The 262928-nt window shown below is 50.2% G+C and overlaps 6 protein-coding genes, 1 long non-coding RNA gene and 3 pseudogenes across 21 annotated transcripts; 6 read left to right on the top strand and 4 right to left on the bottom strand.

Moving 5' to 3' along the window:
- Positions 1 to 26862: 26862 nt before the first annotated feature.
- Positions 26863 to 67905, top strand: DOCK6 (dedicator of cytokinesis 6). Of its 4 annotated transcripts, XM_045852971.1 has the most exons (50): positions 26863 to 26976; positions 33227 to 33314; positions 34034 to 34209; positions 34406 to 34474; positions 34731 to 34860; positions 35694 to 35906; positions 36959 to 37044; positions 38515 to 38581; positions 38681 to 38830; positions 39718 to 39798; positions 39911 to 40064; positions 40198 to 40325; positions 40417 to 40510; positions 40900 to 41062; positions 44155 to 44272; positions 44343 to 44413; positions 44619 to 44757; positions 44843 to 44944; positions 45699 to 45785; positions 46173 to 46404; positions 46628 to 46789; positions 47446 to 47609; positions 48678 to 48782; positions 50725 to 50817; positions 51068 to 51163; positions 51617 to 51757; positions 54283 to 54396; positions 54510 to 54680; positions 55142 to 55281; positions 55368 to 55537; positions 57610 to 57770; positions 57919 to 58101; positions 58419 to 58545; positions 58868 to 58952; positions 59101 to 59197; positions 59332 to 59466; positions 59785 to 59937; positions 60081 to 60239; positions 60364 to 60464; positions 61416 to 61608; positions 61683 to 61826; positions 63857 to 63988; positions 64083 to 64097; positions 65436 to 65561; positions 65660 to 65749; positions 66066 to 66302; positions 66618 to 66761; positions 66844 to 66950; positions 67119 to 67280; positions 67686 to 67905. In XM_045852971.1, the coding sequence occupies exons 1-50, from the start codon at positions 26933 to 26935 to the stop codon at positions 67726 to 67728; spliced, it is 6342 nt and encodes a 2113-aa protein (XP_045708927.1). In that variant the 5' UTR covers positions 26863 to 26932; the 3' UTR covers positions 67729 to 67905. The 4 variants fall into 4 exon arrangements, with proteins under 4 accessions (XP_045708927.1, XP_045708929.1, XP_045708928.1 ...); XM_045852973.1 differs by lacking the exon at positions 48678 to 48782 and having other exon boundaries at positions 26898 to 26976; XM_045852972.1 differs by lacking the exon at positions 50725 to 50817 and having other exon boundaries at positions 26898 to 26976.
- A 910-nt stretch (positions 67906 to 68815) lies between these two features.
- KANK2 (KN motif and ankyrin repeat domains 2) lies at positions 68816 to 91529 on the top strand. 5 transcript variants are annotated; one of them, XM_045853110.1, is made up of 12 exons: positions 70102 to 70295; positions 71220 to 71334; positions 71745 to 72968; positions 81802 to 81969; positions 82066 to 82147; positions 83065 to 83304; positions 83899 to 83986; positions 84496 to 84715; positions 85500 to 85642; positions 86973 to 87173; positions 87252 to 87341; positions 89452 to 91529. In XM_045853110.1, the coding sequence occupies exons 2-12, from the start codon at positions 71298 to 71300 to the stop codon at positions 89503 to 89505; spliced, it is 2547 nt and encodes an 848-aa protein (XP_045709066.1). In that variant the 5' UTR covers positions 70102 to 70295; positions 71220 to 71297; the 3' UTR covers positions 89506 to 91529. The 5 variants fall into 5 exon arrangements, with proteins under 5 accessions (XP_045709063.1, XP_045709066.1, XP_045709065.1 ...); XM_045853109.1 differs by having other exon boundaries at positions 82066 to 82168; XM_045853107.1 differs by lacking the exon at positions 70102 to 70295 and adding an exon at positions 68816 to 68878 and having other exon boundaries at positions 81802 to 82168.
- A 7039-nt stretch (positions 91530 to 98568) lies between these two features.
- SPC24 (SPC24 component of NDC80 kinetochore complex) lies at positions 98569 to 104992 on the top strand. Its single transcript, XM_045853290.1, has 5 exons — positions 98569 to 98744; positions 102692 to 102836; positions 102996 to 103100; positions 103206 to 103282; positions 104080 to 104992. The coding sequence occupies exons 1-5, from the start codon at positions 98585 to 98587 to the stop codon at positions 104184 to 104186; spliced, it is 594 nt and encodes a 197-aa protein (XP_045709246.1). The 5' UTR covers positions 98569 to 98584; the 3' UTR covers positions 104187 to 104992.
- A 6240-nt stretch (positions 104993 to 111232) lies between these two features.
- LDLR (low density lipoprotein receptor) lies at positions 111233 to 146869 on the bottom strand. The gene is made up of 18 exons (XM_045853023.1): positions 146716 to 146869; positions 136829 to 136945; positions 135564 to 135686; positions 132729 to 133112; positions 130697 to 130819; positions 128611 to 128733; positions 126899 to 127018; positions 126291 to 126416; positions 124096 to 124267; positions 123786 to 124010; positions 121970 to 122088; positions 121514 to 121653; positions 120281 to 120422; positions 120020 to 120172; positions 117377 to 117472; positions 114952 to 115029; positions 113631 to 113788; positions 111233 to 112920 (listed from the first exon to the last, which is right to left on the bottom strand). The coding sequence occupies exons 1-18, from the start codon at positions 146765 to 146767 to the stop codon at positions 112885 to 112887; spliced, it is 2487 nt and encodes an 828-aa protein (XP_045708979.1). The 5' UTR covers positions 146768 to 146869; the 3' UTR covers positions 111233 to 112884.
- Positions 134375 to 135312, bottom strand: LOC123828280 (annotated as a pseudogene).
- Positions 140682 to 140847, top strand: LOC123828628 (annotated as a pseudogene).
- A 12263-nt stretch (positions 146870 to 159132) lies between the features above and the next one.
- LOC123828526 (40S ribosomal protein S6-like) lies at positions 159133 to 160700 on the bottom strand. The gene is given in 3 exon segments (XM_045853581.1): positions 159133 to 159542; positions 159545 to 159878; positions 160671 to 160700. Coding segments are annotated over 3 exon segments (774 nt in total).
- An 8372-nt stretch (positions 160701 to 169072) lies between these two features.
- On the bottom strand, positions 169073 to 252190 carry SMARCA4 (SWI/SNF related, matrix associated, actin dependent regulator of chromatin, subfamily a, member 4). 8 transcript variants are annotated; one of them, XM_045852864.1, is made up of 36 exons: positions 251885 to 252093; positions 237796 to 237925; positions 235271 to 235520; positions 234732 to 234864; positions 233566 to 233970; positions 232931 to 233029; positions 231747 to 232005; positions 229516 to 229642; positions 228775 to 228948; positions 227423 to 227596; positions 225799 to 225966; positions 225662 to 225712; positions 221170 to 221300; positions 220936 to 220993; positions 211458 to 211579; positions 211004 to 211154; positions 209431 to 209594; positions 203990 to 204056; positions 202955 to 203065; positions 201144 to 201386; positions 199488 to 199601; positions 198429 to 198536; positions 197277 to 197363; positions 196443 to 196489; positions 195208 to 195374; positions 192379 to 192542; positions 189866 to 190093; positions 189517 to 189615; positions 189183 to 189260; positions 188261 to 188479; positions 183890 to 184152; positions 172330 to 172438; positions 171870 to 171971; positions 171201 to 171333; positions 170869 to 171011; positions 169073 to 169580 (listed from the first exon to the last, which is right to left on the bottom strand). In XM_045852864.1, the coding sequence occupies exons 3-36, from the start codon at positions 235490 to 235492 to the stop codon at positions 169548 to 169550; spliced, it is 4953 nt and encodes a 1650-aa protein (XP_045708820.1). In that variant the 5' UTR covers positions 235493 to 235520; positions 237796 to 237925; positions 251885 to 252093; the 3' UTR covers positions 169073 to 169547. The 8 variants fall into 8 exon arrangements, with proteins under 8 accessions (XP_045708820.1, XP_045708821.1, XP_045708819.1 ...); XM_045852865.1 differs by lacking the exons at positions 237796 to 237925; positions 251885 to 252093 and adding an exon at positions 252100 to 252190; XM_045852863.1 differs by lacking the exon at positions 237796 to 237925.
- LOC123828640 lies at positions 216451 to 216568 on the top strand (annotated as a pseudogene).
- Positions 252191 to 253446: 1256 nt separating the features above from the next.
- LOC123828164 lies at positions 253447 to 255075 on the top strand. The gene is made up of 3 exons (XR_006787434.1): positions 253447 to 253541; positions 253965 to 254081; positions 255042 to 255075. It is a non-coding gene; the product is annotated as an uncharacterized LOC123828164 (long non-coding RNA).
- Positions 255076 to 262928: the final 7853 nt, after the last annotated feature.

Here is a 262928-nt window from a genome sequence, read left to right as displayed (position 1 = left end):
TCTTCTGTGTCTTGGAACGAGTAGAACTAAGCAAGATATTCCTGGAAAAACTCTCTCCTCCCTGGCCCACGGTCCATATTCATAGCTAGGAGTATGTCCTTCCACATCTTTCTCTAAATGGTCTTTAAAATAAGGAGACTCAACCCTGGCTGGTGTGGCTCAGTGGATTGAGCACCGGTCTACAAACTGAAAGGTTGCTGGTTCAATTCCCAGTTAGGGCACATGCCTGGGTTGTGAGAGGCAACTGATTGATGTCTCTTGAACATTGATGTTTCTCTCCTCTCTCTAAAGGTGAATAAAAAAAATAAAATAAGGAGCCTCAGAGTCAGGGAAATGGAGACATCAATCTCCAAAGGAAGGCAAGAAATGGGCGTGAAAGGGAGCATGGGAAAATGCAAGGTGCAAAGGAGGGTGGAGGAAAGGGGGACGCAAAGGAGGGTTGGGGGATGGAAGTAGCGACGCAAAAGAGGGCGGAAGAATGAGGGGTGAATAAGGGCTGGGAAAGTGGGAGACAGAGGATGATGTGCTCTACTATACGGACGGACGCGGTTGCCGAAGGGGAACAACCAGGCTTGTAACTGGGAAACGATGACCCTGTGTTCTGTGCAAGGTGACCCCTACGAGGCCCCGCCCCTCCCACGCTTCGCCCCCCGGGTTTCACAGCAGGCAGTGGCCCGGGTCTCGGTCTCGCGCGCCCTCTGGCGGCCCTCCGTGGATGCGCGGCCCTACGTGTGCCCCGTCTGTGGCTCAGCCTGGCTCAACCTGCTAGTGTCATGAGGGTCATAAAGCCCCAAGAGTGTAATTTTTGAGAAAATGTGGGGACAAGCCCCACCCCTTGAAGCCGCCCAACACACGCCCATTGAATTGATGCGAAGAGACAGAATTGTGCAAGCATCCTGCAAATTACAGAAGCAAGTCTATTGGTAAAAAAAAAAAAAAAATGCAGAAAACCAGTACAGAGACAGTTCAAAGGTTCTAGGAAAACAGTTAAAATCTCCTCTTGAAGTGGTGCCATTAGGAGGACACTTAAATACCACTCTAGAAATAACACAAGAGTCACTTTAATATTTCCTTAATAACAGGGCTTAAGGGTGTGTTGACATAATCCTAGTTTAGATCTCCACATGCTTGGTCTCCTTCCTTATATTTTACAAGATGTTTCTTAAAAGCACAATTTGCAAGAAAAGGGAGTGTCTTAAATACACACACACAGAGACACACATGCTAATTTATGTCAATAGCCTATGTTAGTCTATGAACTGTCCTTAAATTCCTGGATTTCTCATCAATAACAACAACAGGGGGCTCAGGAGATAGGTTCACCTGGTGGGCTGTTCACGTCAAATTTGCAGCATTGACATATTTGTGTGTTTAGGGCCCACAAAACCTGGATCTACCCTTGACAAGAGGCATTTTGTGGTTTATGATATTTTAGTAACAATCATTGGGGGAGGAGGTGACAAATCAGAATCCACATCCAACAGAAGAGTCTAGAGCTCAAGAAAGAAAGGTCCCTGTCCACGCTGAGACGGGCTACCTCCCTGACATCACTCCCTCTGGAGTTCCCAGGCCGCCGACCTCAGCCCTGGCCAGGGATGGGCACATGGATGTTGCCAAGTTGTAACATTGTGGGCTGAATCTTTGACAAGACGGTAGATGGTCATAGTAACAATCATTGCTACCAATTGAAAAAGAAGCAGACAGCATTTCCACCATTAGGGATTTTTTTTTGTTTGGCTGGTTGGTTTTCAAAAATTCCAGGTATTTCATCTTTTTCACATTCTGACTTATTTTTGAGCCTTTGTGCTCTGAATGCTGAGGGCCTGCAGAATGGGATGAGGGGGGGTGACAGGAAGGCCCCCATCCTATAGGGACACTCACTGTTCTCCTTTCCTCTTTCTGTCTGTGTAAATCTAGAATTTCTACCCTTTTAGCTCAGCAGAGACTCAGCTTCTGGAAAAGAGGTGAGTAGATTAAGGAACACCGAGAGATTTAGGATGATATTCCCAGTACTCAGCCGCAAAGTACTGCCTAGGCAGCAGAGAGCCAGACAGAGCAGAAGGTCTGGGGGGTGTGGATTCTGCGGGACGAGGAGGCCTGGGAAATCCTGATGAGAGCCCAGGCAGGGCAGCTCCTAGACCAGTGGGTGCAGGTGACCTCCTCGAGGAGGCTCCTGCTTTTGTTATCACGTGGGTCTTTTTTTGATCAACTTTAAAAATTTTAAGTTGGTTTTAGAGAGAGAAACATGGATCTATTGTTCCACTTACTTATGCATTTACTGGTTGATGCCTGTATGTGCCCTGAGTGGGAATCACTCAACCTTGACGTAGCAGGATGACACTCTAACCAACTGGTTAGGCCGGCCAGGGTTATAATTTCCTCTCGTGACCTGGTGACTGGTGCCTGGACAGCCAAAACTGTCCCACTCCACTAAAAAGCTCATAAATAGCTTCAGAGATTCTGCACCTGTTATGTCTCAGCAGGCACCTATAACAACTGCAAATGAGACTTTTTAAAGTGTGTGAGGAGCATTTCCCCTTCTAGAAGTTTATACTACAGCCCTGGCTGGTGTGGCTCAGTGGATTGAGCACCAGCCTGAGAACCAAAGGGTCCCTGGTTTGATTCCTGGTCAGGGCACAAGCCCGGGTTGCGGGCCAGGTACCTGGTGAGGGCACACAAGAAGCAACCACACATTGAAGTTTCTCTCCCTCTCTCTCCCTCCCTTCCACTCTCTAAAATTAAATAAATAAAATCGTTTTAAAAAGAGAGAGAAATTTATACCATAGATTATTCAAATGCATATAAACCAGGAATTGGCAAATCCATAGAGTAAATATTTTTTGCTTTGCAGATCACAGCATATTTGTTACCATTCTGCTGTTGTAGGCCAAACAACATGTAAATAAACAGTATGCAAATAAATGCAAACAAATGGGCATGGCCATACCTTGATGTAAACAACAAAGAGAATGTTGTTTACAAAAGCAGGTGGCAGGATGCGGTTTCGCCCACACCTTCTCTGAAGCCTAGTTTGAGTTGAGGAATGAATGCAAACAACCTAAATGCCCTTCACGAGGGGACTGGTTAAACACGACAGGATCCAACCACAGAAAGTGTTATAGACCAAACTGTTACGCACCCCAAACTCATGTAGTCAGATCCCATCAGTGTGACTGTATTTGGAGGTCATTAAGACTAAATGAGGTCCTGGTCCCAGCTGGTGTGGCTCAGTGGATTGAGCACCGGCCTGCAAACCAAAAGGTCACTGGTTTGATTCCCAGTCAAGGCAAATGCCTGGGCTGTGGGCCAGGTCCCCAGTTGGGGGTGTGCAAAAGGCACCTGATAAATGTTTATCTCACACATCTATGTGTATCTCCCTCTACTTCTCCCTCCCTTCCCCTTTAAAAATAAAAATTAAATCTTGTTTACATTATTTTTTAAAAAACATTGAGTGAGATCCTAAGGATGGGTCCCTGATCCAATAGGTCTGGTGTCCTTATAAGAAGAGGAAGAGACACCAGGGATCTCTCTCTGCAGACAGGAAATGCTGAGTGAGGACACCGCAAGAAGCCAGGAAGAGGATTCTCACCAGAAGTCAACCATGGCACATTGACCTTGGACGTCTAGCTTCCAAAGCAATAAGGAAATAAATGTCTGTTGTTTAACCCACGCAGTCTGTGGTGTTTTGTTACAATGCCCCGAGCTCACTCAGGCCAGAGGGATCCTCTGCAGCTGAGAAGATGATGAGTGCCGAGCATTGAAGCACTCAGGGACCTGCATGAGAAGAGCTCCAAACGACACTCTCTTAGGTGCAGAAATAAGGTGCAGAGCCACGTGGATGGAAAGCACGGATGTGTACACAAGTAGTGGTCTGTCCATACGAGGGGATATTTTTATTCAGCCTTAGAGTGAAGGAATGAAGCGCTGACACACGCCTCAATGTGGAGGAGCCCCAAAACCTCGAGCTGAATGGAAGAAGCCAGACACCAAGGACAGCGTGTTGTGTGATTCTCTCGATATGGCAAACCTGCAGAGGCAGAAAGTATATTTGTTGTTGCCAGGGGCTGGGGAGGGGCAGTAGAGTGACTCCCTAGTAAGGACACACTCTCCTTCATAGTGACGATGAAAACGTTCTGAACCAGACAGAGGTGGGGCTGCACAACATTGTGGATGTACTACATACCACTGAACCACACATTCTAAAATGGTTAATATTATGTGCATGGATTTCACCTTAATAAAAAAAAAATCCGACCCTAACCTCCCCCTATAAAAGCAGAAACATTTTGATGTTTCCCGAACAGCTGTAGACCTGTGGAGCTTGCCATGGATCTTTGAGGGAGGCCATGTTGTCAGGGGCGGGGCGGGCCGCGGCGCTTGTTGTTCCGATCCACGTCCCCAGTGGCGGCCAGGGGACTTAAGCCATGGTGCTCACCTGGCAGGGCCTCAGTTTCCTTATCTGCTGAAAGGTGATAATGATGGCATCTGCCTCCCAGGGTCACTGTAAGGTCCCCAATATGCCCCATCCAATAGGATTAGCATGGGCCAAGCCCTCAGCCAATGCCAGCCAGAAGTGTCATCTTTTTAAAGAGTTTTTTTATTTAGTTTTTTTTAGAGAGAGGGGAAGGGAAGGAGAGAGGGGGAGAGAAACATCAATGTGTGGTTGCCTCTCGTGCGCCACCTACTGGGGACCTGGCCCACAACCCAGGCATGTGCCCTGACTGGAAATTGAACTACAACCCTTTGGTTTGCAGGCAGGGGCTCAATCCACTGAGTTACACCAGCCAGGGCAGAATTGTCATCTTTTTAAAACTGTGAATATCCTTTTGATACTGGTGAGACGGTGAGAAGGTGAGACCTCAGTTCTTGTCTTCTTGAAGGAAATAGTTCAGTCAAGAGACAAAGTGCAGCAAAGCAAGAATTTATTGGCCTCAGCAGACGCACACTCAGGACGAAGCAAGGAAGGGCTTAGCACAGAAGCAGCAGAAGAGCCAGCCGAGGCTGGGCTGCCTTAGCTCCCTGGGAAGGCGGAAAAAAGGGGCCCTTGGGGACAGGTTCATAGGGTTAACCCAGGACAAGCTGCCGCTGCCCACTGCTCCCCTGGTTGCAAGTCTGGTGGGGACCCTTAGAGTTTAGGAGATGCATACCTGTGAGGGAAGAAAAGGAGGAAGTGAAAGGAATGGGTGTGCTCTCCAGAGGCAAAGCAGGTGTTGAGTCCCTTGTCTTGAGGGTTATCTCTCTCTTGCAGGTGGGAATCTTAGGGGAGGTCTCAGGGGAGGATCTCGGTAGAATATTCGCCAGCTTTCCCAAGTGTGCCCTTTCAGGGTTGGGTTCTCCACTGATCGGTCAGCGCCAGGGCAGGGGGCTCATTGGTCAATGCAACTGGTCCTGAGGCAGCCACTTGTCTGGTTTTGCTGCTTCTCTGGGCCTGGAGCTGAAACACAACTGAGGCCTTATCTTCAAGGGAGGGATGGTCTAGGGGTCCAAACTGCATGATCAGTGACTTGCTAGGGGAGGAAAGGTTACCCTGGGGGTGAGGTCTTGTTTTCCCAGTTTTGCCCCGTGCTAGACCCCCACGGCTTTCGCCTTGGCGACCTTCTGTATCTGGGCCCTCGTCCTTGCTGTGCTCGTGGCTGTCTAACTGCCCCCGAGGCCTGTTCTAACCACAGGATGAATCTGGTGGTTTATTCCCTGTCTTAGAGAGGAACATAACCCTCACAAATTAAACATGGAACTACTATAGGGTCCAGGAAAAGAACAGAGAGCAGACTCAGAGAGCTGCACGTCAGTGGTCACAGCAGCCCTGTGCGCCATGGCTGCAGGTGGAAGCCGCCCAAACGCCCGTCAGCGGATGAGCCGTGTCACATCGGACACGTTAAAACCGGGAGAGAATTTGTATGAGTTTACTAGAGCTGAACGGACAGCTGCTGGGAAGCAAACTCTCAACAGATTGAGAAAATGCTCCAGAGAATGGCTGCTTTGCGCATATTTTCATACACAACAATCAGACGTAAGCGGGGGGGGGGGGGTTACATGAAATCCCCTGGGGACAGATTAGGGAGGTAGGAGAAAGAAAGTGGGGAAATCTCTGGGACTGGATAAAAAGTGAAACAAACAGACACATATTCTTTATTTTTATAGATTCTTTTAAAGTTTTAATTTATTGACTTGAGAGAGTATCATCAATTTGCTGTTCCACTTATTTATGCATTCATTGGTTGATTCTTGCATGTGCCCTGACTGGGGATTGAACCCACAGGCTTGGCATATCAGGACAATGCCCCAGTGAGCTGAGCTACCCGGCCAGAGCCGGACACAAACTTCTTTCACACAGGTGGGGATAGGGTAGCTAACAGCTAACAATTAATGCGATAACATCAGCAGTGAGGGGCTGTCGTCTCCTGCTCAGGCCAAAGATTGTGCCCTGAAGGGTCTGGAAAAAGGAAACCACCCTGACGTCCCCAAAGCTCTGTTATCTTAGATGCAAAAACACAATAGACAGGCTCTGGTAAGGGAAAGATTGACCTTTGTCAAGAAAGATACTGGCTTAGGACAGGACTACCCAGCACGACTAGCTTTTAGCTAGGAAGTTTTATCTCAGGCCGTCTTATGTTGCTGCTTTAAGTCTCTGAGTTTGTGAGGCCACCAGGCAGCCTCCCCTGAGCTCGTCAGGTTTAGTGTGTGGCCCTTCTTTCGCCCACAGTGTGGACAAACAAAGTGTGACCTGTCTTTACAAGGGAACATCACTCAGCTTTAAAAAGGAAGGAAATTCTGACACCTGCTACAACATGGGTGAACTTTGAAAACAGGCTGACTGAAATAAGCAAGCGCATTAATCAGCTAGGGCTGCCTTCACACAGCACCACCGACAGCTGGCTTAAACAGAGAAAGATGTCATATACATAAAATGGAGCATTGCTCGGCCACCAAAAAGAATGAAATCTTGCCATTGGCAACACCATGAATGGAGCTGGAGAGCATTACGCTAAGTGAGATGAGCCAGACAAGGGAAGACAAGTACCATATGACCTCACCTATATGTGTGAAGCCAGAAAAGTCGGCGTTGGTGCTGCCTCCTGCCCACGGAACCCGCAGGTAGGGACAGGGATTGCATCTCTGTGGGCACTGTGTTCAGGTGGCTGGTGACCTGAGAAGACGGTGGGTTTGTACCCTAACAGGCTGTCTTACGTTTCCTTTCAAACCGACCCTTTTTACAGAGAAGAAGAGTGTAGGTAAGGGGCTCGAAATTCAAGGAAAAGTAGGTAAGGGACTTGGAACTCAGGGAAAAAGTTAATCAGATAAAAGCTGCACTCCGGCAATATTCCCAGCATTCTTTCTACAGTCGCCTGGTGATTCTTTATCTGTGTCCTGGGCGATAGACATCTCTCCCTGGAGCGCAGTGGCTCACACACCATTTGGATTGCTCACAGTGCTCCTGGGACGCAGAGGTGGAACTGCTCGTGGTCTCCTGGAGTTGGGGTGGGTCATCCCTTCAGTTCCTGCAACAGTAGCTTTTACATGCATTAAATACTAAGCTTTGTAACTATTACTTAAAACCAAAATTTTCCACCTCTTGAGTTCCTGCATCATTCCTGCACTGTTAGTCTGAACTATCTTATTTCTCTGAGATCAGTTTCATCTGGAGGTGCTCACTATGCTGCTCACTTTGAGCCCGTACCTTAGCATCGGACCGTCTGGTAGGGGCTTCAGGAGTCCCTTAATTGGAGATCCACATAAGGGGGCACACTGTATGCAACAACAAGATATGACACTGAAAAGGCGAAAAGAATGAAAACAACAAATGCGTCTCTAAGACTGGTAATACTAGGCAGCCAGGAGGTGAGTTTAGACAACTCAATACCAAAGAATCCCTCTTTTTGTTTTATCTTGGACACGACATCATTTACTTCCTTTCCTTATGCTCTGTGAGCTGTGAACCATCAGTCAGTTTGAAACAGCAGAGTCCTTTAAATTCTTCACATCTGTGATTCTGCCTCAAAAGGAGGTAGTCTCCAGCTGTGTGATTTTCTAATGTTGCCTCTCTGACTTGTCCTCTTTCTGACTGAGGCACTAATGGCTTAAGAGGTGGCATTCAAAGCTCTTGCCACAGCACAGGCTAATCTACTTATTTCTACATTCAAAGAGGTTACCATGGCTGGCATTACAAATATAGTCAAAGACACATACTTAGCAGAGCTAAAAATGTGCAAATCATTGTTACAATCAGGCGCAAGGGAGAGACCGGGTTGAGCCGGGTGGGTGGGACTTCTGAGGCATAAACACAGTCAGTCTCCCAGAGAGCATGGTCCCTCGGGACGGTTTGCTGGAACATGGGGATAAATGGTCCTTCCACTTATTAGAAACCATCCTGCAGGCAATTCGACGTCGCCAAAGGCATAAGCTACACTAGTGGAGGTGTTGCAATCCATCTCCAGGTCTGCTGAGAGCACAAAACAGAGTTTAGAACAGTTGACAGAAGTTGTACACTCCCCAGCTGGGGCTACATTAGCGACTTGTAAGGAAAACATTTCCCTTTCCTTCAGAGTTACCTCAGGCCCCCTATTATAAATATCAGAGTAGGTCATTTTCTTATTGATATGCTGAAACAAAGTAAGGCTTTCCAGGGGTGGGTACAAACACCTATTAGACATGATGTGAAAGACAGTTTGTTCAACATAGGTTCCTCCTGCAAAAGTCAGAAATGTCTAGAACATGTTGTCCGCACACAATATCATAAGGACTCGATTGAATCCCACTTCCAGACGCCACCTTTACCCTGAGCAGGGCAGTAGGTAAAGTTTGATCCCAACAAAGATGAGCTTCCTGACACAGCTTGGCTATATTTTTCTTCAAGGTGTGATTTCTGTTTTCTACCTTCCCAGGAGTCTGAGGTCTCCATGCCATGTGAGGTCTTCCCTTGATTCCTAAAACTGTACGACCTTCCGTGTAATTTCTGAAACAAAAGCAGGCCCACTATTGCTCTGGATGCTGCTGGAGAGGCTTTCCCTTCAGCAGGTCATGACCCTCGGCAAGTCCTCTCCAAGGACTTGGCTCAGTTCTAGCGGAATAGGCTTCTGCCCATCCTGAAAAGGCGTCAACAGAAGCTAACAAATACCTCCTCTCTTGTACCCTCGGCATCTGGGTTTCGTACTGCCTGCTCCATATTCAGACTTTTCTGCTTAGGGACTCCTTTCTTTGGTCCCTCAAGGATGCGCCTCTCGTAATGCTCTAAGAGAGGAAGGCCACTCTCATTAGAGTCCCAGTTGAGCTCAATGAAAGGTGCTGCCTTAATAGGGTCAGGAGCCCCACCCGGATTCTCTTGGTTCAATCTCTGAGCCTCTGCATTTGCTTTATGCAGTACCAGCCTCCGCTCACCCTCCGTAAGCAAAGGGTTTAATAAGGTTTGTATGTCTGCCCAGCAGGGGTGGTGGGTGGCTGAAACTGATAATAACTAAGTCAGTCATTTTAGTAGGATCATCCCTATAAGAAGGATTTGAGCTTTCCCAGTTTGACAGATCTGATGTAGAAAACAGAGTATGTGCCCAATAATACCCAGCAGGCTGGCCGGCTGGCCCTCTGGGCCTACTTCCCAGTGGAGTTCTTTGAAAAGCGTACTGCCCTGCCCTGGCAGGGGCTTGTCCTCCACCGGATTTGGTTCCCTGACAGGTTCAGGACAGAGAGACCAGTTCAGGCTCACTTCCTTCAGCTCCCTCGGCTGAGGGAAGAGGAAGGTCCCCCAGGGCTGGGGGGCCGTGGGGACTTGCCCACGCCTGTGGGGGCCATGATATCCAGATCTCCCTGGCCCCTCTCTGAGCTTCTGCCACAGGTAAATTCCCTGTCCTCTTAATCCTGCATCTTCCTCATGTGACGTTACAAAAGCTTGTCTGTAAGGCATTTTGCCCCACTTTCCTGATCTTTGACAAAAAAACTCCAATTGCAGTACAGTATAGTAATTTAGAGAGTTGTTCAGTGGCCAGCACTCTCCTGAGTCCAGATTACACATAAGCCAAAGAATATTAAATAAAAAAAACATTTTCTTTTTAGTCATAGGTTTATAAGGGCAAGCCGACCAACCAGCCAAAACTCTCCCCAGAGGGCTGTTTCCCGGAGCAACGGCTCTTCCCCGATTCAGCCAGACAGAGCTCTGTACGATCACACAAACCAGACCAAAGCCACCTTGCCCAGGACTGGAACTCCGAACCAGAAAGTGCAGCGATTCCATCAAAAAGTGAAGGCGATGGTGAGCACGGACGGACGGTCAGAGAGGGAGAGTCCCCGAGTGAAACCAGGGCAGCTGCGAGGGAGTCTCTGAATCTGCACCCTGAGCTCCCCCGTCCAGGTGGCCCACGGCCCACGGGGCTCCCAGCCAAACACCCAGACTCACAGGAGAGTTCCAAAGTCTGCCTTGGCATGGAGTCACTCTAGTGTAGAATCTAAAAGACAAAACAAATGAACAAACATAACAAAACAGAAACAAACTAATAAATACAGAGAGCAAACTGGTGGTCGCCAGAGGAGAAGAATGTTGGGGGCGGGGGAGGAAGAGGCAGAGAAGGTGAAGGAGTGAAGAAGTACAAACTGCCCCTTGTAAAACCAGCAGGTCACAGGGATGTGATGTTCGCACAGTAAACACAGTCAGTGACATCAGAATAACTGTGTCTGGTGGCAGGTGGTACTAGGTTTATTCTGCTGATTACCTCAATGGGTTTATAAATGTTGAATAACTAACTATACGGTACACCCGAAACGAACATAATCTTGTACCTTAACTCTACTTTGATTTTTTAAATGGTGAACTTTCGGTGCACCAGGAGTCGAGGGCTCTGCGTGGGGAGCGGTGCAGACGGAGGGACTGGGCACCCGCCGCTGCCGCAGCTGCCTGTGGAGCGGCGGCCCCAGCGCCGCCCGTGGCCTCGGGCAGGGGACTGCTTGCCCCCAACCCCAAAAGTCACATCCTCCTGGAGCCTCAGAACATGACCCTGGTTGGAAATAGGATCGTTGTGGATGCAATTAGTTAAGGATCTCGAGGTCAAATCCGTCTGGATTTAGGGTGGGTCCCGGCCCTAAACACGCAGTGGGCCTTGGAGCTTCCACGGTGGGAAAACGCCATCCCTGATCCCGAATGCTGCTGAGAGGAAGCAGCCTGCGGCGGGCGGCGGGGATGGGGGGTGAGGGGGAGGACGGGGCGGGGGGCAGGCGTTAGGGCAACATTATCGTTCTTATGCAGTCCTTTCTGAAAGTGCTCACAAATTGGGTATAATAGGCACGCGTTCCTTTGGCACGCAGGAAAAAAGTGTTAAGAACATGGAGGGGCGTTATGATTGTTTGTAAAAAGGCACCGGGGGACTAGAGGATGGAAGGCACTGAAAGCCCGTCGTGAGCTGGGGCCTCTGCGTTCTTGGCAGGCTCTCTCATCATCTCGGGGAATGCTGCTTGCTGAGCCTGGAGGGGTACTGGAGGCTACAGCCTCATGTAAAAAAGAATTTTTTAGAAACAGAAACCATCTCTGACGTGAAAACTAGCTGACCTTGGGGGTCGGGAAAACAGTCCTGCCCTGCACAGGAATTTCCTCTGCAGGCTGCATTCAGACTGTGTTCTGTGCTTCTTTCTTAAAAGATCTGGAAGAGTTTGTGTGCAAAACCATTTCTTAACGGCTTTACTCTATGCCAGGCACTTAACAAGTAGTACGGAATCTTCCCTTCCGTCCTTGGAGGTAGGTGTTGTGGCTGTACCCAATTTACAGATGGAAAACCAGAGGTGCAATGGGAGAACCTTATGCCCCAGGATGCACTGCTGAGATTTGAAGCCTGCTCTTCTGAGTCCAAAGTCAAGGCTTCCTTCTGATGGGTGGTGGCTGCCCATTCACTAATTCACTCAATGAGCATCTGCTGAGTGCTCAGGGAATGCCAACCACTGTGCCAACCAAGACAGATGCAGTGTCTGCTGTCCTGAACTCAGATGTTTAAGGGACCCAGATGTGTAAATGGACAACGCAATTATGGGGCCCGGCTTCTTTCTGAGAACATTGGGTGATGGGGATCTCATTATCTGCCAAAGCAACGTGGTGGGCTCCTGTCTGACCCCCTCATTCCTTAGGCTGAGAAGTGCTCAGTCCTCCACCAGGCCAGGGGCACTTTGAGCCCGCCGCTGGCCCATTTGGAAGTCCAGCCTCAGATCTGTATCGCTGCCTCCTCCTCCGGGGCCTGGCTTCCACAGCCTGCCAGGGGTAACCTTTGACACTTCACCTTTGGTGCTTTGGATGCCAGAAGACCCTCGAGGCATCACTGGGCCCTTTTTATGTGTTTAGTGTGGACAAACGGAGCAGCTGGCACCAATGTCTAGCTTCCGTTATTCAAAAATAAGATGAAACCTGGCCATTTTTTCATCACAAAAGCAGCCTGTGCTATGATTCCATTTACAGGAAATATCTAAAATAGGCAAGCTTATGGAGACAGAGGTGAACTAAAGGTCACCAGGGGTGGGGGAAGAAAGTTATCATTGCTAAGTGGGTACAGAATTTCTGCTTGGGACGCTGAAAACTTTTGGAAATGGATAGTGGTGATGATTGCACGCATTGTGACCGCAACTAATGCCACTAAATTGTGTACTTAAAAATAGTGAAAATGGCAAATTTTACCATCATTTTTAAAAGCATAAAAATGTCTTAAAACATCCAAATATTGTAAAAATTGATAGCAACCTAGATAGGGAGAAGCCGTTTAAATTTCCCCAGATTTGTCTCCCTCATATTAACTTGTATGTATTATTATTTTAAACAATCTGGGTCCTTCCTCATTATATCACCCCTGCTCCACAATTTCAAGGATTCCTGCCTGCTCTGTTCACTGATGTCTTCAGTGCCTGGTATACAGTAGGAGCTCAATAAAGGCCTATGGACTCTTCATTTAGGCTTCAATGAAGTGAAAAAACCCTGTGTCTGGAGTCTAGAAATCTGGGTGCAGCCCTAGCTCTGCCCTTCACTAGCTGTGGGATCCTGATCCATTCGTTGGCCTCAGTATACCTGAACTTGACCTGTAAAATGTGCTCAAAAGTGTTTTCTTTCTTTAAATTTTTTTCAAAATTGATTTTTTGTTATTTATTTTTTAAAAAGAGTTTATTTTTTTTAATTTTAGAGAGGAGGGAAGGGAAGGAGAGAGAGGGAGAGAAGCATTAACGTGTTGTTGCCTCTCGTGCACCCCTTGCTGGGGACCTGGACTGCAACCCAGGCATGTGCCCTGACTGGGAATCAAACCAGCGACCCTTTGGTTCACAGGCATGTGCTCAATTCACTGAGCTACACCAACCAGGGATCTTTCTTTAAATTTTTACTTATTGATTTTAGAGAGAGAGGAAGGGGGAAGAGAAAAAGACACTGATTCATTGCTCCACCCATTCACACACTCACTCATTGGTTGATTGTTTTTTTTTTTTTAAGATTTTATTTATTTGCTTTTTTTAGAGACAGGGTAAGGGAAGGAGAAAGAGGGAGAGAAACATCAATGTAGGGTTGCCTCTCATGTACCCCCTAATGGGGACCTCGCCCACAACCCACGCATGTGCCCTGACTGGGAATAGAATTGGTGATTCTTTGGTTTGTAAGCCGGCACTCAGTTCACTGAGCCATTCCAGCCAGGGTTCATAGGCTGATTCTTGTATGAGCCCTGACTGGGATCTAACCTGCAACCTTGGCGTATTGGGACGGTTCAAACCAACTGAGCTACCTGGCCCGGGCTCAAGGAAGAAGTGTTTTCACATGAAGATGTGGAGAAACCAATACCCTCACACACTGCTGGTGGGAATGTACAATGGGGCAGCTGCTTTGGAAACCAGTCTGGCAGTTCCTCAAAAGGTTAACTATAGAGTTACCATATGAGCCTCTAGATAGGGACCCGAGAGGAGTGAAAACATACATCCACACAAATCCTTGGGCTCAAATACTCAGTGGCACAATTCACTGCCCAAACACCCCTTCACGGATGAACAGATAAACAAACTGCGGTCCTCCCACTCGCTGGAGTGTTATTCAGCCACAGCCAGCACTGAGGTCTGACACAGGTTATGACGAGGATGAACCCAGAGCACATGTCCCTAAGTGAAAAAAGCCAGATGCAAAGGACCACACATTGTATTATTCCAGTCATATGAAAGCCCAGAATAGTAGACTGTGGGTTGCTTAGAGTCAGGGGTAGAAGGACAGAGACAGGGGAAGGAGAGCTGAAAGGTGCAGAGCTGCTTTGTGTGTTTTCGAGATGATGAAAATGATGAAGTTTGCAGGTGCCCGTGAATATACTGAAAGCATTTGAATTGTACCCTTTACTGTTTATTTATTTATTTTTTAGAAAGAGGATGGGAGAGGCAGAGAGAGAGGAACATCGGTTTGTTGTTCTGTGTAGCTATGCATTCCTTGGTTGATTCTTGTGTGGGCCCTGACCAGGCCTGGAACCCACAACCTTGGCATACCCGGATGCTGCTCCAACCAGCTGAGTGACCCAGCTGGGGCCTGAATCATATGCTTTAAATGGGGCATTGCATGGTATGTGAATTATATCCTAGTAAAGCTATTTATTTAAATAGCTTTTGCTCCTGAGCTGCTGGCTGAGGCAGGCCCGAGGTCCATCATGTGAGTAAACTTGAAAGACTGAGGAGGGAGGAGCCACCCAGCCCGGAAGGCTGAGGTCAGGTCAGCTCAGCCCCAAACTAGTAATCATTTCCCTTGTGGCCTTAAAGAAGCGGGCTATGACCTTACTTTGTGGCCTCAGACCACGGAGGAGGTTCCCCTTTGTGGGATCTCCTGTCCCCCATCGGAAGCTCTTCCTCCCGGGTTTTGGAGCAAGCCTGGGGGCTTCTTTTGCCCTCAGGTCGGGTCCTAACTCCCCCGAAGGCCCCTCTCCTCTTGCATCACGGGCTTTTGATCCAGTCCCCTGAGGCTCTCTGCTGTACCCTGGCCACGCTCTGGAACCCAGGGGGCTTCGCCTTCATTTGGCTCATTTTAACTTAATCTCCTCTTTAAAGGCCCTATCTCCAAATACAGTCCCCTTCTGAGGTCCTGGAGGGTGCAGGAAGGGGCATCAGAACGCTGACACCTGGAAGGGAAGGCAGCCAGTAAAGGAAGCTTTAGGGCTGGTTAGCCCCACAGGCAATTGGGACCTCTGGGAGATGGCCCAGAGGACGTGCCCCTGTAGGCAAGGGAGCTGGGGACTGATTCAGCAGCCGTCCACCCCACCTCCAGCCCAACTGGCTGAGGGCTGCTCCAGGAGGCATTAGTTCTCAGGCACTTCTCGCCTGCTCTGTGCGGCCTCCAGAGAAAACGTCTGACACAGCCATCTGGATGTTGGAGCAGAGGCCCGGAGGATCTCGATGACAATGTCCGAGTCTACCAAACTTCTGTTTGCCAATCAGCTTCCAGGGTCACCTCCACAGGTAGCCTTCCTTGATTTCCTCACCCTTTTTATTCACGTTCATCAACCCCAGACCTGTCTGACCCCAGAGTCTGAGCCCTGAACCCTGTGCCACAGCTGTCCCCAAGGTCACATCAGGGGATAAAGAACTACTTCTCTGAGTCTTGGCTTTCCCATCTGTGAGATGGGAGTGATGGGCCAGCAAGAGAATAAAGCTGGGCTGGCTCAGGGCACAGGGCTTAGCCAGGCCTGGAGCTGTCCCAGGGCGGGGTCTCTGCTGCGCCTGGAAGGAGGCACAAACAAGATGATTGTGAACACAGGGCTGGACCCACAGGGGGCTGGGTTCAAATCCAAGCTCTGCCACTTACCTGCTATGTGACCTTAAAAAGGCGACCTCACCTCTGAGCCGTGTTGATTTATTGAGTAACTACCATGTGGCAAGCTCCGTAGAACAGGCTCTGTGTCCACAGAGCCAGGCAAGGCAGACAGGCTTACCTTCCTGCCTGGAGCTGACACCTCGTGGAGGTGGTGGTGCGTGGAGGGGGAGATGGGGTGGGTGGCGATGATGAACAGATGTGAAAAGTGATGTGAAGTGTCAGGTGGAGAGGTGCACTGTGAGGAAAAATAAAGCAGGGCAGAGGGGCACCGTTTTCTACTGGGTGGTCAGGGAAGGTATCTCTGGGGACACGGCCTTTAGACAGAGACTGAAAGAGAATGCGGGAGGAGCCCTGTGGACACCGGGGTGGGGGGGTGGCGGGGACGGACGAGCCCGGCAGAGGCACAGCAAGGTCAAAGGCCCCGTACCGAACAGGGTGTGGAACAAAGGCTGGTGTGGCTAAAGCTGGATGAGCCAGGGGGAGAGCGGGAGGTGGGAGGGCAGGAGGTGCTGGGGCAGGGAGTGCAATGAAAGGTTTTCTTAGACTCTGCCGAGGAATAAATGCTAACCAGCCACAAAGTTAGGCAGTGTAGAGCTTTACTGGAGTTTGCATACCGAGGCGAGGTTCCCCGGTCTGCACGACGGGGCTGGGAAAGTCGCGCCCAAACAGGGAATATGGCGGGGTTTTATTTTGGTTGGCTCTCTTCGTGGGAGCTGGGGATTGGTCCCCTTTGAACAAAGCGGCAATATATCATTGGTGGTTCTCCTCGCGCCCTGCCATCTCTTCCGGGTTGTAGTTCAGCCGCCATCTTGTCCTACCCCACCCATCCTGACATACAGGGCGTTGTGGGCCGTGGGGAGGACTTGGGCTTTTTACCCACGGTCCGATGGTAGCCATGGAAGGTTCTGAGCAGAGGAGAGGTGTGTTCTGGCCCAGATGCTCATGGGCACCCTCTGATAGCTGCAGGACAGACAGCATGGGGAAGAGAGGGCTGGAGATGCCATGGGACCAGGGCAGAGGTGACTGCAAGTCCAAGGGAAGGATGAAAGAAGTTGGCCCAGGGTGGGAGGCTGAGGAGGAGGAGGGATTTTTAGATTCTGGTTAGATCCCAAAGGCAGAACCGACAGGTTCAGGCCTGGGCTGTCTGTTGGGAGGCAGTGGTCACTCCTGTATCTCATGCTGGATGTTATTCACAGATGCTATCATTTCCTGCCCAACTCCTGGCTAAGGAAAGCTTTCGGTCGCATTCTCACAAACATTTGCTTTCGCCCAGCACAGGAGCAGGGCGAGGCAGAGCATTCTCCTGCTAATTTTGGCTAATCTGTTGGCTGTAAAGTGATCTTTTCTTTAAATCTGCTGTCTCTGATCATCAGTGAGTGTACGCATCTCTTTGAAAGTTTGTGCACCTTCTGGTCATGTTCTGTTTTTGTTTTGAAGATTTTTAAATATATTTATTTTTAGAGAGAGGGGAGGGGAGGGAGAAAAAGAGGAAGAGAAACATCAATGTGTGGTTGCCTCTCCAGTGCTCCCTCTTGGAGACCTGGCCCACCACCCAGGCATGTGCCCTGACTGGGAATCGAACCTATGACCCTTTGGTTCACAGGCCGGCACTCAATCCACTGAGCCACACCAGCCAGGCCTGGTTCTGTTTTCAAAAACCATTTTATTGAGTTATGATTTATGGAGGGATCCTCTTTTGTGAGTTACCCATTCCTATTCTTGACACATTTTCTATATGGAATGGGGTGCAGGGGGCCTGTCCTCTCCTTGTTGATCTGCAGGAAGTTCCTCAAACCTTAGTTGGTTTCAGACGTGGTTTGCAAATCTTATCTCCCATAAAACAGGCAACCAGAGAGAGCACTTTCGATTGAACACAGGTCCCATCTCTCCTGCCTCTCAGACTCTCTCAAGTCTGCCTACTTCCCTCCACCGCCAGCCCCTGGCTGTGTGCCTTCAGGCGCCACTGTCTCCTCCTTCCACCTCCAGTCTCTTCCATTCCAAGTCACCCTCCACTTTAGATTCAGCACAGTCTTTCTAAAACCAGATTTAAAGCCTGGCTGCCTTCCTCTCCAGCTCCAATCCTCCCAAGGCTCCCCAGTGTCCTAAAGCCTGCGTAGACCCCTCCAACTTCTCCAGTTTCCTTTCTTTCCAGTTTTCATCCCCAAAATGGATTAATCACCCACACCCACACACCAGTTCTCTACTCCAGTCAAATAAAGGTTACTTGCTTTCCTGAGTGCATCTCCTCTTGGCCTCTACTCATGCTGTTCCCACTGCTTAGAAGGCCCCTGACCTGTTTCACTTCACCTAGCACAGCCTTTAGGTCTCCTCCGAGATGGCCCCTCCTCTGAGAAGCCCTCCACCTGGATCAGACATTGCCTCAGGGCTCCTGCAGGGGTGGGATCCTTCCAGGACAACCCTGATTACAGCCCCATCTGCTGTCCTGCAAGTGAGCTCCAAAACTCCAAAACACTCCCACATTTCGTGAGGCTGGGCCTTTGCAGCCAGCCCCGCCCCCAGCCCAGCAAGCAAGCGCTGGTCTATCCCACCCAGCAGCTGTGTCTTCCTGAGAATGTTATCTAAGGGGAATCTACAATATGTAGCCTTTTACGTCTGGCCTCTTCCACTGCAGCATTTATCATTAGAACATAATGCTTTGTGGCCTGTAGCAATAGTCTGTTCTGTTTTGTTACCTAAGAATATTCTATTGTGCAGATGGGCCAGAGTTTGTTTTATAGTCACTGACTGAAGGCAGTTGGGTTGTTCTAGCTATTGGTGATTAAGAATCAAGCTGCTATAAACATTCACATACAGGCTTTTATGTGAACATAAACCTTCATTTCTAACTATGCAGCAGTGGGACCGTGGCATCGTGTGGTGGCCACATGGTTAGTGTTTGAAGAACCACCAAACGTTTCCAGAGCCGCTGTTCCACTTTGCATTCCCACCAGCAGCATCTGAGGGGGCCAGTTTCTCCACATCCTCACCAGCCCTTGATATTGTCAGCATTTTTAGTTTAGCCATTCCAACAGGTGCGAAACCAAAGTTTTTTTAAACATATTTTTAATTACTTTATTGTTGTTCAATTACAGTTGTCTACATTTTCTCCCCACCACTCCTCCCCACCCCAGTCAAACCTCCCTCTCTCCCTTGCTTCCTCCCTCCTTCTTGGTTTTGTCCCTGTGTCCTTTACAGTAGTTCCTGAAAACCCTTCTCGCCACTGTCCCCACCTTCCTCCCCTCTGGCTACTGTTAGATTGTTCTTAATTTCAATGTCTCTGGTTATATTTTGTTTGTTTTTTTTTCTTTTGTTGATTATTCCAGTTAAAGGTGAGATCATAAGGTATTTGTCCCTCACTGCCTGGCTTATTTCGCTTAGCATAATGCTCTCCAGTTCCATCCATGCTGCTGCAAAGGGCAGGAGCTCCTTCTTTCTTTCTGCTGCATAGAATTCCATTGTGTAAATATACCACAGTTTTTTGATCCACTCATTTATTGATGAGTACTTAGGTTGCTTCCAGCACTTGGCTACTGCAAATTGTGCTGCTATGAACATTGGGGTGCATAGGTTCTTCTGGATTGGTGTTTCAGAGAGCCCAGAAATAAACCCAAGTCTCTTTGGTCAATTAATATTCAACAAAGGGGGCAGAAGCATAAAATGGAATAAAAATAGCCTCAACAAATGGTGTTGGGAGATCTGCACAGCTACATGCAAAAAAATGAAACTCGATCACCAACTTACACCATTCACAAAAATAAATTCAAGGTGGGTAAAAGACTTAAATGTAAGTCGTGACACCATTCAAGTCCTAGAGGAAAACATAGGCAGGAAAATCTCAGACGTCCACAGCAACATCTTCACTGATATGTCCCCTAGGCCAAGGGACATAAAAGAAAGAATAAACAAATGGGATCTCATCAAATTAAAAAGCTCCTGCACAGCTAAAGCCTTTTAAGGCTGACCTTGTGAGCTGAAGCGCAGGATTTGAGCCTGGGCACCTGAACATCTATCCACTGCACAGCGCTGTCTCCTTTTCCTGGCAGAGCCGTTTTCTAGATACAAAGGAAGGAACTGGGGTGGCGGAGTAGGTGCACTCTGTGTGCGTCCCCTCCCACGACCACATCAAAATTACAACTCAATTATACAACCGTCAGCCTAGAGAACCATCTGAAGACTAGCTGAATGGAAGTCCTATAACTAAGGACAGAAAGGAAAAGCCACATTAGGACTGAAAAAAACCTGAAAATCAGCTCAAAACCAGCAATCAGAATAAAACAGTTTCCTTGAGGGGGAAAAAAAAAGGAAGGAAGGATCTGAGAAAACCTGGTCCAATTTAGAAGATGGAGTTTTGGCCAAATCGTTGCTGCCTGCTCCAAAAAGCTGTGCGAAGGAGGAAACAAGGGTTTTGGTGAAAGAGTGACTCTGGGTTTAAAGCCAAACTCTACTGCCTGTCAGTGGTGGCCTGCATCCTGCTGAGCCCCTGCTGTCTCATGGGCGGGTGCAGCTCTGAAGTCCTGTCTCAGGGGCCGAGGTGCTCCCCGGAGCTGGGCCTGTCAGTGAGAGACCTCCTCACAGTCGACTCACACTTGTACTTTGGTGGTGGAAGAGGTGGCCCAGGGAACCTGGATGGAGAGACAGTCATTGCAGGGGTCACCCTGCAATAGGAGCCAAAGTGGGCTGAGGGCTCTGGGGACTTGGGGTGACTCATGTGGCCTCAGGTTCCCCAACCACCAAAAGGGATGGAGACTATGAGCCCGTACTGCAGCCTGAGTGATAATGGAAATGATGCAAAATGTCTCCTCTTGGAATATTATTCAGCAAGAAAAGGAAATGAGGTCTCAAGTCATAAAAGGATATGCAGACCCCTTAAGTGCACATCGCTGAGTGAAAGAAGCCAATCGAAGGGGCTGCACACCACACGGCTCCAACCGTGTCGTGTTTTGGAAAAGGCAAAACCATGGGGGATGGCAAAAAGATCAATGGCCTCAAGGGGCTGGGGGCGGGTGACTAGGTGGAGCACAGAGGGCTTTCGGGCAGTGGGACCATTCTGTGGGACACTGTGATGGTGGATACAGGTCATCACACATTTGTCCAAACCCATAGAAAGCACACCACCAAGAGTAAACCCTAGTGTGGACGACCAACTTCAGTTAATAATGTATCAGTTTGGGTTCATCAGTTTTAACAGATGTGCCTTACTCAAGCAAAGGGTTAATAATAGACAAAACTGGCAGTAGGGGGTGGAGGAGGTTGAAGGAACATATGGGAACTTTCTGTACTATCTGTTCAATTTTCTGTAAGCTGAAACTTCTCTAAAATGTAGCATCTACTCACTTTTTTAAAAAGAGAGAAGAAGAAAGAAGTGTCTCTCCTGTCCTTTGCTGTCAGCCTCACCATCTTCTTGAAAATCTTTGAAGAGGATACCTAGAAAACCAAGTAAATATGGGTATGTACGTATCTCCCTAATATTTTGCATAAAAGGTGGCTTCCTATACACCCTGTTTTGCACCTTGTTTTTCTCATTCCAATCCATTCCATGCACTGCAGGCATAGCTGTTGTTCTCATTGTAGCTTTTATTGAAATTCAATTCTCCCTTTTTTCGCAGCTGCGTAGTATTCCACCGTGCCATGAGAGTGCAGCCAGCCCCATGTGGATTGTCATTGCCAATCTTAGCTGTGTAGCTGACACTGCTACAGATGTCCTCATCATTTTCTATATAAAAACTAGATTTCTAGAAGTGGGCTTTCTGAGTCCAAGGGTTTATAGGTTTGTAACTTTGAAGTATCCAGCCAGTTTGCCCTCCACTTGGTATTTACTTAACAGCTCTGGGCATGAGAATCGGATCTTCCTGAACAAACCAGAGAACACCTTTTCCCGCCGCCCCTGCACTGGTTCCCCACTACCCCAAGACTATGCCCAGGCCCCCAGTGGGAGGTCTTGGAAGGCCTGAGCCTAAAAACCCACCACCCCCAAGTGTCACCCTCTCCTCCCTGCCCCCACATGGGTGACTTCTCCTCTCAATCTTTGTGTTGCCCATCCCTCTGCCTGGAACTTCCTTTCTGATTCTGCCTGGCTGGCTCCCACTTGAATTTTAGCCCTAACTTCCCTCCAGAAGCCCCCTCCCCTGGCATATAGCATGTGCTCATAGATGCTGGTAGGATGAATGAATGAATGAATGAATGAGGGGATAAAGGGGAAGGGACAGGCTTATGGAGCAGACGAAGGGGTCTGTAGGCCACTGGAAAGGGCATGTCTCCTCCTGGGGCGGTGTGGAACCGTAGCAGGCTTTATGCAGGGTAAGGGGCGTGCTGTAAAGATTCCTCTTATTTACAGGGGCAGCTTTTTGTGCCAAGGGCCCTTAACAGTGGAAGTTTGTAAGAGCATAAAATAAAACACCTTGATGGTAAAAGAAACCCATTGCGAACCCATTATATTGGGATACAGTTATTTAAATCTTTTTGAAGATTTTATTTATTTATTTTTTAGAGAAAAGGGAAGGGAGGGAGAAAGAAAGGGAGAGAAACTTTGATGTACAAGAGATACATCAATCGGTTGCCTCTCGCAGGTCCCCCATTGGGAACCTGGCCTGCAACCCAGGCATGTGCCCTGATAGGGAATCAACCAATGACCTTTTGGTTCGAAGGCCAGCTCTCAATCCACTGAGCCACACCAGCCAGGATTAAATATGTTTTAGTTGTGAGGAAATGTGCATCTTTCTAAACATACTAAATAGTGAGGGAGAGTGGCAGGTCTAATGCCTGATATCATTAGAAGTAAGGTAAGTGGGAGCGACGCAAGTTTTTCCCCTCCAAGTTCATGGACCCCTCTGAATTCTCTCTGCAGACCCCTTGGGTGTCTGGGGGACCTTGAAAATTCCCCAAACACTGGGATGAGGTGATGTGGTAAGAACACCCAGAAAATGAGCAAACCAGACAGAGATGTAAACAAGAGGGATAAGGAGTGATTTCCAGGGATAATGAACAAGCGTCCAGACAGACCAGCGTCAGGGCCCAGACAGCTGGGCCATCTGTCCAAAGACAAACAGGAAGCCTGTGGCCTGCCCCTCCAGCCTCCCTGGGCCCAGCCTTTGTGATGTAAACTCCCGAAAGCAGGATATCCAGCTGGTTTCTAGCTTCCTTCCCTGGCTCCGCTGCTGAAGGGGCAGAAAAAATAATCTGACAAGGGAGCATCGCCCTGAGTTCTGTGCTCAGCGTCTCCTGGGTTCTGTGCTCTCCTGACAACACCTCTTGGGTCCCCTCACAGACCCACAGGGCCAGCTCAGGGAGTGCCACCCGAGTTTCACAGAGGAGGAAACCTAGGCCCAGAACGGCCCAGCTCACCCGAATTGGCTAAACCAGGAATGGAATCCAGGTCACTTCGGACTCTTCATTCATTCATTCACTCATTCATTCATTCAAGTGATTCACCAAGTTGTCAAAATGCATCTGAAGAACAGGGGAGAGGATTCCCTGAACTCGGCAGCCCCGGTTCAAGTCCCGTGACTCCGACATTGTGTGATTTTAGGCCAGTGGCTGCTCTGCTCTTAGCCTCAGTTCCCCGAGCCTGCAGGTTGGTGGCCTGGCTGACGACACCCCCTCTGGGGTTGGTCAGAACCTGACCACAGCAGGAGCTCAGGAGATGCTTCTTGAATGTATGTCCTTGCCCCCTTTGACCTCCACCCTATCTTATCTGCTCACGCCCCTTCCTCTTACCTCACTGCAGGGTGAGATGGTTCCCTGCCCTTGGGCAGGAGAGCTGGGGGCAGGACAAGTACCCGGGTCTGGTTGGTCCTGCCATCCCCGCCGTGGTCCCAGGGGGCAGTGGGCACTCCATGGGCCCCACTCCCCTTCCTCAGGGTGCCCGCACCCCTCAGTTTGGAAAGCTGAGGAATTGCTCCCGCTGCCCCCAGGCTGGCTTCTCCTATACACTGACGGTGCAAATGGGAGGCACCAGGGGAGAGGAAGGCATCACGGTCCTCTGGCCACCGGACCTCTGTTCTCACTCTGCCTCATTCATTCTCTTATTCAGCACCTACTGTATGCATAGCCTTCTGCTGGGCACTGGGGACACAGCAGCAAATAAGACAGAATAACCTTTGCCCTGATGGAGCGATACTCTGGTGGAAAACAGCTGCCATGGAACCGGGAGGTTACAACTGAGGTGGTCGGGGCTGTGATGGGGAACCCAGGGGCTCGAGGGAGGGGCCCAGGGCAGTCCCCGACTCAGCCTGGGCAGGGGAGACAGGTGGTCAAGGAAGGCCTCTAAGAGGCGTGAAACCTGAGAAATGAATAGGCATTCATTCAGGTAAAGAGTAGGGGAACAGTGCTCCAGGCAGAGGGCATGGCTTGAGAAAGGTCTGAAAGTGGATGCACCCCTCCACCACCACAATGCACACGGAAAGATAAAAAAGCACATTACAGCACTACATTGATTCAAACTGTGAGGTCCTGGAACAAGCTCTGAACAGCAGGTAAGGAAAACAGATGAGTTCAGAAATAGATATTTATGGAACACCAACTATGTGCAAGGTGCTGGGGACATCTTGAAGACAGACAACCTAGCCACCTAAGCACCACACGATCGGGCTGTACTGGGGGATGCTCAGGCGGCTGTGGGAGGCAGGGCTGTCCAAGAAGAGGCTAACGGGATGGAGGAGGAGTCAGATGAAGAGCGGATGGGACAACATTCTAGGTGGAGGGAACAGCATTGGACCTTGGTGTGAAGAGGGATGGTCTTCAACCCCACTGATCACACAGACAGATGTTCAACTTGCTAGCAAGCAGAGCTCCAGGAACCCACCCACTTCTGGCCATCTCCTCTGGCCCCTCCCACACCGCCCAATCGTTCCCCACCTGGACCGGAGCAGTCCTTCCTCCCAGGTCTGCAGGTTCCTACTCTCACACACAATCTGTTCTCCCACAACGGCCAATGGAGGCCAAAGTCCCCGTCAAGCTTGGCCTCTATTTGAGCAGCTGTCGAGGTGCTCAGCCCCGCCCAGCTGAGTCAGGCACCTAAAGAGGAACTGCCTCACCAATCAGGTCTGGCAGGCACCAGGGCAGGTATGGGCTCCAGCACCTGGGCAGGCCCTTCATTGGGAGGGATCATCGAAGCCGTGTTTCCACCCAGACAGGACTTAGAGTGGCTGGGCTTATAGCCCCACAAGGCCTGGAGCGTGGTGTTCGTGATGTCTGCTTCACGCTGTGTCTGACCGTGAGCCCTGAAGAAGCAGACCAGGAAACAGAGACTCAGAGCGGTTGAGAGGTTTACCTTGGGTTACACAGCCTGGCCTGGATGGCGGCCCGCTGGTGTGTAGAGACACCACTTTGGGTCAGGCTCCCTGGGTCACAGATCTGACACTGGTTGACTGGGTGAAATGCAGCAAGTCACTCTGCCTCTCTGGGCCTCATTTCCTCATCTGTAAAAGGGAGATGGTAATGGCACTGCGTGGGGAGGGGAACAGCACGTGCAAAGGCCCTGAGATAGAGCCGTGTCTCCGTGCTGAGAGGGACACTGAGGAAGTGAGTAGCTGGAGTGGAGCGACTGAGGGGGAGAGTGGGAGGAGGAGGGGAGGACAGGGAAGTGCAGGGGCAGATCACACAGGGCCCTGTGGGCCATGTGAGGACTTTGGCTTTTATCCTGAATGAGGGGGGAGCCATGGAGGATTCTGAGCCGAGGATGGACACGACTTGACTTGGGTGTTCCCAGGCTACGCCTGGCCCCGAGGGGGTAACAAACCGTGGGGGTGAGTGTAGGAACAAGGAGACAAGGTATGGTGGGGCTGGACTGGAACAAGGCAGAGGGGAGGGGAGAAGTCCACCAGCCTTTGCTCATCTCCACATTTCCTGCCCGCACTGGCTCCCAGCAGCCCCAGAGGTGAGGCGGGGACTTTAGCTCTTGAGGCTGAAGGTTGAGGTGCGGGTGACTGGGGCGGGTCACAGCAGGGAGTGAGGGGCGGGGCCGCACTTGGCAGCTCCCACGCTAAAGTGGCTGGACCACTTGGGCAGGTGCGTGGGCTGCTGACACACGTGTGCACATGTCACTTACCCAGCTGGGAGCAACCCTGCTGAGCCCTCCCTGGGCTGGGCAGTGGCCAGGTATGAGGGTTTCCCTTCAGTCCCGGCCTCCCTCCTGTGGCTCAGGATCTGACACTGGTCCACTGGGCAGTGGGGACGAGTCACTCTGCTTCTCTGAGCCTGTTTCCTCATCTGTAAAATGGGCATAATGACAGCACCCATGCCCTGGAAAGAGAATAACACTGGCAAAAGCCCGGAGGTGCAGCTCCGCCCTAGTATTTTTCAATCTGAAATTCTCCCTAGGACCGGGCCATCAAGAGGAAGAATCTGGCTGTGCAAAGGCTTGGAGCTGAGCAATGGACTGGCACAGCCAGGGAAGGGGTGGGGGTCGGAGAATTCTCTAAGGCTGCCGAAGTAGGGCTGGCACAGGGGTCTCCAGGAGAGAGAGCTGAGACCACAGATTAACTGAGACATCCTCACATCCTTGGCCCAGTGGAGGCTGCCGGGCCAGTCCAGCCTCCCTGACTGACTCATTCAGGTCCCACCACCAGGTTCTGACTCACATCTTCTGGCGCCTCCAGGGCAACTGGACCCCGCACAAACCCCCCACCTTTACCTCAGACTGGGGCACATCCCATGGATGCCTCAGAGACCCTTGTGATCACTCAGGCCCAGGCAAGTGCCTGAACACTTCTGTGCCTCAGTTTATGCACCCGTAAATGGGAGAAATGAGAGTTCCTGTCGCACAGGTGAATGCAGGGCTATGCTCAATAACTACTGGAGATTATACTTATTATGGTGATTATTAGTCAGACGGCAGAAAACACCTTCCCCGAAGTCCGACGACCCCCCAAACCCCCCCCCCCGGGACCCCAACCTCAATTCTGGTGCCCCTCCTCCCCTCCCCCCTTGGAGCCTCAGTTTCCCCACTCCAGCCCCGAGGGGGCAGGGGCAGCTGGGGGACCCGCGCCTCTCTGGCCGGCAGGGGCAGCACAGAGCCGCACGGGACATCCGGAAGGGCCCCGCCTCCGGCCCCGGCCCCGCCCCGCCCAGCCCGGCTACCCAGAACCGGGAGGAGGCGGCAGCGGTGTCCACGACCCAGACGGTGCGCGCGGCAGTGGCTGTGTTGGGACGTGGGGCGCCATGGCGGCCGCCGAGCGCCGCGCCTTCGCGCACAAGATCAACAGGTAGCGCGGCCGCTGGATCCCTTCCTGGCGGCCCCACGTGCCAGAGCCCCGCCCCAGGGTGGTCCGGCCCAACCCTGCCTGGGCGCCCCCCATTCAAGACCCTTCCGCCTTCGCCAAGTCCGCCAGTGCCGGTGGAGGCTGGAGGGTAGCGGGGTCCGAGCTAGGGGTCGCGCCCGGGCAGCGAGTACGATGGCGGCTGAGGTCCACCCTGGGAGCGGTGGGACCATGGGGGCGTGGCCCGGGGGCCTTCCTGGAGGTGGTGGTGCAGGGAAAGCTTGAGCCGGGCGTCATTTGCGCTCCCTTCCAATCTCCTGGCTCTTCTCGGTCCCCGAGCTCGTCCCATCCTCTGTGCCTGGTTTTGGGCGCTGGGATTTGGGAACAAGGATAGTACTCTTGGCAGCCTTTGAACTTTATGGATAAGTTTCCCGTGCTTTCCATTCCCCCACCCCTTCGCACCAGGGTCTCGGGTCCAGCTGTCTGGGGGGCAGGGGACAGCTGTGGATGTCCCCCCGCCCTGCTCAGGCTCTCCTAGCACCGGCTGGACGGGCTGGAGATGGATGGATGATTGAATGGAGAGAGTGGGGGCTGGGGACAGGACCAGCTGGTGGGCAGACGGGGGAGGGGACAGGCACCAGGCGCTGGGGGATCCATTTCCGTGGCCTGGGAGAAGGATGTCAGACTCTGGGGATGAAGAGCCTCTTCCCCGTTGGGGCTTTTGCCCCCACAGAGGGGTCAGAATCTGCTTATGGCCGTTTCCACAGGGGAACCGACCTGGCCACCCCCGGGTGAAAAAGCCAGCCTGTGGGTCCAGCATTGTCCTGATGGAGACACAAGAAAAGGTCCTACCCTTGGGGGCAGATACAGTGCGGGAGACAGATGAGAAGCACAGTAAAGTGGAATATTTGTTAGTGACCAGTGCTCTGGGGATACCCAGGCAGAGAAGGGACTTAAGGAGGGTAGGGCTGTTGCAGATATGGGAGGTGGGCCTGGGATACCTGGATGAGAAAGTGACCTTTGAGCAAATATCTGAAGGAGGCGAGGCAGGGGTCCATGCCCCGTGTGGGAGGAGGGTCCAAACGCCGGAGAGGGCCAGTGCGAAAGTCCTCTGCGTTCACAAAGGCATGATGTGGCCACAGGTCACCTGAGAGGGAGAACGAGGAAGGGGACAGTGGGAACAAATGGTGCAGGGCCTTGCGGGTTTGGGGGGGGGGCTTTAACTTTTATCCCCATTCAAGGGGGAGCCAGGAAGGGTTCTAAACAGAGACGTGACCTGGTGGCTGGGGCAATTTTTATGTCTGTCATCTCTGTCTCTGAACCATCTCTCTGTCTTAGATCTTTGGTGTCCCTGGGCCTGTTCCTGTGCCCTTGGGTGCTGGCTCCTACCCTGTGAGTGGGAGTCCTGGGTCCCACCTTGGGGAACAGATGCTACAAAGCCTAGGGTGAGGAGAGTAAAGAGAGATCCTGGAGCCTCAGTGAAATTGAAGCATAAGCAAATGGCTCAAGCTTTCCTGCTGTTCTGTGATGAGGTCTCCAGAGCTGGGAGCAGACATCCAGATGTCTGCGTGCCCAGGTCTGAGCCTTCACTTACTCATTCATCCCACAGACACCACAGTAACCTGAACATAAGGCAGTCCCCCAGTTTCTTAATGAACAGATTCCAGAAAAAACAAGATTTTAGAGGAGAACTTAAAAGTACCAACTCTAATGAATGTAAATAACATAGACAAACGTTATTGTATGCAATATAATTTGTTCATTCTCTTCACTTGTGCTATTTAAAATAAAATACAATATAGAATGGTGAAAATGGCCAGCACTTACAACATGCTTATCACACACTGGTCTCCCTCTGGGATGTCAATTGTTTAATTGTCACCAGAGCCCCTTGACACAAGCATAACTATTGAAACCGGTTAGGTCATTGTTGAGGGTCTCTTGTGGGGAAGTGAGCCCAGAAGTGTGTGGCCCCAGAGTCCAGAACAAGCTTGGAAACTGTGCCTCTCCCTGCCACCACATATCCCTAAGCAAGTCTATTCGTTCTTCCTGGGCATCTGTCAGCAGCGTCTTCTCTCCGCCCCTCAGTGGTCTGACGTGGCAGCTTGCGTTTCTCGTTTAAAGACAGTTTATAGGACAGGTGGAGGGCCATGAAACAGACATTGATGAAATTCCAAAGGTACCTCTAGGATTTCGAGGAAGTGGCTCTTTCCTGCTCTGTCCCAAAATACATCTGCGAATATGAGTGATTGCATGTATCATTAATCCTTTTTTTTAAAGATTTTATTTATTTATTTTTATTTTTAGAGAGGGAAGGGAGGGAGATAGAGAGAGAGAGAGAAACATCAATGTGCAGTTGCTGGGGGCTGTGGCCTGCAACCCAGGCATGTGCCCTGACTGAGAATCGAACCTGCGACACTTTGGTTAGCAGCCCACGCTCAATCCACTGAGCTACGCCAGCCAGGGCTTTCATTATTAGCTTTTTAAAAAACTGTTAGGCAAGACATGCACGCAGGGAAGTGCGATGTTTAAAGAGTAATAATAAAACACACGCCGAGGAAAAAGTCACTCAGGTCAAGAGTGAGGCTGGCTCCTTCTTCCCGGGCCTCCCCGGGCCAGCAGCCCCTCCTGGGCTGCACCTCGTTCTGCCCCTCTCGCCTCACTCGGATTATGGTCTCTTCATCCAAGGCGGCTCCTTGTCTGCTGCGGGTTAGTTTTGCCTGTTGAGAACATCCTATAAATGGAATCATGAGGACCAGCTTTCACCCGGAGTAATGTCAGGAGGAAGGTTTACCTGTCCCTTTGCCCGAAGTCAGGTTTGTCCTTTGCATCACTGCATGGTATTTCCCTGCCTGTTCATTCTCTGTCGTTGGTCAAGGAACACGTGACTCGTTTCACTCTGGGGCTGACACTGTCAGGGCTGCTGAGAACATTCCTGGTCACGTGTTTCCTCCCGAGTCCTTGCGCCTCCAACTGGAATTGCTGGATGGGCATGTCTTTGACTTCCCTAGACAGTCACAGACCGTTTTCCAAGGGGGTGGTACTAGCAGTGTGTGAGTGTCACCGTTGTTCTGCCTCGTCACTGGCACTCATACTGTTTGTCTTTAAAATTTTCTGCCAGTTCAGGGGGGTGGGGTGGGGTCAGAAGAGGAAACTCCTTGTGGTTTTATTTGGATTCGCTTTCTTCCCTCACTTTTCACACAAGTGGGAACACACAGCATTCGCAGCGTCTGTCATTCTTGTTCTGATTTTATTGTCCTCCTCCCCTGTGAGGGTAGACCTCTGTTAATCCAGCCAGCCCTGGGGCAGTCCCTGGTCTCCAGTGGTGCTCCCTCCTTCCCCCCTGAGCTTCTCTTTAGTGTGGGGCAGGGTTGTCAGTTTCTCACCTTCAGAAGCTGTATCTCATCCATAGCTATTACCGCCACCTGATTTTTTTTTAAGCCTCACCTGAGGATATATATGTTTGTATTGATTTTAGAGAGAACTTTAGGTGTATGGGATGATGCTGCGACCAACCGAGCCACCTGGCGGGGGTCCACCACCTGATCTTCACAGTTTGCCTCATTTCGGTTGTGAGACCACTTCCGGGGGAAGTCACTTAATTCAGCTCAACAGTTTGCCCGCCTTTTTGAAATGTGCTTTATACGGGGCATCTGATAGGGCAGTAGAAAGAGAGAGGTGGGGGTGACCCCCAGGGGTGGGCTCCAAACACCCCAAGAGGCTAGGGCTGCCCTTAGTGAGACGGGGGGGAGGGCAGTGGTCATGCAGCCTGCAGGACCCCCGTGTGGGCACGCGAGGGAGGCAGGTGCCACACAGGGTGGACCTGAGGACTCGTTAGAGCTTGGAAGGCGTTGAAGCCCCAAGGCTGGACAAGACCAGTGTGCAGGGTGTGCGTGTGGGCAGGAACGAAGTGGGTTCTGAAGCCCCTGTTCTTGGCCCAGCTCCCTTCACAGGCCCCACGGAGGGCCTAGAGTGGAGGGGCACAGACGCAGGCTTCCGCCCGTACACAGCGCTGGCCCTGCGGCATTCTGCCGCTGACCCTCGGTGGAGTACGACCCTTCTCTGAGCTTCTCTCACTTTTGGTGTCAAAAACAGGGCCAGGCCCTGGCCAGTGTAGCTCGGTTGGGCATCGTCTTGCAAACCGAAGGGTCGCTGGGTCGCTGGTTTGATTCCTCATCAGGGCACATGCCTGGGGTGCGAGTTCCGTCTCTGGTCAGGGCACGTGCAAAAGGCAACCGATTGATGTTTCTTGCATGGATGTGTCCCTCCTCCTCTTTCTGTCTCCCTTCCTCTCGCTCTAGAATCAAGAAAACCAGGGCCAGAATTCCAGTTTCCCAAGGTCCTCTTTGAGGCAACACAATGACAGCGAGCTTTAACTGAGTGCTTATCATGTGCCAGGCACTGCGACCAACACAGCTCCCTGAGGTGTGGGTACGGTCACCCGGGCGCTGGGGCCACGGGCAGGTCCAAGTACAGAGCCCCCCGGCTCAGGAACTGGCTCCCGCGGCCGTGGCGTTGTGGGCCCGTCCTTTTCCCACTCCCAGGGCCTCTCTCTGAGCCTAATGACAAACTGAAGCTGGAGCTCCAGCCTCCCCCACCCCCTCCCTGCGCTGGGGCAGCAGCTGCAGAACAGCTGGGACCAGGACACAGGCAGGTCCCTTGTCCCAGAGTCTTTCGTACATTATCCCCAAAGTTCTTGTGTGCCCAGGCTTCCAGAGGAGGTTGCTCCAATTTTGGGAATTCCAGGACAAATCCTTAGTTTTGAACATCCTCTGAATTTCCTAGAATCTCCCCCTCCCACCAGCCAACAGAAGCAATACTGGGGGACAGTTGGCAGAAAGATAGAATACAGGGATGGGAAAGGAGTGAGGCTGGTGCCTCAACCCGGAAGTCCCCACGCTGGATCAGGGTCGTGGTCAAATTTTTTTGACTTGCTCGGATTTGAATTCAGGGGCTTCGGGTTGGGGCTGAGGCTCTCGGTTGGCTCCAGTCTCCCCTCCCCCTCCCCAGTCTTACCGGGGCCAACGGCACATGTCTATGTCATTGGTGGCCTGTGGGCCATCTATCAAGTTTGCAGTCCTCAGGGTGGTACTTTTTGGGAGCACGACTTTGCATTATGAAAATCACCAAGCACACAGAAAAGTTGGAAGCAGAAGGAGTGTGCCCAAATACTGGGGCAACTGCCTTCCAAACTTTCGGAAGTACTGAGGCCCAGAAAGGGTGTCTCAACTGCCCAAAGCCACACAGCCTAAAGGTCTGGGGCTTCCCCCAACTTACAGTGGATTTAAGAAAGTTGGACCAGGTGGGAGTTTGGGAGGGATTCACTCATTCCTTTGAGCACCTATTATATGCAGGGCGCAAGGCTGGGGCCTTCAGGGGAGACCACAGAGTCCTGGCTCCGGCTTCCCAGAGATCAGGGGTCCCTGCTCAGCACAGAGCCCAGCCTCAGGGCATTTGTACTTGCTGTCCCCACTGCCTGGCACACTTTTCCCAGGCAACTGCGTGGCTTCCTCTCCTTCCCCTGCTTCCAAGCTCTGCTGAAGGAACAGAGGGCTGGGGGATCCCTGCCCCCACTGGGTCTGTCCCAAATTCCCCTGCTGGCCCTCTCCCGGTGGGTCTTGTCCCTCCCTGACTTTGAAGGGCAGTGCGGGTTTAGGGACTCAAGAAGGCCACAGCCCTCACCTTGCTTGCAGGGTGTGCTCTGAGAGTTATGCTGGCCTCTTACGCACCCTCAGCCTCATCTCAGACTCCCTGAGAACGTACATGTGTGGAGAGCCTTCTGATTGCCAGGCCCCTGCTCAGGTCCCCACAGCAGCCCTGAGAGGGCAGAGCAGCTACAAATGTGTAAACTGAGGCTCAGAGGCAGGAGTGACCTGTCTAAGGCCCTCTAGCAAGCAAGCATAGGGTGGGGATGTGTTTGAGGGACCTCAGGGTAGACAGAGGTCTCCCAGATGAGAAAGCAGGGACCAGAGTGCTGGTGTGGGGATGGGGGACTGGACAGAGAGGCATCTCTGCCCCTGAGGCCCGCCCGGTGGCAGTTGCCTGGTCTGTGCTTGGCGGGGAGGGCCAGAGGGGCCCACAGTGTGCGACCTGGATCTGGAAGTCTGTGTTCTCTTGGCCACACAGCCTATTTTTTTCTCACCACCGCCTGGACTTTCCTCTCACAGAATGAGTTTGTTGGCCCCAAGGCCCCGGGTCTCAGGGCCCTGCTGCCCAAGCTTTCCTGCCCACAGCGGCCCCCTTCCTGTCCCCACAGGACAGTGGCGGCCGAGGTGCGGAAGCAAGTATCCCGGGAACGCAGTGGCTCTCCCCACTCCAGCAGGCGCTGCAGCAGCTCCCTGGGGGTAAGTTTTGGGGAGGTGCCCCCGACCGTGACCCTGCCTTCTGACAGGCGGGGTTCCCCTCTGCCACGACTCTGACTCACCCACTGGCCCCCTGCTTGCCCTGTCCTGAGGAGAAGCAGGGGCGACTTTGACCTAGCTGAGGCAGGGAAGGGGTTCCCGGCCTGGGCTCTACACTGTCCCCATTCCTGCTTCCCTGTGAGTGGGGAGAGTGGTCCCCTTCTCTGCAGCTGCTTTCTTGGGGTGGGGGGGGTACATCCCAGTGGGTGGTCGAGGTGGGGGTAGGAGAGGCTCCAGCCTAATGTAGCCCCACCTCCTGCTGCCTGGACCACCCAGATGAAGATGGAGGGAGGGCAGCCTAGGGGATGGGAGGTACCTCCAGCTGCAGAGGAGAGGGGGTGGGGCCATCTTTCCACAGGGCCTTAGGAATTGTCTGTTTCTTTGTAGCAGTCAACAGGCCTTTCCTTCCAGCATTAGTTCCCTGTGCTTCCAGGCACAGGGTGTGATTTCCTGCCTGGAAGGAGGGGTGGGGCTGGCTGAGCTGGGGTGGAAGAGGAGAGTCTGAGGTCACTACCCTTTGTGGAACCTCTGCAGCTCCAGCACCCTTCATGGCTCCCACTGCCCTCTTACTCGAGTCTGAGGCCCACCCGTGCTCACGTTCACCCTCCACCCCCCTTCCTGGTGCCCAGGGCAGGGGTCACAGCCACTTTCCTCTGTCCCAGGTCCCACTGACTGAAGTCATTGAGCCCCTGGACTTTGAGGATGTGATACTGAGCCGGCCGCCAGATGCTGAGCCCGGGCCCCTCCGAGACCTGGTTGAGTTTCCAGCGGATGACCTGGAGCTGCTGCTGCAGCCCCGAGAATGCCGGACCACGGAGCTCGGGATTCCCAAGGACGAGTGGGTTCAACCCCGCACCCTCCCGGCTATAACTCCGCTGTCTTTCTGTGCACCACCCCCGTCAGCACCCCCTTTCCTGTCAAACTCCCAGCAGCCCTGAATTCAGATCCTGCCTCCTCTGTGACTGTGGATAAGTCATGCCCTCTCTGATTCTCTATTGCCTGGCCTCTGTTAACCCTGAGTTTGTTTTGCACAGAAAGCTGGATGCCCAGGTGCGGGCTGCAGTGGAGATGTACACAGAGGACTGGATCATCGCCCACAGAAGGTGGGTCTGGCTGGGGGCAGCTCAGGGTGGAGGGTCAGGAGGCCAGGTCGCAGTGCAGAAGAACCCATTTTCTGCGGCTGGTTCTCCTGCTTGTCTGCCGCTGTGCCTGCAAGGACAGCTGGACTTCAGTGATAGAGTACAGCATAGGTGGGCGGCCTTGCTGGCATCACCTGGGCCTTGCAGGTGTGTCGGGGTGCATCAGGGAGCCTGGGGGGCTCCTGGTCCCTGCTGCCCACCCAGCCCCGCCTCCTCCTAGGTACCAGCATCTGAGTGTGGCGTACAGCCCCATCACCGCAGAGACCCAGCGAGAGCGGCAGAAGGGCCTCACCCGCCAGGTCTTCGAGCAGGATGCTTCTGGGGATGAGAAGTGTGGCCCAGAGGACTCGGTGAGGGAGCCCTGGGCGGGGGGCACTGCAGGGTGGGGGGTGTGGCCTCCAGCCTCAGCTCACAGTCACATGTGGTGAGAAATGACCCGAAGAGCCTTGAATTTGAAAGGAAAGGTATTGGCCTCATGAGTGAAAAGTTAAGGTAATAATTGTAAACATTTATTAAGTGCTTAGTGCATATGGAGTGTTTAATACTTGTCCTGTGAGGCAGGGCAACCATTGCACCCATTTCACAGGTAAAACAACTGAGGCACAGCAAGGTGATTAGAGGGCCTTTACTGCCCTACCAGGTCCCTAGCCTATATTTTGTCATCCAACATTTATTGAGCAACTACTTTATAACAATGATGATCATACCAAGGATTATTGTTATTGTTTTCATTGTTCCTATTTTTAGATATAGTTGGAGAAACTGAGGCCCTTAGCGTTGGGATCCAGACCCAAAGTTACAGAGCTGGGATTTGAACCAGGGCAATCTGGCTCTGACCATTGCTCTGTCTGGGAGGTCAGGCAGGATCCTGTGCCAGTGACAGCTCCAGTAAAAAGAACTCTCCCTCTCCTGGCAACAGTGAGCGGAGTCCCAGGGAAGGCTCTCATTGGCCCAGTCCAGTTATATCCTCACTTCGGAGCCACTCTCTGGGACTTGGTAGATGCTGTGTTCTGATTGGCCAGAGGAGGGTCATGTGAAGCCCAGAACATGGGGATGGGAATAGCCTTGCCAACAGTGGTAAAGGAGGGAGGCTTGCCAAATAAGCTTCCACAAGGAGGGTCAGCAAAACCACCAGCTGACCCTCGTAGTGGCGACTTAGTGGTTGACCATTTTGCACTGACAGGATGACCCCCGGCACTCCTCGGGCTCCCCGGAGGACACTCCGAGAAGCAGTGGCGCCTCTGGCATCTTCGACCTGAGGAACTTGGCGGCCGACTCACTGCTGCCCTCGCTGCTGGAGCGCGTGGCCCCTGAGGAAGTGGACAGGCGTAACGAGGCCCTGCGGAGGCAGCACCGGCCCCGCACCCTGCTCACCCTCTACCCGGCGCCTGACGAGGTGGGTGCCTGCAGGCCCACATAGGCCCTGGGGCCAATACCCATCCAACTGACTTGTATCCGGATATAGTTCCCCACCAGCATGTACTAGGTACCTACTGTATACCCTGTATTTTATTCAGTGGCATATATTGGTTGCCTAATATGTACTTTTATATTTATTCAACCAATATTTATTGTACACCTTCTGTACAGTCCTATCTTGAATCAAACAGGATTTATTGAGATCTTATTGTGTGCCTCTGTTTATCTAACCAGTGCTTGTTGGTGGGGGACCTAGTATATATGCTTTATTTTTATTCATAGCTTTTATTAGACACCTATTATATCCCCTATATTTATCCAACCCACTTTTATTGGTTACCTAGTGTATATATACACCTATGTTTTCATTCAGTGATTTACTGAGTTTTTACTGTATACTCCTATATTTATTCAATCAATGTTTATTAGGTACCTAATATATATATAGATATGTATATATATCTCCAGTCAGCATTAATCAAATGCTTTCTGTATACATCTGTGTTTATCCAGTTTTTTGTAGGTACCTACTGTATATCTCTGTATTTTTTCAACCAACGTGTTCGAGGGCCTATTGTGTGACAGGCACTGGGGATACAGACATGGGCTAGACAGACGCAGTCCCTTCCCACCCAGATTTACAGTCCAGTGGAGGAGAGAGCCTCCCACCAGGAAATTATAACCCAGACAGAGGAGTACCACAGTAAGGTGCTGGTGATTGTCCCTCACCTGACCTTCAGTGCCCCAGCCATATGACCCATTGCAGCAGAGCATCGTGAGCACCTGGAGGAGGTGCCTGCCCAGGCCTCAGGGGTCAGGGAGGGCTTCCTGGAGGAAGTGCCAGCTAAGCTGGAACCTGAACCATGAGCAGAGTTCAGCCAGATAAAGAGGAGGGGAGAAGAAAGGCCTGACAAGCTGGGGATAGCATGTGCAAAGGCTCAGAGGCAAGGGAGTGAGGCTGGGGTAGAGCTGGTCCCAGGCTGCACATTGGAGGAGGACGCGTCCCAGCTGCCCCTGGGCTCTTGGCAGGATGAGGTCGTGGAACGCTGCAGCTACCCGGACCCGCCCCACGAACACTTCGGACAGAGGATCCTGGTCAAGTGTCTGTCTCTAAAGTGAGTGTGCTTACCTGCCCGTCCCTTCAGAAACACAAGGGGACTGGATAGGTTACAGTGTGGCACCCACGTGGTGCTCGCTGCCAGAGCCATGCCTTGACCGTGTGCAGCCCCGAGACCAAGGAGGTCGTGGGCTCTTAGGCGGAAAATAAGGCTTCCCTTTTTATTATTCAAAGCCACCAATCCTTAAGTCCTAGCTGTGTGCCAGACTCTGTTCTCAGCCCTTCACATACATTAAGTCTATTCTTCTCTACAATCTTATGAAGTGGGCGCAAGTGGGAAAACCCAGGCACTGCATGATGAAGTCATGGTGCCCCAAAGCACACAACCTGTGAGGCCAGGGGCCAGCACGGGCCCACTCCATGGACCCAGGTGGAGGGGGTGCTGGTGACCCTGGGGCTTGAGGCCCCTTCCACATCAGCCCCCCAGGGAGCAGCCAAAAATGTGTGGGAACAGAGCTGAACAGGATGTGGACTTGGACCCGAGCCTGGCCCCGCCCCCCCATCCTGAGTTCCTGCTTGGACAGGGGCAGGAAAGGGAGGCCTGTCTGGCTTGAGGCCTGGGTAGGCTGCCTGCCCCAAGCACAAGAGTTGGGAACCGGCTCTGTGAGCTCATCCACTCATTCAGCACTCATTGAGTGCCTACTGTGTACAGGGTTTGTAGCGGTGGGATGACCACACAGGACTCTAGGTGGGGTGCACAGCACACCCAAAGGCAGGGAGACCTGGAGAGGAGAAGGAAGACCAAGAGGTGGGGTGGGGTCAAGCCATGCAGGGATTTGTTCTCAGGGCAGTGGGAAGCCTCAAAATTTAAGTTTTAAGATACTTTCTTAGAAGGCAGGTAGTGCCCTGGCTGGTGTGGCTCAGTGGATTGAGTGTCGGCCTACAAATGGAAGGGTCAATTCCCAGTCAGGGCACATGCCTGGGTTGCAGGTCAGTTCCCCAGTAGGGGGCGCATGAGAGGCAACAACACACTGATGTTTCTCTCCCTCCTTCCTCTCTTTTTCCCTCTCTTCCCCTCTCTCTAAAAATAAATAAAATAAAAAAAGGTAGGTAGTGAGTGGGGGCCGGCAAGGCAGAGTAAGATAGGGAGGTGGCACAGGTGGAAGAGGACACCCCAGAGAGAGGAGACAGGGAGGCCCAAGAGTTGAGAATTTCAAGCTGAGGGAGAAGATTGTTGGGCACAAAGCTGACTCTGCCAGCTGAACAAGGGCCATGATTTTTGGGTGGGGGGCTCTGTGTGAGTTACTGACAGAGGAGGGGAGAAAAAAATCAGTGCCTCAGTTTCCTCTTTTGCAACATGGGACAGGTCTTTTCTGCAAGCCCTTAAGTGGTGGTTCTTTGTGGCCCAGTGGGAATTAGATGCCCCCCATGCTGCACCAACGCTGGGTTGGGCCTCGAGAGGAAACAGAGGTGTGGATGGTGGGAGGGTCAGGGAGAGCCTCTGCCAGATGGCCCCATTCTCCCACAGGTTCGAGATCGAGATCGAGCCCATCTTTGGCATCTTGGCCCTGTACGACGTGCGGGAGAAAAAGAAGGTAGGAGCCCCTTTCTTTCCTTTCCTCCCTCACTGCCTTCCTTGTTGCAGGGCCTGGGCTTTCTGGAGATGGTGGCCCAGCTGCCTCTTGTGTCCCCAGATCTCGGAGAACTTCTACTTTGACTTGAACTCAGACTCCATGAAGGGATTGCTGCGGGCCCACGGCACCCATCCGGCCATCTCCACCCTGGCCCGCTCTGCCATCTTCTCCGTGACCTATCCCTCGCCTGACATCTTCCTGGTCATCAAGGTGCCCACTGGGGCTGGGCAAGGGGGTAGTAATGGTGAATGCAGTCCCTGCTCTCGTGGAAGAACACAGACATGTCCAAAGAAGGATGAGCAGGCCTCTTGTGGGGAAAGTGCAGGCAGTGGGCCAAGCCCAGAGGAGGCTCCTGGCCCAGGTGGAGAGAAATCACTGAGGGCTTCTATGGAGAGGTGACGACAGTCAAGCCAAGACCCACGAGTGAGCAGCCTGTAGAGAAATGGAAGCCTGGCATAGGGGGACAGGCATTTAAAATATTTTTTTAAACTGGAGAGCTTTTCCATTTTTTAGGGGAGGAAAGACCTAGTTGGCACATGTATTTGGGATTTTCTGTTTCCAGGAGTGAGCTCAAATTTCCTTTTCCAAACATTCAGTTAGGTTACACTAGTGATATTAGTGGGGCAGCTATAGGCAGGTACTGCTCAGTCAGTCAGGCTTCTCAGGGAGTCCTGTCTCTAGTCCTCACAGCAGTCCTGGGAGGTAAGGGTTGCCATGGCTGTTTTACCGATGGGGAACAGGTAAGGGACCTGGTCCAGGATCCCACAACTAAGGAACGCTCAGGATTGAAGTCCAGTTCTTGCAGCCCAGAGCCGTGCTTGGAGTGGCCTCTGTTCGTACCAATAAGGAATTGTAGATGTAGGGAGACTATGGAGCCTAGGCTTCAGGGCGAGTTCAAAAGGTGGGGAAGGGACAGCTGGCCAGGCAAGTCCACCGCTAGCACTGAATCTCAAGGACAGTGGGAGTCATGGGAGGTGTTAGAGCAAAAGCTCTAGTGGTTGAGGTGTCTGGGGGCTCATGACAGGTTCAGGTTAGGGGTAGGGTGGGGAGGTTAGGGTCCAGCAGTGCCTCACTGGGCCCGCCTGCCTGCCCCTCAGCTGGAGAAGGTGTTACAGCAGGGGGACATCAGTGAGTGCTGTGAGCCCTACATGGTGATGAAGGAGGCGGACACAGCCAAGGTAAGCAGGTGGGGGCTGGTCCTGGTGATGAATGGGCCACTTGGCAAGGCAGATCCTGCATTCAGCAGGCCGGGGGCACTGAGCTTGTGGATGTCGGAGGGTCTTCCCACAGAACAAGGAGAAGCTGGAGAAGCTGCGCCTGGCGGCCGAGCAGTTCTGCACCCGCCTGGGCCGCTACCGCATGCCATTTGCCTGGACCGCTGTGCACTTAGCCAACATCGTGAGCAGCGCTGGGCAGCCTGACCGTGATTCCGACTCAGAGGGTGGTGAGGAGGCGGGGCTGATGGTCAGGGGCGGGGCTACTGGGAAAAGGAAGGGGCGCCCTCTGCTGGCTGTACTCTGTACTAGGTTGAGTCTGCCAAGTTGTTCTGTGCCTCTACCTGTCACTGCCTACCCCAGAGCGCCGACCTTCCTGGACTGACCGCCGCCGTCGGGGGCCCTCAGACCGGATGAGTAGCGGGGACGACGCCTGCAGCTTCTCTAGCTTCCGCCCTGCCACACTAACTGTCACGAACTTCTTTAAGCAGGTTTTGTGGCCATAGGGGAGGGGTGCCAAGGGACACCCTGGTGGCCGCACAGGCCCTGGGGACTCAGCTCATGGGGATGGGTCTGGTGCAGGAAGCCGAGCGGCTCAGTGATGAGGATCTCTTCAAGTTCCTGGCTGACATGCGGCGCCCGTCATCCTTGCTGCGGCGTCTACGGCCAGTGACTGGTGCGTGGCGCATCCGTAAAAAAGAGGTGTCACTCATACAGTCACTAAACAAATACGCCGACCTGCTGTGTGTGGCCCTGGGGACGCAACAGTGACCATGATAGACAAATCCCACCCTCGGGCTGGACCTTCCAGTGGGGGCCACGGATTAGAAACAGAATAAATAAGACAGATGCTGGGTCAGTTGAGGGATGTAGTTGCTGAGGGGCAGAGCTGATCAGATATGGGGGCAAGAGGTGGGAGTTGAGGGCAACTTCTGGCCTTAGTACCTGAAGGGCAGCCACCAGAGGGAACTGTGGGAGAGTTCGGCCCCTCACCCCAAAGCCCAGAGAGGATGGGGCCCAGCCTAGAGGCTCCCAGGCAGGTGCAAACTAGCTCCCCTTCTCCAGCCCAGCTCAAGATCGACATCTCCCCAGCCCCCGAGAACCCCCACTTCTGCCTGTCCCCGGAGCTGCTTCATGTCAAGCCCTACCCAGACCCCAGGGGCCGGCCCACCAAGGAGATCCTGGAGTTCCCCACCCGTGAGGTCTACGCTCCCCACACAAGCTACAGGTACAGCCTCTAGGACCCAACTGGGCACTTGAATGGGGGGCATTCAGGCATCATGCAAATTGAGGCTCCCATTCTCCCCAACACAAATAAGACGCCCAGGGTGAGATGCCACTACTTGCTTTAATAGGTATGTATGTAGGAATGGAGGGACATGTGTCTTCCTTCACCCCTCCTCAGTGGGGCCATGTCTTCTGCCTTCGACCCCACCTGCTTCTGTGTCTGCTCCGTGGCCGGAAGCGGGCGCGGCAGCCTGGCCAACCCCAGCAGACAGGCTGCTCTCCTCCCTGTGCGGGGGCCACATGGGGCGTGGGAGCATCCCTTGGTGCACGGCTCATCCTCAGTTCCACCGGTCAGGCTCAGGCTGGGAGCGCCGCTGTGTGGAGTCTGAAAAGGAGATAAGGCTCAGCCAAGGCAGGAGGGCCTCCATTCAGCCGTTCTGCACACCCCCAGTCCAGTTGCCCTGCACGCGCAAGCCCCGCCAGGCTCACCTCTCTTTGATTTGTTGCAGCCGGTGCTGCTGAGCCATCATCTCCTGCCTCTGTCGCTGCACGTGGCCCTTGAGGACCCATAGGATGTGGCTCTGCTTATCAGCATGGGCCTGTGGGGTCAGGAAAGAAACCTCAGCTGGGGGCTGCCTCACCTCCCATCCCCAGATCTTACCCAGCCCATCCTCCCATCGCATCAGTATGACCCAGCAAGTCACTGCTACTCTCAGGCCTCAACTTGCCCATCTGTAAAATGGGGAAGAAAGGGGACTCGGTGGAATTATGAGCATGATAGGAATTACTAAAGGGCACAGTGCTGGGTACTTTCTAGAAACTCAAAAAATGTTACCAATTACATTTGTTGCAAGAAATGCATCTAAAAGTATGCATTCGTTGAGTACCTAGCATCTTTCTGGCCCCGTACTGAGTATCTTATCTGCATTGAGTCCCAGGCTCCACTCTGAGACATTAGCTGTTGCCTTTATTTGCAGATGGGGAAACTGGGCAATGGAAAGGGATATGGGTTTTGTCCAGGGTCACACAGGATAGAAACCGTGGTGCTGGGAGGCTGACCTGGGTAGGGGGGATCTCTGGCACTTGCTCTAGAAGCAAGTTCTGGCTGAGAATCAGGGTCTTGACTCTTCCAGGGCTGGGAGCTCCTTACCTTTAAGGCCTCAAATTCTTGATGGGCATGGCCCAGCCAAGCACCTCTCAGCTGGACTTCTAGCTGCTGCATGCTCTCCCGCAGCACCTGCTGTCCCTGGGCCATCTCTCCCAGCGCCTGGGCTGTGGCTTCTGCCTGCAGCTTTAGAGCATCCTCTTCCATCTGATCAATAGTTAGAGAGACATTAGTAGGATGACCAACTTGTCTTTGTTTGCCTGGGATATTCTTGATTTTAACACTGAAAGTACTGTATTCCAGGAATCTCCCCTTCCTGGGCAAACCCAGTTTCTCACCCCCTAGACATAACTCCACTGCAGATTTGTACCCACCCTATAACACCCCAACCGCAGTGCCCACCTGCATCTTCAGCAAGCTTGCTTGTAGCTCCTGGGCTGCATCCCGGCCCTGGTTGACCTCCTGCCCCAGGAGCCCCAGTGCACGGCCATAGAGGCCGAGGCTATGCCTGGCCTCCACCAGCTGTGCCTCTGTGGCCCTGTACACACTGTTGAGGGCCTGGCCCAGCTGCAGGGCCCCATGGAAGAGCAGGGTCAGCTCCTCATGCTGTGCTGGCTCCAGGCTGCCCACGGGGGCTGCAGAGGCAGGCCAGGCCTCCGTTGCTAGGGCACACAGCAGACACAGCGTGAACACGGGCATGGCTGAGGCGTTAGAGGTACAGCCACAGCACCACTGCTGCCTCCTTTTATGTCCTGACACCCTTTAACCCCCGGTCAATCGTTAACCAGCCAGTCGGGTGCCTGTGTTGTGCAAGGGCCTGGCGGTGGCACGATGGTTGCATCAGGCGAATGTCCAGCTGGGCCATTCTGGAATCACGCTGGCCAGGGCTCAGGGCCAGGTGTGGGCTGGGGGCACTGGGGGAGGCCAAGTCCAGGTTCTGCTGGCGGCCTCTGAGGCTTCAAGCTTTGGTTTCCCCACCTGTGGGATAGGCACAGCAGTAGTGGTAATAACAGTGAGTCTTTTATGAGTCCCTCTGGTTTGCCCAGGGCTGTTCCACTGCCATCACTGCAGCTGATCTCATACCCTCCCTACGAGCCTGGGGTGCCAGGGGCCTTTGGTGGCCTGGTTGAGAACCAGGGGAGTGAGTGCAGGTGGCAGAGACTCCCAAGGTCACACAGCCCGACTGCCAGACCTACACATCTCCCAGATGAATGCTGACTGCCCCTTTTTTCCCTGGGTAACTGGGCAAGTGCCTCCCTTTCCTTGTCTATAAAAGGGGGGTGACATTAGTCATGTGCCACAAACTGCCTGTGAGAAGTAAATTAGTTTATGTTGAGTGCCCAGAACAGAACCTGGCACACAGGTGCCCCCTTAGTACTTGGTGCCGTCATTGTCGGTCCTGTTGTCATCGTTGGTATAGTTATGGAGCCTCAGCTGGGGCTCAAAGGCCCTGTTGTGCAGATAGGGAACCTGAAGCCCAGGCGGCGGTCAGGGCTTGCACAGTTACTCCTAGGGAGGGAAGCAGACCTCCAACCCCAGCCAAGCCCCTACACTGACTGTAGCCTCAGTTTTCCAACCTGAGAGATGAGTCATATAACTAGTGGCTTCTCCTGGGGCAAAGGGTGGACAGGCCCCTGAGTGGGTGAGGGGCGGGTCAGCCCAGGCAGGGCTTATGCCTGACCACTGGCTACCAGGGGCACCTGGAACCTCCCGTTTGTCCTCCTGCCCTCTGCTTCACCTCACCTTCTGAGTGCCCCCAGACTCCGTGTTCCTGCCCCCGCTGCAGTTTCCCTGCCTGTGCTTGGAGGGTGCCCATCTGTCTCCACTCCTCTGCCAGTCCGGACTGTGCCCCTGTCTGCACCCCTACTTGCTCTGCACCCAGCCCTCCATGCCCCAACCATGTGGTCACTGTCCCATGTCCCAGGCCATGCTTATACCAGTAGCCAGCCTCTTCCATCCCTCTGACGCCCCCACCCCCATCCCCACAGGAACCTGCTCTACGTGTACCCGCAGAGCCTCAACTTCAGCAGCCGCCAGGGCTCCGTGCGCAACCTCGCTGTGCGAGTGCAGTACATGGCGGGCGAGGACCCCGGCCAGGCCCTGCCGGTCAGTGACTGGGCCTGGGAGAGGTGGGTGAGGTGTCCCTGGTGGGGTCCTCATGGCCCTGCTCCCCCAGGTCATCTTTGGCAAGTCCAGCTGCAGCGAATTCACCCGAGAGGCCTTCACACCAGTGGTCTACCACAACAAGTAGGCAGGGTGTGGGGACAGGGGGCTCACAGGGGGACAGGAGCAGGAAGGGGGCAGGGGAGGGCAGGTTCTGGAAGTGCTAGTGGGGGAACCCGTGGTGGAGAGCAGAGAGGCTGGGGCCGGCGGCACTGGGGGGACATGTGACCGAGCGGTGGGGTGGGCAAGGATCCTAGTCCCCAGTTGAACCCCAGTCTGGTCCTGCCAGGTCCCCCGAGTTTTACGAAGAGTTCAAGCTGCATCTTCCCGCGTGTGTGACTGAGAACCACCACCTGCTCTTCACCTTCTACCACGTCAGCTGCCAGCCCCGGCCTGGCACAGCCCTGGAGACTCCTGTGGGCTTTACTGTGAGGCACCCCGCCAGCCCACATGCCCTGCCCCAGCCCTTCTGGCCCCTTCCCGGCCCACCCCTGACCCCCAACCTCTTCCTAGTGGATCCCACTGCTGCAGCACGGCCGCCTGAGGACTGGCCCCTTCTGCCTCCCTGTGTCCGTGGACCAGCCCCCGCCCAGCTACTCCATGCTCACACCTGACGTAGGTGCCCCAGCCCACACCCCTACCCTCGCCCTCCTGGTTCCAGGCTCCTGCCTCTTGGGCCCCTGGGAGTACATTCATTACCCACCTTTCCACCGACACCCGGTACCTCAGCAATCCCTGTTAGCATTCCCCACTCTTCTCATGGTCCCCCATTCATGTCCTGCCTTCCTTCCCATCAACAAACACCCCTGGGAGCCTTGTTGCCCTCTGTTAGGGCCTCCAGGACCCCCGGCTGCCTCATCAGCCCTGTTACTGCCTCTCTGTCTTACTGCCCCTTCCTTGTGTCCCTCCCTGCCCCCCACTGTCCCTGCCTCATTAGTGCACCTGCCTTTGCACTCACTGTCCCACACCAGCAGCCCTGCCTGCCTCCCTGATCCTGTCCCCAGGAGTGCTTCAGGGCCAATTATCCCCACCCCCTCCATGAATGCATTGTCACCCTCCCACTTATCCTTGAGCTGTGTATTAATGCCCCTGGGGCCCCAAGACTATTATGCTATTTCCTCATTCATTCCTTTCAGTTAATGTTCACCCTGGGTCTCCATTCTCAGCCTGCTCAGTGGAACCTCATAGTGCTCCCTCCCAACTGCCCCCGCCCCACCCCCCTCCCTGGGCTGGGGCCAGACTGCACAGCTGCTCCCCCAGGCAGGGCCGTACTCAGGCTGTGGTGTCGCAATAGCTGCAATGCCTGGGGCTGGTGGCCTGATCAGTGAGGGGCGGCCAGCCAGTGCCCACTGGTGTGTCCCTCCCACAGGTGGCGCTGCCGGGCATGCGCTGGGTGGATGGCCACAAGGGTGTGTTCAGCGTGGAGCTCATGGCCGTGTCCTCCGTGCATCCCCAGGTAGGGGGTAGGACAGGAACCCAGGAGTTGGGCAACAGTTCCCACTGACCAGGGAGAGGCCTGGCCTTGGGCCATGGACGTGACTTCGGTCAGCTGGACCTGTCTCCCAGGAAGCTGCTGACTCAGTCAGGGCAGCAGTGCCAGTGGCCACCCCAGCTGGGGCTTTGGCCCTGCGCATGGTCTCTCCTCCCACACATTTGCCCCTGGTCTTTCTGTGGTTCCTGCCCCTCTCTCCTCCCCTCCTTCATCTAGTGTCTCATCCCTATTCTTATTTATTATCGATTCATTGATCCCTGGCCTCAGTGTCTCTGCCCATTCAGCCCCCAGCTCAATCCCCTGGACCAGGGGCCCTGGCCCCTCCCCACTCACCCCTGACCCCCCACCCAGGACCCATACCTGGATAAGTTCTTCACCCTGGTGCACGTCCTGGAGGAGGGCGCCTTCCCATTCCGGCTCAAGGACGGCGTGCTGAGTGAGGGCACCGTGGAGCAGGAGCTGCGGGCCAGCCTGGCAGCCCTGCGCCTCACAAGCCCTGAGTTCCTCGTTGCCTTCTCTCACCACGTGCTGGACAAGCTCGTGCGTCTGGTCGTGCGGCCCCCAATCATCGGCGGCCAGATTGGTAAGCAGGCATGGCCTCAGACCGCAGTTTGCCCATCTGGAAAATGGCCCCTTAGCCCCCTGGTCCTGGGTTACCTCCTATGGCCCACTTATCTCTCCGGACTCAGTTTTCCCATCTAGAAAATGACCCCCAACTCACAAGGTTGTGACCCTTTGTTGGCCACATGATCCCTTGGACCATAAAGTCTGTCAGGAAGAAATTTGACCTCTGCTCTGCCCGGCAGTGAACCTGGGTCGTGGAGCTTTTGAAGCAATGGCTCATGTAGTCAGCCTTATCCATCGGAGTCTGGAAGCTGCCCAGGATGCCCGTGGTCATTGCCTACTGCTGGCTGCCTATGTCTACTATGCCTTCCGCCTGCCTGGCACCGAGTCCAGCCTCCTGGGTGGTGAGTATTGGGGGGAGAACCTAGAGGACAGGAAATATCTAGGAGGAAAGCGGACTAGACAAAGGGAACAGCATGTGCAGAGGTCCTGAGGCCGCATAGGCCTTGGTTGGTTTGGGCACCTTACAGGAGATACAACTTTTTGCTCCATCCCGAGCGGTATGGTCTATGTATACTTGCTGGCAGGTGATTCAGCCAATCAGCAAGCAGGTACTCAAGCAGGGTTACCTGGGTTTGAATCCCAGCTCTGCCTCCTGTGTGCTCTGTGACACTGGGCAAGTACCTTCACCTCTCCAAACCTGTTTCCCTTTTTGTAAAGTGGCAATAATGTGTCCCCCTTTCCTGGGGATGCTGGTAATTGTAAATGACATAGTAACCCCTGCAAAATGCTAGGCACAGGGAGTACTCAAAAAAGTTGGATTTTTTTCTTATTTGTTAAATAATTAATAATAACCACTACCCACTCTGGGCACTTACTATGTGACAGGCACTGTTCTCAGTGTTTTCTAGTCTCCCCAAAATTGTTATAAGGCATTTTACAGGTGAGAAACTTGGAGTCTCTGAATAAGAAGATGACTCCACCAAAGGCAGCCCACCGGGAAGGGGCAGGTCACTGGGGCAGGTAGGTGGGTGGCTGACCATATTCTGTCCGTGCTCAGGGGCCCCTCCGGTGACAGTGCAGCCTGCCACGCTGGGCCGTGGCCCTGGCCGCCCTGCGAGCCTCTACCTGGCTCGCTCTAAGAGCATTAGCAGCAGCAATCCTGATCTGGCCGTGGCCCCCGGCTCTGTGGATGACGAGGTGTCCCGCATCTTGGCCAGCAAGGTAGGATGAGGGGGACCCTGGAACCGCTAGCCTCAGTGGTCAGGGGGTGAATGAAGAATTTCAGTGTTGATGGATGGCGGGAAACAATAGGTGACAACACGGACATAGGCTGGACCCTGGGCAGCAGAACCGGGCTGTGGCTGTCACAAGATGGGTGGGAACTGTGGGGTTTACACTGGTCTCCACGCTCTGGGGCTGACCCAAGGGTGGGTTGCTAGAACTTGACCTGCTTGTTAAAAGAGCAGTGTATACAGAGTGCAGCCGGCACATTTACATATGTACCCCATGCACATGTGTACACAGGTGCATTTCATATGTGCCCTGTATATGTACATGCATGGGATATGAAATGAGTACTCTGTGCACATAAAAACATGGGTGCATGTATGTGTGCACCAGAGGTATGTACACCCTGGGAGTGCATGCATGTGTGTTTCCATGTGTGGTGCATACATGTGCCCAAGTGTGGGCGCGTGCACACTGGACACATGTGGGACATGTGTGTGCATGCCCCGTGTATGTATGTATGCGTGGGTCCACACATATGTGTGCCCCGCGGGTCTCCATGGGTGGGTATTCATATGTGCCATGTGCATGTGTGTACACTAGACTACACATGTGTGTTTGCCCCATGCATGGACACTTGGGCACAGGTGTGTGTGTGTCCCATGCACATGCAAATACAGGTTTGTATACTCATGCACCCTGTGCACGTATGCACACACCAGTTTCCCAGGGTTCTTTGTGGGTACATATTGGGCATATGGTCCAAGGCAGTGTTCGTACTTGGTTTGCCTATTTATTTATTTATTTACTTACTTACTTACTTATTTATTTATAGGCAGAGGGGAAGGGAGGGAGAAAGAGACAGAGGGAAATATCAATGTGTGGCTGCCTCTCATGCATCCCTACTGGGGACCTGGCCTGCAACCCAGGCATGTGCCCTGACTGGGAATCCAACCGGTGTTCAGTCCCTGGACCCACACCAGCCAGGGCCACACTTGGTTTTTCATGCTGGTTTCTTTGTTGTCTGCCCATGGATTCTACCACTTACCTGTGTATCTCCAGGGTATCGACCGCTCACACTCCTGGGTGAATTCCGCTTATGCTCCAGGAGGCAGCAAGGCTGTGCTGCGCCGGGCACCCCCATATTGTGGTGCCGACCCCAGACAGGTGCCCTCCCTCCCTGCACCTGCACGCGTGTGACCTCACCTTAGCATGAGCTCCTCCTACATCCTGGCTGAGGCCAACTAACCTAGGGGGGCTTCCTGAAGGAGGCGGCAGACCCCTCCTGCCTTTGTTTGGGTTTGTGGAGTCCATGTAGTAGGCATCACAGGGTTATTTTAATCAGCCTTCTGCTGCCACATGGACCACAGCCTCAGGCAGAGACAGAAAGGATGGGTGGTATGTAAATAGCATGTAAATGATATGCAAACCCAGCCACTATAACCCCACTGCCCCGCATGGCCTGTTTCTCTCCCTTTAATCCACTCTGTTCAGGAGACTCTCAACTGTCCCCATGACGTAGCAATCTGAATGATCCCAAGGAAACAGAACTGAACATCTAGGCTCCCCCATCCTGTGTCAGACAAAGAGGGACCCCTGTGTGCAGCTCCCCTTATTCTGCCTCTTCCCAGGCACCTAGACAGACTTGGGTTTGAATCCTGGCTCCACTACGGGCTCGCCCTGCATCCCAGGCTCTGAATTTTCAGATGTAAAGATTCGAAGGAAAGTGCTCAGTGCAGCAGTCTGGAGCCTGGGAGAGAGTTAGGGCATTTCAGGTGGGCTGTTGCTGGCGAGGCGGACCTTGGCCCAGCCCTGCCCCCAGGCTGCCGGCTAGTTGGGGTGATAGGCACCATGAAACAAGTGCATCAGTTGTGTGAGTGCAGAGTGAAATTGCCTGAGGAAACAGACAGAAATCCGGCCACCAGCCTCCTCGGGGTGGTCTGGGGCTTTTCTCCAGAGATGACATTTTTGCTGGGACCTGATGGCGCACATGTGTCCCAGGCCCTGTTCTCACCCTGTGCCTGTCCCCCAGATGCCCTGCACTGCGTGGCGGTCCAGGGAACTGTTAGTAGCAGGAACAGAGGGACTTTTGGACAGGTTTTCCCAATATTGTTAGGAATCTGGGTTTATGGCTTCTGCCAACCCCCCTGCAGTTTTAACAGGATTCCCCCACTGTCCTCAGATCTCTGAGGTGTCAGCTTTGAAGATCACATAAGATGTGACAAGGTGGCTGGAGGGTGGGCATACCAGGTAGGAGGTGGCTCTGAAGCTGGCCTTGGTGGTAAATGGCCCATCTGGTGCGTGCTGAGAAGCCAGGGCATGTGGCTGGGACTAGGGGAGCTGGGGGCCCTCCAGTGCTGAGGCAGAGGCCTGGGAAGGTCCCAGGGCTGGGCCACCTCTGTCATTGGGTCTGTTCTCCCTGCCAGCATCCTCACCTCCTGACCAAGAAAGGAGGAGGGGTGAGTGGTTGAATCCCCATACCCATTCCACAGATGGGGACACTGAGTCGCAACGAAGCCCCAAGCAAGGCTGGAGTGGGGCCAGGCCTGGAACCCAGGGCTCTCTCAGCTGCTCCCACTGCCTCTCATCACTATCTGCCTCCTCTGTCCTATAATTCTTCCTCTTTCTCCTGCTCCATCCTCACATTAGCCTCCTCTGTCTATACTCTCCCTCCTCCACATCTGTGCCCTCTTCCTTCTCCACCCACCCCTGAACTCACTGACTCATTCACTCTCTCCTCCCTTGTCCACACTCTCCTTCTCCACCTGCAGTGATTTCACCTTCCCCACCTACACTTCTGCATCCATTCTCCCACCTATGTCCCTGCCCGGTCCCACTCCGTCCATGCTCCCCTCTGCACTCCCTGCCTGCTGGCTCTCTGGTCCACAATCTCATCTGCTCTGTTCACCGTGCTTGTCCCCTCCTTGCTGTGTTTTCCTTGTTATCCTCATCTCTGTCACACTCCTTCCCCATCCATGCCCCCACTGCCACCTCCACACGGACACATCTTTCCTCAGTCCATGCCACCCAGCTGTCTTCCTGTGCACACTGCCTGGACCCACACTAACCCTCCATGCCATCCCACCTTCTTCACCCCACCCCCCCATAGGCCATCGACCGCAACTCTAGCCGAACCTCTTCCTACCTCGAGAGCTCCTCCTCGGCCCCACCAGCCACCCAGCCGAGACCCACTGTGCAGAAGGTAGTGGGAGGCAGAGGGTGGGGGACTCACTGTTGGCCTAGGCCTGACAAAGGGGTCCAGAGCGGCTGTCCGAGCCCAGCAGAGTCTGGAGAGCCCAGGAAAAGGGCACATGTGACTCCTGCCCCCTCCCTCCTGCATGGCCTCCTGCTGCTCTAACCCCAAGCTCTCCAGCTTCATTTTCCCCTCTCATGCCCTCCAGAGGTGGGTAGGGTGGGCCCCCACTCTCTGTGACCCCTGCCCCTGCCCCCAGCTGCTTCACGAGGAGCTGGCTCTGCAGTGGGTGGTCAGCGGCAGTGCCGTGCGTGAGGCCGTCCTACAGCACGCCTGGTTCTTCTTCCAGCTCATGGTGAGCCAGCCTCTCCCCTGCCTGCAAGCAAGAGGCTCCCGGGGAGACTCGCTCGCTGGGGAGGGACGCCCCTAAGATTGTATCTGAGACCCCTGAGGAATGGTCCCAAGAGACTCCCATGTAGAGATAGAGGAGACACCTAAGAGGATCTTTCCCTGGAGAGAGGACCCTCCGTAGAGAGGAGAGCCCCCCACCCACTTTCCCTATGAGACTGGGGAAGACCCTACCCAGTGAGGAGAATCCCCCTTCCCCGCACCGGACATGTCCTCAGAGAGAGAAGGAAACCCTGTGGTACTATTTGAGACCTAACCTAAACTGTTCGCTCAGCCTGGGACCCACCGAGGTCCTGCCCGCAGCTCAGAACTATGATGGGGCTCAAGCCCCACCCCCCTCTGGCCAGTCCCTCCCGCCCTAAAGCCCTGAAGCCTGGCCCCACTCTCACCCGGCCCCCAGGTGAAAAGCATGGCCCTGCACCTGATTCTGAGCCAGCGGCTGGACACGCCCCGCAAGCTTCGCTTCCCTGGGCGATTCTTGGACGACATTGCAGCTCTGGTGGGCTCTGTGGGCCTGGAGGTCATCACCCGGGTCCACAAGGTAAACGGGGTGGGGCCTCAAAGGGGGAGGGGCTTGAGGGAGGATGTAGAAACTGCCAGGCAGGGGCACCCATCCTGCCCAGTGCTTCCTGGCTGTGAGATCACGAGTCCCATTTGCTGGATGGGCCTGTTCATTCAATATCATTTCTTGAGTACCTACTGTGTGTACAGCCCTGTGCTGGGCACTAGAGACACAACAGTGAACAAAACAGACCCAAACCCTTGCCCTCACAGAGTTGACTGTTAAGGAGAGCCTTGAAGGAGGTGAGGGAGCCGTCTCTGCAGCATCTAGGGGAAGAGTGTTTCTGGCAGGGGCAACAGCAAGTGCAGAGGTCCTGAGGTAGAGCCGTGTCTGGGCTGTTTGAGGAGCAGTGAAGTGACGAATGTGGCTGGATGCCCTGACTAGTGTGGCTCAGTGGGTTGGGCATTGTCCCACAAACTGAAAGGTTGCTGGTTGGATTCCCAGTCAAGGCACATGCCTGGGTTAAGGGCCAGGTACTCCATTGAGGGTGTGTACAAGAGGCAACCAATCAGTGTTTCTCTCCAACATCAGTATTTCTCTCCCTTCTCCCTCCCTTCCCTTCTCTAAAAAAATAAATTAAATCTTTTTTTCTTTTTAAAAAGATTTTATTTATTTATTTTTAGAGAGAGGAGAAGGAAAGAAGAAAGAGAGGGAGAGGAACATCAATGTGTGGTTGCCTCTCATGTGCCTGCAACTGGAGACCTGGCCTACAACCCAGGCATGTGCCATGACTGGGGATCAAACCTGCAACCCTGTGGTTCACAGGCTGGTGCTCAATCCACTGAGCCACACCAGCCAGGGCTATCTTTTTTTTTCCATTAGCCCTTACCAGAGTGTCAGTATACAATAAGTGCTCAATAAGTGGACATCGATGTTCTGAGACCTTGACAGTTGTCCAGTCCCTGGATCACTAATTCCAATGCCCTCAGGAGTTAGGCAGGCAATAGTAATAGTGATAGTAATAATATTGAGCATTTATTGAGCACTTACTGTGTATCTAATCACTTCAGATGAATCACATCATTAAATTCTTTCAGCAACCCCATGAAGTTTGTATTATTATTTCCATTTTACTGATGGAGAAACTGAGGCAGAGGATGACTAACAACCTGATACCATACACCTGAGAAGAGGCAGAATTGGGGATTTGAACCCAAGCTATCAGGTCCAGAGCCCACACCCCTGCCATCAGCTTCAGTTGGGAAAGCAGGGCTGTGGAGGACTAGCAGGCATGTTCTCGTTAGCTGTAGCCAGAATATCTGATTTTTAAAGTGAAATGGGGCTTCTGCATTTTATGGAAACTGCAGATTTTTGAAACACTAGTCTGGCCTCAGCCAGCCCTTGTGCAATCCCCCGCAACCTCTGGGCTGGTCTCAAAGGTCTCAACCTTGTTCCACTGGAGGCTCTCCAAGGACTGACATTCCCAGGGGCTGGCCCACATTATGAGGAAACCACCCTGAGACAGGGTTGCAGGGAAGACCAATGCCCCTGAGAAGCACCATCGTCACAGCTGCCAGTGGGGCATCGGTGACAGAGGTTTCATTCCTTTACGTTCATCGAGCACCAGCTATACTGGGCTCCATGCACAGGGTGGACCCAGCCCCTAGGTCGTGGACTTGGAGCTTGAGTGGGTTTTGAGTTTTGTTTCTTTGGGTTGCGGAGAACTATGGGCCACTGAGGCTGACTTGTGAGGCCACAGAGCGGCTCGTGAGCACACGAGGGAGGAACAAGCACCAGCTGGGCCCCGAAGCCATAGCAGCCTTGCTGTTCCTCACACTTGGGGGGCCCCTCCTGCCCTGGGCCTTTGCCTCATTCTTTCCTCTGCCTAGAATGCCTTTTCCCCCTTTGGGCATCTGCCAAAACAGCACCCTGTTCAGTTGTCTTTGAAACACAGAGTTCTCTGGGGTCCTTTGGTTTACTGTGTCTCCCCCCACACAAGACCGAGCTGTACAAGCAGTGCATGCTCATTAGGGCAGAGGTGAATTTGCTCAAACATAATCACAAGTGGTTTAAGTGTGACCAAAGTTTCTTTCTGAACGTAAGTGGGCTGTGGGCGCTCGACGGTGTGAGCCTGGCCATCGAGGTTCCCGCGGTGCCCATCGCATCGGGCTGCAGGCTGCGGGAATGGGAAGACCTGCCCCTTCCACTTAGGTGGCCGCCGTCCTTCTCAAACTCCACTGGCCAGAATTTGATCACATGGTCATTTTCAGCTACAAAGAGGCTAAGAAATCTGAACTCTTCCTGAACTCTGTGATAACCCCAGAGACGGGGGAGAGTGTCTAGGGGGAGTCAGCAGCCAGGCTCTGCCATCCACGCGGTGTTACTCAAACCTTGTGAGAGGAACGAAAATGCTGTCCTGAACGAAGAGACAGCTGCGAGGCCTGGAGTGGCCGCAGAGCAGGCAGGAGTGTCTGGGGCTGTGGTGCGGCTCCCGGGGGCCCCATGTGGGGACTGAAGCTCAGGGAGGAGGGGTGCACGTGGGCTGACGGGCCCTGTGTTCTCAGGACGCGGAGCTGGCCGAGCGCCTCAACGCCAGCCTGGCCTTCTTCCTCAGCGACCTGCTGTCCCTGGTGGACCGCGGCTTCGTGTTTGGCCTGGTCCGCTCCCACTACAAGCAGGTAGGTGTGGGCGTGGTGGGAATGACGCACCCACCCGTGGGTGGCATGGCAGGTGGTGGGTGTGGTGGGCGGAGAAACTGGAAGTGTTGCCTGCTGACCCCCGCCCCCCACAGGTGGCCACTCGGCTGCAGTCGGCCCCCAGCCCCGGGGCACTGCTGACGCTGCGCATGGACTTCACCCGCATCCTGTGCAGCCACGAGCACTACGTGGTCCTCAACCTCCCCTGCTGCCCCCTGTCGCCCCCGGCCTCGCCCTCGCCCTCCGTGTCCTCCACCACCTCCCAGGTGGGCTGGCTTCACTTCTGGCTCCTCCCTTGACCTATGACTGTAGCCTGTCTCCTGGGGCTCCCTGGTTTCTGTCCATTTCACAGGGGGCCACTGCCCAGGGGGACCAACCCCTTACCTCTGATCCTTCACCTCTGACCCTGCATGCTCAGCAGTTTCCTGGGGACCAGGTTCTTATTTCTCACCCTAAATCTTAACTCACAGACCTGCCTTTCATCTGCTGTTTCTCAGACCTCTGACTCTTGACCCCATTCCCTTCACCTCACAGATAAGTTAATGTTATTCTCTTACCTCTGCCCCTGAACTCCATGCCCACTGTCTCCTCTGTGTAAGTTAATTCCAATCTCTTACCTCTGGCTTTTAACTTCAGAAGGGTTAATCCTAACCTCTCACCTCTGACCCTTGACCTGGACCCCTGACATCCTCCCCACCCCCACCAACTCCCCCTTCACCCTCTGCAGAGCTCCACCTTCTCCAGCCAGGCCCCAGACCCCAAGGTGACCAGCATGTTTGAGCTGAGCGGGCCATTCCGACAGCAGCACTTCCTGGCTGGGCTCCTGCTGACGGAACTGGCGCTGGCCCTGGAACCTGAGGCCGAGGGGTGAGCACGGGCCCCATTTGGCTCCAGTGGACGAGCAGGCTCGGGCACTGTGCTCGCTCTGTCTTGAGTACCTCGCTCCTCCACAGGGCATCCCAGCTGCACAAGAAGGCCATCAGTGCTGTCCACAGCCTGCTGTGTGGCCATGATGTTGATCCCCGTTATGCTGAGGCCACAGTGAAGGCCCGTGTGGCCGAGCTGTACCTGCCTCTGCTGTCGCTTGCCCGGGACACGCTGCCACGGCTGCATGACTTTGCGGGTCAGTGGGCCAGGGCGGGACGGAGTCATGCAAGCCAGGGGCTTGATGGATGCATAGGGCTCAGTTTGGGAAAGGTGGGAGAACACACTTAGGAGTAAAAACACGGCATTGGGGTCCAGAGACTGGGTTCAAGTGCTGGTGCAGGGCCCTGGCAAACTACTAACCTCTCTGAGCCCCAGGTTCCTCACCTCTAAAATGAGGGTGGTGGGAGCACTAGCTGCTTCCTGTAGTTACATAACAACTTGTGGAGCTTTAGCATGAGGATATTGTCTAGCCTGCCGTAAACGACCAATGCTGTGAAACTCGTTGGCTTCTTCTAAGAGAGGGTGTGAGGAGGGAGGGCAGGGAACGTCAGGCCCAGGGCACTCGGAGTCCGCTGTGCGCTCACACGCTTACTCCCTGGCACTGCTTGGGGACGTGTGTGCAGTGGTTGGAAGCTCAGACTTCAGTTTGTGGGTTGATCCCCTTTGTCGTTTGGAGGGAATTCATGGCTTTTATTTCTTCAATTTTTTTTTCCTGCCTCATTTTCTTGCTTCTTTCCTTCTGGGACTTCAGTTACACGTATGTTACACCTTCGATCCTGCCACACAAGCCCGCTGTGCTCTGTTCGGTTTTCCTTCTCTGTCCTCTCTGCTTCCCTTGGGGAACTTTCTGCTCGGCTGTGTCTGAGGTCGCTCCTTCCGTCTTCTGCTCTGTCCAGTCTCTTCCTAACCCCACCCGTTGAGTCTGATTTTCGGGTGTTCTATTTTCCAGTAAGAAAATGTGTATTTGAATTTTTTTTTGGTAGATTCCAATTCCATGTTGAAATTCTCCACCTTTTTACCCATTTTAGTCTATCTTTCCCACTACTTCTTATTTTAAAGTCTTTATTTGCTTTCGGTCATCCACATGCCTGCTTCTGTGGTCGTCTCTTTTTCTCTCGGATCAATCATAGTTTGCTGCTTCTTCACATGTCTGGCGGCTTTTTATTGTTTTGAACACGGCATGTAGAAGACCCACCAGGACCGAGGCGATCTCATTTTCCCCTTGGGAGGGTTTCCCTGTCCCTCTCCTGGGCAGAGGAGTTAAGGGCTCTTCACCTCAATCCGGGGAGAAATTGAGCGTGGTCAAGCTGGGCTGGAGCTAGTCAGACTGAGTTGACCTTTCAGTTCAAGAATCTCTAGGGTGAGACCTGTTCCGTGTTTATTGGCTGTTCCTATCCATGGTGAGGTTTTGGGGGGCGGGGGAGGGGAAGGTGTGGGGTGTTCTTTCTAAGGTCCTAGGTTTTTAGAACCAGACCATTTAGATCAAAATCCTAGCTTTACTATGTCCTACCTGCTGTGTGACCCAGGCAAACAACTTAACCTCTACAGGGAGGTTAACTTCAGCTTCCTTATCTGTAAAGTAGGAGTGGTAAAGGTACTTATCTCACAGGGCTTTTTGAAGGTTAGTTAATATGTATATTGTTTAATCCTCACCTGAGGATATATTCATTAATTCCAGAGAGAGGGGAAGGGAGATAGAGATACAGATGAGAGAGAGAGAGAAAAAGAGAAACATTGATCCAAGAGAAACATCAATTGGTTGCCTCTTGAATGTACCCTGGCAGGACTGAACCTGCAATCTAGGCATGTGCCCTGACCGGGAATTGAACCCTCAATCTTATGGTGGAAAGGACAATGCTCCAACCAACTGAGCCATGCTGGCCAGGGTGGGAGTTAATATATTTTGAGTTAGAATAGCACCTGGGACATAGGAGATGCTGTAACAACAGCGGCAGCATATGTTGTTGTCATCACTGTCATCATCTCTACAGTTACTACTCCTGTGGGCCAGGCCACGTTCTGAGTGTCGAGCATGTAGCAGCGACCAGAGTAGGTCTTATAGTTCAAGTCTTTGTGGACACAGTGAACGTATCTGATTACAAGTATAAGAAGTGAGCTCCAGGAGAAGATAACTGGAGATTCCACCCTGGCCTGGGGGGTAGTATCAGGGAAGGCTTCTATGAGGAGGCAACCTTTGAGCTGAAATTTGAGGTGGAGGGACAACAGTTAAAAGGACTCATTCTTCTCTCCCCCTGCTCTTCCTCCCAGAGGGCCCAGGTCAACGGTCAAGGCTGGCTTCAATGCTCGACTCAGACACAGAAGGGGAAGGGGACATTGGAGGCACCATCAACCCCTCAGTGGCCATGGCCATTGCTGGTGGCCCCCTGGCCCCCGGCTCCCGGGCCAGCATCTCCCAGGGCCCAGCGACTGTGAGTATGGGGCTGGTCTCCTGAGACACCATCCAAACTGGTAATCAGACTTACGCAGTGAGATTCAAATCAGCCATTTCTCATCTTATATGGAAAAAAGGAAAATCGACTGTCTCCTCTGACCACCTTCTTCCCTCTCTGGCCCCAGGGTTCTCGCTCAAGCTGTCCCCTCTCTGCCGAGTCCACCCGGACCCTGCTGGTGTGTGTGCTGTGGGTTCTGAAGAATGCAGAGCCAGCCCTCCTGCAGCACTGGGCTGCCGACCTGTCGCTGCCTCAGCTGGGCCGTCTCTTGGACTTGCTGTACCTCTGCCTGGCTGCCTTTGAGTACAAGGTTCGGGGGTGGGCAGGGGCCTGGGGTGTTGGCGGCAGGCTGAGCATGCACACAGGGCTCTTGGTGCCGAGGCCTGGGTGCGCCAGTTCCTGCGGGTGAAGGGGTGGACTGTTTCCATGCCGAGCCAGAGAGAAGAGGGAGCGCTATCTTCATGAATAGAATTTGGAAGGTACGGAGAGCTTGCAGTACGGAGGAGAGCTGGGTCTTCAGGCATAGGGTCCTAGCGGTCAGATAGGGCCGGGAGAGGTGGAACCAGGTTAGCCCAGATCCCACAGAACAGGGAAGAGTCAACTTGGAACCTGTTCTTTGACCTCCAGGGGAAAAAGGCCTTCGAGCGCATCAACAGCCTCACATTCAAGAAGTCACTAGACATGAAGGCTCGCCTGGAAGAAGCCATCCTGGGCACCATTGGAGCACGACAGGAGATGGTGCGGCGCAGCCGTGGTGAGAGGGAGAGGCTCCCTTGCCGGTCCCCACCAGCTGCTCCTACCCTGTGTCTGAGGGGCCCCGAGGGGGCCCACCCCCACCTGTCTGGCTCTTTTTTCCCAGAAGGCCATGCATCATCCCCATACACATAGGTGTCTCTGCCCCCATCTGTTCTCACGTGTCACTCATGCCTAACTGTGTGTGTCCACTCAGCAAGCATCTGCACCCCCCAGTGTTCTCACAGGTTACCCTACCTGTGTGTCTTTGTGCCTGTGTACCCCTCAGTCACGTGTGTCCTTATGTCTTTGCACATCTGTGAACACGCACCTGTGCATCTCAGAAAGGAGCCCGTTTGGGAACCAGGACAATGTACGGTGGCGGAAGAGCATCACACACTGGAGACAAACCTCGGACCGTGTGGACAAGTGGGTGTGGGCCAGAAGTAATTCTCCAGGGACAGACCAGTTTCCAGAGAACTGGCTCCTCAGGGGCACCTGAGGGAAGGGGGAGAGCTCAGCCATGGAGTAGGGTCTGGGTTCGAGAAGCTCCCCAATCCTCCCCTTTCCCCTTCAGGACCAAGGATGAAATGGAACATGAGGCCTTGGTGGACGGGAACCTGGCAACTGAGGCGAGCCTGGTAGTTCTGGACACACTGGAGATCATCGTGCAGGTAGGGCTTGATCCAGCATGTCCCCGACCTCTGACCCCACCCTAGTGCCTTGTGATCTCCGACACCAGAATCCCTCTCCTTTCCTGATTCCCTAACCAAACCAGTCCCTAACAGCTGGGTTTCTGACCCCGCAGACAGTGATGCTGTCAGAGGCCCGGGAGAGTGTCTTGGGTGCAGTACTGAAGGTCGTGTTATATAGTCTGGGCACTGCCCAGAGTGCCCTCTTCTTGCAGCATGGCCTGGCCACACAGCGGACTCTGGTGTCCAAGGTGAGCGCCACTCAGCAGCTATAGCTCCTAGAGTCATAGTGACAGCCCAGTCACAGTACCTACTGTGTGCTCAACAACTCCACGAGGCACACACTCCTTAGCCACAGTTTACAGAGGAGAGAACTGGGGGTCAGAGTGGCAAAGTCACTCACCCCGTGTCACACAGCAAGGGCCTGACTCCAGTTTGACTCCAAAGCCTGCTGTGCATGGCCAGCGAAGGCAGAATGGACAGGTGCCCCTGCCCAGGTGCCCACGGGGGACCTTCTGATCCCACACGCGGAGGGGCTGACTGGCACCTGTCTTGGTCCCGGGGGGCAGTTCCCAGAGCTGCTGTTCGAGGAGGACACGGAGCTGTGTGCCGACCTCTGCCTGAGGCTCCTGAGACACTGCGGCAGCCGCATCAGCACCATTCGCATGCACGCCAGCGCCTCCCTCTACCTCCTCATGCGCCAGAATTTCGAGATTGGCCATGTAAGTAGAGGCAGCCAACCAGGGGTTGGGCTTGATAGATGGAGGGTGGGCAGGGAGAGGGGTGGCGTCAACAGATCAAGCAGGTGTCGGTGTAAGGGTCCAAATGAGGCCAACAGGTGCACTCTCCCTCTCTGCACCTGCAGAACTTTGCCCGTGTGAAGATGCAAGTGACCATGTCACTGTCGTCCCTGGTGGGAACGACCCAGAACTTCAGTGAGGAGCACCTGCGACGGTCACTCAAGACCATCCTCACCTATGCCGAGGAGGACGTGGGGCTGCGGGACAGCACTTTCGCCGAGCAGGTGACCCCACCAGGCCCCTACTCTACCCTCAGCAACCCAGTGGTCTTTAATCTGCCCTACTCGACCCCTGACCCCACCATCTGGGCCCCGTCACTTCCCAATGAGGGCCACTTCCCCATTCCAGGTCCAGGACCTGATGTTCAACCTGCACATGATCCTGACAGACACAGTGAAGATGAAGGAACATCAGGAGGACCCGGAGATGCTCATCGACCTCATGTACAGGTGAGGAGGGCTGGGGCTCCTTCAGCCATTCACACCTAAGACAGGTTAGGGGACAGTGAGTAGGTATATGAGGACGTGGGGAGGGAGCAGGTGAGCATACAGGTGATAAGAGGGACAGTAAGGAGGGACAGGGGAAGAGGGGCCAGGAGAGCAGACAGATGAGGGGACAGTCAAGGGCTCATAAATGAGTAGATGAGAGGGGTGTCAGATGAACCTATAGAACAAAGACATGAGAGGGGACAGGTGGGAGGGACAGGTGAAGTGCAAACAGTGGGTGAGGGGGTGACCTGTCAGGGGAATAAGTGATCTGGGGAAGGGGGAGGGGGCATTTAATAAGAAACTGGGGAGTGGGAGCACATGGAAGGATGGGCCTGGGTAGGTAGGTGAAATGGTGCGTGTGCAAGAGGATTAGTGAGTAGGGCGTGGCCCCAGGTTCCACAGGTCCAGTACCTGGATGAGCAGAAGTGAGAGAATGATACTTGGGGTAGTGAAAGCAGGGCCAGTGAGGATTGGAAGTGAGAGATTGGATAAGTGGGGAGACAGCTGAATAGAGGAAAAGGGGAGAAGATGGACAGGCAAATGGGAAACAGGTGAGAGGTTGGACAGGCAAGGGAATAGGTGAAGGACTGGACAGGTGAGACAGGTAAGGAGATGGACAGGTGGGTTAAGGGGTAAGGGGCTGGACAGGTGATTTAGGTGAAAGGGTGGAAGGTAGGACAGGTGAGGAAACAGGTAAGAGGATGGACTGGTGAATGGGGTACAGGAGAATGGACAGGTAAGTCAGGTGAGGGAGACAGGTGAAGGATGGACAGGTGAGATAGGTGAGGGGATGGATAGGTGAGGAGACAGGTGAAGGGTGGACAGGTGAGGAAGTAGGTGACTGGATAGGAGCAGGCAGGGTGGGCAAGACGAGTCTCCACCCTCCTCAAACCCCCCTCATCTGGGCACCAGGATTGCCCGGGGCTACCAGGGCTCCCCCGACTTGCGGCTGACGTGGCTGCAGAACATGGCTGGGAAGCACGCAGAGCTGGGCAACCACGCGGAGGCTGCGCAGTGCATGGTGCACGCAGCCGCGCTGGTGGCTGAGTACCTCGCCCTGCTCGAGGACAGCCGCTACCTGCCCGTGGGCTGTGTTTCCTTCCAGGTGAGTGGTGGGCAAGGGCCGGGCGTGGCACATGTGGGACAGGGACCAGGTTCTGACACTACTTTCCACCCCAGAACATCTCGTCCAATGTGCTGGAGGAGTCTGCCATCTCCGACGACATCCTGTCGCCCGACGAGGAGGGCTTCTGCTCCGGGAAGCACTTCACGGAACTGGGGCTGGTGGGGCTGCTGGAGCAGGCAGCCGCCTACTTCACCTTGGTGAGGCCTGGGGCTGCTGAGAACATAGGGCGTGGCCGGGGTGGCACCACAGGTCTGCTGGTGGCCGGTACCTGCTCCCAGTTCCCAAGGGGAAGCTGCTGCCTGGCCTTTTCCAGGGCGGGATTTGCAGAGGAGAGTGGAGACCCTTCAAAGGCCCCCATTGTCTGCCTTTCTCCTTGTTAAAACCCTTGACAGGCAGGCTGGATATTGTAAGTCTTTATTACGTTTAGTTAGTATCAAGTTTTATTTTATTATAGAAAATCCCAAACACACATAAAAGAAAGTTGTACCCCCACCACTCCCATACCCAGCACTCAGATTTATCAACCACTTGTATTTACCATCTTGTTTTTCTTTTAATAATTTTTTTAGCTTTTATTTATTTAATTTTAGGAAGAAGGGAGGGAGAAAGAGAGGGTGCAAAACATCAGTCAGTTGCCTCTCACACACCCCCAACTGGGGACCCAGCCATAACCCAGGCGTGTTTCCCCGCTGGGAGTTGAACCAGCGACCCCTCAGTTTGCAGGCCAGCACTCAGTCCACGGAACCACACCAGCCAGGGCGCATCTTGTTTTATCTCCTCTTTACCTGTAACTATTTTGGGCTGTGTTTTGGGGTTTTTTTAAGGGGGTGTTGACATCTGAAAAAACAAGATCCCAATATTCACAAATTGATGAGACAGTGTGATCGTTCAGCTGGGTTTTATAAGCCCTTGCGAACCAGGGTGTGTGGTCGGGGGCCAGCAGTGTGGATGCCACCCAGGGCTTGTCAAAATACAGAGTCCTGGGCCGCCCAGCCCTCTGGCCCCTGCATTTAACAAGGTCCAAGATTCCTGTGCGCACTGGAGTCGGAGAAATTCCCGCACAAGACAAATCTGGTACCATACTGTCATGCCCACAAGGACCTGTGTGCGGGTCCTGCTGGGAAAGCCCCTTTTCCACAACTCCTGTCCCACATGACCAAGTTAACAGGAATTCTAAAATGCCAGTCCTTGAAGCCCTGGCTGGCGTAGCTCAGTGGATTGAGCGCGGGCTGCGAACCAAAGTGTCGCAGGTTTGATTCCCAGTCAGGGCACATGTCTGGGTTGCAGGCCATGACCCCCAGCAACTGCACATTGATGTTTCCCTCTCTCTCTTTTCTCCCTCCCTTCCCTCCCTAAAAATAAATAAATAAAATCTTTAAAAAAATAAAATGCCAGTCCATGGTCAGATGTCCCTAAGTATCTGAAAAAAAAAATGTTTTTTACAGCTGGTTCGTTTGAAGCAGTTTCCACATAAGACCCAAATGGCTGTGATGGCAGGTCTCTTAAGTCTCTTTTAAACAAAAACAGAAAACAAAAACAAACAGGCCTGGGTTCCCCTCTTTTTGCAATAGGGGTTTTGTGCATTCTTTTTACTTTTTATTTGGTATTTTCAGAGAGAGAGACTGATTTGTTGTCCCACTTATTTATGCATTCACTGGTTGGTTCTTGTCTACGCCCTGATCCGGGATCAAACCCGAGACCTTGGAGTGTCAGGTCGATGCTCTAACCAGTGGAGTAACCCGGCCGGGACCATGCATTTCCTGATGAGTTGACGCCTGGGCGTTTATTTTCTGTTGTAAAGGAGTTTCTCCTCCAGTGTGCTTGTTCGTGTGAAAGCAGTTGTTTCTTTCTGCATTTCACTTGTTGGCGGTGGGGACTTTGTTCCCAAAGGCTCCCTGGCCCTGTGGAGCTTCTCTTCTGAGGAATGGGGGGAGACAACCAGCACCTCCTCCCACCAATGAAGGAACGTAGGTGAAGTGCAGATGTACACAGTACCTGGTCCATAGTGAACATGGTGGAGACTGCAGAGGGGCCTGTATAGGCCAAGTGGAAAGGCTAGTGCCCCACCTGGGACAGGGAGGGAGGTAGTCAGGATGAGCTTCCTGGAGGAGGCAATGGAGGATGGAGCCTTGGAGGGTAGGTAGGAACACAGAAGGGACGGCTGTTCCAGGAAGGAGAGGACCAGGGAGGGTATTGGGAATCCTGACATGCTCCCCCCCCACCCCAGGGTGGGCTGTATGAGGCAGTGAACGAGGTATACAAGACCTTGATCCCCATCCTGGAAGCCCATCGTGACTATAAGAAGTTGGCAGCTGTGCATGGCAAACTACAGGAGGCCTTCACCAAGATTATGCACCAGGTGCGTCCACAAAGCCCTCCCAGACCGTGTCCTTGGCCCTTTGCACCCCCTCCCCAGGCTCTACTGATCTTGACCCTTCTTCTCTACCCCACAGAGCTCTGGCTGGGAGGTAAGTCAGCCTGGTGGCCATCCACTTACTTCTCGGGCTCCCAAGACAGCTAGTCAGCAGCAGTGGCCAGGGACAACCACAAGGGGGTGCTGGAGGTGCACAGCTGCCTGCACAGGGGAGTTGGGGCTCAGTGGGTAATGACACGCCCCCACCACTTTCCCCTAGACCTCCCCTCCCTGCCCCAGATCTCCAGGGCAGCCTGTGACTCACCCAGCTGGGAGCACTCCAGAGACACCCCTCCCTCCGGCTGGGCCTGCTCAGTCACTGCCTGGGAGGGGGCTCTGACTCCTTCCCTCTGTCTCTGTTTCTCTTTTTCCTGTTTGTCTCGTTGTATCTCTTGGTCTCTTTCCCTCCCTTTCTCCCTGTCTCTGTCTCTCTCCTTGTTTTGATTACTCCCTCTCTGTCTCTCTTGGTCTGTCTCTCCCTATCTCCCCAACTTCCCTGGGATCTCTGCTCCTTGTGGCCATTTAATGCTCCCCCTCTCTTGCCTCTCCCCTACTTAAGTCTATTTTTAGGCATCTCCTAGTTTGGGGAGAATTTTCTGGCCTAAGATGGCAAGCACCCAGAGCTGAGGGCTGGGTGGGGGCTGGGTGGGGGCTGGGTGGGGCAGGCAGTCCCCCTCCGTCCCTGGATCTCTGGTCTCTATCCCTGGCGTGGTTCTCTGGGGTAGCATAACCAAGACCCTGGGGGTTTGAGGTCTCTGACCTCTGACCTCTCCCATGACTTTGTCTCTCTGTCCCCTGCTCCCCACCTCCATCTCCTGGTACCCACCCCTCCTTGGATCTGCCTTGGTGAGTGAACATGGAGTCACCCCTTCCTCTGGTGGCTGGGGAGGCAGGTCCCTCCTTCCAAACTTAGGGCTGGGTTGGGGGGAGGGGAGGGATGCCCTGGAACAAAGGAGGCAAAGCCTCTGCCCAAGCATTTGTTGAGCACCTGCTGCATACCTAGGCCTGTAAACATTGAGGACACAGCTGTGAGCAATACAGCCCCAGGTTCTTATTTCATGTTGGGATCCAGACTCGGAAGAACTGCATGGGGTGAGGGGGAGAAGCAGAAAGTACGGGCTTGAGTTAAATGAAGAGGAAGATTTGGGGGAGTAGGAGACAGAGGCTAGAGAGAGAGAGCAAGGGTGTGGGTAGTTGGCAGTGGTCTAGGTCCATGCCCCAATGTTCAAGAGGTCCCCCCTGCCAGTGCCTGTGATATGATGTTCTTGGGGTCCTCACATCCCCACCCAAAGTTCTCTGGATTCCCTCTGCCCGTGTCCACCTCTTCCATATCTGGGGCAGGGGGCCTCCAGCGGGGCCTCCTGGGCAACAACATCCCTTCCCTCAGCCCCAGCGCGTTTTTGGAACGTACTTCCGTGTGGGTTTCTATGGTGCCCGCTTTGGTGACCTGGACGAGCAGGAGTTTGTATACAAGGAGCCATCCATCACGAAGCTGGCTGAGATCTCGCACCGGCTAGAGGCACGTCTGGGCAGTGGGGAGAAGGATGGGACACAAGGCTGCCCTGGGGTGGAGTGGAGGCTGTACCTGCACAGCCCAGCTCAGCCTCGTGTCCCTAGGAGTTCTACACGGAGAGGTTTGGGGAAGACGTGGTCGAGATTGTCAAAGATTCCAATCCTGTTGACAAGACCAAGCTTGATCCCCAGAAGGTGAGGGCTTCCAACTGTCCCCTGGGGTCCCCAAAATCCTCCAGTCAGCGAGACTTTTAGTAATATTTCTTGGAAATCCTCAAATTCTATTTCTCTGGGAAACTACAAAGCTTATCTCCCTGGTAGACCCCCAAATTCTTAACCTTAGGCAATTCCCCAAACATAAGGAGACCTGAGAATCCCAGAATGGAAACCCCGAGAGCCATGGAGGCCCAAATCCCCTTTCTCCAGGGATGGAGCCCTGCTGGGAGGCTGGCCAGCCCCAGGGGGGTATGCTGGGGCTGTGGGAACCTCATCCCTGAGCCTTGTACCCCAGGCCTACATCCAGATCACGTATGTGGAGCCACACTTTGACACCTATGAGCTGAAGGACCGGGTGACCTACTTCGACCGCAACTACGGGCTGCGCACCTTCCTGTTCTGCACGCCCTTCACACCCGACGGCCGAGCTCATGGGGAGCTGCATGAGCAACACAAGCGCAAGACACTGCTGAGCACAGATCATGCCTTCCCCTATATCAAGACACGAATCCGCGTGTGCCACCGGGAGGAGGTAGGTAGGGGCCCCGAACCTGGGTTGGGAGAGGTGAGGGGACTCCCAACTCCAACCTCCAGACCCCAGTCTGTAGCCTTATACCTCTACCTTGAGACCCAAGTGATCAAGGGCTGGATCTCAATCAGACCAAAGGCACCAGAGCCAGACAAAGGCAGCCTAGCCAGGCCCTGGCGGACCTGGGCAGGCAGGAACCCCAACACACCGTTCATTATACAGCCACTTAGACCCCCCTCCCACACCAGCTGCCCTCGGCTGGCTTGGGGCAGGTTGTCTTCAGACCCCAACCAGTGCATGCTGCCCCTGACCCTGCAGACTGTGTTGACACCAGTGGAGGTGGCCATCGAGGACATGCAGAAGAAGACACGGGAGCTGGCCTTTGCCACTGAGCAGGACCCACCCGATGCCAAGATGCTGCAGATGGTGCTACAGGGCTCTGTGGGGCCCACTGTGAACCAGGCATGGCCGGGAGGGGATGCAGGCTGCCCAGGGTCCCCCAGGGTCCATGCAGACACCCTCACAAGGCCCTCCCACCCCACAGGGTCCCCTGGAGGTGGCCCAGGTGTTTTTGGCAGAGATCCCGGAAGATCCCAAGCTTTTCAGGCATCACAACAAGCTACGGCTCTGTTTCAAGGACTTCTGCAAGAAGTAGGCCTGACCCCGCCCATTAGAGCCCCTCCAACCCCCATCATGGCTCTCTGCCTACTTTACCCCCCATTCTAGCTCCTGACCCCACCTCATGGACTCCTCTGCCTCTCTGGTATTGCTTTCTCTCCCGAGTGCCAGTCCCTGAGCACTCTGCCATCTGGCCCTCAGGTGCGAGGACGCACTGCGGAAGAACAAGGCCCTGATTGGGCCGGACCAGAAGGAGTACCACCGTGAGCTGGAGCGCAACTATACCCGCCTACGGGAGGCTCTGCAGCCCCTGCTCACCCAGCGCCTGCCCCAGCTGCTGGCACCAACCACAGCCAGCTTCAGGTGCCTGACCTGGGCTCCCCCACACCCAGAGAGGGCAAGAGGAGGCAGTCGCAGTTTGGGGGTTGTCGTGCACATCAACATGTGTACTTGGCTTTGCACACAAGGATGTGACTACTTGGACTTGTATACAAATGTAGGGTAGCCATTCTGGATCCTGGTGGGTCAGTTCCCAGACATGCAACTTCATCTTTCTGAGCCTCGGTCTCTACATCTGTAAAATGGGTATGATATGACTTTCTGGTGAGGGTTTCAGGAGAGAATCTGAATCCACAGCCAGATCAGAATGGATGTGAAAGGAGCAGAGAAGACTCCAGAAGGAGCTATGCTGGAGGAGGGGGGAGAGGACTGAGCACTGTGGAGTTTGGGGCCCAGTGTCCATGTTGACCTACCTCATTCCTCCCCCAGGAACTCCTTGAACAGAGCAAGTTTCCGGAAGGCGGACCTCTGAGCTCATGGCCTGAAACCACACCCAGAGGAACCCGCACCCTGGCCTCAGCTATGTGCCTTTCTGGGAGTCTGTCTGGCTGCCCACTGTGGGTGACCACAATGCACATGGGGCTGGGCCCTCTGTTCCTGTCTGTGCACTGATACTTCTTACCTTTTTTAATTTAAAACTTTTTTATGAGCAGCCTGTGTGGTGTTGTCCCTGGGGGCCAGGTGCACAGTGTGTTCACACACCCTGATCTACAGACACTGAGACCATATCGGGTGCCAGAGACGGAGCAGTGATGACAGACACAAATGCCTGCCCTTGTGGGTGGAGAAGGCAACACACAAAATGTCACATATGTACTTGGGGAAGAGTAACATTTATTATTATTTTTAAAGGAACATTTATTAAGCCCTTGCTGAGTGCCCAGCCCTGTACTAAAAGGCTCCCAGAAAGACATTGCTCCATTTATGGGTCTTTTTGCCCAAGGCAACTCCGATAGGCCCCTGCCTCGTCCTTAGTGAGTCTCCTCAGTAGTGGTGTCAGACACACTCTTAACCCCATGTTACAGATGGAGAAACTGAGTCACTGAGCACTTAAAGGTATGGTGGGGCTGGGGCTGGAGCAAAGTCTGGCTGGCCAGGGAGTCCAGGCCTTCGGCTCGGCCTGTGCAGCCTTGAACTGACCCAGTCCCCTCCCCGCCTCTCCGCGGTCACGCCACTGTGTACCAGGCCTGCGCTGGGCCACTTCCAGCCCTGTGCTCCCGAGGAGGGGAGGGGTGACCTGCCGCCACCGCGCCCGCCCTCCTCGCCCTCCGCTATCCGTGGCCAGGCCAGTCCCGCCCCCTGCAGCGGCCCAGCTGCAGCAGGCGGGCGGGACAGCTATGCGGGTGCCCTGCCCCGGGGACTCGGAGAGGGGAAGCTAGGGGACAAGGCCGGACACCCCTACGCGCGCGCACACACACCTGTTGTCCAGGTGTGATCGTAGCCTCAGGACCGCATTTCTTCACCGCTGCCCTCCCCACAGCGACTGGGGGCGGGGCCGGCCCTGAGGGGCGGGGTCAAATGGGTGGGGCGGGGCTACAGCTTGGGGGCCGGAGCCGGGCGGCGGCGCGCGGAGGACGCACGGGCGGCGGGACGCTGGGACGGCATCGGCCGGAGCGCGGGAGGCGAGTAGGACCCGGGGTCGGGTTGGGGTTCGAGTGTGATCGGGGTTCGAGCGTGGTCCCCACCCCACCCCCAACTCCGGGCGTGACCTCTCAGATCTCGACCAGGCGCTGCCTGCAACTCCACCATCTCAGCCCAAACTTTACGGACTTTTGAGTGTCTCGGTCCCCTGGTCTCTGCACCGTTCTCATCTTTAACTTCTGTCCCTGCGTCTTTCCCGCAAGCCCGTCCTTCTCTTCCATCTGTATCTCTCATCCTGCCTCTCCGCCCCATCACTGCCTCCCCTCTGTCCCTATTTCCCCACCTCCTCCCCCTCTCTACCTATTCTCTTGCTCTCATCCCCTTCGCCCTGCGCGGCCAGGCCGGAGCCAGGCCGGAGCCAGGCCGGAGCCAGGCCCCATGCCCCAGCCGGCGGGAAGGCGACCGGGCGTCCGGCTGGGCTGGGCCTTGCCCTGGCGGCTGGGCCGGTGTGGGGAGCAACAGCTGTTTGCCATTAGCCGGGGTCCCCGCAGGCCCCGCCCCTCCCTACAAGGGTGGGGTTCTCCTCACCCCCAACTTTGGGGCGGAGAGAGAGGAGGGAAGACCCCAGAGACATTCAGGCCGGTCTGCAAGGGGAGTTCTTAGGAAGACCCTGTCGGACATTCAGGCCCACCCTGAGCTCCTTCCTTGAGCCCCCTCCCTACTTTTTCTCCTCTTTAAGTGTCCTAACTTTGTCTCCATCTTGTGTCCCCTCCCTGGCCCCCACGGGTTCCACAGGAGAGGGGCCTCAGCCCTAGACATTTCCACCTCCAATCTGCTTTCTCCACCTGGAGTCACCTGACCACACTGAGGATGGTCAGATGGCTGGAGACTCCCAGACCTCAGTGTCTGTCTTGGAAATGGGTAGAGGGGTGTGGAGTGGGGGAATCTGCTAGGCTTAAGTTCCCATCCAGGATCAGCCACTTCCCTGCCCAGTGACCCTGGGCAAGTCGCTGCGCATTTCGGTGTCCCAAGATTCCCCATCTGGTTGTGTTGTCAGGTACCCAGATCATTACTGTGGTTATTACTATTGTTATTCACCCTGTCCCTGTCCACCTGCAGGGGCCCCCACAGACTATTCCAATCCTGCTCCCTGCCTCCAGGCTCGGGTCCCCAGACATTATTTTTAACCTGGTTGTGCAGGGGGTGAGTCTCCAAGCAGGTGGAGACTACCTGGACCTACTTTTGGACCATGTGTTCCAGGTGTTGCAAGACTGAGAAGTGAGGAGAGAGACGTGGAGAGACAGAGAGAGAGAAGTAGAGAGAGAGAGAGACGCAGAGAGACATGGAGACAGGCAAAGCAAGACGCTAAGCAAGAGACACGTGGGGTGTGAGAGAAGGAACAGCTCGGCAGCCCCGTCTTCATGCCCGGCAGGTGCCCCACCTGGCCCATCCTCCCAGGTACCCACAGGCCAGAAAGGGTCCTCCCTGGTGGTGGGATGGGCCTGGGCCTCTGAAGCAGGGTAGCTGGAAGTCAGACAGCAGGAAGGACTGGCTAAGCTCAGGCGGAGTGTTTGGGATGAAAGGACCCTGGCTGGACTCCAGGGTTGGGTGGGTGAGTTAGTGAGAGGCCCTGATTGTCCCTCCCTTTTGCAGCCTCCAGGCGCCCCCTCTTCCTCCTCTCACCCCCATGACTTCCCGGGCCACCTAGCTCCTGGGCACCCCCCTCCCCAGCCGGACATGTTGCGGGGGTGGGGGGGGGGGCAGGAAGTTCTCGTGTAGCCCGGCAGTGAAACTGTTTATTTTTAGAGAAAATTGTTTCCATAAAGGGGAAAGGCTTTGCTCCTCACTGCCTCCCCACGATTTTCCCTATCCCTTCTACCCCAGTTGCCCTGACCCAGTTTTGTTTTGGGGTCCCCTACCCTAAGCTGTAGCTCTCTTTTTGTCTCTGGGTCTCCTCCCATCCTTGCAGGATAGCCATCCCCTGTTAGCACCACAGCCCCTACCCACATCAGTCCCCATCTGTCCCGATAGCCAACGCCTGGCCTGGGCTGAGGGAAGGGGGTGCACGAAGGATGGGGCCTGGAGAGCTTGGGGCCCCTGGCCTGGGAGCCTTGTGGAGGCAGGGCTGTGAGAACAGCTGGAGCTTTTCCAGGGACTGGACAGATGTGCAGGCAGGCTGTGAGGTTTGGTTTCTTTGTTCTAGACCGCAGGGGGGCCCCCCACTTCCCCCTCCACAACTTGGCTGGGTTTGCGCCTATGAGAGGGTCCTTACTTGAAGATCAGGGGTGTTGGGGAGGGTAGCTGTGGAGGGCGGTAGTCACATTTCCTCTCCCACCCCTGCAGACCCTCCTGACTCCCGTCTCCATCGCGTCCTCTCCCCAGGTAAGCCTCAGCCTGTGCTGAAGGCAGTCTGACTCAGGGCCTCCCAGTGACTCTCGAGGAGCATCTGCAGAGGGGAGGATGGCCCAAGTCCTGCACGTGCCAGCCCCCTTTCCAGGTCAGACCTCTGGGGAGGAATAGGGCCCTGCCCAGGGGTTGGAGGGCAAGTAGTGGGTAGATGGGCCTGTCCTGGAAGCCTGAGTGGGGGAGAGGGGCCTGCAGCTGGGGGGAAGATAGGGCCCTACCTGTGATGGGGCTGGTGGTGCCGGGATTGAGGGTGGAACACAGCCCCCCTGAGGGCCTGAACAGAGACAACTTGGCTCTGCCCTGGAGGGTCTGAGAGGGAGACCTGGCCCTGTCCTGTGGGGTGGGGGCGGAGCAGGCTGGAGACCCAGTTGAGCAGTTGAGGGCCCAGTGGGCTCCCATCCGTTGGGCAATAAATCTTGACTCCCCCCACCCCATCAGTCGCTCCCCCACTCCCACCTAAGACACCAGTGATCAGAGGTACCAGTATTTCTCCCTCCCCAGGGACCTCAGGCCCGGTCTCCCCTCCCGGCTTCCCTGCCAAGGAGACCGACCCTCCTTACTCCGTGGAGACGCCCTATGGCTACCGCCTGGACCTGGACTTTCTCAAGTATGTGGACGATATTGAGAAGGGCCATACCCTGCGGCGCGTGGCCGTGCAGCGCCGACCTCGCCTCGGCTCGCTACCCCGAGGCCCTGGCTCCTGGTGGACATCCACTGAGTCGCTCTGCTCTAACGCCAGCGGGGACAGCCGCCACTCTGCCTACTCCTACTGTGGCCGCGGCTTCTACCCGCAGTACGGCGCCCTGGAGGCCCGCGGCGGCTTCAATCCTCGGGTGGAACGCACCCTACTGGACGCCAGGCGCCGCCTCGAGGATCAGGCGGCTGCACCCACCGGCCTGGGCTCCCTGGCCCCCAGCGCAGCCAGCTCCACCAACTCACTGGTGGGTGTGGGGCTGCCGCCCCCAACACCACGGGGCTCAGGAATGTCCACGCCAGTGCCACCTAGTGCCGGGCACCTGGCCCATGTTCGGGAGCAGATGGCGGGTGCCCTGCGGAAGCTGCGGCAGCTGGAGGAGCAGGTGAAACTGATCCCTGTGCTCCAAGTGAAGCTGTCCGTGCTGCAGGAGGAGAAGCGGCAGCTCACGGTGCAGCTCAAGAGCCAGAAATTCCTGGGCCATACTTCAGGGTCCCGGGGCCGCAGTGAGCTCTGTCTTGACCTCCCCGAGGCTCCTGAGGACCCGGTAACACTGGAGACCCGGAGCGTGGGCACCTGGGTTCGTGAGCGGGACTTGGGTGTGCCCGACGGGGAGGTAGCCCTTGCTGCCAAGGTCGCGGTGTTGGAAACCCAGCTCAAGAAAGCGCTCCAGGAGCTGCAGGCAGCTCAGGCCCGACAGGCTGGCCCCCAGCCCAACCTCCAACCCCAGGCCTGGCCACCGACAGACAGCCCAGTTCGTGTGGACACCGTCAGGGTGGTAGAGGGGCCTCGGGAGGTGGAAGTGGCAGCCAGCACGGCCGCCGGGGCCCCTGCACAGCGGGCCCAGAGTCTGGAGCCCTATGGGGCAGGGCTGCGGGCCCTGGCGACCTCTGGAGGAACCGAGAGCCGAGCTATGTTCCGAAGCCATGAAGTGGTGGAGACAGTGCTGCCCTCGCCCACTGCACCCACTGGCAATGTCCACTTGGTGAAGAAGATCAGCATCACAGAGCGAAACTGCGATGGGGCAGCAGGTGAGTCGTAACGGGCAGGGGAGGACAGGGGAGGGCTCCCCTTTCTTCATCTAAACAGCAAGGTCCAGCCCCAGCCCTGGCCTTCCACCAGACAGATCACTCCCATCTTGGAGTCTCTGTCTCTTCATCTGCAAAAGGGGACAAAGTTGTGCCACCAACTCAGTGTTGTAGGGAATCATGCTGAAAAATTGGGTGTCCATTAAATAAATGTTCTCATGTTTAGTACATCATAAGTGTCCAGAAAACAGAATGTTTTGCAGGGAGAGGATCCCCAAGGCTATTGGTTTGCTGAACAAAACACCCTCCCTGTTTATTCAGTAAGTGGCAGGAACCAATCTCAGACCGGTTTAAGCAATGAAAAAGAAATGTATTGTTCATACAATTTAGGGATAGCTTCAGGCATAGCTGGATCCTGGTGCTCTAGAATCTCTAACTTTCTCTTTCTCTTTCTCTGTGCACCGTGGAAGCTTCTCTCTCAGCCCAGCAAAGGTGGCCCCACTACTGTGGGAATCAGTGCTTACAGCTCTGAAAAGGGAGCCCCCCCAGTCCAAGTATTGCCAGTAAAAATCTCATGGGGGACAGTCATTGGCTGGCTTGGGTCATATGCCCAATGCTTATTTAATCACTGTGTCCCTCACTGCCTAGCCCCTGGCGTGAAGGAGCCCCACCCAACTCCTGTGTCCAAGTCCTGAGGGGTGCTCGCTGGAGAAGTGCTGACTGCTCATGCCAAGAAAGGGGATGTGGGATGTGCAGAATGACAGCTGCCCCACCACTGCCACCCGAAGGGCGCTGGCGAAGCTGCCAGAATGATTCATAATAATAACAGCTGTTCTTTATCAGACACCGCCTGGTGCTGGGTGCTGTGCTATGTGTTTCACCCACAGAGGAGCTAAAGACAGGGACCCGTGTAGCCAGGCAGCCTAGGTTGAAGTTCCACTTCTTGCTGTGTGTCCCCAAGTGAGCACCTTCTCTCTGGGCCTCAGCCTCCCCATCTGTGAAGTGCCATAATGACGGTCCCCACCTGTAGGGTGCTTGTGAATTAGCGCACACAGTAAGTACTCAATCGGTGCTTGTTTCTGTGTCTGCTGATGATTTTCAAGTCAGCTCTGTTTATAGTTGGGAAAACTGGGGCTTGGGGAGAAGATGCACTCACCCTGTGCCACACAGCCAGGAAGTGTCAGCACCAGGGTCTACGCCAAAGCTGGCCTGAACCTGCAGCAGGGCTCAGAGACGGGGCCCAGGTTCTCTCCCCAGCCCCAAATCTAAGGTGCCCAGAGCCTCGTGGTGGGACTGAGGGCACAGCTGGAGGGTGGGGACCCAGCTGTGTTTTCTTGCTTTTCCATGTTGTTCCTGGCCAGCTCTGGGCACCACCCCTCTGTTCTGTATCTATTCCAAACATCCAGCCCTGCAACTCTGGCCTCCAGCCAGGGGCCCTGCCTGGCCCAGCCTCGGGATCTCTGAGAGGCAGCCTCCATTCCAGACGTGCCTCCCAGGGCAGCCATGGGGCCTCCTGCTTTCAGGACCCACAGACATAGCGATGTCCCCACCCTGAGCCAACTGCCTCCCCAACAGTTCTTCCTTGTGTCTCACTTAATTCCATCTTGATGCAGCCAGCCCCAGTGTGCTAATTTATTAAAATGTCTGCTCATTCAGCAAATGTTTATAGAGTACCTGTTATGTACCAAACTCTTCTAGGCACCAGGGACACAGCAGTGCACAAACCGGACAAAAAGCCCCTGCAATAAACAAGTAAAACACTGCAACAAATAAGTTAAGAAATATAATTTCAGAGAATATGTGTTTGAAGCAGATACATATTCGACGGGGTGGTGGCCTGGTGTCAAATTTGGTTTCCCTGCTCCCTAACTCTGTGCCCTTGAGCAATTTATTTAACCTCCCTGCTTTTCATTTGCAAATTGGCGGTCCTGACATCCCAGTGTCACCAGATCAATGTGAGGCTTAAATGTGTCAATTTATATTAAGAGTTCAGCGTGGCACCAGACACATGGTGGGTGATCAAGGGCTAGCTATGGGCTCTGAACCACGATATGAAAAGAAAGGAGCAGCCGGGTGGCAAAGAGGTGGGAAGAAGAATGTTCTGGGAAGGGGGGCACAGCAGGGGGGCAGCCCTGAGGTGATGGCAGGCATGGGTGTCTCCACGGTGCTAAACAAACTGGGATTGGATGGGGCTGGCAAAGCAAGGTGCAGGACAGCCTGAGCACCAGGGGAGGGTCCTGCAAGGTTCGCAGACTGGGGAGGAGCAATGTAGGAAATAAAGTGAAATATCAGGAGGACTTGACAAGTGTCTAAGACCATGTATTCACTTAGGTGAGTCAGCCAGATGCTTGGGTCAGAGAGGGCTTCCTCGAGGAGGAGGCAAGGAGGAACCCAGCCTCTGCTGTGTGGAATTTGCTCACTGTGGTTGAAGGGGAGGGACGGTGAGTGTCAGTCTTACCCTTGGGCTGGGAAAGGCAGGTAGGGCTACAAGAGGCCTGGAGAACCCCAAAGTCCTATCCCCCAGCCTGGCAAAGTCATCACAAACCTGTCAGCAGAAGAAGGGGCAGCAAGGCCCTTGTATCCCTGGGGCCTCTCCGAGGTGTAGAAACTTCCTCTGCACTTGTGCAAAACCTGTTGCTATGAAAGCAATTCCTATTCTTCATGGAAGCTTTGGGAAGTACAGAAAAATCTAGAATGCAAAATGAAACCCCATAAACCTACCACCACCAAAACACAGCTGCCACCAACACTTCTGCTTCTTTCCTTCCGAGTTTTTTTAACACAGAAAATAATATGTATATTTCAACTTTGGCAACACAGAGCTGGTGGAATTTGTCATTTCTCTTTATTTTAAAAGCATTTAGGCAGCCCTTGCTATAGACCAAGGCATTATTTGACTCTTCTCATATTTTAATTCATTTAAAGCCCCAGCACCTCTATGAGGTGGGGTGGTGTTTTTAATCCCCATGTTATAGATGAAGAAACTGAGGCACAGGCGGGTTAAGGGATTTGTCCACAGTTCTCAAAGTCAAGATTTATAATTCCTTTGATTTTGATTTAACATTACCCCAGGGACATTTTCTCATGTTATTAAGAATTCTTGGGATGTGCTATTTATTTTTGAACAGCCACATCATTCTTTACACTCAGGGGTGCCATGTAGACGTCCTTAAAGGACCCTTCACATCCAGTGATCTATTTTTTCAGCACAGGTTTCTGAAAGGGCATTTTTGAGGACTTTGATGACTGCTGCCAAATTGCTTTACACCCCCATGGCTTTAATTCCCTTCCAGCATTGGGTGTGCGTGGCTGATAAATTTTAACAATTTCTTTTATTTTATTTATTTTTAGAGAGGAGGGAGAAAGAGAGGGAGAGAAACATCGATAACATCGATGGGTTGTCTCTCGCACGCCTCCATCTGGGGACCTGGCCTGCAACCCAGGCTTGTGCCCTGACCAGGAATCGAACCAGCAACCTTTTGGTTTGCAGGCCGGCACTCAATCCACTGAGCCACACCAGCCCTGGCTGACAATTTTGTTTGGACTTAGGGGCCCAAAACTGAGTTAATGACATTTCTTCTGCCATGGTAACCAAACTGCCATTGTTTTAACTTTACCTTTATTTCACCTTCATCTCACCCTCATCTCACCCTCGATGATGAGGACCAGTAAATAGCTTCAGCTTTGCAGACCGTATGAGCTCCCTTGCAGTGACTCTGTTCTGTTTCATTCTTTCCCCGTCCCCCAGCTTTATTAAGGCATATCACATAAAAAAATGTAGATTTTTAATGCATACCTTTTGATGAGCTTGCAGCCTCAATTCTGCCTGTGTAGCATGAAAGCAGACGTAAACAATGTAGGCATTAATGAACAAGCATGACTCTGTGCCAAGAAAACTTCATGTGTCAACACTGAAATGTCAATTTCATATAATTTCCATGTGCCCCAGATAGAATCCTTCTTTTAATTGTTTTTCCAACCATTTAAAACTGTAAAAACTGCCCTCAATCCATAGTTGGCTAATGCCTGCCCCATGTCATTCACTCACGCCCATCACCGATTTCCACCCCCACCCCACTTAATACCGTTCCTGGCCATCCACCTTCCAGAAGCTTATTTAGACATTTGAGTGTCCTTGAAAAACATGCCTGCGTGTGTTTAATTTCCTAAAATGGTATTGTGCTTCAGAAAAAAACATTTTTCCCCCGTACACACTATTTTTGAACTTTCCTGACGTTTATAAATCTGGTTCGTCTCTTCTAATGCCCTAGTGTGTGCCACACTTTTCCTCTCTGATCCCCCTCTCCCAACTCCTGACCACTGTGAACAGGGCTGGGACCACCCTCTCCTGTTCCCTCCCGTGGCTTCACTGGGCTACAGGACATGCACAGCTTCAGAAGTTCTGTCTGGTCCTCTGGAAAAGCTGTCCTGCGTGCACTCCCACCAGCCACACTCCGTCTGAGAGGCCCATTTCTCCACATTCCCACCAACGTACAGTTTTATGTATGTTCGAGTGTTTTGCCCATCTGCTGGTACAAAGTGGCATCTCCTTGTTTTCATTTGCATTTCTTTGGTTTCTGATGAGGTTGGGCATCACCATATATGTTTGATAAGATTCCTCTGTGGCTCAGTTTTTTGTTGCCTTTGTCCTTTTTTCTTTGATCGTTTTTGAGAAGTTTCTGGCATGTCCCAGAACAGGGGTTGTTGAACTGGGGCCTGTGGGCCAAATGCAGCCCCATACCTGTTTTTATATGGCTCACAGGCTAAGGATGGTTTTTATGTTTTTAAATGGCTGAACAAATGTGAAATGAGTAACGTTTTGTGACGTGAGCAAAATTATATGAAATTAAAGTCGATGAGAACACAGCCATGCCTGTTCATTTACATACCATATAGAGCTGCTTTTACACTATTTTCGACTGAGACCTATGGCCTACATAGCAAAAATATTTATTGTCTGGCCCTTTAGAGAAAAAGTTCACTGATTTTTTTAAGATTTTATTTATTTATTTTGAGAGAGAGGGGAAGGGAGAGAGAAAGTGAAGGAGAGAAACATCAATGTGTGGTTGCCTCTTGCGTGCCCCTTGCTGGGAACCTGGCCTGTAACCCAGGCATGTGCCGTGACTGGGAATCGAACCGTGACCCTTTGGTTTGCAGTTCTGTGCTCAATCCACTGAGCTACATCAGCCAGGTGATTTATTTATTTCTAGAGAAAGGAAGGGAGGGAGAAAAACATCAATGCGTAGTTGCTGCTCATGTGCCCTGACTGGAAATCAAACCGGCAACCCTTTGGTTCACAGGCCTGCACTCAGTCTACTGAGCCACATCCACCAGGGCAAAGTTTGCTGACTCTTGTTCTAGGAGATTATCACTTGCTTAGTCTGTATTCTTCTATTAATTAACTTTGTCTATAAGTCTTTTGGTATTTTTACTGTTGGTTTGTTTTTATCAAATAGAAATTTTAAAGTCAAATATAGTTAAACTCATCATATTTTTAATTTTTTTCCATTTTTATTGAAGTATAATTGACATATAACATTGTATTTGTTTCAGGTGTACAAATTAATGATTTGATATATGTATATATCTTGAAATGCTTACCACAATAAGTTTTGTTAGCATCTATCACCTTACCGAGTTACAGTTGTTTTTTCTTGTGATGGGGATGTTTAAGATCTACTCTCTTAGCAGCTTTCAAACACACAGCACGGTATCATGAGCTAGAGCCACCACGCTGGACCTTACACCCCAGGACTGACTTATCTTAAAACCGGAAGTTTGTACCTTTTGACCCCCTTCACCCGTTCCCTGCCCCCACCCCTGGCAACTGCTGATCTGCTCTCTTTATCTGAGTTCAGTTTTATTAGATCCCACAAATAACTGAAATCACCTTGTATTTCTCATATATGGCCTGCATTTTGAGGAATTTTTTTGTATATGCAGTTTCATTTGTTGAGTTTTTCTTTTCCCATTACAGCTGTCATTTAATGTTATATTAGTTTCAGGTGTATGTACCGCATAGTGGTTGGACATTGAGGAATTTTTGAAGGAATCTTTCCCCTTCCTGAGGCCCCCAATATTCTACATTTTCTTCCTGTGGCTTTGCAGTTGTACCTTCATATCATTCCTTAGGAGTTTATCTTCTGTGTGAGGCCTGGGGTAGGGTTCCAGCTAGATTTTTTTTTTCTTGGCTAGAGTAATCTGCTTTTCCAGCGCCACACCGCAGAGCCCACCCTCACCCACTGGTCTGGGGAAACTGCTCTGTCTTCCCTCCAGTTCCCTGAGAAGCTCGTGCTCCTCCGTTCCTTTGGCGTCTGCTCTCGTCACAACACCACGCTGCGGGCGGCTCTGGCTTCGGAGTATGTTCTACGCTCCTGGGCTGGGTTCCCCATCTCTGCCTGTTGTTGTAAAATTGTCTGAGTTAGTCATGGATTTTAGTTTTTCCATATAAACTTTGCTATCAGTTTGCCCCATCCCCCAGTGAAATAATAGCGATAACTATCATCCTTTTTAGGACTGTTATTGTTATTTCAGCATTGTAGTGTCTGACCTTGACCTCACACTGGAAGGAGCCACCCAAGCTTTTGGAGGCAGTGCCTGCTTTGCCCTGGGGGCAGAGTGGGCCAGGTGCTACTCCATTTTACATTTTTCATTGAAAAAAAAATTGTGCTGAAACACATATAACATAAAATCTGCTACCAGCCATTTTTAAGTGTCCAGATCAGTGGCATTCAGCAGCCACATTTTTTGTGCAGCCACTGTCACCACCCATCCCCAAACTTTCCATCTTCCCGACTGAACCTCCGTCCCCAAGGAACAATGACCCCCACCCCCAGCCCCCGGCTCCCACTGTTCGGCTTTCTGTTTCTGTGGATCTGACTGCTCTAGGGACCTCCTGTGTGGGGGATCACACAGTATTTATCCTGTAGTGCCTGGTTTGTGTCACTCAGCAAAATATTGCTTTACCTGATCTTTTTGACCCCCCAGGTGTTCAAATCCAGGGCGTGAGTGTGGGGCCCACACGGGGACTGTGAACTGGCCATCTGCCTCCTGACTTGTTTCACTTGGCCACATACTGTTCTTGTTTGTTTCATGTGAATTTTTTGACAGGATTTTCTTTAAAAAAAAAAAAAATCAGAGGCTCACGTAAAAACCAGCTCTGGAATGGGCCCAGCCCGAGCCCCGCCCTGGGCTGGAGTGCCGTCAGCGTGTTCGTGGCCAAGTGTCTCTCTTTCCTCTGTGCTCGTCCCAAGTATTCACTCCCTGTTCTTGAGTTGAGTGCTGCCCAGGGACTTGAGGAAGTAGTTGCTGTGTATGTCAAGAACAGTTTTCACTGTTAAACAGAATTTAGATGAATTGCTCTTTGGAGTCCATGGCCAGTGGCAGGAAGGGGACTTCCTGGGGAAGCGGTGACACGGAAGCCACACGTGGCCTGGGGGGGCCCAAACTGTTCCAAGACTTGGCAGCCGCTCGGTGGCGACTGGGCTTTTGTTCCTCGTCCAGGCTGGTGATCTGGGGCTGGAGCTCCCTGCCAGCTGCATTCCTGGATGGATGGTGGTCACCCTCAGGGCCTGGTGCCCACAAAGTCACCTTTGTCCTTAGACCAAGCTAGGTGGGTCTTCTAAAAAATTGTGATAACTTCCCATTTTAGTCATTTTAAAGTGGCCTGTTCAGCAGCATTCAGCACATTCACCTACTGTGCAGCTGTGACCACCACCCACCTCCAAAACTGTTTCATCGTCCCAAATGGAAACTCTGCCTGGTGGGGTTTTAATGGGCATTTTCCAATAGCTCTGTTCTTTCCTTTTCCTTTTTAGTAAAGTAACACCTGCTGAAAATCAAGTAAAGAATGAAAAAAAGGTGCCCTGGCTGGTGTGGCTCAGTGGATTGAGCACCAGCCCTCGAACCAAAGGGTCACAGGTTCAATTCCCAGTCAGGGCATATGCCTGGGGTGCAGGCCAGGTCCCCAGTAGAGGGCATGTGAGAAGCAACCACACATTGATGTTTCTCTTCCTCCCTCTCTTTAGCATAATCCTGCTTTTAAAAAATCATATTATTAAGTCTCATCAAAATATAGTTTACAATTCGCTTGAAGTAACAGATGCTTCTTTTTTAAAAAAATTTTTATTGGTTGATTTTAGAGAGGAAGAGGAAGGGAGAGAGAACAAAACAGGGACACTGACTTGCTGTTCCATGTACTTATATATTCATTTGTTGATTCTTGCATGTATCCTGACCAGGGATCAAACCACAGCCTTGGCATATCTGAGATGATGCTCTAACCAGCTTAGCTACAAAGCCAGGGTTTAGCAGATGCTTCCTGTGCACTCTTGAAGTGCAGGCATTGTTCTAAGCTCTTCATCCCACCTTGCTGTCTTCAGCCTGCATGAGATGCCAGGAAGCAGGAGTGTCATGCTCCTGAGGCACTGAGAGGTTAAGTGAATTACCTGAGGTCCCATAGCTCACTCCTAGAAGACATGATTCCCTGCAATGACCACCAGACTCAGCTGTGAACAAGCCTGGTTTCCGACAACACTTAGTTGTCGGAGAGGCATGAGCCAGCATTGTGGGGTCACTGGGTCTTCCTGTCCCTGACCAGCATGGGGTGGGCAACAAACCAGGGTTGGAATCAAATTCTGCTCAGTCACTGGGCAACTCTCTGGTGCCTCAGTTTGTTTGTCTGTAATAATCCAATTTCTCCTCATGGGCTGGAGAGATTTGATGAAGTCATGTAAGAATTAGCCCTCAGAGCCCCTGACTCCGGGAGACAGTTATCATCACTGGTTCTGCTTTGCTGTTGTTACCTACAGTGAGTGCCTCTTTCCTGTGTCTTCAGGTCTCCCCCAGGCTCCTGCAGAGTCATCCTTGTCACCCCCAGGGCCCGCTGCAGCTTCCCTGGTGCAGCCCAAGAAGAATGCAGGCTGGGTACCCACTGGTGACAGTACCAACAGGGAGCCCATCAGGCAAGCAGCCCCACGTGAGTCAGAGGAGACCAGAAGTGGAGGTAAGTGGGGGTGGCTGCCAAGAGGGATGGGGCACTGGAGGCCTGGGCATGGGGTCTGGCTTCAGGATACCCGGGTGACACCACCTCTCCCCTCAGGTGGGCTCCAGGAGGGCGTGCGGTCCATCATGAAGCGGAAAGAGGAGCCTACAGAGCCCGAGGACCACCAGCAGAGCCTCCAGTGCGTGGGAGTCAATGGAGGGTGAGAGGAGCCCCCACCCCACTCCCCAGCTTCCACACCCCTGTTTGTTCCAAGAATGTACCAAGGACCTGGTCTAAGCCCCTCACTTTGATTCATTCGTTTAACTTAAGCACAATAGACAGACAAAGAAACTGAGGCACAATGAGGCTGAGTGCCTCGCTGGAGCTCAGCTGGTGATCAGCAGTCAACCTTGGCACCCTGGCTCCAGAGCCAGTGCTGTGAGCACTGCACTGCATTGCTCCCTGGAAGGTGCCAGACTCCGCTCTCTGCCCTGATGAAGTGGCCAGGTGTCAGGCCCTGACGGGCGGTTTCGGCAAGGTGGTTGGAGCAATGATTGATGGGGATACTTGGGCCATGTGTGATCTAGGGGAGGCGTGGGTGCCTGCCAGGAAGTCCCTGAAGGAGGGGCACATGTGCTGGAGGACAGTAGGAGGTAGCAAAGGGAAAAGGGGGGTGTGGGGGCTCTGCTGCTGGGGAGCATAGCCCAGATAAAGGCTCAGAGGTGAGAGGAAGCAGGGTGACATGGGACCTCGAATGCCAGGTAGCTTAGACTTCGTCCAGATGAAGCAAGAAGCATGAGGGTCCCATCTGAGGTGGGGTGAGAGTCTGAATCAGTAACACCTGTGTAAGCAGCAAAGCATGTAAGAAGAATTGAAGGGTAGAAGGGAAAAGCAGCACCTCCCTTGTGTGATCCCTGGCACAGCTAGTATTTACTCAGCACTTACTCTGTGCCAGGTGCCGTAAGCCACATTCCTGCAGACCTGTGAGGTCCTACTGACATTATCCCCATTTAACAGATAAGGAAACTGAGGTCTAGTAGTCAAGCCCCATCCCCCCTCCCCCACCCCCGTCCCACCTACAGCATCTCTCCCACCCTGCCCATCCCCTTTCCCCAGGTGTGAGTCCTCATCTGAGGACTCCAGCACAGCAGAGAACTTCTCGGACAATGAGAGCACAGAGAACGAGACCCCAGAGCCCAAGGCGAGGGTGCCGAGTGTGGCCGAAGCTCCCCAACTCAGGCCCATGGGGACAACAGTGACCAAGAACAGCCGGGAGGAGTGCCAGTTATCTCGGGAGTCTCAGCATGTGCCCACAGCTGAAGGGGCATCAGGATCAAATGTGGAGGAGGAGATCCGGTCAGTTGTCTGTGTGGGAGGCAGGGCCAGGGTTATGTATGGGATAACCTCAAATCCCATCATCTAAGCCTTTTGCATGAACATCCCACCAGTCATGCACACCTTAGTCTAAATTAGCAGAGAAGACCTTTCTCCTGAGTATCTTGAAGGTCTAGGCACTTTGAGGAAGGACCTAGTGGGGGCAATTTGAGTTATTGGGTTAAGATTTAGGGGGCAGGTAAAGTCCTTAAGCTACACACGTTTTGGGGACATTTTTGCCCCATCTGTTCATTCTATTTATTCCTTTTTGTCCTTGATGAAAAATCTGACATTGGGAAAAGATTTTCCATCTGCTCCTAACCATATGAGGTAAACTAGCCTGTGTGTCCACTTTCTCTTGTAGTCTGTTCCTCATGTCTGCCCCATGGGGTATATAGTATTACAAAAATTTGTTCTCGGGGACAGGGGCCTCTGAGGCTCCACCACTCAGGTGAGCCCTGGCAGGCCCGAGTGAGGGCCACAGTGGGGCCCACTGAGGCCCTCTCGGAGTGCTGCAGCCAGATATGGGAAGTCAGGGAACCCAGAGGGCTGAAATAAACCACCTCTCCCTGGCAGGATGGAGCTGAGCCCTGACCTCATCTCAGCCTGCCTGGCCTTGGAGAAGTACCTGGACAACCCCAACGCCCTCACCGAGCGGGAGCTGGTACGGCAGGGCCTTGGGGCTGGGAGGGTCTCTTTCCCCTGCACCCTGGCTTTTCCTCATCTGCAGTGCCTCCCTGTGCAAGCCTTGGGGGCCCTGGTTGCTCAGGGAGTATGCTTGAGTCGTGGACCTGGAGAGGGGCCAGGGCTGTGGGGAGGGGCCCAAAGATGACTACCTGCTGGCAAACCTGGTTTCGGTCCCTGGTCCTTCTGGGGCTTGAGGGACGGGACTGCCCTAGTTCCCTGTCTCAGTGTCCACACTTGCTTTTGAAGGCCATATCCAGGATGGAGACCTCACAACATCTGGCAGATCTTGGACTGCAGTGTCTACACCTCCCTCTAGGGTCCTTGTCTGGGGTGGGGATACACTTTAATCCAGGGGCCTGTCTGGGTGGGGTATCCACACTCCCTCTTCAAGGCTGGGGTTCAGGATAGGGGTGTCCACACTCCCCTCCTGCGGCTTAGCCCCGGAGCCTGCGGCTCACACCCCTCTCTTCTCCAACCTGCATCCAGAAAGTGGCCTACACCACGGTGCTTCAGGAGTGGCTGCGTCTGGCCTGCCGCAGTGATGCCCACCCTGAGCTTGTGCGGCGCCACCTAATCACGTTCCGGGCCATGTCGTCACGGCTGCTGGACTACGTGGTCAACATCGCCGACAGCAATGGCAACACCGCGCTGCACTATTCCGTGTCGCACGCCAACTTCCCAGTGGTGCGGCAGCTGCTGGACAGCGGTAGGCCCAGCTGGGCTGGGCGAGGGGCCCAGGGGAACGGGCCAGCTGCCTCCTCAGTTTGGTGGCCTGATAGGGGGAGACATGGCCTTTCCAGTCTAGTGGAGGAGACACCACCCTCCCAGTTTGATGGGGGAGATGGGAGCCCTCCCTATGGCCCCAAAATTCTGGAAAGGGCAGCCATGGTCTTGGGGAAAACACGCAGCCCTTCACCATCCACACAGACCCCTGCGTGATGGAGTCACGCCTCCAGAACCCCAGGCTGCGGGATGGGCAGTCTGGGGCTTGGAGGGATCACGTGGTTCTCTGTTCAACGGGAAAAGACTTTCCTTTCCCGGCTCTGCCTGGGAAGACACAGATCCTAGTCTGATGGAGGAGGCAGAGCCTGCAACCTGATGGAGGAGACTTAGGCCATGTGAAGGGGACTGGCTGTTCAGATTAATGAGGGAGACACAGCTGCTACCCTCAGCCCTAAATGTGGGTGACAGTGTCAGGGCCCCATTTTGATGGAGGAGTGGAACAGCTCCACTTGCAAATGGAGTGGGCCCATTCAGAGGAGCCACACATCCCCAGGGTGTCAGAGTGGGGACGGACACCCTGCAGCAGAACGAGGTCCTCAGTCTGAGAGAAGGGAGGAATCAGGCCATACCCAGGCTGATGGAGGAGACCCAGGGCTTATTACAGAAGAGTGAAACAGAGCTATCAGTCTGACAGCAGAGATGTGGCCTGGCCTGCGCCAGCGCCAGCGTGGTCTGAGGGCCTATGTTGCCCCTGCTCCTCCCCGCAGGTGTCTGCCAGGTGGACAAACAGAACCGTGCTGGCTATAGCCCCATCATGCTCACGGCCCTAGCCACCCTGAAGAACCAGGATGACATGGAGACTCTCCTGCAGCTCTTACGGCTTGGAGATGTCAATGCCAAAGCCAGCCAGGTACGGGGCCCCCGGAGCTACAACCGTGGGCAGTCCTTCCCATTTACTCAGTCCTGGCTGTGCACCAAGCCCAAACATGATCTCGTTCCATGCCCAGGGGAGAGTCCCCACTCTACAGGCAAGGACACTGAGGCTCAGAGAAGCAGAGTCATTTCCTCAAGGTCAGATTAGAGGAGGGGGGATTCAAACAGAGGGGTTCTAGCTCCAGAGTTCTGTTCTTATGACCTGCCCTCCAGGCTGTCTCTGATGAAGGACCTTCTGGTGGAAATGGGTAGGGGCTGGGAGAGGACGTGGGATCCTTTGTTAACTTGACACTGTCCCACATGCCGCTCGGTAATTCACTAGGCAGCAAGTGGGTGCTGGGGCTCAAACGGTGGGTGAGCAGGCACAGTCCCCACACTCCTGAAGCTCACTAGCCAGCTGGGGGATCCGGGAGCCACCAGCATTTCAGGCAGCCTGAGGCTCGCAGTGCAGCTGGACTCAGGCTGCTGGAAGCCACTAGAGGCGACGGAGGGAGGGAGGGAGTTGCAAGGGCATAAACGCAGGGAGGAAGGAAACGGGGCGCTGCAGAGGCCTGCGAGGGCAGCAGACCCTGCTTGCCTTTCTTACTGATGTCATTGTGTTTAAGTAGAAATAATTTTTTAGTGGTTTACTTTTTTTAATTGAGGTGCAAATCACATAACACTAATCTTTTTAAAGTGCACAATTCAGTGCCTTTTAGCACATTTACAGTGGTATGCATCCGGCCCCTGTATCTACTTCCAGAACATTCCCATCACCCCTAAATTTAGGAAACCCTGCACCCGTGAGCAGTCACTCCCCACCCCCTGGCAGCCACCAGTCTGCTTTCTGCCTCCATGGATTTCCCTGCTGTGGGCATTTCACATGATGGAGTCCAGGAGCATGTGTCCTTAGTGTCCATCCTCTTTCACTGAGCATAGTGTCTTCACGGTTCGTCCGCGGTGCGGTATGCATTAGTCCCTCATTGGTCTTAAGGCTGAATAATGTTCTGTAGCATGGATTTACCAGCTGGTCTATCTGTTCATCTACTGGTGAACACTGATTTAATTTTTATTGAGGTTCAACTGACACACAGAACAGTATACAAATCTTAGCTCCATAAATGTTGACGTATGTTTACACCTGTGAGTTAGGCACTTGCTTTAGGTGGGTGTGGGGCTGGAGAGGCAAGTGGCTGCTCCCTAAGGAGGAGACCTGGAAGCTGAGCCCTGAGGGGTGTGACTGAGGCAGCAGGCAGGGAGGGGTCCCGAGCCCCGGTGACATACCTTGGGACCTGTGCAGTTCATGAGCCCGTTCCTTGCCCTGGCAGGCAGGGCAGACGGCCCTGATGCTGGCGGTCAGCCACGGCCGGGTGGACGTGGTCAAAGCCCTGCTGGCCTGTGAGGCAGACGTCAACATGCAGGACGATGACGGCTCCACGGCCCTCATGTGCGCCTGCGAGCACGGCCACAAGGAGATCACGGGGCTGCTGCTGGCGGTGCCCAGCTGCGACATCTCGCTCACTGACCGCGTGAGTCCACACTCGGGTGCTCCTCGGGGTGGGCGGGAGCCCGGTGCCGGGTGTTGCTATGGCAACTATGCTTTACAGGACGGGAGCACGGCTCTGATGGTGGCCTTGGACGCGGGGCAGAGCGAGATTGCGTCCATGCTGTACTCCCGCATGAACATCAAGTGCTCGGTGAGTGTCAGCCCTCGCAGGGCAGGGGTTGGGGGCTCTGGGTGTGTGGGCGTCCATGGACAGCTGGCAGTGTACAGGTCCCCGAGCCAGGGACTTACTGGTCAGCTGCTTGTTGAACCTTCGTGGTGCCCCCGAGGAAATGAGTCACAGACAGCTGAGACGACATGGTCTCAGTCGGCCTAACAGTACTTGAACCCGGATCCTTCTGGTTCCAGATGCATGCTCCTAGTCACCACTGACTCATCTGAGAAATATTTGCAGAGACCAACTGTCTCTGGCCCTGTCCTCAGCCCTGGCCATCACAGCTCTGAGCAAAACAGAAGTCTCTGCCCTCGCAGAGCGGACATTCTAATAAAAGACAAAGTGAGCAGATTATTGTGTCATAGCCAGAGGATGATGAGTGCTAGGAAGAAACATAAAACAGGATATGAGGGACAGGGAGCAACAGATGAGGCAGTGACATTTGAGCCAACACTTGAGGAAGTGCGGGAGCAAGTTCTGTGGCTCTGCAGGCAGAAGGAACAAAGAGTGCAAAGGCCCTGGGGCAGGCGCATTCCCGCTGTGTCTGAGGGAGGAGCTGAGGGCAGGGGTGACACCACAGGCCACAGCGAGGACTTTGGCATTTACTTCAAGTCTGTGAGGGCATTAAAGATCCTGAGAAGTCTCACTGTAATGAAATCTCATCTGTCTGGGTTGGTTTAACCCAGTGTTTCTCTTATTTGACTGCAGAAATCTGGGTTTTGAAAAAATCTTTCCTGTTAGCAAAACACTCTCCAGAAGCGTAATAGGAGGACAATATTGATACTAGCTGTGTCCTAAGTGCCTGATGGAGGAAAGCCCTTCCAGTCCAGTGGGAGAAATAGGGGCACTCCTCGGAGGCCCCCAGAGTGACCACCTGGTCTGACAGATGGGGGACACAGGCCCACTTGCCGTAGGTCCTCACGCGTGATGGAGGACGCGGTATGCTAAGTGCCTACAGGACGTGATTTCTTGAACCTTCCACCACAACCCAATTTGTTTGCACTAAGTACTATCATTATTTGCATTTTTCAGGTGGGGAAGCTAAGGCTTAGAATGGTTACATCCCTGCCTGGTTCAAGGTCTCACAGCCAGGAAGGGGCAGAGGCCCTGGGGTCCATCTGTCTCCAGACCTTGGGCAGGAGCCTTGCCGCCCTCTCCTCCTCACCCCCACCTTACGCTTGCCCTGGCTTCCCCGAGGCGCATCTGGGGCTGGTTCAAGGGAGGCACGGTGGGTGTGGACCACAGCAATTCCCCCGACGGGCCGAAAGAGGGAAGGTGGCAGAGTCATGCGCCATCCATCTCCGCCTAGCTCCCAGGTTCTTCTGAGGCTCCGAGTGGGTCTGGCTTCAGGGTGTCTGGGCCTCAGTGGTGGTGCTCAGGGTCACCTGGGGGTCAGCCTTGGACCTCGGCTTCCTCAACTGGAAGATGGGGGCGATGGGGCTGGTGGTGCTGTGTTCTCCGATCCGTGCTGCTGCCCCCAGCGACTCCAGTCTCCCATCCTTGTCTGCTTAGACCACCGCCGTTGCCTCCGACCTTGGCCCCCGCAACCCCTGGCTCCCACTCTTACTGTCCCCTCCAGCCTGCTCTCCCCACAGCAGCCAGAGGTCCCTGTGGACCCCTGAGTCAGAGCACCTCTCTCACAGCCCTCTGTGGCTCCCGCCAGGCCCTGTACAACCGCCCCCACCTCCACCCCACTGTCCGATGTCCGTCCTCCCCCTTGCTCACGAAGCTCCAGCCACGCCAGCCAGTCGCTCGCCGCTCCGCTTCAAGGTCTTGGCACTGTCTCTTGCTGCTGCTGAAATGCCCTGCTCTGCCCGCTCGGCTGGCCCCTCAGCATCATCCAGCTCAGACCTCCGCCTGCCTGACCACCCGCTGTCCACTTTCAGTCCCTTCCATCCCTCACACCTGATGAAAATCCCCTGCTGCATGTGTTTATTTGCTGCTTTGAGGCATCTCCTCCACAACGTCACCACCTTGCGGCCGAGGGGTCCCAGCCTCCGGTTCACTCACTGCAGCCACAGGGCTAGCCGACGGAACCGCAGCCTCGGAGGCAAGGATGCCAAACAAGGAATTCTGCTTCTCGTTTCAGTTTGCCCCCATGTCAGATGACGAAAGCCCTGCATCGTCCTCGGCAGAAGAGTAGCCATGACGGGGAGCCAGAGGCGCCTGCCCTCACGGGCCACTCAGCCCCAAAGCAAACCGTCCCTCCCCCCTTCTTCCCCGTCCCTGGTCCCCTCCCTGGCCAGCCCCCCTCGTACCCACCAAGGCCTAAGTCTCAGAAGCAAGTGGGTTTTTCTCCTGCTTCCTAGGGGGAGTCCCCAACAGTAACAAGACTCCAGCTTAAAGTGGGTTTTTCCCAGTACCCTAGTTCAAAGCAGCCACAGTGCAGACCGAAGCTCCATTCTCACATAAAGTGGCGCCAGTGGCTGATGCTGGGACGTGGCTCCGTGGGGAGCACTGAGAACAATCAGCTGGCAGTGATGGATGGAGGCGGGGAGAGGGGAGCATGTTGTGTTTTTGAATCATCATCGGGGAAGGAGGGAAATCATATTACTTGTTGCCAAATTTGAAAGTCACTGGAATTGCATATTTTCATTTTAATCGTGAATGTTGTTAAGCACGGGCAGCGTCTGGAGTGGCTTAATGCCTCCTGTGCCCCCCACATTTAATTGTCTCGTAGATAACAGCTCTTTGTCCACTCCCCCCAGCAGCTTTCTTGGGGGGAACTTTGGTGTCTTCACAGAACAGATTCTGTCCGTGTCACCTGGAGGAGAAAAACTAGTCTCTTCTATTTGCCCGCTGCCACTGCCCTTGTCGCCCCCATTCAAGTGGTGGGAGGGGCCTCGGGACCCAGCCGGCTGAGGTGTGTGAACTGAGACGTGTGAGCAGTTCGTGTCAAGAAGTCACCCCCAAAGCCAGCCCTCCCTTCACGGAGGCCCCAGCAAATAGTAATTTTCCTAGAAAATCTCTCAGACCTGGAGACACAGGCAATGAATCTTGTTTCCAGAGCAGCTGCTGAGTGCCTGGGCTTAGAACCCGGGTTACGGGGAGTCCTTTCCCTCCCCAGACTCCAGGATTTCTCTCTTCAAAGGAAAGAAAACAGGCTGAGTGCTTGCTGGCAGAGCACGGGCGCTCCAGAAACCCCATGTGTGCGCGATTAAAAGCTGGCTGCCCTTGGAGGGCTCCCAGCGCAAACTTAAAGAGGCAGGGCTTTGCCTAAAACCAAACAAGGGCCAGCTGGTTTTTTTTAACCTACAGGCTTTCCGGAGCTGCCTGGAGCAGAGCCTGCTGGAAATAGGGCTCGCCAGACACTCACAGTTTCCTTAATGGCCTGTTTTGTCCCCAGAATCTCAACATAGTTCTCTTTCCTGTTCCTTCCCTTTGTGAACCAAAAAAAGAAAAGGGGTTGGTTCTGATCCTGAAAAAGCGCCTTGTGCAGGGGAGCAGGACCCCTAGTTGATAGGCGTCCTGCCCTCTGTGACGCTCTCAGCTCGGCCACCAGGGTGGGAGCCAGACCACAGGAGGGCAGACCAGGCCCGAGTGCTCACGCTGGCTTCTCTCCTGCAGAAGCGGTTTTCTTGGCTGAATGGAGAGTGGCTGGCTTTGATTTTGATTGAAGGGAAAATCTTTGTGACTTGGTATCTAAGACAAAAGAGCTTGAATGGTTAAAGGAGGGAGGCACTCCAGTGTGTGTGTGTGAGAGAGAGAGAGAGAGGGAGAGAGAGGGAGAGAGAGTTGGAGAGAAAGCAAAAGCACAGCTGCCTGAGGATGGCCACTGGTGTCCGAAGGGAGGCTGCAGCGGTGGGCAGCCTTGGGCAGCGGTACGGACTTGTGTGCCTGGGTGTTCTGGCCTGGAGCCGGGGGGTGGGGGGGGGGGTGTTTATTTTAAGGTTCTAGAAATGGCTCGTTGACACACCACCCTCTGCGCCGATAAATCCATATTTGTCCGTGTGTTCCCCTCTCCACTGGTACCCACTGGGCTGGGCATGGTAGGCTGCGGGTGCGCTGCCTTTGTCCCCATTCTCTTCTCACGTGTATTCATGGCCTTGACTTTCCAACCACGGTACGTCCATGCAGACAGTATTACACTTAAGTGAAGTATTCCCTTTTGTAACCGTTTTTTAGAAGGTAAAGGAATTTAATAAAGCTGCCTTATGATAATGCCGACATCTGTCTGATCTTTGTCTTTGTCTGATCTGTGTCTGATCTTTGATTCCTCTTTAAGCCTTAAAATGGATACCCTTTTTAGAATTTACCTATTTTGAATTTCAAAGCTACCTACAAAAAAGTGACAAGACTGTAAAATAAACTCCCTCATGCTCTGTCCTAGACCAGCACTGTCCCATCCTGTGGGCAGCAGACGGACGTGGGTATTTCCATCGGAACGTGAACTGATTAACTTGTGCCTGGGGTCACTGACAGGGGCTGGTGGCTGTGGCATTGGGCTCCAGGGACAGAAAACTCTGCCATTGTGGCAGAAAGTTCTAACAATCACCCGCAGTGAAGACAGCAAACAAAACCTTTGCAGGTTATTTTTTCCTGATGACGGAATACTTCACAGCAATTGTAAAAGGCAAAATGCGAACAATACAGGAATGTTTGACAGGGTGGAGGGTGCCATGGTCCCACTGAGTGTAAACACCCACCATTGCCAACGCTCAGGAGAATCTCCCACCAGACCTTTCTCTAACAGGTTGGGTCTTGAAATGTTCTGCTGTTTTATTTTTCGAGGTATAGCGTGCACACATTTTATGCACAAGTGAGTACAAAAGTGTGCAGCTCCGCTGCTTTGCACAAACACTCCCTGGGGGCACCAGCTCCGGGACAGGAAGTGGGGCCCCTGGCCTGGCCCCGTCCCGGGGCCCTTCCTCTGGCTCTCGGCAGAGGGAACTGGTGGTGCCTGACTGCTCTCCTGACTTCTCACTTCCTCTGTTTCACCTCTGGGTTGTTCAACCAGGGTACAATGGCGGGGCTTTCACAGGGTTTAGGAAATCCCAGGAATTTCAGGCAAAGTTGTGTATTTCTGAGCGGAAGGCTCTGTGCTTGTCAGTTTCAGAAGGGCTTGAGAAACAAAGAGACTTTGGGGAAAAAATGTGTATTGTTTCCCACAAGCCCAGGACCATTTTGTCATCTTGGCTAATCTTGTTTACAAACCCATTTCCCACCACTACCCAGTTGCTTGCTTTGATTTTTTTAAACATGTATTTTTAATTGTGGTAAAATGCACGTAACATTTACCATCTAAACCACTGTTAAGTGTCCAGTGCAGTGGCATTAAGTATGTCCACATTGTTGTGCAGCTGCCGCCACCACCCATCTCTGCTTCCCAAAACGAAACTCTGTCCCCATTAAACATTAACTCCTCACCCCCCACCCAGCACCATTCTGTCTCTGAATTCGTCTGCTCTAGGGACCTCATATGTGGAATCACACAGTATTTGTCCTTTCTGTCTGGCTCATTTTACTGAGTGCAATGTCCTTAAGATTCTTCCATGTTGTAGCATGTGACAGAATTTCCTTCGCTTTTAAGACTAAATGATATTCCATAGTATGTACTACATTCTGTTTATCCATTCATCTGACGATGGACACCTGGGTCGCTTTTGGCTTTTGACTACTGTCAGGAATGCTGGGTGTACAAATATCTCTTCAAGTTCCAGCTTTCAATTTGGGGGTTATATTCCTAGAAGTGAAATTGCTAGGTCTAATGATAATTCTTTTTAAATTTTTTGAGGAACCACTATATTGTTTTCCACAGTGACTGCACCGTTTTTGCATTCCTACCAACAGTGCACAAAGGTTCCACCTTCTGCACATCCTTGCCAACACTTGTTACTTTCTGGGGTTTAATAGTAGCCACTCTACTGCCCGTGAAGTAGTTCTAGCTCTGCCTTTTGGAAGGGACGTGGGTGGCCTTTTTTGACCAGAGCATTTTTGTCTGACAGACCCTGGTTGTGCAATCTTGAATGGCTTATCTCTTGAGTACCAGCCTCCACCCCCCAGCTGATAAGAGAGCTATCATTAGCCCCTGGCTTAGAAAGGTTAAGTACTTGCCAAGGTCACAGGTAAATTGCAGAGCCAGAAACTGAACCCAAAGTCTTATCTCATCTTTAATTTCAGTCTGCATTGTTAAGTAATCCACCCCACTGCCTTTAGGCTCAGAAGGTGAGCCCCTGCCACTAAAGGTCACACAGCTGGTGGTGACGGCAGTGTGTCAGCCTCCAGTGCTCAGTCATCTGGAGGATGAGGAGCAGCAGGGGCCTTGAGTGCTGACTCTGGGGACCTGGCTCCATGCCTAGACACTAATAATTCTGCAGGAAACAACTCAGGCGTCATAACTTCTACATCTGCTAGCTGGTTCATGAGACAAAGGCTGGGGAGCTTCTTCTGTTTCTGTTCTTTTTTAAAGAGTTTTATTTTATTTTGATTTTTGTTTTTGTTTTTTAGAGAGAGGGGATGGAGGGAGAACGAGAGGGAGAGAAACATCGATTGGCTGCCTTCTGTATGTGTCCTGACTGGGGACTGAAAATCTGCAGCCGAGGCATGTGCCCTGACCAGGGATCAAACTGGTGACCTTTTAGTTTGCAGGATGACACCCAGCCCACGGAGCTACACCAGCTGGGGCTGGGGAGTTTCTTAATCTGAAAATCTGGGGATGGTGTTCTGGGGTCCTAAACTCAAAAGGCACATAAAATCCAGACTCTTTTTTTTTTTTTTCAAGGAAGAGCCTCTCTTGGTGCTTTCATCAGGTTTCAAAGGGATCCATGACCCAAGGAAGACTAAATAAATGCATTAGGCCTAAGTGTTAGTGTGGTCAGCTGTGAAAGAATTCATGAAGAGAAGAAGGTGCAGAAAGTAAAGTTTTTTATTCACTCTCCAAGAAAGGAGAGGGGCATAGTGTGGAGAAATATACCAACATTGAGGGGTGGGGGTTTTGAGCTTTTATTGGATAATAATTGAATTAAAAAAGGATGTGGGGAGTTGCTGTTGTGTGGCCCCCGGGCTGTTGGGGGTGTTGTGATACAGGAGTTTGTTTTGCTTGAGCCATGGTTTGCTCTGTTCTTGCTATCCAGTAATTTCGAGTCCTGGGGACATAAGCTCAGAAGAGTAAAATGATAGTCATGTTTAACAAGGTCATAGGCCTGCTGGGCAAATGGTGCCATGATAGCAAATGGCACAGACTTTATCCTTTTTAAAAAATTTTTTTAAAAGATTTTTTATTTATTTTTAGAGAGAAGGGAAGGGAGGGAGATAAGAAGAGAAACAGCAATGTGTGATTGCCTCTCATGGAACCCCACTGGGGACCCAGCCCACAACCCAGGCATGTGCCATGACTGGGAATAGAATCAGCAGCCTTTTGGTTCACAGGCTGGTGCTCAATGCACTGAGCCACACCAGCCACGGCTGACTTTATCCTTTCACTAAGGGCATCCACAGCTACATGACCACTGTAAAAATACGAAACATGAGTGGCCCCTGGGTCTTAGCAAAAACTATTTCATGGAAGAAAGCTGTGAAGAGGAAGGTGGCCAAGGGGTCAGGGTCTATCAGATTCCTGATGGTCAGATGCAAACACACTTCCTGACAGCTCTGCAAGTAGCTTCTTTCCTCTCTCCTTGGCTGTACCCTCTCTGTTTTGTGGCTTCTCTTATTGTCTACAATGTCTACGGTTGGAAGATTTCAGAGCTTGGACCTTGGACCTCCTCCTCTCCCTACTCTCCCCCAGGGCGGTCTCATCTGGCCTCAGCTGTACCCTAACAACTGGATTTTTAAAAAATATTTATTTATTTTTGAGAGAGTGGAAGGGAGGGAGAGAAACATCAACGTGTGAGAGAAATATCGGCCAGTCGGCTTCACACACCCCCAGTAGGGGAACTGGCCTGCAACCCAGGCATGTGCCCTGACTGGGAAGTGAACTGGAGACCTCTCAGTTTGCAGGTTGGCACTGAGCCACACCAGCCGGGGCAACTCCTGGGTTTTTATCCCTAGCCCAAAGGCCTTGTCAGACTCATGCAGCCAAGCAATCATCCTTTTTTTTTTTTCTTTAAGATTTCATTTATTTATTTATTTTTAGAGAGAGAGGATGGGAGAAAGAGAGAGAGAGAAACATTGATGTGTGAGAGAAACATCGACCTGTTGCCTCTGGTGCATGTCCAGACTAGGGACCGAACCTGCAACCCAGGCATGTGCCCTGCCTGGGAATCTGCCCTGACCAGCAAGCAACCTTAGCCATTGCTAAGGAACTAGGATGACCAGACTCACCCTGACTCCAGGAGACCCACAAGCAATTTGACCTTTGTGCCTCACGAGAACTGAGGACTACAAGTGACCAAGATGGTATCTGAACCATTGTGCTCCAGAGAGATATGTCCACCCACTGCCCAGGATGCAAATAAAGAATCACTGGTCAACAGATAAAAGGATGCTAGGAAAATCCCCAGACTGCAGCTTTTATCTGATTAAACTTTCCCCTGAATTCCAAAACCCTTACCTACACTTTGCTTCTCATTATAAGCATGGTCCGTTTGAGATGAGATGTAAGACGGTCTTTTAGGGCACATAACCAGCAATTTTCTCAGATTGCTGGTCATCTGATTAACAGCGCCCATAAAGATTCAATCCTTGTCTCTACTTATTGGTTCTGGTAGTGATGGGCAACAGGAACACCAACTTTTCCAGTTTCAGAATGACACCCAACCAACTGAGCCACACTCGTCAGGGCACAACCACATTCTTGACAGCTCCACGTGGCCATCCCTCAGGCATTAGGAACGTCCCCAATCTGTTAACTTCATGTAGCCCCTCACCTCCAGCCCTGCTCCCCACCCCTGCTTGCCCACTAGCACCACACATGTCCAGGTATTAGGTCAAACACCCAGGAAGCATCCTCTTTCTCTTCCTCCTTCTACACGTCCAGTCTGTCCGCAAGTTCTCTCAATTTCAGAAGATCTGGAATTGAGATCTTCCTTAGCTCACCCCTGCTTAATGCCTTCCAATGCTTCCTGTTACAACAGAAAAAACATCAGAGCTCCTGGTAACGCTCTTGCTCACTCCTCTCCAGCCACTCCAACCTCCTCAGTATTCCTTAAACAAATTAAATTTTTCCCCACCTCAGCAGCCTTTGCCTGTGTTCCTCCTTCTTTCTGGCTATTTGTATCTCACCAGCTTTTCATCACTCAGGTCCTAGTTCATATGTCCCCTACTCAGGAAGTCCAACCCTGATTACTGAACTTAAAGTCACTTCCCTCCCCCACCCCAGATCTAGTGATTATTCTATGACCCTGTTTTATTGCCTTCATAGCAGCAGTTCCTGTCTAAAAAGATCCTGTTCATGTTTTCTTGCTTATTATGAGGTCTTGTGATTAAAGCAGTGACTTGAGACAATATTTTTAAATTTTTTTATTCTAACCTGAGAGCATTTTTTCATTGCATTTAGAGAGAGAGAGAGAAACATCAGTGTGAAACATTGATAGGTTGCCTTCTTATGCATGTCTTGACAGGGGTAGTCACTCTGACCAGATATGGAACCTGCAACCTGGATATGTGCCCTGATGACCAGGAATTAAACCCACAACTTTTCGGTCCATGGGACAACACTCCAGCCAACTGAGCCACACAGGTTACAACAATGTTGTTTGTGTGTGTGTGTGTGTGTGTGTGTGTGTGTGTGTGTATGTGACCTATAGTAATACAGATTTCACATGTGACCCAGCTAGTCCAGGTGTTATGGACTCCCAAATTCAGACCCGACAGCCACAGAGAGCTTGAGGCTGTGTATTTCTCGTTACCTGGAGTACCTGCTGCATGCAGGGCAGGGTTCTAGGGGCAAAACAGGGAATTGCTTGTAGTGGAGCTGATGTTCTACAGTGTGTTCTACAGTGGCTTTAAACAATGGCATTGATCTTGCTCACAAATTTGCTGTTTGAACAGGGTTTGATGGGGACAGCTCATTTCTCTTCCTCTTGGTGTCAGCTGGGATGGCCCAAAGGCTGGGAGCTGGAATCATTTCAATATTCCTTCACTTATCTGGTGCTTAATGCTGGCTTTATCTGGGAACTCATCTGGGACACTCATATTGCCTGGGCTCTCCCAGCATGGCAGCTGGGCTGAGAGAGAGAACATCCCGAAACTGAGAGAGAGAGTGAGAACTAGCATCAGGCAAAAGATGTACTGTATCCTAGTTTCTGACATAGGCTTAGAAGTTGCACATTATCCTTTCTGCCACATTCTATTTGTTGCACAAATAGTGCTAGAAAGTGCTGCTCAAGTTCAAGAGGAAAGGAATTAGAGTCTACCTTTTGATAGGGAGTGGCAAGATTGCAACTACAGTATTTTTGCAGCCATTTTTCAAAAACACAATCTGCCACACCCAATACACAAATGTATAGTTTGGATAGCCCCAAACAATACAGGTATTTACCTAACTTTCCATACACAATGCACTGAATCTTTCCATTACCCTTTGTACAAAATACTGGTCATAGAAAATACTAGTCATGGCCCACTGCATTGATTCCTTTGCCTCAGTTTGAGGAACATGTCACAAAAGTGTGTAGTTTGTCTTTCCTCTATTGTAAGCCAGCACATAGCATGATGTTTGATGTGTTATGCACCTCGCCGGCTAACGTTTTAACACCTATACACTACTTACTGAGTTACAGACACTGCCCTCATCACACCAACCCTGAAGTACTATGATGACCCTCATTTTACTGAGGAGGAAAGTGAGACAAAGAGGTGAAGGGATGAAGTTATCTGCCAACGGTAACAGCTTGTGAGTGGCAAAGCTGGGGTTGGAATCCAATAAATCTGGTTGTAGACTCCTTCTCGTTATGCAGCCTTTTATAGAATTGACTTATTTATTGTGAGTCTCCCACACACACTGTAGAACAGCAGCTCCACTACAAGCAATTCCCTGCTTTGCCCCTAGAACCCTGCCCTGCATGCAGCAGGTACTCCATGTAACAAGAAATACACAGCCTCAAGCTCTCTGTGGCTGTCGGGTCTGCATAGGAACAGCACGCAGGATTCTTGGAGGCACCGCCCCGCGTGCCAATTGGCCACCGTCAATGACTGGCGTAGATCAAGAGCAGGCGCACTACGCCTCACTAGAAGAGGCCGGCGACGGGTTGGAGAACCAAGCCAATGGAAATGGGAGTCTTCAGGAAGGGGGCGGGCCCCACAGGCAGTTAAATTTGAGCGGGATGGGCTCTGGTGCAATCATGGCGGCCTTCCGCGACATGGAGGAATTGTGTCAGGGGCTGCTGAGCCTGCTGGGCGCCAACCACGCCGAAGCACAGCAGCGGAGGCTGCTAGGGCGCTACCGGCAGATGATGGAGCGGCTGCTGGAGACGCAAAGCAGTGCCGAGCAGCAGCTGCGAGGTGAGGGCCGGGGCCAGCGTTGGGGCGCGGCCGGGACCCAGGCCCTTGCGATGAGAGGGAGCGGCCAGGTCGGCCTCGAAACCCCCTCCCTCCTAGGTACCCCGGCCCCTTGGCCTATTCCCCGTGGGACTGGCGGGCGGGCGCTACTCAATCTGAGCCTCAGTTTCTTCACCTGTGAAGTGAACTTTAGGGCAACTGACACCTCCAAGGATTTAGTGGTAAAAATTGGAGCTTGGAGCGCCTGGCCCAACTCGCAGCGTTCGGTGAGCAGGAGCTGAGGGACTCCGGAGTTGAATTGGGGTTCAAGGTTTGAAACCCAGCACCTTCACTTCCTGGGGTTTAGATGTTTTACCGAGCACCTACTGTGTGCCAGGCCTAGTGCCAGCCCTGGGACGGCAGCAGTGAAGAAAACAGACAAAATCCCTTAGGGGAGTTGACATGCTAGTGCGGGGATGATAAAGAATAAACAAGAGAAATGGGTGAATCAGGAGGTGATGGGCTAAGGAGAAAAACTAGGTTGTGTGTGGGGAGGGGTAGTGATGTTTTGGGGGCGGGGTCAGAGAAAGCATTCTGATACGGTGTTTTAGCGGGAACCCCAAGGAGCGGGCGGGGAGGGAGCCCGGGCTGTGGCGAGAAATAAATTGATGTGGGTAAAGTGCCTCCTGCTTTACGTGGAGAGAACACTGGATAATTGTACCATTTTTGTTGAATCCAAGACACCATCAAATGTGAGACTCTTAAAGGCAAAGAAACCAGGTTCTAGTAAGTGTCTTACTGTGCCACAGAGAAGGCTGGATCCAGGCTTTTCCAACAAGTGAGGCCCAGAGCCCTGTGGTCTCGGTCCAGGGACTTCCCCCTCAAGCCTCTTTCCTCATCTGTGAAATGGGGTTGCTGATAGCGTTGTCACTGCTATTCTCAGGGCCAGGCTTATTTACTTATTTATTTTAAAGATTTTTATTTATTTTTAGAGATGGGGAAGGAAGGGAGAAAGAGGGAGAGAAATATCGATGTGTGGTTGCTTCTCATGCATGTCCTACTGGGGACCTGGCCCACAACCCAGGCATGTGCCCTGACTGGGAATGGAACCGGCAACTCGGGTTTGCAGGCCGGCATTCAGTCCACTGAGCCACACCAGCCAGGGCCTTTTTTGTTTTTTTAAAGCTACAAACATTTTTGTGTGTGTGGTAAAATTGACATAAGATTTGCCATTTTAACCCTGTTTAAGCATACAGTTCAGTGGCATATTAAGGGAATTCATATTGTTTGCAGCCATCAGCATCTATCCCCAGAACTTTTTTCTTATCCCAAACTGAAAGTTTGTACACTGACTCCCCGGACCCCTCGCCTAGCCCCTGGCACCCATCCTTCTATTTTCTGCCTCTTAATTTGACTCCTATAGGGACCTCATATAAGTGGGGCCATGCAGTATTTGTCCATTTGCATCTGGTCTGTTTCACTGAACATAATGCCCTCAAGGTTCATCCATGTGCAAGTGACCCTTTGGCTTGCAGGCCTACACTCAATCCACTGAGCTACACCAGCCGGGGCAGAATATGTTTATTGATTTTAGAGAGAGGAAGGGGGAGAGAGAAACATCTACTGGCTGCCTCCCGTATGCACTCCAACTGGGGAGTGAACCTGCAGCCTAGGTATGTGTCCTGATCTGGAATCAAACCTGCAGCCTTTTGGTGCAAGGGATGATGTTCCAACCAGCCAAGCCACCCAGCCAGGGCAGAATTTCCTTCCTTTTTAAAGCTGAATAATCCATTACATCTACATTTATATCACATTTGTTTTATCCATTCATCTGTCAGTGGACACTTGGGGTGCTTCTGTCCCTCGGCTGTTGAGTCATGCTGCTATGAATGTGAGACTACAAATACCTCTTTGAGTCCCTGCTTTCAGTTTTGTTTATTTTTCAGGAATAAAATTGCAGGATCAAATAGTAACTTGCTGTTTAATTTTTGATGGACTGCCATCTAGTTTTTCACAGTGGTTTCCATGCCAGGGGTTTTTAATCCCTTTTTACAGTTAAGTTTTATGAGGAGGTGCCATGTGGGTTGAGCCTTGAATGACCTAGGAACTGGACGTGGGATGGCTCCGGGAAGGAGCATTCCTGGCAGTCAGGACGAAGTGCAGGGTCGTGAAATGAGGATGCGTTTGGAGACCCAGGAGAGAGAGGGTGGGGGTGAGATTAGGTCAGTAGCACCCACTCCCCACTGGCCTGCGAGCCCTCAGGAGTTTGGGTGTTCAGCTAAGCATGATGGATATCCTGGTCAAGGTCTTACCCTTTTTTTCTCATCCTCTTCCCTCCTTTCCTCTTCTTTCTTTCCTCTTCTTCCTCTCCGTTAACTCCACCTCCACGGTGGTTTTGGGGAGAGGATCGGCATCACCCAGGCTGTGTGGGTTTTAGCAGAGTGGGATTTGGGGCTGGAGAGAGAAGAGTCAGTGTTCTAGGGAGATGGGGCTCTGAGTCAAGAGAATCTGGTTCAGATCCAGGCTTTGGAGCTCTGGGCTTCTCCTTCACCTTCCAAATTGTGGGTGGGGTTAAGTCATCTCCCTCAGAGGGCTGTGAGAATGCACTGAGTGAGAACACACTCGGGTGGGTGAGTGGGGAAGGGGTGGAAAAGCTTCATAGGAAAGCCAGACCCTCAGCTCTCCCAACAGGAAATCAGCAGGCACCACCTCAAATAGACAAATTGAGAAAAAGCAGCATAAACAAATTATTGAGAAATACAAAGGTCAGTGCCCAAGAAAATAGTAAAGAGTTGAAAGTAGCTGCTTCGGAGGGGTAGAGAGGCTTAGAGAGGGCTGTGTGTGTGCCTGTGTGCGTGTTTAAATTCTCACAACCATGTGCTCTGATTAAAAATGTAATTTTGAAAACACAAATGCCAACCCTTTGGGAAACATTTGTGTCTCCTTTCTCTGTGTTGGTAGGTTCCTCCAACTCTATGGGAAGGAATACAGTAGCCTTACGGTGTTTTTAGTCTTTTTGGACCTTTTGTTCAACATGTGTTCATTCTGAGTAGGTGTTGGCAGTACACGGTGACTGTAAGATGCCATCTCTGAATCGAGGAAGAAAGGCGAGGAATAGGAGCTGTGGAATTCAGTGGAATTCAGTGGAATAGGAGCTGTCATGGGAGCATAGCCACGCCCTGGGAGAGGAGAGAGTGTCCCACTGTCCAAGTCAGGCATTACCCGGGAGGTCCAGATTTGTACCATGGAGGACAGGCAGGCAGAGGTCCACGACTGAAAATCACAGCATTTTTGCAAAATGAGGCATCTTTGTAGCCAGAGCAGGGAGAAAAGCATGTGGTAGGATGCAATATAGGGAGAAAGGAGGCTGGCAAGGATGGTAAACATACTCAGAGGGACCTGGACCTTTTCCTGGAGACACTGGGGAGCCATGGCAGGTCTTTGAGCAAAGGAGTGACTTCGCATTTTGCCTCTAATGCAGCTACTCTGAAGGCAGATGGCAGAAAGGATTGGTAACAGGAGAGACCACGGCAGGGAGGCTGTTCAGGGTGGTCCTGGAGGAACAAAGGACCTGCCTGCACAAGGGAGGCAGGGGGACTTGCCAGGCCTGGATGGACAGTTGAATGCAGAAAGTGAGTCGGCCCTAGGCTTCTCTCACAGGCAACAGGGTGGACTGTGGCATTATGTATTAAGATTAGGTATGAAAAGAAGAACGTGATTTTTTTTTAAATATGTGTTTCAGTGAAACAGCAGCATTTATGCAGGGTCCAGGTGGAACTGTTTAGTGGGTGTTTGGAAATAGAATGAGCGGGTTGGGAAACTGCAGACAGGGAAGTGGAAACATTCATTGTTGATGGGAGTAGTTGACACCACAAGCCAATGGGCCGCTGTCTGCTCCTTGGGCTCTCCCAGGGGAAGGACAGACCCTGTGAAACCAAGATGAGGGGTTTCAGCCTTCTCCCGCCCTGCAGAGATCCTGGAAGCAGAGAAGGATGTGGCCCAGAACCTTCTTGATGCAAAGGAGCAGGCGTGCCAGGGTGTTGCTGAGTTGCAGCAGATTGAAGCCAAGCTCCAGAAGGCCAGCGAGGAGGACACTCACCTGAAAGCCAGCCTCCTATATCCTTCCCTACTTGCTCAAAACCTCACCTGGGAAGTGCGAGGTCATTCACACCAGGAAACAATCTTGGAGCCAGAGACCCTGGGCCCCAGGTGACTGCTATTAGCACATAGGCAGCCCTCCCTCCAGAGCCAGAGATCCTTAACTGCCTGCTTTACTCAGCTTACCAGGGAGCTGGAGGACCTCAAGGAGATCGAGGCTGATCTCGAAAAACAGGAGAAGGAAACTGATGAGGACACAACGGTCACCATCCCTGCAGCTGTGTAGGTCCCATAAATGCCAGTATGTTCAATCCCCACAGCTCTTCATTGACGTTCATGCTGGGGTAACTTTCTTTTCTCTTTTTTTTTTTTGGTCTTGTTGTACAGGTATGTGGCTCAACTTTATCACCGGATTAGTAAAATAGAGTGGGATTATGAGTGTGAACCAGGCATGATCAAAGGCAGTATCCTTTGTGGAGAAAAGGAACCCTGTACACTGCGGGTGGGGGTGTAAAACGGTACCGCCCCTGCTGGAAAACAGGGTGGCAGGTGCCAAAAGGGAAACATGGAATCCACAAGAGATCCTGCAGTTGCACTTCTGAGTGTAAGCACTAAAGGACTGAAAGCAGGGATTGCAACAGATACTCTCATGTGGATGTTCACACTAGCATTAGTCACGGTGGCCCGAAGGTGGAAGCAGCCCGTGTCCCTTGACAGGTGACTGGATAAACACAATGGGTTGTGCACACACAATGGAGTAGTGTTCGGCCTTAAAAAGAGTGAAATTCTGACACATGTTACAACATGGGCGAACCTGGAGGACATGTCGAGTGAAATAACCCAGACACAGAAAGGCAGAGACTGTAAGATTGCACTCACGTGAGGTCCCTGGAGGAGTCGAACTTACAGAGACAGGAAGTAGATGGTGAGTGCCAGTGGCTAGGGAGTTTGAGTGTGCTGGAGACAGAGTTTCAGTTTTACAAGAAGAAAAGGTTCTGGAGGCAGCTGGTTACACAGTGAGAATATGGTTGATGTTACTGACCTGCACACTTAAAAACTGTTATGGTGGTAAGTTTTATGTTATGTATATTTTACCACAATTTAAAAAAAACATAGTGTATTATTAGAGCGTTCCCCCCACACACAAACATTTGTTTCAGTCTCTAAATATCTTACCAATGAGTTTTTTGAAGCAGTATCCTTTTGCCGGGGGGCCATGGTGACAACTGTGTGTATGGGTTTCCTTACATTGTGCCCTCAGTCCACTGTGGCCCCAGCGTGGCCCAGCCCATCCACCTGGACAGCACCCAGCTCTCCAAGAAATTCATCAGTGACTATCTTTGGGGTTTGGTAGACACGGCGTGGTAGCCAGGAGCCTCGTGGATGGAGTCTCACACACAGCGGGAACCATTTGTGGTGCATAGTTGGTGCTTGGTGGTGAGGTCAGCTTGAAATGTTTATACATGAATGGGACTTTTACTGGATTTCTCCTCCCCCACCCCTGGTTTTGTCCTCAGACACTGGACTGGCCTGGGCTGGGTAACCATAGCGAACTAACTGTGCCTGTCCTGTGACCTCACATCTGTGACAACACTGTACCCATGACACCATAGAGTATAATGACAGATTCCAGGTCTTTATCATTTATTATTCAGGTTTGGCTCTTTTTATTTATTCAGGAGGTATCTGTGTACCAAAACTATGCTAGTACCCAAGACACAGGTGAAGGTTATAAGGATCCCTTTTGCCCACAGAGGGGTCGAGTGTGAGCTGATGCCACCCTGGAGCTCTGCCTGGTTGGCGCACATTTCCCAGCCTCTTGTGCAGCTTGAGTTCATGCCAATGCAGTGTAAATGGAAGTATTGCATAAGACTTCTAGAAGGATCCTTAAAAGGCAAAGGAGTAGGCCCTTTCTTTCACCTCCCCTTTTTTTTTTCTGGAATTTGGGTGTGATGGCTGGAGCTCTGGCCGCCATAATGGCACACATAAGGAGGGGTGCAGTGCCTAGGGATGATTGGAAACTGGTTTGGTAATGATGGTAGACCTGGATTCAGCTCCAGGTTTCTTTAAGGAGGTGAGGGGTTTACTCTAAAGTATTTTGTGTGTACCATTGTTATTTTTATATTTTTATCACAAACAGCAAAAATAAACCCTGACTAAGCATGTAACCTAGACCAGGGCCGGCTGATGTGTTCATCTAAACCTTGTCCTTGGTGATTTGGGTACTACTAAGAGTGGAAAGCTTCTGGATTGCCCTCCTGAGAGGAGAAAGAGAGATATGTAGAATCTCATTGATATCTGCTGCTCCCCACCCCCTGGATACAGCCTTGCCTGAAGCCAGTAGATGGGTGTTGGTTTCTGTATGCCTCTGTATAACTGAATTGTTTACAATAAGCACAATTAGTGTTTTACTCAGAGAGGGGCATTCTAGGCAGAGAGAACAGTAAGTTCTAGCAGCATCTATCTGAGCACATCTAGCAGGCATGAGAAACAGTCCATTTCACTGACCCTTGGAGGTCCTGGGCGAGGAAACCTACCTGTCGAGCTGTAGGAAAATTGACCCAATAAAGAGGGCTCAGTAGTCCCCGGAGTATAAGAAACCCCAGCCTATTCAGATCACAAGATTTCCAGAAGAACGTCAGGGGCTCTGTTTTAATGTCAACAGCGTGTGGCTGTACACAGTCAAGTAAAAGTTCACACAGCCCTTCTGGGCTGCCAGTGTTTTCCAGGTCAGTGGTCCTACAGTGTGAAGTGGGAGCAGAGCCCCCATCTGTACCGTCAACCTCCAAAACGCAAAGGACTAAACCCAGACTAGGGTTTTCCCACCTTAGCCCTGATGACAATCAGGGCCGGTCATTCTCTGTGGTGGGACAGTCCTCCTGGACATTACAGGACATTTAGCAACATCTCTGTCCTCCACCCTCTAGATGCCAGGTACACCTACCTCAGTTGTGACATCCACAAATGTTCCCAGCTATTGCTGCTGTCCCTGAGGGAGGCCCCACACAAGGCTGCCCACCAGCTTTGCAGCCTCAGCTAGAAACAAGCCAGGCTTTGGCCTATGGTCAGCTGAGCAACAGCTGCCGCCCTGGTGGCCATTTCCGCTAACACAGCTGACCTCCACCTGCTCACCTTTATGGGTGAAGGTATCAGGAGTGCACCCCAGCCTTGGGAGGCCCCAAGGGCTTTTTAGAATAGATCCAGCCCAGCTGAACATTCAGGGCAGAGAAGAGCATGTTTCCCCCCAGCCCCAGAGTGCCAGGGAGAGAGACAGGCATGGAGCTGGGTTCTGTGACAGAAGAGGCTTATCTGTGTCCCTGGCTTAGAGCCTAAGTCCACTGTGGGCCTGCTCTCCCTCCCCAAGCAATAGCCTGGCTTTGTTCTGGAAGGGAGCCACGGAGGCCTCGGCCTGTCCAGAGCTTAGTTTTCCCAAGAGGAAGAAGATCTCTTAGGGACTGACCCGAAGGAGTCAGCAAGTGGTGGGGGATGCCTGGCCTGGCCAGGCCCCTGTGGGTGGGTTCAGGGAGGCGCCTGAGCTCACAGGGGCCTGGAGAGGCCCTGGTCGTCTAACGTGCCTGGGCCCTGACTCACTGCCTGGTTTTGGCTGGATGCCTGGACAGCCAGTGGGATAGACTCAGGCCCAGTCTCCAGCTTTCGTTCCATTGGCAGCCACCCACTCTTTTCTGAATCCTGGAGGTTGGCCAGAGGCATGCTGACCGCTAGGCCCAGCCCTGAAGGGGAAGGAGTAAGACTGATGTCCCCAGGACTAGAGATTGGGGAAGCAGGTCGCCTGACTGCAGGACTGAGGGCCAACCCCACATAGCCACTCCCGTCCCTAATCCTGCGACCCCACCTCTGAAAACGTGAAAACAGCCAGTGCGGGCCTAGCACCATCTGAAGCGGTGAGGAGAACCCATTTTACAGATGGGGAAACCGGCATGGCTTGGACCAGTCGGCTGCCAAAATCACTGGACAGTGGAGCCTCAGAGTCTCGGCTTTTCAGATGACAAGTAGCCTCTGAAGCATCTGGTCCTTGTCCAAGGTCACACAGGTAGAGACGAGAGAACTGGGACTCACATCTGCACTTGGTCAAGCCCTAAAGGGTGACAAAAGAAGGCTAAGGTTCCAGAACCTTACAGAGTCTGTACGTGTCAGTGATTGCTGGCCATGCAGTAACGCAGCCGACCTGACTGATAGGTGGTGGAACGTGAACCGCCCATGACCTTGGACAAGCTTGGTGAGCTGAGGCTGCAGAGAGGCCAGGAGGACTGGTCTCTGAGCATCAACACTGGTGATTGGGTTCCCTGGGACTCCATGTGTGGCCCCAGTTCCTCCCAGTGGCCTCCCTGACTGACTCAGAAATGTGGACAGTGCACCTGTGACTTGCTACCACCCCCCTGTCAGGAAGCCACACTCCAGGGGAGGCCATAGCAAACCATGGAGGAGCAGGTGTGTGCCTGGCTCTGTTCCCTTACAGGTAGGGAAACCGAGGCACAGAAAGGTCAAGCTATTTGTGTGACTGTCTACAGCTAATGGTTGTCAGAGCTGGGGTCTGAACTAGATCCAGAATTTGAATTTAATCCTGACCTATGAATGAGGTCATTTCAGTTACTGATACATACACACTGTTGCTATTTAAGGGGGAGGGAGGACTTTGTAGGAGGCCCAAGGAGGAGGTGTCTTGTGAGCCCAGACCTGAGCACCCAGGGGACAAAAGTGTGGAGACAGTGATCCTGGCAGAGGAACAGCAAATGCAAAGGCTGGTGTTCTGGGGCCAAGGAGAGGCCAGCATGGAGGGAACCCTGAGGTCACAGGTCTTGATCACATTGAGCCTGAAGTCCAGTGAGACCTGGAGAGGGTCTTCAGATTCTAGGGCTCAGGTCTCACTATGAGCTCCCAGCTCCCCTCCATCCCAAGCAGTGTGGGAAAGGAGGACAGGATGAGTGGGAGCAGCTGGGCTGGAAAGGGTGGGGCTTGGGGAGGAGGGACCCCCTCCACTGAGGGCGGGAAGCTGCACTGAAACCGGAGCTGAACTGCCTGGAGGGGAGACTGGACCAGACCCAGGAGTCCCAGGGGCTGTAGCTAGTCCCATTCCCCGCCCCCCTGGGCGGGTGGTATGACCTGTGCTGGCTCACACAACCCTCAGCCTCACTCCTTCATCTCAGGGATTCATTTCCTGGGAGTGGGGGGAGAGGGTAGTGGGCCTCCCCATGGGGGATGGCCTGCCAGGCAGGGTGTAGTAGGGGGGGGCAACCTTCCCCCTGCCCTCCTTCCCTCCAGAGGACCTGGCCCAGCCCCACAGTCCCCAGCCTGGCTCGCCACAGGCAGCTGTGGTTTGGATGCCGGAGCTGGGGGTGGAAGGCCCTTAGGACAGGAGATGGGGCATCAGGCTTGGGAGAACGGCCTCCTCTGCCACCCACCCCGACCTGCCAGAGCTGTCAAGCCTCTACCCCATACTCGGAGTGGTAGCCCCCAAGCTGCAGGCTGCCGCCCCTACCCCTCCAGAGCCAGCTCTTGGGGTGTGTGCCAATCCCACAGACCAGGGAACTGGCCACACATCCAAGAGCTGAATCTAACCTGGGTAACATGCCTTTCTTTCACTGAGGGACCCCGTTTTGAGCCCCAAGAACTGCAGCCAGAAAGGGGGTCACTCCCCTGGCGACCCAGACTGGAAAAGGCAAGGGGAGTCTGGGCCCAGGGACCCCGAGCCGCCTCCCTCTGTGAAGTGGGGGCCATCGCCTCTCCCCTCAGATGGCCGTCTCGGGGAGCAGGTGAGTCAGTTCTATAGACCTGTCTCTCCTGATTTGTCACAAAGCTCATACTCCAGCCTTTGTCGTGGTTGGTGCCACAGCTGGAGCCCCTGAAGAATGAGTGCAGTGACTGAACAAAACCACCAAGGCCAGATACCAGAAACTTCCACAGCCTCTGACTTCCCGAGCACTCAGTCCTGCCCCGACCCCTGCAAAGCCCCCTCCGGCCATCCCCTCCTCCATGTGCCCGCCATTCAAGTTCATTTGTCCTGTTTGCCACACGGCTGAGCAGGGAATCGGTCGATCAAGCAATTATCGACCGCAGTGAACAGGCCCGACACTTCCTGTGCGGCCTGTTCAGCTCTCACCCCAGAGGCATTTGGAACCTTCCCAGGACTCAGGGCAGAAGGAAGGAGGTGCCACCCCGTGGACACAGAGATGACAACAGTCCCTGCAGCTCCTGGCCCTCACCTCCCACCGCAGAGCCTGCACCCCCAACTCAGCTGGCAGAGAGGTGGGACTAACCTTGGCCCCATCTTCAGTCGGGGAAGTGAGCTGCGATGGGCCCAAGGCCACCCATCCCAACCCAGGCAGCCTGGCCCAGCCCTGGCACTCCAGGTCGCCTGTTGGGGTCTGCTCCTGCCATGCCTTCTCTCTGCTGCGGCTTATTTCTGGTTGCTTCCTTGTTCCCCATTTGGTCTTTTAAAAAAAATAATTATCACTAATTATTTTAAGTTGTTGATCTTTTTACAAAAATAATTATCACTAATTATTTTAAGTTGTGGTCCTGTACACATAATAACATTTATCATCTTAACCATTTGTTTAAAAATATTTTATTTATTTATTTAGAGAGACAGGGAGGGAGGGAGGAAGAGAGGGAGAAAACATCAATGCCTGAGAGCTGTATTGACTGGTTGCCTTTCACACGCCCCCAGCCAGGCACCTGGCCTGCAGCTCAGGCATGTGCCCTGACGGGGAACCAAACCAGTGACCCTTCAGTCCACAGGCCAGTGCTTAATCCGCCGAGCCACACCAGCCAGGGCTTAACCATTTTTAATTGTCCAGTTCGGCATTAAGTATACTTCCATTGTTGTGCAGCCATCACCATCATCCATCTCTAGAACTTTCTCACCTTCCCAAATGGAACCTCTGTCCCCATTAAATGCTAACTCCCACCCTCCTCCCCCAGCCCCTTGCACCCACCATCCACTTCCTGTCTCTGAATCCGACTCTGGGACCTCCTCTAACTGCAGCCAAACAACATTTGTTCTCCTGTGACTGATGTGTCACTGAGCAAGGCTCATGTTGTGACATGAGTCTGAATGTTCTTTTTAAGACTGACTACCATCCCATTGCATGAACACACCACATCTTCATTCGTTCGTTGACGGACAGTTAGGCTGTTCCTGCCTCTTGTCTCTTGTGAGGAATGTTGCCGTGAACATTGGCGTATACGTGACTGTAAGTCCCTGCTTCCAATTCTTTTGGAGTATATATACCTAGAAGTAGAACCGCTGGATCACATGGTAACTTTTTCATTTTCCAAGGAGCCCCCACCCTGTTTCCCACAGTGCCTGCACCATTTCACGTTCCCACTTTCAGTGCACAAGGGCTCTGGTTTCTGCACGTCCCTGCCCATGCTTGTTATCTTTTTTTGTAACAGTCATCTTCATGGGTGTGAGGTGGCGTCTCACGGTCTGCCCCATTGGCATTTCATGCTTAGGTCTCTGGGTTAAGTTCTTTCTGTCCAAAGACCTGCTGTGGGCCGGCTGTACCCAGGTGATACACCAGGACTATGTGCGGCTTGACTGCCGTGCTCCCGGGCAGGGGTCTGAAATGCCCACAGGCCCCGGCTCAGGTAAAGCTGGGGCGCACAAGAGAGTGGGGGTGCAGAGTGCTGAGATGGACCACAGCTCGCATACCAGACACCCCAGGCTCTAGCCCAGGATCACCATGTGGAGTCTAGTTACATTCGCCAAACTTATTATTTGGATCTGTGTGGTGAAATCTTGATTTTATATACCTCAGTGGTGAGTGGAGTCACATTTTTATCCTTTTTCTTTTAAGAGGACATCACACCACTCACTCTTAGACCCCAAGGTTTGAAGGGACACAGCCTCCAGAAATATCACGTTCTGTGGGACCTTGTATGTCTGTCTCAGCCTCAGTGACTCCTTCTCCCCACAGGTCCTCACATGGCTCGTTCTCTCTTTTGGACTCAGCTCAAATGTCACCTTAGAGAACCCTGCCCTGCCAGGTATTTTCCCCATTGCCCTGCTTAACATTCTTATAAAATACAGTAATTTTATCTCTTTCCCCTTCTAAAATGTCATGTCCTTGAGGGCCTGGACCCTGAGTCACTTTTATTGTTTTTTACTCACTGCAGTGTCCTGCATGCTTAAAACAGGGCCTGGCACACAATAGGTGCCCTCTAAATGCCAAATGAATGGACCAGCAGGAGACACAGCAAAACCCCAACTCAGGGAAGCACCCAGTGGGGGTGCTCCCCAGGCGAGCACAATGTCACCACCCGCCTGCAGCCTGCCCTGAGCCCTGGAAGAGCCCCCTCTCCACATCCTTCTCCCTACTGAGGCAAGCCCATTAACAGGTGGAGGAAGTGAGGGAACAGAAGACAAAAGTGTGTCAGGTTTAGCCACATGGTTCATTTAAGAAATTTAATCAGTCCAAGTAAGACATTCAGACTATAAAAACATTCTATACCGTGGTTTAAAATCAATAGCCAAACCTCCCAAAGCAGCCCATATAGGCAACAGGGACACCGCGTGCTTGAAGAGAAGCTACACGAGTCACCTGTCCAGAAAGACGGGCGAGGCCTCTCAGATGGTCGCCCCCAGTGCAGACCCCCTCAGGGGCCCCCAAACAAATGCAGCACCCAGGGTTTGCAAAAATAAATAGATCTGGTTTTCACATATATGAATGATAAGTGTCTCAACAAACATACAAAGTGCAAAAACATAATATGCCCCACTCATACATCCAGGGGTTTATTTACAGGCTTCGGAAAGAGAAACTCCTTCCACAGCTCCCTGCGGGGCGGGGCACAGGCTCCGTGGCTGTGTAGTGCACAGTGCGCAAGGGCGCCACAGGGGGCTCCTTCCGAGGTCTCCAGTTGTAAATACGGCATGTGACGACTTCAGAAGGCACTCTTGTTTTGTAAGTCCTAAACAATGACCGGGCCTAGGGGATGTCTTAGGGCAGAAACATCATGCACGTATCAGATGGACACCTACCCGTGACAGCTGGCCTGTCTCGGAGATTAACGGCTCAGGGGCATGTGCCTAGAAGTGGAAACACTAGCAAGATAGTCTCAATCTTGGCTTTGAAACCCTGGGAGAAAGGCCCTGAGACAGCACCTCATTCCCTCCCCATCCCCAGGCCCTCTCTGGCCTAGGAGCCCATCCCAGCCAGAACAGACAACAGTGCAAAATAGCAACGATGTAGACATTACAGGACGTACAAGCCTGAACTGGAAAAGTGCAAGGGCATCTGGAGAAGGCGGCGATGGAGCACAAGGCTGGGTTCTACACAGCCACCCCGGGGGCTGAAGGACACTGTTGGATGCTGGAGGCCACTTACTTCACATACAAGGTACCCGGGTGTCTCAGGCACTTAATAAATATTAAGGGCAATGGGCAGCTCAGGCTTTCCCTGGGTAACTTGAGGTTTCGGTGAATGAGTGGGACTCAATGGGCCACCCGGTGCGCTGGATTCGGCCATGTCAACACCAACGCCAGATTCCCTCTCCCAGCTTAAGGGGAGAGCACCTACTGGCCTATTAGAAAACACTGATTTCATCCTGGTCTGCGGTGGCAGAGCAAAAGCTTACTCTGGTGTCCATTGAGGCCTGCGAGGCAGAGGTAAACACATTCACTCCTGAGGTCAGGGGCTCGGCAGCTGCCTGGGACCCTGGGGCAGCACCTGCACTTTGGTGTTCAAAGCCACTTGCTTTCTCCGGTTTGGTGTCCCTCCGTCCACCAGTTCCTCAGGTGAGGAGACAGCCGAGGAGAAAAGGTCAAGAAAAAAATTTCAAAACCCATTCCATGTGTACTGCCGCCTGCCTCCCAGATGAATAAATATATAAAACAAAGCTCTGGCAGGCAGGCCCATGGATGCCAGCGTCGAGTTGCAGCCGCCAGCAGTGCTTTCGGCCACTTCTTTCTGTGAATGGAACAGGAGGGTGTCGGGGTCTGAAGAAGGGTTTTGGGAAGGTCAAGGGTTTGGGGAGAAAGTGTTCTTCCTGCCCTTGACCAGCAGCAGGTTCCGGGGAGGGACAGGACTCAAGGCAGCGCTGCTCATGCTATGTCATCCTCCATCCTGACCATCTGTCTCTGACAATGAAACGATAAACACCGGAAATAATCAGTCCAACATCCAGTAAACATGGCCAGAGGCCACCTGCACCTCATCACCGGCCGGGACCAGCACGGTCACTTCCGCCGCGACTCCTGGCCACTGACCTCGGCCCCAGTCTGTTGCCCCCCACGGCCTCCAGAGGGCGCATGTGAGCACCCTAGTCAGATTTTGCCCTCACCTTTCCCTAGTGGGTCCTTCCCCAGTGGCCACCAGGGGGAGCGTGTGAGCACAAGGCAGGCCAAGTTCCTTGTCTTCCCAGAGCCTTTCATGGCTCCCACCTCACTCAGAGCAAAGCTAGTTGTCCCCACGGCCCACAAAGTTCTGTTCCATCTTCCAGGCAAACTCACTGCCCTTGTCTCCTCTCTCTTTCCCCCTCTCTCCTGCTACATTGGCTGCCATGTGGCCACTGTGCTCAGACACACCAGGCATGGCCCAGCCTCAGGGCCTTTGCATAGCCTGCACCCTCTGCATACCACACACTTCCTGCTTAGGAAAGCTGCCCAAACCACCTTATCTAAAATTGCCTCTCCCTTCTCCCAGCCCCCAGTGGCTTCCCTCTGTTCCGTTACATGACTTACAGTCTCTCCTTACCCACGCTCCCTGTTTCCCAAGCACGATGATGGCTTCAGAGGATCTTACACCCTCCCAGCGAAGCCATGGCCCCCCATCTGGGTGGGGCACTCACCGAGGGGTAGGTGTAGCCATCCTGGCTGTGGCAGATGTGGACCTCGTCCTCCGTGGTCTTCTGGTACACGGGGTTGTCAAAGTTGATGCTGTTGATGCTTTTCAGCCGCCAGTTCTTCCAGAGGAGGAAGGCCCCGAAGCACAGAAGGGTGAGCAGCGCTGTGGGGCAGGCAGCCTGGTGTCACTCCCTGTCCTGTGCCCTGCCCAGTGCCCACACTCCCCAGCCCTTTTATCCGTTAATGGTTTTGTTCTGATTTAATGGAATACTTGTTCTTTGTAAAAAAGAAAAAAAAATCTATGAGCACAGCCAGCCTCTGCCTTGAAGATCACTGTGACCGCTTCACCCCAGAAACGCTCGCCTGCGGTGGGTTCCTCCAGGTTTCCCCTTGGGTTACCCACACGTGGGGCCACTGCTTTTTTAGATAATCCAGGGCCTGGCCAAGGGCTTCCCCAGCCTGGCTTCATAAAACAGTCTGACCGGTGCTCAGAGGGTGAAGAGACTTGGCCTCTGCTGGGAAGAAGTAGGGCAGGTGCCACCCTCGGTAGCCACCAGGGAGGGGAGGGTCCCACTTGCCACATCTGTCAACCCACAGTCGGGCGACGGTTGGCACCAAAATGCAGGTATGTGTGGGCAGGCTGGGTGTTGAAGGGACACTTCAAGAGGACTTGCTTTCTCAGAAAAGGAAAAATGGGTGTGATGCTAACCAAGCTGTGACTGACAGGCTGAGGAAGGGAAAGTGGAGCTCTCCACACTCACCCCTGCAAGGGAACCATGCGCCTCGCCTCCCCCCGGTGCCAGAGAGGCCTTCCCTACAGCACCCATCACTGCACCCCTGGGACTCCGGACCCCCCTCCCCATCTGACACGTCAGCTGTCTCTTTTTGTTCACTGTCAGCTCCCCGGGGGGCAAGGTGTTTATTTCTTTCACAGCTGTGTCCTCCGTGCCCAGAAGCAGGCTTGGTACACAACTGGTGCTCAGCTAGATTTGTTAAATGAATGAAGCTAGAAAGGGGAGTGCAGCCCTGGCTGGAGTGGCTCAATGGATTGAGTGCTGGCCTGCAAATCAAAGGGTCGCCAGTTCAATTCCTAGTCAGGGCACATGCCTAGGTTGCAGGCCAGGACCCCAGTAGGGGGTGTACAAGAGGCAACCATACATTGATGTTTCTCTTTCTCCCTCCCTTCCCCTCTCTAAAAATAAATAATAAAATATTTTTTAAAAAGGTGGGGAGTGCAATGATGAATAGGACACATGGCCAGGACACCCCATTCCTGGGAGAAAAGCTGGCTAAGTGGGGAGGTTGGGGAACCGAGGGAGGGCTTACCAATGGGGAGGACAATGTACAGCACGCCCACACTCCTGGGCCTCTCCTGGTCCCCTCTGTGAGTAGCGTTGTCCCAGGCTGCACAGGAGAAGGGAGAAAGTGTGGCTCAGATCCACAGTCAGGGCCACGGAAGCACGGCAGGTGTGTGACAACTCACCCAAAGGAAACCACCTGACACGACTCATTGCCCTTAGAAGTGCAGAGGAACTTGGAGCATCTCCCAGGCCAGAGGGGCGCCCCGCTGGCTTGCACCAGGGCCTTATTTGTTTGTTCACAGTTGGAATTCTGGGACTCAGTGTGGCATTAAGAGGGTTCTTTAGCTCAGCATAGAGCTAAAGGGGAGAGGACCACCAGTCTCCAAGGTGAAAGCCTGCAGTTACATTCCAGTGGTCACTGGTGAAATTTTTCAGCCCGGCCCTGCACTGGATGGCAATGAGCCTCTTCCGGACAGGGTTTGCCAGTTCCAGAGCACAGGCTGGACCGCATCAAACTCTGTAGTCCTGTGTCAACTGTCCCTAGCTAATAAAAAATATTGGGGTGAGGAGGAAAGACCTCATTACATAACCACTAATCACACAAATGCACCTGGGCCAGACCACAAAAGGGCTCCACGCAGAGAAACACTGAAAGGTCTCTGAAGAGGCGAATGCGCCAGGAGGGCTGAACAAGCCACATGCGTGAGCCGTGATTACTGTCACCATTATATTCCAGCCCACCGAGGTTTTAATTCTACCAGCTGTTGCACATGTGTATATGAAATTTGTACCCAATATCACACTTGTGCATATTTAACAAACCTTGTAACAACAATGATTTAGGGCAGCAGCAGAATTTTGGAGGAGTTTTTCCCTTAAAAGGGCTCCTTTGCCAAATTCCAGAGCCCTGGATGGGCCTGTCTGTGAAATGGTTTGTCGAGCAGTGCCCTTCCCTACCCCCCATCCAAGCGAGAAGGGTTCCAGGCATCCCATAAGCACAGCAGTTCCTGTTTTAATCTTGGTTATGGCTGAACAAAGGCTTCAGCTACTCTGAAGGGGAAAAAAATGTCTGAAACGTGCTGATGTGACATTTTTTTTATCTGGCCGGAAAAGTCCATGAGATCTATTTCCAAGCTCCTCAAAAACTAGGTCGGGCGCCCTCTGGTGGCCAAAGACACGAATGGTGGGTCTTTGGTCAATTCACTGAAAGTCCAGCTCTGACCACCTCCAAGGAGGTCATGACCTTGAGACCACGTTAGGGTGAGGAGAATGAGACATTGGCCTCAGGCACAAAATTTAAAGGCACCCCCCCAAAACTCAGTAATTCAGTAGTATTTTAAAATGTTATATATAAAAGTCAAAATTAATTCCAACACTATGATATGCAAAATAACTGGATTTTTAGCAAAACTGGATCTGACACTATGTTTGAATGATCCTGCCTTACTAGGACCCTGGTTCCAATCAAACTTTATTTACAAGATCAAGTGGTTGGTCCCACAGGCTATAGTTTGACAATTTGATTTTTTAAAGATATCAGATTAGCCCTGACTCGTGTGGCTCAGTTGGTCAGGTGACATCCTGAAAAGCAAGGAGTTGGTTAGATTCCTGGTCAGGGCACATGCCTGGGTTGTGGACCCTGCCCTTGGTCGGGGCGTGTATGGGAGACAGCTGATCAATGTTTCTCTCAAACATTGTTTTTTCTCTTCCTCTTTCCCTCTCCCTTCCCCTCTCTCTAAAAATAAATAAATAAAATCTTAATATATTAAATTTTAAAAAACAGATTAAAGTATGATTTGAGTCCTGGGCTTCTTTTCTTTTCTTTTTTTTTTTTAAGATTTTATTTATTCATTTTTAGAAAGACAGGAAGGGAGGGAAAGAAAGTGTGGTTGCCTCTTATACGCTCCCTACTGGGGACCTAGTCCACACACCAGGCCTGTGTCCTGACTGGGAGTCGAACTGGCAACCCTTTGGTTTGCAGACTGGCACTCAACCCACTGAGCCACACCAGCCAGGGCCTGAGTCCTGGGTTTCTTGGTGCCCCTTCAGATGTTGTCCTGAGGAGTACCTCACCTGCCTCACCCTAGTCCTGGCCGGGCTGGGGCACACACAGCCCTGAAACCAGGGCAGTGAATGGCCTGGATGACATTTCACGCTCCTGGGCCCCTCCGCCCGGCAAACTCTGGGATCAGCAGCCACCACGTGCTCAGACTCTTCACACAAATTAGCCCCTGTGATGCCCACTATTATGGCGCGGGGTGGGCACTGTTACTAGCCTTATTTTATAGGTAGGGAAACCGAGGCTTCAGAGATACACCAGCCATGTCAGAGAAAGTCGGCCAGAACTAACTCCACTCTCTAGCTTCTCATCTAGATGCTCTGGCCTCCCAAGGAGATCATCTAGATGCTCATCGGGATGAGCGAGGGGCCAGGGTGGTCCCATCCTTTACCTTGGTGAAGCACCAACTTGGAGGTGGTGAGCTCAGAAATGGCCACAGTTGAGCCAGCCATGGTGGGTCCTGGGGTGGTCACTGCAGGGTCAGTGTCTGAAAGAATAAACATTTCCCTACTGCCCTGTGGCCCGAGGAGCACTCTGAGAGCTCTGCACTGCTTAGGACAACACGTGCCAGTGAGTGCCCAGGGCCGTCAACAGGTAACTGAAAACAAAAGCAGTGAAAATACAAACCCACTAATATCTACTTTCAAAAAGGGTGATTTGCAGTGTTAGGAACACTCTGGCTCCAAATCGAGATTTTTCTGAGCTTGAGAAGAACTGAAAAGGCAGATTATATTTCAACAATATACTTTCAGCATATGAACTTTGGGGAAGAGGGAATCACAGCATTCGGTACATCACCCCGTGTCACTCGCTAGGAGTAACCTTAGGAATCCACTCAAGCAGCCTGTGGACAGGCCCGTGCAGTGGGAAACCGAGACCTGCCAGCAACCAGCACGAAGCTGAGCCCTGTCCTGCTACCAGCAGCGATCCGAGTAAGCAATCCCAGAAGCAGATATTCCAGCCCCAGGCAAACCTTCACATGGCTGCAGCCCCGGCTGACAGCTTGACTTTGACCTTAGGAGAGACCTCAAGGTGTATACCCTGCATAAGCTGCCCCCACCCCCATGGGTGGGCCTGCTCCTCATGGGTTCTAAGTCGGCTGCTCAGCACCAGGTGAGGAGAGGCACCACGTAGAACCAGGGCCAACAAGCCTTGAGTCTAAACTGAAGATCTTTTTATATTTTTGAAAGTTTCTGGATGTAAGGGCAAAACAATGAATACAACGAAGGACAATACTATGAAAATGAGATGAATGATGCCACTTCTGTAGAAAGAAGAAAAAAGGAAAAAAGGAGATGGAAAGGAAGGTGGCGGACTCTTCCACACTGCCTATTAAGGACAAGAAGGAGCAACTGTTAGCACTAACACCGGACTGCTAGGTGCTGAAAGAGCACATGTGCCCGTGGCCAGGTAGCGCAGTTGATTGGAGTGCTGTGCCCCTCCACCAGGGTCGCTGGTTCGATCCCCCATCAGGGCACATACAAGAATCAGCCAATGCATGCATAAATAAGTGGAACAACAAATCGATGTCTCTCTCTCCCCATCCCCTTCCTCTCTCTTTCAATGAAATCTTACTCTTTGGGGATTTCTAAGGATCTAAGGCTACTATATCATCAGTTTCAAGCAAGAGGTTCCCTAAGAACAGGGTGCTGTCTGTCATTCTCATGGGCACAAGCTCCCTGGAGGGAGAACTGCCATGCTGCCGAGGGCGCTGTACACCTTCTCCCTACACAGAGGTAACCGGCAGGTCTGGTCGAGGAATGGAAAAACAACTTTAAGCAAAATGTACCCCAATTTTTCTGTGACAGTTTTATAAGTTTCAAATAAACTGAATATAAGATAATAAAAAATAATTGAGATATGCAGAAAAATAAAAATAAAATGAAACAACCAATCACACAATAACAAAATATTTTCATAGGAGTTGAAAGGATAAGATTAAAAGTAGTAAGGAACAGCCTTGGCTGGTGTGGCTCAGTGGACTGAGCACCAGCCTGCAAACTAAAGGGTTGCCGGTTCAAGTCCCAGTCAGGGCATGTGCCTGGTTGTGGGCCAGGTCCCCAGCAGGGGGTGCAAGAGAGGCAACCATACCTTGATGTTTCTCTCCCTCTCTCCTTTCCTCCTCCTCTCTAAAAATAAATAAATAAAACCTTAAAAAGAGAAAGTAGCAAGAAACAAGGTTTCAAACTGAAACCAAGGAACAAAAATACTTATGGCTGTAACAAAAAGAAACATTTTTTTTCAAATGAAGGCTCAGAATCACATATTAAAGCCCACAGTGTTTTCACAAATTTCTAAATATAAAAGAGATTTCCCACCCTGCAAGTTGTGGCTCAGTGAGTTGGGTGGTGTCCCACAAACCTAAAGGTCACTGGTTCAATTCCCAGTCAGGGCACATTACTGGGTTGAAGGCCAGGCCCTGGTTGAGGGCGTTGGAGAGGTAATTGATCAATGTTGTTTCTCTCCCTCTCACCCTCGCTTCCCCTCTCTGTAAAAATAAAAAAATTAAATCTAAAAAAAATAGAAGGAGAGAGAGAGAGAGAGATTTCTCCCTTCCTCAAAATAATCCAACCTATGATCTTTGGGGAAAATTAAAGTATATTAAGCTGACAGGTAAACTTCCTCATTAACATTAGACTCTTAAAGGATGCAAGAATGGACATACCAAAAGCCATAAGAAAAGCATTAATATTTGAGATAAAATAAATTATTTTAGCCACTTAAAAAAAAAGAATAGAAAAGTCATTCCTCATTTGACATCTGCGTCTAAAATCAGTCACCTCCCAAGGGAGCTGGGCCAGAGTGGACCAGACATCAAAGGTAAACTGAGTCTAAGTGCCCAGCACAATGCTGATATGCCCAACATTCCAGAAAGGCAGACCATGGTTTTCCCAGTGAGGAGTCCCTGCCACGGCCTCCTGGGGCCTCGCTCTCCCATTTCACAGACGGGCAGAGAGAGGCTTGGGAAGGCCTGCAGGACTGACCCTCTTCTGGGGGGGAGCGAGACACGTGCGCAGCAGGCTGGCACCCCCACCTGCGAGGCAGCTCCTCCTGTCCGCGGCCAGCAGCTCGCCATCTGGGCAGGCGCAGGTGAACCTGGGTGAGTGGAGATTGATCTGAGGGGCCGGGAGACACAGGAACTGGCAGCCGCCGTTGGGAAGGGTGGTCTTCTCACACCAGTTCACCCCTGAGGAGGATAAGGTGGGGAGTCAGGGCAAGAATGAGGTCAGAAAATTCTAGAAAATTCCAGCGCTCCATCAGGGAACTGGGGGAGGGGCGACCACCCTATCTTTACCTCTTGGCTGTGTGAGGTTGTGGAAAAGCACAATGTCCTCTGGGGACAACAGGTTTTCTGCCATCAAATTAATGTCAGACCCCGTGAGGCGGTTGGCACTGAAAATGGCTTCATTGATGATATCCGTCCAAAACACCTTATCCTGCGTGGGCGTTGAGGAAGACGGCACAGCCCATCAACCACTGGTGTGGGGCCGACCACTGTCCTCCCAACCCCGAGGCTCTGGGGCTCTCGGGAAAGAAGCAGTTGCAGGTAGTAGCATCATGTCTTGTTTCTTAAAAAGTTTTTAATTGTGGTAAAATACTTATAACATAAACTGCAACATCTTAATAATTTGTGTCCAGTTCCATGGCATTAAGTCCACTCACACCGCTGTGCAGCCACAGCCACCATCCATCTCCAGAACTTTCTCACCTTCCCAAACTGAACCTCTGTCCCCACGGAACACGCACTCCCCAGGCCCCTCCCCCAGCCCCGGCTCCCACCCGTCTTCCTGCCTCTGTGGATCTGACTGCTCTAGGGACCTCCTGTGAGTGGAACCACAGTGTCTGTCCCTTTGCGCCTGGCTTATCTCACTCAGTGTCATGTGCTCAAGCTTCACTCATGTAGTTGCATGTAGTCAGAGTTTCCTTCCTTGTTAAGGCTGAGTGACACCCCACTGTAGGGGTAGGGCACATTTTGTTCATCCACCCATCTTTGACAGACACCAGGGTTTCTTTCACCTCTTGGTTCTTGTGAGTCCAGCTGCTGGAACGTGGGTGAACCAATATAATGACATTTCTTTAGAGCAGAATTCCCCCACTGGGGTGCTATTTGGTGCCAGATGACCCTTCATGGGAGCACCCCCCCTGCCCTTGTGTGCCGTTCAGCAGCGTGCCCGGCCTTCACCCGCTAGGTGCCGTTAGTGACCCCACCCCCACCACGAGATGTGACAATGAAGTCTCCAGGCATTTCCAAGAGTCCCCTGGATGGCAAGACAGCTTCCACTTCAAAACTGCTGCTTTAGACCTTTAACACTGCTTTGGCGAGAATAAAACAGAAATTACTGCAGGTCTGAGGCCTCTTCAGCCATAAGCAGTTTTCTGAGTCTTGGCTTGAGTGAACCAGGTGGAGGGTGTGGCCCTGCTTGCGTGCGCGCTCCTGCCTCGTCCAGGGGTGGCGCGCAGGAGACAGCGCTCGGCCGCGAGTTCCCGCGGGGCCCCACAGCGGCAGCTCTGTGCTCCCAGCCCTCACCTCAAAGACGGCCACGGAGAAGGGGTGTGCCAGCTTTCTCTTGTCCTCCAAAACCGTTTTCCGGTTTCCCCCGTTGACGTCGATGCTGGAGATGGAGTGGAGCTTGGAGTCAACCCAGTAGAGGCGGCCACTGGAAAGATCTAGAACCCACAGGTGGACAAGGAGAGGCCACACGTGGATGCTGGCCCTTGGCATGGACACTCGGCTGCAGAAAGGAGCCCCCCAAGGACCAGCAGAGATGCTCCCAGAAAAGCAGCTCTGACCGCAGCCCCCAGGTGCCTGCCTGAACCGAATGCTGGGGGGCGTGGGGGCGGGGGTTGGGACTGGGTGCTGGGCCGAGCCGCAGGCTATAAAAAGCTGGGGGAGCTGCCTGGTTATGTTTAGGGGTGGCCTGGCCACCCTCTCTCTCCTCTAGACTCTGCTCGACCCCCAGGGACCACAGTGCCTCGAACATACCCAGGGTGATGCCGTTGGGCCACTGGATGTTCTCTGTCACCAGGGAGTGAATGTCCACGCCGTTCAGACCCCCCTTCTTGATCTTGGCAGGAGTCCCCCAGTCCGTCCAGTACATGAAGCTGTGAGGACAGACATGCGGACGTCAGGGGGGGCGGTTCCCCCGCAATGCTAGAGAGCAGCCTGCACCTGGCACAGCCAGGCCAGGACTCCAAAGCAGTCCCTGGAGACCCAGATCGGTTCCTTCCGCTCCCCAACCTTACGGGACCTGGCAGGATTTTAGAACCCTCAGGAACAAAGGGAGCTCTGGCTGGTGTTCCCAGTCAGGGCATGTGCCTGGGTTGCAGGCCAGGTCCCCACACACCAATGTTTTTCTCCCTTTCTCCCTGCCTGCCCCTCTCTCTAAAAAATAAATAAAACAAACAAAAAAAAATTGAACAAAGGGAGGTTTTCTGTTTTAAAGAGAGAGAGAAACATTGATTTGTTGTTCCACTTACTGATGCATTCATTGGTTGTTTCTTGTATGTGCCCTGACTGGGCATCGAACTCACAACCTTGGTGTAGCAGGACGATGCCGTAAGCAGCTGAGCTGCTCAGCCAGGGCCAACAAAAGGAGGATTTGATTCCAATATCAGGACTGGGGCCCAGGAATCTGAGCCCTAACATGAGTTTCTAAAAAGTTTTATGATTTTTTTACAAAATTTTAAAAAAGACTTTATTTATTTTTAGAGAGAGGGGAAGGGAGGGAAAAAGAGAGGAAGAGAAACATCGATGTGTGAGAGATACACCGATTGGTTGCCTCTCGCATGCACTCAGCTGGGAAACTGGCCCACAACCCAGGCATGTGCCCTGACTGGGAATCGAACTGGTGACCTTTCTGTTCGCAGGTGGGCATTCAATCCACTGAGCCACACCAGCCAGGGCAATTTTTTTGTAATTTTTAAATTTAAATTTTAGTTTTTTGCTTTTCAAGTATATATATATATACAGGCACAGCTCAGAGATAGTGAAGGTTTGGTTCCAGACCACCACAATAAAGCAGGGCCACTTGTGAGTGGTAGGAGACAAAAGGGGGATCAAACTCAATTTTCAGGTGCTGAAGGGTAACTAAAGAAGTGGGGACCCAACTGGGGGGCACGGGTGGGCTCGGCCCGCCCCACCACAGGGGCTGCCCCGTCTGAGTCACGCCCACAGCCACGCACTCCCTTTTCCTCTGGTCACAGCTGCCCGCCCCGGGGAGGTCACCGCCCCTCCGCATTTGTGAAGTTCCACCTGTGACACGCTGTGGTGGCAGATGTGGTGTGATAGGCGTGCACTGGGCCAGGATTTCCCTGGGGGCCTGTCCCCGGGGGCCCCGGAGGTGCTGAGTCAGCCACAGGCCCCGGGCAGACACCTCCTGGGCCTGCGCACGGTGGCGGGGACCCTCGCTCCCAGTCGCGGCCTCGAGGAGCCTGTCGGTCGGTTAACTGGGGACACGTGCATTTTTACTTTTCTCCAGTCCTATCCTGGCACAAAAGACTAAATCTGAATTTTATTTTCTAATTTCTAATAAATATCAATTTCTAATACCAATTTAAATCAGTGTGTTGATTTCTGGTTTTGGACTCTATTCTACGGGGCAGGAGTTTCCAGGGTCTGCTTCTGTCCCAGGGGACACAGCAGGCGTCAGGGGACGGACCCTCGTGGCCCCAAAGGCCGTGTGGGGAAGGACCCCGTGCCGGCCTCGCCTACTTTAGGCACAAGCCTTCCCCCTCCCCCGCCCACGAGTCCTCACTGGTTCTTCATTTTCTCCGCACGTCTCAGCTGGGGGGATACCCACCCGTGCACAGGATCCACCACAATGGCCCTCGGCTTAGAGCCTTCCTCCTTGAAGAGGGTCTTCCTCTTCACTCCTTTGGTGTCGGCCACCGAGACAGTGCCCAGGATGGAGTCTGTCCAGTATATGTTGCTGTGGATCCAGTCCACCGCCAGCCCATCGGGAGCCTGGAGGTCCTCGCCGATGATGGTGTTGTGGGAGGAGGTGGGCGCTCTGTCAATCTGGGTGCTGAGGGCAGAGCAGGGCAGGAGGGAGTCGACACCAGGGGCGGTTATTTCACACAGGGCTGGGCTGGGCTGGGGCTGAGGCTCACCTGAAGATCTTCTTCAGGGACAAGTCCGACCAGTAGACTCTGTTGCTGGCCACTTCCATGTCCAGGGCAACCACGTTCTTCAGGTTCGGGATGAGGCTGGTGTACTCACTGCGGTCCAGCGTCATCTTCCTCACCTCGTGGCGGTTGGTGAAAAAGAGGTAGGCGATGCTGCCTGTGGACCAACACAGGGCACTCAGGGGAACGGAAGGGACCTCTGACCCGTCTGTTGCCCTGCAGGGTCTGGCTGAGCCGGAGGAGACACCCAGGATGTGGGGAGGAAAGGGCCTCCCTGTGTGTTAGCCACGTGGTTCTGATGCTCTGACTCTGGGGCCTCGCAGATCTCGGAGGGTCGGCCCCTCCCAGGCCTGCCAGTCCCTGGGCACCCGCTGGCCTCAAATGCAAACATAGCAGCCCACACCCACCGCCTTCTGCACCTCCTCACACTGCAGGCCACTACAGCCTTGCCCTGGCCACCTGAGATCAGGAACCCAACAGCAGGGACAGTCCCTGCACCCCAGAGCCCACTGAAATTACACAACTAGTGAATCCTGAGCCTGTTTACCCTGCCTCACCTGTGTCTTCCCATGAAAACCACAACAAAGTCTCTCCCCCACACTCCCCCACACTCCCCTGCTTCCTGGCCGATCTTGGTGCTCCCCTGTGGAGCCCCGTGTGGTGTAATGTGCCCCCTCCTTTGGGGTCTGTGAGTACTAAACTGTCCTTTCAGTGGCAGCCACCTCTGGTCTGCCGGCCTCACCATAGGTGCATAGGTGCAGTTCCAAAACACCTGAGGCCCAGCATTTTACATTTTAGAACAGAAGGATGAAGAAGCGATAGTGGCCTGGCTGGCGTAGCTCAGTGGATTGAGCGCAGGCTGCAAACCAAAGCATCGCAGGTTCGATTCCCAGTCAGGGCACATGCCTGGGTTGCCAGGCCACAGCCCCCAGCAACCGCACATAGATGTTTCTCTCTCTCTTTCTCCCTCCCTTCCTTCTCTAAAAATAAATAAATAAAAATTAAAAAAAAAAAAAAGAAACGATAACGGTTAATGTGCACAGAGCAATTCCTTAGAGCAGGAAGTCTCTTCAGTGCTTTTCCTACTGAGTTTCCCCTCACTGATCCTCACACTCCTGTAAGGCAGGTGCTATGGTCAACCCTTCTTACAGATAAAGGGATTGCAGCTCAGAGAAAGTGACATGCCCAAGGTCACACAGCTAGCGAGTGACAGAGCCGGGATTTGAACCTGGGTCTCTCTGACTCTGAAGGCTGTGCTGTAACCACGACACCGATATGTACAAACTGACTTCTACAACTGACCTCACTCAGGATATACCTCCCTGACACGTAGGGATGGCATCTGTGCAGATGCTGACCCCTACAGGTTGGAAAGAAACTATAATCTCAAATCCTGGAGGGTTTCAGGAATTCAGCCCCCAATTTGCTCCAGAACCAGGACACGCATGGGGGTGTGGCAGGGGGAGGACAGGAGGGAGGATATCTAAAGGGATGACAGCAGGGAAGGTGGAATTAAAGCCGAAGAGACTCTTGGAGAAACAGAAGAGGCTCTAAAATATTCCTACAAAATTGACCCTCGCTGGATTCCCACTGCAAGAGCAGAACATGACGCAAAACCAGAATGCCTGGGCCAGGTGACAGAGCTGCCAGGACAAGGCCGCCTGCAAACACACGGGGTCCCTTGAATTAGGTGATTTGAAGAGCTAGTGTGCGTCTGCAGGTCTAACCTAAACCTCAGATAGAAAGAAAACCTCAACTATTTTGTTTCATTATGAGCCATTATATTCTTGTTCCATTATATTTTGTTCTCTTTGAAATGCATTTGCTTTGTGGACGGGAAGGGGCGGTGCAAGTCCCTTTAGCTAACAAGAGCTGGAGGAGGTGCAGGCTGTTTGGGGCCGTGGTTTCCACCTCGTGCTCCCAGAAGTCCCTGGCAGGGCCTGCAGGCTGCAAACCACCCCCCGTGGGGTTCACCTGTGTCAGCTGAGCAGCCGGACACACAAGAGCAGCCTTCTAGCAGCCCCGATTCCTGCCATAGCTCCTGTACCTGCCACAGGTCTCGGGAGCACTGTCCCCAAGTCGTGTTAGTCTGCAAAGTTCAAATGATGAAATTCCCCACTGGGTTGCTTTCGGAGCGGAGCAGCCGGGCCAGTCCCCTCGCGCCGCCTCCTCGCACTCACCCACAGCCTTGCAGGACTTGGAGAGCGGGTCCAGCTGGAAGCCCTCCTCACACTCGCACTTGTAGCTGCCCTCGAGGTTCACGCAGAGCTGGCTGCAGGCGTCGGGGTCCTGACACTCGTCAATGTCTACGAGTCGAGACAGAGAAAGGGGTTTGGCGCATCTTCCCCACAGGTAGGTTGACAGGCTCCACCCGAAGCTGTGCCTCACGATGGCAAACGGGGGGCAGCCAGCTCCTCTGGGGAAGATCTCGGGCTGGTGTCTCAGTGACTATGAGGTTCACACGTGAAATCGGGGAAACAGCGAGAACCCGTCTCCAACAGTGGCCCCGACTCACTGCTTACCCTTGGGGTAAGGCCAACAGGACAAAATCATGTCAGCTGAGATTTATTTTTTAATTATTAATCCCAAAGGTTAAGAACCAAGTGCTCCTTGTGGGCTAAGCTTGTGCAAGACAACCCATGCCCATGGCATCTGGCTAGATCCTCCTACAGCCTTGTGAGTGGGGACGTCCCATGCAGCAATGGGGAAACCAAGGCGCAGAGGGCTCGGCCGCCTTGTCAGCGGGCAGGGCTGAGGAGGCCCGGAGCCCACCCTGCTTGGGACTCACCTTCGCATCTCAGCTGGTCCGCCAGCCGGAAGCCCCTAGGACACAAGCACTCGTAGCCAATCTTGAGGTCGTGGCAGACGTGGGAGCAGCCACCCTTGTTGTCCAAGCACTCGTTGGTCCCTGGGCCGAGTGGGGACACAGGCCCGTCATGCTAAGGCCTCCAGTCACCCCTCCCCAGCCACCATCTCTATTTCACTACCTTTATCACCATCACCACAATGAGTGGAAGCCTGTGAAGTACCATGACCCCTAGGGGGACTTGTCTGTGCTGTAGGTGAACCTAGGAGATGTTACGCTGAGTGAAGTGGGCCAGACACCAGAAGGCAAACACTGTGTGATGACCCCACCTCTGTGAGGTCCCTGGAGAAGTCAGAGTCATCGGGACAAAGAATAGAAGGGTGGCTGCCAGGGGTTGGGGACAGGGGAATTAGTGTTTAATGGGAACAGGCGGTGATGGCTGCACAACAGTGTGACTGTACTTAAGATTACTGGACTGCAGCCGTGGCTGGTGTGGCTCAGTGGATTGAGCACTGGCCTGCAAACTAGGGGGTCACCGGTTCAATTCCCAGGTGGGGTACATGCCAGGGTTGCGAGCCAGGCCCCCAGCTGGGGGTATGTGAGAGACAACTGGTCAACATTTCTCTTACATGTCGATGTTTCTCTTCCTCTCTTTCTCTCTCCCTTTCCCTCTCTCTAAAAATAAATATATAAAATCTTTTTTAAAAGATTACTGAACCGTACATTTAAAAATGTTTAAGATGATAAATCTTGTTATTTTCTTCAGCCACAATTTAAAATATTTTTACATTAAAACAACTGGCCCTGGCTGGTGTGGCTCAGTGGGTTGAGCACCAGCCTGCCTACTGAGGGGCTGCCAGTTCGATTCCCAGTCAGGGCACACTCCTTGGTTGCAGGGCAGGTCCCCAGTGGGGGTAGGCAAAAGGAAACCGATCAATGTTTCCCTCCCTCTATCTCTCCCTCCTTTCTTCTCTTACCAAAAAATAAATAAAATCTAAAAGAAAAAAATATATAAACTGAAAACTACATACCACAGTTACCCACACATATTAACTCATTTAATCTTCCCAACAACCCTAAAGGCAGCTGGGAAACTGTGGGATGGCCAAGGTAAATGACTTGCCCAAGATCACACCGCTGGACTGGAATCTGGGGCATCTGGCTCCAGAGTCCGAGCTCTAGTTCTCTACAGCAAGCATGGGCCAGAGCCAGCCTGCTGCCTGTCCTTAAACAGCCGAACAGCTAAGAATGGCTTTTAACTTTAAATACTTCAGTTAACTTTTAACTTCAAACTTCAGTGTTCGTAAAGGACAGCTCTTGGCACACGGCCGCACCGCAAGTGCGCGTGCACGGCATTCACACGGCTGCTTTCCTGCTGAAAGGCTGCCACGGCGACTGTCTGCCCAGGAAAGCCCAGATATTCACACAGCCACGAGTCACAGAGCACTGCTGAAGCTCTGCAGGCATCGCCTCTGTCACTCCCCAGCAGCCCAAGGCTGTGTGAGCAGCCACAGTCCCTTCCTACAGATGCAAAAACAGACTTGGAAGCAGAGCCGCCACGTCTGTCTCGCCCCAGAGCCAGAGCCCTTGGGAGCATGGGTGGGGCGGAGCCATGCACCCCCACTGCACCCATGTCTGGGGCCCACTTCCAGCTCTCCATGATCTCCAAGAGCCACCTGCACCCCTGGGCTCACCACACTCCTTGAGGGGCTCATCCGACCAGTCCTGGCAGTCCCGGACTGAGTTGCACACTTTGTCCAGGGTGATGCACTCACCACTGTGGCACTTGAACTTGTCAGGGCCTTCGCACACGGTCGCTACGAGAGCCAAAGAAGAGGGTCAGGGGCCTCTGAGCTGAGGGATCCTGTTTGGTGCTCTTTAATACTATAGTAACTTACACAAGGTTATATAATCTTGTATTCACCAATAAAACATAATAACTATTGAACGCCTGTGAACCAGTTTAAGAATTAGAATGTCACCAAGAGCAGGGGAGGGAAAACTATGAACCACCACCAAACCTACCCATTGCCTGTTTAGTTACACATTCAAATATTTAAATATTAAAACTTTTATTGGCCTGCAGCCCAGCCCATTCATTTACATACTGTCTGTGGCTATTTTCTTGAAACACTAGCAGAGGTGAGTAGATGCAGCAGAGACTATGGCCCCTAAAGCCAAAAATATTTACTCTCCAGCCTTTTATGGTAAAGGTCTGCAGACCCGCGCCCTAGATTATCCCGAAGCCCTCATCCGTCCCAGGTCCCGTCCGGCCGCTCTCCGCTGTGCCCCCAGAGGCTGATGCTGAACTTCGGGGTTAACCTTCCCTTATTTTTTTCATTAATAGTTCAAACATGTATGAAGGAATAATATATTATTGAATTTTGCTTGTTTTAGAGTCTTGGAAAATAAATGTATTCAGTAATCTCCAGCAACTTGCTTCTCGCTCTCAGTCCTGGAGTTACGAGGACTGCTGAGCTCCGGCGGAGGCCTGCAGCCTCGCTTTCTGAGCTGCGGGGCTGACATCCCCTGTGTGACTGCGTCACCACTTCAACAGTTGTTTTCCTACAGCCATGTTCATAGCACCATTATTCACAACAGCCAAGGATGGAAGCAACCCAAGTGTCCATCAGCTGATAAGTGGATAAACACAGTGTGGCCCATCCACACAGTGGAATATCACTCAGCCTTAGAAAGGAAGGAAATTCTGACACCTACTACAACATGGATGAATCTGGAGGGCATCAATAAGCCAGTCACGAGAGGACAAATACTATATGATTTCACTCATACCCTAGAAGAGTCAAGTGCATAGGGAGGGGTGTCAGCTACTTGGGGAGGGAGAGTTCACGCTTAATCGGGGCAGAGTTTCAGTTTGGGAAGATAACAAAGTTCTGGAGACGGGTGGTGGAGGTGGCTGCACAACAATGTGGATGTGCTGAATGCCACCAAACTATATACTTAAAAATGATTAAGCCCCGGCTGGTGTGACTCAGTGGACTGAGTGCTGGTCTGCAAACCAAAGGGTCACTGGTTCAATTCCCAGTCAGGGCACGTGCCTGGGTTGTGAGCCAGGTCCCCAGCTGGGGGTGTGTGAGAGGCAACCTGATGATGTTTCTCTCACACATCATCCCTCTCTCTCTCTCTTCCCTTCTCTCTAAAGATAAATAAATAAAATCTTTTAAAAAATGGTTAAGATGGTAAATTTTATGTTGTACATATTTTACCACAATTAAAAAAAGACAGTGCATTACCAGAATTTAACTTTTTGTTCACTAAATTGTTTCAGTCTCTAAATACCTTAATAAAACTTTAAAAAGCATTATGCTTATGTTGTGTGTGTTATACCACATGAAAACATTTTAAATTAATTGTCTGGTAGATGAACACCCAGGCTGCTTCCAGTGGTTTGCTGTTAGCACGGTGCTGCCCGCACATCCTGGAGCCTGGGTGTGAGTCTCTCCTAGGTCATCCCCAGAGGTGCAACTGCTGTGTCATAAATTCAGGAGCATCTTTACAGAGAATTGTCTTGTCCATGTAACTCTGAGCTCAAAGATAAGGGCTTTGCACACTTCTACCTCATGAAATCTTATAGTCCTCAGGTAGGTGCTTTCATTATACACTTTTTTTTTTTTCAGATCAGAGGGGTCAAGTAACTTTCCCAAGGACACACAGCTGGTATGGGGTTGACCTGGGAGCATCTGCCCTTGTCTGGGATCCACCCTGCTTGTACTCCCGTCCCCTCCTGGCAACCGAGGGCTCTCCGGGCACTGAGCTCACCATTGATGCAGCCCAGCTCATCACTCCTGTCCCTGCAGTCATACTTCCTGTCACACTGCTGGCTGCCGTGGATGCAGGTCCCGTCCGAGCACTGGAACTCGTCAGGCCGGCATGTGGCCACAGCTGGGAAAGACAGCACGTGTTGGTTTTTCTCAGGAGAGACGAAGACAAAAGAACCCTCACATTTGAAGAAACAATCTTCCAACAGCCTAACAGAAGTCAGCTGTCCTGGGCCTTGGGGACAGCACGTAGATGAATGAGGTTTAGATGTGAAAAAACACACCCAGCCTCTTATACCAGAAGAAGACAGTGGATCATCCATTTTATCTGCTTCTTCGCACAGGAAAAAGAGGAAAGAGGTGGCCTCCCTCCCCACCATGGGGGAAAACTCCCCAGGTATGTCTCTCTGTCTTGGTACTCTCACATGTAACCAACGTAGATTTTAGATTTTCTTTCTCTTATGGCAGTAGGTACTTTCTTCCTTAATGAAGAAGCATCATGGAATATTATTACTAAAGTAACAAAGGAAAATTTGGAAAATTGGAAAGTGGAGGAAAGCACCCTGAAGTCCAAGTGTTCCACCACAACTATTAGGGTATGTCCTAGACTTCTCTCCAGGTTTGCCTCCTGTGCATTTTTAGATCGAAAAATTTGTTCAACAACTACAGACCCAAGGAGCGCTTCTCAGCAAAAAAAGCAATGATACGGTCCCAGTCAGACAGAGGCAGGCCGAGTGAACCATGACAACTCCGATCAGTACCGCTGAGCAGACCACGAACGCCAAGAATGTGATGACAGGAGGCCAGGTGACAAAGACATTACAGTGAGAGTTCAGGATGCACGTGGTGACTGGAACAGGGTGCTACTGGCCATGGTCCAGAACTTTACCTCACACAGGATTTGCTTTATGCTCAGCCACCAAGCTGTATGTTTAAATTTTATGCACCTTCCTGTGAGCTCTATTTCACAATAAAAATGCATATAACTTAAAAATTCAGCCCTGGCTGGTGTAGCTCGGTGGATCGAGCATGGGCTATGAACCAAAGGGTCGCTGGTTCGATTCCTAGTCAGGACACATGCCTGGGTTGCAAGCCACTTAGGGACATATAAGAGGCAACTATACATTGATGTTTTTGTCTCTCTCTTTCTCCCTCTCTTCCCTCTCTCTAAAAATAAATAAATAAAATCTTAAAAAAAAATAGCAACCAGCCCTGACCAGTGTGGCTCAGTTGGTTGGGCATCATTCCTCAAAGCAAAGGATCTTGAGTTGGATTCCTGGTCAGGGCAAAGGCCTGGGCTGCGGATTCCGTACCCATCTGAGAAGCAACTGATAGACGTTTTTCTCCCTCTCTTTCTCCCTCCCTTCCCCTCTCTCTAAAAATAAATAAATACACTCTTTTAAAATAGAAGAAGATACCTTCTGGATTCACAATGGCTCTATACTACTAACTAACCTCGAGATACAGGCTTGTGGGCTCAGGAGCAGGACACAGACAGGGCCAGAGCCTCCATCTGCACTGTCTCCACCGCAGGAGCTACTAACCATGTGCAGCCATTTAACTTTCAATAAATTAAAATGAAATAATAATACAAAATTTTAGAAAAGAAAAAAACACCAATGAAAACAATAATCAAACGAAATAAAGCCCGTTTTTCAATTGCACTATCTGCGCTGGCCAGTGGCTACTTCACTGGGCGGCACAGACCACAGAAAGTTCTATGGGGTGGCAATGGACTCTAACCTCAGCCTACCAAGGCCAACGCTGTTGCCCCACTCGACAGGGGAGGACACCACAGAACCCCGAGGTTGAGTCCTTGACCAAGGGTCACACAGCTCCATGTCACCAGCCAGGCCTGGAGCCCAGGATTCTTCCTGAACCAAAATCTTTCAGGAGCTGTGGCTTACTTCCCTCTCAAAAATGAAATGAACTAAATGAGCAAGTGATTTGAGATCGTTAAACCACCTAAAGGCACCACCAGCCGCACACTCGGGGAGCACACGGCCAGGCCAGGGCAGCGCCCCTGCCCTCACCGCAGTTCTCCTCATCAGACTTGTCCTTGCAGTCCGCGCTGCCATCGCAGTGCCAGCTGAAGTGGATGCATTCCCCGCTGCGGCAGTGGAACTGGAGGTCCGTGCACGGGTGCTGCCTGTGATGGGCGGTTGTGTTGCGGCCCCCGCAGCTCTGCGGCCACTCGTCTGAGCCGTCAGAGCAGTCGCTGTCGCCATCGCAGGCCCACAGCTTCGGGATGCAGGTGGAGCTGTTGCACTGGAAGTGGGCGGGGCTGCAGGTGGGCGCCGGGCAGTGTGCCTCGTCGGAGCCGTCCAAGCAGTCTCGGTCTGAGTCGCAGACGAACTCTATGTCAATGCACTTCCCGTCGTCGCAGCGGAACTCCAGCATGGAACAGGTCTTGGAGGCTGCGGGGGACCGATGGGAAACCAGGTCACTGGGATCCCCTGCCTCGCAACACCAGCCCATTCCGCAGACGCGGGATACTGAGAGAGGAGTGGCCAGAACCCAGTTAGGTGGACCCTGGAGAGGTGGGGGGTGTCCGGGAACCTCGGAACCCTCAGCGCCTCAGGGCGGTGTTATGAGGACTGCTGAGTAAGCTCAGGTTGGGCCGGCACTAACGAAGCACTCATTAAGGGTTTGTTGTTGTTATTATTTTTAAAAGAGGACCCCCCCAAAAAAGTGATGATTATGTGAATTGATAGAGGTGTTAAGTAACCTACTGGTGATCCTTCCACAATATAATCATCTCTCAGTATCCTGGGGTGGGAGGGTTGGTTCCAGATACCCAAATCCAAGAATGCTTAATCGAGTCCCTTTTTTTGTTTGTATTTGTGTAAAACCTACATTTGCACATAACCTGCATTTATATATAGGCCATAGGAGGTTATGCCTACATATCACTTCATTTGGGTAAATTCAGGCTAGTACTCAGCACGCAGCAAATTCAAGTTTTGCTTTTTGGAATATTCTGGAATTTTCTTCCCCCAATATTTTCAATCTGCAGTTGGTTGAATACATGGAGGTGAAACCTGCTATTTCAGAAGGCTGAATGTGTATCAACTCATTACATACTCTTTAAACTTTCACAATGTTTTTGTTGTTTGTTGTAATCGGTGGATATTTTTACTGAACCCTGCACCATAGAGGAGAAGCCGGGGGAAGTGGTTGTGGGCCCCGTCTGGGGGTGTTATGTTGAGTGAGACAGGCTGACCTGGCAGCGAAAGCTTCCACAGCAGAGACTCACGGAGGTGCACAGGAATTGGGTTCCGTTTTGCTCGACACTGCCTCCCAGGAAGCCCTCAGGTCCCCAGTTGGTCCAGAACAGGTTTGTTCCTGCCACCCTCTCAGATAGAATTCTCGGTGTCTGGGCCAATCCACTCTGAAATGTGGCCCCACTGTGGCCTTGGGACAGGTCATCCACCACCACTAAATCCAACAGCCCACTTGGTATAAGGTGTGACCTCTGCTTCAGCTCACATGCGGGTCTTTTCCTGCCATACTTTATTAGGAAGATGAACTAGAATCTATATGCAAGTCACACTGGTGTCGGGGATGAGGGGCTCTCCAGCAAGGCCCACGTCTGGGAGAAGCTGCTCTCCTTCACTCCATGCCCAAAGGAGGGCCCGGTGCAAGGTAGGAACTAGCCAAGCAAGAGTGCTGTTTCAGACTATTCGTTTCCTTCTTGCTTGTCTTTGATGGCCACTTGGAATCACTCTTCCAGCAGGAAGAGCTTGCTGACAGGGTCTGTGATGGCCCTGGTGCAGGCCTCCGGGGGTGTAGTCTGGTGTGGTCTGCACACAGATGATTTTGTGCTCCTAGACGTAGGGGACTTCGTGGCCAGCAAAGAGCACCTGCGGGTCCTTCAGCAGCCGTGATTTAATAATATTTCCTAGTGCATGATCATCTCTGCTGACAGTGAACAAACAGGCATTGGGTACCTTGGTGTCCTTGTTCATAGTGATCTTCTCGCTCTGAAACAGCGAGAATGACTTGAAGGCAGGTGGGGGGGGGCGTTTATCATCCTGGGGCCACAGCCACCCCCAAACCTTCCACTTACACAGTGTTGCATGTCAATTATATCTCAGTGAGACTGGAAGGTGTTCTTTTTGGACACCTTTCCATTTTATTTTAAAATGTTCTCCCGGAAGGTCTTTCATCAGATGACCACTGATGGAGGTTAGGTGTGTATTTCTAAAGTAAGTGTAAGTAAACATGTTTCGTTATTTTTTTTTAAATCTCCTAAGGGTTTTTATATTTTGTGACCTTGAAGATTTAATTTCATCTTAGTTATTTAATTTTTTCTGTTATTTTGTTTTTGATAGCCTTACTCCCTTTAAAAATAAAAAACTACACCATTGGGGAAAAAACAATAATAATAATAATACATAAAATCGAAGAGCCAACACAGACACACGGGTCCAAAGGGAACACCCCTCCCGGACTCTCGGCCTTGTTTCTTTGTAGAAGCCTCAGCTTGGTGAAGCTTCCCTCCCCTTAGCAGTTAGTCGGGTGAGCAAGTCTCTGTGGGTGAGTCCCTACTGTGTGCTTAGCCCCCTGGGGTGGCTGTAGGTGGTCACAGGGCTCACTGACAGGAGGGTGCACCATGTGGCGGACACTTGGGAAGAAAACCTTTGCTGAGTGTGCTGGTAGCCCTAAGAGGGGGGGCATCACTACCTGCTGCACCACCTTCTAGTCAAGGCAGGCTTCAGTGGGGGGGACGGGGCTTGGACAAACCCCCAGGAAATGAAGGAGTGGATCCACAGTTGGGGCCCGGCTGCTGGAGAACAAATCTGCACGCAGCCCAGGGTCCAGGTGGGCCGCATGCATGGCTGCCCTGGTACGTGGGCCACACTCACGGCAGTCTTGCTCGTCAGAGCCGTTCTCGCAGTCCATCTGGCCGTCACATCTCCAGAGCTGAGGAATGCAGCGGTTGACAAGAGCCCCGCAGCTGAAGTCCTCTGGCCTGCAGGTGGCAGACACTGTGGGGGAGACAGCGCTGAATTTTAACTCAAAGGGAAGGCCGGTCTGCCTCATCAGTCCTAGCTGTGCAAGGAAGAATCCAAGGTTTTCAGAAATCCTACCCTTCTGGGTCAAAATTTAATGGAGCTTACTAAAAATTAGATGCTACGTTTTGGAATGAGCTGGAGGTGGTAGTTACACAACATTGTGAATATATTAATGCTACAGAGCTGGTCGCTTCTTTAAAATAGTATTTTTTAGCCTTCAGGAACTTTTTTTTTAAGATTTTATTTATTTATTTTTAGAGAGAAGGGAAGGGAGGAAGAAAGGGAGAAGAACATCAACATGAGAGAGATACACCTATCAGTTGTCTCTCATATGCCCACAACTGGAGACCTGGCCTGCAGCCCAGGCATGTGCCCTGACTGGGAATCCAACCAGCAACCTTTCAGTTTGCAGGCCGGCACTCAGTCCACTGGGCCACATGAACCAGGGCTGAACTGGTCACTTTAAAATGGTTCATTTTGTGTTCTGTGAATTTTACCCCAATTAAACAAAACAAAAAACATCCCTGGCTGGTGTGGCTCAGTGGAATGAGCACTGGCCTGTGAACCAAAATGTTGCTAGTTCGATTCCCAGTCAGGGCACGTGCCTAGGCTGCAGGACAGGTCCCTGGTTGGAGGCCTGAGGGAGGCAGCCAACTAATGTTTCACTCTTGCATCGATGTTTCTCTTCCTCCCTTCCCCTCTCTCTGAAAATAAATCAATAAAATCTTTTAAAAAACAGCCAAACAAACAAACAAAACAAACAAACAAAAAAACCCAGCTGTTGTCCTGACTGGTGTGGCTCAGTTGGTTGGGCCTCATCCCGAAAACCGAAAGGTCGCTGTAGGTCAGGGGGCATACCTGGGTTGTGGCCACATCTGTGGTTGGGGGCATAGGAGAGGCAACTGATTGATGTTTCTCCCCCTCTCTTTCCCCCTCCCTTCCCCTCTGGTTCTAAAAAAAAAGAAAGCTGTTCAAGGGAAGTTTTAGTAATACCTTCACTCCCCATCTCCCAACTCATTGTTAAATATATCAGTCTGATGGCCAAAATCCACCTCATTTGTCACCTACTACCATCAAAAAGGGTTGCATGTGTGTCACACCCAAAGGGCACTCACTGCATGTCTCCGGGGACTCGTCAGAGCCATCGGGGCACTCAGGACTCCCGTCACAAACCCACTTGTAGGAGATGCATTTCCCATTGTGGCACAGGAACTCATTTCTCTCACATTTGTCTTTCAATAAAAGAGAAGGAAAGGGGAAGAAAGTTTCAATGCCAGGGTCAGAACCTGACCACACAACCTATAACCCTATTGTAACACTGAGGTGCCCAGAAAGTGAAACATGCACAGCAATGTAAATTTCATGAACCAAAAGTATAGCGGAGAGGGCAAAAACACATCCAAAAGTAAGACTTGTCAACAATGTATAAGACTTTGACAGAATGGTTGCTGAGTCCAAAGTATGAATCCATTAGGATCTGGGAACAAAATAATAGAAGTTTCATGCACATCAATGAAGAAAATTACTTAGCATGTTATAAACCCGCAGTGGAAACAGTACTGAGGAACATTGACACTGCAAAACCATTAGAACTGGAGGAGCTTTCTCCAGTAGGGAGAATGGAAATAGAAAAATTATGATAAATTGTTAATGTGGAGGTCAGAGAGCAGAACCCCAGCAGCAAAGATAATCAGACACCTGAATGTCAAGTCAAAGGAAATGGAACAGAAACAGTAGGCTTAAATGTAATGAGAAAACTTTTCCTAGAAAAAAAAAACTGTGTTTTAGATAAAAATGAAGACAAAGCAGCACGTTCTCACTCCCAGTAGCATGCCTGTGTCTTTCCCTCCCTCCTTTTCTTCCCCCACAGGCACACATCTCCTAACTCTAAGAGACCTCGTGAGACTTGCGACCAGAGGAGCAGTGGGTAGGGGCAGCTCGTCCCAGGCCAACCCCGTGAACCCGTCCCCAAGGACCCTTTTCTCTGACTTCCCAGTGAGCCGAAGCAGCCCAGCCTAGGCTTCTTCCTGTTACTTCTTCTATGCTAAGTCCTTCCTTGTGTCAGTCTCCCCAGCTTTTAATGAACATACTCTCAAAATTTAAAAAGAAGAAGACGGCAATGACAAAGTTAGTGTTTGGAGTTTTGGGGAAATATCCTTAAATACATGATTTTATTTATTTTAATCATTGTTCAAGTACAGTTTTCTCCCTTTTACTCCCATTCCAGCCCACCCACCCAACTCTCCCCACTTCCCTCCCATTACCACCCTCCCCCTAGTTTTTGTCCCTGTGTCCTTTAAATTTGTTCCTGTAAACCCGTCCCATTCTCCCCTGAAATTCCCTCTTCTCTCCCCTCTGGTCACTGTCAGCCTGTCCTCTATTTCAGTGTCTTAGACTATATTTTGCTTGTTTCTTTGTTTTGTTGTTTAGGTTCCTGTTAAAGGTGAGATCATATGGTATTTGTCTTTCACTGCCTGGCTTGTTTCGCTTAGCATAATGCTTTCCAGCTCCATCCAAGCTGTTGCAAAGGGTAGGAGCTCCTTCTTTCTTTCTGCTGCATAGAATTCCATTGTGTAAATGTATAAATACCTGATTTTATTGATTTTTTAAAAAATCCTCACCCAAGGACATTATTTTTCTTGCTTTTAGAGAGAGATGAAGGGGGAGAGAGAAACATCATGTGAGAAGAACATGGGTCATTTGCCCTTCGTTGGTGCCCGGACTGAGGATGGGACCTGAAACCCTTTGGTTACAGGATGGTGTTCTAACCAACTGAGCCACAGTGGCCAGGGCTGAATACATGATTTCTGCACCTTGGAAAAGAGATCAAAATTATATTGACAGAATTTCATTTTGAATAGTACACTTTAATTTAAAATGTTTTGAACCCTGACCCGTGGGGCTCATTTGACTAGGCGTCATCCTACAAAGCAAAGGTCACCTGTTCAATGCTGGTCAGGGCACATGCCTGGGTTTCAGGTTCAGCACCCCATGGGGTGCATACGGGAGGCAACCAACTGATGTTTCTCTCTCTCATTGATGTTTCTCACCCTGTCTTTCTCCCTCTCTTCCCCTCTCTCTAAAAATAAATAAATAAAATCTTAAAGAAAAATAAATTAAATATATTGATGTGTGTAACCTGGAATGAAAGCCAACTTTTATTAGTTGGTGACTCTGATAATAATAACCTTTGAAGTTCAAAGTATAAACTTTGATTTCCTATATAAACTAAACAATGAGGCTAATAATTCTGATCTGGCTTATCTCAGCATGCTTTATACTTAATAAATAAGGAAATAAGATAAAACCAATAAAAGCAGCTAACAGAATTTTCCTCATGAATCAGATGTTCTGTAGGCAAATAGTATGTAAAGTATAAGTTTTTATTTATGGATGTATCACTTGTATGTTTTGTTATCCTTGTAAGAAGATTAAGAAGGCTTTTCCTTTTATCAATTGATTTTTAATTTTTTTTAAAGATTTTATTTATTTATTTTTAGAGAGGGAAGGGAGGGAGAAAGAGAGAGATAGAGAAACATCAATGTGAAGTTGCTAGGGGTCATGGCCTGCAACCCAGGCACGTACCCTGACTGGGAATCAAGCCTGCGACACTTTGGTTCGCAGCCCGCACTCAATCCACTGAGCTATGCCAGCCAAGGCTGATTTTAAAATTTTTAAAATTATTTGTTGATTTTTAGAGAGAGAGAGAAACATTGACTTGTTGTTCCACTTATTTATGCGTCTATTGGTTGATTCTTGTCTGTGCCCTGGCTGGGGATCAAACCCCCAGTCTTGGTGTATCAGGACAACACTCACACCAACTGGATATTTTCTTTAAATGCCCACCAGTTTGAAAACCACCTTCCTGGAGAAGGGGACAATGTTTGCTATAGTTGACTACTGTCCTCTGGCTAACTTTGGGAAACTGTTCCACTACCCAGAGTGTATTACCTTTATACACTAGGCAGGCAGGCTGTTACTACAGCTATAAGGTGCCAAGAAAAGGTAAGATGGGTTATAATTTTCTATGACCTGACTGCAGCTGTCAAGGAATGTTCTGCCTTTTTGGGACTTTTGGAGGACCTTGCAAAATGACCACCTCACTGTCCTGGAGTCTGTGGAGCACAATTAAACACTTGGGTTGTTGTTGTTTTTTTTCTTGAAAAAGTTATTTTATTTTATTTTATTTTTTTCAATCCTCACCCAAGGATATGTTTTTATTGATTTCATTTATTTATTTTAATATTTTATTTACTTATTTTTAGAGAGAGGGGAAGGGAGGAAGGGAAACATGGATGTGAGAGAAACACCAGTTGATTGGCTGCAACCCAGGCACGTGCTCTGACCAGGAATCAAAACAGCAACCTTTTGCTTTGCTGGACAATGCCCAACCAAAGGAGCCAGTTGGGCCAGAGCTGTTTTTATTGATTTTCGAGAGAGAGAGGAAGTGAGAGAGACAGAGAAACATCGGTCAGTAGCCTTCTGGACATGCTCTGACCAGGGACTGGACCTGCAGCCTTTTCGGAGCACGGGACGTTGTTCCAGCCGACTGAGTCACTCAGCCAGGGCATACAAATCACTTTTTAAAAATAAATTATTTTACCTATTTACTTACATTATGTATGTATGCATGTAAGTATTTGAGTTCACAAATATGTGGACAGAAGGAGAAATCTGATTTGGTGTTCCTGGCAAAGGGATCCATGGAAGGGAGTCCTTTCCCCATGTCTACGCTGATGGGGTCCCCAGCACTTTCATGCTGGTTTCGAGAGGCGGGGTAGGGAGTTGGGTAGACACACCTGGGTGTGACAAGCTTCCCCTGCCATTTAACTAGACCGATTTGGGCAGCTGACTTAATCCTCCTAGGTCTCGGTTTCCCTGTCTGTAAAATGAGGGAGGAGACTGGTCCCTATTTTTAAGAGAATGTTGTGAGGATTAAAGATTGGGGAAAAAAAAGAGCCCTACCCAAAGACTGTACTTTCAGGAATCACTTCTACAGTTTACTACTAGAGACGTTTCTCTGAATGTGCAGAGCACCCGAAACCATGAGGAGGAGGCACAGCATTAAAAAAATAAAAAAATAAAAACAGAGCCATGCCTAGATGCTGACGTAATAAACTCAGCCTACAATGGGGGGGGGGGGGGGGCGGCGGTGATGTGTTCATCCAATGGGGCAGGACTTTGCAATAAAAAGGAACAAATAGCTAAGGAACATGTCCATACAGATGACTTGCTGAGCATTTTGTTCAAGGGTATGTGCTCTGCATTCATGTGAAGTTCTAGTTCAGGCAAAACTAATCTATAATAGGGCTCGGAGGAGCGGTTGCCTCTGGGGTCGGGAAAGGGAGAGGTGAGTAATTAGAGAAAGGGGCACAGGAAAACTCTCTGGGAAGCTAGAAATAGCCTGTATCCAAGCAGGAGGTGATTACATCGAAACAGCTGTGTATAAAAACTCACTGGACTGTTGTTCACTTAGTATCTGTCCATTTTATTGTATGTTAATTATACCACAATTTAAAAAATAAATAAAAACTCTGGGTCTTCAAAGCTCAATTCCAATGCTCCTGACAAAGATTAGGAAGCCACTCCACTGAGATTAGAAGAGATATAGGGGGCCCCAAGGAAGACAGAGGTGATAAACAGATAAATAAAGGAGTGATTTGAAGAATCAACAGAGCTTGGTAAGTGTGACTTACAAGGTCCAGGCAGTGGAGACAGGGGTAGAAGGGGGTAGGAGTGACGAGGGGAGGGAGTGAGTTGAGCTCTGGAATCGGGCACCATGTACTGGTATAGTAACTGTATTGCCTGACCACGGATCATAACAGGATATCTCTTTCAGAGAAGCCTCTGCAACACACCCCAGTGACTCCCAACTGAATCACAATCGTAGTCATGCTGAAAAGAGGAAATGACACAGGATGGACACAAAGCAATTGGAATAGGAGGAATCTTAGGGTGAAAAAAAGCAAAACTAAAAAGGAAGTTAAGGCAAGGGGCCCTGGCAATGAGGGTCTCAGAGGAGGAGCTTCTGTCCTCACCCCCCTCCTCCTCTTGTGCTCAAAGTTTTGGTTATCACTGTCGACAGAAGAACATCCAAACCTGTGAGGAATTTGTATAAGAGGGTTTTTTGGGTTTTTTTTGAGCGAAACTGACAACAGGTGCCAGGAAGCGAGATCTTAAATGCTCTGCAGAACTGACAGTTTTGCAGTTTCATGCATTTGAGGTTAAGGAGGGAACGGAAGGAACATTACATGAAGGTGGAAGAAAGCAAAGTGGGGACTGGATTACAGGACAGTTAACAATATTATGTGCTGTCTTGAGGGTGGTCACACTTATTTCAAAGGCGTGCCAACCTAGATGCGCAGAAACAATGGACAGGGCTTGCTTAAGGCAGAGATGGCCTTTTACTGAAGAAGTTTCACGTCTGAGGTGTGACTACCCCCCATGACCTTCTCAGTTAGGATTTATGATTAGAATATCCTGTGAAGTTACTTTCTGTGGAAACACTTTTTTGTCCACACCACTAATGCTCCTGCTGCCCAACCTTGGCATAAGGACCCATCTTATACACAACAGGTGCCACTGGAAATAATAACAACATCCTAGGACCCTTTAAAGACGTATAAAGATAAAAAACAATAAACCCCTTTCCTGGAATTCAAGCCTTCACCTGGTAACAGTTCTCCAAATATTTGCCAGTTACAGATGGCAGAAGACCTCACCGACAGGAAGACCCCACTATTACCTACTTCTATCAGACCAGGTCATTCGACAGCTGGCTCAGTTCCAATGTTTGACAAGTGGATAGATTGTACTGTTACAGGTGTAGCCAGAGAGCAGTTAGCTGAGAACAAAGTCCCAGGGTCTTGCTGGTGGGACAGCAATCAGAAACAGGGAGCTCAAGTAACAACATATCAGCTGGGAGTCCCCACAGCAGACAGGACCATCCAGAGCAAGGGGACGGATCTAGTTCTGTTCTGAACACCACAGCCCAAAGGAAAGGCACATCTGTCTTGTTTCCTCCCTGTTGCAGAAGCAAGGTTTGGGTTTCCCAAGTCAGTTTCATTTAAATTTCAGGAGAAACAAAAGGGAGCACTCACTTCCATGTTTCCTCCTGCTGGGGATGCCTAAAATTACATAAACACAGACCCCTCACCCTGCAAATATCTCTAAATTCTAGCTGTTAAATCTCTCCTGTTATGAGTGACAAATTATGAATACAGTTATCAAACAGAACAGGAGAATACATTTCTACTTTTTCTCCAGCACAAAAATCAGGTATTAAATAAATGTCTTTGATGTTCAGTGTCGCATGGGACTTACGGATGAAAAAGGGGCCCCTTACTAAGCCTGACAAACTCAGGGGAGGCCAGCATGGCAGCCTTACAGACTCAGAGACTAAAATTAACCACGCAGGATAATCAGAACATAAAAATTCCAAACTAAAAGACAGTCATGGTGGGTAGTCATGTCCTAGGCCTGTAGATTCCTTGACAAAGATTAACCTTTACCTTAAGGGAGCCTGTCTACCATCCTTTTGCATCTAAGATAACACAGCTTTGACAAGTCAGAGTAATCTTTTCCAGACCTGCTGGGGCACCACTTCTGCACCATAGCATGAGACCACAGAACCCCTCATTGTTATCTTGTTCCTCGAATACCATCTCTAAGTTTTAGTAATGTTAGTCATTAACTATCCTGTACCCACCAATGTAAAAGAATTATGTGTCTCTCCGGTTTACTCTTTATCCAGTCTCAGAGGTTTCCCCAATTCGCTTTCTCCTGCTCCCTTAATCAACTGACAGTGGATTTCATGTAACCCTCCCTATGCTTCCTACTTTGATTCTAATGTATAAAATAAGCTGCAAAACTGCAATTTTCTAGAACGTTTTCTCAGTCCGTAGAGATTTTGCTTCCTGGCAGTTGTCAGTTTGGCTCAAACAAACTCATGAAAATTTCTGCAGATCTGGACATTTCTTACATTGACTTCCTGAAGATAGATGTGGTAAGGGAAATCAAAACTGCAGATAGAATCATTTCCTGGAAAAAACCGAAATGGCTGGAACTAACAGACTCAGCTGAAAATGAACGAGAAATCAATTTACCTGTGGCCTTTTCCAAACACGGATGCCAAGGTGTCTTCCCCAGGAGTGATCGCAACGACAGATTTTGTTGTCAGCAACACTGGGGAGCAGGGAGTGCTCACTACTGGTTACTTCCACAGCGTCTTAGTGACAAATGGTCACTTGCTTGACAACTGGGCAAAGTGTGGATGTTATTAATGTCCTTAACATGGAATGTAAGGGACCATCAAAGCATCCAATAACAAAGGCATCTAGAATTTAATCTTATCAGGGGGGAAACCTACAGATAGAGCAGGACTAGCCTGGAAAGAAAGAATGAGGCACAGAATTCCCCTAAAGGTCTGCAGTCTCAAGAGAGCTCTACCTATCTTTTTCCATTGTTGCTCTGGAAGAAGTTGCTAAAGCACATACAACTCTTAACAGGATACTGTTTTCTCTGAGTTTGGGTGTGCCCTTGACATACTTGATACTTCACACACAGCCGTTACATAGGCGTAGATGGGAACAAAAAACCATTTCCCTCTTTGTGTCCTTCCATGCTGTGACCTTTGACCAAACTCACTGCCTTTAGTAAGCATATCAAATCCTTCTAGTTAATGAGTACCTGTGATCCTTAAAATCTAGCCATAAACACCTTTGTTAGTAATAACCAGGATGACCATCAGATAAATAATGATAGTATGGACCACCAGGTTGTACGGCCCTGGAACCACTGCATTCTTTGTCCCTTGGTCTTGTCAATAGTTAGTACCTGAGTTATAATATTAAGAAGGCGCAGTAATGGGAGTCTTTAGTAGAGAATACTTTGCACAGAGCTGCTGGGCTCTCTTCCACTCTGACCCAATCTTCCCACAAATAAATAGAATCTGTGATAATCTATGGAATTGCCTGCTTTTTTGGTTAATCTTAATATACCTTCTTACGGTAGTGGCCTTCATACTTTTGCTCCATTGTCAGACAGCTGTTCAGGGATTCCGATCTGGTTAAATGAAGGTCCAACTCTGACTACTTTCATTTCCAAAGGAAACAGACAAGAAACCCCCCCACCCCACCTGAAATGCCTTGAAGGCAGCCCAGGAGCAAGCTGGAGCAACCAGGGCTCCACATCCTGTTTGCATCAGAAGAGAGAAGTAGCTGCCAGTTCCCAAGAGTCTGGGAAAAACATCAGGACTCAGATGGCCATGGGGCACATTTGTGACATGCCCTGGGCTGGCCAAGGGCAAGGACCATCTTGAAGACAAAATGGGGATGAAGACCTGGAGAAGAGGAGATAGATGTATGGGGATGAAGACCTTGAGAACAGGAGATAGATAGATACATCAGATCCACAGCCACACAGTGGGAGAGAAAACCAAAGTAAGCAATGCATCTTGCTCAAGGCTTCACTGCCATTATTTCCTCCTGGGGAACGAGTCCATCAGCAAATGAAATACTGGTTAGTCAAGTATCTCTTGACCAAGCCAAGTTCCCTCTACTTCACAATTAGTGGCTGAATTATTACGCTAGTCCTCTGCTGTGTCTGCAACCTGTTGGAGCCTCCCTTTCCCCCCTCCCAGCAGAAACCTGTATCACAGGTAGGGATTCCAAGAGTTGGACGGTTTCCGAAATCCTGTTAATCAAGTAATCCCAATCCTTTTATGGGTTGAGCAGGTTATACAAAGTAAAAGGACAGTCTTTATCTATCATCCGGAAAGGTCAAATGCCTCTGCTAGCTCATTTAAAGCCACTCAGGATCGTGCACCAACCAACTTCTTGCCCAAATCTAAATTTGAAACACCCTCAAGTGAAAAATTGTCACATAAACAGTTCAACTGAAACCACTGAGGGCCTCTGAACCCACAACGCAGCTCTGAGGGATCCGTATGGGTTGCTGCCTCCCAGTCCCTGCCCCGCCCCCAATTGTCTTTCCCGTCCGACAGAGGGGGCGGGGGGAGGGCGTTTCAGAGGAAACGTTTCAGTCTGGGAAAGAACCAAGGCTCTGAAGGTGGTCCGGGGACCCGTCTGTGTCACGTCTCAAGCGAGGGCGGCCTCGAAGGCAAAGTGGGGGTGAAGCCCTGGGCACAAATCGCAGAGGAAACCGCGGCCTTCGCCGAGGGGAACTAGGCGCTCGGCGGGCCCCCTGTCCATACTCCAGGAGGCGGCTGCAGGGCTCTGAGAAGTGTCACCTTCTTTGTGATAGGAGCCCAGGACATGAGTGAAAGATGGGGTCGCCTCCGACTGCCTCACTGTGAACTAAGTGTGGTGCGAGTCCTGCGCAAGCCCCGCCCCACACGCACGCACCTCCACAGTTACCGCCTCCCATTGGTGGGAAAGGGAGGCACCCGACTTCCCGCCTCAAGAGGAGAGGCTCACGGCTCGCCTGTTTGAATCGCGCCCAATGGGAGCTCGGGGGCGGAACTGGGGGCGGGGTGGGAGGCGTTGGCCTTGGGCAGAAGCTCGCTGGAAATGAGCCGGTAGGACGCCTTCCGCTCAGCTCCTAGAGCCAGTGGCGCCCTCGAGCAGGATAAAGTCGACTTGGCCGCCTCGGTGACTCCTGCCTGCGGGCGGGCTCGAGGGAGCACTCACAGGGACCTGTAGGCTGAGCAGGCGAGCTAAGGGTCACCCTCGCTCCTAGAGTAACTGTGGGAGGAGGGTCCAGCTTCCCCAGAGCTGGAGATTCAGTGCCTGGGTCTGAGGGAGACAAGGGGAATCGCCATTCGACGGGACTAGTGGGGAAAGCCGCATCCCGTTTCCTCTGTCTCCCCAAACCGTCGCGCCCCTTGATGTTCTCCCCGGCTGTTTTGGAGAACTTTGTGCCATTGTCCCACGTCTCCCACGAGTGGAGTGGTTTTTCCCTGACCCCTTCAAAAAACTATCAAGGGGCTTCTGGAATTCGGGGGGCTCACCCACCCCGCGCGGGGGCCTGGCGCCAGCCTTACCTGCAGCCCCCACCGCGGCAAGAAGCAGGGCGAACAACCAGCACAGCCTCATGCTCTCAGCAACAACCTGGCCCCTGCTAGGAACCTGGGTTTCGCGCAGCCGGGCAGCGACTGCACGCGGACCCGGGTCATTTGCAGCATATCAATGTGAGGTTTCTCCTAGGGGGAGGAGTTTGCAGTGGGGTGATTTTCAAATATCTTCACCTCGAGGCGAGAGGAGGAGTTTCGAACGGCTGATGTGACATGGGCCCCTTTAACCCATGAAACCCTGACGGATTCCAGGGCTTTCCAATGCCGCGCCAGGGCCCGCTACTTGCTTTTTCGAATTTAGGTCGCCCGTGGAGTTGAGCCTCCCCAAACTGGAAATGCGTTTCCTGAAAGATGTCCTTTAAATTCTCCACAACTTCTCATTGCTACTTTTCTCTTTGGTGTCCAAATATTAACTGTTCTTCCAAATCATATAATTGTCTACTGGCAATGTCCCCTCTGCCTCAAAAGGGAAAATTAGATGTTGAAAAAATTTCCCCTTCCTTTCTATATTTGCCTTTTTCTGTTCAGGAATTGTATATAGAGTTGAACTGAGTTTAGTCCTATATAGTTTTTTTAGATGGTTCTTCCAAATCACAGTATAAATGGTAGTCAATGAGGCGTTTAAATAAAATCCTTACAGAAGTACAAGCAAAAACTGATTTTGTCTTGTGGGATCCATCACTTGGATGAATTATGAGCAAAAACATCTCATAAATCAACTGACCCAAAGCCTGGAGTCTGGACATAAATATGATTTATTCTTTTAGGAGGAGATGAATGAACAGGCTGCTTCCTCTCCCCAAAGAAAGATCACAACAAAGCGGGGCTGCTGGGGCTGAACCAACCTGACTGCCGAACCCACACAGGGCTGATGGATAGACAGCAGCTTTTGGGTTTGTGCGGCTGCAGTGGCCCTTTGCCAAAAAGGCTCACAAAAGCATCTGGCAGCCTTGGAGGGTGCCCCCAAGGAGAAGCGGAGTTCTCTGGGGTTTACAAACTGAGCTTGGCAGGGCACACTAAGCTCACAGCATGCCTATGGGAAACCCAGGAAAGAAGGCAGAAAAGAGGCTGAAAGGGGACAGTGGAACTCTCAGAAAAAGTGATTAATACAAAGGAAGAGGTGTATAAGCAGAGTGGCATTTAAGAGTCCCAACTCGAATCAGACAGACCTTGGGTGAGTAAATTAGCTTGCACAACCTGGAAAGGGCAGAAAATAATGCCCTCTTCCCTTACTTGGCAGGTTCAGTGTCACGGTCAAATAAGATAACTAGCTTTCACCTGGGCAAATTCACAAGGATGGGCAGGTTATAAACTCGCCCAACTTGCCCAACAACTCTGGGAGTTGTTGCAACATTTATGAATGTGCTACCATTAAACTCCATTCCTTGTACCATATGCTACTTTTTCTTATTTTAGGGCTATAGCTTTGATTTCCCTTCAGAAAAATTACAAGACCTGTTTCTTCTGGGAAAATACTGGAATCCCAGTCACGGCTTCACAGCTGTTGTAAGCCCAGCTTTCTCTTAACCATCTGACGGTAGGAGGCCCTTTCTTCTCAACAGGCCTGGAAGGAGTGACCAGGAAGAGGCTTTCTTCCAGAGAGGAACTTAGCTTCTATGTCTGCAGACCTAGTGCTATGTAGATGTAAGGGCAGGCCTGGGGAAGGGTCACGAAAGCTCTGAAAAGAACATTCCTGGGGTGCAAAGGCCTAAGCAGGATCCCCAGGACTGCTCTTCCCAAGTCTCCCTTTGATCTACCTATGGAAATCATAAGGCCCCTTCTGTTTCTAACACCACACATGGACATGTATTGCCCAGAGGACAGTGTCATACCGATTACGGTAATATCTCTACTTCTACCGCTTGGAGCCTTCATTGTTTTTCTGCAATTAGCTCAGAGGTTATTGTATTAGGTAAAAGTGTGTGTGTGCGAAGTGATTGGAGGAACCTTTGGCGTAATAAACATCATATATGGGTTTGCTTTTTTTTTTTTTTGGCTGGCTGTTGCAACTGCATCATTTTCTTCTCTTCAGAGAAGACTTTCTTTCTCCTAGGTACTTAAAAGTAATCTTTTGCCCTGGCTGGCATAGCTCAGTGGATTGAGCGTGGGCTGCAAACCAAAGTATCACAGGTTCGATTCCCAGTCAGGGCACATGCCTGAGTTGCAGGCCACAGCCTCCAGCAACCACACAATGATGTTCCTCCCTCTCTCTCTTTCTCCCTCCCTTCCTTCTCTAAAAATAAATAAATAAAATCTTTTTAAAAAAGTAATCTTTCTGTGATATCCACTTCATCTGAAGTTCTTGGGCTTGCTTTGGCTGAGTAGCTGGTTAGAGTGTCTTCCAGATACCCCAGGGTTGCAGGTTCAATCCCCAATCAGGGCACATATAATCAACCAGTGAATGCATACATAAGTGGAAAAACAAACTGGTGTTCTTTTTTTCTCCCCTTCTCGCACTTTAAAATCAATAAAACAAAAGCTAAAATAAAAAAAAGTTTCTGGGCTTGCTTCTGGACAAAGACATCTGAGACAACTCGGGCTAGGCTGTTTCCTCACTCTCATGGATAGCCCTCCTTGTCCTGGTTTTCACCTCCCCAGTTCACCAGGCGGCACAGAGTACAATAGGTCTCCACCGAGGGAGCCAGGCCTTTCTGCAGAGGTGAGCCATGGCAGGCACTGTCTGGCCTTTGGCCCAGCAGTCAGCAGAGGAAGGAGGAGTAAGCAACTGCAGGTGTCTCCGGCTTTTCTGTAGGTGCAATTAAGGACTGGCCATGACTTTCTTGCTATCAGTTATCTCCTTTGACCTCGTGAGGGCAGAGACCGTGGCTTATAACTCCAGCACCTGCCTGTAGTAAAGTTTAAATAAGTGGAGATAAGAGAAAGCATCATGGGTGTGACTGCAACAACAGGGATATGCTGTTTCTGAATTCCACTCTCCTTGGGATTCTGATAATTCAGAATTCATATTTTGTCCCGGGCTGTCAGTCTGCCCTTTCAAAGAGAACACCAGGCTCAAAAGAAGCCCGTATTGAGAACATGGGGAGAGCCCTGAGTTGGCAGATGGGGGAGATTGGAAACTGGTCAGGATACCGCTTTGTCCTGAAGGACTTCAGAAGAGAGAATAAGGCAGGATGGGTCTCAAACATGGGGCTGCACAGTGCCTGAGAATGCAGAGGCTGCTGCTGGTATGAAAAAAAGCATATTTGCATTTAGTCAAACAGTTGAAAACAGCACTGTGGTTCAAAAGTAAAAAGATTTTTTTTTAATATCTGGAAAAAGATGGAGATGCCCACTTTCATCACTTCTATTCGGTAACATAGTATTGGAAGTTCTAGTTTAGGTAAGAAAAAGAAATAAAAGGCAATAGGAAAGGAAGAGGTAGAAAAGACATAGAAGGTTTATGTGTAGAAAACTCTAACAGTATACACACATGCAACTGTTAGAACCAACACATGAATTTGGCAAAGTTGTAGGATGTAAAACAACACATACAAAAAAGTTGCATCTCATACACTAGCAAAGAACAATCCAAGAAAGAAATTAAGAAAACAATTTCAATTATAGTAGTACCACAAAGAAAAAATTCTTAGGAATAAGTTTAACCAAGTAGGTGAAAGACTTGTACACTAAAAACTAAAATATGTTGCTGAAAGAAAGAAGACACAAATAAACAGAAAGACAGCCTGAGCGCATGGATCGGAAGACTTAATATTGTTAAGATGTCAATAGTACCCAAGTGATCTGCAAATTCCATGCAATTGCTATAAAAATCCCAATGATGTCTTTTGCAGAAATAGAAAAATCCACCCTAAAATTCCCTATCAGGAACCCCAACAGGCCCTGAAAAGCCAAAATTATCTTAAAAAGAACAAAACTTCGGGTCTCATATTTCCTGACTTCAACACTTACAGCAGAGCTATGGTGACCGAAACGGTGTGGTGCTGGCAGAGAGACAGACGCAGAACAACGGGATGACATGGAGAGCTCAGAAAGAAACCCTCACATATGCAGTCCAATAATTTTTGACAAGGGTGCCAATGCCCTTCAAAGGGGAAGGACAGTTTTTCAACAAAAGGTGCTGGGAAAACTGGATCTCCACATGCAAAAAATGAAGTTAGATCCTTTCTTTGTTTTTAATGGGAAAACAGATGTTTTCTTTATTTGTATTTGAACTTATAAACCAACCAGCTGAACTGGTATTATCATGATACAGCTAAATACAAAACATCTTTTGCAATCTTGTTCAGTAATAAATTAGGAATTGTAGTAAAATAACAAAAGGGGCAGAAGGAATCAGTGAAGCATATTGTAGCTTAACCACTCACCTGAATTGAGGGTTTTTTTTAAAGGTTTTTATTTATTCATTTTTAGAGAGAGGAAGGGAGGGAGAAAGAGAAGGAGAGAAACATGGGTGTGTGAGAGATACATCGATTGGTTGCTTCCAACTGGGGACCTGGCCCGTAACCCAGGCATGTGCCCTGACGAGGAATCGAGCTGGTGACCCTTTGGTTTGCAGGCCAGCACTCAATCCACTGAGTCACCCAGCCAGGGCTGAATTGAGATTTTTAACAAGCCTCCGAATCCCAGAAAACACATTCCTGCATCTGCTGGAGGCTGAGATGTTTCTGTCTTTGAAATCTCTCATTGAGTACACAGAGCTGGGTCTGTGAGAAGACAGTTCTGATCTTCTGTCTCTTGACCTGGGCTTTCCCTTCCTTCACTGTACTGTCCTCTACAGAAGTGGACAGTATTACCTTAGGACTGGTGGAAGGATCAGGGTTGTTCTGAATAAGCAGGTCCATGGAGGAAGGACAAGAAGAGACAGTCTGTCTCCATGCGGGATGTCTCAGCAGATGACATATGCAAGGATGCATAGTTTTCTTCAGGCTCATAAATCTCAGGCACTAGTGAAGTTTCCTAGAATTGGATGCTTCAGGGCAGGGCAGGCTTTGGGGAGAAGCCAAATCCATACTCATGTTGCTGAGTTGAAGGAGAGAGGAAAAAAAAAACAAAAACCAAAGAGCTAGATGGTGAGGTAGAAGAGCTTAAAGAAGTACAAAGATCTCCAGATGTAAAAGTGTCAAAAAGACAGGATGGCGTGAGTCACCTCTGCAGTAACAGGAGCCAACCAGCCCAGTCTAGGGAAAGCAGACCCTTCCTTTTACCACAGAGGAAAATTAACTTGACTGGATCAAAGGCCTACCTACATGTAAGAATTAAAACCATAAAACTCTTAGAAGAAAACATAGGGGTAAAGCTTCATGACCTTGGCATTGGCAATGATTTCTTGGGTATGACACCAAAAGCATAGGCAATACAAGAAAAACATAGGTGAGTTGGACTTCACAAAAATGAAAAACATCAACAGAGCGAAAAGGCAGCACTTGAAACAGAGAAGTATTTGCACATCCTGTATCTAATAAGGGAGTAATACCCAGAATATATAAAGAAACTCCAAAACTGAACGACAACAAACACGAACAGCTCAGTTAAACAATGAGCCAAGGAACTGAATACTCAGTTACTTGGTGTTGGTCTTAGCCTATCGATAACCAGTGCTCTGGCTGGGCCAGCCCTTGTGGTTCTTACTGTGATTGCAAAATGCCTTTCAGAAATATCCATTAGGAAAATAAAAAAATACAGGTTTATTATCTACAGGATCTGGAGGTCACACAGCACATCTGGGGCCACACAGCAGAGTCACAGGTAGAAAGATTTCACGGACCTGGGGCCCGGCTTTTCTGGGGGCTGTGGGTTGGGGGCCTAGGGGTGTATGGGTTCACTCCTCTTTATTTGGGAATTTAAAACATAAGAGTGGGAATTTAAAACATAAGAGTGGGAATTTAAGGTGCCAGAAGAGAAAACAAACAAGTAGCCCAAATGGTCAGTTATCAAAATCAACCAAGATTTCTAAAACGACAGAGCCCAGCCCTGACTGGTGTGGCTCAGTGGGTTGAGCCTTGTCCCGCAAAGGGAAAGGTCGCCGGTTTGATACCAGGTCAGGGCACAGGCCTGGGTTTCAGGCCAGGTCCCCGGTCAGGAGTGTGCAACAGGCAACCACACATTGATGCTTCTCTCCCTCTCTTTCTCCTTCCCTTCCCTTCTCTCTAAAAATAATACATAAAATATTTAAAACAATGAAACCTTAGTGGGGGGAAGTGGCCTGGCTCTTTGTCTGGTTGTATGGCTGGCAATGTACAAATGTACAAAGTCCTCACTTAATGTTCTGTGACCTTAAGCGAAAGGATTCGTATAAGAAAACCAGTTTTACCACAGGCTAATCGATATAAACAAGAGTTAAGCTTCTACAGCATCTCATCAACTTATAACAAAACGATGTTTTTCAAGGACCTGCTGTATGTATTGGAAACAGTCATCTGTGAAGCGGAAGCCTGGCCACCAAAGCTTGAGTCAGGCACTTGCATCACAGAAAGGAAAAAACCCTACTGTCATGGCCAAAAGCACATGCAAAGATATTAAAAATCACTAATCATTAGGGAAATGTAAATCAAAATGACAATGAGCTACAATTTCACACTCATTAGGATGGCCATTACATAAAAATTAAAAAATGTAAGTGTTGGAGAGGATGCAGAAAAACTGGAACCCTCGTGCATTGCTGGTAGCAGTACAAAGTGCCACAGCCACTTGGGAAGACAGTTCAGCAGTTTCTTACAAAAGCAAACATTCTTACCATATGGTCCAGCGACCTCACTACTTGGTATTTACCCAAATGAGCTGAAAACCTATGTTCATACAAAAACCTGTCTATACAGAACTTACATCCACACAGAACCGAAGAAGTTCGTAACTGCCAAAACATGGAAGCCACCAAGGTGTCCTTCAGCTAGTAAATGCATAAATAAACTGTGGTACACCCAGACAATGAAATATTTAGTCAGAGCTAAAAAGGTGAGTGTCAAGCCATAAGAAGATTTGAAGGAACCTCAAATTCATATTACCAAGTGAAAGAAGCCATTCAGAAAAGTCTACAAACTGCATACTTCCACTACGTGACGTTCGCCTGGAAAGGCAAACTACGGAGTCAGTTAACAGATGAGCAGTTGCCAGGGGCTGGTGGGGGGGGATGAACACATGGAGCACAAGGTTTTTAGGAGAATGGAAATGCTCCGTATGATATTGTCACGGATGCATGTCACCGCACACTTACACATTTGCCCAAATCCAAAGGATGTGCGGCACAGAGTGAATGAACCCCCGTGAAATTATGGACTCAGGGTGATGGTGGCGTGCCAGCGTAGGTTTATTGATGGTAACACATGTCTCACTACAGCTGGGGACATGGAACGTGGGGGTCGTTTTGTGGGGAGAGATGGTACAGTGGTCCCCCGTTATCAGCAGAGGATAGGCTACACGGGACCCCCACTGGATGTCTGAAACAGCGGATAGTACCAGACTCTGTCTATACTGTGACTTTTCTAAATCTACCATGTTTTTTGGACTGTAAGACGCACTTTCCCTGCCAAATTTGGGAGAAAAGGGGGTACGTGTTATAGTCCAAATGTAGCTTACCTGGCTTGCCATGGGCAGGGACGGCGGGGGGGGTGGAGCGGGGTCACAGGTTATTAAATATTTTACCACATTTTTTGCTTCAAAAATTTTTTTCCTATTTTCCTCCTCTAAAACCTAGGTGTGTCTTATGGTCCTAAAGATACAGTATAAAGCTATGGTAAAGTTTATAATTAGGCACAGTAAGAGATTAACAAGAATAACTAATAATAGAATAATTCTAACAATATGTTAGAATAAAAGTTATGTGAATTCAGTCTTTCTCAAAATATCTGGGACTGTAGTCACCTTTCTTGCAATGACTTGAGGTGACAAAATGACACGTGATGAGATCCTTTGCCATCTGAGGTTTGACAGCAAGACTAGCAGGAGTCACAGTTTCACCGACAGAAGATTCATCCTTACCATCGCTCTTCAAGCCTCAGCATCTGATTTGGTTCTTTTTAAATTAAGTCTAGAACTTTCACCTTTTCACTTAAAGGAAGCCCTTTGCGGCTTCTCTTTGGCATATCCGAATTGTTAGCATCACTGCTCTTGCACTTTGGGGCCATTATTTGGTAAGACAAGGGTGATTGGAACACAAGCACTCTGATGCCTCTACAATCTGATAACCGAGATGACCACTGAGTGAATAAGGGGCCGGGGACGTCCACAGGGTGGAGACGCTGGACACAGGGTGATTCACATCTGGCTGGACGGAGCAGGATGGTGACAGATTTCATCACGCTACTTGGAACGGCCCACAATTTAAAAGGCATACATTGTTTATTCTTAAAATTTTCACTTAATATTGGCTGCTGGTAACTGAAGTTGAGTTAAGTGAAACCACAGATAATGGGGGAACTACTGTGTGGGGGAAATCTCTGTACTGGCCACACAACTTTGCTCTGAACCTATAACTGTTTAAAACATAAAGTTTAGTTTAAAAAACTACGTAAATAAGTCCAAAAGGTGAACCTCGTGAGAAACCTCTTCCCGCTCCAGGCCCCCGGGTCCCCTTCCCGCTGACAACTAGGACTGCTTCCGATCCGAGTGAGTCCTTCTGGAAACATTTTAAGGACGAACAAGGACGTAAGCACGCTGGAGTCCCCTCCTTTCTTTCCTCTGGAAAGTGTAGCGCCCGTGCGCCCTGCTCTGCAGTCTCTGCTTTCACTGCAGAATGTCTCTTGAAGAGTGTCTCCGGGTGAGGACACGGTGGCTCTCAAGGCAGGCCACCGATGGGCAGGATTCCAGCAGGCCAGGAGGTGCTGAGGCGGAGGCGGGGCGGGGGTGGGGGGACGTCAGCTGAAGGATGGGGGGCGTGTGTGGAGTGGCGGGCAGTGGAAACAAAACTGAGATGGACACCAGAGCCCTTGGCATGCTCCTTGCAAGAAGGAGACTATTTTGGGGGAAGTGGGAAGCGCTGGAGGCCATCAAGGTTGAGAGTGGTAAATTAGGCAGATGACTCATCGGTTAGGTCATGGAAAGGGCAAGGGAGAGTGACAGGAGGCCTGGGGAGGAGTTGGGGGCAGGGGCCAGGAGAGCAGGAAATTCACTTGTCTTGGGTTATTAATCCACATAAACCCTGAAATGAAAAGTTCAACATGAACGGTCCTCACTTTGTCATGGTTAATAAAATATGTCCATGTGAAATGCACGGCTTACCAGGTGGAGACTGCTCCCAGGTGGAGAGTTTCCTGAATGGTTTTGATATCTCTGGAATGATCTGGAAGGCCCTGGAAAGCTTTGGGGTGGTGGGAAGTCTGGCTGGAAGTGGGAGGAGTCAGCACTCCATCGCCATTAAAAGCCAAGCTGTGACTGTGGACAGATCACTTCTCCTTTCTGGGTCTCCTTTCCTCCTACTTATTCCTCATTCCACAAACCTTTCCTGAGTCTCTACTCTGTTTCAGCAACATTCTAGATGCTGAGGACGCAGCAGAAACAAGACAAGGGTCCCACCCCTCCTGGCGCTGGTGTTCCTCCAGCGGGGAGACAGGCAGGAAACAAACCACCGGCAAGATGAGTTTGGATAACCAAATTCACGAAAACAGGAAGAGGAGTGACTGGTGTGAGAGGGCCCGTTTTATTACGTTTTAACTGAGATATCACTTACATACAATGAAGTGTACAAGCCTCAGGTATTCCGCTCCAGAGATTTGTTTTATATCATCACAGCTGCACAGCCACCACCTGGAGCGAGACAGAGACTATTAGCAGCATCCCTCACGCCGCTGGGCTGACCTCAGGTAGTGGAAAGGGAAGAGGGCTCTCCGAGGATGGAGACATTTAAGGTAACGCCAGGATAACACAATGGACCTGGGAAGGGCATTGTGGGCAGAGGAAAGAGCAGGTGCAAAGTACCTGAGGTGGGACTGAGGTCAGAACATTTCAGCAGAAGGGAGGCCAGTGTGGCTGGACTGTGTGGGGGCAGGTACCGGTGGGCAGGTGACAGGGGCTGGTGGTGCAGTGCCTTGTGAGCAGCAGGGAGGACTTTGGCTTTGGCCCCAACTAAGGTGGGAGCCGTGGAAGGTTCTGAGCGCAGAAGGGATGGGACCTGACTCACTGCCCACAGGCACCCTCTGGCCACTGTGGGGAGAACAGACTGAAGAAGAGGTCCAGGGTGGGAGCTGGGAAATCGGGAAGGAGGTGCCTGCCCAGCCCAGGGGAGCAATGGCGGGGCTGACCTGGGTGGGTCATGGAGGTGATGAGGAAGGGTCAGATTCTGTTTACATTCTGGCGGAGATGCCACAGGAGGTCCCAAAGGCTGGGATCAGGTTCCACTTGCCAGCAGTGTTCTTGTTCTGCAAAGGCCTGGGCTGTGAGGCCTCCCAGGCACAAGCCCCGGTGTAGCAAAGCTGAGGTGTGTCTCTGCACGTAGCGGAGAACAGACCCTATGTACCCGAGTTTCTGTGACTGCCAAGGAACCAAAGTTGAGAGGTGGAGGTGGGTGGGCACAAAGGGGGGCTGGAGGGTGGGACTCTAGTCCACCTAAGGCTGCATGTCAACTCTCTGGGTAGCAACCGGTGTCCCCCTTGGGAAGCTCAGAGCCCTGCGTTCCAATCTGAGCCAGCGAGTGCTTTTCACTCCATGTCCTCCTGTGATGTTTGATGTCTTACAGGCTGTCGTTTCCAGGTATGACTTATTACTTGTGTCATTAAGAAAAAATGAAGTAACCTAGACACAAAAAGAGAGATACTGTGTGATTCCACTTGCAGTAGGTCCCTAGAGGACTCAGAGTCATAGAGAGAGAAAGTAGATGGTGGGAGGCAGGGGCTGGGGACTTAGTGTCTGATGGACAGTTCCAGATGGGGAAGAAAAACAAGTTTTGGAGATGGCTGGGGGTGATGGCTGCACAACAATGTGAATGAACTTTAATGCCATTGAGCTGTACATTTAAAAAGGGGTTAAAATGTACATTTTATGGTTATGTGTATTTTGCCACGATTAAAAAACAGAAAATAGCCTTGACTGGTGTAGCTCAGCAGATCGAGTGTCAGCCTGTGAACTGAAGTGTTGCTGGTTCAGTTCCCAGTCAGGGCACATGTCTGGGTTGCAGGCCAGGTTCCCAGTAGGGGGTGCGTAAGAAGCAAACACACATTGATGTTTCCCTCTTTATCCCTCTCTTCTCCTCTCTCTAAAAATAAGTAAATAAAACCTTTTGAAAAAAATAGAAAAAGAAAAAAACAGAAAGGAAGGGAAGGGAGGGAAAGAGAGAAAAAGAAAAAGAATGAAAGGATGGAAGGCGAGAGGGAGGTGGGAAAAAGGAAAGGGGAAAAAAAGAAAGGAAAGGGGAAAAAACCATTTGGTCAAAGCTTCCCCAAACCACATGTTCAACCTTGGATCTCACAGCCTCTTGCATCAACCGTGGTGAGCGTAGGCCTCAGGGTCAAGGGCGGCACAGCCTCTCCACCACTCTTTCAGGCCGCCCTCACGCCCGCTGCCGGAACCTGTAGGAGTCCAGGTAGAAAAAAAACATCAGAAATTTCTGAAGGGGCCCACAGGCTTGTGCCCAGTCTCCCCACTCTCTGCCTTAGGACGCATGGTGACTCCTTCGTCCTGCCTGGAATCCCAAGCTCTTTCCTTCTGGGTTGAATCCATGCAACCGTTGGCCTTGGGTGCAGGTGCAACTGCACACCGCTAGCACCTGCAACTAGGGCACTCCCCTGTTATCCTCTGATTTTAAAAATTAACTAATAATTGTGGCAAAATACACGTAACAAAATTTACCACCTTAACAATTTTAAGTGTTTGGTTCAGTGGCATTAAGCACATTCATGTTGTACAATCATCCTGCCTCCAGAGCTTTCTCACCTTCCTAAACTGAAACTCTGTCTATCACTCACTCACTCACTCCCCCCACTCCCCCAGCCCCTGGCGTCCACGGTTCTTCCTTCTGTCTCTGTGAATCTTTCTTCTTTAAGTACCTCATGTGAATGGAGTCATACAGTATTTGTCCTTTTGCATCTGGCTTAATTTCTCTTAATGTCTTCAAGATTCATTCATGTGATAGCATGTGCCAGAATTTTCTTTTAAAAAAACTGAATAATATGCTGCTGTATTATGCAGAATATTAATGTGGCTCCACCACATTCTGTTTGTTCATTCATCTATCAATGGACGCTAGGGTTACTTCTATCTTTTGGCTGTTTGGAATGAAGCTATGGACATGGGTGTGCATTCTCTCTGAGTCCCTGCTTCCAATTCTCTTGGGTATGTATTCAGAAGTGAAATTGCTGGATCATATGGTAATTCTATTTCTGATTGTTTGTGGACACTTCACACTGTTTTGTGTAGCAGCTACACCACTTCACATTCCTTTCCTTTTTCTTCTTTTTTTTTTGGTGTTTATCCTTATTTATTTGTTACTCTTAGAAGACCTCATTTTTGGCTGAACTCAGACTTAGAGGTAGAAGCTCTCGGAGAGAACAGCCTATGTCTTTTGGTGATTTGTCCCTGGTGTTTTTCTTTGGCCTCCTTCACCGTCTCAGCCAAAAGTTTAGCATACTCTGCAGCCTCTTCCTTATTTTTCTCAGTACGTTGCTTCTTCAGAGCAATACGCCGACACTTGTGTTGCAGGACACGTGGAGTAGCAGGACTGAATCTAGGTGCTTTGGTTCTAGGTTTCTCACCTTCCTTGTTTAGGGGCTTTCTCACAACATATTGGCGGACATCATCTTCTTTAGAGGGGTTGAAAAGTTTGAGGATTCTCCTAGCTCTTTTGGGTCCCAGGCGACGAGGCACAGTCGTATCAGTGAGACCAGGAACATCTTTGTCCCCATTTTCTACAAGACCAAGTTGAGAACACTGAGACTGGCATCCACAGTGCAACCCCAAACCGATTTGCACTTACCCTCTCCAGTCCTCCTTGGTCTGTAACAGGAATGCCCCTTGCTCAGCAGCAGGCGGACGCGGCCATGGGTCAGGACACCCTGCTTTGTGGGGAAACCTCGTTTGTCGTTCCCACCACTGATTCGAACCACACGACCCTTCCACTCTTCACCCAGAGCGTCCGCAGCGACTTCTGTGGCCATACATTTCTCATAAAAAGTATGAAGTTTGTGTTCATCATCCACTTCAATGAGTTTCTGACAGCCAGTGGCTGGGAAAGAGATGTTCAGTTTCAACTTGAAGCAGCCATGGAAAGAGCCCTTTCCTTTTTTTATTTATAGAATTCCAATCCTGTTTCAGGCTATAATGTGCCTAGTTAAAAATACTTTCCCAGCAGATGACATGATACTGTATATATCATGAAGAACCTTAAAGATTCTACCATAATTCTACTTAGAACTGATAAATAAACTCAGTAAAGTAGCAGGATACAAAATAAATATCCAGAAATTAGTTGTGTTTTTACACACCAATAATAAACTATCAGAAAGGGAAACTAAGAAAATAAACCCATTTACAACTGCATAAAAAATACCTAGAAATGAATTCAACCAAGGATGTAAATACCTATACTCAGAAAATTATAAGAAATTGAAGAAGATACAAATAAGTGGAGGCATATACTGTGTTCATGAATAAGAAGAATTACTATCATATAAATGTTCATACTACCCAAAGCAATCTATACATTGAGGATGACGGAGCAATGGGGATATCTTCTCATTTACCACCATTAGGGGAGGGCCTGCCAAGAGGAAAACCTCCAGAGCAGCAGAAAGAGAACGAAGGCATGGAGTCCTGAACTTGTGGCTAGATCTGAGCACCTGGATAGAGCCATGCCTGAAGGCACCCCTTGGATTTTTCAGTTACTTATGCCAGTATATTCCCTTTTTTGCATAAGCCATTTTGAGTTGAATTTCTGCCACACTCAACTGAAGCTCCTGCCAGATATGAGAAACTTTTATCCTCTAAGGTTCAGCTCAGGTGTCGCCTCCTCCCACAGACCCCACCAGCCTCTGCTCCCTCACTGGTGGTTCGTTCTTCTTGTGCTTGGCCATGATTACCTATGCATCAATATGGCCACTAGACTGGGACCTTCTTGAGGGCAGGGACCTCATTCTCATTCATGGCCATATCCTCAGCTCACAAATGGAGCTCAATAAACAATGAATGAGTGATAGATGCAATGCTTCCTTAAGAAACCTTAGTAGACAGCAGGGGGTTCCATAAAGTCACCTCAAAGTTACTTAAAGAATGACAGTTGGCATCTTTATTCATTCAAAATCCCTTGAAACCAAATGAAGTCTTATGTGCATTTTTCTAGAGAGAGGGATCTTAGTTTTTATCAGATTCTCAAACAATACGTGGTTTACAACTTCTGTCTTACAGAAAAAATCCCTCGGGGACATGGAGGTCAATATATTCATTCAGTCTGAATTTGGTTGTGCGTCATCCTATATAAAACACCCAGTGTTTGAACATGTTTTCACCAAGTAAACTTTGGTTTCAGTAAGAAGAGTCTTTAATATTAAATGTCTGTCTTCCTAAGGAGAATATGGGGAAAAGTGTACATTCCCTTCCTTTAACAAATGGAGAAACTGAGGCAAAGAGAAGGGCAGGGTCTGTCCAAGGTCACAGAGCAGGTTGGTGCAGAACTGGTCTCCCCTTCCTCAAGCTATGCCCCTCCACTTTATTTTCTCTGTTCAGCATCAGAATCCCTTTCCTGCACTTGGGGATCTGTCTCTCCGTTGCCTCCCACTTCAGACATTCCCAAGGCCAGATACTCGCTTTCGCAGCATCCATTGCACAGGAACATGAGCATGTGATCTGGATTCAGTCAATTATGTCCTCACACCCACGATTCTGACTCCAGAGCCAGGCTGTGGATCTGGCACCCATTGTTCTTTTGATTCTGAAACCCCCCGATCTGGTTTGGGACATCTGCAAACAGGAACTTGCTTGATAAAATGTCTAGTAGATTAAAACTGAACTGAAGTAACCTACGTCTGGGGCTAGGAAAACCACTGGTGTCACCTGAGATTCTTGGTCTCATAATCTCCTACTTAGAACATTTCTCTGAGGTTATCTGAATTTCATGTATTTTCATTGTTATCTTTGTTTAATTATAGCCCCATACTTTTTGTTTTAAATATTTTATTTATTTTCAGAGGAATGGGGACGGAGGGAGAAAGAGGGAGAGCAAGATCAATTGGCTGCCTCTCACACAACCCCAAATGGACCTAGTCTGCAACTCAAAGTATGTGCCTGACTGGGAATCAAACTGGCGATCCAGCAACCCTTTCGTTAGCAGGCCAGTGCTCAATCCACTGAGCCACACCAGTCAGAGCCTGTACTTTTTTTTTTAATTTTTTTTTAACTCAAATATGCCCTGGCTGGTGTAGCTCAGTGGATTGAGTGCGGGCTGCGAACCAAAATGTTGCAGGTTCGATTCCCAGTCAGGGAACATGCCTGGTTTGCAGGCCATGACCCCCAGCAACCGCACATTGATGTTTCTCTCTCTTTCTCTCTCCCTCCCTTCCCTCTCTAAAAATAAATAAATAAAATTAAAAAAAAAGAAAAAGAAATGTCTAAAAAAAATTCAAAGATGATTCTGATCACTCATGGTTCAAGAATATTCAAATAACTAAAGCAAAAGAAACAAATGTTAAAGATTGGTCTTCAAACATCATAGCCAATGACCCCACGCTTGCCTATGATCTTGGCAACATAAAACCACATCCATAGCACAGTGGCTACCAAACCATTCAGCAGAGGTTCCTCAACTGTAAGCTGTTGGCAACTACCAGTTTGAGCACTAGTGGCCGTGTTTTTCCAGCTCTGAACAGCTGCTGGGATCTCAGCAGGGGATGGAGGAATCAGCTCAACGTTGGCCTACTGCCAAAATGTGGCCACTCGAGGCTTCGAGGCTTCCAGTAAGTCTCCGCTGCATTAACCAGCCTTGCGGGCATTCTCTGTGAGGTTACGGACAAATCAGGCCAAGGTTCTAGGATGGAAATCTAATTATAGCACATACTTTAAAAACCTTACGAAGTAGAAAACTTTGAAGCTCCTGAGACAAAAGCAATACACAGACACCCACAATCAATTCAAGATGATCAATGTATTTTATTTCTTCTAGTCTCCTCCCCCATATGTATACGTATATATGTATATATTTAAAATCTATAAATTTACATAATACCCATCTAAAATAAATATTTTTAAAAGTAAAAATATACATTTTAATGAAATGGGATTATTTTCTATGCGCAATGTGGTAGCCAGTGTATTCTTCTAGCGCCCTCTCCATTGTTTTTTGTTCCCAAAAATGTTAGTCGTGGCCATATGACTTGATCAGATCACAGACATTTTCCTGGCTTGGAAACCTGTGGAGGCAAATGTCCAGACAGAACCTCCAGTTCCTGGGCTGCTGAGTGACTCTTACAACACAAACTCACTGTGTGCGAAGCAAAGAAATCACCCTTAGTTGACTTCAACCACTTTGATGATGGGGATATTTGTTACAGCAGCATATAACCAGCCTGTCCTGACATATACCATTTTTTAAGCCCTTATTTTGAAATAATTAGACTCACAAGAAATTGCACAAATAGTAGAGAGAGGTCCCATTGGCCCCTTCCCCCAACAACCCCCATGGCTGATAACATCTTGTGTAACTATAGTACTTTATTAAACACAGGAAACTGACATCAGTACAATACAATGAACAAGACTATAGACTGAACTCAGATTTTATTGACTGATACCATTTTGCAGCCCATTCCCTCCCTTTCTGTCATATATAAGCCTTTTCTCACACTCATGAAATGACATTTAACGGCTGACCAGTATCTTCTGGCCGAACCTTGGCAGGCACTGCCACCCTATCACTGCTGAGCACTTGCATTCCCACCAAAAACATGAAAATAATACCCGTTTGTATTTTTGTATCTCTAATGATACCTTTAAGATAAACTCCTGAGAAAAGGGTATCAACATTTTAAATTATTAGTCAAATTTCTTTTCAGAAAGCCGCAACCAGGTACAACCACAGATATGAGGGCCTGTCTTCCACCACTTTGCCAACACCGCATGTTATCATTTAACAAATCTTCACCAATTTGTGGGGCTTCTAAAGATAAACAGAAAATAGGAAGGACTCCTCCACGGTCAGTTCCTCCAAATACCAGTATTTACTCAGCAAACAAGCTAGGATTTTTCAGTTTCCACCAAATCCTCTTTCCCACACCCCCCTCCCGTTCGTGACTCATCAACAAGCCTTCACGGGTGTCATGGAATATGCTTTGAAACACACGGTGTAGGATTCTTTCAGGGAGGGCCTACATGCTGCCTCCCCCAGAATGTCAACAAAGGCAAGAGGCAGGAGGGACATTTAAGAAGAGGCTCAGGGGAAGATGGGCCCAGTGAGGCATTATGGGACAAGGGACACGCACTTGCCAATGTGTGGAAGTCTGCAGCATAAAATTTCAGTGCGGCTAAGGTTTAGTGATATGGCTGGAGAGATGCCAGGCTCAGACAATCAGGGCCCCGCGTGAACTCAGGAATTCCAAGCCTGGAAGCCTCTGGGTTCTGGAACAAACAGCCTGGTAGCAAATGAGGGTGGAAGCTAGGGAACCAGGGAGGAGCTGACCTCACTGGTCCAGACCAGCAGTGGTGGTGGTGGTGACTCAGGTGGGGGTTGAGCATGGAGGAGACTGGGACGGATTGACGAATTACTTAGAAAGGAGAGTGGGCTGGGCTGGGGGACTGACTGGATGGTGGAGCTGAGGGGAAGGGATGACAGCTGGGTTGAATTGCTGGGGGTTAATGGGACCACCTGTGAGGTGGAGACACAGGAGCAGAATCAGGTGTGGGTGGAAGGTGATGAGTTGGGCTCTGGCCACCTCGTAAGTATTAATGCCCCAGATGACCTTGCTGCAGCAGAAATCTGTGAAACCACGACATAAACTAAAACCCAACTATTTTGTTGAATTAAACATTGGTGAGGCATCTAGAAATGGTTCTTAAAATGCATGAACATGTGTCTAGGCCTTGCTGGGTTGGAGAAGCTCCCAACTCTGTTCTCTTATCCTTGCCCCCAGGGGTAACGGTGCTTTGGGACATGGTGCGTTTGAAGTGTATCCCGATAGACCTTTCTCTAAACCTGTATACAGCAATGTGACATGAGACAGAGCAAATATCAGGATCCTGTGTGTGCACCCAAAATCGCATCTTACTGGACATTTCATTGTGCACCTTGCTTCTCTAGCCATAACAGTGCTCTAAAGATCTTTCCATGTGAGTTTAATTAGACTTGTGCCATTGTTTCAGGACGTTCCAATGTTGCTGTTGCTGTTTAAGAAGTCACTCAACAGCCTAGTGGCTTAAAACAACACTTCATTCTCTCTCTCTCATGGTTTCTGCATCAGAAATGTGAGCAGGGCTCAGCTAGGTGGGTGCACACAGCTAAGGGAGAGAGCTGGAGCAGCTGGAGGCTGACCAGCCATCTTTCCCCTCACATGGTCTGGGCGGACTCTCAGCACGGGCCTATTTGGGCTTCCTCATGACACGATGGCCTCCAGGCAACTGGGCTGTTTCGTGGCAGCTGGTGGCTTCCAGTGAGTGTTCCAACAAGCAAGGTGGAAGCTGTGGTGCCTTGTATGACCCACTCTTGGCAGTCGTACAGTGTCACTTCCACTGTTGTCTGCGGATCACCAGGGAGTCCCAAACCAAACTCAAGGGAAGAATTTGGGACTGCAGACTGGTGCAGCCACTGTAGAAAACAGTAGGGAGTTTCCTCAAATAATGAAAAACTGGAACTGCCTTACAACCCAGCAATTCCACTTCTGGGAGTATAACCTAAGAACCCCAAAACACTAATTTGAAAGAATATATGCACCTCAATGTTCATTACAGCATATTTACAATAGCCAAGATCTGGAAACAGCCCAAGGGCCCATCAGTAGATGAGTGGATAACAAAGCCATGGTACATTTACACAGTGGAATGCTACTAGGCTGTAAAAAGAATGAAAACTTACCTTTTGCAATAGCATGGATGGACCTGGCGAGTATTATGCTACGTGAAATAAACCAGTCAGAGAAAGACAAATGCCGCAAGGTTTCACTTATATGTGGGAGCTAATGAAAATGAACTAACAGGCAGAAACAGACTTATGGATATAGAGAACAGACTGACAGCTGTCAGAGGGGAGGGCGTGGGGGTTGGGTGAAGAAGGGGAAGGGATTAAGCAAAAACAACTAAGTGTAGACTCTGTCTGGATGAGGGGAGTTCCAAGGCTCTAGAGCTGCATGTGGGACGGAGATGTCTTGGTGGTGTTCCATCACACGCGAAGTCCCAGCGGCCCTGACCACCCCTCCCGGCCCAGCTGTGCCAGGCACTCCATGGCTCCGGTCTCACCCTGACACCTGACATTTCAGCCTTAAGCCATTCCATGGAAATTGCCACCCATGACTTGCTGTCCCTTCTGTCCCCCGCCGCCCTCCAACACAGGAGACCTGTGCTCCATTGCTCAACCCCTTCCACTCCCCCAGGCTGGGGCCTTCCCTCCAGACCCAGTGCACGTCCCAGCCCCTGAGCACTTCTGTGGCCCACAAGCCTGACCTCAAATCTGTGTGGTCCTGGGCAAGGGCCTCAACCTTTCTGAGTCTGGCTTGTATCACCTGTGACATGAGAATGAAGCCTCCCAACCCTCAGGGTTGGTGGGAGAAGTGGGGGAAGAAGGCGCTGATGGAGGGGAGGGGCCAACCAGGCTCATGGGTGCTGAGAGTGAAGGCTGGTGGGGGTTGGGGGGAAGCAGCAAGCAGCTGCTACGAGTAGCAGGAGAGGCCCCAGGTTCATGGCCAGTGTTCACATGAGGTTGGTGCCAGGACTTTAGGCCAAGGTTGGTGTGGGAGAACCAGGCTAGGGGGCCTGCAGCCCTGACCTCCCACCCCCACCAGAGCACAGATGTCCCTGGGTGACCGTGAAACTTGGCTTTGTATATGTGGATACTCAGCCAAAATAAATCTTCCAGTTGATTCTTCCCCCTCTTTTTAAAAAATCCTCACCAGAGGATATATTTATCAATTTTAGAGAGAGAAACCAGGTATTGAACCCACAACCTAGGTGAAGCAACATGACCAGAAATCTAACCCGCAACTTTTGGGTGTAAAGGATGACGCTCCAATGGACTGAGCCACCCAAACAGGACCCCCATTCCCTTCGCTTTTCTCAGAAAAATTATTTTACTTTTAATTGTCATAGTAGAAACACAGAAGTAAGGAAGCAGAAACGTTCCCAATCATCTTTTTTAATCTCCCAGTGGGCTGAGAGGTGCAGGGAGCAGCCCAAGGTCATACAGCCTGGAAGAGGCAGGGCCAGAGAGCGTCTCTAAAGGTTCCGGTGGAGTGGTCCCTTCTTCTCCCCTTGTCTCCTTGTCCACAGCTGGAAATGCAGAATGGACAGATGGAGCCCATGCAGCCACTTTGGGCCATGAGGTAACCTTGGACCTAGGGGTGGCACACAGTGAGGCGACAAGACAGGAGCTGTTCTGCAACCCTTTCAGGCACCAGACTCTCGTGCCAGACTCTGACACGAGAGTTATGAACTCATGTCTAGCTCGCCAATATTATGAATTTTGCTGCCATTCACTAACAAACCATACTGTCATATTTTTTTCATTTTCAAGTTCTAAGTGTACCTTTTTCCCTCCTCAAGGGACTCATTTTTATCTTTTTAAAATATATTTTTAAAGAGAAGGGAAAGAGAAAGAGAGGAAAGAAACATCAATGTGGGGTTGCCTCTCACACACCCCTCACGGGGGACCTGGCTTGCAACCCAGGCATGTGTCCTGACTGGGAAAAAACCAGCGACCTTTTGATTCACAGGCTGGCGCTCAATCCACTGAGCCACACCAGCCAGGACAAGGGACTCCTTTTTAAATTGGCCTCATCCTGAATAGCATGAAATCAAGTGTTTGGTGAACTGATTTTTTGGGTAAAAATTAAAATAAATTCAAATATATTAAAATAAAGTCGAAGCTGTTTTAAAAAATGTGGACTTCCAAGATGAATGATGGCGCAAGGGCCTTGGCAAATCTCATCCCTGATAGTGTCAATAAAACTAGATAAAGTTGTCATCAACAACCAGACCGGGATTCTGGAGGTTTATCAAAGGCATTTGGCAAACTGTTTATTCAAGAAAACAGACTGAATGGAAGAGCAGTGGGAGACTGAGACTTTTTGCTTGGGGTTGCCCCCTCAGCTTGCCCACCCACCCGCCTGGGGCCTCCCAGCTCCTTCCCACCACCATAAAATTCACTGCAGAGCGGGCTGACTTGATTTGGAGCCGGGGACACTGGAAATGTAGGAATCTCAGAGTAGAATGAATGAGCAAAGCCAAGATTTCCTAACTAGCTTGAGGTGGGGATCCTGTTTGCAACAGACTGATAAACTCAGGAGACACCGGGAATGAGACAGCCTCAGCTGGCCCCACACATCCAGAGGGTCTGCACGCCTGCTCGGGAGAGCCGGAGAGAGCCCCATCAATCCACAAATCTACGCAACCTGCTCAAAGGGAGGCCATGTGCTGAGAAAATGCAACAGGGATGGGCAGGGGGCAAAGGTAGGTCAGACCCGCAAAATGCCCCAGCCCAGGCCGCTGGCACGGGGCCTTACTGAATCGGGTGTGTGAGCATCGCCTCTGAGCCGTGCTGGCTGATCTGGAGGCTAGGCTGACCAGTGTGACTCCTAGAGGAAGAAAGATGAGAAATTAAAGATGAGAAATTAAAAAGAAAAACTGAGCAGAGCCATCGGCTGCTGCACACTGTGCGGGAAACAGACTACAGTTAGTCCAGCAACAGCTAAACAAACAAAAAGCAAAACACCCCACCTCCCCACAGAAGAAACCGGAATCCAGAGTTGTTACCATCTACTATTTTTAAAATGCCCACTTGAGAACAAAAAAATCCTGAGATATGTTTAAAGAAACAGGAAAGTGGCCTACACCGAGGAAGAAAGCAGTCAACAGAGCCTTTCTCAGAGGAGCTCCAGCCGCTAGACTTCAGAACAGCCATTATAAACATGTCCATGGTACCAGAGGAAACCGCGTCTGAGGAATGAAAGGCAAGGACGACAAGGATGACTTGGGAGAGAAAAGAACCTGGAGGCGGCTCTGAACTTGGAAGTCCTCCCTGCTCGTGAGGCTCCAACGTGCCCTTGGCCTCTTGCCTCACCGCACCGACCGCTCGGTACCGCCCCTGCCTGTTTACGTGACCACCTCCCTGCTCTCACCTTGGCTGCAGACCCGACAGGGACGGCGCTGCCTGCTCCCTGTGTGACCACAGGCCCCGGGGCTGTGCCCAGGCTGCCGGACTTTGCACTGCCAACATGCCAGGAGCCGGGAATGAGTCCGCCAGAAGGAGGCAAGGTTACGAGTTTTGCTGTTGGTTTAATTTATTACTGTTTGACATCCAGTGACACTGACATACCCCTGCCGGGCCTGCGGACCCCGGGCCCCGGCGAGCGTGACCTGTCCAATAAAATACAGTACGAGGAGTGGACGGCTACACACATGCATCCACGGCTTAAACTACAGTGATTCCAAACTGCGGCCCAACAGTACTGCCAGGAAAGGAAAAAAACAGGCGTCGTGTGTTCCCCGATTCATAATTCTTTTTTGTCATTTTAAACAGTTAATGCTGTTAACAAACGCTACTGATGCCAGGACAGGACCAGACACAAACAGCCCTACATCTTCTCTGCCGTATAAATATGGAAGATTTGCGTTTATACAGTTTTCCCCCATGTCTGAAACTACATCTGCTGCTACCCGTTACTGCTAAGGGCTATACTGCCTCGGCTCTGGGACGAGGGACTCAAGGTCGAGACTCTGGAATGTCGGGTTCAGTCTTCTTCGCTGCCGCTTCCTGAGCGATCCTGGAGGGGGGATAGGGGGACAGAGCAGGAGTCAGCACCCTCGAGGGGACCCTGAGACCGAGACCCTGATGCAGGGGTGGGTGGGGGAGGGGGCTGTGAGCACAGCACAGACACGGTGAGGCTGGAGGAGGAGGCGACCCCCTCTGCCACACCACACCCCAACTTTTTCCTGAGGGCTGGCCCCTGTGCCCTCTGCCCCATGCCCCTGACCTTGAGCTTCAAAACAAACCACCGTAGCTGTTCCTGACCTCAGAAGATCTTTGCCCTTCAGCTTGAACATTTTAAGCAGCTTGGCAAGGGCCATCAAAGGCCCTGCTGGGCAGAGGGGGCAGTGCTGTAGCCCAGACCTCCGTCCCGTAGTCAGGACATCGCTGACACCCTCACAAGGTCATGTGTGTCTGTGGTCAGATTTATTCTGAGGCACTTAGTTTTGTTGTTAGTGCAGACGGCTGGAGAAGGTTAACACCAACATGGCGCCCACTGAGCTTGGCCAGGAGCCCGGTCCCATAATCCAGCCCACTTCCATGCTTTGTGGAAGTAGACACTGAGGCTCAGAAGTGAAGTGAACTGCCAGGCCCCACAGCAGGGAAGGGCCAGGTGTTCGGACTGGGGCTGGGGCAAAGCTTATTTAAATTCAGCAAGCGGGTGTACTCCCGTCCCCCACCCCTCCAAAACTTCCTGCTGTAGACTTCATAAGCCTGTGGCTTCTCCCGGTGTGTGGGGACTGCAGCCCGCAACCTGGGATAAGCATCAGCCCCATTCATGGTGTTTGCTCCATGTCGTTTTATAACTGGGGAGCCAAGGAATTTTTTTTTTTGTTTTTTTTTTAACCCACTGGCGTTGTTAGGAAATGCTCCTAGGCAGACCAGAACAGAGCCACGAGCAGAGGCCTGGGCACACAGTGCCTGTCACATGGGGCATGGCCACTGTGGCAGCTGGGACTGGACGGCAGGCACTGTGTCTGCTTGGGGAAGAAAGACGCTGACAGGATGGCCCTGGGGTCCCAGGCAGGCAGCTGTGCGGCAGGACCAGGATGGGTCCACCACCCTGCCCCCAGATGCCCACTGGTGCTAAGAGCACTGGTTCTACCATCACATGGCCTTGGGCATGAGGTACATGTGACATGACACGGAGCCTCAGTTTCCCCATCTGTGGGGTGGGGATGTGAGAGTATCACCCTCATGGGGACCAGGTGTAAGGGTCCAAGGCCTGACAGAGGATGGACTTCCAATGACCCAACTGCTACCAGACACCTGCTCCCGCCCGTCCCAGGGCCCTGGGGCCTTACCTCTTCCTGCTCCTCCTCACTGTCATCGTCACTCACCACTGGCTTGGCCCGGGACCCGCGGCTGGGCCGCCGCCGGCCCCCCTTCAGCCGATCCTGTGCCTTCTCCTTCCGGCCCAGCTTGATCTTCACTTTGACTGAGCGGGCTGGGGTGGGGACCAGAGAAGGGAGAAGAGAAGACATGAGCCTGGGAGAGCACGGCGCCCCCCGAGCTGGGCGGGCTGTGAACAGATGGGCCCGCAAGGCCAGCGGTTCTCTCAGGCAGGCGCCAACCCTGAGATCACGGCTGTCGGGGGAAGCCACAGCCACCCCTATCCCGGCACCCCAGGACTCACACTCAGACTCCGAGCCTTCTTCCTCGCCTTCCTCCTCCTCCTCACTCTCCTCCCCTTCACTGTCATCCTCTTTCTCTATTTTCTGCCGCACGCTGGTGAAAACGGACTGCAGGACAATGGAGTCTTCGTAGATCTGGGCAGAAACACAGGGGATCGAGTGGGCTGGGGTCCAGTATGGGGATGCCCGCCCACTGCATCCTAGCCTAGCCACAGCTCTGGCCGGAGCAGCCCACGTGGGACAGAGGGACATCTCAACAGTCCTTTCCTCATTGGTGCTGGAGAAAACATGCGGGTTATGAACCATGTCCAGACAGACGTCCTCAGGAAGCCCCTGTCCCAAACACCCCGGGGAGCCTGCTACACTGAGGCTGTGTCCGTGTTCCTTTCATCACAGGAAAGGACACATCCATAGGATTCCTTTCAAGAGAGTGCCCTACTGAATAAAATCCTAAAGTATATACGAACTGTCCATAGGACCATCCTAGATGGATGAGACTGAGGCTACTTTTTGTCTTTATTTTCTGCCCTTTTTTTCAGTAATGAACATCTACTGCTTTTGTAATCATAAAATATTCCAAGTTGCTGGGAATTATTTTCAAACTAGTCAACTCAGAAGGGAGCCCGGGACATGCGATTTGGCGGCCCAGGTGGGGCCAGGCGCCTCCTCACCAGGGAGCCTTCCAGGTTGAAGGTCTGCGCGTTCTGGCACAGCAGCATGACGTCCTTCTCCAGGTCATTGAGGCTGCGGTACTTGTGGTTGCGGATGCGCTCCTGCGGGTGGCCAGAGAAGCACCTTACCCCGGGACCTTACCTCGTGCCTGGGGGCCCTGGGGCTAGGAGTCCTTCTGCTTAACAAGGTCACAGCCGGACTCTGGGTCCCTCTGTATAGACTCGGAATCCCAGACCCACTGAACACAAAAGCTGCACGACTGTAGCCTGAGCCGTGGGTAACCGTGAAGGAGCCCTGGTGACACACCCTTGGGACACTCGAGACCACGAGGAACCCCAAGAGCCAAACGATAGGGTCCCTGGCCAGGAGGCCCAAGGTCCTGGGTCAGACTTCCCTGAATACCAAACGCCAATGTGGGTGCATGCCTGTGAGACAGCCCCTCCCCCACGCTGGGGTTACCTTAATCTTCTTGAAGTCCACAGGTTTGCGGATGAGCTCGTAGTACTCGGGCAGCTCCTTGCGGGAGGGCAGCTGGATGAACACCTCGCTGAGCTGCCGTCCGCTACTACTGTAAGGGGACACAGTGGGCATCACTCATAGGCCCTGCCAACTGGGGGAGCCTGACACTCCACTGTCTGATGACAGAGTGTGTGAGAAAGTCAAAGCCAACGCAGGAGTTACTTTCTGTACATGTGCTGTCTCGAGAGTTCTGGAACATTCCTGAGAGGCAGCCATGCATGGAGAGGCCAGGGATGCATTTCAATCAAGTCTCTGTGCTCAACCAACTTCCCTGACCCCCTCAGCCCACGTGCCTCTAAAGGCAAAAGCCGTGGCAGTGGGAAGATCGTGACTGCGCACCATGCGAAGAGGTCTGCTTGTGCTGGGAGCACCGGCATTTCCAGAGGGAGATGTTTTTTTGCAAGTGTATTGGGTGTCTCTTGCAGGCAGCACTCAGGAGCAATGAACTTCAGAGAATTTAGCAAAAACCCAAGAGAAAAGATGTCCCACAGCAAGACATTAGTGAAAGATAAAAGCTGTTTTCTAGTCCTTCCCACTGAGAGAGCAACTGTTTTCACAGGGGAGCAGAGGAAGGGCGTGCATGTGTGGCCATGACGGGTGACCGGGCCTCCTTGCACCCACTGCTGGGTCTCACTTTGGGAGGGAACCCTGTATTGGGCCCAGAGGTCATGCTGCACCTGGGCCAAGCTCTGTGCTAGGGACAGGTGCTCAGAGACGACATCTCTCCTGGGGCCGCCTGAGGAGGGAGTGGATAGCACACCAAGGACCCAAAGACCAGAGAGAAAACAGTGCCCACTAGTGCCAGTCTCCCTCACCGTATTCACTGAGAACAGCGGTTTTGTCTCAGGAACCTAACCTGCCCCAGGCATCCAGCAGGGTCTCCAAAAACAGGTAGCAGGCACCCAGGGCCACTGTCCAGGGATCTGGTGACCTGGTGACATCCCTGTCCTCCAGGCCCGGTCTTCACCCAGGCACCCATGTTGTGGTTTCGTCCAGGTCCTGCTGCCGAAACGTGTGGCCCGCTCCACTGCCCCCAGTCCTTTGGCTGCGTTACCCCTCGGGCTTCTTGGTCACTTCTCAGAGACTGCTGATTCAGGCCAGTGCCGCCAGCAGCCTGAGCCCCTTTGGATTCCCTTCTTTTCTTTTCGATAGAATTCTCAAAGGATACAGCAGCCCACCCACCCCGCCCCCCTCAGTCTGCAGCGCTCCACTCTGGTTTTGTTTACTGCGCTGGGAGACAGCAGCTGGATGCCCCCATTTCATAATGGCCACAGGCAGCAGCGAGGTCAAGACTGCCTACCCGAGGCTGTTCCCAGTTGGGAACCCGGGAGGCCTTTTGCTCACTCGGGGTTTTTATGCATCATGAAGTAGGCCTCTGACTTAAAAGACGGGGGCTGGAGCTGGTCCCTGCACTAGCTGTCTGAGACAACTGTCACTCGGTCCTTGCTCTGGGCCAGACACACTTGAACACAGGTGCTCATCACACCATTAATCTAATGGCTGTGATGAGGGAACTGAGGCAGAAGTTCAGCCTGCCTTGGCTGGATGCCACCCACCTTGCACCTTGCCTTCTTCCAGTGTTTCGTGAGGACGCCAGCAAGGGGCACACCTGCTTTCCTCCTTTCAGCACATCCCACCCTGTGTCAGTTCCAGCTGTCACAGAGAAGGGCAGGCATGCCACTTTGAGGCTGCCATTCCCAGCCAGGGAGCCCATCCCTGGAGGCACAGGCTTCCTTTCTCTCACGAACAGGCTGGTGGGTTGTTTGGCCACAGGCAACTGGACGGAACACTGAAGAACCCTCCCTTCTCCCAACAGTGTCCTCCCACATGCTGGCACAGCGCTGAGGAGCACTGCGTTTTACACTCTGACCCAGGACTCGGGCCACAGGTGTAAAATAACACACACTCCGTGGAGCAATATAATCTCCCTTGCAAAGTGTAATGCACTCCAATTTCTACTCTATCCTGCTGAGAAATGCCGATGCTTCTCAGCTGCAACAAGCTCTGAGTGCAAATGGCCGTGATCTGGGTATGAGGGAGGCAGAGGTGCCAGAACCACAGGGGACTTTTAAAACTGCCTTTTCTCAGACAGCCGATGCCTCTTGGAAAGCCACTGATGCACCATTTTAATTGTTCAGAAGTCTCCTGGAGAGTCCCCCAAACACGCCAGGGGCCACAAGCTATCCGGGCTGGCTCACCAACCCTCCTCATCTCCTTGTCAGAGGTGGGCACCCCACAGCTCCCCAGCTCCCGGGAATAAACCCAAAGTCTTCCAGGACAGGCTGTCCATGGCCTCTGATGTCAGCACCCTCACACCCACCTCAGGGCCCACAATGCCACTGTTCTTCGAGAAACCCAGCTCCTGCCCTCACCTCAGCACAAACGTCACGTTCTCCTCTGAGTGTTCCGATACCTGCCGGCCTTGGCCCCACACCTCTTACTAACTAACAAAGGAGGTTTGAGCTGTAAGATACAGGTACAAATCTTCAGCACTTGGCTCTCCGAGGTGCCCAAGGGTCCTGTGAGCCTCCCTGACCTTCGACACTGGCTGAGCTTGGCCTCTTCTTGAACTTGATGTTATAGGATCACACAGGGTGAGGGAGCTCCCAGGCCTGGCAGCACACCTCACTGCCATCTGTGAGAGGTTGATCCCTGCGGCATGTGTAGCAGTAGCCCACTGTTTACACACAGCTGCTTCGTGCCCCAGGGCAGGCAGCCCCTGCAGTCCACTGGTCCACTTGTCCACCTGCTGTTGAGGGGCACTCAGGCTGTGTCTGCTTTTAGCTATTACACAAGAGAAATGGCTGCGGACACGTGTCCCACTGTTTGGCTCGCATCTCTCTTGGGAATTTACCCAAGGACAGAAGCAATTGGTCCCAGAGTGGGGGACACTCAGGCCGTGTCCACTCCCTCCAGCAGCAGGTGAGCCATCCTGGTTCTCCTGTCACCCTTCCTCGATGTGGGTGTCCTGTGCCTTAGGTGAGAGTGGCCATCTCCCTGTGGTTTTAATTCACATTTCCTTGATGAGCTGAAGCTGGGCACCTTTTCACGGGGCAGTGATGGGCCGATAGCCTCTTTCAGGCACACCAGTTCACGTTTTTCCTTTGCCCAGAAGTGCTCTGTGGGACACATTTATTGCATCCTCCTTCTCCAGTCTATGGCGTGTCTTCTTACTTCCTGGATGGTCTTGTGGTAAATGGATCTCAGTTTTATCCCAACTCTAATCAATCAATATTTCCTTTTTTTAAAAAAGAAAGGTTTAAAGCCCTGGCTGGCGTAGCTCAGTGGATTGAGTGTGGGCTGGGAACCAAAGTGTCCCAGGTTCGATTCCCAGCTAGGGTACATTACTGGGTTGCAGGCCATAACCCCCAGCAACCGCACATTGATGTCTCTCTCCACCCCCCCCACACTCCCTTCCCTCCCTAAAAATAAATAAATAAAAATCTTAAAAAAAAAAAAAAAAAAAAGGTTTACTTCTCATTATCTTCAATGTGTGGATGCCCCTTGCACATCCCCTACTGGTGACCTGGCTTACAACCCAGGCATGTGCACTGACTGGGAATGGAACTGGTGACCCTTTGGTTCGCAGTCTGGCATTCAATCTACTGAGCCATACCAGCCAGGGCTCAATATTTCCTTTTATACTTGGTGCTTCTCCTTGTCCTGTTACAGAAATCTTTGCCTACTCCAAGGTTACAGATATATTGCATTTTTTTCTGGAAGCTTTGGTGTTTTCACCTTTTTACATTATTAGCTAAGAGACCAGTTACCCTGCATAGTTTCTGTCCACAGAAGTTACCATCCACCTGACAACACCCAGAACATGAGCCACGTGGACAGAGATGTTGCCTGGTTTGGCCACCACTGTATCTTTGGCACCTGGTATCTTTGGCACCTGGTACAAAGTCTAGTACACAGTAGGTGCTCAATAAACATCCAATGAATGGAGAAAGAGTGTTCAGGGTGAAAGTCTCAGGGTCACAAGGCAGGGCTTAAACCCAGGTCTCAAGGTCACCTCTAACTAGGGTGCCTCACCACCGCCCACCCTGCGTGGTCATTTATACACCATCCTGTTACCGAAAAGACTCTGGAAGCCACTACCAGGAGGCACAGAGCACAGTACGCCAGCCTTCTGCCTCCTGTGGGCCGTACCGTATCTGTCACAATTATTCAACTCTGCCATTGTTACACAGAAGCAGACACCGAGTTTCCACAGGCAAATGGGCTTTGCCTATGTTCTGGTAAAACTTCATTTATAAACAATACAATGTGAATTTCATATAATTTCACATCATGAAATAGTCTTTTACTTTTCTCAAAATCATCTAAAAAACATTCTTAATTCACAGGCTACCCATACACAGGTGGTAGGCCTTTTTTTCCCCCTTCTGATTTGCAGATTTGGTTTGCTGACCCCTGGTGTGAAAACAACAGAATGTAACAGGGGTGGTAACATACTACTTGATGCCCTTACTTCTGCATCTTTTGATGGGACAGACATCAAAAAATGGATCACAGCACTATCCTTCCTTTGAGCTCCCATGGTCTCAGGAAGGCATAAGCAATCAATCAAAGATGATGCTCAAGATAGAACCTACTTGCCAAGCGTAGACTCGGTCCCAATCTGCCTAGAAGGACTCCCTCAGCCCTGCTCTCCTTCCTGGAGTCCGGTTCAGACAATTTTCCTATGACATCTCTCCATGACATCATCTAGGCCTGGGACCATTTTCTCTTTTGACTCTCAACCAGTGAACTGAGCCAGCAAGGGTCCTGGACATGAGCCACTCAGTATTTTCAAACCTGACTTAGCAAAATACTTATCTGAAACAGATTCTCAGAAGGGTATTTCATAAACAAAATTTGAAAATGAAATAATGAAACACACTAAAAGATAACTGTACTAGTACAGAATTATTTCCTAGGCTCAATATTTGGACACATTACCAAGTTAAAGACATCCTGAAGATCAGAAAAGAAATCTGGGGCAGATCCGTTTATCAAGAGCCTCCACCTGCTGGGCATCCATCCAACCCTACAAGTTGAATCTCAGGGTTGAGTTTACAGATCTGTGATACAGAAAAAAGTTCTGGCTAAGCATGAGGGAAATGATGTTCCCGAAGGAATCTACCAACGAGAATGGTGTGTGGGCCGCTGCCCTGAGTTCCCGGCACTCTCCCAGTGCAGAGAGAGAGGGCGAGGGGAGCTTCAGTGCAGGGTCCGCATGCTGAGGGCCACATTGGCTATAGGTTCTGATGATGACTGTCTAATGAGCCAACATTTCTGATGAGCTGATCGTTTCAAATGAGCCAATGACACATCCGGAGGGGTGCATATCTCTTAATTCAATTCAATAATAAATTCCAAATCTCATTAAAAAATTTTAAGAAAACCTGATTCCCCCTTGTCCCCCTGCCAAGTAGCCCAATCTGGGAAACCACTTAGTTTGAGACCTTGTCTTGGGAAAAAAGACCCTGAGCTTGGAGGAGAGGCAGAGGGCCCAGGTCACAGAGCAGGTGGCAGACCTGGATCATAATCCAGGCAAGCTCCTAGGTGTGGCATGTACATTGTGTGTACATGCCAGCTTCCCCAAGCAGACCATGAATGCCATGAGGGCTGGAACTGTGCTGTGGTCTGCTGCAGCAGCTGCCCAGAATGCATTAGCAGTGGGTGACCAGGATAAGAACAGAGCACCCATGAACGGTGTACGGCATTGCAGAGGGCATTTCTCAGAGGCGGGCAGAGTTGGTCATGCAAGTGCAGGAGGCCCAAGGCCACCTTCTGTAGGGCTGAGGGACCACGGCCTCAAGAAGTGTGCTTGCTTGTCTGAATTACTTAGTGTCAGCAGCTCCCAGAGTGCTGAGCAGGTCCATGGTAGGGGAGGCCTCAGGACTGCAGGGTCCCCACACTGGGCACCAAGAACACCAGGGGTCCTCCCGTCTCCCCAGAGCATGGGTCGGGCTGTGTCTGGGGGTCAGCGAGCTGGAAAACTGCTGCTGCCGTGCAGGGCTGTGGACCTCACCTCCACACCTACCTGGAAACCCTCATACCCACTCATTCCTCCTTCCTTCTTGGTAATTTTTAACCTTAGCTCACTGACATTTCTAACTAGTTTCACCTCAAAGTTCAACATTTCTTAGTTCAGCTTTCCATTCTTTTACCTAGCTGTTTCTTGGCTTAATTTTAAATTTCACCTGCTTTTTTTTTTTATGATTTCTCATTTACTCCACCTTATCTTCAGACGCTTTTCTCCAACACTTTCCTCTGCTTTTCTGTTTCCCACTCTTTCTTTCCTGTGTTATCTTACTATCTTCTGTTTTCATGAACGCCCCCTTTCGTTTGCCCTGCACACACAAGAGCACTGCTTGCCGAACTGCACTGCACACGTTAGAAGGTCCTCGCATGGCTGGGACTCCAAGGGAGGCAGAGGGGAGGAGGGTCAAGGCTCAACCCGTTCACCCAAATCTACTTGTTTCCGGAGTCCAGGTACCTGTCCCTGTCCTGTTTGGAGCTCTATGTAATTCTAGTTTCAAGACCCCACTAAACCTGCTGCCCTGTTTTGTTCTGGGTGATCTGTCTCCACCGTGGCAATCACCGGCAGGGAGTGAAGCTTGGGGATGGAAGCAGTCTGATAAACACGGCAGGTGGAGTAGGCTCAACACATTCAGTGGCAGGCTCAGAACCTCAGCACAGCTCCACAAGGCTGCCCAGTCAACCCTCCTGTGGCCCTGGGGCCCAGTGGGCCTTTAGCCGGGCCCACACCCACACTCAGGCTGGCCTGGGGCTCAGCATGTTTCTCAAGAAGTCTGATTTCGGTGCTTCTTATGTGAGACCCTGGGCTAGGAGCCGAGCAAACAGTGCTGACCCCATACCTGGATCTGCAGGCAGACAGCCACCTCCTTCCAAATAGCACCCGTTCCGAGCTCAGGCTCCAGATGAGGGGCTACCCGGCCTTCCAAAGGCCCAGGTAAAGAAGTGGGAAGCCTCTCTGCCCCCTCAGGGTAGGGTTCCCACCCTGTCCCGAGGGCGCTGGGAGTCATCTGTGGCGACTTCTCCTAGAGAATGCATCACTCTGACTCCCTTCCTTGGGGCTTGTTGCCTCAACCGTTTTTCTTGGAAATCAAGTTATAACCCTTCTGAAGAGCCACCTTCTTTTTGATTCTAATCAAGGGGGTGCAAGGGCAGAGGAAAAGTGCCTCCAAGCACTGAGCAGAAGGTGCCCCCACAGATCTGGCTGAGGCCCTCCTTCACCCCCATTGAGGGTCTGCATGACCCCAAGTAGGGATTCCAACTTTTGTGCTGCAGTGGAAACTGAGGCAGACAGATGCATGTTGAAACCAGATCTCTGTGATACTCAAGCTTGACAAGACAGCCTTTACAGCTACAGCGGCCTGGGGAGCATGGGAGAAGTTCTGTGGGGCCCTCTGGAGCCTACCTGTCGAGGCAGCGCCTCCAGCAAATGCACTTCTCAGAAGCCTTTCCCAAGGCCCCAAGGGTGGGCCCTGAGCACACGTCTGCAACTGTCATTTGCCGATAGCGCCAGAATGCCTCCGAAGGATCAAGAAACAACTGTCCGCAAGAAGGTCCCCACTTGACCCAGGAGCCTGCACCTAACTTATTTGTATATTTATGTTATAATGAAGTGTAAACTCCTAATTCCAACTTAATTCAGATTTCAATTCTGGCTGTTGACCCGCAGGTTCTTTGACGCCATTTAAGATTTCCAGTCACTAAGGAGAAGGCACCTACGAGGCCTTGCTCGCTGACTTAGGCCCTGTGGGGGCCCCTCAGCTTCCTGATTCTGGGAAACCTGTGCGCCAGGCCTCTGCCCATGCTGTCCCCTCTGCCTGTGACACTCGCTCCCTCCTCTGCACCTGGTGGGCCCTTGCTAGTCCTCAGGTTCTGCTGATGTGACACTGCCAGCCTGGGCCCTGGGGCGGCCTGTGCCAGTACAGGTCAAAGGCACAGTACAGTACACTCTCCAAGCTTTTCCCCACGGCAGCCCCACAATGCAAAGTGCATTTTCATCACGTCCCGACCAAGAGCTGCCATGGCTGTGACAGCCAGATGCCACACAAGTCCAGGAAGTGCCATTCACAGGGCACATGGGGCCTTGGGAGGGAGGGGCAAGGCCTGAATTTGAACACACATGACGGAAGCAAAGCTTCCAAGACAGGATGACACCTTCATACGGGTAAGGATGTAGATATGAAGAGGATGTCATACAAGATTGCACTGCTATGTAAATACAACAGGGGAAATCCTGACATGAACCATGAAAAGCAACACTTGGAGCGATGCCAGTGACAGAAGGGCGGCCCTGCTCAGACACGCAGCAAAGGCTCTCCACTGAGTCACCACATCAGAGCCTGACCCTGGCTCCCACCTGTGGTCACTCAGGACATAACAGCAGCACCACATCCTCCCGACTCTGAATTCAAAAGCTGACAATGTCCTGAAATCATTCTTTGGTGTCTAGGAAGAACCAAGTTGTAACAGTTCATTCTCTCCCCAGGCTCCAGATTTAACTCAAGTATAGAATTTAGCTGATTATAGGGTACTGTGAACCAACTTAAAAAAAAAAAAATCCAAATGTTTCATTTGTTCTTCTGGAACAGAACAATTGGAAGTCTGAGACACAGCAAGTGAGAGTTAGGCAACCTCTGATTTTATTCCACCCCAGTGCTTTGGCATGGCGAACAGTCCTTTCACACCTTCCCGCGTGTCACATGCAGTTGTGGAAAATGGAACCTCGCCTGGAGGGAAGTCTAGCCTTTGCCCTTGGCTGCTAAGAGGCAACCTCTCAACCCCAGAGTGTCCTGCCTGAGGGGTACCAAGGGCCCAGACAGTCTAAGAACATGACTTAGGGCAGGGGTGCTGGGTCACGTGGTGTCAGTTTGATCTACAGAGGAGGTGGAGACATGTCAGCCACATGGGCAGCTGGTCATGTGTATGTGACCAAATTGCAATAAAAGCTCTAGACACCAAGGATTCCCTGGTTGGCAGTGCTCTACGCACACTGCTTCGTAACACCGCCTGTGCCGCCTGCGACTCCGTGGGGAGAGGACAACAGGAGGCTCAAGGTGTGTACCCCTCCTGGGTGCTGCTCCAAGCAACTCTTCCGTGAGCTGACTTTATCTGGGACCTTTTGCTGTACTAAACAATAAACATGAGTATAATAGCTTTCAGAGAGTTCTGAGAGTTTTCTAGAAAATCACCCAGCTTGAAGGCAGTCTCAGGGACCCTGGAACGCTGCAGACGGTGCTGGAAGTGAGCAAGGGTGGTCTACGGACCGTCACTCACACTCACAAGAGGGGGACCCACACTGTTGTTTTCCCCATGGTTTCAAATTCGGTTTAAAGACACTAGAAATATCCACTGAATAGGTCAACTTTGGACCCAAACATCATCCTTGAAAGTATTTGCCAGATGAGGTAACTTTTCAACCAGGAAAACGTGGCTGTTTTCCTGAGTTTATGTGCCCACCTGATCTCTTCCCGTGTGACCATCAGCAAGTGGATGGCCAGCATCAGCTGCAAACCAGGACTTGGAAGCTTCCTTTAATGTTCACATTTGCAATCCCCCTTGTATCTCCCTATAGTTCTCCCCTGTCTGGTGGAGAAGCCCCAGTTCTGTGATGTCATCTGCACCAGGAGGACGGGAGATGAAATATAAACCAGGCACCACAGCCTCTGACAAGGGGTCCTGCCACGTGGGCCTGCCACCAGCCGGGAGCGTAGCTCTGTGGCTCCGGTGTGGTGTCGCATCCAACAGGTCCTCAGAACCCCCTCCAGGATCTGAGCGCTCCCAACAGAACAGTCTTGACAAGGGGTCACTGATCCCTGAAGGCTAGTTTTTATTTATTGCCTGATGTCCCAGCCAACCATACACAGGCTGGGAGAACAACTGTTTGCAGCAGGTGGAGAAGCCATTTTGCAGAAGCCTGTGCAGCTCCCACTGGGGACCCAGCCTATAAACAGGCATGTGCCCAGTGACACTTTGGTTTGCAGGCCAGCTCTCAATCCACTGAGCCATACCAGCCAGGGCTCCAAGTGTTTTGTTTTGTTTTTAACTGAGGTATATAACCTTATACGGGAAAGTGCATATACTTAAAGTATATATACTGAAGACACACACACACACACACACCCCCCTTGATGAGCCTTTTCTTCATACAACTGAAACACACAATAGGAACTCGTTAGTGTCTGGCTTCTCTCACTCAACAAAATGTAAGATTCTTCCAAGGATCAGTGGTATTTCTGGTCTTGTGACTATCAGACTTCTGCTGTATGACTGGGCCATGATCAACACATTCTCCTGGGGGTGGACACTAGGCTGCTTTGTTTGGGGCAGTTAGTGTCAAAGCTGCAATGGACGTGCTTGTACATGTCTTTTGGTGGACATGCACCCCACCTCTCTCGAGTTTACAACTAGAGCTGCTGTTCATCTTTATGTTGAGCTTTAGAAGATACAGCCAAAGAGATGCACGCTCCCCTGGGCAGTATGTGAGGTCCAACTGCTTGACATCATTGTCAGCACCTGAAGGAACTGCAGCCAGTCTGTGGAGTATGCAGAAGCATTTGATTCTCATCTGATGTTATCAATGCAATGAGCCCGAGCATTCATGCCTTGTGCCCATTTTAAAACCGAGTGTTCTCTTCCCAGTGGAGAAGTTTCTCTTCCCAGTGGAGGAAACTCTCTCCCTGTGGCAGGAGTTTCCACAGCCTTCAGGAGTGGGTCTTTTGATGAACAGTTGTAGTGAAGTCTTTTTTTTTAAGATTTTATTTATTTATTTTTAGAAAGAGGGGAAGGGGAGACCAAGAGAGATATCAATGTGTGGCTACCTCTGGCACGCCCCCTACTAGGGACCTAGCCTGAAACCCAGGCATGTGCCCTGACTGGGAATCAAACCGGCGACCCTTCGGTTTGCAGTCTGGTGTTCAATCCACTGAACCACAGCAGCCAGGGCTTAGTGATGTCTTTTATGGGTAATGGAGTTGCTGTCCTGTTGAGGAAGTCAATGCCTGCTTCAAGGCCATGAAGATTTTCTCCTATGCCTTCTTCTAGAATTTTGTTCTACCTTACACATTTACATATGTAAGCAAAGTCACACCCTCCCTGTTCTAGCAATGCCGGCCCCCACCACAGTGCAGTGACTGTGAGACAGGCATCCCTCTCCTGCCACCTTGCCCCATCACTAACCTCAAACCCGCCAGCCACCCCTCATCCCGGGCCCTCTCCACATGCTGTGGCCTCTGCCAGAGAACTCACCCCCAAAACCCCCACCACGCTTCTAGTTCCCTCTCCTCACGCTGACACCACCTGTGTGCCTCCTGTCCCAGAACCTAAGTTCCTCGTGGGCGAGGCATCGCAACACAGGGATCCAACCAATGTTTGTAGAATGGCCGGGCCAATAATGGGCTCACAGACACATGGATGGCAGGCGAGGCACCTCCGAGGACCCCCAGCATCTATCCACCCACCCCATTCCTTAGCTTACCTGTCCTTATACTTGATCACGGCGTCCACGATCTTCTTCATTTTCTTGGTGAGGTTTGGTGGGTTGGGGGAGAGCTTCTCGGCGGGTGGCCGCCCGCGCTTCTTTTGCTTCTTGCTCTCCTCGTCTTTGTCGCGGCTGCGGGTACTGGTGGTCGGGGTGGAGGAGCCGGCGTCGCTGTCCCGCTTACGTTTCCGCGATGATTTCTTCTGCCGGACCTCCTCTTCGATCTCCTCCAGCGTGCCCTCCTCGATGGCCTTCAGGGTCAATAGTGGTAAAATAGGACAGCCAGCACCGAGGTTGACAAGTAGAGGCCGCGGCGCAAACCCACGGGGTCTGGCTGGGGCAGGACACACACCAGGGCTCACACAGGCTCCAAAAGGCCAGGAAAGGCCGGCTCTGCCTCCCATGAGGGCACCCTACCCGTGCCTGTCCTTCACAGATAAAGGGCTGTACGTGAGAGTCAAAGAGTCACACCTTCACTATTTGGAGCCCAGGGAATGGACTAGACTCCTGTAATCCCTCCACCCAGAGTGACACTGTTAACACTTGTGCTCTGGACCCACTGCACCTTTTTAAAAAAGTTCAGTGTAAAACAGGTTTTAAGTGCACAGTTCAGTGGCATGAGGTACCTTCACACTGTGAGCAGCCACCACCACACCCAGCTCCAGGGTCTCCCTGCCCTTCCCGTGTACATGTGCACGATCAAGACAGCACAGAGCTGGATCCACGTACCACACCGTGACTCATGTTTTTGCTTACTACATGCCGGGTGTATTTCCTGCCGCTTTTCTGCAACATAATTTTTAATGCCTGTTTAGTATTTCATTGCACAAAGGGTCTTACTTGTTCTTGGGCATTTGGGTTATTTCCATTATTTGGGGTGGGCGTGGCTATTCTACATAATGCTATGACTATACCTGTCTTTTTTGTACAGATTCCTAGAGTGAAACTGCTAAGTTGAAGGACATGAACATGAACAATATTAATCTGAAAATGACCCTGATTTATTCATTCTAAATGGTAAGTAATCTGCACATTTATCCCTGAAAACCAAGAGAGGGGAAAGTTTCCAGGGGAGCTTGGAATCAAAAAAGGGAGTGGGGCCTGGATCCCACGGGATGTGCTGGTCGCTCATCTCTTATTTACCAGCTGTGACTATGGGCTGGGCACTGAGGACACAGCACTGAAGGGAGCCAGGTGGACCCTCATCTGACAGACGTCCCACAAATGCAGTGACAACCGTGTCCAGTCCCAGGAGAAGGGTGAGTGGTGCTGTGACTGTGGAGCAGATGTGTCCTGCCTGGGGGTGGGGGAAGTTTCTAGAGCAGGCGGCACTGAAGCTGAATGCTGAAGGCTGGTCGGGGGGGAGGGCGCAGTAAAGGTGTCCAACCAAAGGAACAGCATGGAGGGAGGGTGTCAGACAGGAGGGACAGAAAGAAGGTCGGCGTGGGGGAGGGTGTGTACTGTAAGCCTGGCGGGGGGGGCAGAGTTAAATAGTGTCCCCCAAAATTCAGAGCCACCCAGAAGCTCAGAATGTGATCTTACTTGGAAACTGGATCTTTGCAGACGGAATTACGTAAGAATCGAGTGAGATGAGTTCACCCTGTGTTAGGGTGGGCTGCAAGTCCAACGAGAGTGGCCTCAGGAGAGACAGAAAGGGCCACGAGAGACACACAGGGAAGAGGCCATGTAAAGACGGAGGCGGAGAGTGGAAGGATAAGGCCACAAGCCAAGGAATGCCAGTGCCGCCACAAGCTGCAAGAGGCAAAGGATCCTTCCCTGGGCCTTTGGGCAGAACAGGGCCCTTCTGACACCTGGATTTTAGACTCCTCGCCCTCCAGGACTGTGAGAGAATCAATTACTGTTGTTTTAAGCCACCAAATTTGTGGTGATTGTTAGAGCAACCCAGGCACTACCTAATACCAGCATCTCCGGTCCAACAGGCAGCAAGGCAAGAGACAGGCACATTCTGAAGAATTTGGGCACATATGGCATCAGAGTGGCTGTCAAAAAAATGGTGCCAGTTACACACCCAGCACTAAGAGAGGAGAGTACCCCTTTTGGGCAAATGTGGTTTTTATTAGTGTAAATTTTATTGAGTGTGACAAACAAAAAGGCATGTGTTCGATGGGGAAAGAACAGTATTCTCAACGAACAGTACTGGGCCAACTAGACAGCTGCATGGAAATGAAGGAAGCTGGACCCTGACTTGCCGCCATATACAAAAATGAACTTAAAGAGGATCATGGATGGAAGTGCAAAAGCTAAAATTCTAAAATTATTGAAAGAAAATATAGGGGTAAATCTTTGCGATCTTGCGTTTGGTGATGGACTGATCCTCGGATATGATACCAAAGGAAACGCAGTAAGAGAAAAATAGATAAACTGGACTTCATCGAAATAAAATACTTTTGTGCTACAAAAGACACCATAAAGAAGATAACCAACAGAAAGGAGAAGTTATTTGTGAGTCACACATCCGATAAAGAGACTCATATAGAAGGTACGTAAGTGGCAATAAACACAAGAAAAGATGCTCAAGGCCATTAGCCACCAAGGAAATGGGATTCAAAACCACAAAGAAATACTAACTACTTTATACCATTAGAATGGCTAAAATAAAAAACACAGATAATAAGTATTAACAGGGATGTGGAGAAATTTTCTCATAATCTGCTGGTGGGAAGGTACAATGGTGCGGCTGCTCTGGAAAACAGTTTGTCAGCTCCTCAAAAGGTTAAACACAGAATTACCACTTGGTCTCACAATTCCACTCCTAGGTATGTACCTAAGAGAAATCAAAACATATGTCCTCCCAAAAACTCGTCCAGATGTTCAGAGCAGCATTACTCACAACAGCCAAAAAGTGGAAACAATCCAAATGTTCATCAGCTGATGAATGGATAAACAAAACGTGGTATATTCATTCAAAAAATTAAAATATTATTCAGCCTTGGAAAGAAATAATATGTGCTACACCATGGAGAAACCATGAAAATATTTTTCCTAAAGAAGCCAGACACCAGAGGATCACATGTTGCAAGATTCAATTTATACAAAACGTGCAGAAGAGCATGACTGTCAGGGGCTGCGGGAGTGAAGAAATGGGGAGACAGTGAAAGAGGAAGGGTTCTTTTGGGGTGATGAGGCTACTCTAAAATGGATTTATGATGCCACCTGCATGACTGTAAATAGAGTGAAAGCTGCTAACACATCTTAAATTGGTGAACTCTACAGTATATAAATTACACCTCAAAAAAAAAAAAGTGTGCAAAATATTAACATACAGGCAAAGGCACCCACTGACTGTCTCAAAAATGTGGTGATGCTCCATAAAGGCTGTTACGGATCTGTAACTGGGCTCAAATTCCCTCGTCAGGGGTTTGCTTACTGGTCCTGGAGCTCTGGGCCAGAAAACAGGAACCCCACCCACCCCACACGAAGCTTCACCTGGTTCCCTGGCATGGTTCAACAGCCCCCTTCTTGCACAGCTCAGTGGGCAAGTTTGCAAGTCTGGGACTGTCTGAGCTCCCAGGCAGAAACCAGGTCTCAGTTAATCCAGGGAAACTCCGGGGTGTATGACTAGGGGCAGCATCTCTCATTTTGGGCTGTGGCACTCAGCTGGATGCAGTTTCCATCTACTTCTGGAAAGTGTTGCTTCAGAGACATTTGTATGAAACAACTTCCAGGTTGGATATTTAATCATCACCTCTGCAATCAGCCCCCAAACATGGAGGTCTGATTTATTCCCACCACCCCAGTGTAGATGCAGTGGGCCCTGGGCCGGGGCCCTAACTGAGCATTCTGCAGCTGCAGCTACAAGGGTGGGATGCTGCCTGCTGAAAACAAGTGCTCACGTCACCTCTATGAGCAGCTGTGGCTGCCAGTCTCATGAGAAGCTCATTCCCTCCTCCCAGCCTGCCCAGCAGTCCAGGCCCTAGGGGTGACGTGGTATGGGGGTGATATGTCCAAAGCAGGGCTGCCTGACCTGTCAGCACTCCCCACCACCTTGCAGGGAGACTGGATGCTCATTAATCTCTCACTGTGTTTCCTATGGACAGATACCCAGGAGACCTGCATCATTCTGCTACTGGCAATGTTTTAATTTAACTGCATAAAGAGATGCATGTTGACACCCAAAAATTCCAGTTACACCCAGCAGTGGGTTTTGAGCTGGCACTGGTGCTCCTTCCTGCATCTGGTCAGGAGGACCTGGATAACCCTGACCCTACGGTAAAAGTGTTGCAGTCATGAATGAAAACCAAGAAAGGCTGACGGGAACCTGCTCAGGTTCCAGACAAAAGCCAAGTCATGGTGGCTGAGCCTCTCCTCCCCCAGCCATGCTGCTCACCAGCCCTCTCTGGCATGTACCTTGAGCCACTGCTTCTCAGTCAATGAGTCACTGTAGTCAACCTCCTTGCGGTGGCGGGAGCCTCGGCCAAACATCTTCTCCTCTTCCTCCTCACAGGTCAGCCGCTCCACCTCGGCGTCGTCCTTGATGATCCACGAGGGGAGCTCATCCTCCTCCATCAGGCGAGGCTTTCGCTTGGGGTTGCGGGCTTCCTCACGCCTGCGGTCCAGGTCCATGCGCTGGGGAGCGTGGAAACCGAGGGAGAGAAGAATCAGCACAGGGAGAGCCAGCGGGACATTCAAGGGGGCATGTCGACAAAGGGTTGCTTCTTTGTCCCAGGGACCAATACTGCAACGGCAGTTGAAGAGCAGCTCTCGGTACTGCTATGGCCAAGGTGGCCTGGCTCCTCCCTCGGGCTCTGGCTAGGGGCTCTGCTTTGGAGGCAGAGAAAACTAGAAAGGATGGGAAGGTCATAGAAGGGGGACCCAAATGGGGTATAACTCTGCCAGCTTCCAGGTATAGCTTTGCCAGGGTGGTGCAAGGCAGGCCAGGGCCAAGAGCCCCATCTAATTCCATGCTCCCACCCAGAAGCAAGAGGTATCAGGGGTCAAGGTCCTTGACAGCCTTCTGAAAGGAGCCTCAAGGAGGACAGGCATTTGGGGCCTCTGGTCACAAACAAGAAGAGGGTTTGGTATGTGTCCCATTATCTACTTCCACTCGCTTAGGACACGGAAGATGGGTCAGTCAGGAGGCACTGCGGAGCCACCCCTGGCTCCATTACCCTCCAGGGACACTGCAGACACTGAACATTTTGCTCTGTTTGAGGTCATCAGGGTGGGCTGTGTAAACCCCCCTGGCTCCCAGCTTCCTGTGGGTGGCAAATCGAGCTCCCTGAAGGTGTGCAAAGTGGAAACACACCTCTACCTCGACCTGTGTGCTTACCATGAACAGGTCAAACTCCTCTTCATGCCGAGCAATCATCTGATTCACAGTCTCGTCATCAGGCACTTCATCTTCTTCCTACAAGATTTCACATGATTAGTGTGAGGGCGGAGAGGCCAGGGTGGGCGGCGGCCGGGCTCAGAGGCGAGCGGCGGCGTCCATGGGAAATGAGCTGGTGGTCCCAGTCCGGCTGCGGTGGATGGGGACCCACACGGCAGCGAGAGGCACACACGCACACGCACACGCACGCTCCGTGGGATCAGGGCTCTTGCTGGCCGTCTCAGCCGAGAAGCCGAGGATTGAATGGGCATGGAGACTGAACTACCCCTCTCACCTTTAGAGGTGGCTCCTCCAAGTCGGGGTTGACGCCCGCTGGCGGAGGGGCAGTGTGGGCGAAGCTGGCACTGCCGCTGCCCGTGCTGCAGTGTCTGCTCTGTGGATAAATAGAGGACTTCAGTCTCCAGGGCTGTCAATCCGGCGTCTTTCACCAGCAGTTTAGAAAAAAAAACCACTTCAAAGAAAAAGCAAGTACTCATCCTCTTTCCTTTCAGCCCACACTCCCTTTACTCCAAAGGGATGCAAAAAAAATAAGAGTGCAAAAAAGGTAAAAAAACAAAAATGAAAGCCGCTCATGCGTTCACCACTCACGCCAGGGAGGGGGTCGGGGCCGGCGCTGCCCTCACCTCATCCTGCTCCTCGTGCTCCAGGATGGCTTGCAGGAAGGCGCGCCTCTCGTGGCTGGAGGACTTCTGGTCAAACATGCCGGCCTGGATCACCTTCTGGTCGACGTTGAGCTTGTACTTGGCTGCGGCCAGAATCTTCTCCTCCACACTGTTGACCGTGCAGAGGCGGAGCACACGCACCTCGTTCTGCTGTCCGATGCGGTGGGCTCGGTCCTGCGCTTGCAGGTCCTGAGGAACAGACACTGGTCAGTCCCAAGCAAGCTCTTTTGAGTTGTAAGGGGATGTTGACCAGGTGAAGCCATCGGGAGAGCTAGGGGCCTTCTGATTATCGAATGCCTGCCCCCTGCCTGGCCATTCTGTCAGCCCCAACCAGCAGCTGCATGGTGAAGAGTTCAGGTGCAGGACATGGAGCCTGTACCAGGACGGTTTCACCCTGAGTTCCTGCAGAGGTGTCACTTTCTACCTTAGTGAGATTTGAGAAATGCTCAAGAAGACTGCATAGTTGTGAGGACAACCCCTGGGGTGGTTGTATTCCCAAGTGGTTCCTGTAACGGCTGCACGGGTCCCCTTGCTTAATCCAGGCGGGCTTCTGTGCTCAGCATGGCTATATTGTGATAAGGGCACCATTTACAGGATGGGGACAAAGCTGGACAGCATGTTGACAATGCCTGCTTTGGTTGTGGTCCCTAGCAGTTCCTTCCTGTGCAATGAGGCCAATCCCAACCTCTCTAACCTCAGGACTCATTCTGTTGACAGGAGCCCCCCTCTCTGGCTATTGTGTAGGTGAGAGAAGAGTATGAGCATCAGGTGCTCAGCCCACTGCCTGGTGTGGAGCAAGCTCAGATAAAGTGAGAGCTATGACTGTCAGTGCTATTTGTATCATCACCCCAGCACAGAACCAGGAGGGCTCCCACAAAATCCTGTGCTAAAGGACTGGTGCCATGTGGGGCTGAACTTGAAATTAGCACCCAGTGGAAGCAGCAGAGGCCACACCTGGTTGGAGACAGGAATGCCCCGTGTCCACCACTCAGCCAACACACTTCTTGGCAGTGCCACCATGTGATGACAGCTTACAAGCCCTGCAGTGAGTTTAGTAGCTTCTGATGCCTTGCAGTGTGACAGACGGAGGAGGGCTTCTGCTGACAGGAGTGGCACACCCCAACCACCTCTTGGGAAACTGCCAGTCATCAAGGTCAGGCAGGAACTACTCCCCAAGCTGACCATAGGAAGGGGTAGCAGCAACATCCAGGGCGTTTGTCCACCAGATAGGCTACCATTTACACACTGATTAATGGGCACCGTCAGGTGGGGTAAGGCCATATTCACACCCCGACAGCAGGAGAGAAACCTAGGGAGCCTTCTGGAGGCCACTCGGGCAGAAATAAGCGTTATCAGGTAGGGGACAAACCCGTGGACCAGGCCATCCCACTTCTCAGGGCTGGCCTGGCCGGTGTGCTGAGAGAGGAATAACAGGGCTCCCTGAGAGGGGCCACCGGTCATGCCAAGGAACAGAAACCCAGACACATGATGACTGGAGTCTGAATTAAAAGCCTCAGGGCCACCATGTGCTGGGACAGCCAGCAGCGGATTTATGACTGGGCAGGGACCCAGTGTGCTCACACAGGCAAAACACATCAGCTGCTGAAGGGAAGGGACATGTCCTGGAACACGCTGCGTTTCTGTGAAAAACAGAACACACAGCTAGATCAGATGCTGGCATGCGCCCAGAGCAGAGTGGGACGGGTGGGGAGAAAAAGAAACTCTGCGTTACTTTTTGAGTTACTACTATCTGCATTTTTAAAAAGTTACTTTTTTAACAAAATGGGAAAAAGTTAAGTACTTTAAAACCCTTGTACCTACAAAATACCACATCCTTATATCTACGTGGCATGGCCCCCCCATTGAGGGTACATGGGTAAGAAACAGAGCAGCAATACATAAAGTACATAAAATATACCAAATGTTTTACAAAGCACAAGCGTGTGAGTGGTCACTTGGAACATGGCCTGGAAGGACTTGCATCACTAACAGCTCAGATAACAGCCCTGGCTGGGTAGCTCACTTGGTTAGAGTGTCGTCCTGAAGCACCAAGGTTGCAGGTTTGATCCCCAGTCAGGGCACATACAACCAATGAGTGCATAAATAAATGAACAACAAACCCACGTTTCTCTCTTTCTGTCACTCCATAAAAGTCAATTAAAAAAAACAAAACAAAAACCAGCCATGACTAAGTGACAGCTGATAGGATTGAGGTCTTTTCCACTTTCTCCCCATGTTTGTGTTATACCAAGATATTTAATATATGTGATGATGGAATGTATTTTTGTCATAATCAGAACAAAAATCTACTTTCGGTTTGAGAAACGGAAAGAAAGAATACTCTCTGGGCTTCTCTGCAAGGGCCTCGGAGCTGCAGGTGCTGTTGCTCCACAGCCTGGGACATGTCAAGGAGGCCGGTAGCGCTCATGATGGTGGCCTCAAGCCTCTCCCCACAGGGTGCCAGTGGCTTTTACCTGGTGGGGGTTCCAATCACTGTCAAAAATGATCACAGTGTCGGCCGACTGGAGGTTTAGGCCAAGCCCCCCAGCCCGGGTGCTGAGCAGAAAGATGAAGTACTCGGAGCCAGGCTCATTGAAGGTTTTCAGCAGCATGCCCCGATCCTCTGCTTTTGTGGTTCCTGCCGGGTATGAGAACAGGGTTAGTGGGGCAACTGGGAGAGGAGATAGGTGGTGGTGAGGAGAGGGAGGGAGAGAGAGAGAGAGAGAGAGAGAGAGAGAGAGAGAGGGGAACACCTGTTTTGGAGACCAGGGACCACCCCCACATATGGCCCACAGAGGCCACCTAAGCCACGGCCACACTCTCTCAACTCATGGCCGAGTTGCAATTAGTACCTCGGGTTTACAGTGACATACTGAATGCCATTCTCCCCACCCACAAAGGTGAGACTAAGCCCCAAAGATATGGCTGTGCCTCCTCTGTATAGAAGGGGGATGCAGGTGCGGGCTTGAGCCCAGGTAACACACAGGCAATAAGGGTGCCCGGTCAGTGCTGCTGTTATCACCAGCCCGTGCCCACCCAGCTAATGTTGGTAACACTGCATCCCCCAAAAATGGGAACAAGCAACTGACCCAAGGCCAAGTGCCTGTCTTCAACCCTATTGCAATGGGATTTGTTGTTCACAGAGAGAACATCCCGCAGGCAAGCACATGGGCACCTTCTATCAGGGACTTGCTTCCCTTTAGGCGGGACAGGCCTCCCCTCCTCAGTTACAGGGACTCTCAGGGCCTAGGACAAGATCCTCAGCATCACGAGTGTCAGTGAGGCAACCCAGCTCCTCAGGTTGCTGCCAGCTCAGAGCAGAGGTGCCTTGGCAAATTCAGGAGTCATTTTTGGTGATGAAACAAAAATTAAATACTTCCTGTCACTCACCTAACATGCCCCAGTGAACAGTTCAAAGGCCCGTGCCCAGCAGAGCCTGGGGTACAAATGTGCCCTCAGCTGCACCACATCTGAGGTGGGCTGATGCCTCAAGTGGGGCAGGGACAGGCCCGGAGGAGGGGCCAACTCCCCAGATACTAGGCCTGCACCCTCACTCTTACTACTCCAATGATGGAAAGTTCCATTTTTCACAATGTGTCACTGAGCCCCCACCCTTCCTCCCTTCTCTACCAGAGTTTCCCCCTGTGTGGCCGTGACCATGGGAGGTAACAGGGATGAACCATGCCTAACCCACAAGTCCTTACCTTATGGAGAGGACCCATGTCGAAGAAAATAGGGAAAAAGGGGGCAGGTGGACAGGCACCGAGGGGGTGGGAACACACTCTCCAAATATGGCCTCTCCTGGGGCGGGCGTTAGGCTGGCCTTCCCAAAGAATGAGGAAGCAGCCAGAGAGACCGAGGCACAGAGGGAGGGGCGAAGTGAGACATGATCAGATTTGTGTTCTTAAAGGCTGTCCGGGGAGAGTTTCAAGAATGGGTTGAGAAAAGGCAAGATTCAGGGCAGTTCTGAGTGGAGGCAAGGAGGGCAGAGGCTGAGAGACGATCAGCCCAGCAACCAGAGGTTCATGGTCTCTGAAACCACAGTTCCACAGATGCATGGTGAAAGACAAAACAGGAGCATAGAGATCTGGGGCATCCGGCCACGGAGACGGACTTGGCAATGTGCTTAAAGTTCTGAGAAGTGTGGGGAATGAAGACAGCTGCCTAACCATGTTCACTCCCAAATTAATTTTCCTCATGAGCCCCATTCCCTCCCACCATCTACCAGAGTAGGGGAACTCCCTCTGGCACTGCCCGCTGCCCCAGCTAGTTGACATGTCATATGTGTCCGGCACGCTGTCAGCACCTCCCTCAGCCCACTCCTGACCCTAGCTCCCTGTGGTGGGAAAAAGGTAGGAATGCAGGACTTTTTATGAGACAATGTGGTCACAGCCAAGTGCTGCTCCTTGGGGTTCTTGCTGCTCTCACCTCTACAGCATCTGCTTCCCTCCCTCTCTTTCTTATTCTCAGTGTTCAAGGTTCCAGCAGGGACAAGCCCAATTCTAGCTCCAGAACTGACCAGTGATCACTCCACAGCCACCTGGGCAGTGGAGAGGGGGACATGCAGCTCACACCAGCCTAATGAGAGCTGGACCTAGACTTCTGGGAAATGAAGGGCTGCTCATGTTCAGGACACGGAGCAGTGGGAAGGGAAGCCTGGAGAGGATGCCTGAGGACAAAGGAGCCACAAGCTCCAGAAAAGCCCCTGCAATATAATCTGGAAACCTGGATTCAGCAGTGTCTAGAGCAAGATAATATCTGGGGCTCAGTTATGAGTCTATCAAGGCTTTTTTCCCCAAGCACGCACAGTAGGGGTTTCTGTCACTTCCAACAAAAGAGCATTGCTGGGTACCCCGTAACAACATTGTAATGCCGAGACCCAGCCAGCCTCCCAGGCCATTGGCTCCAGATCCAGCCACAATGCTTCCAGAGCCCTGTTTAATCAAACACTCTGCACCCTGGCTGGTGTAGCTCAGTGGACTGAGTGCAGACTGCGAACCAAAGTGTCACAGGTTCGATTCCCAGTCAGGGTACATGCCTGGGTTGCAGGCCATGACCCCCAGCAACCGCACATTGGTATTTCTCTTTCTCTCTCTTTCTCCCTCCATTCCCTCTCTAAAAATAAATGAAATCTTAAAAAAAAAAAAAAAAAAGCAAACAGGCTGCTACGCTCACTCCCGCTAGTATGTACACCTAGAGTCTTTGGGCCTTGCCCTGCCTTGCATGGGAGGGCATGCTGGCCAAAAGCTTTGGTAGCTGTGCATAATGAGCCTCCTTAATGAACATCTCTCAGTCATACTCACCATCGAGCCTGAGGTATTTAAAGCCACGATAGGCAAAATAATCTTCCATGATTGTCATGAGGGAGGTCATCTGACAGAAGAGCAGCACTTTATGGTTGGTGGCACGAAGTTTGGGCAAAATTCTATCAAGGAGCTCAAATTTCCCTGAGGCTCGGTACAGGTCCAGCCTGGTCAGTGGAGGGAGGAGGGAAGAATATACACAACGTTAACCACGGTACCTTGCAGGTGGGGAAAGGAGGAGGCATGCTCCCATATCCAGGCTGACCTGAACCAGTCTATGTGGGTTGGCCATCAGGGTCAAGGGCACAGAAGTGGTTTCCTGGGCAGACCCCCATAGCCCATGAAGATTTAGCAAAGACATTTCAACCCAACTAAAACTCAAGCCATCCTTGGTCAAGGGTGACCATGTACTTGCAAGAATGAGAAGAGCGGCTATTGGTAACTAGGCTGCAACAACGTCTCCATTTTGTTCAAGAACCAGGAGCAACAGCTGCGCATTTGTAGAGGGCCCACACAGAACCACAGGCAGGACTAAGGGCCGCCGCAGCTCCTCTCAGTCACTCTGGTCTACAAACCCTGGTTTACAGATGTGGAAACTGAGGCTGGGGGGACAGTTCAACATGGCTGCCACTATGCCCAGGCCAGGACTCAAATCCACATCTGTGGGATACCATTATGCAATGTGGAATAAAAAATATACCTCAAAAGACATTTTTGCTCTTTGATGTGGTGCCTCTGCTCTTGGAAGTGGCTTAGTATTCCAGAGAAACGGTGGTGGCTTTAGCTGTAACAGTGTTTTTAGTAAGGCTGTTGGCAACAATGAGATCCAGAGGCAGTTTCCACATCTAACACTAGGGGCTTAACAAAGCCAGGCTGCCCTTCACAAACAATGCTAGAGAGAAAGACAGCCACAGCATGGAGGGCAGCACACAGTGTAGAGGACCTCGAGTCGAGGCCCCACATGGTTAAAAAAGCTGTCAAGGTTCACAGAGCGTGGAGGGGGGCAGCAGAGTGAGGTTGGCCTTAGAATTTCTGCCTCTTGGGATTAACGGTGAGCAACTCTCAAAATGAGGGGGATTTTTATTTTCTTCTTTGATTTTGTCTATAGTTTCTAAATTTTCTGCCATGAATACAGTGCCTCTGAAATTAGACCAATGTAATAAAGCCAACAAACATGTGAGAAACACCACCTGGTGGCTCGCCTGCCCACCCCACGCAGCCGGGAAGCATCTCACCCTTGGACAATGCCGCCGGTAAACCCCAGGTGCTCAGAAAAGGACTCCTGCAACAGAACGAGAGAGAATTCAGTGGGGAGGGGGCAGGAACAGGCTGCCAGCACACCTCTGATCCCTCACATTAGTGCTCAGGGATTGCCTGCAGTGGCTCTGAGACCACACACAGGTGGCAAACTTTTCTATCCCACCATGTCCGTTCCTTTGTGTTCTTCTAATGAAGGAAAGGAAGATGTTAACATTCTTAACCACAAAAATGGTCACACGGGAACATCGTGTGCCTGAGACCACCCTGAGTGCTGAAACGAAACCCCAGGGGCACCTGGGGTATTCCAACAACCCTGAAATGTCATGCCAAAAAACATGAACATATGGTGGCTTTGCAGAAGCACGAATCCAAATTCTCAAAGGGCCCCATGGCCCAAACAGTTATGCCCCAGCAACTTCATGAAGAGAAAAGCTGCTCTGAGTCGATGCGATGACCCAGGATGGCACTAAATGTCACCGAGTGGGAAATGCTAGTGTGTCAATGAACACGGACCAGGTGGAAAACAACCTGAAGAAGAGTTTCCTAACAATCTGTGGTTATCTGAATGTGCGCTTTCAGGGGCTTCCATTTCTATCACTGATTTTCCTACACTGTTTGGATTCTTTTCCATAAGCACTTTTCAAAATGAAAATCAACAGTCAAATCTATAGGCACTGCCTATTCAAAATATTATAAACTACTTTTTTAAAAGCTGTCAGGGAGAAGGAGTCTAGCTCTGTGTCGGGGGGTTCAGCTGGGCTTACTGTCCCCAGCGGCGAGTTCTCAGGGCAGGGCTGGGGAGGGCTCACCTCGATGTGCTGAAACATGTACGGATGGTTACAGATCTTCCTCAGCTGCATGATGGTGTTCATCAGGGTTTTGGTGCCGCCTTTGCCCTGCAGAGGAAGAAGAGAGTCTAGTAAATCGGCTCCTGTCCTGGGGTGGGTGGTAGAAAGGGGACAGTGGAAGGAGAAGCTTTAGGAGCAGGTATGGCTTAGAAGTGAGGAGCTGGCTCCTGTGGGGGCTCAGAGGCTTGAAGCCAGCTCTGGGGGTAGCAGAGATTGCCTGGCGCACTGGGGAGGCGGAAGGGAAGTATGAGTGACAGAGCTGAGGTTGAATCATAAGCACTCTTCGAGGATGGCTTCACTCTGGCATCATGGCAAGTCCCTGGGGGCTGCAGCCAGATGGGCCTGACTTAGGAGGGTCTCTGGCTCCAGGGGGAAAGAAGGATTCAGGGGTGAGTGGATGCTGTGGGACAGAAATAAACCGGGAGACACGTTGCTACCACAGCTCAGGAAAGAAAGAGCCCAAATAAAACATCTAGAGGAGAGAATGGGGAGACAGGGCCAAGCTCGAGGCACCGGGTGCAGAATCAAGAAATCTGGGGGGATAGTTTCAGTTCTGGTGAGAGGAGCTGGGGCAGGCCGGCACTGGGACCTCAGAGAGATCCCAGAAGGCAGTCGCCTAACCCAACCTCCAATTCCATGCCCTCCCTTCAATGCCACTTGCTAACAAGGTGAAAGGACTAAGTGGTCATTGCTGTTAAGGCAGCTTTTTCCCAGCTGGGAAGGTGGGGCTCACTAGGACAGTCTAACTGCAGGAGTTAGTGCTGGGCCCCATGCCACCGAGAGTCAGCCCTATGGGGCTAAGATTTTCATCAGTGAAGAGGACACCAGACAACAGCTGACTTGGTAGGGTCTTGGAGAACTAAGTGTGCCCCAGAAACGAACCATGAGCCTCTGCTCCCACAGAATTACTGACTGAGCCTGTCCACATCAGCTGTGACTTAAAGAACAGCTCTGCAATGCCCTGGGGATCACCACCCGATGGGGCCGTGACCACAACAATAAGTTCCAAGGAGGAGGAAGGCCCGCTGGTTAGAGCGTGCTCAGGCCCCACACACCCAGCTGTCCCGAACCCACCCCCTGAACACTTAGGTGGGGATATAGGGCCAGGCCAACCTTCTTGTCCTTCTCAGAGCCATCGGTCAACAGCACGCCCTTGGCCTGCATGTGCCGGTACAGCACACGCTGCAGGGCAGACATGTCGCACTTGATGACGTACTCCACCTGCAAAGGGCACGGACACCATCAGTGGGGGCCTGGGGGCCCTGAGCCTACTTCGTCCCCACCGCCCCAGCCCATCTGTATCTGAGGCAGGATGCTTCCTGGCAGCATTCTGGGCCTGAGATGTGTGTTTTGATCTAGGTACATAGGGGTCACGGTGAAGAGCCCCAACAGATGGGGTCATGAGGGAAGTCATGGACTACGGTACATGAACCAGAGAAATCTGGAGGGGGAGTCCTGGGCTGCTCTCACCCCTACAGCATCTGCTTCCCTCCCTCTCTTTCCCATTCTCAGAGCTCAAGGTTCCAACAGGGATGAGTCTGATTCCAGCTCCAGGACTGACCAGTGATCACTCCACAGCCACCTGGGCAGTGGAGATGGGCATGCGGCTCACAGCAGCCTAATGAGAGCCAGCCCCAGCCTTCTGGGAAAATGACTGGCTGCCCTCCTGTTGTTTGGAGACACACTTGGCTACCTTCTGAAGGCCTCTCCACAGCTGGCCAGCAAAGTGTAAGTATGACTGAAGAAATGATAGGGCCAGGAACCCCCAGCCTTGTAACAGGGGAGGAGAGGGGCCCTGAGGGCCACTGTGGTACCAGTTCCCTGAGCAAGAATTCAGGCACATGTCACAGCGGGTAGCAGGAAAAACTGGAGAGCCCATGGCCTCCACGCTCTCATGACGTGGTCAGGCAGGACCTGCCCAGGCATCGGGCCTGCTGACAGCAGGTGGGATTCTGTACTTTAACCTGGCATCCCTGCCTTCCACTGTAGTGACCCAGAGGGGTACGTGGCTGTCCTCAGGATGGACTGACTCTAGAATGACAGGGCAAGGCCAGGACCATGAGACCGCAGGCCAGGGACACCTGGAAAGCCATCTGCACAGGCCAGACCCACGCTGGGGAAGCCCGCACAATGCTGCACTATGGTTTCTCATACACAAAACCCTCCTGTTACCTTTTCAGGCAACTGAGCCTCGACCTCCTTCTTGAGCCGCCGGAGCAGGAAGGGCCGTAGCACTTTGTGGAGACGCCGAATGATGAGAATGGTTTCCTCCTCATTCAGGTCCACCTGATGTGCCATGGGACGGGAAAACTATGCATTACTTCCAAAGCGGGGGCCAGGGCATGGGGAGGGGTACACAGGGTCATCTGAAGTCACCCTGTGCGCTAGACCCTTGTTTCCAGGCTACCTCCTGTCTCACAGGGCTTGGCAAGGTCCCCCTCTTCCTTTGGAAAATAGCAAGTACCCGAGTCCTTCCCTAGAAATGCCAGGTCGTGGAACCAAAGGCCCCAGGGCACCACATTCTGTAGATCTGATGAAGAGAAACACAGCAGCACACCCTGTTTTCCCCAAAGTAACACCAACTCGAGTGTTTGGAAGCCCACCAGCACATCTGAATGAAAACTAAGTGGTACCATGGGGGCCACATTCATGAAACACTCAGTGTAAACGAGACGATCCATCTCTGGGAGCCCTACACCTGCTCTCGTCTCAGCCGGGATGGCATGGAGGGGAAGGAGAACTGCTCTCAGGGCGTCTGCTACTCGGATAAAACGTTAAATCTTTAAAGATTTTTACAAAGTGAAAAATAAGGTGAGACCTGAATTTTTCTTATATGGATCTCGTAAAAAATTTCCCAGCGAAGCTTTTGCTCAACTTAAAAATACATGAAACTAGAGCATTTGCTCTTCAGCTCTTGGGCTGGGGGTCCTGGGACTCCTGGCAAGGCTTCAGTTTCTCCTTCACGAGGGCTTCAGCCTAAGGTGGTGCCAAGGAGGGGGCACCTTGCAGATGATGCTGGCAGAGGCGCCCCACACCCACGATGGGGTGCCCCAGCTGCCCTGCATCTGTCTAAGAGAAACATCATCCTCAGGAACCAGTGGGCAGTGACACTCCTCATTACCCTCTGCAGTTGCACTTTCTTCCTTAGTCTCCAGGCTCTGGCAGCTTAACTGCCTTCATCAGAAAATGCAGCTGGCCCACAAACACAGCTCAAACCCCAATAGCTGAGTGGTCGGTTACTCTGGCGGCAGGTGGGGAGTTCATCAAATGATGAAGACCTAACCCCCGACAGCCACACGCCACAGTCTGGTTTTCAGACTGACAATGCTACCACAGCCATACATACCTTGATACACTGGCCACAGAGCTCTTTAAAAACAGAATACACAGAATCTAGCCATGCTGCTCTCATGAGTGTAAACTTTTGAGCTTCCCACTACCCTTAGGGTAAAACCTAAACTCCTTAAAGAAACAAGCCCCTCGGGCCCTCCAGCTGCACCTGGACACACTTGCTCTGGCCCCACAGCTGCCTCAAAGGTCACCGTCCTCATTGTGCCCTCTGTGCCTGGGGTGCAATCAGGGAAGCCCGAGTGTCTCCCCAGAGTTCACCTTCCCGATTACGGTTCTTCTCTGGGGCCCTCGTGGCTCCTCCAGCCTCGGGGTCAAGACTACCTTATTCTATAAAAACATGGACCCCAGCCCTGGCACCTAGCACAATCCCATCCCACTGCAGTGGGCACTCAATGCACACCCAGCTCCTTGAGGATGGCCCACGACCATGGTCCGCTGCCCTGCCCCGCCCCCACATGGCTGGATCCACACACCCACCTTTTCTCCAGTCATGGCAAAAGGTGCATTGAACCACTGCTCAAAGGTGCTACAGCTCTTGAAGATGGTGGGCAGCAGAAAGTTGAGGAGCGCCCAGAGCTCAGGGAGCTTGTTCTGTAGCGGCGTGCCTGTCAGCAGCAGGCGGCGGGGGGCCACATAATGTGTGTTAAGGACCTGCGTCAGCTTGCAGTGGTGGTTCTTCATGCGGTGGCCTTCATCCACGATCATGTACTTCCATCGGATCTGCAGGCCCAACAGCAGGCATTGAGAGGAAGACAGGCTGTGGGGCTGCCCTCAGCAGAGCGTACTCTCACAGCCAATAGGCAAGGGGGCTCCAGGCAGAAGAGCCCATCAAGGTAGAGAATGTGGGTATGACAATGTCTTGATAAGGGAGCAGCTCACTGAGAGACAGACACACAACATGCCTCTATAAAGCAGGGGGGCAAGGACAGGCAGGGAGACATGCCTGTAACCTGCTGTTGGATAAAACAGCAAGTTGCATAAAAGTACTCTGGATTCCCCCTCAAATTATGTATGTGATATGTAGCACAGAAAAATCCCCAAATGCACCCCTCACTGGTCAGAGTGGCCCCACTGGGAGGGAGGAGGCACATCCACAGGGGACGTGGTGCGGTAACGAGTGCATTTTCCAATCAGCGAGCTGTGTCTCCAAAGGCAAGAGCGGCATAAGCAGGTAGAGAGCGTAAGCCTGGGGGTTGGAGCTGCACCGCAGAGCCTGTTGGTGGCTACGTATCTGACGCATATGGGCTAGCTGTTGATTCTAGCAGTGTGTGGCCGCCCTGTGCTTCAGCTGCCCTGGGACACAGTGAGGCCAGAGTGAGGCAGTGCATGTTGGAGGCAGATCTGGCTGGGGGAGAGGCGAAACCCCCATTGCAGAGTGTTTGTTAATTAAAGCCACTGTCAGATAAACACAGATGGCTTTGCACTACTGAGTCAAAGGGTGGCAGGCACACTGGGCCTCTGTTCTCTGGACCCTGAAGACACCTTATCAAATACCCAGTAGCATCACTCTGACCAAGCCCCAGAGGCATGGTAATTTGTCAACACTTCCTCCCACCCCTGCTCTACCTTCTACTTCACTCTACTGGATGGGTTACTGATGAGACCAGATGCATAATCTTCAGTCTCCATTCCTTTTCAAACCAAAAAAAAAAAAAAAGCTTTTTGCAGGCAAGGGACAGTGTCTGTTTTACAACTGAGTCACAGGACGTTCTCAGTAATTCCTTACGGCCTAACCAGAGCTGCCTTCACAAATATGTCAGCTAAGAGACCTGCACAGCTGTCACTGCTCAAGCCAGCTCCACAGCCCAAAGCTGATGGGCCACACCGGGCCTCAGAGCATCATGGGTTGTTTCACGTGGCTGTGCTGGAAAGGAGGGAGCGCAAAAGCCTCTAGAGACAGGTAAAGACAAGGCTGGCTTTTCCATAGCCCTACCAGGGACAATGTAGTTAGGCAGGCAGGTCAGAAGGTATCTTGTGTGACCACGTCTTTGGGCAAAATCCCTGTGAGGAGCTAACTCATGTTCTGGGTAGACAACCCTGTCTTTGGACCTAACCCTGGGCCAATCTCGGAACAGAGAGGCAAACTCAAGGTCACCTTGACCAAGACCTATCACATACACACCACAGCTGTTTTTATACACATGTGCAGGGGAATCAATGAAAAATTACTTGCAAGGGGCTTTGAGAAGATGGGAAATGTGACACACACATGACAATCCTAGACAGGATCACAGGCTCCCTAACGGTAACAAGAGCCTGGGCCAGTCTTTTACATGAGGACACACTACCTTCGCAAGAATGTGCTTGTCTTTAATGATGTACTCATACGTCGTTAGCAAGACATTGAACTTGCCACTCCGGAGCTGCGGAACAAAAGCCCGCCTGGCTGCTGGAGAGCCCTATAAAAAGAGACGACACACACACGTCAGCCTCCTGGGGATATGCTGGCCAGGCCATAGCACCCTGATAAGGCAGGAGAGTTGGGTGAGGCTGCTGGCTCCTGTCCTTCAACCCTGACATGCTGAGTGCCAACTGCAGGGAGTGAGGAAAGGCTTGTGGCTCGTGGGTAGCCCAGGCTCTCTGGGAGGCTTGCTGCCTGCACCACCATCGGCATCAATCCCAGTGGCCAATAAGCTCCCAAACTCTTCCTGGGTCCCAGCTCAGGCCTCCGAGCTGGAAACCGGGGCCTCCCCTTCAAAACCTCTCATCTGAGTGCAGGCCCACTGAGATCACTCCCTGTAGGCAGCTCCAGCCTATTTGCAATGAGCAAGTCTGCCCAGTCCCTCTCCCAGGTCCAAACTCCCGAACCACGTGACCAGGACCCTAGCATTCTCCAGGCTCACAACCCACATAGGCTCATCTTCACTGGGTCCCATAAGCTGTTGCCAGAACCATTTTTAACTCCTCAAATGTATTAAGTTTTCCCTGCACACGCTGTCCCTGATGCCAACATGCTCTTCTCCCTGTGATGGGCAAACAGCCTCACAGCACAGGGTGACAAGCCCAGTGGCCAGGCATAACCTGGCTCTGCCACTAAGTGGCCGCGTAAGGCCCTGTCTGTCTCCATTTCCCCTCCAGGACAACAAGCACATTAATCCCTACTTCACGGGGTGAGCTGATCAGATAAGCCATCATATGTGACTGAGTTTTAATCAAAGCTCAGGTGAAAATAACAAAAATCTCCGAGGGACTGCATCAATGTCACCCACAAATTAGTCCATAACTTCACTTAAATTGTGAGTTCACTTCCCTCTTCACTTATCTGCATTCCCTAGTCTCCTCCCTGCCCTCAGCAATGTCTAGGTGCTCAGCTGGTGACATACCTTGTAGGACACCTTCACCACAGAGGGGGCCCACTTGTCAAATTCATATGCCCAGTTTGACAGTGTCCTGATGGAAACAAGAAAGAAACAGGTTCTAGTTCAGTCAACAACAGCTCACTGTTCATACCAATGCACACTGTGGAGAGAGGCCACCGTGACTGTGACCCAGAGCTGGCAGAGTAACCGATTCTCTCCAATGGTGGCCAAGTGGGGAAAGGAAAGGACAGTGCCCCGGCTGGGAGGAACAGGAACACACAAGAGCATGGTGGTGGGTACAGGGACAGGAAGGAGGCTGGGTCAGCCTGGGCTGGAGCCAGGAGACCAAAGAGGGCTATACCTAGAGTTGAACCTCACAGACCAGTTCTCTGTCACTGATGTGAGGTCACAGCCCTCTGTGAGAATAAGCCATGTGCTGCAAACCTACTCCCAGGAAAAATGCACAGACTCACGGTGCTTCATTTCAGAACCAGGCTAGAGGTCAGGCTATGGAGGCCTGGGAGTATGAGAGAAACCACTTGTGTCTTTATGTCACCTCACAAAAAATTGAGGGCTCCTGCCCAGCAAGACACAGAAGACGATGATGAGCAGGTGACCACGCCAGGTCCAAGCGGAGGACTGGAGGAGTGGGAGCAGCGTGGGAGTGAGAACTTTTGGCTGCTCCTCCCTGGGATGTGCGGGGCCAAGAAAAGGGGGAAAAGACAGAGGCTGGCAGTGACTAGATGTGGGGGCCAGGAGAAGGTTGGTAAGGAGGCACAAGTCACTTGGGATTGTAAGACAGAGCTTCAAGAGAGCGTGACGGCAACAATAAAGCCAAGTTCACAGGGCAACAAGTTCTCAGAGAAACACTGAGACATGCAGTTTTTGGTGGGGGAGGGAACACACTCAGAAAGTCTAGACTGGGTGGTCTGAGGAGACAGGCCGAGTGGCAGACTGCCTGTGGTCCATCCAGCTCCTCTGTCCAAGAAGTTCCATGAGGATAGTGCTATCTCTGCCTTAAACCCAGGCTCCCTGGCACCCGGGGCCAACCAGGTGGACACAATCAGAGACAATAAGATGAAAGCTGAAACCAGGGGAAGCTCCTGAAGGATGGTGGGGAGTGGGGAGACTCAGATGCCATATGTTCCTGCTGTCCTTTGCCCTGCTCATTATGTTGGGAAAACTGAGATGAGATGATGGGAACAGGGAAATCATTCTGCAACCAGGAGGTAAGAAGCCTGATAGCAGAAGTCACGTGCTAAGGATGCCCGAACAGAAAACTGCAGGAGCCTGGGCCCACCCTGATAGCCTGGCTCTGGACTTCCCCGTACTGAGGATCAGCAAGATCGCTCTGGTCCAGTCACTGAGGTCAGGCTTCTGTTGCAGTGAGCAGTAGGGAACAGCCTGAGAGAGAGAAACTGAGCACTAAAGCCTGAGGTGTGGGGAGCATGAGCAGCAGGTGGGGTATGAGGAGACAGGACAAGCGAACTCACAGTGGAGAGCTGCACACCCCAACTGGTGGACGGGACAGCTGAATGCCCAGAGTCTAGTAACATTCTCTAGGGTATAGACAGCTCTCTGGCTCGGAGGAGACGCCATTTGACAGTCTGCACCTTGTCTGGGTGGAACGTACTATGAAAGGCTGAAGATCCACACATGGCATAACCCCACTGAAGGGAATGGGGAAAGGAGCCAACTTAAATAACCTCGGAAAAAGGGTTTTAACTGCAAGCTGTAGTAGGCCTAAAGACAAAAGGAACTGGATCTAAACCCAATGCTCTATGTGGTCAAGTTGGCTCTCATGGTTAATTACTGTGAAAGTACTGTAGTACACGTACACTGGGAACAAACAAATGAAGAAAGCCCTAGGATGAACCCTGTGGTCCTGAGAATCGGGGACTACAGTGTGCATATGTTAGTTTAACACACACAGGTGACCGGACACAGCAGGGACGTGCATGTGTGTGCATATAAGGCTCAGTACACATGCGCACATTTCCTAGTGACGTCCACAGAGAGGGGCTACAAGGAAGGACACCCCAGAAGCAAGAAACACACATAGCACCCAGGTCCTGGCCTCCAATTCCATTCTTTAATAAGTTAAACCAGCCTGATTTTAGGCCTGGGTGGAAAACACACAAGCTGAGCTTGGAGCATCTTTGGTTCCTCCAAACAGCAACCAAAAAGCAAATTGCTCAAAACACCCCACAGGGACAGAGTAGCAAACTGAAAGAGCTGCTGATGGCCACAACTGGAATGCTTAGGAGAACTAAAGGAACTAGCGCTGGAGTATAGCCCAAAATATAAGCTAAATACCCATGAGTCCATACTGACAAGAAATGATTAAATAAATTAACAACTGGGAGAGAAGAAATCTGTACAGAAGAATTCCAAATAACTTACGTACCTATCTTCCCCTCAAGGAGGTGGGGCTGAACTGCCCACCCCCTGCATATGGGACAAGCACAGTGACTTCTTCCCAGAGTACAGTGTGGACGGGAGAAAACAGAGACACCTCACAGCGGACAGCTAACGAGCATCCACCCCCTCAGCCAGGTGATTGGGGCAACATCAACAGAGAGAAGTCATGTTGACAGTAACTGCCCTCGACATGATGTGACAAGAGGGGCACTTGACCCACAGTCCTTTGTCCCACGTAAGAATGAGAAAAATCACCAGGCAGAGCCAGATGGAGGGATACCTTACAAAACACCTGAGCAGTCCTCCTTAAAACCATCCAGGTCATCAACAATATGGATAATGTGAGGAACGGTCATAGACCAGGGAAGGCTAGGGGCACGTGGCGACGATAAAGGTTAATACAAGATCCTGGAACAGAAACCAGGCACAGGGAAAAACCAGGGCAACAGAAATGAAGTCGGGTGTCCAGCGACTAGTGGTGTGCCAGGGTGGGCTCCTGAGTTGTGACAAACGGAACACGGCCGTGTGCGGTGTTATCGACACCAGGGTGGATGGGGGGAGGGCATCCAGGAGCTCACTGCAGTATCTTCACATCATTTTCATAAATCTACAAGTATCCTAAAGTAAACCAACAACCACAACACAATGACAGGAACATGTTAAAACCTGCTGGAATGGTCTCCCCAGACCAAACCTGAGACAATTTAAGAAATAAAATAAATAATGATAGTGTCTAATCTGGGCTCCTATGATAATAGAACCCACAGTGATATAACAAATTACATGAAGAAAAGAAGGGAAAGAAGGAATAGTTCTTCCTTACAAAGCAGCACATAACCAAGACTCTAGTTCCCCTTACCTCATGCCTCCTGACATGAGGCCCCAAAAAGGACACAGCACCCCTCTTGGGGGATTCTTGCCAGAATTTCAGAAATAGGCACTTCACACAAACAAACAATGTGAAGGAGAGCCTGACCAGAGTTCAAGTGTCAAGATCATAAAAAACAAATGTGGACTGGGGAACTGTCACAGACATGTGACAACAAAATGCAAAGTGGGATTTGGGACCAGAAAAAAAGATTATTACTGGGGAAATAGATATTTAAATACGGTCTCTAGATTCATGACCAGTATTAGGTCATTGTTGCCTCCCTGGTGTTAACTGTCCTAGGAGGCCAGGTGAAAGATGCATAGGAATTCTTTACACTATTTTTAAAATTATTGTAGGTCTGAAATAATTTTGTTTTTCCTCACCCGAGATTATGTTAATTGATTTTTGGAGAGAAAGGAAGAGGTGGAGAGGGAGGGGGGAGTATGGGGGAGAGAGAGAGAGAGAGAAAGAGAGAGAGAGAGACAGACAGACAGACAGACATCAATCAGTTGCTTCCCATATGCACCCCAACCAGGGCTTGGACCTGCAACATGGGTATATGCCCTGATCAGGAATTAAACTCGAAGTCTAGGTGTGTGCACTGACCAGGAATAGAACCCACAACTCTTTGGTGCACTGACGACACTCCAATTAACTCAGCCACCTGGTCAGGGCTGAAATAATTTAAAAATGAGAAGTTAAAACACCAGGCTGCAGAGCAGCACATTGGGGAGAGCTCTGTGAAGATTAACTTACACCTCAGGGGAACAAATGGAGAGGGGACTGCAGCCACTGGAGGGCTGGGAGACAGCGCACAGGCAAGTGCACTGGGAATCTGAGAAGCAAGGTGGGGCTGACCACAGAGGAGGAGGCAAGACCATCTGCCAGCCTGGGACCGCCTACCTCACTGGGAACAGTCCTCTCTATAAAGCCTGCCAGGGCAACCTGTTTTATAACATCTTGAGGCAGGGAAGGCAGAAAGAATAAATAAATTTCTCCAGGTTAAACTCTTTAGGGGTTCTGGGATCCCTACCCATGAGTGTGTGGCCCTTGGATGCCTGGCTGTCTTGAAGGCAGGCAGACACAAGCACTCGGCTTCCCATTCTTCCCTTCATCCACTGACCTAATGACGACGTGGGCCCCACTGAGCACTGGGCTGAAGACAAAGGGTTCCCCTCCAGGGCCAGGCCAAGAGCATAGGTAAGCCTGGCAACAGAGCATATCATCCAACCTGGCTGATAACTAGCCTGGTGCCTGATATGTGACCTGAGCTGGGTCAATGAGAGGGAGGCCTAGGGCTTCTGGAAACACCGTGGGGCTGAGTTGGGAAGAGGGCTGCCCAGACTGGTGGGTGGAATCACGAGCCCAGGAGGGTGTCTGCTAGGAGGAAGAGGCCAATGAGAGCCTCAACAGGACGCTGTCTGGGGACCCAGGTCCCCCACTACCCGTGAGCATCGGTGTCACTAGGGCGGGGATGGGACTGATAGGGCTCCAGTGCCACTGGTAGAAGATGGAAACTGTCTGTTCAATGGCTCCACTCCAGACTTCTAACAGGAGGATCTTTAGTTTCTTCATGTGCAATTTGCTGGTTGTGGGCCTGAAGAGAACCTTAAGGACATCCTGTGAGAGCTTCCCCAACTGAGACAACGGATGAACACGGTCACCCGCCCCTTTCCTAACCTGCCCCTGGAAACCACAGGCAGGCTGTTATGGGTTGGGTTGTGTCTCGCTAACAGCCATGTGTTGAAGTTCTCAATGCTAAAACCTCAGAGTATGGCTGTATTTGAGGAAAGGGTTTCTGAAGAAGTAATGAAGTTAAAATAAGGTCATTAGGACGGGCCCTAATCCAATGACTGGTGTCCTTACACAAAGAGGAAATAAGGATACAAGCAACAAAGAGGGAAGACTGTGTGAGGACACAGGGAGGCAATGGTCATCTACAAGGCTAAGCGAGAGGCCTCAGAAGAAACCAGCCCGGCTGATGCCTTGTTCTCACGCTTATGGAGTCCGGGAAAATAATGCCTATTTAAGCCACAAGGCTGTAGTACCTTGTTAGGGAAGCCCGAGTAAACTAGCACACAGGTGTCTGAATGAAACCTGGGGTGCCACTGAAGCCGGGCAGCGGGGTACCCACACTGGCTGCTCCCAGGCCTCCAGGGGTGGGTGCACTTACGAGAGAGGTACGATGATGAGGAAGGGCCCATTGATGCGCTTGTGCTCCATGAGGTACGTGATGAGCGCGATGGTCTGGATGGTCTTTCCCAGGCCCATCTCGTCGGCCAGGATGCCGTTCAGGTTGTTGTTATACAGGGACACCAGCCACTCCAAGCCCTTGATCTGCAAGCAGAGAGGTGGCCCGCACTGAAGCCCAGGTCGGGTTGGGGAGCCTTCTCCGCACTTCCAGGACTTGAGCACAACCAGGGGCAAGAGCAGCCCTAGCCACCAACTGCCCTGAGCCACCCGTGTTTGCTCCCAGTCACCCCACTCCTTCTTCCCTTAGCCTCATCCTCAGCAACCATCCCTGTGAAGTCACCGGGTTGCTGTGTTAATAACATATGTACAGGATATTAAGTTGCCTTTTCAGATGCACATCGGTACTTCAGTTTCTGTTACAAGGCCTGTCTATCACTGCCTGACACCAAGCCATGTAGCACATCGGAACAAACCTACCCACAACCACGTGACACTCGATTCAGGAGATCAGAGCTTTGGGGGAACCTGCTGGTGAATCCACCGCACAGCCAATAACTGCCTAACCACTGTATCCAGATTAACTGAGAGCTTTCCAAAGCTTGCAAGGTTTCCACAATATAGGCAATTACATAAAAGAATGTTTTTCCAATGGAATATTAAGTATATAAAGAAAAGTTTAGAAATTTTCATAAGAGATTAAGGAAGTAACTTCTGGCCAAGCTCTGATTCCCTTGATTACAACACTAGCCACTGGAAATGTCCTCTGGTCACAGGCTTCACCTCTTTGGACCTTGACATCGGCATGGGAGGTTCTGAGAGTTCTTTCATGGAAAGTTGGGGTGTAGGGGCCACACCCTAACGGAAAATCAGGGAAATGTGTTCTTTGATTGGAGATAAACCAGCTGCCTCTTGGGAGCTTATAAATGAGCTCAGATATGGGGCCAGAAAAAAAAGAAATTTCCACTGTGGAAGCGCTGACTCTCGGCTGTCCCAGGGAGGCCGGACAAAGAGCTTTAGTGCCAGCACCACTTCACACTTCACCTTCACAGAAGGAAGAGCTGGGGCTGCAGGCTCCAGACAGCTAAGCTCACTCCTTGCTCTCGCATGCTGCACAGAGCTTCCTGCAGAAAATATGCACCTGGTGCTGGTTTGACCGCTCCCGAGCTGTAAGATTTTGAGGAACTACTGTACCTCTCTGTTCCGCAGTTGCAGCCCCCTCACCTGTAAAATGCGGAGGCTAAGAGTGCTGACTTCAGAGTCGTTGGGGATTCAGAGGCTAACAGTGGCGAACATGCTGCTACCCTGCCTTGCACAGATCAAGCACCCAGCAGATACTGATACACTGCACCGTTTCATCTCCTCCTGCTGGCTGACTCAACAGATCATATTTCTGCTTTATAGAAGGGGACACTGAGACTTAAGAGAGAAGGGGTGAGGTACCAGAGACAAGGAGTAGAATGTGAACTTGGGTCTGTCTGACTTCAGCAGCCTCCCACAAGCTGGGAACTAACTTGCTGAGACTGCTATGTAGCCACGGCCCCCTCCAGCCTCACCTGGTACTGTTTGAGGACACCATTGACCATAAGCGCTGACTGCTTATCCACCCTTTCAGTGACAGCATGGGCTACAGCATAATAGGACTGCAGGCCACGAGCGAGGGCCTGGGACACACCATACTCATCATCAACATCTTGCTTGGCATTCCTGGAAGAAGACAGAATCGGCAGCTGAGGACACATATTTGTATTTGTGACAGTGTACTCTGATATAAGACTCTGGACCAGCCCTTTCTGTCTGAGGACCCGTGACCTGAGCCATAAGACAAACCAAACTGAAGCTGGACAGTCTCAAGACAGGCAAGGCAGCAAATACTAATCCAGGGAAGAATGAGGCAGCGGCTACCAGCTGGCCAGTGTGAGTGCTGCCCAGGTAGAGGCCGACAATCTAACAGCCCTGCCCCCAGTGAAGGAAGCTGGTGGAGTAGGAGCATGTGCAAGGACGCCTTACTCAATGATGTGCCGGGCATCCACCTCAGAGACGTCATCGCTATCTGGATCTGGAATCTTCTTTTTCTCCTCCACAGGTAGGGTGGGAGGCTGCGCTGGCTGTGGCTGTTCCTCTTCCTCCTCCTACCAAGAGACAAAGCCATGTCACCTCAAGACATCCCACAGGGACAGGCACAGGATTCAAGGGGGAAAACACATGTTTGACACGTATCATGCCTCCTCTTTTAATTGATCAGTGTTTTATTTTTAGTTGTCCCAGCGGAGTCCAGACACTTCTTTTCAAGGCTAACTCAGGGTACTCTGTACTTTAGTTACTACTAACAAATTCTTCACGCCCCCGCTTCCGTCACACAACAGATTCTACACATTTATTCCTTGTCCAACTTACTCAATCAGTTTTTCACTGGAATCTCTAGGATTTTCCTCAATATAAAACACTTTTTAAAAATATTTACTTATTTTCAGAGAGAGGAGAAGGAAGGGAAAAAGAGAGGGAAAGAAACATCAATGTGAGAAACATCAATCAGATGTCACTTGTACATGCTGTGACAGGGGACCAAACTCACAAAGCCAGGCATGTCCCCTGACTGGGAATTGAAGAAGTGACCTTACACTTTGTGGGATGAAGCCCAACCAACTAAGCCACATCAGTAAGGCATCAGTATTTGTGACAGTATTTGGATTTGTGATACAAGTCTTGTATCAGTCTTGTATACTCAATATCTGTTCCTCTTGATTTACTTCTAGCTTTATTGATATGGCTTAAAATGCCTAAAATATGTTCAAACAATACTGGGGATGACAGACAGAGGCTTTCTATAAACCTGTAAATTAAGTATAAATGTTATTTCACGAAAGCAATTTTTCAGCATTTACTGAGATGATGAAGGGATTTTGTGTGACATATTGGGGACCACCCTGCCTGGTATCAGAAGCTGTAACCCCCACCAACGCTAAGGCTGAGGGAACGACCTTGGACAGTAAGCCACCAAGGAGACAGGCTTATCTCCCCGGCAGGAGCTCTGCTTCTGCTACTTCATTCATAACTGGCCCCCAATGCTTGGTTGGTTAGCCAATGATGGGTAAGATTCCCTAAGGGGGGAACGACCTAAGACAGGCACGATTATGTGGGAGGTCCCCAAGGAAGGACTTTGGGGGCTACAGCAAAAGGGGGTGATGGACCCTCGCCCCTCGGCTTTGACATAGCCTGAGTCCAGCCTGAGTCCTCATCGTGGGGGAGAAAATCTCCTTATCTCTTGGCTGCCTTCGTTCTCTTGCTCCACCTAAGCCTGAAACAATGACAGGGTAGTGCAGCTCTGTGCTGGAAAGGGCGGGTTTCCCGGATGATCAGGCCTAAGAAAGAATATATAAAATCCTGTGAAACCTGCTTTGTTTAGAATGCTCTCAGTTGAATGATGAGGGTCCAGGGAAGAAGTAAGTTTGTTCTTTAAAGATTTTTATAGCTCTTTGACCCTGACTCAGAATAGGCCCTCAGACTTCCTTGTTACCTATTGTTTGATCCTTCCTTTCTAGCAATGAGTAATGAGCTTTACCTGAATTCTTATGCAAACGAAACCAATAAAAAGCCTCTCTGGAGAAGGAACGGGGCACTCTCCCCACCAGAGAGAGTGGCCATTTCGTTCCTACTTCCCCATAAGACTTGGTTGTCTCTGTGTGTTTTTCTTGCGTGTTGACGAGCCATCCACAGCGTTTTTTGGTCACTGCCGGCTGGTAATTGCGACAGTGACACATTAATATACATGAACGCACTTCCCAATAGTAAACCATCTTTGTATTACTGTATAACTCATAGAGTCTCAATAATTATCTTCTTTCTCTAAAATGGAATGACTATAAAGCTAAAAAATATATATTTCATTAATCTGCAAAACAATTCCAGTAAAAATCCAGCGGGATTTCTCTTGGTGCATGCAAAATGATTTTATAATAAAAAGGTGATAACAGCACAAATGTTTTGGGCCAAAAAAAAAAAAAACCCCTTAACTGGTACAGACTTACCCTAACTGATATTTTCATGTCTGAAATTAAAATGTGGGTTAGAGTTCTGGCTAAGCCTGAGTGAAGCTGTGACAAATTCTCTCTTCAACAAGCAACTTTAAGCTGAACAAAATTGGAGAAAGCAACGATTTCAGATCTCCCTGAGACTGAAAAGTATTAATGCTTAAAAAACCACTGCCCTTCAGGTAGGAAGTGTGGGAATGGGCAGTGTTCTTATATGGGACTGCTTCCAACACCCCTGCACCTCAGCTCCATCACGAAGGTTCTGCCAGGGTGGGCAGTCGTGAGGCCTGGCTGCTGAGGTTGATGGGGACTCAGTCACTACTTTATGGAACTGGGTGATACCCGCACCAGTGGTGCTGCTGGGGAGGGCGAGGCTTTCAGCTGTGGCTGGGAAAGCATATTAGTGGCTGGAGCTGTGCCCATGTACTGAGGAAATGAGAAGAGGCTAAGCAGAAAATAAAAGCCGTATTGGCTCTGGGTGTCTAAGCACGATCTCTGTCCCATTGTTGGGTGACTACTAAATTATGAAGAAACACATCCCACACCTTGAGAACCAGGATTAAAAATAAAAATGAGAATAAAACCAAAACAATAAACTGAGCAGAGACACCAAAGGCAGCACACACTGTGGGGAAACAATTCCACAGACTCAGTCCATGTAAATTACTGAATAAGCAAACAAACAACACTATCAAAACAATCGTTTCCAGGGGAAAAGTCAGAATCTGAAGTGGTTAAAATAGGCTTCCACTGAACGTTACAGTACCAGAGAAAGGAGGAAAGTGTGCTAAGTACTCAGGAAAAAGCAACTGAACCTGTCTCTGTTCCCAGATGTTGGACTTAGAATTATAACTTGGAAGAAACTAATATAAGTATTTCAAAGCTACTATAAATATGTCCAAAGAACTAAAGGAAACCATCTTTAAGCACAATGCATCAAGAAACAGTTGAAGTGGTTGGAGCATTGCCCCGATATGCCAAGATTGTGGACTTGAAACCCAGTCAGGGCACATACAAGCAGCAACCAATGAATGCATAAATAAGTGGAACAACAAATGATGTTTCTCTTTCTCTTTCTCAAATGCAAACAACAACAACAACAACAAAAAACACACACAGAAAATCATAATAGAAGACAGCAATGAAAAACTCCCTCAATTTGATGGAAAACATGAAACTATCCAGACAAGACGCTGAACAAATACCAAGGAATATAATAACAAAGACAGGTTTCACAAACTGCCAAAGACAAACAGAAAATCTTAAAAGCAAAAAAGAGAAAAACAAAGTATCAAGTAGAGTAGCATTAATGCAATTAGTGGCTAAATTCGCATCTAAAACAAGAAGCCAGAAAGTTAGGAGGAAGCTATTAAAAGGAAAAAGGCTGTCAACAAATAATTCTATGTCCTGCTAAATTATCTTTCCAAAATGAAAGCTAAAGAAATACCTTCCCAGACCTGACCAGTGGCTCAAATGGTTGGAGCATCATCCTGTTCATCAAAAGGCTGCGGGTACAATCCCCAGTTGGGGCACATACAGGAAGCAACCAATCAATGCTCCTCTGTCTCTCTCCCCCCTCTTCTTCTCTCTCTAAAATCAATAAGCATATCCCTCAGGTAGGATTAAAAAAAAAAAAAAAACTAAAAAAGCTTACTGACAATAAAAAACAAGAAATAAAATGCTACACTAAAAAATAGTTAACCCAAAAGAAGGCAGTAAAGGAGAAATAGAGAAAAAAAGACAGAAGACAAAGAAACCGCAAAATGGAAAATGTAAACAAAATCATATCTATAATGAAATGTGAACAGTATAAAACTCAAAAGGCAGACAGTGGCATCCCAGATAAAAAAGCAGGACCTAGCCATCTGCTATTTCCGATTCAAATGAACAGAGAGCTTTAAAGTAACACAACAAAAACATTTACACTATGCAAACAGTAACTACAAGAAAGGTGGAGTGACTGCACTAATATGCAACAAAATAAATTTCAACACCAAAAATATTACTAGAGACAAAGACATATTTTATGACAGAATGTTAAATATATTAATAACGATTAAATACAAGAGCGGGACCACGCAAAAACCCTGAAATTATCCTTTGGAAGGTAGACCCCTTGTATTATAGGCTCCCCCCACCACCCCGCTAGAGGAGTGTTGTAAGAACCTCTCTGTATCAGTCGGCCAGCTGTTGTTGAGAGAGGCTGCACTCGGCTTCACAGTGGATGTTTGTGAAGACTCTTTCAATGTGTCTACCAATTTCATGATGGATGATTTACAAGGGCACCTGCCCATACCTCGTTGAGTGTCCAGCAGTTTTTGAACAAAAACGGCATGACTCCCTTACCCTACCCTCCCAATTCACCCAATCTCATCCTGAGCAACTTTTTGTGTTTCCCGAGTTGAAAAAAGTCCTCAGAGGGAAACGTTTTGCCGATGTGGATAGGGTGACAAAACAGCAAGCAGCACTAGACGATATCAAAATCTATGGGTTCAAAAACTGTTTTGAGCAGTGGAAAAAACGTCTCAGCAGGTGTATTGTATCAAATGGAGAGCACTTTGATAGTGACTAAAGTTTAAACATGAAAAAATAAGTACACAATTTTTAAATAAATAAATTCCATTTTGGGGGTCCCCCCTCATATACCTATCAACAGAGCATCAAAATATATGAAGTAAAAACTGACAGAATTTAAAGGAGAAATAGACAATTCAACAGAAACAGCTGGAGAGCTGACAACTTCACTCTCAACAACTCATAGGACAATTAGAGAAAAACCAGCAAAGACACAGAGGACCCGAACAGCACTACCCACCAGCTCAGTGTAACTACCATACCAACGCTCCACCCAAAGACTACAGAGTCCTTTTCACGTGAACATGAAACGGTCCCCAGAATGCTAAACTATAAAATGAGCCTCAGTAAATTTAAAAGAATTAAAATCATACAAAGTGTCTTCTCAAATCAAAAACAGGGTATTTCAAAGAGAGCTTATGCAATCAAAACCAGGAGCTCTTAACACTATGACCTAACATTAAAGTTCTCCATAGGATGTAATAGACACTCAATGTTTCCTGAGGAGATTTAAGAATTCTTTCAAAATCTGGGAAATTCTCAAATTCTTAAAATTTAGTAATATACTTCTAAATGACCCAGAGGGTCAAAAAAAATCACAAGAGAAACTAGAAAATATTTTGAACTGAATGAAAACAAAAGCAACATATCAAAATGTATGAACTGCAACTTAATCAGTGCTCAGAAGACAATTTATAACTTTAAACACCTACACCAGAAAAAATGTCCCTGCCCTGGCTGGTGTGCCTCTATAGATTTGAGTGTCAGCCTAAGAACCACAGGGTCGTGGGTTCCATTCCTGCTCAGGACACATGGCTGGGTTATGGGCCAGGTCCCCAGTAGGGGGAGTGTGAAAGGCAGCTACACACTGAGGTTTCTCTCCCTCTCTTTCTCCTCCTTTCCCTGTCTCTAAAAATAAATCAATAAAATCTATTTAAAAAAGAGAAAAGAAGTCTCAAGTCAATAATATAAGCTTAGGTAGACTAGCAAACAAAATAAAAAGCAGATTACTAAATTACCAAAATGAGCAATGAAAGAGATATCATTACCAACCCCATAGAAATATGTTAATAAGGAACTACTATAAATAACTTTATGCCAACAAACAACAAAAATGAAATGGACAAACTGCTAGAAAGACATAAATGATTAAAACTGACTCAAGAAGTACACAAATCTGAATGAAACTTGTACCATCTAACTGAATTAGTAACCAAGAATTTATTCACAATGAAAAGGCAAGTCCCACATGGCTTAACTGAAGAATTCTATTAAATATTTTAAGATTAATACAAATTATTCACAAACTCTTCAAGAAATCAGAGGAGTGAACATTTTCCAACCCCTTCTATAAAGCCAATGTTAACCCAGTATCAAAACCACAAACATATCACAAGAAAGCTACAGACCAAGATCCCTCATGAATACAGACCCCAAAGACCTCAACAAAATATTAGCAACACTGCAATATACAGAAAATACTGTACACAAGGACAAAGTAGAACTAACCCCAGGAATGCAAGGTTGGATTAATATCCAAAAATTAATTTATATAATAAAGCATATTAGTAGAAAACAGACAAAAACCAGATAATCAAACTTAATGACAGAAAAAGGAGACAACAAAATCTAGCCCATTTGTGATAAAAATTTCGATAAACTAGAAGAAAATTTACTCAAATTGATAAACAGCATCTACAAAAAACCTGCAGCTAACACCAAAGAGCACTGACAGACTAAATGCCTTACTCGTAAGACTGGAAAAAAAGGCAAGGATGCCTGCTTTTGACACTTCTGTTCAGCACTGTACTGGAATCTAGCCAGTGCAATAAAGCAAGAAAAAAGAAACTGAAGGCACATGGACAAGAAGGGTAGGTAGTACTAAAACTGCCATTATTTACAGATGGCATGATCCTGCATGTGAAAATTCTAAAGAATCCACAAAAACAACAAAACAAAACTATCAGAACTAACGAGTATACCAAGTTTGTAGGCTAAAAGATCAGGATTTTAAAACATCAATATAACAAATTTAATTTTTTATAATGGCAACAAAATATCTAAAAATACAATTAAGGAAATTCTATTCATAATAGCAACAAAAGGAATAAAATATTTAAGAATAGCCCTGGCTGGTGTGGCTCAGTGGATTAAGTGCTGGCCTGCAAAATAGAAGGTTGCCAGTTCAATTCACAGCCAGGGCACGTGCCTGGGTTGAGGGCCGGGTCTGTAGTTGGAAGTGTGTAAGAGGTAACTCATCAATGTAGCTCTCGTTCATCGATGTTTCTCTCCCTCCCTTCTCATCTCTCTAAAAATAAGTAATTAAAATCTTTTAAAAGAAATAAATTTAACAAAAAAGTATAAAAACTGTACTCTGAAAACTATAAAACACTGCTAAGTGAAATTAAGGATGATCGAAATAAATGGAGAGACATTCCATGTTCATAGATTGGAAGGCTAAATATTGTTAAGATGTGATTCTTCCCAAACTGATTAACAGATTCAACTCAAACCCAATAAAAATCCCAGCAATCACTTTTATAGTAACTGATGAGTTGATATAGGAACATAGGAATCTAGAATAGACAAAAGCAGTAAGGTTAGAGGAGTAATACCCTGGTTTCAAAAACTTACTATAAGTTACAATAATCAAGATAGACTGGCAGGAGAACAAAAAGAACACACAGAGATCAACAGAGTAAAACTGAGAGTAAGAAACCCTTACATTTCCAGTTAACTTGATTTCCCATAAAAGTGCCAAGACAATTTCAAGGGGGAAGAATAGTCTTTTCATTACATGGTGTTGTGTAAGTGAATGTCCATATGCAGAAAAATAAACTTAAACCTCCACCTCATAGAATTCAACTCAACTATGACCCTAAATGTAAGAGCTTAAACTATGAAATTCTTAGAAGAAAACAGTAGAGAAAAATCTTTGTGACTTTAAAAGAGATCTTAGATACAATACCAAAAGCACAATTCATAAGAAAAATTGATAAACTGGATTTTACCAAAATTTAAATTTTCTCCATTTCAAAAGACACCACTGAGGGAAAAAGGCAAGCCAACTAGAAGATATTTGGAAGTTATGTATCTGATGGGGCATGTATCAAGAATATACAAAAAATTCTTACAACTCAATGAGATGACAAATGACCCAAAACGTGTGAAAGATCTGGACTTTGACCAAAGAAGATACATGAATAGTGTATAAGCCTAAGAAAAAATGTTACATCATTAGTTACTAGGAAAATACAAATTAAAACCACAATGAGATACTACTACACACCCACTAAGATGAGTATAATCAAAAAGACAGATACACCAACTGCTGATGAGGATAGGAAGAAACTGGATCCCATTAAATGGTACAACCACTTTAGAAAAGTTAGGCAGTTTCTTACAAAGATGAACATAAACTTACCATGAGACCCAGCAATGCCGCTCCTAGGTATTACCCAAGAGAAATGAAAATGCATGTCCACACACATACACATGTGCAGAAACGTTCACAACAACATTACTCGTAATAGCAAGGAATGGAAACATAAATGCCTCACTGGTGAAAGGGGAAACGAACACGGCACATGAGAACAATGAAATGTGACTCAGGACTAAAAAAAATAAAGGCCTCTTGACACACAGAACATGGATCAACCTGATAAGTGAAAAAAGCCAGACACAAAATACTACGTTACATGACTCCACTTGTATGAAATATTCAGAAAAGGCAAATCTATACAGACAGAAAGCACATCAGTGGTCTCCTGGGTCTAGAGGAGGGAGCAGGAACAAGCTAAAAACAAATAGGAGGGGGCATTTTCGGGGGATGGAAAACATTCTAAAGCTGATATGCAGCAATAATTGCACAGTTCTGAAAATTCACTAAAAATCACTGAATTGTATGCCCACTATGGATGCATTTTTATGGTATGTAAATTATACCTCCATAAAGCTGTTAAAAAATTACAACAAAATATTACACTGGTTGAAGAACCATTATAGAGTGTTAAAAGAAACTGAACAGGTAGCCCTAAAAGGACTCCAATGGATATAAAAACCAAACATACCGTTTTTAAAAAATATCACCAGTCAATAAGAAGGGACGGCTTTTACGGAATGCCAATTTACTCAATACTACTGGGGTCGGGGTGGGGGGTGGTCAGAGCTCCACCTCATACCCTACACCAAATACATTCCAGAAGACCTAAGTAGAAGAGAGTGAAGGGAGTAAAAACAGGACAAAGGAAAAGATATATTTAGGTGAACAGTAAGCTGATTTCAGACTGGGATAAATATAAAAGAGTGCTTAAAAATTCAGTTTAAAAACACTTAACTGATTAAACAAATGAAGCAAACCCTTCACAGAAGAAACCTAAATGATCAGTTAACACTCACAAAAATGTTCAATCTTAATAGCATTAAAAAAAAATGCCCATTAAAATTTCCTTTTTAAAAAAGGAGTGGAGGTGGCAAAGCTTTTTAAGGCACTGGAAAGCCTTTTCAGACACTCACCCGGCTGAAGGGGGAGCGAAGAACACCCTGCAGGATGCTCCCTGTGTGACATGAATGCTGCCTTCAGAAACTCCACCCCTCGATCCCTCTGAGTTATCCTTCCCAAGTGTTCAATTCTACTTAATCTGATAAATTAAAAATTAAAATAGTCATGTGAGGGTAGAAGCTACTCTATGGGACAGTGCATCTCCAAAGCACCAACTTCCCATCAGAACTGGGGCCTCGGCTGCCCTCTGCCCATCTCGTCCCACATGACACCCAGGCAGAGTGGGAGAGGGTCACAGCATGCAGAGGTGACTGAGGCACAAGGCGCAGAGGTCACCACTACAGAGCTCCAAGGGCCTTGACAGAAGGAAATGGACTCTTACCTCCTCCTCTTCTTCTGAGCCACTTTCTTCACTATCAGATCTTGGAGCTACTTCATACCTAGAAAAAAACATTAGTTTTTTAATATAAATCTCCCCAGACAGCATGAGTCACTTACCCCACCAAACTGGCTATTTCCAAATGAAAGCAAAATCACCCCCAGCTGCCAGCCCACTCCCACGGAACAAGGCTGATTCAGGATCCTGGCTGCACCTGGAACTCAAGGCCTGACTCACCCCGGGTTCATCTCGAGCCAGGCCTCCAGCTGCCCCGCTTTGGGGGCGTCCGTGCCTGTGAGGATCTTCCCGCTCTCCACATGGATCACTTTCACAGGCAGGTCACTCATTTGGCTGGTCTCATCCAGAGGCTGAAAAAGAGCCACATGTGTGACTTTCGCTTCTGTGGTGTCCATACCTCAGATGTTCGTTCACTAACCACGGCCAACTGGGGAAGTGCACCCCCAACTCCATGCCCCCAAAATGGCACACAACCATGGCCAGTGGCTGTGAAAATGGGTTACCTGTATATTAATGATTCAAGAAAACACAGAACCCATTGATGACAACAGTTTCTTGGAGGTAAGAGACATACTTGTTTTCATTTTCAAATGGGTAACTACATGTTGAACTATTCAACATAGTTCAAAATTCCAAAGAATACAGAGTGTGGATTCTCCCTGATCCCCGTCCCGGAGCCTGACAGTTTCTCTTGTCACAGATGCCCACCAGTACCAGTTTCTCACGCTTCCTTCCAGATCAATTCCATGCATCAGAAACAAGAACTGGTTTCCCCTAATTTTTACACAAATGACTGTACTATTCACATTCTTTTGGCCTTGATTTTTTCCATTTATACTGCATTTCTTAGCAACAAATGTGAAATTCTTTGATTTCTTATTTTGAGATGTCAACTTTAGGTGAACAGTTCCCCCTTCAAATTTCCTGGAGAAAGAATTCAAAATAAGGATGAATTTCTTAGTGTAAACCTTTGCATTGTGAAAATTAATAAACAAAAAACTGGATCAACTAAATTGGATCCAATTAAATTGAACTAAAGTTGGAGGTGGGAAGGCCTGTAGAGGGAGCTCTTGTGCTCTACCACTCGAAGCCAATGACCCCAACCAGGAAGTCCATTACAAACCCCACCAGAAAGAGAGCTGCCTTGCACACCCCAACACAAAGCACATCCACTTTACTACCCCGCAGGGGAACGGTATTCCTCTTGCCCAGTAACAAATCTAGACAATTAAAACCCAGTTCAACCAATGAGAAGCTACCATCACCTAAACTCTTATTTCTTTCCAGTAAGTTTTCATCTTTCTCTTGCTGGCTTTTCTGATTCATCCTTGTTTCTATGAAAACCTACCATCTTGCATAACCCCTCTGTTTGCTAGATGAGCTGCTACCCAATTCATGAATTATTAAATAAAATCAATTAGATCTTTAAATTTACTCAACTAAATTTTATTAACAGCATCTTCCAAGTTTTGTATCTTCCTCTCCTTTCTTCAAAGTACTGCAATCACCACACCACCATCCATACAGTAGAGAGAGATTAGCCTCCATGCACATTACAACCTCACCCTCAAAGTGGTCCACCTTCGTAAGGTAGGGGGGGAGTGGTGAACCAACCCCTGATGCACAAACCTCCAATTGGTGACTTTTACCCCGAGTGCTCCTTGGGAATGTTTAACAGTGCTGATGCCTGCACCTACCCACCCAAGTAATTCTGACTCAATTGTTCTAGAGTGTTATAAAAACTTCCCTGGTGATTCAGATGTACAGCCAAGATTGAGAACCACTGGCTGGGAATAAGGACAATTCACAGCCACCACTAAGTGATGCTTCTGTTACAAAGCAGGCCAGGAAGAGAACCCTTCCGAGGAACCAACCTTGCTGTACCCAATCTTGGACTTCCAGCCTCCAGAACTGTGAGAACATAAATGTTTGTTATTTAAGCTACATAGGCTATGGTGCTGTGGTGTTTTATTAAGACAGCCCAAGCTAAAGGAGCATCAAAGGTAACACACAAGGAGGCTCATTGCAGCAACACTGCAATAGGAAAAAAGGAAACAAGGGAAATCACTATCAACTGGGCAGGAGGTGAAAAGAGTTTCTCAGTGCAGGATCTTTGTAACATAATAGCTTCAAATGGGAAGCAAATTAAAGAACTATCAATCTGAATGACAAAATAGATTCTACCATGTCAACGCAATAAAATGAAAAGAGAACAAATGACTTGATATGGAAAGTGGCGTGAGATTTTTAGCTAAGTGGGAAAAGCCTAATGTCTAGATTGACCCAAATAGTCCCAAAATAAAACAAAGAGGATATAAGCACAAAGATTTCAGGAAGTATAGAGAAGACATCAACCAGGAATCAGTGTTCATGCCTGGGCTTCTACTTTGCATGTTGTCACTAACATTTTTCTGTAAGAAGTATTACATTTCAGCAACATTAGAAAGAACAGGGTAAGTATCCATGAGCTAACACGGGGAGACAGTCTGAGATACAATGTGAGGTGAGAAAAAGAAAACCATCCAGTCAGTAGCTCAGGTACAGAAAAGGCCAGGAGCAAACACTCCAATGGTTACGCAGGATTTCCCTCTGGGAAGTGGGACGAGGAGGGGTCAGGGGAGGCAAGTAAAGACAATGCTTCTCGTTTACACATCTCACTGTTACACATCTTTCTCCCAAATGAGTGTATTATATCAGAATGGGTGCTTTCAGGAGGTGGGAAGGAATGTTGTGGAAAGATGGGTGTGTGGGGAGAGCAAGCCCTCTCTGAGTGGGCCACTTTGTACAGTTCTGACTTTCGGAACAAGCCAGTGTTTCACAACCTAACTAAATCAACAATGAGTAAAGAAGTAAAACCAGCAGGGTGGGAGAAGTCACAATGACTGGCACAAAGGGTGAACTTATTCAAGTAACTTCTGTACATAATATTTGGAAAACAGACTTGGGATGAAGAACTCCAAACACAAACTGACTTCTACCTAGGAGGTCCCTTTTACAGAGGGGGATGCATTAGCAGTTCTGAATGTACATCCTGTTCTTCTAGGATTGAGCAAATAGGGAAATGTATCATGGCTAGTGGGAGCCAGGTTTTTGCTGTTTCCATACGGAAAGCGAGGATAGAAATAACCCTATGGTACTGGATTACAACTGGTGGTATCAGTGTGACTGCACAGTGTTTACTATACATACATATGAAGAGCAAGGTATGTGTGTACACACACGTACACCTATTTCCACATCTGTTTGGTGAAAGGGCCTAAAAGCAATGACACTAAGGAGCAATGAGCACTCCTAGATTTTAATTTTAAGATAGTCTTCTTTGAGAAAAGGAACTAAGGCTCGTGGGAGAAATGACCAACTCCAGGGCTCAGGCAAACAGAAGATGAGCCTGACCACTGTGGTGCACAAAGAAGTCAGGAGGCCCCCAAGAATAGTGGGGACACATCAAAAGGATGCAGAAATTTGAAGGGACTCCTACTGGCCCAAACTGAAACAATCTGAGCATAAAAATAAACATTGATAATGAATTAAACTAAGTAATCCCTTACACTAAGTAAGAATCCATGAGAGGGCACTATGTTTCATGGGCCAAACGGGAAAGAAGAAAAAGCCTTTCCTTCCTGCAGAAAGCAAAACCTTTTTAAAGAGAGAAGGAATGACGTGGAAAAAAAATTACCATTTCATAACCACTGAACCAAAAACTGATACAGGCAGAAATAATGGATGCTGAATCCACTGGATGGAAGTATTTGAAATTACAATTATGTGTACACAGTCTCAAGGATCTCCTCCTCACATGGCACTTAATCACAAAAGGAGAAACAGTAACTTCGCAGCAGGGATGGCTTGGCCAACACCAAGAGATCAAGGATCAAGGTCAATAGCACCCGTGATGGAACAAATCTGTGCCATACACTCCTGATGTGATGCACCAAGAAGGATGAGCATCACTTTAGGGTCTTCCTACCTAAACACATAACCTGAATCTCATGACAGGGCAATACCAGTCAAACCCAAACTGAAGGCCACTGTAGGAAACACCTGGCCTATGCTCCCTTGGAAATTCCAAGGTCATAAAAAGCAAAGAAAAAGTGAGGAGCTATTTAAGATCAAAGACAAAGACTACCACCGAATGCAACATGTGAACCAGAGTTTTCTACTGCTGTGAAGGACACTGGGGAGACAACTGGAGAGACCTTCATAAGGGCTGTGGATTAGAGCATGGTATTGCATCCATGTTCGTTTCTGGTTTTTGATCATTGCACAGTTACAGAAAAGAGTGACCGTGTTTTAAAGAAATACACACGGAAACACATGGAGGAAGAGGGCCACCATGTCTGTACCTGATGCTCAAATGATTTAGGGGAAAATGATGATATATGAAAACGCAGGGAATCTGGGTGATGAGTACACATATATTCACTGTTCTCAGACCACTCATGAGTCTAAAATTACGTTAAAGTAAAAACTGAAAAATAAATAATGTGGCATGTGCATAGGAAAAGGTTTGTAAGAAAACACCTAATATTTAACGATGTTTTCTCTGGGTAGTGGGATTGAGGAGTGGGTGGGATGGTGGCAGGGGACATGTACGGTTTCTTACCATCATGATATACAGTTTTACAGCTTAAAGAAAAAAAAAAGAATGAAATAGATCTCAGCTCTAGAGCTACATTGACATTTCCACAAAAAGAAATCCCTGGTTCCTCACCTCGCCATCAGGTCCTATTGCAGGTGTCTGTCCTTCTGCGTTTTCTGCCTTCTGGAAGTAAAGAGCAATACAGTCACTCCATGATGGGGAAGCTGAGGCAGCACACACCAAGAGAGCCACCCCAGTCCCCAGCATACCTTCTTTTTCTTCTTCTTCTTTTTCTCCTTGGCGACCTGGGCAGCTTTGTGCTGCCGCACCAGCTCCGTGAGGTTGGCCACGTACTCATCTGTCTGCTGTAAGAGGTAGGCCAAGCGCTTGTCCTTCTTCTGGTCAATGAGCTTGCGGTACCCTTCCTCATCTTCTGCCTGCAAAAGCGTGTGGTTATGGTGTTTGCTTGTGAGGCATGCTCATCCGTCAGCACCCAGAACAGGCAAACCAGAGTGAAGAAGTCCACTGGGAGTTACTGTTGACTAGTAACCAGACTCGCATTTAGGCAGCTCTTAGTTACACCCAACACTGTGCTGTATACAGGCCTTTCACACAACTATCACTTCTGCCTTCACTATTTCCCCAACTCTCACCCAGAGGTAGGCCCTGCAGAAACCTGCTGGACACAGTCCTCTCCAGAGCTGTTTCAAGTCCACTATCAAGTTCTGTCCCCTCTGTTCACAAACATGTCCCAAATCCAAATCCTCTCTTCTACCTGGTCCATGAAATATCTCTCCCACAGACCCTCTGACACAAGGCCCTTCTGGCTTTCTAAAAATAAACCAGCCCTGGCTAGTGTGGCTCAGTGGTTGAGTGTCAGCCTGCCAATCAGGGGGTTGCTGGTTCGATTCCCAGTCTGGGGCACATGCCTGGGTTGCAGGTTGGGTCCCCAGAGGGGGGCATGTGAGAGGCAACCACATATTGATGTTTCTCTCCCTCTCTTTCTCTCTCCTTACCCTCTCTAAAAAATAAATAAAATCTTTAAAAGAATAAGTCAGATCACCCAGCTCAGATCACACTGGGGTGATACCCCAGCTTATAATCTCCGTGATTCCCCCTCATGTTCAGAGGTAAAACCAAAGCCCTCCCAGTGGCCTGCAAGGCCCCATGTCCCCTGCCCTTGGGACTCTGACTTCATGCCTCCTCCACACCATTCTGTTCCAGGAACTACTGGCTGTGCCTTGCAATTGGCTTTTTCCCACCTCAGGCCTTTGATGTTGGTTCCTCTATCCCTAGGAGGCACTTCCTCCAAATTTCCACATTCGTGGGTCATTCCCACACTTCTGGTACCACTCACTAAGTCTCATCCTTGTCCTACTTCATTCTCTTTACTGTACTTTCAATCACCCAACACTGTCTGTCTGGCTTGGGCATCTCTCTCCCTAGGGCTGGCAGGAAGCCCATGACAGCAGGGGCTGTGTTCTTCTCTTTAATACTGCCGCCCCTGTACACACAACAATGCCTGTCAACATCTGCCCAAATAGAGAATCATCTGGAAATCAGTGGGCAGAAACAAAGGATGGGGGTGAGGACTCCGGATCATACCACTGGTGATGCACAGCCAGGAGAGGCTGCCACCTTCACTTTCTAGAGGACCTAAGAGCACCCAGCTGCCTGGAAAAGGTCATGCAGTCAAGTCCAATGGTTGGTGTGACCAGGCCCAGTATGGGGCCAGTTCTTACAGACCCTCAAACCCAAGACCTTTGTTTTTCTTTGTTCCACCTCTAACTCTGAGCAGTTGAATGCCTCAGTGTGATGTGGCGTGATGGATTCCCTGTCCCTGCAACACCAGTGCACACAAAGGGACACGCGGTCCCAAATGCAGAATTTTACCATGAGCCTCCGCATCCTCTCCTTCTCGATTCTTTCATTTTCCTTCTTCTGTTCCCGTTCTGTGTTGGCATGGTACGTGGCCACTGCCTTTGTGAGTTTCTGAATTTTCCCTGTGACGGATCGGTGATACTCTTTGAAATCCTTGGCATGCTGAAGAATGCTGTTGAGGTATTCCTACAGGGACACACGAGACAAGACTGGCTACTCGACAGGAGTCGCCGCAACACTTCCCAGGGAGAGAGAAAACTTTAAAGGCAGCTTGTTTAAAACCAAGACAACATAATCAAACAACACTGTAACAGTCTGCCTATGAGTTTCTGTGTTCTCTGTGTGAGGCTGGAGCTCAGTGCTGGGGCTGCAGTCAGAAAGGCCCGCCTTTGTACACAGCAGACAGGCAGTCGGCCTTGCCAAGACAAGCTGGCGTGAACGTTAACCACTTCAAAACGCTTCTATCCTCCCACCAAGTTATTCCACTGCTAGGATTTTTTTTTTTAAAGGAAATAGCAGAGATTGGCCAAAAACTCAAGAACAAGAATGCCTATCCCAGGGTTTGATTACTGAATGTACACAGAAAAAGGCTGGAATGGCATTTATACCAAAATGTTAACAGTGGTCTATACCAAGTACTGACTTTTTCTGCTATTTTAAACTATACCAGTAATAGATACTGACTGGAGGAAAGCTTTAGAAAATATGAGTGAACAAAAAGAGAATCATCCCAAATCCTACGTGAACAGAAACCCTGGTCTCCTTGACTGACCCTGTGAACCCTAACGTGGGTCAGTCCCTCCCCTGCTCAGGAGACTCCATGGCTCCCCCGTCACCCAGAGCAGTGGTCTAATTTGTCCCCTCAGCCCATAAGGCCCTGCCTGCTCTGACCACACCCTCCCTGTCCTCGCCTCCTCCTGTCCCCCCACTTGCTCCACACGGATCCTTGCTTTTTACAGAACACACAACACCTATCAGCCCCAGGACATCTGCACCTCCTGTCCATCTGGAAAGCTCTTTGCCCTGATATCCACGGGGCTCTGCTCAGATCTCACCTCCTCAGAAAACACTTCCCCAACCATCCTGAGTCAAGAGCTCCCCATCGCTCTCCAAGGCTGCTTTGTGTTTCTTTACACCCTATCACCTCCCAACACGTTACGTGCCCTTTGGATTGTGGCCCGTCTTCCCCTACTGCTCAATTCTGTCCAATAATGTACTCTTAGTGCCTAGAATACCGTTGTCACGAACAGAAAAGATAAACAGTGTGCTTAGACACAGAACAAGACTCAACAATGTGTCAACTGTAAGGACCCAGGTACACAGGTGGGCCAGCAGGGCAAGCAGTGCAGCTGCCAGGGACGCACCTGGTGCTTCTGCCGACGCTTGCGCTCCTGCTCGATCTTCTGCTGCTTCTCCAGCTTCTCGGTGATGCGGGCCTCGCGCAGGGACTGCCGCTTGCTGCGCTTGTAGGCCTTGGCATTAAGGGCCGTCTCGAGGGCCGTGTCCCTCCTCATACACACCACCACTTCCTGCCGCAGCTTCAGGAAGAAAGAGGAGAAACATGGGCACAATCTAGGTCATGTCCACACAGAATGAAAAATTACACCATACAAGCTAGGCAGAGGGCTGCTGCCTCCTGAAGGGTCCTTGCTAAATGCCATAAGCACAAATAAGTGTGTGTGATATCTGATAATTGCACGAGGGTGGGGTGACCACAGGTCAGGAGACAGATATTTCTGGACACCCCAGGTCTTCTTATTACCTGGGGGTCTCCAGCTCTGCTTTCACTCAACCGCACACAAAATATGTCTTACAGCTAATTCAAAAGTACAGCACCCTCAGATATTGACCTATTTAAGTTTCCTGCTTTAAGCTGGTAACTGCCGCCTAAGACTACCCATGCTTATTCATACCAAGAATAAATACCCAATTGCCACCACTGCACAGGTCCTGGAGAGGAAGGAGGGAACAGAGAGCTAATGAGTGTGGATGAGCACTGCTGCTTTCAATGGTCGAGGAACATTTAATAATCGCCCAAAATCAGTTGTTTGAATCTGGCAGAAAAGGCCCTTTTCCTAAAGCTCCAGGCCTGCGCCCGCACCCACCTGCCTCTGGAAGTTCAGCAGCCTGAGGGCCTTGAGCTCAATGGTTGCTTTGGTTCGCAAATCCCCGGCCAGCGACCCGGGTAGGTTTTCAAGTTCCTGAATTCGGTGAGCAATGCGAGCCTGTAGCCTGGAGTGCAAAAACAGAAAAAGGGCAGGCAATGAGAAGACTACAAAAGGGCCCTCCTATGCCCCTTCTTTAAAGCTGGAGCCTCAGAAGAATCCATCTTTTGTGGGAGGAAGATGCAGGTCATGAGGCAGGAGATGGCTCAAAAACAGATGCCAGCCACAAAACACAGAGGAAGGCAGCCGCGGAGAACTCAGAGCCACAGCAAACAGGAAACCGGACAGGGCACAGCTGACTTATGGCACTGCGGCAGCATGAGCCAGGCAGGCAGGCTCTCCCTGCCAGCCCTGGGAACCTACTTGGCCTGAGAGCAGCAGTGCCCTCATCAACAAATTGGGGAGATGCCTCAGAGCATCCTTGCAGGCTAGGTCTGAAGTTCCGAGGGGATAACCCCTTACTCAGTCTTTCACACTATTCATTGAGCACCTTCTTTGTGCCCACAGCCTTATCAGGAAGATAGGTCATAAAGAAGTTAGAAAATTAAACATCTATGGTAATTCCAGAGACTGGCAGGTACTCTGAGGAGAGGGCTGGAGGTGAGGAGGTGGCCAGGGCCTCTATGATGAGATGACCTCAACAATGAGGCCTAAGCGAGCACAAGGAGTCATGTACTGCCTAAGAAAAGGCCCTAAGGCAGAAATAAGCCTAACTTCTTAAATAAACAGAAATTGGAACAAGGAGAGAGGGTGAGTAGGTGAGGAAAGAGCACAGGGCATAGACTGAAAAGAAAGAAGTTTACTGAATATATAAATGGAAGTCAATGGTAGGTTTTAACCTGCGGAATAGAGCTGATATAAGTAAACTTTAAAAAGAGACTCCCAACTGCTGTGTGGGAAACAGAATGCACAGTTAAACGTGAAAACAGGGAGGCCCCAGGGAAGAGGTGCAGACTACGAGGAAGTTGTGGGGGGCGGGTGGGGGCTGAGATGAGATGATGTGTTAAGGGGTCATACACCACCTATACAAAGGGGGGTGAGGGAGGGCAAGCAAGAGTCAAGGGGCTGCAGTGTCGGTGGCCCCATGAGTGGCTGGACAGTGGATATATGGGAACAGAGACAGGAGGGAAAAGCAGGGGAACGTGAAGATATCTGGACAGGTCATCTTCAAGCTGGCCATACAGGCTGGAGCTCCAAGGCATGTCATAGCTGGGATGCACTCTAGAGATTGTCATCAGGCAAAGGTTTACTGATGCACCTGGGGATGTACAGTGATTGGGCCACAGTCTCCTTTCATGGAGCTTACACTCACCAAGGGAGGTCTGCCCTGAGCAAGTTCTAAATGCAGTGGGGAAACAGGAAGTTCAAGGTGCTCAGGGAGTGAATCTCAGGTGCCCCCATCACACAGACTGTGTGCCAGGCATCCCCCATTGCACCTGGCATCCAGGAGGCCTTGGGAAAGCAGCCAGCAAGTAATGACATGTGAGCAGGATCCACTGCAAAGCTCACACGGTTTTCTGTTTGTCTGTTTGTAGTGGGAGGGGTTGATGAACCAGAAGTTGAATACACAGTGTTGGCGAGGAGAAACAGATACTTTCATTCCAACATATATCTGAATAATCTCTGTGGAGGGCAGTTTTGAAGAATCTGTAAGATTCTCCAGTGTGCATTCCCTTTACACAAGCAAGGCCACTTTCAGGGATTTATTCTGACATATGTGCATATGTGTGAAATGAGAAACAAACACACAAATGTATTTACTATGGCATTGTCTTAATGCCAGATTAGAAATAACCTCAAGTCCACACAGCCAGGGGACTGGCTAAATAAATAACAGTATCTTTAGCAGGCAAATTATGTGCAACCAGAAAAATGAAAAGCTCCTTTTGGACAGACAGTGGAAGATCTCTGCAGTGTGTTTCTATAGAAGGAACAGGGAATACATCATGAACCATTCAGAAACAATATATGGCTGCCTATACCTGCCTACTTGCATATGCACAGCATTTTTCTGGAAGGATACACAGCAACCAAGGCACTGGAAACCTGGAGACAGAGGCGGAGGGTGAGTTCCAGTGGCGTACCCCGCTGGCCTTTGGAACTGCGAACCACACCAGTGTGCATCAGGGCTAACTTGGCTGGGGTGGCCTGAAGCACAGCAGCACCCTCACCTGTATTCCCGTTCCTGCAGAATCTCCACAGGGTCCAGGCCCCGGGGTTTCTGGATGGGGGTGATGCGGCTCTGCTTCTGATGCAGCGGTACCATTGGTGCAGGCTGGGCTGGTTGACCTGGGGACTGCGTCTGGGGTGGCATCACGGGAGAGGCGGCAGGTGGGACAGCGGGGGGCGCAGGTGAGGGACGGCCAGTGGGCTGAGGGGGGATCAGCTTCTGAGGTGTGCTTGTGGGGGCAGCAGCATTCGCCATGGGTCCTGGGGAATCAAGTAGCAGGGGCACAGCATTTAGCTCCAGGTCAATTCCAAGTGGAAATAAAAAGCCTGCTTGGTGCTCACTGCTCTGGGTACAAACTGTGCAGGCCACACCTGCCCCATCTCCCCACATCTCACTGCCACTGGCATGACAAGCAGCTTCTCACTCAGGGGTCTCCTCTCTCCTGCCTCACAGTTAAAGCCTCTTCCTGATCTCAGCCTATATGCCCTTCCCTGAAGCCCTGTACTGACCCAAATGCTGACCCACAGTTTGGTCTTTCTGGGCAGCAGTTTCCTGATTTCCACCTACCAAGGCTCAGACAAAATCTGATTTAAGCGATTAGTACATCCATGCCTCAGGCTCTAATGGGACAGGAAACTAGTCCATTTTGTCTATTGCTTCCACCCAACAGAAGGACCCTCAAATACCTGCTGACCTCTACATGTAATGGAAGGAAGAGAGGCTGCACACAGCGAGGGGACAGAACCCCGGGCTGTCCTGTCATCCTGCTGGCCTCCCACAGTGTTGAGGAGGCACTCCAGGGGAGAATGGGGGGCAGCTGTGAACTCCAAACTTAGACACACCGCGTCCCAAAAGGTTGTGTCTGCAGCTGTGCCTCCCTGTGGCCTTGTACTGGAGTCACGGTAGACTTGTTCATTCACATCCTTCTCTTCTTGTTATCAGTTTAAAGAGACCCCAGGATCTCTGTGACCCACAGGATAAGGATGGGCAGGAATCATGGAGTGGAACCAACCCAAGCCTTCAGAAAATAACCAGGGCCAGATAATCCACAACTAAGACAGCAGAAAGAAGCAAGGACTTAACTCTGGCCCTCTCTCTCTGGTCGGGCACACCCCCCTCTCTGCATGGCGTAAGCTCGTGACGGAAATCAGGCTACGGACATGGCACCACGACAGAGGAACTTACCTTCAGGCCAGGGCTTGGGAGGCCCTCCAGGGGGTTGGCCTGGCATCCCAGGGGGCACACCTGAGGGTCCTGGGGGGGGCATATTGGGCCCTCCCATACCTACACACAGAGAGAAACAATAATAGGATAAAATGTGTCCTGCATTCATCCTGTGCCCACCCCAATGGGTAGCCCTGTCTCCAGGGAACACACCCAACAACAGGTCCCTCTGTGTGGGCATCAAGGGGGAGACAGGGAGCTGGAGAAAGAATATTTTTTAAAAGATTTGTACTTATTTTTAGAGAGAGGGGAAGGGAGGGAGGAAGAGAAGGAGAGAAACATTAGTATATGGTTGCCTCTCACGTGCCCCCCACCAGGGACCTAGCCTGCAACCCAGGCATGTGCCCTAGACTGGGAATCGAACAGGTGACCCTTTGGTTCACAGGCCAATCCACTGAGCCACACAGCCAGGGCTGGAGAAAGAACATTTATCCTGACAGGAGCTTCGCCTGCCCGCCTAAGTGCCCTGAGTACCAGGCGCTGTGTCAGCCCCAAGGGGAAGCCTGTGGCTAGCAGGCCTGACGCTGCTGCCCTCACTTGGTCAGTGCACTGAGAGACCCCTCCCTCCCCCAAGGGCTGGCGATGGTGGGCCTTACCATGGGGCCTGCTGTAATTTGGAGGTGCTGGTCCTGGGCCAGGCCCAGGACCAGGGCCAGGGCCAGGTCCTGGTCCTGTTGCAGACACAGAGGGTGGAGGTAGTGTTGGCACCTGCTGCTGCATCCCAGGCATCGGCCGCTTGCCCTGCACCGCCATCTGCAGGTGATCAGGCAGGGGCTGCCCCCTGGCCAGCATCTTATAGGCCATGATCTGAGCTCTGAGCTGGTGCAGTTGGTTCTGGTTAAACGGTGTCGGGCCCCGGTTCTGCTGTCCCAAAGCCTGAGGGTCAGCACCATCCAGTGGGGCCCCTCCTGGCCCAGACGACATCTGTGGGCCCGAGGACGGGCCACTGGCTGGAACCGGACTAGAAGCATGCTCAGAGCCTCCCAGTGGTGAGGGGTAACCTGCAGGGAATGTGAATTTGAGTGGTCACTTGGCAGTACACATCCAGTGATTTTTAAGGCAAAGACAGTAACCTTCCCCACAGGCTCATACTGGCACCCACCCTGAGACTCGGGAAGGCCAAATATTTTCATTCCTGTGATTCAAACATGAGGCACTCGGAGGGCACACACCGGCAGCTAGTATAATTGGTTTCGTTCAGCCCACCTTTCAGCAAGTTGCTGATAGTTTACACCAAGAGGTTACACAGGCCTAGGTGTTCTCTGGTCCTGGCCTCCTGCCCCTGGCCCTGGCTCTGGCCAGGCCCACTCCCTTCACTTTTGCTAACTGGGGAGCCCCTGAGCTTCCTGCCCCAATGACAAAAAATTAACTGCTCCATTACTTCTCAAACATCTCAAAAAGCCATTTGGAGTACTTGGTAAAGCACAGCCTGGGCCCCACTCCCAAAATTCTGAACCCCACTGGTTTGGAGTAGGGCCTAAAAGTCTGCATTTCTAATACACTTTCAGGTGGCACCAGAGCCGCCGTCTCACATCCGACACTGAACACAGTTCATTCCCACCAGCACTCGCTGTCCCGGGGCTGCTCAGAGACAGACAACAAGAACAGGGCACCAGCCAAGCCCGAGCTCAACAGCCCTGCAAGGCAGTGTTTCCCATTGTCCTGTGTGCTCCCTGTGTACCTGTGGGGACCCAAACAGGAAAATGACCTCAGGACTCCTGGCAGGTGACAAACATGAGGAAAGAAGGAAACAAAACACTACCTTGAGAGTGCTGGTCCATGGGGCTCGGCGGAGGTCCCATCCCTGCGTGGCCCCCTGTCCGCATCCCCATGCCCTTCATCTGGTTGTAGCGAGGGTCATCAGACATGCCCTTCTCATGCATGGACTCCATTGGCTACAATAGCGGTAATGACAAGGCAGGATCAGCAAGGGGGAACAGGAGGAGGTGGCACAGCAAAGCACTGCCCGAGAGTTCAGTGTCACTGAAAACACCATGCCATTTGCTGAACTGTGACAATGACCAAGTGGCCTAGGTCCAAGACAGGTTCTGACAGCTATTTAGGTGTCAAGCAGATACATAAAATAATGCCGACAAGTGGGAGACACATGCAAACACCTGGGAGACCGGTGTTTGAAAGGCAAGGAGACAACCAGATCAGGGCGCCAGGCAAGAGCAGGGGGTTAAAAGTGGAATAGTGACTGCCAGCTCACAACAGGGGCCAGGATGAATGGCTCACCACCCTTCCTCCTCTGATCAAGTGAACCCAGCTAGTCAGGGCCGTGGGCCTGGGACTCCCTACCTTGTGCATCTGGTGCATGTTGTCCTGAGGGTACCCTCCAGGCCCCTGGCTTGGGATAGGGTGTCCTGCTGAAGGAGGGCCTGGACTGGGCCCCATCATGCTGTGGGCAGAGCCAGGGGAGGGACCAGGGCTAGGGCCCAGCATGGCTCCCGGGGAAGGGCCTGGGCCTGGGGAAGGGCCTGGCCGAGGAGTTCCGCCCAGGGGTGGGTCTGGAGTAGACATCCTCACAGGAGCTTCGGACAGCGGTCTCCTGCCAGAAGGAAGTGAAAGTCAGTCTGGGGGTCATGGCCATCAGCTGGGTGGATCAGAGTCACATCAGAAGCACACATCTGACAGGGAGATGGCGCCTTTGACATGCAAGCCCCTGTTACCCAGACCTTTCCCCTCCATTTCTCTGGGAGGAGGTCATACACAAAATCATAAAAATCCCCTGAGGAAGGGGTGGGACTCAGGAGGTGGGAGGCTTTGCTCCTCTTGCCATCTTTCTGATTACAACAAAGGGTGGTGCTGATCCGCATTTCACAGCACTCTAATGCCTGCTCACCTTCCCACGTAACAAAAAGGAGAGCATGCCGAAGGCTCAAAGCCTCTGCTGGCAGCAGCATCTGACTGGACCCTCATAAATTCAACAAAAACAAATATTCATGGCAAGTAATATTGGTTTTCCTTTTAAGGCGAAACCAAGTATCCTTTAAAATAAGTGAATTTAAGTTTAAAAAGTAGGTTCATTTAAAAAAATTACATGAATAATGGCACTCTGCCATCTCAAATACTTTGAGAGCAATAATGAAGCGTCTAGTTTAATGAATATTGTTGTCAACTAAAAAAATTACACCCAGAACTATCACCCAGGGCCTACAGCAAGGCCATAAATATGCTTAAAAAAATTTTTTTTCAGCTCTTGCTGATGTAGCTCAGTGGATTGAGTGCAGGCCTGTGTACCAAAGGGTAGTCAGTTCGATTCCCAGTCAGGGCACAAGCCTAGACTGCAGGCCAGGTCCCCAGCAGGGGGCACGCTAGAGGCAACCACACACTGACGTTTTCTGTACCTCTCTCCCTCCCTTCCCCTCTCTCTAAAAATATATTTTTAAAAAATCTTTTTAAAAAATTCAGTGATACTGATAAATTATGCTTGCTCAGATAGGGCCATGAGCTGATATATTCTATAAATGTTTTCTACAATAAGAGTTCAATTTTCAGGTAACCCTTTATCTGTTATGTGGTTATATGGCCTTAAATAACACTTTCTTTAATAACCTCTTTCATCATGACAGAGTAATAAAGTCTCAGTGGTGAAATCTGGAAAACACAAAGGAATACAGAAGCTTAAAATCACCCATCATCCTACCAGACACAGAATAAGTACTTGCTGGTCCTACAGAGAGAAAGAAGCAACTCTGTTCTCCTTACCCTTCCCAACCCAGTGCAGGGAGAGGTGTGTGAGGAGACAGGGCTGGGGGGACTCCCTCTGAGCCCCCCAGAGTGGTGATGATAACCTGAGACATGCAGGGTGGACCTTCTTAGGATGGAGAGCTGCCCTGGTGCTGTCTCTGGGACCCTGCCACACGTCAGCGCCTCCCTTAGTCTAGGCTGTTCTACGTACAGACATACACACTCTCTCTCAACAGAATCACTCAGCACACTGGAGGCAAGCTTTTCTTCATATAATCATACCTATGACCATTTTTATCACATAATAAATAGTGTTCAAAACCTCGTGAACTCTAGTGGTACCACCCCATTCTCTCATTTCTGTGCATCCAGAATTACTGAAAAAACCCTATCCTGCTGGCATGTCACAAATCCAGTTTTTGTTTCTGTGGATTTTTGTTTTGTTTTGTTTTACAATGAGTCTTATTGTCCCTAGACATTACTGGGCACTTCTGGTTCTAAGGGATAAATTCTGTTAGGAAGTTCACAAACATTTTTAATTCTCTCGATTAAAAAAAGGTTTAATTTGAAAAGCGGAGGTATCTTCCTTGATAAGAGATCAAGAGCCCAAACTTCTTTATTCCAGTTTCATGACCAAATAATTAGAACAGAGAGGATCCGGAACCTTGGCAGGGCAGGAACCAGTGGCCAGCACACCAGCCTGACCGTGAACAGACCCCAACATGTGATAAAATGCTCCTCCGTCCTCTGGGCGCCCCAGGTTTCCTCCAAAGCTCAAGAGTCTCAACGCTGGGCTTTAAATCAACTGCACGAGAGTGCCACAGAACAGGTGTCTGTTCACAATCCCTTCCCCACAAATCCAAACCCAAGAAGCTCTGGGGAAAAACAAACCCAACTTTTAAAAATATATATATACATTCGAGACAGGTTATTTGGAAGCAAACTCTGACCTGATTCAGCTCTGTGTGCATGTTTACACTTTCTGCTGCAGAAGCAGGATCCCGTTTGATCCTGAGCTGCCGCCCCAGTCTCTGCTACCTGACAGCAGTCCGTGTTCTGTATCTAGTTTGTTAAAATGTTGATTCTGGAGTCTGAAACCTCTGGCCAGGTGTCTGTCTATGGGGAGGACGCACCTGCAGTCACACTTCACAGGTGGGAAGCCAGGCAACACTGATGTGGACGTGACTGGGCAAAGGATGACGGCTGCCCAGGGTTCTTCTTTGGCCCCTTCATGTCCACAGGCCCTCTCAGGCTGACAGAACACTACAGTGAAGTGGGAAGAAAAACGGTGGTCCTGCAAATCCTTAAGGAACCCTGTAGCACCCGTCAGCTCCGGGTTTCTTTCTCACTCGGAGGACTCTATTCTCAGCCAAGCTAACTGAAACTGACAGCAAAATAGAACCCGAGCCACCTAGGGAACATCGCCTCCCTAAGTGAAGGCAGACATACTGACAAGCAAACACTGGTAAATGCCTTTGCAATGGTGGCCCTTCTAAAGGTAGCTTACACTTAGCATCAGACCTTCTTCCCTCTTCTTTCCATCAGAGGACATGGTACCTCTAGGAATTAACTGCCTCCCTAAAGCAATGCCAACTTCAATGACAACATACAGCACCCACCAAAGATACTGGAAGGCATCAAAAAATAAGAGACTTTCGTGCCAAAATATGGTAACATTCACTTTTGAGAAGCACAGGGTTTCACAACACACTTCTTAAAATGGTATTTGTGCCCAGTGTGGCTCAGTGGATTGAGTGCTGGCCTGTGAATCAAAAGATCGCCGGTTTAGTTCTCAGTCAGGGCACATGCTTGGGCTGCAGGCCAGGTCCCCATGTGGGGGCACACACACAAGAGGCAACCAAACATTGATGTTTCGTTCCCTCTCTTTCTCCCTCCCTTCCCCTCTCTCTAAAAGTAAGTAAATAAATAAATCTTTAAAAATAAAAAAAATAAAATGGTATTTGCTTCAGAAGCTGCCACCTCTGAAGAGTCAGGCTGCAATGAAGCAGATGAGTGCACAGAGCTACCATCAGCAAACTTGCTTGAGGAGTGAAAGCTTGGACACGTGGGGAGTCGCAGTAATGGGGACCCAAAAAAGTGCAGACACAATACGAAACCATTCCAGGCGGCACAGCAGGTAAGGCTCTGTCAAACACTGAGGAGCCCAATCAGGATGCTGGTGCCACCCGTGGACAGGCTCTGTCGTGGTGGACAGACCAGGAAAACAGAATGGGGAGCAACTCTCTGGTCCACAGCACAGTACTGAGCAGGGGCCTTTTATTTCATTTACCTGTAATGAGTTGTAGCATACCTAGAGTACCCCGATTGTAGGTGCACATCTGGATGAATCCTAGATCAGACAGCATTTCCAACATTCCAGGTGCCCTCAGCTCCTTTCCCAGTGGAAACCACCCTCCCAGGAGGAACCACTGTCCTGACTCTCACCGCAGATTAGTTTCACTTGTTACCGAACTGCATCTGAAAAGCAAATCACACACTAGTGTCCTTTTGCTCATCTGGGAGGGCCATCCATGTTGCTGGGTTATAGCAGTCATTCATTCATCTTTATTCGTCCTGTACAGGACATGGTGCTACCAGGTTTGGGCTAGCATGAATAAAGCCACGATGAACAAAGACACCTGGGGGACACGCATGCTCATTTTTCTTGGGTTTCCAGGAGTGGAACTGATGATCATAAGGCAGACATACATTTAGCTTTGGTAGATACTGCCAGTTTTCTAAATTGGGACCACAATTCTATACACCAGCCTCCCCTGAGCAGCGGGTGAGCCCTCCTGTTCCTCTACATCTACATTGATACTTAGTGCTGTCAGTCTTTTTCTTTTTCCTTCAGATGAGTTTCATGCTAGGCAGTACCAAATGCAGTACAGAACAAAGGCTGAGGACGCACTTTGGCAGGATTCTGGGCTGGGATTAATTCTGACCTCACAGCTAAGATTGAAATGGCAGAGATGTGAACAGAGAAAACAGGTTTTCCTCTACTACTTCAAGGACATGGGGTAGAGAAAGGGAAGGGATATTTTAATATCCAAGGGGACTGTGACTTATCCCTCCCTCTAGTGATTTACAACAGCTGAGGATGTATCTGTCACAGAGAAATCACAGGAAGGAAGATCCAGCCCGAGAGGGAGGCAGAACTATGGGCCTGTGTTGTGGTAAGGACCTGGTTTTACTCACAAAAGGCTTTCACTGGTCCCACTGACAGAGCGGTCCCTGAGGCTCAGGGGCACATAGTAGGTCAGTGGAGGAGATGGAGTCACAAGGCCAAAGTCACTGGGCAACTCAGACTCTGAGCATGGACTCTATCACCTACCAACTGCATGATGCTGGATAAGTGACTTAACTTCTCTGAGCCTGGTTCTTCTGTAGGCTGGTGCTGAGACCAGTCCCTCAGGAATCAGCCAGCATCACATGCAAGGCACATATAGGCAGGAAGTGCTATCACACTGCTGGTGAAATCAAGGGTCCTAACATTTACTGAGCAGGTGCTTACTGCTTGTCACTACTATCCTAGAAATGTCACACAGATTAAGTTCCTCCACCCTCCTCTCCCATTCAGAGATGGGTAATTTAGCCACAAAATAAATAACTATGCTGGAGGACTTCTGGTCAAGATGGTGACATAGGCAGACATGGTTCATCTCCTCGCACAACCACATCAAAATTACAACTAAAATATAGAACAACCATCACTCAGAACCGTCAGAAATCAAGTTGAATGGAAGTCTGACAACTATGGAGTTAAAGAAACCACATCCATCCCAACTGGTAGGAGGGGTGCAGGCACGGAACACACTGGTTCCTCAACCTACATGTGGTCGATGAAAATTCAGGAGGGGTATCATGGGAATGAGGAGTCCCAGGCCACACCAGGCTCCCCAGCCCAGGGTTCCACTGCCAGAAAGATTAAGTCCCCAAAACTTCTGGTTGCAAAAAACAGTGGGGATTGAGTCAGGGGAAGACATTGCTAGAGCCCCGACCAGTTCCTCTTAAAGAACTCACACACAGACTCACCTACTCAGACTCACTCCCTCTGAGCTCCAGCACTGTGCTGGCAGCTTGAAGGGCACCAAATGCTAGCTATACAGGCAGAGACTGAAGTGTCTGGCATCGGGGAGAGCAGATGCCAATGTCCCTTTGCTGAGCCCTCCCCCCACAGAGCTGGTAGCCTGGTGCCATATCTGAGACTCCATCAACCTGGCTAACACTGTTTGACCTGCCTTGGACATCCCTAGAGACTCCACCCCACCCAACTTAAGGGCCCCACCCAAGCTGCTTTTCCATAAGAATGTCTGGCTCATGCTTCACAACTCCCTAAATCCTCTCAAACAAGCAACAGCTGGCCTCAGTGAGCCCCAGGCCTCACACTAGCAGCAGCCAGCCTAGTTTCACAGCTTGACTTCGCCTGGGAATCTCGAAGCCCAGCACAGGTAGTAGCCATCTCAGATTACTTTACAGCTCAGGGAAGGCAGCCCCGAGCAAAACACAGGTTGGGGCTGATCTTGCCCTGCACCACCCTGGAAGCCCCAGGGCCAGCGCTGCCAGTGGACAGCTACAGACCACATCGAAGAACCACCACCCTGCCCCTGCACAGCTGACCCTCCATGGAGGGTGGAGGTTGGTGGTCAGTTGTCACAGCCAGTGCCTTGCACCTGACAGGCCTGGGTAAATTCCTCCCACTGATCTGCCAACAGCAACAAAGGATCAACTACAAGACGGTGTACTCAGCCCACACAAAGGGCACATTTCTATCCACATAATAACTAACTCGAAGGAGAAGAGAAAGAGCAAGAAATTAGAAATCTATTTGAAAACATAACAAAAGAAAACTTTCCTAATTTGGTAAAGGAAATAGACATGCAAGACCAGGAAGCACTGGGAGTCCCAAACAAGATGGATGCAAAGAGGCCCACTCCAAGACACATCATAATTAAAATGCCAAAGGTAGAAGATTAAAAGAGAATCTCAAATGCAGCAAGAGAAGTCAGTTACCTACAGGGAAATTCCCATAAGACTGTCAGCTGATTTCTCAAAAGAAACTTTGCAAGCTAGAAAGGACTGGCAAGAAACTGAGTCATGAAAAGCCAGGACCTACAGCCAAGATCACTCTACCCAGCAAAGCTATCATTTAGAATTGAAGGGCAGACAAAGAGCTTCCCAGACAAAAGAAAACTAAAGGAGTTCATCATCACCAAACCATTATTACATGAAACGTTAAAGGGACTTATTTAAGAAAAAGAAGATCAAAACTATGAATAATAAAATGGCAACAAATACAAATTTGAATCAACAATTGAATCTAAAGAACAAACTAAGCAAACAAGAAGAACAGAGACAGAATCATGGGTACGGAGAGTTTTTGATGGTTGCCAGATGGGAAGGGGGTATGGGGGAATGGGTGAAGAGGCGAGAGGATTAAGTACAAATAGGTAGTAGTTGCCCTGGCTGGCGTAGCTCAGTGGATTGAGCGTGGGCTGTGAACCAAAGTGTCGCAAGTTCGATTCCCAGTCAGGGCACATGCCTGGGTTGCAGGCCATGGCCTCCAGCAACTGCACATTGATGTTTCTCTCTCACTCTCTCTCCCTCCCTTCCCTCTCTAAAACAAAACAAAACAAACACACACACACACAACAAATAGGTAGTAGTTACAGAGTAGCCATGGGGATGTAAAGTACAGTACAAGAAATGGAGTCGTCAAAGAACTTATCTGAATGACCCACGGAGGTGAACAATGGTGGGAGAATTGCCTGAGGGAGTGGGGGGTACTGGGTGGGGGGAACAAAGGGGGGAAAATCAGGACAATTGTAATAGTATAATCAGTAATATATAATTTTAAAAAATACCAAACTACTCTGGAGAATTTGCTTTCTAAATTTAGCCTCCCTGCAGTACAAACATTGATTAATACTCCCATCCTTCAGTGCTCAGGACAACAGCGCCCCGCCCCACCCCCACCCCCAAAGCAGAGGCTGCATAAGGCAGCTTTGCTGAACTGGAGGAGCAGTGGCTGCCTGAAGACCTGCACAGCCCTGTGCAAACAAAATCAAGGGGCAGGATTTGGGCTGCTGCAAACTCTCCCTTACACTCTTGGTTCTCACTGCCACAAAAGCAATGTGCTTTGCCCTTACGAAGTTCCTTTTAGCTAGCCAACCCTTCCTAAGGAGCAGCGGTGGGCCTGTTCCTGCTGAGAGCTGGAAAGCGGTACCACTGTACTCCAGGGAAAAGCCTGTCCAGGGGGGTCAGACAGGATCTGCCAGGTGAGAAGGTGTTCCTTGCCCTCTCCCCTCACTACCAAACACCCCTGCCCTATAGATAGGAAACTAAACAATTGGCTATTCCAGCAAATTCCCTGGGTCCCTAAGGTCATGCTAAGGCCTTGGGGGTTTCAGATGGCTTCCAGGGTGCTGCCTCTCTGATGAGTCACATGGTGTCTGGGTTGGGAAAGTGAGAGCAAGTTCACACACACTGAAACCCATCTCAAACCAGACAGTGCCACTAAGCAGATGAGAAAAAACAAAAGACAAAGGGACACAAAGGTCAAAATGCCAAAACCACTGCCATGTGTATCTGGGAGCCTAATGGAGATGTGTGGGGCCCATGGCTTGGGTGCGTTTGGGGCTCCACAGGAGGGAGTGCAAGTAGGCAGCTGGAAGGAATGTGATGGAGAGTAAAACTACTTGGGGCAAGGATCGAAAAGCTGAAAGCTAAGATGTTCAAAAGCCACAAGATGAAAATGGGCTCCCAGGTTTTCCCGAGCCAAAGGGTCTGGAAGTGACTTGGTTATGCCACCTCAATTTCTCTGAGAAGAGCCCAACTGCCAAACAATCAGGACCCCTCACAATACATGCTGCAGAAGTTGTGGCACCATTCAAAGTGAATGAGGTAGCTCCGTGCACAGGGACAGGGAGGATGGTCCAAAACAAAGCAGGGGAAAGGAGGTCAAAGTGCTTGGTCCGAGCACCACTTTGGCAGGAATAACACAGTTGACCCTTGAAAAATGTGGTGTGAACTGTGCAGGTCTACTTCTGTGCAGTTTTGCTTGTTTGTTTAGTTTTGTTAAATAGAGAGAAGGGAAGGGAGAGAGAAAGAGAAGGAGACAAACATCAACAGGTTGCCTTTCCTACACGCCTGAACTGGGGATGGAACCTGCACCCTAGACATGTGCCCTGCCTAGAAATCGAACGGGCCTTTCGTCTTGGAGAACGACACCCAACCAACTGAGCCACAGTGCTCAGGGCTGCAGCTTTTTTTCAACAAATACTGTAAATATAGTTTCTCTTCTGTATGCTTTTCTTAATAACATTTCCTTTTCACTAGGTTTTGTTATTATAATGCAGTATATAATACATATAACACATAACCTATGTGTTTATCAACTACTTAAGTTATCAGTAAGCCACCGGCAGTTAGGTTTTGGAGGAGTCAAAAGTTACATGTGGAGCCCTGAAGGTGTGGCTCAGTTGGTTGGGCAAAGCAAAAGGTTGCCAGTTCGATTCCCACTCGGTACATGCCTGGGTTGCTGGTCCGGTCCCCAACTGGGACACGTATGAGAAGAACTGCTTGATGTGTCTCTCTCACATCAATGTTTCTCTCTTCCTCCCTTCCCCTCTTCTCTAGACTCAATAAAAGAAAAAAAATTTAAGGTACCTGTGGATTTTTGACTGTGTGGGGAGTGGGGGACAGTTCACCCCGTACTGTATATGCATGTTAGCCTGAGCATAGAAGCCAACACACGCCAAACTGTCAACAGCAAGCACCAACTCTCTCTGGAGGCGCATGACAGGAAACTTACATTTTTCACATCAGAGTTTTCTAGTGTTTTCTTTCTTTGTGTTTGTTTTTTACAGTAACCACCTATTACTTTTGTAACCAGATTTTTTAAAAAAGAACACTTCTTAAGGAAAAAAAAGTTAGAAAAATACTTGGGAACTAAATACCCAGAAAAGATGCCCAGGAAATAAAAGAGAAAGATGAAAGGGTTTGAGGACTGCATTATTTTCCATCTACTTTCAACTGCATTAAAATTTAATAAAATAGAAATGTCTGTTGCTATTCAAATGCAGAACCAGACTGCTAGAGGATTAAAGGTCTAGTTTCTTCTTTCCTAACACCCTTGCTTTTTGTCTTACAAATAAAAGTGGCCAAGCACTGTGGCAGAATGGCTACTAACAGGCAATCTGCCCCGCGCCCCCCGCAAAATCTGCTTGCTGCGATTATGGGGGAGGTTGTTTGTTTTGGGGGGTAGGGTTTTTTTTCATCTTGCCAGAAAAACAGCATTATATTTCAGGTTGGCTCAGCCTATCTGCCGTGTTTTGTTCTGTTCATGTTTTTTGTTGTGGAGAAATTTGTTCACAGATATATTTCATCAGCAGATACAACACTGCAGTCAAGTCACAGCAGGGTGCTCACACACCCATCAATGGGAGCTGGGCAAAACCAGCCCACACATTACATTCAAAATACAAAACATTTCCCTCCTAATAATCTCCTGAGAGAAGCCCTCCACACCTGACCTCATGGTGAAGGGCTGCGCTCTAGTCCAGGAACCTGGAAGGATGTTAAGGGGCAGGGCATCTGTGGTCCTAAGGATCCCGTGGAAATGGCTTATTCCTGAAACTGGGCTTCCCCATCCCTGTGTGTCCAGTAGCATTTTCCATGCAATACAATTAATTACCAAAACTTTGCCCTACATTTAAAAGGGAATACATTTCAGAAAGGAAAGTCATGTAATGATCCATTACAATATTTCAGTTCTACCTAAAAGATAGGCTGTCACCAGTGTTATTTTTTAGCACTGGTTGTTATGTATCATTTTATTCATTGCAATCTACCCTTCCTCCTTTAAAAAGTTTTTTTAAAGAGTATGAAGATTTGTTTTTTAATTTTTTGATTTTTTACTTTTGAGAGAGGGGGAGGGAGGGAGGAAGGGCAAGAAACATCCACACGAGAAACACCAACTAACAGCCCTCCATACACACCCCAGGGGACTGAACCTGCAACCCAGGCAGGTGCTCTGACTGGGAATCGAACCAGTGACCCTTTAGTTTGCAGGACAATGCCCAACTGAGCCACACCAGGCAGGGCAAAACATTTTTTCATTTACTTGAAAACCACTAAAAAGCTCCCCATATATACCATGCCAGAAGATGTGACAGCCAGGTTAGTTTTCTGTCCTGAGAGGGTTCACACTCTAATATGTCAGGGAAGCGTCATGTCTATACTTCAAAAATACAGCCCTGGTATGGCTCAGTGGACTGAGCACCGGCATTCGAACCAGAGGATTGCTGGTTTGATTCCCAGTCAGGGCACATGCTTGGGTTGTGAGCCAGGTCCCCGGTAGGGGGCGTGCAAGAGGCAAGCACACACTGGTATTTCTCACCCTCTCTTTCTCCCTCCCTTCCCCTTGCTCTAAAAATAAATTAATTTTTTTTTAAATATAAACACTCTCCTATCTAGCTACTAGATGTGTGTTTTTTAAACTCTTTTGACCATGACCAGACACACAGCTTAGCCCAACACAAACGCACATCAAGTAACTGCATCAAGCTTTACAAATCTCTCCTGACCCTGCTCCAGTTGAGGCTGGTCAGGTCTGGTGGATGGCATGACTCACTGCTGGGTCTGCTATGGCCTGCTATATACTCAACACTACGCAAGACACATGATCAGTGGAGAGGGCTGCAGAGAAGTCCCCCTAGAAAGGAGATCAGAAAGTACAAGAGTTGCGGGGGGGGGGGGGGGGGGGGGGGTACCTACATCTGCTGAAGATCACTGGGGACAGGCACTGTGCATCCAGCAGAAACAGTCCCTGTCTAGTGGGAATGACAACTGAGAGACAGAGACAAGCACACAAATAAATACGAAATGGTATCACACAGGGGGTGAAAGTGGTATTAAAATGTAATCAGAGTTAAAACTCAAGCTAACTGGAGGTACTCTTTCAATCAAGGTGGCCAAGGATGGTCTCAGTAATGAGGACGTGTCTGAGCAGAGACTTGAAGTGCAGGGGGAACCACGCAGCTCTCTATAGGCAGAGGGACAAACAAATGCAGAGGCACTGGAGGTGGGATCTTGCAGGAGTGGAGCGGGTGATGGGTGTGTGGCAGATGAGGTCTGAGATGGGTGGAGGGGGCAACTCACAGGCCTTGAGGGCAATGGTGAGGAGGTAGGGGTCTACTCTAGGTAGAATAGGAAACCACTAGACTGTTCTGGACAGGGCAGTGACACAGTCCGATGACGCTTTTAGGTTTCTCTGGGCATGCTGATGGAACAGATGTGGAGCTAAGAAGAGGCAAGGATGACCAAGGAGACCAGCAGGGCCTCAGCTCACACATGCCATTTGAAATGTAAAAGGCACTCCTTATTTGGGGCTGTCCAGCCCTGGACACATGCTTGGCTAAGCCCAGTCAGGATGGATTTCAGGCCCAACCGGCATTCCCTTGGTTCAGTGCTGACAACTAAAGAGACTATGAGAAGAACGGGGGATAGCATGCTCAGAGAGGTTAGGTCATTTGCCCAAAGTTATGAAGGGAGTAGAGTCCCGTGTCAAGCCTGTTTGAGGATCAGAAGGTACAGGAGGAAGAGAGCCTGTAAGGGTGTGGAGTAAAGGCGAAGAGACACCCCCCGACAGGCAGGGCTGTGCAGGGGGTGTTCTGGGGGACTGTGCAAGGGTGCTCAGAGTGCTAGAAGTCCAGGCTGTGGTCAGAAACACACTTGGAGGTCACCAGGGCTGGATACAGCTCCCAGGGTATAGCAAGCAGCCTGCTGTGCTTCAGCATTGCCATTAGGACAGTGAGGCCATCCACTGTGCCATTTTACTGGGACTCTCAGGGCAAGTGAGGGTAGCATACATTAAACTCTGTCTCCTTGAGTCTCCCACTGTAACAGGTGAAGCAGCAACTGCCACGCGGCCACCTGCTTCCTGAGCCAGCCGGGTGCAACCTACCGGTTAAAGAACTTAACCCAGCCCAAAGAACCATTTTAAAGGCCACTGCTACTAAAAACAGGGTCCATCATCCTTTATCACACTCACAGCTGGTGAACTTCACACAGAGCAAAACTCAGGCTGCTCCCAGTGACAACTGTCCATGTGCAAAAATGAAGACATGTTCCTTTATCAAAGTGCTAAACGAAGCTCTGGGAACCACTTGGGAGTGCAAAGGCCAGGAAAGGGCCAGAACAGGTTTAAGCCTGGTAACATGTACCTGACTTCTAAAGAAAGCCCCTGCCCCGTGAAATCTCATCTCCCCACAAACCCAGCTCCACCTGGTGCTCCCCTCCAGGCTCGGGTATAGGAAGATGAATACAGGCTGAATTTCATTTTCATGCCCATCAAAATCATATCCTGAAAAGTTAACAGCAAAGTGAAACTAACAGAAAACTTCAACCAAAATATAACACAGATCATATTCATTAGCCTAATATTTCTTTGGGAGGCTATCTATATATTTGACAGCAAGGCTGGCTCTCCATCTGGTCTCAGACTCAGTTCTGAACTGTTCCCCTCAGACATCCCCCCCACATTCCCACAGCTGTTACTTCCCTTTTACAGTAGGTTTCCCACATCCCTTTAACTCTAATTTTTCTTGAAAACTTCAGTTTGCTCTGAAAGTGTTCCAACCAATGTTACAAGGTATTAGAAAATATGCAAAATGAACAATAGATGTTTGATATTTGTCAAAAGCCATGCCACCAAACATGCTTCCCCCTTTTCCCAATGCCTTATGGTAAAATTGAAAAGCAGACTACTTTTAAATATTAAGAAAAAATGGAGGAGTTGATTCCTTTGTTACCATGTTGAACACACAGAGAACAATCACAACTGGGCCAAAATATATTCTGTACCCACCAAGATGTTGTAGGAACCCTAATAAATGACAACAGCTACCAATTGTTTAGCACTATGTACCAACCCTTTTAAGCAACTTATATCTGTCATTTTTTTGTTGTTGTTTAGTCCTTACAGCAATCCTACAGGTTGGGTACTATTACTGTACCCCTTTGCAAATAAGGAGATGGATATAAGCGAACCAGAACAGGGCCCTTGTCTGCCTGCTCCCTGCTGAATCACCAGCCCCCAGCAGCGCCTGGCTCATGGCAGACACTCAATGCACGTTTGTTTGCTATATGAATGGGGAATGAGTGCCTGGGCCACTTCTTGCATAACTCCTTTTCACACTGTGTTCTGTCTGTGGTTGGTGTGAATGGGTTCCTCTTGAGCCACTTCTTGCACAACTCCAGGGGGCGCTATTCACATTGTGTTCACTCTAAATTTTTTGCATTTTTTAAAGATTTTATTTATTTTTAGAAAGAGGGAAACAGATTGAGACAGGGAGAGAAACATTGATTGGTTGCCTCTCACACGCCCCCAACTAGGGACTTGGCCTGCAACCCAGGCATTTGCCTTGACTGGGAATCAAACAGGTGACCTCTTGGTTTGTGAGAGAGCACCCAATCCCACTGAGTCATACCAGTCAGGACCAGTCCATTGTTAATGTGAATGGGTCTCTCTGTACCATGGCAGCCGAGGGATGATGACCTAGGCCAAAATCAGCTAGCACATCTGAGGACTTATGTGCCAGGCACTATCACTTCCATTTCTCTGAGGCACTAAGGAAAGTGGCAAAACTGGGAGTCAAAACCAGGGTGGACGACTGGACAGCCCTTGGTGAAAAAATACCCCTGGATGCATTTCTTCACCAGAAGAATGTTGTTCTCACCAGACATTCACCGAAAATACCTAATTCCTCCTGTCCTCAACATATCTGCTCTAGGGTTACCTCCAAGTGCTTCATGGGTCCACGAGGAGTGGCAAAGGTATGTAAATAAAAATGTGTATGTTTGCTCTCACAGACTGAAAGTCTGGAGACCACTACACTGATGATGTAACAACTTTGATGTCACCATCCACCCCTGACTCAAAAACTTGCAAGATCAAAATCTCCTGAAGACTCCTGGCTAGTGTGACTCAGTTGGTTGGGCATCATCCCACAAACTAAAAGGTCAGCAGTTCAATTGCTGGTCGGTTCAGTTCCCAGTTGGGGTGTGCAGGAGAGGAAACTGATCGATGTTTCTCTCTCACATTAATCCCTTCTTTCTCCCTTCCTTCCCCCCTCTCTAAAAATAAATAAATGAAAATTTTTTTAAAAAGATACCTAATAAAAAAGTGTCCTGAATAGTTGGACACAAAATGATTTTAGATGGCACATGGAGAAATATTTGTTATTTTCACAAGTATGTATGCACTGATTTTAAGGCAAATTAGGAAAACACATAACCATTCATGCCAGGCACTGCAGTGTGTTAAACAGATCCCGATGTTATTTCATTCAACCCTCACAACCACTGTTAGAGGTGGCATCACTGTCACACTTGTTTCACAAGTCGGGGAACCCACTGGTATGTACCTTACTTGAGGTCAAATTAAAACTTAGAGAACTGGGTGTGAATCCAGAAGGTCTGATTCTAGAACCAGCACTCCTCACCACCCCTCTCCACTAACCACCCCCCTCCACACCCTCCTTCCCAGGGGAATGAGGTTTGGGAAACAAAGGCCAGTAAAGTTAAAACCCAACAGCAACTAATGTTTATTGCTTACAACCACCCCAGTCCTGTGTCAAGCATTTCACACACAGGTTCACCCAATCCTCCCAAGGACCCCTCATTCATTGCACAAATGTTCACTAAGGGTCTACCATGTGCCAGGCCCAGGGAATTGTGGGAGGCACCACCCCAGCTCTCATGGCCCTCAGAGAACAAATGGGTAATTACAAACTGGGGTTACCTTCTACACAGGAGAGGATCGAGGCAATGTGCCATTGTAGCAGAGGGAACAAATGTAAGTCAAAATATAAGGCTAGACATCCTCCCTGATTTTGAGTAAAAGCCTCTTCTTCCATGCAGCCTTCCTAATCTTTGGCTCACACCATCCCCTTGGCCATCCACTGCATTCCTCTCACAGAAAGAGTTGTGAGGATTAAATGATGGGCCAAGGGAAACTGTTCCCACATTTACTACCCGAAACTTGAAATACAGGAGAGCCTCCTCAGGGGATCCAACCTCAAACCATTTGACACCCAGTATGGACTCAATGGGTATTTGCTTAGCAATGAAGGAGGAGATGGGACCAGACAGTAACACTGCTTCCCGGGAACCATTTTACTGGCTTTCATCAACTCCATCTGTAACATTATCCCATTTCACAAAGGAGGTAACTAAGAGGTTCAGAGAGATTAAACTATCTGCTTCAAGTCCCACAGCTCAGTGACAGACAGAGCCAGGAATGAAACACTAATCCCGTCTGTCAATTCAAACTGAAAACTTGTTTCAAATTCCTGGGAAGTGGTTCTTACACTTATTTCCTACTTTCCCAAGAATTCAACAGGGGTCGAAGGTGGGGGGCTGGGACGGGGGACGGGAATGAAGACCAGTGTCTTCAAGACTGGCACAAAACACTCTCCTGAAAGGTCCACGTTTTAAATAAAAACCTTAATCTGGAAAATCTGTTGGCAGGAAGGAAAAAGGATGCACAGCAAAAACAATGCTTTCAACAGCAGTTATCCCAGTCGTACCCCAATTGCTGCCGACGCCCCGAATCCGGGAAAACATTTTTAAGTCGCTACTTGCAAAGAATGGTGCAAGTTATTTATATTTCCTTGAAAATCAAGAATACATGTTTTTAAAATAAAATTTTAGGTCGGCTAACCCAAGGGGGCTGCGAATGCTCGTGTCCAGACGACAATGCACACATCAGGGATTTTTCCTACTGAGTGGCGACTGCAGCCTCCCCAAAAAGACAACATTCGGGTTGGCCCATTATAACGTAGTCAGAAAATTCCCGACGCCTGGCTATTGTAGCAGCCTTAGCGGAGACTGCGATCCATGCCCGGCCCCTGGCCCGCAGAAGGGGCAGCAAGCTTTGTCCGGCGAACACAACGAGAGCGCGCGCGGGTGGCGCGCGGCCTCCACGCGGCACCGGCCCCCACCCTGCCGGCCCGCAGATACTGTAGGTGCCGCGGCCTCGCTACACTTTAGCTTTCCCCGCGCGCGCGGTGCCGGCCAGGCTTCTTGACCCTCGGGCGCCGCCGTACCCCGGCCCCGCTTCGGGGGCCGGCGGCCCCCTCCCCCCTCAACGCCCCGGCTCCATTCAAACCGTCCTCCCAAGCCCCGCGCCGCGCTCCCCCCGCGGCCCACGTTCCTTACCGAGAGTCGACTGCACCGTCGCCTTCCTGACACCGCCCCCTCCCCTCCTTGCTGGGTCGGGGGCAGAGTGGGCGTCCCGCCTCTCCTCACGAAACAAAGAAGCCGCAGCCGCCGCCACCGAGCGAGGTTAAGCCTCGTGCGCGCGCCCGCCCGCCTTGGCCTCCCCCCACTCGCCACACACACTCCGCCCGCGCCCCCGCGGCGCGCGCACTCGCCTACTCCCTTACTCCCCCGCTAGGAACAGCTTCTCCCGCTTCCGCCGCTTGTCCGGCCTGGTGCGCGCGCCTGCTGGCCCTTCCGCTCCCAGCGCGCATGCGCCTCCGCGGAAGCCTAAGGAAGGTAGGCGGGGTCAGGACAGCACAGGCACCCTACGCACCTCCCACCTCTGTCTGGGACTGTCCTGTGCCAACGCACAGGGGGGGTGGTCTTCGTCTTCTGACGCTAGGCGTCTTCGCGTCGCCGAGCGTGCGCAGAGCGGGTGTCACTGCGGCGGTAGTGAAGGCGGCGGCGGCGGGAGGTTGGGGGATGGGACGGGAAGGTAGTGTTATGGATGGCAAGGTTCCCCGAGACTTGGAAGTGAGGACCAGAGGCTGTGCGTTAGGCTGTAACTGAAACTGACCATAGGCAGCCAAGGGTGGGCTTGGGAGTCACTTCCATCCCTGGCGGGGGATGGTGGGTCCTGTCGGTGGGGCTCAGGGTGCCTCGACCCTGGCTGCCTTTTCTGCTAAGTATACCTAGCGCAGTTAATTAGCAAATATTTATTGACTGGCTACTGTGCCCTAGGCGCAGATGCTGCAGCTCGGAACAGACAAAAATCTCAGCTGCTGTGCCGCTCTTGGTCCAGTAAGGGAGGCAGGCGCGAGGCAAGACAAATAAGTAGAATACACTTTGTTGAGATGGAGACATGGCGGGTCATGGAAATTTTGAATGGGCCACCCAGGGAACGCCTCGCTGCGAAGACGACTTTGAGTCAAGACACAAAAGGAGTGAGGGAGAGAGTCTTATTCTGAGTGTGAAGGCCCAGAGCCTCTAGGGAGCCTCTTTTCTTTGCACTGGAAAGATCTCTAGGGGGGCATCTCGTTTAGTCCCGCAACTGAACAAACGTTCCCCGAGGTCAGGTTACACAGGCTGTGGCAGTCTCTACCCTTGCCTCTTTCAGGCTTGCCCTTCCTCATTTTTCAGGTATCAGCTGACTCACCACCTCAAACCTCACCTCCTTTTTGATCATTCCTCCTTTTCCCTTCCTTCATATTTCTTGGGTACCCTCTTTCTGTTGTCTGTCTCTGTCTCCCTCCCCTCAAATTAAATGGCAAAGATGTTAATTTTAGTCACTAGTGAGTATCCAGCCTCTAGTGTGGTGCCCCCCTCCATGACATACTAAACACTTTTTTTAAAGATTTTTTTTTATTTTTAGAGAGAGGGAAAGCAACCTGACCCACCACCTGGGCATATGCTCTGACCGGAAATCGAACCAGCAACCTCTTGGTTCATAGGCTGGTGCTCAATCCACTGAGCCATACCAGCCTGGGCTTTTTTTTTTTTTTTTTTATTGAAAGAATAGTAGAGACCGAATGCCTATTAAGTATGTATCATACCTGTATTAACTCATCAAGTCTTTCCAAGTCCAAGGTGAGTCACTTGCAGCATAAAGCAGAAGGTAAGATCTCACACAGAAGTCAGAAAGACCTGGATTTAAAACCTGGCTCTGTTTGTAGGTGGGGTGCCAAGCAAGTTTATGGGACTTGTTTACGGTTCTCTTTCATCACCTGTAAAATGGAATCAATGGTGCACACCTCCATAGGCTGCTTATGAGGAATCCATGAAAAGCAGCCGTCTGGGAATAATGCACAGAAAATGGGCGAGTAGAGTCTGAACATTGGTTTCTTTCATTCATTTAATTAATATTTGTTAAGCACCCTCAACATGCTGAGCTCTGAGCTGGTCATAGGGCAGTGATGAACTGTGATGCAGCAAAGAGACAGGGTTCCTGCCCATGAAGCAGACAGTCTGTGACTTCACTCGACTGTCTCCCACGTTGATCACACTAATGCATGATAGAAAAAAAATTTTTTTTCTATAGGAAAAAGTCTATTCAGAAACTTACGGAGCTAGAAGTGAGCCAGCTGGGCTTCATGGGCTCAGGAAACAAGTTACAGAGACAGAAGAGGAGCTCTTGGAGCGTAGGAGAAAGGCAAAGGTAACACTCCTGGGGGGAGGAAGAAGGGTAGAGAAAGGCGTATGTGTGCTCCCTCTTGAACAGTGAATAAGAAAATCTTAAGTGTAATGGTGGAAAACCCCAAGATATGATGAAGTCAAAACATGGGACCTCCCTGGGATTGGAGCAGTCAGCTAGACCTCTCTGAGGAAGAGGTATTTATACCAAGACCCAAAAGAGGAGGATAAGACTAGGTAGAGGAAATAGGATGTGCCAAGACCCTGAGGAGGAAAAAAGTGGGAATAGATAATGGCCCATGTGGCTCTGAGGGGAAGGTCAGTAACAGCCATACCAGGCAGAGCCTGTGGTGAGGATCTTTCTGGAGCACAGTGAGAAGTAGTTGAAGGGCTTTAGTGAGGAGAATCCCATGGTTGCTATGGCTGCTGGGTGGAGAATGGGCTAGGAAGGAAGTGGGAAGCCCCTTTAGGCTATAGCAGTTCCCCAGTGTGGAGAAAGTGGTGGCTTGCACCAGATTGAAGGTGGTATGGGAAGGTGGGAGGAAAAATGGCTAGAAATTGGAAGAATGGACCTGAGGTAAAGAACGAAGGTCAAGAGTGAACTCAAGCTTTCTTTGCAGCTAGGACAATGGGTTATGGAAACTCTGGCAAGGAAGGATCAAGAATCCTGTTTTAAGAATAAGATATCTGTTGGGAAAAAATCCTGAGATGCATTTCCAGTTAATGTTTGTATAAGATAGACTAAGAGTTTGTTTCTGGACTCTTTTCTGTTGTTCATTGATGATAGGTCTACCTTTGTGCTAAGGTAGTGCTATCTTTTTTTTTATTATTTTTTAGTGTGTGTGTGTGTGTGTATATATATATATTTATATATATTTTACACTACCTTTTATCCCCTTGGCAATACTGTCTTGATTACTTTAGCTTTAATAAGCCTAGAAATCAGATAATCCTCCAACTTTCTTCTTTTTTTTATTATTTTTAGAGAGAAGGGAAGGGAGGGAGAAAGAGCGAGAGAAACATCAATGTGTTGTTGCCTCTCATATACCCCCTCCTGGGGACCTGGCCTGCAACCCAGGTATGTGCCTTGCTGGGAATTGAACCGATGACCTCTTGGTTTGCAGGCTGGCACTCAGTCCTCTGAGCCACACCAGCCAGAACACCAGCTTTATTCTTTTTAAAGATTGCTTTGGTTACTCTAGATCCTTTGCATTACTATGTAAGTTTTAGCATCATTTTGTCAACTTCTACCCAAACCATGATGGGATTTTGTTTGAGATTTCATTGAATTTGTAGACCAATTCAGAAAAATCACTGTCTTAGTACTATTAAATTTTCCATGAATGTGATATATCTCTCTATTAAGATCTTTTATTAGTTTCCATTAAACTTGCTCCTTTGGGGCCTTTCCTATTCCACTGAGGTGACTCTTGCCAAGGTCACAAGGACCTACCTATTTCTGAATCCAGAGGTCTGTTCTCACCTTGACCTTGACCTGTGGGCAACAGCTGATATATTCCCTCCTTAGAACAGTCACTTTACTTGGCTTCCAGAGCACCACACACTCCTGGGTTTCTTCCCACCCCGTCGGCTACTCCTTCCTGGAGTCTTTTACAGCTTCCTCCTCTTCATACTGACCTCTTAATAATGAACTGCTCCAGGACTCACACCTTGGTCCCTATCTACATTCACCCCTTTGGCTTCCAGTCTTGTGACCTTAAAAAAAAAATCCCCATTCTAGGTATCTGCCCAAAGGAATTGAAAATAAGTACTTGAACAAATACAAACAAATGTTTGTTGGTGCTGTAGATAAAAGGTAGAACAGTCCAAATGTTTCTCAACAAATGATGGATAAACAAATTGTGTATTATACATTCAATAAAATGTTTAGACATAGAAAGGAATGTAGTCCTAATACATGGTACTATACAATGTGAATGAACCTCAAACACATGATAAATGAAAGCAGTCAGAGACAAAAGACCACATGTTGTATGATTCTGTTTATTTCAAACATACAGAATTGGTAAATCCATAGAGACAACAAGCAGATTGCCAGGTACTGGGGGTAGTAGTAGGAGAAAGAACCTCTTAATGGGTAAAGGGTTTTATTTTGGGACAATAATATTTTGGAACTAGATAAAGATGGTGCTTACACAACATTGTGAACATACTAAATACCATTGAATTGTTCATTTTTAAACGTTTAATATTATGTTATATGAATCTTACCTTAATTTAAGAAAACAATTTACATGCTGATAATTTTCAGATGTTTATCTCCTGCCTGTACCTTACCCTTAAGCTCTGGAAAATTGCCTCTCACACACCACCACTTGTATATTATTTATTGGATATTATTGGAGTTAAAATTTCAGTTCCATCGTGTCCCTCTTTTGCTCAAAGCCCTCCAATGGCTCCCATCTTGCCAAGAAAAAGGCAAAGATCATCAAGAGAATGAGAAGACAAGCCACAGATTGGGAGAAAATGTTTGAGAAGACACATCTGATAAAGGAACATTATCCAGAATGCACAAAGAACTCTTAAAACCTCACGTAAGACGATGAACAACCTAATTTAAAAATAGACAAACCTGTCCCAGCCAGGTGGCTCAGTTGGAGTGTCATTCTGTACACCAAAAGGTTGAGGATTCAATTCCTGGTCAGGGCACATAACTAGGTTTCAGATTCCATTCCTGCTCTGGGGCATATGGGAGGCAACCGATGAATGTCTCTCTCTCTCCCCATACCTCTCTCGAAAATCAATGAAAACATATTCTCAGATGAGGATTAAAAAAATTTTTAAAGACAAACCTGAACAGACATCTTACCAAAAAAGATGTACTGATGGCAAATAAGCATATGACATATGTTGAACATGCTATGTCATTAGGGAATTGCAAATTAAAGCAACAAAGAGATACTACTACATATCTTAGAAGAGGAGAAATCTGAAACCACCAAATGCTGGTGAAGATGTGACAAGAGGGACTCTCATTCGTTGCTGGTGGGAATGCAATATGATTCAGCTACTTTGGAAGATGTTTTAGCATTTTCTTACGAAAGTAAACGTACTCTTACCTGAAGACCCAGTAGTCATGCTCCTTGGAGCTCATCCAAAGGGGACGAAAACAGGTGTCTGCACAAAAAACCTGTAAGTGGGTGTTTATAGCAGCTTTATTCATAATTGCCAAAACTCAGAAGCCATTGAAATACCTTCAGCAAGTGAATGGATGAAAAGTGGTACATCCAAACCGTGGAATATTAGGCAGTGCTAAAAAGGAATGAGCCGTTCAGCGCGCTAAAAAGCAATGCATTATCATGAAAACACATGGAGGAACCTTAAATACATCCTACTAAGTGAAAGAAGGCAATATGGATAGGTTATATGCTGTATCCTTTCAACTGTGTGAAATTCTGGGAAAAGGCAAAACTATGGAGACAGCAAGAAATCAGTGGTTTCCAAAGACTGAAGGAGAGAGAGGAATACATAGGTAGAGTACAGAAGATTTTTAAGGCAGTGGAACTAATCTGTAGGATACTGCAATGTTCATGGAAACATTCTACAATCGTGCAAACCCATAGGACGTATAGCACTAAGAGGGAACCCTAAAGTAAACCATGGTCTTCGGGTGTTGACATGTCAGTGTAGGTTAATGACTGGTAACAAATACACCACTCTGGTGAGGATCAGGATCTTCACCAGAAGTGAGGATAGTGGGGGAAGCCACGTTATTTGTTGAGGCACGGGTTTTATGAGAACACTACTTTATGTTCAGTTTTTCTGTGAACCTGAAACTGCTCTAAAGAATAAAGTTGATATTTTAAATGTAAACTAACAAACCAAAGTCGGTCATCACAGGGGCCTATAGGACCTTTTCTTCTTCCATGACCGAATCTTCAACCACCCTCCTCCTGACTCATTCCACCTCCACCACCAGCCTCCTTGCTCATTATTTTTCAGACCTGGCACATATTACCCCTTGTGCTTCGAATACCTGCATGACTCTCTCCCAGAGTCCCTGTATAAAGTTACAGGTGCCCCATTCTACATTTCTAGTTTTCTTGTCTTCATGGTACTCATTCTTGTGCTGAAACATAAGCTTTGAGTCTGTCTCCATCAGCCATGCAACCCCAGGCCTAGCATAGCACCAGATTCCTGTTGCAGGTAGGTGAGCATGAATGAGTGAATGGGCACCAAGGAGTGAGCTCTTGGGGTGACTCGAGACTGCCTCTCCTCATGGGGAATTGAGGTCTATGAGAGGCTTCCTGAGACCTCTGTATCATACCACCCACTTCTCAGATGCTAATACGGAAAATGACGTGGACCCTGGCCTAGAGTTACATCACATAGGCTCTGCCCCTCATCTCACCTGTCCTTGGCCAAGTCACCTTCCCCATTTGCTGCATAGGGCCATGACACCTGCCCCTGTTGCCCTCCCAGGTAGAAGGATGGTGTGAGGTACATGGGGGAGGGTGTTCTGTGACTACCAAGAGGTGTATAAAAGGTCTGATGTTTGCAGCATCAGTCTCGTGGCAAAAATTAAAATTCACTCTTGTTTTTATCTTTTTTTGAAGATTTTATTTATTTATTTTTAGAGAGGGAAGGGAGGGAGAAAGAGAGAGAGAGAGAGAAACATCAGTGTGCAGTTGCTGGGGGCCATGGCCTGCAACCCAGGCATGTACCCTGACTGGGAATCAAACCTGTGACACTTTGGTTCACAGCCCATGCTCAATCCACTGAGCTATGCCAGCCAGGGCTCACTCTTGCCTTTTTAGCAGCCTCAGAGTCTGTGTTCCTGTCTACATCCTATGTGTCTGTTGGCCCATGAGGTTGGACTTTCTCATATTTTTCACATTGCTGAGAGGGTGTGTTATAGTTCTCCAGAGATACAGAATCAATAGGATGTTGAATATACATATATATACACACACATCCTATTGATTCTGCTTCTCTGGAGAAACAAAACGTATATAGAGAATATATGTATGAGGGAGGGGGTAATATTCATATATATTCAGCTCAATAGAGATTTATTTCAAAGAATTGGCTCATGTGATCATAGAGGCTGGCAAGTCCAAAATCTACTCTGTAGGTCAGGCCAACAGGGAGGAGTTGATGTTGTAGTCTTGAGTTCAATTTTTGCAGGGCAGGAGGCTGGAAATTCAGGCAGGGTTATTATGCTAGAATCTTGACATGAATTTCTTCTTTGGGAAACCTCAGTCTTAGCTCTTAAGACTTCCAACTGATTGGACAAGGTCCACCCACATCATGGACTGTGGTCCACTTTACTCAGTGTCAACTGATTTAAACATTAATTATAACTTTAAAAATGCCTCCACGGCAACATCTATACCGGGGTTTGACCAAACAACTGGTCACCATGGCCTAACCATGGTGATGCATGAAATTCACCATTGCAGAGAAAAATTTGTTTCTCTTTTGACTCAACATTAAGGACTTGAAATAGAAAGCTCACCCATATCCAGTATGTGAAAATATAAAAGGCATCCTTTCAGTTGCCACTGTAAAGTGAGTGATTTTGAATAATCTTTTCAGATCTTCCTTAAAACATGAAATTGCTTATTTATTAAACAAACATATTTATTCTTCAAACATGACCAGCTACCCTGAAAAACAGGTCTCACAAGAAAGCAATTTTCCCCAATCAAGCGATGAGATGTGTAGTGTGGGAAAACAAGAAGTAGTCCTTCCAACTTACAAACCCAGGACAGCGGGTTTCTTTTAGCTGGCAGCCACAGTTGGAACTCAACACAGCAACAGCTGTTGTCACGTATGCTTACACTGAACATGCCGCTTCCTGCAGTTGCAGGCAGGAACCTAACCACCCTCATTTGTCAAAATGTTTACAGGTGTTTTATTCTAGGTTGAATTTATTAAGCTCTTCTAAAACACTAGTTCTGAGTTTTTATACTTTGGTCCTCCATCAAGTGTAACCAACAGTACCCTGGCCGGTGTGGCTCATTGGTTGGAGCCTCGTCCTGTAACAAAATGGTTGTGGGTTCAATCCCCGGGTCCAGCACATTCAGGGGATAGAGGGCAACTGATAGATGCTTTTCTCTCATATCAATGTTCCTGTCTTCCTTGTTCTCTAACAAAAGCAGTGGAAAGGTGTCCTTGGGTGAGGATTTAAAACGAAGAGTAATCAACAATGGGTTTTACACACACACACACCCCAAACATAATTGGGGCTAGCTTGATGTATTTAGACATTTGACCAAAGAGGATATACAGATGACAAATAGGCACAAGGAAAGATGTTTAGTGTCATTAGCCATTAAGGAAATGTAAATTAAGACCACAATGAGAAATTACTACACACCTAATTAGAATGGCTAAAATAAAAATTAGTGACGGCAACAAATGCTGGTGAAGATGTGGAGAAACTTGGATACATTGGGATATGTGTAAATGCATTGCAGGTGGGGATGTAAGTGGCACAGACACTAGAAAACAGTTTGGCAGTTTCAGAAGAAACTAAACAGACAACTACCACATGACCCAGTAATTATATTCCTGGGATTTTATCCTAGAGAAATGAAAATTATGTTCATGGAAAAACGTGTACATGAATGTTCACAGCTTCTTTTTTAATTATTTATTTACTTTTAGAGAGAGGGGAAGGGAGGGAGAAAAAGGAAGAGAAACATCAATGTGTGAGAGAGACATCAGTGGGTTACCTCTTGCACTCCCCCAACTGGGGACCTGGCCCACAACCTAGACATGTGCCCTGATAGGGAATCAACTCGGCAACTTTTTGGTTTGCAGGCCAGCTCTCAGTCCACTGAGCCACACCAGCCAGGGCTGTTCACAGTAGCTTTATCTGCAATAGACAAAAACTGGAGCCAGGCCAATTGTCCTTCACAAAGGTAAATGGTTAATCAAACTGATCCATCTGTACCATGAAATGCCACTCAGCAATAAAGGAAATTAACTATCGATCCATGCAAAGACCCAAATGAATGAATCTCCAGGAGACTGGGCTGAGCAAAAAACAAAGCCACTCAGAAAGGCAACATACTATCTGATTTCATTTATATCATATTTTGGGGGGTATTTTTTGTTTTTTGTTTTTTAAGATTTTATTTATTTTTAAAGAGCAGGTAAGAGAGGAAGAGAGGGAAACATCAATGTGTGGTTGCCTCTTATGCTCCCCCAGCTGGGGACCTGGCCCTCTAGGGCATGCACCCTAGACTGGGAATCGAACAGGTTACCCTTTGGTTCACAGGCCCACGCTCAATCTAAGCTACCTCAGCCCAGGCTATATCATATTTTTGAAATGGTAACATTTTTGAGATGAAGGGAAGTTTCCAGGAGGGAGGTGCATGTAGTTATAAAAAAGCCATCTTTGTGCCTTTAGAACTGTTCGGTATGTTGATTGCAGTGGTAGATAGACAAATGCACACATTAAAACTACAGAATGTAATATGCACAAACACACACGAATGAGTACAAGTAAATCTGAGAAAATCTGAGTAAGATTAGTGAATCATATCAATGTCAATATCCTGGTTGTTATATCTCAATAAAGCTGGGGGGTGGAAATAATGGAATTATTTATGTTAAATGTATATGTCCTGGCTATGATATTATACTATCATTTTGCAAAAGATTACCATTGGGGATTCAAACAAATAATTGTACACTCACAGAAGCATTAGTTACAGCAGACAAGATGTGGAAGCGACCCTTGTGTCCATTGACAGGTGACTGGATAAACAAAATGTGGTCCCTCAATGCAATGGAATACTATTCAGCCTTGAAAATGAAGGAAGTTCTGACACCTGCTACAATGTGGATGAACCTTGAGGACATTATGCTTGTGAAATAAGCCAGACACAAAATGACAAATACTGTGTGATTCCACATGAATGAGGCACCAAGAACAGGCAAACAGACCAAATAGAACAGAGGCTGGTAGAAGTGGATGTGGAATTAGTATTTAATAGGGACAGAGTGTCATTTTGGGAAGATGAGAAAGTTCTAGACATGGCTAGCAGGGATGTTTGCACAACAGTGTCGATGTACCCGATGTCACTGAACTGTATAAGTAAAAATGGTAAATTTTATGCATATTTTACATATGTTTTACCACAATTTACAAAAGGAGGGAAACGTTAGCATTGGGAAAAACTGATGAAGTATATGAAGAATTAATCTGTATTATTTCTTGCAACTGTAGATGAATCAACAATGGTCTCAAAATTTTCCATTAAAAACTTAAGTCAGCCCTAGCTCTGGATGGCTCAGGTGGTGAGAGTGTTATCCTGTGCACCAAAAGGTTGCAGGTTTGATCCCCAGTCATGGTTGCATACAGAAGGCCCGGGATCAATGTTTCTCTCCAAGTTTCTTTCTCTCTCTCTTTAAATGTTTATTTTTATTTTTTAAAATATTTTATTTATTTATTTTTAGAGAAGGAAAGGAGGGAGAAAGAGAGAGAGAGAAACATCAATGTGCGGTTGCTGGGCGCTGTGGCCTGCAACCCAGGCATGTGCCCTGACTGGGAATCGAACCTGCGCTGCTTTGGTTCACAGCCCGCGCTCAATCCACTGAGCTACGCCAGCCAGGGCAAATATTTGTTTATTTTTAGAGGGGAAGAAGGAGAAAGAGAGGGAAAGAAACATTGATGTGCAAGAGAAACAATGATCAGTTGCCTGATCAGTTGCCTCTCACACTCCCCCAACTGGGGATCTGGCCCACAACCCAGACATGTGCCCTGTTAGGGAATTGAACCAACAGCCTTTCAGCCCACAGGCCAGCGCTCAGTCCACTGAGCCACACCAGCCAGGGCATCCCTTCCTCTCTCTCTAAAATCAATAAACATATCCTCAGGTGACAATGAACAAAAATT

The sequence above is a fragment of the Phyllostomus hastatus genome, unplaced genomic scaffold, assembly GCF_019186645.2.
Source record: "Phyllostomus hastatus isolate PE091 unplaced genomic scaffold, TTU_PhHast_1.1 phas_contig_98, whole genome shotgun sequence".
In the NCBI taxonomy this organism is placed as follows: Eukaryota; Metazoa; Chordata; class Mammalia; order Chiroptera; family Phyllostomidae; genus Phyllostomus; species Phyllostomus hastatus.
This window is presented reverse-complemented; position numbering and strand designations above follow the sequence as displayed.

Bases quoted from the DNA above. Each gene is read 5' to 3' on its own strand.
- SPC24 (XM_045853290.1), top strand. From the start codon at position 98,585: ATGGCGGCCTTCCGCGACATGGAGGAATTGTGTCAGGGGCTGCTGAGC. The intron at 102,837-102,995 runs ATATCCTTCCCT...TGCCTGCTTTAC, and splicing joins CACCTGAAAGCCAGCCTCCT to TCAGCTTACCAGGGAGCTGG. The intron at 103,283-104,079 runs GTATCCTTTGTG...TTGTGCCCTCAG, and splicing joins ACCAGGCATGATCAAAGGCA to TCCACTGTGGCCCCAGCGTG.
- LDLR (XM_045853023.1), bottom strand. From the start codon at position 146,767: ATGAGGCTGTGCTGGTTGTTCGCCCTGCTTCTTGCCGCGGTGGGGGCT. The intron at 127,019-128,610 runs GTGAGCCCAGGG...CACTCGGCCCAG, and splicing joins TGAGCCCCTCAAGGAGTGTG to GGACCAACGAGTGCTTGGAC. The intron at 120,423-121,513 runs GTGAGGGCTGGG...ACGCCCACGCAG, and splicing joins TCTCCGTGGCCGTCTTTGAG to GATAAGGTGTTTTGGACGGA.
- KANK2 (XM_045853107.1), top strand. From the start codon at position 71,298: ATGGCCCAAGTCCTGCACGTGCCAGCCCCCTTTCCAG. The intron at 71,335-71,744 runs GTCAGACCTCTG...CTCCCTCCCCAG, and splicing joins CGTGCCAGCCCCCTTTCCAG to GGACCTCAGGCCCGGTCTCC. The intron at 72,969-81,801 runs GTGAGTCGTAAC...CTGTGTCTTCAG, and splicing joins AAACTGCGATGGGGCAGCAG to GTCTCCCCCAGGCTCCTGCA.
- SMARCA4 (XM_045852865.1), bottom strand. From the start codon at position 235,492: ATGTCTACTCCAGACCCACCCCTGGGCGGAACTCCTCGGCCAGGCCCT. The intron at 229,643-231,746 runs GTGAGGGTGCTG...TTTGCACTCCAG, and splicing joins CTGCAGGAACGGGAATACAG to GCTACAGGCTCGCATTGCTC. The intron at 203,066-203,989 runs GTATGTCACCAG...CTCTTTTTATAG, and splicing joins TGGTGAAGGTGTCCTACAAG to GGCTCTCCAGCAGCCAGGCG.
- DOCK6 (XM_045852971.1), top strand. From the start codon at position 26,933: ATGGCGGCCGCCGAGCGCCGCGCCTTCGCGCACAAGATCAACAG. The intron at 47,610-48,677 runs GTAGGATGAGGG...GTGTATCTCCAG, and splicing joins CCCGCATCTTGGCCAGCAAG to GGTATCGACCGCTCACACTC. The intron at 66,951-67,118 runs GTAGGCCTGACC...TCTGGCCCTCAG, and splicing joins TTCAAGGACTTCTGCAAGAA to GTGCGAGGACGCACTGCGGA.